Source organism: Myxocyprinus asiaticus, chromosome 10 (genome assembly GCF_019703515.2).
Source record: "Myxocyprinus asiaticus isolate MX2 ecotype Aquarium Trade chromosome 10, UBuf_Myxa_2, whole genome shotgun sequence".
Lineage (NCBI taxonomy): Eukaryota > Metazoa > Chordata > Actinopteri > Cypriniformes > Catostomidae > Myxocyprinus > Myxocyprinus asiaticus.
Genome location: NC_059353.1, coordinates 10,436,841 through 10,722,573, shown reverse-complemented (window position 1 = coordinate 10,722,573; position 285,733 = coordinate 10,436,841). Strand labels below are relative to the sequence as shown.

General features: G+C 38.1%; 4 protein-coding genes and 1 long non-coding RNA gene across 6 annotated transcripts; 3 read left to right on the top strand and 2 right to left on the bottom strand.

Moving 5' to 3' along the window:
- The first annotated feature begins 16,997 nt into the window (after window positions 1–16,997).
- LOC127447075 (uncharacterized) lies at window positions 16,998–35,448 on the top strand. The gene is made up of 3 exons (XR_007898279.1): window positions 16,998–17,127; window positions 17,902–18,018; window positions 34,955–35,448. It is a non-coding gene; the product is annotated as an uncharacterized LOC127447075 (long non-coding RNA).
- Window positions 35,449–42,818: 7,370 nt separating this feature from the next.
- Window positions 42,819–53,997, bottom strand: lacc1 (laccase (multicopper oxidoreductase) domain containing 1). Its single transcript, XM_051708527.1, has 5 exons — window positions 53,422–53,997; window positions 50,462–50,640; window positions 50,129–50,294; window positions 46,501–46,726; window positions 42,819–46,159 (listed from the first exon to the last, which is right to left on the bottom strand). Exons 1-5 carry the CDS (start codon window positions 53,951–53,953, stop codon window positions 45,961–45,963), a joined length of 1,302 nt encoding a protein of 433 aa, XP_051564487.1. The 5' UTR covers window positions 53,954–53,997; the 3' UTR covers window positions 42,819–45,960.
- A 6,015-nt stretch (window positions 53,998–60,012) lies between these two features.
- enox1 (ecto-NOX disulfide-thiol exchanger 1) lies at window positions 60,013–214,713 on the top strand. The gene is made up of 15 exons (XM_051708513.1): window positions 60,013–60,158; window positions 134,715–134,845; window positions 136,242–136,379; window positions 146,054–146,221; window positions 149,084–149,290; window positions 149,722–149,955; window positions 162,999–163,211; window positions 165,526–165,632; window positions 172,048–172,165; window positions 176,095–176,279; window positions 181,241–181,348; window positions 197,275–197,334; window positions 201,237–201,336; window positions 211,274–211,359; window positions 214,014–214,713. Exons 2-15 carry the CDS (start codon window positions 134,836–134,838, stop codon window positions 214,143–214,145), a joined length of 1,866 nt encoding a protein of 621 aa, XP_051564473.1. The 5' UTR covers window positions 60,013–60,158; window positions 134,715–134,835; the 3' UTR covers window positions 214,146–214,713.
- Window positions 214,714–229,533: 14,820 nt separating this feature from the next.
- Window positions 229,534–259,355, bottom strand: dnajc15 (DnaJ (Hsp40) homolog, subfamily C, member 15). Of its 2 annotated transcripts, none has more exons than XM_051708580.1 (6): window positions 259,096–259,355; window positions 258,055–258,106; window positions 251,897–251,970; window positions 250,073–250,149; window positions 246,470–246,540; window positions 229,534–230,369 (listed from the first exon to the last, which is right to left on the bottom strand). In XM_051708580.1, the coding sequence occupies exons 1-6, from the start codon at window positions 259,198–259,200 to the stop codon at window positions 230,299–230,301; spliced, it is 450 nt and encodes a 149-aa protein (XP_051564540.1). In that variant the 5' UTR covers window positions 259,201–259,355; the 3' UTR covers window positions 229,534–230,298. The 2 variants fall into 2 exon arrangements, with proteins under 2 accessions (XP_051564540.1, XP_051564541.1); XM_051708581.1 differs by having other exon boundaries at window positions 259,126–259,355.
- Window positions 259,356–259,448: 93 nt separating this feature from the next.
- epsti1 (epithelial stromal interaction 1) lies at window positions 259,449–285,230 on the top strand. The gene is made up of 11 exons (XM_051708544.1): window positions 259,449–259,677; window positions 263,509–263,567; window positions 264,008–264,091; window positions 264,192–264,265; window positions 264,351–264,434; window positions 269,689–269,762; window positions 271,170–271,257; window positions 276,080–276,163; window positions 278,351–278,424; window positions 278,571–278,755; window positions 282,843–285,230. The coding sequence occupies exons 1-11, from the start codon at window positions 259,529–259,531 to the stop codon at window positions 282,971–282,973; spliced, it is 1,086 nt and encodes a 361-aa protein (XP_051564504.1). The 5' UTR covers window positions 259,449–259,528; the 3' UTR covers window positions 282,974–285,230.
- The last annotated feature ends 503 nt before the right edge of the window (window positions 285,231–285,733 follow it).

Sequence of the window (285,733 nt, the reverse complement as noted above, 5' to 3'; positions counted from 1 at the left end):
ATATATACACTATCGGTCCAAAGTTTTGAAACACTTGACTGTAATGTTTCTCATGATCTTAAAAATCTTTTGATCTGAAGGCGTATGCTTAAATGTTTGAAATTTGTTTTGTAGACAAAAATATAATTGTGCCACCATATTAATTTATTTCATTATAAAACTAAAATGTAATTAAAAACATTATTTATTTTTTTGGAATGTTTGACTTGGACCAAATAATAAAGAAAAGCAGCCAATAAGTGCCCAACATAGATAGAAACTCCTTCAATACTTTTTAAAAAGCATCCCAGGGTGATACCTCAAGAAGTTGGTTGAGAAAATGTCAAGAGTTCATGTCTGCAAATTCTAGGCAAAGGGTGACTACTTTGAAGATGCTAAAATATAACACAGTTTTGATTTATTTCGGATTTTGTCAACATAACATAATTCCCATAGTTCCATTTATGTTATTCCATAGTTTTAATAACTTTACTATTATTCTAAAATGTGAAAAAAAAATTATAATAAAGAATAAGTGTTTCAAAACTTTTGACCGGTAGTATATATAAAATATTCTTCCTGTTACATCATAACTTTTTTTATTTCTTAAATCTTTTTTTAAATGTAAAATGTAAAAAAAAGATCCCAAATTTTCAGTGTTGTTCTCAGACATTTGGACCCCAATATATATTAAAGAGATAAGAGATTAGTTATAAAGATGTAGTTAGGGTGATGGATGGATGCTGGAATGATGTAGTGACTGACAAGATTAAATGACCAGCATCCATTTGGAGTAATGTGTTAACTTTATGTTTGAAGTTGTATGAATGTATGAACTCTGCTCTAATGTATAAAACTGCCTTGTGCATGATGAAGTCAATAATGTTGATTTTGTCCATGAGCATCTGTGCTAGAAATACTGTCTTTAGACAGACTCCTTGCCTGAAAAAGAAAAATGTGTGTGTGTGTGTGTGTGTGTGTGTGTGCGCACTGAGCATGCGTGTTACCCTTTGTTAACGTTTCCTCATGCCTTGCCTCAATTTGTCCTTAATGCGTTTATTTTGCAGCTGTCAATGGAATGTATATGTGGCTATTTTGTGTATACTGTATATTGTATATTATTAGGTGTATATTGTGTTGTGTAACAGATGTGTAAACTATGTTGTGTAAATCAGATGTTTATTGTAATTGTCATACTGCTATGTTGCTTGGAACTGCACCCAAGACTTTTACCCACTGTTGCACTTGTGTATATGTTTGAGTGACAACAAAGGGATTTGATTTGATTTAGATTGGTTGACAAGTGAATGCCTCAGTGGCTGCAGATGATAAGACTGGGAGCCTCACTGCAGGAAACAAACAAGGCTAATAAAGAATGAATAAGGAAACAGAGGTCTCTTTTACAAGGATTCAGGTATTTCAGGTATCATGGCTGAAGGGTATGTATTGAGAGTAGGCTACTCAACAAACAGAACAAATGAATGGCACATACCTTTGAAGTTGCCTTGAGTTGACTATGTTTCAGTAACATATGTCCAGAACGATATACATTATATATATATATATATATATATATATATATATATATATATATATATATATATATATATATATATATATATATGCCCGACGAGATCAATACCAATTCTTTCGAAGGGGACCTACAGTGCATCCGGAAAGTATTCACAGCGCTTCACTTTTTCCACATTTTGTTATGTTTCAGCCTTATTCCAAAATTGATTAAATTCATTATTTTCCTCAAAATTCTACAAACAATACCCCATAATGACAATGTGAAAGAAGTTTGTTTGAAATCTTTGCAAATTTATTAAAAAAAAAAAAAAAACGAAAAAAAAAATCACATGTACATAAGTATTCACAGCCTTTGCTCAATACTTTGTTGAAGCACCTTTGGCACCAATTACAGCCTCAAGTCTTTTTGAGTATGATGCTACAAGCTTGGCACACCTATTTTTGGGCAGTTTCTCCCATTCTTCTTTGCAGGACCTCTCAAGCTCCATCAGGTTGGATGGGGAGCATCGGTGCACAGCCATTTTCAGATCTCTCCAGATATGTTAAATCGGGTTCAAGTCTGGGCTCTGGCTGGGCCACTCAAGGACATTCACAGAGTTGTCCCGGAGCCACTCCTTTGTAATCTTGGCTGTGTGCTTAGGGTCATTGTCCTGTTGGAAGATGAACCTTCGCCCCAGTCTGTGGTCCAGAGTGCTCTGGAGCAGGTTTTCATCAAGGATGTCTCTGTACATTGCTGCATTCATCTTTCCCTCGATCCTGACTAGTCTTCCAGTTCCTGCTGCTGAAAAACATCCCCACAGCATGAGACTGCCACCACCATGCTTCACTGTAGGGATGGTATTGGCCAGGTGATGAGCGGTGCCTGGTTTCCTCCAGACATGATGCTTGCCATTCAGGCCAAAGAGTTCAATCTTTGTTTCTCATGGTCTGAGAGTCCTTCAGGTGCCTTTTGGCAAACAGGCGGGCTGTCATGTGCCTTTTACTGAGGAGTGGCTTCCGTCTGGCCACTCTACCATACAGGCCTGATTGGTGGAGTGCTGCAGAGATGGTTGTTCTTCTGGAAGGTTCTCCTCTCTCCACAGAGAAATGCTGCAGCTCTGTCAGAGTGACCATCGGGTTCTTGGTCACCTCCCTGACTAAGGCCCTTCTCCCCCGATCGCTCAGTTTGGCCAGGCGGCCAGCTCTAGGAAGAGTCCTGGTGGTTAAAAACTTCTTCCATTTATGGATGATGGAGGCCACTGGGCTCATTGGGACCTTCAATGCTGCAGAAATTGTTCTGTACCCTTCCCCAGATCTGTGCCTCGATACAATCCTGTCAAAACAATTCCTTGGACTTCATGGCTTGGTTTGTGCTCTGACATGCACTGTTAACTGTGGGACCTTATGTAGACAGGTGTGTGCCTTTCCAAATCATGTCCAATCAACTGAATTTACCACAGGTGGACTCCAATCAAGTTGTAGAAACATCTCAAGGATGATCAGTGGAAACAGGATGCACCTGAGCTCAATTTTGAGTGTCATGGCTAAGGCTGTGAATACTTATGTAAATGTGATTTTTTTCGTTTTTTATTTTTAATAAATTTGCAAAGATTTCAAACAAACTTCTTTCACGTTGTCATTATGGGGTATTGTTTGTAGAATTTTGAGGAAAATAATGAATTTAATCCATTTTGGAATAAGGCTGTAACATAACAAAATGTGGAAAAAGTGAAGCGCTGTGAATACTTTCCGAATGCACTGTAGGTCTAAGGAAGCGGGTGCAAAGGTCACCAGCTGACATTCACGGCATGCCGCACACCACCTGTGAACATCTCCGAGAATGCCCGGCCAACAGAAACGGGTCAGAGGGTTTAGTGTTTTTTCTCGCCCTAAGTGCCCCGCCATCAGATTATGATGTGCCATCTGGAATAACATTTCCAGACAGCTCTTCGGTATCAACAACTGGGTTGTATCCTATTTTGTCTGAGCGTCCTGCGTCACTTGATACAACCAATCATTTATATTAGAAAAGTACGGATATGCGAGTGCAATGTCTGGCCGGAGGTGTTGACCATCAATCATTTTCACTTGATCAAAGCGTGCCTAAGGGTCTCGTCTTGCGTCTGCTTTAGTGATGGGTCGTTCATGAATGAGTCCTTTATGTGACTCAGAAGAACGAGTAGTTTCAGAGAGTGATTCGTTCATTTTGTGTTGGCCACGCATGTGCATTGCGCAACCTCCGCTCGTTTGTTATGTGAAAACCGCATTGGTGCTGTACAGGAAACAGAAATGATTAGTTCACCTTTCAAGTCCTCTGGTCCGAGTCGTTCGTTCCTTTGTCACATGACAGCTATATACACTATGCATTGCTCACACAGGAAACAGAAATGATTAGCTCACCTCTCGAGTCATCTGGTCCGAGTCGCTATGCACATATGGCTGTCACGTGACAAAAGAATGAACGACTCGGACAAGAAGATTCCAGAGGTGAACTAATTATTTCTGTTTCTCTTAATTTGTCCTTGGATGCATTATACATTTTTCCTTATTGGGACTTCAAAGTTTGTATAAGTAGATGTGTTGGGGAGGATTTGGCTATTGAAAATGTAACATTTTAATTTAATTCTGCTCAAATGAACGAAATGAACAAAATGACTTGAATAAAGATTCATTCATTTTGCTGAATGAGACTCAAAGATTCAAGTCAGTAAAATGATCCGATCTTCCCATCACAAGTCTGCTCCAGAAGGAAATCCCCAGCAGGGAAACCTCTAAGGGCTGGGGAAACCAGGACTTCCCCCTCCCTTGTCACCCCGATGTGGAATGACTAACGACTGAAATGCCAGCAAATTCGTACCCAAAATCAGCAGATGGGTGAGACAAGGACTAACAGCCGCCTCTTTTCTTTACATTTGCCCCTGAAATTGAATAGCCACAGGCACTAAGGGATATTCGTGAACATCCCCATGCACACACCTCAACTTCACCCTACGTGCTGTACCCAAAGCCTCCCGCTGAACCAAGCATTGGTGAATCGAGGTTTGATTACAACCCAAATCCACCAAGGCTTGGTATGTACCCAGTACTCACAGGTATCTGGTATGTCCCTGCTCGGTTGGGGGCGGTATGTGGCGCGTAGGGGACCCGGACCGATACGCCCCCATCCATCAGCAAACATTGGTCTCGGAAGTGGCCCGGTTCCCCACAGCACCAACACACTGGCCCAGACTTTCCCCCAACACCTGTGGCTACAGATTCTCCAACCTGGCGGGAAAAGGAAGGAGACACAGAAGGGGGGGTAGAGGTGCACGGAACCCCCCGGGCCAGCGGAGCGGGGTTTGGGGGAATAAACCCCCATCTCCGGGGAGCAGGGACGGGAACTGGGCGTGGTAGGGGAGGGGAAGAGACAGCAGAAGAAGAGAGAGAGAGAGAGAGAAAGCTTGGCCATCTCCCGGATATGCCATCAAGTGGTCCTCAGCCAGGCAGACTGCATCCTCCAGCGACGTCGGGTGGTGGCACCGGACCCACTCCGCAATCCTTTTGGGCAGACAATCGACGAACTGTTCCAGCACCACCAAGTTGACGATTTCCCCGGCGTTGCGGTCCTCTGCTAGCAACCACCTCCGGCAGGCATCCCGAAGCTGCTGGGCGAAAGCGAATGGGCAGCCGAATTCCCCGTAGGTTAGTGCCTGAAAGCACTTACGATGTTCCTTGGGGTTCTGGCTGACCCACTATAGGATGGCCCGCTTCAGGTCCAGGTACTCCAGTAAGTTATCCACAGATGTTGGGCCGAAAGCTGTGCCTCCCCCGACAAAAAAGGGACTGATGCCTGTCAACCAAAGCATGAGCTCATTGATGTCATTAAATGAGTCTACTTTTTTATTCCATCAGTTATTCCTGGTCGGAGGCTGCCGTATATAATTAGTTTATACGTAGGGTTACATCCTACATAAATGTAATAGTGCAATGCTCAATGGTCAGCCACTGACTGATACTAAACAGTACTGATGTTTGTTTAGCTATTTATTTTATTTTGTTTATTCTTTATTTAAATGGTCAGCATTTGACTGATACTAAACAGTACTGATGTTTATTTAGCTATTTATTTTATTTGAATTTATTCTTTATTTTAATGGTCAGCATTTGACTGATACTAAACATACAGTACTGATGTTTATTTAGCTATTTATTGTATTTTTATTCTTTATTTAAATGGTCAGCAATTGACATACTAAACAGTACTGATGTTTATTTAGCTATTTATTTTATTTTTATTTATTCTTTATTTTAATGGTGGGCAATTGACTTATACTAAACATACAGTACTGATTTTTATTTAGCTATTTATTGTATTTGTATTTATTCTTTATTTAAATGGTTAGCAATTGACTGATACTAACAGTACTGATGTTTATTAAGCTATTTATTGTATTTTTATTTATTCTTTATTTTCTCAGTGTTTATTTCAATTTGTTGACAATGTATAATAATAATGTAAAATGTTCTTTGATAAAAATATTTGTTTAAGAAAGCAGCCTTCTGAGTACCTTTGCATAGTCATATCGTTGCAAAATTGGTGAAAAATCCACATAGAAAAGGTCTGTTTTCATTCCAGCTCAAAAATTAAATATATCAGCCACCATATCGGTAATATGTGAATTTTCCCTCTCAAAAATCGGTATCGTATCAGTCTCAAAAATCCCATATCGGTCGGGCTCTAATATATATATATATACATACACTTTATAAGGTACACCAGTACATCTACTTATACCTAATCAGCCAATCATGTGGCAGCAGTGTAAAATATAAAATCATGCTGATATGGGTCAGGAGCTTCAGTTAATGTTCACATCAACCAACAGTTTGGGGAAAAATGTGATCTCAGTGATTTCGACTATGGCATGATTATTGATAACAGACAGGCTGGCTTGAAGATTTCTGTAACTGCTGATCTCCTGGGATTTTCACGCACAACAGTCTCTAGAGTGTAAAGGGAATGGTGCAAAAAACATCCAGCGAGCAGCAGTTCTGCTTGTTAATGACAGAGGTCAGATGAGAATGTTCTGACTAGTCCAAGCTGACAGGAAGGTAGTAACTAGGGCTGGGCGATACATCGAATATCCATGATATAATTGAAATTTTTTTGCTGACGATATAAAAATTAAACAATTGTGAATACTGCGATGATTTTAATGAGCCTTTTATTTGAGGAGGCCTGGGTAGTTCAGTGAGTATTGATGCTGACTATCACCCCTGGAGTCGCGAGTTCGAATCCACGGTGTGCTGAGTGACTCCAACCAACTTGGCCCGGTTGCTAGGGAGGGTAGAGTCACATGGGGTAACCTCCTCGTGGTCGTGATTAGTGGTTCTTGCTCTCAATGGGGCATGTGGTAAGTTATGCATGGATCATGGAGAGTAGCATGAGCCTCCACATGCTGGGAGTCTCCGTGGTGTCATGCACAATGAGCCATGTGATAAGATGCGCGGATTGACTGTCTCAGAAGCGGAGGCAACTGAGACTTGTCCTCCACCACCCGGATTGAGGTGAGTAACCGCACCACCATGAGGACCTACTAAGTAGTGGGAATTGGGCATTCCAAATTGGGGAGAAAAGGGGATAAATAAACAAACAAAACAAAAAAAAAAAACAAGCAAAAAACTAAATTAGCCTTTTATTTGGCCATTAAGTTTCACAGAGTGCATCAGTAGACTCATTTCATGATCCTTCAGGGCTGTTTAATTAAAACAACATCAAAATGGCAATATGATCATATGTGATTATTTAACTGCCAAAGGCTGCGATTAAAGACAAATAAACATGGTCTGTGTGTGCTTCAGATTGAACCGGCAACGTGCTGATCTGTGCATGCGCGGGGGCGACGGGGGCTCGTCAGTGAAAATGATTACATTTTCTCTCCCTTGTGTTAATTTAGTGAAAAACTGTTAAATAGATTTTTATTCAATACCTTTGAAATATTAATTATAAATGGCTACAATGGCTGTTTAGATGAAATGATGGTTCCTCTGATTAAAAAAACAACACTTGTATGCTATTTCAGAGCAAAAACATAATTATCGAGATATATATAAAATTCCGTAAATTTTCTGAAAAATATAGGGATATAATTTCTGAAGCCATATCGCCCAGCCCTAACAGTAACCCAAATAAACAAGCGTTACAACAGTGCTATTCAGAAAAGCATTTCTGAACATACAACACATCGAACATTGAGGCAGATGGGCTACAGCAGCAGAAGACCCCTTCGGGTACCACTACTGTCAGCTTGGAACAGGAAACTGTAGCTGCAGTGGGCACAGGCTCACCAAAACTGGACAGTAGATGACTGGAAAAACATCGCCTGGTCTGAGAAATCTGGATTTCTGCTGAGGTACACAAATAGTAGGCCCACTGCAGCCTCAGTTTTCTGTTCTTGGCTGACAGAAGTGGAACCCAACGTGGTCTTCTGCTGTTGTAATCCATTGTCCTCAAGATTCGACATGTTATGCATTCTGAGATGCTATTCTGCTCACTACAATTGTACAGAGTGGTTATCTGAGTTACCGTAGCCTTTCTGTATGCTCAAACCAGTCTGGCCATTCTCTGTTGACCTCTCTCATCAACAAGGTGTTTTCGTTCACAGAACTGCTGCTCACTGGTTGTTTTGTTTTTTTCCGCAACTTTCTAGAGACTGCTGTCTGATGCCTCTATCATAACAGCAACTGGCTCTTTTGACTACAGCCCCCATAGTAAGCACTGATTTCTCAAATTAATTTTTCAACAAGTCCTCTTCCTTCTTATACTGTCTCTGTTGTAACATTGTTGAATCAGTTAAAGTAACTCACTGTATTTTTTTGACCATCTATTTATCATTATGAGAGACTATATAAGTGTTTTAGTAGGTTACACAGTCAAGGCATGAAGGCTTGTCTTCTCTGCATTTAATGAAATAAATAGCCTGCATACTTTGACATAAAGCAGTTCATGCAGATTCATTCCCAAAAGCAGGACTGTGCAAACAGTGTCAAAACACCAGGATCAAAACATGTATAAGTGGGTCACATAGTCACACATAGGAACAGGGTGCGAATTACACTGACTTTTGGGGGCATTTTTTTTTTTTTTTTTTTTGTGGGGATGGGGGGTTGGGATGCTGATGTTGATAACACAGGTAAGATATTTATAAATATATATTTTTATTAATTTATTAAAAACTAATTATATACATAAGCCTTTATCAAAATATTAAATATATTTTTCAGGTATTTCTCATTTGGTGCAACTTCAGTGAAGAATAGGACAAAACAATGCTTTGGAAACTGAAAAATGATGCAGAATTTTTTTTTATACTGTTTTGTAGATAAAAAAAAATAGCCTTGGCCCCCTAGACCCCCTGTAATTTGCACCATGCATAGTAATAGAATCCTTTTCACAAAAAAAGATTATTACTGTTTAAAAGACCTATTCATACTGGCACAGAGAGACTGGTGGGACAACTGTACTTCTTTCCATTTGAAAAGAAATTTGTTGACCCACACAGACAGTCAGCTTACTGTATGCTCTGTTGGTCAAACTGTCTGAGAGAAAGACAGAGAGAGAGAGAGAGAGAGAGAGAGAGAGAGAGAGAGAGACCACACTCTGTTCAAAGGTCATTCATAATTGATTCACTAAGCTGTATCTAGGCAGTGCAGAGAAACGCATGCAACTGGATTCTCATGCTAACATGCGGTCACAACCTTCTGGAGAACCTGGCAGATTACCTTTACACACAATACGGCACATTTCAGACGAAATCATTATAAATGACCTTTACAAAAGCATCTGTTGAAAGATGTTATTAATATGGGTATTGTGGTTAGTAATAGAGGAGACAGTACAGAGCAAATCCAGTCAAGAAGTGTTCTTGTTTCAGTCAAATCCTTATATCCATATTCTAGGACAACAGAAATAATGCCAAGCAGAGGTGCTATTGTGATTAACATTTAATGGTGTACAAGGGGAAAGCATAGACATAGTGTGTGGGCTCAAGATGAGGTAGGCCAAACTCGTTAACACTGCAAAATCATTTTCTTATCAATAAAATAAAATTTTGTGTTGTTTTCCCAGTAAAAAATATTTAAGCATCCTAAAAACAAGATAAATTTATTTGAAAAGCAAATTTGTGCAACATGTTAATATCACCTGCAACCAACTTGCAAGTAGCAAATCATGGTTCATACCCGTGTGACCAGTGTTGTGTGTAATTTGATTACAAAGTAATTAGTTACTGTAACCTAGTCAAAAATAGTGTAACACACGACATTTTAAATTCTCGTAATCAGATTACAGACTTTCAGTTAAGGGAATTATTTTTAAGGACATTACTTGGGTTACACATATTTCTACAATAATATTATTTATGTTTATGTCTCTGTGACAGCTGAAGGGTGTGCGACTATGAACTAGGAGCAAATAATATAGACATTAATTTGAATTCTCTGAGTAGAAAAACAATACTTTTGTGAAAGGTGTTTAAGAAAGTAACTTAAAAGTAAAGTTATTAGTATTGTGATTACTTTTCATCTTAGTAACCAGAAAAAAAATCTGATTACATTTTTAAGAGAATTACATTTTAAGTAATTTTCAGTGGATTACTTTTTTGAGTAATTTACCCAACACTGGCTGTGACATATCTTACAAAAAAAGTAGGATGAGCCCTTTGATATGTCGCACCCAGACTTCCTGTTTCAATAGGGATCTAAAAGACTTTTATTCAGATAATATATACAAATAATTTAGTGAGGTTTATGCTTTTAAAAAAATAAAATAAAAACGGTTTGCCAATGGAGTACGATTTTCAAGTGAAATCAAGTCCTGTTATCTTACCTAATTTTGTTTCTTAAGTAAATTGATCTTGTTTTAAAGGGATAGTGTGACCAGACCTTTGAAGCTCCAAACATCACATAAATGCAGCATAAAAGTAATCCATATGACTCCAGTGGTTAAATCCAAGTCTTCAGAAGTGATATGAAAGGTGAGAAACAGATCAATATTTAAGTCCTTTTTCACCATAAATCTCCACTTTCACTTTCTAAATGTGACAATGTGAAAGTGGAGATTTATGGTAAAAAATTAAACATTGACAGTTCTGTACTATGTAGTTTTGTAGTGTAAGTAATGTGAGTAGAATGTTTACACTAAAAATGCAACAAAAAGAAGTGTATTGCGAGTAACTGGATGATGCACTTCTTCACTCGTCAAAACGGAGAGTGGAATGTTGGACACTTCATGCACTCAGCGCACGTGGCTTGCCATACGTAGCAGAAGGGGTGGAGTTACCTGGCTACATTGCTAGTCTGAAAAAACAAAACAAAAAAACAATTGTAAATAATGGAGAATGTACAGCATAGCAAATAACAAAACTTCACTGAATACAGCACCTTACATATTTGAGTTTAATGATTTACCAGCACCCCACGCTGTGTGAACGTACATTATTTTAGATATTATTTTAGTGTTAAACTGATTTTTAGGAAACGTAAAATCAAGTTTTCTCATAACTACTCAACTCTACCCACAAAATGATGATTTAAAAAAGCATTAATTTTATTTGTTTTTTCATACATACAGTACATTAAAAAAAGTGATAAAACTGTGGGGGCACTGGGCACCCCAAACTCTACCTGTGGTGGATATTTAGACAGAACCTGATATATGGATCTTCTTTAATCCTGCTTTGACTTCAAGACAATATTTTTCTACACACACTTTCCTAGTTACGGTGGCCGAGGGGTGCACAACACAACAAAATTAGCAAATGAAAACAGGGAAATAAGCCACAACACAATGAAATTAAAACACCACACAACAGAAATACCACATCACAATAGAAATAAGCTACAACATGACGAAATTAAGATATATATATATATATATATATATAGTTGAAGTCAGAAGTTTACATACACCTTAGCCAAATACATATAAACCCATTTTATTTATAGGGTTTAGGTCTTAGGTCAGTTTGGATCACTACTTTATTTTAAGAATGTGAAATGTCAGAATAATAGTAGAGAGAATTATTTATTTCAGCTTTTATTTCTTTCATCACATTCGCAGTGGGTCAGAAGTTTACATAAACTTTGTTAATATTTGGTAGCATTGTTTAACTTGGGTCAAACCTTTTGGGTAGCCTTCCACAAGCTTCTCACAAAACGTTGCTGGAATTTTTGCCCATTCCTCCAGACAGAACTGGTGTAACTGAGTCAGGTTTGTAGGCCTCCTTGCTCGCACACACTTTTTCAGTTCTGCCCACAAATTTTCTATCGGACTGAGATCAGGGTTTTGTGATGGCCACTCAAAAACCTTGACTTTGTTGTCCTTAAGCCATTTTGCCACAACTTTGGAGGTATGCTTGGGGACATTATCCATTTGGAAGACCCGTTTGCGACCGAGCTTTAACTTCTTGGCTGATGGCTTGAGATGTTGCTTCAATATATCCACATAATTTTCCTTCCTCATGATGCCATCTATTTTGTGAAGTGCACCAGTCCCTCCTGCAGCAAAGCACCCCCACAACATGATGCTGCCATCCCCCTGCTTCATGATTTGGATGGTGTTCTTCGGCTTACAGGCCTCACCCTTTTTCCTCCAAACATAATGATGGTCGTTGTGGCCAAACAGTTACATATTGTTTTTCATCAGACCAGAGGACATTTCTCCAAAAAGTAAGTTTGTCCCCATGTGCACTTGCAAATTGTAGTCTGGCTTTTTTATGGTGGTTTTGGAGCAGTGGCTTCTTCCTTGCTGAGCAGCCATTCAGGTTATGTCAATATAGGATTGTTTTACTGTGGATATAGATACTTGTCTACCTGTTTCCTCCAGCATCTTCACAAGGTCCTTTGCTGTTGTTCTGGGATTGATTTGCTCTTTTCGCACCAAACTACGTTCATCTCTAGGAGACAGAATGCGTCTCCTTCCTGAGCGGTATGATGGCTGCGTGGTCCCATGGGGTTTATACTGTACTTGCATACTATTGTTTGTACAGACGAACATGGTAACTTCAAGCATTTGGAAATTGCTCCCAAGGATAAGCCATTCTTGTGGAGGTCCACAGTTTTTTTCTGAGGTCTTGGCTGATATCTTTTGATTTTCCCATGATTTCAAGCAAAGAGGCACAGAGTTTGAAGGTAGGCCTTAAAATACATCCACAGGTACACCTCCAATTCAGTACATCTCCTATCAGAAGCTAATTGGCTAACTGTCTAAAGGCTTGACATCATTTTCTGGAATTTTCCAAGCTGCTTAAAGGCACAGTTAACTTAAGTTCTGACCCACTGGAATTGTGATATAGTCAATTAAATGTGAAACAATCTGTCTGTAAACAATTGTTGGAAACATTACTCATGTCATGCACAAAGTAGATGTCCTAAATGACTTGCCAAAACTATAGTTTGCTAATATGAAATCTGTGGAGTGGTTAGAAAATGAGTTTTAATGACTTCAACCTAAGTGTATGTAAACTTCTGACCTCAGTTGTAAAAAAAAATGTGACACAATTTAGAGGCAACTCAGTTCCAGGTGTCCTTTAAATCAGAACACATTAAGGAGATTGGTGGCACAGATTTGGTTTAAATATACCACTGCTGACTAGTATTGTTCCAGAAAATGTACTAATAATAGTCTCAGTCTTTTCTTTCTCTCACTGGCAATCTAATGACTTTACAGAGACCTCTGATGTGTAGCTGATTTACACCCCTTATGAATATTAAAAGGCAAACTGGTTCATCTGCTCTCCAGCTTGTCCTTGCATGAAAGCAATAGCATCCTTTTTTATTTTGCATTGCCATGCAGTCACAGCTTAGCTGTTATGACTGTGCATGCATGTGCACATGTTTGTGCTGTCTATCCCAAACACACATGTTCACATTCATTATGACAGATGGCCAACCAGAAGGTAAGACTCCTACCAGACTGTGATGATGAGGAGGGCATGGCCGGGCCATTAGGGAAGCACGCCTTCCACTGAGTAGCCCAGTCAGCGGGAGAGAGATAAGAGGAGGAGCCAGGAATTCCAGAGAGAGAGAGACACACGTGGAGCTGTGTGTGTGTTCATGGTCGACATCTGTTATTATGTTCCATTTTGATGTTATGTTATAATTAAAGTCTTGTTGAGTGTTGATCCGGTTCCTGCCTCCTCCTTTCCCAAACCCCGTTATACTGGTGCCAAAACCTGGGAATGCAGGAAGACGCACCGACAGAGAGCCCTCGCCACTGACAGAGGATCGTGACGCTGAGAAGGTATGATACGGTGGTACTGGAGCGGTTCACCCGAAGGCGGAGGAGCCCGCTGCCATCCACCAGAAGACGAAGGAGCCACTGTCATCCTCCAGGGGGCGGGGGAGCTTGCTGCCATCCGCCAGGAGATGAAGGAGCCGCTGCCGTCCTCCAGGGGGTGAGGGAGCTTGCTGCCGTCTGCCAGGAAGTGGAGAAGCCACTGCCAGTCGCTAGAGGGTGGAGGAGCTGCTACTATCCACCAGGGGGCAGGGGAGGTCACCACCATCCACTGGGAGGTGGAGCAGCCACTGACGTCTGCTGGGAGGCAGGGGAGCTCACTGCTGTCCGCCAGGAGGTGTGGTCCTGTGCCATCACCCAGCGTTGCGGAAGACCGCTGCCCAGCTGGCCAAGGACCGAGTGGCGGCGTGGTCGGGAACCAGAGTTTTTTTTCTTTTCACTCTCTCTCCCTCTCTCTCTCTCTGTCTCTCCCTCCCTCCCTCTTTTCCTTTCCCCTCCCCTGGTCCTACCCAGGTACCCAGGAGGTGGGGAAAACCAGCCAGCGAGGACATGGCTGGAGGGGCAACTCCTCCACTCCAGGGGGGGAGTAAGTCAGTCCGGAGCTTTCCCCGGCCTGAATCGGGCGGTGGGGGTATGTTACGAGGAGGAGGGCACGGCTGGGCCGTGAGGGTGCACGTCTGGCGCTGAGTAGTCCAATCAGTGGGAGAGAGATAAGAGGAGGAGCCAGGGATGCTGGAGAGAGAGAAACACACACACACGGAGCTGTGTGTGTTCGTGGTCGACGCCTGTTATTATGTTCCAGTTTGATGTTATGTCATAATTAAAGTCTTGTTGAGTGTTGATCCGGTTCCAATCTCCTCCTTTCCTGAACCCCGTTACACAGACTTAACTAGTTAAAGGTGAAGTGTGTAATTTCTGTGCCACTGGCATCACCAAATGGAATGGCAAAAATGATTACTGTTTTTAAAACAGGTTTCCTGAACACTTCTCCATCAGACAGTCCCACCCCAAACCAATGCCATTGGTTGAGCCAATGTTGCCGTGTCGGGCTGGTTGAGATGCTCAAACAAACAGAGCAATGCCCTACTAATGTAAAATGCAGTATGTACGCCAATACTGAAACAGAAAAATGGATTTAAAGTACTGCGGTTTGCTTTGTTTTAGTGTGGATTTTGTAGTAACTGTCATTTTCAGTCAACTTGTCTCTGAATTGAGCATAGTTGAGTGAAACCTAAAAGAGTCTTAGAGAGCCAATTTTATAACTCAATTTTGAATAAATGTGTAGTTAATGTGTTTTGCCTTTGCACGGCAGTGTTTACAGCCAATGAATGGCTTATTTATATGTCTCTGCACATTAAGCTTGGATAGGAGAAACTATTTTAACTCAGAAAAATTTATGAACTTCACCTTGCATGGTATGTTCCAGTGCAGAACACCAATATTTACACATTTGGTTTTCCCTCACCACCATCAAAGGACATTTTATTTAGAAAAACAAGCACAAATTCCCTCTATTCAGCCACTTCACATCCATTAAATGTTTTTCAAAGGAGCTCAGCTTGTGCAATACAGCTAAAGTCAACAAAAATAAGCAAGTTTCCTTCCATTCGCTCTACCAGGTCTTTAAAAAGTCAAACGAAGCCACATGTAGGTTTAGACATGTGACCTGAAATGCCAGCTTGTGTGAATAAGCCGTCTATTGGTGCTGCCAACCTGTGCCATCGCTCAGGCCAGTGGAAAGTAGGTCATTCCCTGACAGGCCAAACAGCTTTGCCCCCTTCACTGCACGCATGACAGAGCAGGACAAGCTGCTTATATTCAGCATGATGCTTTTTAAATCAAGCCCCCTTAAAAATGATATAGTGGCTCCAAAAATTATTTGGACACTTACCATGCATGATTGTCATTGCATTTGTCAAAATATCCAAACCAATAAGTTGCATTTATTTTAAAGAAAGATTGCACAAGCACATTTTTCAAGCAAAACATTTCACAATAAAAATGTTTACTCTAGATTAAAAGTATTTGGACAGTTTCTAGTTGTCAAACATTTGTGGAACATGTTCATAGTTAATTTGCTGAACTCTACCTGTGGTTACTCTGCTAGGACACCTGTGTGAACTTGTGGGAAATGACTTCATACATCTACTGAAATCATCTTGAGGCCAGATGGTTAAAAGCCATCTCACAAATAGTTAAGAAAAGTGAGTTAGTTTTGAAAAAAGCTCTTGCATGATTGGTTTGTAGATGCAACTTTGATATTTTGGTAACACTTTACAATAAGGTTCCATTTGCTAACATTAGTTAATGCATTAGGTATCATAGTACTCCAGAAATGTAATAATAAAAAAATATTATATATATATATATATATATATAATTCAATTTATAACTAATAAATGTACTATAAATTCTCCTCCCTGCCCAGTATGTGGCGATATGCACAAAGAATGGGAATCACCAAAAACAAAAGAAGAATAATGTGAAAGTGAAGGTAAACATGGAGATGTATAGTAAAAAAGGACTTGTTCTGTTATAGGAATATTGTTCTGTTTCTCACCCACACCTATAATATCACTTCTGAAGATATTGATTTAACCACTGGAGTTGTATGGTTTACTTTTATGCTGCTTTTATATGCTTTTTGGAGCTTCAAAGTTCTGGCCACCATTCATTTGCATAGTATGGACCTACAGAGCTGAGATATTCTTCTAAAAATCTTTGTTTGTGTCCAGCAGAAGAAAGAAACTCTTACACATCTGGCATGGCATGAGGGTGAGTAAATGATGAGAGAATTTTTGGGTGAACTATCCGTTTAAGTAATGTAAATTACCAATATTTTTTATTTAATGTAATGTCATTCATGCATTGTTAAGTTTGTCTTAAGTCCACATTTCTGATGCCATTGTCCCTGCTGAAAAAACAAAACAAAACAAAACAAAAAACAACATAAAACAGCCTAGACTGGTAAATTGGCTGGCTTAAAATGAGGCATTTTGGGCACCTTTCAGCTTTCAGATAGGAAGACCATCTTAAACCACCTAAGACCAGCCAATCAGCTTAGGCTGGTTTTAGCTGTTTATTTTTTTCAGCAGGGACATATTTATGTCTGGCCTGCATTTGGTATTATGACACTCAAGCCTTTCCCTGTTTTGACTACTCAGAGGGAGTAGCCCAAAGATTTTCTTTACTGCCCTGCCTGGGAAAACAAACACTCTTTGAGAAAGGCTGGGTTAAAGTCTGCGGCAAAGCTTCATCCGAAACTCCAGCGGCGGTGTTTTGAAAACACGCCATGGTGACCTTATCTTTCCATGAAGACACGTCAGCCTTGTTATGCCATAAGTCTGAAACACCATCCACAGGTGAATATAGTCATAGTCTACTTTTAGATTTTGTTTAGATTAGTGGTTGGGTGGTGGATTTCCCTGATTGTGGAGTAATCTTTAAGTAAACTACAGCCTGGAGGATAAATGTGCTGTGCCAAAACAGAGAGGTGGAGTGACACATATACTATTTGTTTGTGGCCTCCATGTAAGCCTTTGGGCATGGTCAAAATCAGCAATCTAAAGGACAGGACAAATGCAGGTGATTTTAGATAGAGTGTACATGCCCCTTTTGAAACAAGCAAAACACTTAAACATTGCAAAAATGTCCTAAAACTAAGCAAAAATAAATAAAAATTGAATAATAATAAAAAAAAAGGACTTGGAATTCTTGCAATCAGCAAAAATATCTAGCTACTAAAATAATAATGGACTAAACTATACAGAACGAGATTCATTTTAAGCATGTATATCAAGTTTTAAGATCCAGTAATATTTGGCTAGATGGCAAGATATTCATGCTAGTTTCAAGAATACTTACAAATTATTTTTCATACAGTTTTGGCAGATGTTTATGCTAGATTTGTAGGGATTTTTTTTTTTTTTTTTGCCAATGTGTGAACAGCTTACAACGCAACTTAAAAAATGAGCACTTCCCGGACTTCCTATGTTGCCTATTAAAGCCTGTAGACTGATTTTCATGTGAAGGGAGCGGGTCGCTTTTGCCGGGAAAATCCAAAGGATGTGACATTTATGCGCGCTCCTGAGAGCCTTGCCTCAGACAGTAATAGCTTCTCTTCCACTATTCAACAGCGACAAAAACGTGATCATGGTCGAGCGAAAACTACAGTGAACATCGGCAGGGCATTTGATTCCTGGAGGGACCTTCAATTCAACCGACCCTGAATTGGCATTCTTCTTATTGGACAGGTAAGATTACATAACTGCAAAGCATGTGAAATATAGTGCCATAAGGATTGATCTGTGTAATTTTAGCTAACTTGATCTTGCCCTCACAGTAACTGTCATAATCAATGTTAATCTGTAATTATTCAGCAAGGTAAACTACAATAACACATGAAATGAATAGACAATGTTCAAGATAATGCAAAAAGACCCATTCATTAGTGTTATGTAACTTGGTTATACAGAAAACATATACATTCTATTATTATAAAACAATAGCGCATTGATATATCAAAATGTCAGTTGTGATGGAATCACTTCAATACTGAATTGTGTCAACATATTTATAATGTACAGTCTATTTTATAAACAGCTACTGTCATCATCCACCAAATTTAGCTAACAGCTATTGATAAAACTGGCTAGCTAGCTAACGGCGACATAGGCTATCGAATAAATGCAGTCAATGTATCATGCAAAGAAAAGTGATTACTTCAAACTACAGTCTGGCATAGTCAGACCTATATCCACACTTTGTTTTAGCCCTGTTCCAGCACTGGAGAGTCAAATATAATATACAGTCTCAAAGTTTGTAGTAAAACAATCATAACTGTGTAATTTTAATTATGCTACCTCATCTGTCAGCATGATGCCGGTGAATCACGTTGTCTCTTTGTAGGTTATGTCATTGTTTTGGTCGATGCTTGCTCGCTCGCATCTATGGAGTGTGTGCACGAGCACGAGCAACAGGTAGCTGGCTGCAGTTCACTTAACGGCCACAGGTGTCATTAAAAACAAGGGTTTCTGAATCTTACATACTGCACGTTTCCAGAGGGGCATTAGAGACACTAGTGATTTGTTGTCCCACTTTTAATTTAATGACAGCAAGCACCTGAACTGGTACTGACTCCAAAACTTTGTGCATAACTTGATGATTCATGTTTTCTCGCAGGATTTGAGAATGTTCCAAAGAGCATCTTGTGTGCTTCCATGGAAACAAGGAAAACTCACCTTTTGTACAAAGGAGTTAGTGACCTAAAAATAGTGCAGAATCCTATTTTTCTAAATTTTCTTCATTCAAACCTCATCTTTAACTAGTTAAAGGGATAGTTTACTCAAAAATGAAAATTCTCTCATCATTTACTCACCCTCAGACCATCCCAGATGTCTATGACTTTCTTTTTTCTGCAGACCAACAAATGAAGATTTTTAGAAAAATATCTCAGCTCTGTAGGTCCTTACAATGCAAGTGAATAGCGACCAGAACTCCAAAAGATCCAAAAAGGAGATAGAGTCAGCATTAAACTCATCCATAAGACTCCAGTGGTTTTATCCATGTCATCTGAAGTGATCTAATCTGGTTTGGGTGAGAACAGACCAAAATATAACTCCTTTTCGCTATAAATCTTGGCATTGCAGTCTCTAGGCACGATCATGATTTCAAAATCGATTACACTTCCTAGTGCCATCTAGCGTTCTGCGCATGTGTCAAGCACTAGGAAGTATAATCGACTTTAAAATCATGATAGCCAAGGAGACTGCTGATGTCAAGATTTATGGTGATAAGGAGTTATATTTTGGTCTGTTCTCACTTATGAATTACTTTTATGGTGCTTTTATTTGCTTTTTGGAGTTTCAGATTTTTGGTCACCATTCACTTGCATTGTATGGAGATATTCTAAAAATATTTGTGTGTCTGTGTGTGTGTGTGTGTGTGTTTTGCAAAAGAAAGAAAGTCATAGATATCTGGGATGGCATAAGGGTGAGTAAATGATGAGAGAATTTTCATTTTTGGGTGAACTATCCCTTTAAGCAATGTAGCAATCTTCTTCAATATCATTTTTCAAAATCCTAAAACTCTCCATTTATCTCCAGGTTTAAATTAGATTTAGAATCTCATATTTTGAACCACATTGTTTGTTTCTAATAAAACTGACCTGAACAAATTTCTTGAAACAAGATTTTTTACCTGGTAACCACTTAAAAAAGTTGAAATAAAGTTAAAATATCACTTGAGAGATGACTGAATTTCTATATAAGATCTTCAAGATCCATTCTCTAATTGTATGTCTTAATACCTTATACCATATACTGTATAATACCTAATATCTTAATACCGTAACACCAAGTTTTGCTTCTTGAGTGAATTTGTCAAGTTTTAAATTGAGATATTTTTTACTGGCAAACAAGTCAAAGATACCGATTTAAAATAGGATTTTTTTATTTGTATTTATTTATATATATATTTATTAGTGTATTTTGTCCCTTTGTGCCAAATTCTGAAACAAACACAGCTGAGCAGATTTCGAACCTTAATCCATTATGAGTTGAGCCTGTTGTTAATGATGTAATGTTTGAGACGGACATTCCCCATGGTAGTGTTGGTGAAACGTTTCTCACTAAGTGACAGGGTGAAGGGCAGGTTTCACAGTTGTGTGCGGCAGCCATTGTCTCTACAGCAGGCTGCAGCTCATGCTATTTGCATGACTCTGCAGGAATTCAGGTGAAAGTCAACAGCTGTTTACATTCAACAGATAACCTCAAGACACTTCATGCTTCAGTAATGCCTTAGCTTAAAGGTGCAGTAATTGATTTTAGCCATTGTGCTAACTTCAACCATACAGTCTCTCTCTAAAATCCCGCCATAAAATGACATGTCAGCAAACCTGATGTCATCAAACACAAATGTGCAAAATGATTCAGAGGCAGAGAGTGGTTCTGGTTGGCTTAAAAATCAGAATCCCAGGCTGTTACATCAACTAATTTTTCTGTTTACAAAGCTGTAACCTGTAACAGAGACTGGTGTGATTTCTCAGGAATCCTCATATATGATATATGTCAGGAAGTTTTATGCAATAAATAATCACTTACACACCTTTAAAAATCATGTAAAATCAAAGTTGATGTATTGTGGCTTTTAGTCCATGTCTTTTAGCTTTGAGGCCATCTATATGCTAGCGTGCTCTTAGAAGTTGGCAAAAGTGACCTTCAGCTGATATTCACATATAAAAGTCCAGTTTTTCATCTTGCACTCAGGGGCGTATCCAAATTTTTGTCCAATTAAATGCTCTCTAGAATGAGAATGTACCCTAGGTAGGACAAGGCACAGGTATTGCATGCAGGACACATTGATGGGATGTAGGTGGCAGTGTAAAGTTGTGAATCTAGTCATCATACACACAAAAGCTATGAAGGTTCTTGTACTTCTTCAAGAATGAACAATGTGACATTTATGAGTTTGCAGGTTAGTGTATGAAACCGGTGCAACTGTGCAAACTGAACGATTAAAACCAAAACATACTTCATGCAAGTACGCAAACGCAGACGTGAGCGCTTGGCCAACGCATGGCCAACGTGTGGTCCCGTTGTACATACATTACGTGCGCTCTTGCATTGTTCTGGCGGTTACAAACCTCAGACCACAAGAGGGCATTCAATTTTTTAGGCGTGACCACGAAACCGGTGCTGCGTCCGAAACCAGTATTTTATAGATACATGACCGAAACCAGGAAAATGCTGCCTTCGGAGGCAGGATGAAAATAAGGTGCATTTCAAACTGTTTGAAGACAAGTTCCTTAAGAGTTCCATTCATTAACAGCTGTCAGTTAAGCCATTAACTGATTAGGCAGCAAGTCAGCTGCCTACGTTTTCGATGCAGCCTGGATGTGGTAGATGAGTCGATAGTTGAGGAGTGGGGAGAGACACAGAGAAAAAACAAGTTTGTTTGAATGGACAGGGGAAAAAAAAAGTATATTTTTTAGCAACTCAAATTGCTGCCCGAGTCTGCCATGACGGTTGTTGATTGAAAGAAGAAAATACGCTCTAGCGCCCCTTGCGGCAATGCTGAGAATGCAGCGCGTACTTGCGTTGGGTTATGAATTAAGCGCTGACACATTTCACAACGCAACGACGAGTGAAATCAAGCATGCGTAGCAAGGTGCATCTGCGTTCACATACTTGCATAGAGTATGTTTGGGCCTTTAGAAATTGCAACGTTTATTATGCAATTTCTCTACAAGCAGCCTTGAATAGGCTACATTCAAGCTGTCAAACCATAACATACTTTTTGTTTTTTTGTTTTTTTCCCCCTTTTCCTCCCAATTTGTAATGCCCAATTCCCAATGCACTCTAAGTCCTTGTGGTGGCTTAGTGACTTGCCTCAATCCGGGTGGTGGAGGATGAATCTCAGTTGCCTCCGCATCTGAGACGTCAATCCGCGCATCTTATCATGTGCCTTGTTGAGTGCGTTACCGCGGAGACATAGTGCGTGTGGAGGCTTCACGCTATCCACCGCGGCATCCACACACAACTCACCATGTGCCCCACCGAGAGCGAGAACCACATTATAGTGACCACGAAGAGGTTACCCCATGTGACTCTACCCTCCTTAGCAACCGGGCCAATTTGGTTGCTTAGGAGACCTGGCTGGAGTCACTCAGAACACCCTGGGATTCGAACTCGCAAACTACAGGGGTGGTGGTCAGCGTCTTTACTCACTGAGCTACACAGGCCCCAAACCATAATATACTTGGAAAAAAAAAAAAAACCTACATGTGTAGGCTCTATGAAAGATACATATACACAATATATCATCCAGCGATGGCTAGAGTAAATAATCTTTGTCCTTTGGTAATAATTTGGGTGAAGCAGAAGCGACGGTGTGCATACATCAATACAATTGTTTCAAATTTTAGAACGCGCAATGCCGTCCGCCAGATGCGACCGATGTGTGACCCCCTTACTACCACCTGCCTCTGACAAGCAATAACAAGTACAAAATTAAAGTTAGTAATTAAAAAAAAAGGATTTGGGATGTTAAAATACTTTGTCTATCCCAGCTTAATATGCAGAGACAACTATAAGGAAGGCATGCATAGGTTGATTTCCCTGAAAAGTGTAAACATTGTGGCTTAATAGCACTATCAAAACATTGCTCTGTTTGTTTGAGCATCTCGACCATCCCGATGCAGCAACATTAGCGAGAGTTTGGGGAGAGATCCGTTTGCCCAACCAATAGCAGATGGGGGAGAGTTTGCAGAAAACCTACCGAAGACATAATTTTGCAATTCCATTTGCTGCCTCTAGAGGCAGAGAAATTACACACTTCATCTTTAAAGCTACACTATGTAACTATGTAACTGCAGGTTACTTGCAGAGGAACATTGTTTTGGTAATTAAGTGAGTTGTGCTTCAAATCTGCTCTTCTGAGCAGATGAGTCTGATAGGTTGAGGAGTAACCATGGTTACAGGTGATCGTCTTATCAGAGCAATGTCACTAACGACAAAAGTCACCCCCTCCCCTCAAAAAATAAATAAATAAATAACGAAAGGAAGAAAGAGACAGATATTTGAAAATATGTCTTATGAGCAGGTAAATAGCATATCTTCCACTGTTGTTTTGACTTATTGAAAACAGTTAGGCAACGATGACATTAGACATAACGATTACTAGTCATATCAGATAAAATCAAATGGTGAAAACTATTATAACTTAGCAAGCAGGCAAATAGACCAAGGTAGTAACTGGTTTAGAGACTGGTATTGTTACCAGAATAAAAGTAAAACAATTTCCATTGTTCTTCCCTCCTCAAAAATGAAATTGAAAGCACTGCAGTACCACAATCCATAATAAAATGCCCCATTAAAGTGGCTAATGATATCTAACGAACTACCACTCTAAGAGAGCTACATGGCTAACTATCGGTCCAGTAAAATATCTTACCTGCTGTACAGCAAGAAAAACTACATCTCTGGGCTGGTTTTTAAATCCTTTAAGATCTAGGAGTTGTCGCCACCTCTAGAAAGCCAATCCGATGTTGTTTCATGTTTTATTATGGGCTCTTTCCCTTTTTGCTTGCAGACTCTTCTCGGTTTGAGGTTTCTTTATTTTGAAAATGGGCGATTCCCCAGATGGTTGTCTTTTTGAATGATCCATGGTCATTGTCACTTATTTGTTGTGGCTACAAACTTTCAGCTTCAGTCTACTACCACACACATCAGTTCACATACACGTGGTGTAGTAGCTGGACTTATTATTCTTTTATTTACGGAAATGACGTAAACACGCATGGACAAATGACGTACATATGCAGTTTCCCGCCAAATCTGTCCCGATAGCTCTAAAATATAAATATTTATTATAGGCTTACTGTAGTGACTCGGGGTAAAGCAAAAACATAGTTTCGAAGATGGATTGTTGGTGTACTTGCTCATTAATTACATTTTGTTAATTTCTAACCAAAAAATCTTACATAATGTAGCTTTAAATACTGTTTTTGACATTTTTTATTTGAGACATGTAGTATATCCAGCTGTATGTTTACAGTCTGTTGGATGAACACATTTTGTGACACCCCACTCAAAACAATTACTCTAGAATTCCTCTCCTAAACCTGATATAGTTTCAGTATTACACACAATAGCCACCTTCTCACGCAAGCACATATAAAGCCGTGTTATGTCGGAGTAGTTATTCAGTCACACACAGCCAGAGCTCAGAGCAATCTGAGCATCTGTGGTCTTTGTGGGGATTGTGTTTGTTTTGCCTCTGATGTGTCACCTGATGCTGTCACTGATCTCAGCACGTAACCAGAATCTTGCGTGGGAAGTTGTGATGGTTCAATCTGCACAACTTTATCTTCCAGGCCACATTCCTATTGACAATGATCTGCTTGTTTTTGAAAAAATGCACAAATTTGTAACACTTCAAGTGCTCCAGCTTTTACAACCAAGCTTTATAAAGAAACAGTGGGTTTAAAAGTTACATTAAGTGGATTTCGTGGAAGACTGAGACACAGTAATGTAAGGTTATACCGTGTGGACTTTTGTTAATGAGTAAGGATAAAGTGAATCTTCCTGGTACTGTGGGTTACATGGTGTCCATGGTGATTACTCACAATAGTGGAGTAATTACACTGAGAAGTTCTTGTGTGTTCTTGGTAAATTATTTCTGGGAAACCTTTTAGATGTTCTCAACCCACTTTCTGAGCCAGTCCTGGACCAATTACATCACCACATGTGGCCAGAGACACATAAGAAGTTTGGCTGTTTAGCTTTAGTAGTTAGCCCTTTCTAGTAGGTGCAGTAACTAGCCTGTTTATCAATTGATGGTCATTCAAGAGTAGTTGTGTATTGACTTTTTTTTTTTTACTGTGCATACTGTAACATACAGTTGTGCTCAAATGTTTGCATACCCTTGGAGAATTTTTAAAGAAAATGGGATTCATTTTCAACTGTAGGTTATAACAGAATGGCACAATCATAAAACAAATCATGGCAACAAAGAAAAAAATGAAATAACCCCTGTTCAGAAGTCTGCATACCCTTAGTTCTTAATACTGTGTATTGCCCCCTTTAGCATCAATGACAGTGTGCAGTCTTTTGTAATAGTTGTCTATGAGGCCCCAAATTCTTTCAGTCTTGACAAAATGCCTCCAGGTCATGCAAAGTCTTTGGTCATCTTGCATTAACCACGCATTTGAGATCTCCCCAGAGTGGCTCTATGATATTAAGGTCATGAGACTGTGATGGCCACTCCAGAACCTTCCCCTTTTTCTGCTGTAACCACTGGAGGGTCAACTTGGCCTTGCGCTTAGGGTCATTGTCGTGCTGGAAAGTCCAAGTGCATCCCATGCACAGCTTTCTTGCAGAAGAATGCAAATTGTCTGCCAGTATTTTCTGATAACATGCTGCATTCATCTTGTCATCAATTTTCACCAGATTCCCCGTGCCTTTAGAGCTCACACACCCCCAAAACATCAGTGAGCCACCACCATGCTTCACAGTGGGGATGGTATTCTTTTCACTATAGGCCTTGTTGACCCTTCTCCAAACAAAGGTCTATTTTGGTCTCATTACTCCAAATTACAGTGTGCCAGAAGCTGTGAGGCCTGTCAAGGTATTGTCGGGCATATTGTAACCAGGCTTTTTTGTGGCATTGGCACAGTAAAGGCTTCTTTCTGGCAACTCGACCATGCAGCTCATTTTTGTTCAAGTATCGTCGTATTGTGCTCCATGAAACAACCACACTGTCTTTTTCCAGAGCAGCCTGTATTTCTCCTGAGGTTACCTGTGGATTTTTCTTTGTATCCCGAACAATTCTTCTGGCAGTTGTGGCTGAAATCTTTCTTGGTCTACCTGACCTTGGCTTGGTATCAAGAGATCCCCGAATTTTCCACTTCTTAATAAGTGATTGAACAGTACTGACTGGCATTTTCAAGGCTTTGGATAACTTATTATATCCTTTTCCATCTTTACAAAGTTCCATTACCTTGTTATGCAGGTCTTTTGACAGTTCTTTTCTGCTCCCCATGGCTCAGTATCTAGCCTGCTCAGTGCATCCACGTGAGAGCTAACAAACTCATTGACTATTTATACACAGACACTAATTGCAATTTAAAAAGCCACAGGTGTGGGAAATTAACCTTTAATTGCCATTTAAACCTGTGTGTGTCACCTTGTGTGTCTGTAACAAGGGCAAACATTCAAGGGTATGTAAACTTTGATCAGGGCCATTTGGGTGATTTGTGTTATCATTATGATTTAAAAAGGAGCCAAACAACTATGTGATAATAAATGGCTTCATATGATCACTATCCTTAAATAAAAGACAGTTTTTTTTTGCATGATCAGTCATATTTTCAAATCAATGACAAAATTTCACAATTTCTGCCAGGGTATGCAAACTTTTGAGCACAACTGTATATCATAAAATGCAAATATTTCATGATATAATAGTAGCTGTTTTACCGGTGCATAATTTTTAAAAGTGTGAAAGGGACTACTTTCCCTGTCTGTTGCTTTTGAAAATAAATGTGATTTGGTTCATTTTCATTTTATGTGGGGATTTTTTCATTTTGTTCTACAACATAAATTACACACAGGTACATACCTCAAACAAGTATTTTACATAAGCTATTAACAAGTTGTTTAACTTGTTAGCAAGCACACAGCTGTTTTAAAATTAACGTTAGAGATACAGTATAAGTATATTGTACAACAAAATGTGAAATTCTCTTCAAGTAACGTTAAACCAGACTTAAATTATTTAGTGTAAAAATTTAATTTTCATCATTGTGAACAAGAGTACTTCCTAGTTTCCATGGGACCAGAACTCAAGTCTTAAAGTGTTAAGAGAGCCAGGTACAGTCGATTTCAGGGTACATATGCATATGCTTGGTACAGTACGTGCTTTTTACGAAACCTTCATATGTCTTAATTGCGTCAAAGCATTCTGTCTTAGACTCATAATTCTCCATGTGCTTTAAGCATTTTCAGAGAGGATTAGAGAGATCAAAGCAACAAATATTTCTATAAAAGAATCCATTGTACAACCTAATATCTCTGCTTAGAGAAAATCAAATTAAGCAGCTCAGGCGATGGCCAATGATGGGTTCATCCTCAGCTGTAGTTTGAGCCGAGCAGAATCAGTGAAACACTGCAGCCAAACCAAACAGGGCTGGTTAAATAGAAGACAACACAGCATCTCTTTCTTTTAAACACACCTCTCTCTTACCCTCTGTGGGCCCCAATTTTTCCCACAGTCCATATGTACACATGCATACACTCCAAATATTTGGTCAAATGGTTGGCAGTTGTAAAGCACTGAAGTCCCTTTGCAAGGTCAGCATGAAGAATACAGGGCTCAGATGGTCTCTAGGGAGCTGGTGCAGGTAGGGAAGACCGGGGCTAGTTGTCACTAGGGCTGTATCTCAGTAACTATAAGGTTTTGTGTGAAAAGTCCTCTTAAATCCTCTTAGATCCTCTGAACTTAAATTTCTTTATCATCCTATTTTTTTTTTTTTGCTATAGCTGTTGGTTAAACAGGTGTACACAATAAAGGCCCTGAAAAATACTCTGAGGACAAGGGTATGTTTCATAAATGTCAGGTTGGGGCAATTTGTCACATGTTATAAGTTTATACAATTTAATAATTGCAACATTTGTTCACATAAACAATGGTTTAATATAAATGTATGTTACCTTTTACATTTTTGCTGTTTCATGAATTTAGTATTTTATAATTGGTTAACTGTTTACATTTAGCTGAAAAGCCTAAAACAGGCTGATTAATGGCAGATTCTGTTTTTTACAACTTACTTCATATAGTGTGACAACATGTCCCAACATGTATTCAGTGAGGTGTATCTTTCTTCCCGTGCAATGAAGGTGAACATTTTCAAAAACTGACTTTCAAAACTAAACCAATCCTGAGAAATATTCACTAGAGTAAAGAGTGCGACAACTAGCCCTGGTCTCTTTAATATAGGTCAGCTGTGCCATGTGGAGAGATCCTCCCTAGTCTTCCCCACGGCTACTAAATCTGCTAAGTGCAGGGGGAAAAACATCCCCAGGCTTGTTTACACACACATAGATTCATGGCAGTGATTGAGCCAGTGCCCAGACGAGAATATCAGACAGGCCATTCAGTCTAGCTGCTGAGATCACCTGAGTACAGCTTCTTGGCACTTCCTTCAGCCAAGCCAAAAAACAAAACAAAAAAAAAACAACAACGCTTCTTCAAAACAGCTGGCTGGCTCTGCCCTGCTCACTTCCTGTCAAGAAGCAGAGAACTGGATCAGACTGGTTCTCTGTGACAGATTCCAAAGAATTAAGTTTTTATCTGCAGAGAAAGCTTCTGATTTATTTATCCACTTGGGATGGGAACATTTTTCTGTTCACTTTAAGGTTATTCCTAAATTACTTAATGGTCAAACTTTTATTACAGTGTTTATATTGCAGTTTACTTACATAAATAAAAAAAAAGAGGCGTCATGTACTTTTTATGACCTTTAGAATTAAACAAGCTTTTTTTTTGCAGCTGTGTAAGGTGAAATGCAAACTGAAAAAATGGCAACCTGCAACTGTTACCTCGATCTATACCATAAAACTGATTTTCGTTTGGTACATTTAGAAGCCTCTTTGCAAAGCCTGCATTATAATTGTGTCAGGTTAACAGAACAATTCACATAAAAATGTGCTACACAACCTGTTAAAAGGATAGTTCGCCAAAAAAAGATAATTCTGACATTATTTACTCACTTTAATGTTGCTCTAAACCTGTATGACTGTGGCAGCGGTGGCGTGGTCAAGCATCTCTCCGGAGAGAGAAAAAGCGGTAAGGGCACCTGAGCTAGATTATGTCTAACACCTGTCTCTAATTTCAGTGAGCACGGTGAGAGCGGCATAAAAGAGCCACACCGCCAGCAGACAGGGAGAGAGAGACTGGCACAAGGAAGGCCACGGTGCTACAAGCTATTGTGATGATTGTGTAATGAAGTTAACGTGTTTAAGTAAATATTTGCCTGTGAAGCTGTTGAGTTTGTGAAACTGTAAGCATCAGGGTGGATAAATTAAACGCCTACTTGAACCGGGAAACCTCGCTTCTCGTCGCCTCCTTTCCACTGAAAAGTGTTTCAATGACTTTCTTTCTTCAGGCTATATCTGGCATAATGTCATGCATAAAAAAGAACAATAAAACTGTAAAACCCCAGTAAAAGTAATCAATTCGACTCATGCACTACATTCTAAGTCTTCTGAAGCAGATATGATTACTTTTGTCATGACGCCAATGACTTTCCCACATTTTCTGATGTGAATAATAGTATCTTTCCTACTTCCTTCTTATAAACCCCACCACTGAACTGGCCAAGTGTCTGAGCTGCCTAACAAATATGCATTGTTGATGTGAGTTATCATGTGTTCAATCGTATTCCTCTGTCCTCAGAAAGTTGCGGAAGTACTGAACGAGTGAACCATTTTTGCTGTTTAGTTTCAATAAAAATGTTTTCACCAAGGAGGAAGTTTTGAGTTCTGAACTCATTTATCTCAAAAGATCATTAAAGTTGATTCCTCAATATGACCCCCTTAATATATATTTATTTTGTGGCGCTTCATGTATTTGCATGTTGTTATCATTACTGCAGTTACTCACATTGATGCTCTCAGTGTGCTATTTTTGGACTGTGTAAGCTTTGAAAGCAGAATAGTAATTTTCTTAAACAGCTGATAAATAGAATTCCAATCAGATGCATGAACAGGAAACAAGCTGAAGGATCTTAAAGGTCCAAAATAACTTTGCCAATGAGAAAATGAAGGATTCTCACAGTCAGGGCTGTCACACAGGAGATTTAAACAGAGTTCCTGTACAATGATCAGGATAAGAGCATCCTCTCCTCAGTGCTAAACTGTAAACAGTGCTAACCGAAAACGTACAGTACTTTAAATTGAAACATGTAAATAAACTGTTTTTATTCGGTATAATATGACTGGATCCTTCTGAATGCTTACAGGTTATACCAACAAAAGTACATTTATGGGTGAGGTAGAAGTAGTTCCCTAAAGGTGTTGTAACTGAATGTTGCCAGTTTGCTACAGTAACTTCTGCTTGACTTATGGTGTGTTCAATCAATGTCGGATATGGGATATTCCTACTTGATTCCTACTATTCCAACTTCCAACCATAAAAGAGTTCCACTGCCTGATGCTCGGAAGATGGCGGATAAGGAAACAAAATGGCAACACTAGCTTTAAAGATTGTCAAAAAAAAAAAAAAAATAATGTGTCTCCTCGCAATCCAATTGAGAGGATAAACTATGCAAACATTTGATCAGTTATCAACAAAGGCTACGTCCACATTAATTGGATAAATTGAAAATGGCATTTTAGTTTTCGAAACACTCTCCGTCCACACTGCCGTTTTCAAGTTGCTCGTGAACACTGAAACTTTTGAAAACTCTTAAATTCACTTACTGCTCATTCGAAAAATCGCTGTTCCATGTATGGTCTGAAACGCAATTGTCCTCGTGTTTTTCAACCGACTGCAATTCTGAGTAAACTTTCTGTCGCCTTTGAAGGAATGCAGTGTGAAAGTTGTACAAAGTAACATTTATCTTTAACAACGCTATCAAAGTGAAAAGCAGGCACAACAAAGCCACTACAACATGGGCCGCCATCTTGATTGATTTGGTTGAATGGATCACATGACTGCGTCATATGACAACAAATACGTCATCGTTTTCAGATATCTCCAATTTCCCTGTCTACACTACAACGCAAAGACAACGTTTTCACATTTATCCACTTTGGAGAGCAAAGTCTCAGTGTGGACGGCAGGCCAAAACGTAGAGAAAAAGATTTGTTTTTAAATGAAAGCATATTAGTGTGGACATGGCCAAAAAGGATTATTTATGTTTTACACACCTGTCTCTGCAGACTTTTTTATTATATCATGTAATATCATTGCTGCTTTTTATTTGCTTTGAAATGTTTTTTTTTTTTTTTGACTGTGTCCATTTCCCAGGGTGCTACCGTGTCATGCACCTGCATCCCAGTGAAATCACAGCTGTGGATTTCCAAGTACGTTTCTTAAGTTGGAAATCTGACTTCAAATGCTGTTCTTCTGCACTCTTCCGAGTAGCAAGTTGGACATTCTGACTTTCCAAGTTGAATGGAGCACAGCATAGGTCAAACTTAGTCACTGAATTAGACCACCTCCTCTCTCCAAAAACACATCAGCAAAACCGAACACTGAAAATGACTGATACCTACTGAACAGTAAGTCAGATGGCATCATAGCATTGCGGCGTATCTCTTGGCAGTAAAAAAGACAAAAGTGAGTCTCTTATTAATTGAATTTTTGCCAAGCTACACCTTCAAAATATTACAGGTCAATCCTACACCGTGAAAAGTGGTACCTTTTTTTTAAATCTAATTGTTACTTATTTTTACAAGATCTTCCCCTTAAAATTTGTTTTGTTGGTTTAACTTAATGTAGTCAGGTTGATTCAAACATGTTAAATAATATTTGTTATGTGTAATAATTTAGATTTTTTAATTAAGAAGTTACCACATGAAGCACATTTTTAGGTTAACATTTTTCAGTGCGCCTTAACTTAAACAATGCTTTGCAATGTCACACTGCATAGCAGTCCACGTAAGAATAATATGAGCACAGTTTACTGAAAATCGTGCTGTTCACAGAGATCTGCAGTTCACATGGAACATTCTGTAAAGCTTAACTGAGCAAACAACAGTAACCCTTACAAAAGGGTCAGTTGTCTCTCCCTTCCGTGTGTTTGAGGGTGGCCTGACAATACCCGCTGTGTTGTGTCTACTGATGAAGAGAACACTCAGCACTCCTCATATGATTACTGTGCTACTCCACGATCACAGCGAGAACAAGAAAGAGTTGAAGGAAGCTTTTATTCACCGCAAAAGATGACCCAAATTAAGAAGCCGCTCCCATAAGAGGAAACTGTTCAAAAAAGACACATTCTATTTCAATCAAAAAGATCAAACGGGTATGATCGTTTTAATCATAGCATGATAACAAGAAACAAGATGTTTTTAACTGTCCAGAGCTTGTGTTAATCGGGGCTGAATCTCATAGAATAAAGGGATTAGAGAGGAGAGGCATTATTACAAAGTGAGGAAGAAGGTCAATGTCAGAGAAAATAATCTCACTTCTTAGTAGCGTGTAGAGCTAGATGAGCCTGCTTTGGGCCTCTCTTGGGTCAGAAACATACTTTATGCAACGTAAACACAAACGTGAATATTTGGCGGGAATATTGCTGTGGCAGTAACAAACCTCTGTACTTAAGGAGGCGCTAGAGTTACCTTCAAATAACAGCAAAATCCTCTTCAGTCTGTTGCTCTGCCATAACAGTAATTTATCTGAAAGAGAAAACTCACTGTACAAACAGACATTTGATGCTAATGTCGCTGTAACACCCTTCGCAACACATTTGCGTTATGTTATGAATTGCAGTCTGACACATTTCGAAATGCAACAACTCTTTATTGCTCAGAGGTTGCTCTTTCAAAGTTCACAAGACTTTTTGAAGTTTTCAGTTATATTTTATTACAAATTGTATTTATTTAAAAGTCTCAAATATTCATTCTAAAATTTGTTTGGAGACACAAATTAGACAATTGTTGTCATACAATAAAAGTAAAGAGCTAGACAATTAATGTGGATAGAATTACTCTCTGAAGAATTTGATGAGAAATATTTGAGTTTATATTGAAATCTTCTGATTGTAGCCTCAGAATTTTTATTATTATTATTTTGAAATCTGAGTACAGTTTGGGACATATTTCTTCTGAAACTCTGGAGGAGACACATGTGAGATTAATGGGACATTAAAGGAATATTCCAGGTTTAAAACATGTTAAGCTCAATCGACAGCATTTGTGGCAAAATAAAAAATTATTTTGTCTCATTCCTCCTTTTCTTTAAAAAAAGGAAAAATCTGGGTTACAGTGAGCCACTTACAATGGAAGTGAATGGGGCCAATTTTTGGAGGGTTTAAAGACTTATCTTATAAAAGCCTTTACATTAATTATTCTGTTAAAACTTGTGTATTAAGTTGATTAAAATTGTTTTGAAACAGTGAGTATTTTAACATTTACGTATTGGCCCCATTCACTTCCACTGTAAGTGCTTCACTGGAACCCTGATTATTTAAAAAAAAAAAGGAGGGATGAGTCAAAATAATTGTTGTGGTAATCAACATTATGCCACAAATGCTGTAGACTTAGCTTAACTTGTATTGAACCCGGAATATTCTTTTTAATTGAAAGACTATCTCATTGTTGAGATATTATAGGTCTTAAAGAGATCTCATTTGTAATTTTTCATTCTTATGGGAACACACCAAATCATGCTTGCATAGCTAGGAGAACTTTTGTTCATATACTTGCATAGAGTATGCTTCAGACTGTAGCCTTAGCACTGGTGGCACTGAAGCAGAGTGTGAAGACCCTAAGCTGACAGCAGTAGGCGAAGGGTGCCAGGAATGTGTCTGTCCTCCAGTATGCCCCTTGGGCTTGGATTGTCCTTTGACTCAGAGCTCAGCAAAAATATACTGTTTCAAACAAAAAATGTGACTCCTTAAAAACAAACAAACAGAGCTCTGTTAAAATATGAACACTATTCCTTTCAGCTGCCTGCCTTTTATCTGACCGAGTCATATAAAAATGTAACATATCACATCAGTAAAGCTTATTATCCTGCCCTGGGATGGAGGAGGGAAACTCAACTAAAGTGCATAAAACATAACGGAAGGGTCGCCTGAACTGCAGAGCCGGATGGAACCGGATTTTGCCTCCCATACATGCAAAGGAACTCTTGGCCTGCATCCTTTGACAGGATTTTTTTGCTAATTTCCCTCTCCATTATTTAGCATGTCTCAAAGTAATGTTTGCAGACATGGCTCAGCAAAAAAGACCATCCACACCCAAAATAACATGTATTTGTAGCATGTTCTGAAGATTAAGCTGTTTACATATCCACAGCGTAACCGTGACAAAGCAAACCACTTCAAAGATGAGAAGGAAGCAGCTGGTGAGGGTGGAGGTGCGTCAAGCTGTGGCTAACATTTAGATATTAGCATTTCTTAGTAAGACAATATTTCAGTAGCTTTGAATCTTTGTGAATTCAGGGACATTGTTAACACTTTATCTGAACGGGATCTGTGATGTTTGTGTTGCTTTTTGTCTGTGGACATAGACAGGATATGTTTTTATGTAGTGGGTCCTGCTTCAGTGGACAGCTGATATAAACACTAATATTTATATGGAATGCAAAGAAGTGGATGATGGGGTGGAAAGGGTCATCCACACAGTTATATAAGCCGACTCAGAGAAGTACAACTTATAAAGTTAGATAGAATATACAATATACCTAAGACTAAATACAGCAGGGTTAAGAGACTATTAATGAAAATGCTTCTATTTTGCATTTTTTTCTCATTTAATACACAACTTTTCATTGAAATTCTAGCATAATAATTTGAATGTTTAATTGCAAAAATTGCTACATTTATTAGTACTTGGGACAATATTACTTTTTGCTTTAATGACTGTGGGGTTGGGGCATGGTCGAGCGAGTTCAGGAGATGAGAGTGGTAAGGACTGACACCTGGGGAAAGTTAGCTCTGACACCTGTTTTGTGTTACAGTGAGACCTGGAGGGAGATAAAGGAGCAGCCAGAGCTGCAGTGGGGAAAGAGAGAGGAGCCAGAGTCCCGAGACGACGCTAGTGTTTTGTGTTGGTGTGTGCGCCTGGAAAGTGACCTATAATAAATGATGCTAAAGAGTGTTAGCTTGTTCTCGCTCCTAATAAACATGCAAAAAATAAAAATAAATTTTTTTTTTCCTAAAAATGTATGTCCTCATATGTGGACAGTGAGACAAAGTTGTGAAAATATAAATTAATTCCAAGCAATAAAAAGTCAAATATTTTTTTTCCAAATTGTTTACTGTTTCCAGGAGTGTTGGTTGTTCATGTTTTTGAGATATTACATCAGAAACAAGCATAATTAATTCTCATTCAAAGCATCGTCCCATCACTGCCAACCATGTTAAAATAAAATTTTGCATGAAAAACTCTGAAACTATGTACTGATTACCATTGTCCCATGTCTGCTAAACATGTTGAGTGGCCCAAACATCATCTGCAGCCTGAAACTGAACTTTTGACCAGATGTTAGGAGTGAATGCACTTGGCTGCACAGGAAAGCTACAGGATGCTCCCTTGCTCCCTAATTAGGGAATGACTGAACCTCCAGCTCGCTGTCTGTCTGCACTGGTCTCAGAACAGTTTGAAATGCACCTTATTTTCCACCTAACTCCGTATACAACCTCTGAAAGCAAAATGTTTCATCTTTTGGATGCATGCATTTATTCTCAATGTGATAATGCACAGTGTATATTGGATATTTTGAGAAAAATGAGCCTATAGTCCATGTACGTGGTCATTGCGTTTGACAGTGTGCCGTTTCGCAATAAATCACTCAAATTTTAAAAAATGACATATCAGATGAAACTAGAGATTCAACTCTTTTGACTTAAACAGGTTTTAATGTGAAAACGTAATGAGGTTTCTTACCAGATGCAGTTTTGTTGCTGTTTCTCCCAAAGACAAACTCAGCTATGATTGGCTCCATGTTGTTTTGTCACACGACTTGGTGTGTCAAACGTTTAACCCTATAATGACAGCCCAGAGTCTCCTGAACTGAGATCAATAGGTTTAAATAAAATAAAATTCTGCATAGCCTATAGCGAAGCCAAAACGTAATGTCCCCGCATGCGGACGCAGGGTCTCAAGAGGTTAAATATTTTATCTTCATTTTACATTATAACTTTTCTTGGTTTTGAATATTTCAAATATTTTTGTTTTTAAAACATCTCAGATTGTAATTGTGGTCTCAGACATTTGGACCCCACTGTATTCCTCCTAAATTCTAGAGACAGTGAATAATGTAGAAATTGTCAAATGAGAGGACATCTTTCTCATAATTAATATTAATTATATGACATATATTGTACTAATATATCATATTAATACCATACTATTCTAATATACTAATAATATTAATAATAGCCTAAACAGCTTGCCTCTCTTCAAAATCCACCCTATGAAAGTCACACAAAATGACAGGCAAGTGAATACACTTGCACCCGCACACAATTATCTTATTCAAATTATTATTTGAATTCCTCGAAATTCCTTCATTGCCCTTTCTTTGGTTAGGACACAACAGGATGAAAGGAAGTCTTATGCCCTGCATGCATTCATCCTGCGACTTGATATCTTGAATACTTAGAAAGGCCAGGAAGCCTGTTTCCAGTAAAACAGTACTGTTAATAACTTTTGCATGCCAGGGCTACGTGCAGATGCTGGTGGTGCCGACATGCTATTTTTTCCATAACAAAAAGTAAGCATATCTGTATTTTGGAAGCTCTTTAAGCCTACTCCCCTCATTCAAGCAAAGCAAACAGGGTGGAACTCAGAGCTGATTGGAAACATAAGGCAGGAAAATATGGTTATGCAACTCGTGGTTGATAGAAAAACAGCCATCACCTTCACAGTCAAATAAATATTTAGAGTAGTTCAAGATGAGCAGCTGACCTTCACTGATCACATTGTGGTGACTGGCCTTTACCCCTGGTCCATACAGTTTATTCTGCCTGCATGTGCCATATGATAGATTAAGCAAATACAAAATGCTGCTGTCTGAATGTATTCAGTCTTAAGATGCTGTATTTTCACACTTAAAGCTTTTGAATACTAATACAATGGAATCAATGGCCTTGCCATTATATTTCCACACTTAAACATCTTACTTCATACCATGATTTTAATAAACCATTTTTTGGTACTGAATTTGTATCATTGCTGGGACAAGTTAAGCACTTTGTCGAGATTTGGAAACAAATCATGTCACACTTAGAAGAAGATAGCATCTAACACTATTTGCACTTAGTGCAAAAAGATGCTTTTTGTTGCTATTTACGCTTAGTGCCTCTGCCATAATTAAATACTGTCAATGAGAAAGCCTTTGACAAAATATTAAACAATTAAGGGAACTTACATAACCATGAGAGCACATTTCTCTGTATTGCTCTATTATATAGGCATACATTTGTATGTATTATTCCAAAATGTGTGGGTGGGTTTACATTAGTTTATGATGACTTTTGATGAATATTTTCTTAAGCAAGATGCATAGTAAATTTATTTGGACTCTACTGTATGTGTTTGTAACATGCCTTTCATGTATGTGTTTTCCCTTTACATGAAAAAAACAAAAATAATAGAAAACACACACTTTCTTGTAAACCACATTATGTATAGCACTGGCAGAAAAAAAAAAAGAAAAAAAGAAGGAAAAAAAAAACCTCTTACAAAAAAATATAACAGAATTGATGTCCACAGACTGCCCCAGTGTAAACAAAATGATTAACAGTCAGATTGTGTCACGTGTTTTACAGGAACTGATGGTGTCATGCTTGTTCATTGTAAATGTTGATTGCATTGCAGTGCAGGTTAATAGTTGGAATGCTGGTTAATAAAACAAACTACAGCTCAAGAGTTAATGCATTCAAAGGCCAGGCCAAGACTTGTGCGCCTGGTTGCCAGATGAGCTCTGCGATGCCATTAGACTTGGCAGCCGTCTACCACATGTCTATATCCAGTTTCCTAAAGTTGATCTAACTTCTTATTTGTTCACAGATCTACACATGCAGTTTCAATGGAAGTTGCAGTGGTAGAGAACAAAGGATATGTGTGTCAATTAGTTTAATAAGTTACAGTAAAACTCAGCCATGATGGGGAAGTCATAAATCAGGCAAACTGTGCCAGTCGTTATTGATCTGAAAGAGCTTACATTGGCTCTGCCATGATCATAATCTAAATAAGTGGGTCACAGGTCTGTTCTGATTGGGTCGTGGACAGCAGGGAATTTTTTTTTCTAAATGTAAACAATAAAATGCATTTAGCTAAAGTATGTATTTGTGCATAGTTTTGCAATATAATTATGCTTATCAGCTTATATGTTTATATTTATCAAAAAGAGAGGACATTCTATTTCTTTTCTTATTGTTTTCAAAGACCTTGCATCCAATCATACAGTACTCTGAGATATTTTGTTGGCAATTCATCTGTCACTTTGTAATATGGCTAATACTACTGTAATACAATATATAGCCCAGTGTTTGTTCCATGTGATAGGCTGTTAAACAAAAACACTACAAAATTGCCAATTTTCCTATTAAGCCTATATCATGTTAATAATTTTGCATATTGTTGGGTCTATTCAGTTCATGGTATTATTAATAAATATTAATAAATGTTATTTTTGGTTTTAAAGACATTTTTTGTTACTTTTGCACAATAATGTTTGACTGTGTATTAATGAATGCTGGCTTATGACAATGTGACTCTTGCTTTTCTTAATGCTCACTCCAAAGAGGGATAAAGCTGCAGTAGCTGGTCCTGCATTGCATTATTTTTAGGTCAACAGAGTAGGGTAAATTCTGATAAATTAGGCCACGTTTTGACATTCAACCCAGAGTCATCCTACATAGTAGCATATAGTAATGCGGTTCTTAACTGGTTGGCTGTGATCCAATAATGGGATTTCTGGTCTGTTCTGGTAAGGTCACAGACAGTTAGTGAAAAATAAATGCTTAATGCAAATAATGAAATGCAACTAACCATAAAAAAATTGAAAATTCTCTCATTATTTACTCACCCTCATGCCATCCCAGATGTGTATGACTTTCTTTCTTGACACATGCGAAGGAAGTGTCATCGAGCTTGAAATCATGATCACCAAGGAGACTGCTAATGTCAAGATTTATTGTGAAAAAGTTTGGTCTGTCCTCACCCAAAACCGATTGGATCGCTTCAGAAGATATACACTGCGTGCACAATTATTAGGCAAGTGAGTATTCTGATCTTATCATTATTTCCATGCAAAATTTCCAAACCATATAAACTTGAATGCTTATTGGATTAAATTATTTTCAGTTGGTAAGCATTTGTGTAATGAGGGAGGGTGTGGCGAAATTGACTAACACCTTATATCAAGCTGTGTATAATTATTAGGCAGCTTCATTACCTCAGGTAAAATGGGCCAAAATGGAGATTTACCTGACACTGAAAAGTCAAATATTGTAAAATGCCCTTCAGACAGATGCAACACTCTTGAAATAGCAAAACTATTGATGCATGACCACCGGACAATCAAATGTTTTGTTGCGAATAGTCAACTGGGGCGCAAAAAATGCATGGGGAAGAAAAGGCGCAAATTAACTGCAAAAGACTTGAGAAGAATTAAAAGTGAAGCTACCAGGAAACCATTATCCTCCAGTGCTACCATATTCCAGAACTGCAACCTACCTGGAGTGTCCAGAAGTACAAGGTGCCAAGTGTTCAAAGACATGGCCAAGGTCAAGAAGGCTGAAACACGACCACCACTGAATAAGATTCACAAGTTGAAGCGTCAAGATTGGGCAAAGAAATACCCGAAGAAAGATTTTTCAAAGGTTTTCGAGTCAGGTGCCAGCAAGGTGGAGGAGGGGTACTGGTATGAGCTGCTATCATTAAGGATGAGGTAGTTGGACCTTTTCGAGTTGAATATGGACTGAAACTCCCAAACCTACTGCCAGTTTCTGGAAAGTACTTTCTTCAAGCAGTGGTACAGGAAGAAGTCCTCAGCATTCAAGAAGGCCATGATCTTTATGCAGGAGAATGCCCCATCACATGCATCCAAGTACTCCACTGCTTGGCTAGCCAGTAAGGGCCTCAGAGATGCCCAAATAATGACTTGGCCCCCTTCCTTACCTGGCTTAAATCCTATTGAGAACTTGTGGGCCATTCTCAAATGTGAGATTTACAGTGAGGGAAGACAATACACCTCTTTGAACAGCATTTGGGAGGCTGTGGTTGCTGCTTCAGCGAAAGTTGAACATGAGCAGATCAAGAAACTGATAGGCTCCATGGATGGGTGGCTATATTGGTCACTGAATATTTTTGAAAGGCCAAACATTTTATTTAATTGTCATTTTGTGTTACTTATTTGTTGTGCTTACTCTAAAAATCGAGAATAAACAATTGAGTTGGGAGAAATTCTTTTTGTAATTTAGTTGCCTAATAATTGTGCACACTTATATATTCCCATGAGAAAGTCAAAACTCACTTTTCCTTTGTTAAACATTCAGGTTTGAGGTTCAATAACATTTTGGATTGACTGAGAGCACTGTGTTTGTTCAGCAATAAAATGAATCCCGAGGAATACAATTTGCCTATTAATTGTGCACACAGTGCAGATTTAACCACTGGAGTCATATGGATTACTTTTATGATGATTTTATGTGCAAAGTTTTGGCCATTATTCACTTGCATTGTATGGACCTACAGAGCTGAAATATTCTTCTAAAAAGCTTTGTTTGTGTTGAGCTGAAGAAAGAAAGTCATACACATCATTTTTGAGTAAACTATCCCTTTTACAATACTAATACAATATTTGACCCATTGTTTATTCCATGTGTTAGGCTGGTAAATCATATGCATATGCAAAATTGTCAGTTTCTCCTATTCAGTCACTATGAATAATTCTGCATACTGTGGGCCTAGGCAGTTTATTGTGATTTTAATATATTTTAATCAAAATTATTAACATTGTGTACAATTTTGTTACTGTGCTGTGCCACCACATGACTTGGGTCATAAGCAAAACCAGTTCAGAACTACTTTATAGTCAGGGTTGGGAGGGTTACTTTTAAAATGTATTCCACTACAGATTACAGAATACATGCTCTAATATGTCATTTCTTATGTATTCCTGGTCAGTAATGTAATCTAAATACTTTGGATTACTTCTTCAGCAGTAGTAGATTTTTTTCCACTTGTTTTGACTATAAAAACTCTGCCAGTACAGTAAGACAAAATACACATGTTAAAAATACATTCTCTGAAAAACCTAAATATCTTATGCAGTGTTGTTTCTAAAATAAGATCAAGCTAATTTATCTTGTTTTATGGATTTTTTAAAATATTTTTACAGAATTTTTTATTTATTTTTTTAAATCAAGAATAAGGGCTTACTGGAGTCAAAAAATTATTATCTAATTATGTTGTGCTGTAGTAAAACACCTCCGCTTAAATCTCCGCGCTCTTAAAGGCACCTCCGCTGAAAAGGGCACCTTTACATTTGTGAATGAATGGGGCAGGGGCTTGTGCCCCTGTGGCCCCCATTCTGTGCACGTCAGTGGTATAGTATAATGTATAATATATACTGATTAAGATACAGTACAGGCCTACAGTAATTATATGAGTTATGACTGATCCCTTGTAGGTCAATACTTTCACATTATTTTCGGTACTGCAGATAAGATGTGAGGTATTGTCTATCATGTGGTTCACCACACAGGCATTTTCCACGTCAACACTGAAAAGACCTATCATGTTTTCTTGTGTTTGTCTCTTGCAGTGCTTTAGAAGCACACATGCAAGCTGCTGCTTATGTATAATAGTGCTGCTGACATGGGTCTTTCTTGCAATGTCGGTCAAAACATCCTGTCACTTTTGGACATCTCTATTATGAGTTGATAGGCAATTGTCTGGCCACGAGATAAGGGATAGTTGAGATGTTTATGTGACATTGCAAAAGTGTTGCTTGAGACAAAAGGCTGTGATGCTGCTGAAGGACTCTTGAACAACAGCCAACAATCAGTATCTCCCACTTAATAAACAAGCCCAAACAGCGAACAATCACACGAGGGCGACAGGAGCCCTCTAGTGTCAGCTTCCCTCTTAAAATATAGTCCAGTGGTTCTCAACCCTGTTCCTGGAGGTCCCCCAACACCGCACATTTTGTATATCTCCCTTTTCTAACACCCAGTTCAGGTCTTGGAGTCTCCACTAACGAGCTGATGAGTTGAATCAGGTGTGATTGATTAGGTTGATTCAAATGTGTAGTGTTGGGGGGCCTCTAGAAACAGGGTTGAGCAGTTTAATAAAGTTACATAAGCGACTATTTCTGGTGTTTTTAGGTTTAATTTTACTGTACAGATATGATCTCACAAGGCTTGTCAATTTCAAGCTGAATATCTTACTTTGACACAATGACAAAAAAGCAGCATTTGATTAGTGCACTTCTCAATTTATTCACACAATTCATTTTTACCAATCATAACAAACGTAACTACTCTAGCAGTCACACAAAGAAATAGTTAGCTCCATCTAGCGTACATTCATGGTTATTGTCAGTGTATTTCAAACCATTCAAATACATCCTTTAACGACATTTAAATGTCTCATTAACAAAACACATACTATCACTTTCATACTAATGGCCATCAAAAGACAATTCATGAGTTATGTATTTATAGTGAGGTTTCTCTAAGCAGCTTTCATAAGGGTTCCCACATGATTCGGGCAATGGCTTTTCCATGACCTTTCCAGTCATTTGTGATACTGGATAAGGGTTTAGGAAATAAGAAAATCATTTTAGAAATCATAAAATAAAAAAAATATTTTACAGAGACTACTGGGCATATTTCCATTTGTATGTCAAGTTTCAATCTTTAAAAGATTAGGTTAAATATATTTAAGATGAAGTATGTAACTTTTTCGGTGGTAAAATACTTTAATACATCCCATCTTAATATTTAGAGACAATTAGTAAACCATTCATAGATTAATTTTCTTGAAAACTGTAAACACTAACTGTGTCTCGTTTGGAAGGCTGATCGTGTGTTCCATTTGTCTCGGAAGTCGGAGCTCCGAGTTATTTTCCGAATTCCGTGACCGGAACTGACAAATGGAACTCTGTACTGCAAAAGAGCTAGTGCAACAATTACTTTCCCGGAGGCGTCCATCTTTTTTTCCGACTTGTCGTGTTGTGTGTAAAAGGAACGCATCCAACTCGGATTTCTTGTTTTTTTTAAGGTACGTCGATCCGAGTCCCGGGCTCTGACTTCCGAGACAAATGAACGCAGCATGAGTCCTCCGGAAGTTGCATTTGTCGGCAGCATACGTCAGCGAGACTGTCTCAAGGACACTTCGAATGCAGCCTTCGAATGTGGCCTTCTTTCACGGGAATTCGGAGGATGCATGAGGTATCCTTCGTGGGCACTCACAACCCACAATTCTTTGCTTCAACGGAAATGTCTAAAAAAATAACGCCAATTTGCCCGTAAATATGATGTTCAAATGCAAATAATGTTAATTCCCAAGTTGAAGTACCTCAGTAGATGGGTACAGAGTATATAATATGTATAATTATATTAATAATATAATTAAAATAAAGTATAAGACTAAAAGTACACTTGTAAAATCTATTTTCTTTTCTCTTTACATCATTATAACCCTCCTAAAATTTACCTCATACATTCCCTTCCAGAGGGACTTTGTTCCCTTCTCACTCAAAGTGCTCGCACTTGTTAAAGTGTGGCGTGCTGTCACAGCAACCATGTTACGTTCCATTTCCGTTTGTCCTATAAAGGCCGTCTCGTTTAAACGAGGCTTGTTTAAAGGAGGACACTCGGTATACTGCAGCCTCCTACATAGCACGCAGCCTTCAAAACGAGACACAGCTGTAGTGCTATAAAACTTCCTGTGTTTGTTTTGAGAGATGCTTAAAACTGCCCCATAACGTTACTCACCCAATGGTGTGAGTTTGGGTCGGGGCAATCTCTTTGATTGACCAACTGCAGATGAGGGGCGTATTCAGAAAGCTATTTTGAAAAATGTGTTTATTTTTGGGACTAGTGTCGTAGAAATAGCATACTTCGGATTTAAAAAGAAAATTTTTACTGTAGAAATGTACCCAATAAGTCCTCAACAGACATACACTATATTGCCAAAAGTATTCGCTCATCTGCCTTTAGACGCATATGAACTTAAGTGACATTCCATTCTTAATCCATAGGGTTTAATATGACGTCGGCCCACCCTTTGCAGCTATAACAGCTTCAACTCTTCTGGGAAGGCTTTCCACAAGGTTTAGGAGTGTGTTCATGGGAATTTTTGACCATTCTTCCAGAAGCGCATTTGTGAGGTCAGACACTGATGTTGGACGAGAAGGCCTGGCTCGCAGTCTTCGCTCTAATTCATCCCAAAGGTGCTCTATCGGGTTGAGGTCAGGACTCTGTGCAGGCCAGTCAAGTTCTTCCACACCAAACTCGCTCATCCATGTCTTTATGGACCTTGCTTTGTGCACTGGTGTGCAGTCATGTTGGAACAGGAAGGGACCATCCCCAAACTGTTCCCACAAAGTTGGGAGCATGGAATTGTCCAGAATCTCTTGGTATGCTGAAGCATTCAGAGTTCCTTTCACTGGAACTAAGGGGCCAAGCCAAGCTCCTGAAAAACAACCCCACACCATAATCCACCAAACTTCACAGTTGGCACAATGCAGTCAGACAAGTACCGTTCTCCTGGCAACCGCCAAACCCAGACTCGTCCATCAGATTGCCAGATGGAGAAGCGTGATTCGTCACTCCAGAGAACGCGTCTCCACTGCTCTAGAGTCCAGTGGCGGCGTGCTTTACACCACTGCATCCGATGCTTTGCATTGCACTTGGTGATGTATGGCTTGGATGCAGCTGCTCGGCCATGGAAACCCATTCCATGAAGCTCTCTACGCACTGTTCTTGAGCAAATCTGAAGGCCACATGAACTTTGGAGGTCTGTAGCGATTGACTCTGCAGAAAGTTGGCGACCTCTGCGCACTATGCGCCTCAGCATCCGCTGACCCCGCTCTGTCATTTTACTTCGTGGCTGAGTTGCTGTCATTCCCAATCGCTTCCACTTTGTTATAATACCACTGACAGTTGACTGTGGAATATTTAGTAACGAGGAAATTTCACGACTGGACTTGTTGCACAGGTGGCATCCTATCACAGTACCACGCTGGAATTCACTGAGCTCTTGAGAGCGGCCCATTCTTTCACAAATGTTTGTAGAAGCAGTCTGCATGCCTAGGTGCTTCATTTTATACACCTGTGGCCATGGAAGTGATTGGAACACCTGAATTCAATTATTTGGATGGGTGAGCGAATACTTTTGGCAATATAGTGTATGTTATCACACTGGCTTATGAGCAGTATCTAGCCAATTAAAGGTTAAGGTGCTGTAGGCGATTTTTTTTAATGGAAAGGTATGCAAAAAATGTTCTACTCCCTGAGAGATATTACTGAAATAAGTGTTGTAAGATATCTCACCTGTCTCTGTTACAGCTCTAGACTCTGTAAACAGCAAACAAAAATGTGTCCACGGACAATGACGCTTTAGACCATCTCATTTAAGGGCATTATTTTGCTGCTGTTGTTTTTAACAACAGTTTCTGCATGAAGTCGGTCTCAATAAAGTTAATTTGGTATCTTTGGAGTGCAGGGTTTTGGCGAGAGGGGCGTGGCTAATCCAACGGCTCAGTCTCGTGGAAGTAGAACAGCTAAAATCACTTACAGCACCTTTAAATATTTTAGAGCAGACAAAACAATGGACAATTCAACACAGCAATTTTCTTTTAGACATTTTCAAGCCTGGAAATCACCCTGTTTCAATGCAAATATAAAACTGTTCACAGTAGTATAATTTCTGAGTTTGAAAAAGGTTTTTTCCATTGTTGTTCAAATGAATGTTTCTACACATTTTAATCAGTGAATGCATTGATTAGTGGTCTGATTCTTTCATATCTTGGGGTTCTTTTATCCACAGAAAGCCAATCTGTGTCCCAAAGTTGATTCCATCCCTTACATGGGAGAAGAATAATTCAGGTTGGCAGGAGGTGCACAGTGTGGAATCGGTTTTGTGTGGCAGTCTGATATCCTGGATGTGTTCTGGTTTGATACCACCTCTCTCCAGCAGAATTCTACAATTAAGGGGAAGACATGTTACTATTTTAATAAATGCAAGATCAAGTAATACTCTTTTCAAAGTCTACCATTGGAATATATAGTTTTAATTTCCCCTGGGCAATGATCAGTCTTTTTCTGCAAATATTCTAAAAGGGATACATTACCCTTTTACATTAATTACCATTATGCCAAAGGTTTTTCATTACTGTGAGTCTCTGTAGGAAATGGCATGACTAAGTAAGTGACAAAGTGGACTACAGTACAGTAAAATTTTATGAGGGATCAATAAAATATAGGTCTCTAGTGTGCTGTTGAAGTCAGAGCAGGATTTCATTGGTTGACCTTTGATGCTTACCTGGTTGCGAGTCTGATATCAACATAAGGTGTAGGTGACTCCATGTGTCTAACACAGTCTCGATGTATGGCATGGAACTCTCTGGCCAAATCTTGCTCCAGAGTAAAACAGCATGGCCCGACAGAAGGCCCGATCAAACATACTATGTCTGCAGGCCTACTGCCAAACTCGGACACCATGGCTTTCACTGTTGCCATGGCAATTCCCATGAGGGTACCCTTCCAGCCTGTGACACAGACAAGAAATACCATATAAACAACTATGTTACATTTCTACTATAGCTGGGACATCATCACATTTCTGCTGTAGTCTGTTAAGAAATTATGTAGAAACAGAAAATGCTCATATGCACATTTTCTATTGAAGTACTTCAACATTCATCTTTCAGTTCTTCAAAGATTGTGTGAGCTAGTCCAGCTGTGATACTAGAAAAGTCTTTGGGAACATTATGTAAAAGCACATACATTCTCAAATTTACCTTACACTTCCCTCTAAAATAACATAAACAATAATTTTTCAGTTCTATAAAGATTATGTAAGCACAGTCCAGCTATGAAACCAGCAGTGACAATGGCTCAATTACTCTTACCTATGAAGGAATACTCAACACAATTCCATCTTTAGTGATTTCAGAATAAAAAAACATCACATTGTTCTAAAAAGACTCTTCCCCCACCTCCAATGCTAAGTTGTTTTATCCTTGTGTCAATCATGTATATGCATTTTTTCTTTAAGATTGACTTCCCTTTCGTTTCAGGTTACATGAACAGATATTCCCCAGTAAACCCAAAACGAAGCTTGAAGTGAATCAATATATTAAAGCTGCACTACGTAACTTTGTGCTCTCTAGCGACATCTGTGGTTGAAACTTAAAATTGCAAGCTATTTACGGAAGAAAACTTTACGCGAGTCATGTTTCGGCACTTCTCATGATTTGAGCTTTGGCTGTGTGTGATCATGACTGGAGATATTCATAACGTGCTATTTTCATGTTGATATTATGTTATACGTTTAAACGTTTAAAACTGAAATATTCCTTGCTTTGATGAAGATAAACAACATTCTTATTCACATATTTTGAATGAATGAATTTTAAACTTATAGCACTTTTCTGACACTCCACTCATATATTTTAATATAATTATTCAAGTGTTTTATCTACTATTGTTGTTTGTGTTTTACTACACTAATCAATTTAAGAGATGATACTCGTGATATGGCTAATACGAGTTCAACGGAAGACTTTTATTATTGTTATATTATATTGTACAGCCTCAGTTGATAATGCAAGTAAACCGTAATACTACAATGCATTGCACACAATAACACAGTAAACTAAAAACATAAAACAAAGATTCAGTAATTATGGGGATAAAATATACTTTATTAACCATGAAAATAGTATGATTAAAAATGCAGTATAACAGTTACAAGAAGTCAATTTCAGAAGTCATACATATTAAATATGGACTTCCCCCGACAACGTAAATACATCACCACTGGTTAACACACGAGTAATTTTCGATTCATGCAAGCATGACAAGCAATATAAGCTTCAACAACCCTACCAGAAAACATATCCAAGCATTATAGCAGGTAAACAACTTTGCCAAATGGATAACAGATAAACATCCATCCATATTGCTGTCCTGAACTGTGTACGTGTGACTGACTGAACTGTAGTTTCTTTCTTCTTTTTAACGGCCACTCGCAAACTAAAACAGTGCATTACCACCATCTACTGTTTACATGGGAAGGAGACAGCCTGTTCTTCTTCCCTACGTTCACGGATATGACGTAATGACGCAAGGATGTACGTCATAAGCCAGCGATTTTGTGCCAAATCGAACCAGACAGCTCAAAATACACATAATTTTTATAGGTTTACTGTAAGAACATTGTTTTGAACACTGATTATGTACTCAATCAGTAATGGCAATCTGTTAATTTTTAACAAAAAAATAGTGCAGCTTTATGGTTGTGCAATCTTACATTAAAGGAATATTCCGGGTTCAATAGAAGTTAAGCTCAATCGACAGCATTTGTGGCATAATGTTGATTACCACAAAAATGTATTTAGACGCGTTTATCGTTTTCTTTAAAAAAGGAGAAGCAAAAATCAAGGTTACAGTGAGGCATTTACAATGGAAGTGAATGGGGCCAATTTTTGGAGAGTTTAAACACAGAAATGTGAAGCTTATAATTTTATATAAGTACTTCTGTTAAAACTCATGTGTTATTCGAGCTGTTAAGTTGTTAAAAACATAGTTTTTACAGTCATTTTAGGGTTTTGATGTTTATGGTGTAAAGTTGTCATGCCATCGAAGTTTAAAACTGGATATAACTTTAAACAGAAAAGGTTAGTAAGAATTTGTATCACACTAAAATCATACTAACATGCATATTGTTTACGTCTTTTAGTTATACTTTTGAAACAGTGAGTATTTTAATGTTTACGGATTGGCCCCATTCACTACCATTGTAAGTGTCTCACTGTAACCCAGATTTTTGCTTTTTTTAAAGAAAAGGTGGGACGGAGGGCCTGGGTAGCTCAGCAAGTAAAGACGCTGACTACCACACCTGGGGTCATGAGTTTGAATCCAGGGTGTGCTGATTGACTCCAGTCAGGCTTCCTAAGCAACCAAATTGGCCCAGTTGCTAGGGAGGGTAGAGTCACAACCTCCTTGTGGTCGCTATAATGTGTGGTTCTCGCTCTTGGTGGGGCGCGTGGTGTGTTGTGTTTGGGTGCCATGGAGAATAGCGTGAAGCCTCCACACGCACTACGTCTCCATGGTAACGTGCTCAACAAGCCAAGTGATAAGATGCGTGGATTGATGGTCTCAGTTGCGGAGGAACCCAGATTGAGGCGAGTCACTAAGCCACCACGAGGACTTAGAGCACATTGGGAATTGGGCATTCCAAATTGGGGAGAAAAAAAAAAAAAAAGAAAACGAAAAGGAGGGACGAGTCAAAATACATTTTATGGGAATCAATATTGTGCCACAAAAGCTTAACTTGTATTGAACCGGAATATTCCTTTAATTTAGCAATTACAATAGCAAAGAGGCATAATTGCTGAACTGTTGTTGCAATGAAACCTATATATGTCCAGGTTATATTTCATGGCAAAATCAAAAGAAAAATAAGAGAAAGTCTGCACTCTGAAACTCTCTTTAGAAAAAAAAAAAAGAAAGTAGAAATTTGGCTAATGTATATAGATTTTTTCACATTGTGACATTATTTGTCAATTATTATGACAATTAAACACATTCCCCCAGTTCTTTTTATCATAATGAAAAGAAAAGTGATATACTGTATTATTTTAAGTATTGATACATGGTAGTATTTATGGTGCTGCCTTAATTTTTTTTTCTTTTTCTTTTTTCAAAATTTTACATAATTGAGAATCCCCATTAATAATAATAGGAAATTGTAAAAGTGATGTATTATAGTAGTGAGAATGTGGGGGTAAATTTGCTTAATTTTCATGAAGATTATTGTCAAAGCAAAAAATCCTGAATCTAGGCTTTACTTTTCATAATGCAAAAAAATATCATTTCTATAATGTTTTGTTTTTGGTTAGAATTGTGACCTGGAAATGTTTTCATGTCAGATAAATGAATCTCACCTGCATGTGCTACTCCAATGACCTTTGCCACAGGGTCAGTGAAGAGCAGCGGCATGCAGTCAGCCCCTGGTGCTGCTATGACAACACCTACTTGATTGGTCACCAATCCATCATAACTGTCGGGTGCAGGTTTTCCCATCACCCACACATCACTGGCATGATTACACTGCAGTAAATGACAAAGGTACCTGCAATCAATGACAACTACTTATGTAGAAAATGTTTAACGAAATAAAACATCAGTGAATGAGCCTAGAAAGGAGCCTTTTCAATTGTAAGTGCCAGAAGAATCAACTAGCAGATTTAGAAGACTAATTTCCTGTGGTAAAATACCTTTATGAGGTTGAATTGAAGATGTTGAAATCCAGCTTTCAGGCCGAGGCGGCGGAGGTTCTCGGCCACCACAGCTCTGGAGTCTTTGCGTCGAGGGTTGCAAAAGAGGTTGAGTGAGCTCAGGGTGCTGATGTAAGATATACCTCCGGTACGAGTGGTGAAGCCGTGAGCAAAACAGTCTTTAAATAAGAAGGAAATATAGAGCCATAGATTGTCAGAAGGGCAATCTATTTCGCCTCAATTTAATGTGAGCTGAATTTATTATCCTGGCATCATTTAAAAGTAAACTACCAGTTTGGACACACCTACTTATTCTTTATAATTAATGTATGAAATAACACTCACACACACAATTTTTTTTTAAACGAATCGAAACTATCTTATATTTTATCTTCTTTAAAGAGCTACCCTTAGACTAGATTACTGCTCTGTTCCCATGTATGCTGGCCACATGTTCACTTCTCTTCTTGCACTGGTCCATTTTGACCCACTTAAGAGTTAAAAATAGTAAAAAACTAATCTTAATCTTGTATTTGGTCAAACTGGCTCCACTATAATGAATAAATAAGTCAAATAAAAATGGTATTACATTTTTATGATACTTGTTTGTATTAATGCAATGTCTGAGTGTTTTGACTACTATAGGTGGGCTCTAGGGCATTAATAAATGGTTTCTAGATGGTTACTACTGGCCCAAGTAAGAAGAGACCACCCCCAAGTCTCTATAACATCCTGATCACTAGATATGTGTGGGGACCTTTTCAATAGAAGTCTATGGGATTTTTCAGTCATTTTTCGACCGCCAGCTGGAAATTGATATTCTGAACTAAAAAGCTTTAAGAATATAAACCATGATTCTGTATTTATTTCAAACAGGTACAATGAGTAAGTATTCCAACTATCATTTTTTTTTTTTCACTCAGAATTAAGGGTTACTGTATCTACTGTAAAAAGAATAGTACCACCGCTGACATATAGGTGGCACTCTTTCCAGATGAAATGTTACTATAAAAGGTTATGTTTAGGGTGAAAAGCAAAATGTCAGTGCTGATGTTTACCAGTCTGTTTACCATGGGTGTGCTGTCTATCTACTGTACTCTACCGGGTCTTTTTTTCAGAACAGAAAAGTTGTTAAATGTAACATTTTGTGTCAAAACTTTTGAATGGAAATTATACCCCATTTTTTTGATGATTCCTGTTCTGTAGGCAATTATCATACCTTTCTCTCTGTATATAGTATATTAAAAAAAATGTGCATGCATGTTTAAAGCTGAAGTATGTAACCTTTTCAGTGTTCAAATACTTTCTTCTATCCCAGCTCAATATGTAGAGGCAACTATTAGTAAGCAATTCTTAGGTTAATTTTCTCAAAACTGTAAACAAAGTGTCTCTGTGGCACTATAAAATTCCTGTGTTTGTTTTGAGTGACCCGTCCCAACAACGGTACTCAACCAATGGCATAAGTTTGGGGCAGGACTATCTATCCCAAACTCCCAAACTAGTTTGAACAACTACAGACGAGAGGCATATTCAGAAAGCTGTTTTGAAAACAATGTTTATTTTTGCAATTGCGTTTGGTTGCGCTAGTGTCGCAGAAATTACATACTACAGCTTTTAAGGTGCACTCAGTAATTTTTTGAAATATATTGAAGTATGGCTTACACTGACACCTAGTGGCCTGGGGCCGGTTGCACCAGCTATATGTAAGTTAGAACTTAGCTTAGTTGTGGCGTAAATGGGCACTAAATCATAGTTTACACACTACTAAATATGTGAGCGTTGCACCATTAAACTTAGGTACAACGTAACCCTACGTATAAACTAAATATTTACGGCAGACTCCGACCAGGAGTAAGGGATGGAATAAAAAAGCAGAATGAGATTTAATGACATCAATGAGCTCATGTTTTGTGTGACAGGCTTCAGTCCTTTTGACATATATGATGGTGTTGGCATTTACACTCATTTACATTTATGAGAGAGAAAAAAAAAAACGTACTTTTAAGCGGCTCTTCAGCATAAATCCAATCTAATGGTGCAGTTTTCAGGGTGCGTCACCCGGTGTTAAGTTTCAACACATTCAAAATATATATATATAAGATATTAAAATGAATAAATGTCTGTTTTTCCATCCTGTTGTATTAGTATTTATTTATCACTCCTTATTTATTTTAGATATAGTTCCTATATATTGTTATTTATACAGGGCAAATATACTATTTATTAAATGCATTTTTATTACGTATCCTATTTTAATGGGAACATAATTTATTACAGCTTACAGTTACATGAGCAGACAAGGTTTGAACATCAACCATAGTGAGATAAACTGAAATTCATGGCTTTTTAACAGTTCTGTGTACAAATTTGAAGGCTGCATATTAGATAAATATGGGTAAACGTCATATTATGCGACTACACATTAATTTACGGAGAGCTTACGACCTACTAGTTAAGTCTTGCCTTAATGATGATTAAGCACTGACTTAATTACAAACTATCTAGTAGTTTGCCTTAGTGTGAACTTTACATCCCAACTTACGTGAGAACTTACGCACAGCTGGTGCAACCCTACCCTGGATGCTGCATTATTCAAACACAGTAAAGTTTTCAGTTACCAATGCCACTGTAGAAATTAACTATGCTCAGTAAACCAGGATTAATTTAATCCATGAATAAAAGTGTCCAGTAACAGGGCAGTGACTGAGATTAAGTAAGTAGTATTCAGCTGGTCATGTAATCCTAACATGGCATCCCCCATGAGGAGCCCCTGCCACGTGTAGAATAAAAGAGCTTTTATAAGATTACTGATGTGACTGAACTCTTCATTTCACATGAGTGGTCATGCTTTTATACATACATTTCAAAATTATTATTCATTTCTTTATAAGTAAAATTTTTAAATGAGGAAAACAATTAATGAGTGTACCTTTAAAGGTTTTTATAAGAAGACAACAAACCTGAAATTATAGAGGACCTAAGAATTGTAATATCTCCTTTGACTGCTGGTAGGTGCTGTAAAAACGTGGTAACCTCATGTTGAACATCAGTGCAGATGACTGTGTGATCACCCAGCGGACAGGACAGACCGTCAAACATGATTATGTACTCAAAACTAAACGCAGAAGTGAAGAGGAGCTCCTCGTGAACCTGAAACAGATCTCTTCCGTGGCTCGAAGTAATGATCTTTACATCACTGATGTCCTCTTTGTCTATAGCCTGTTTGAATGAGTATAATGAGGCTGAAAGAGAGCTTTTGCACAGAACCTGTGGGGAACTGCCTCTTATACCGACAAACATCTCCAGAATAGCGGTTCTGGGAAAGCGGTCCATCCCCATGGAGTTCTCTGCATGTTGGTCTAATATGATGAAGACACGTTCCTGTGACCCATTCCTAGTCATTGCACAAAACTTGGAGATGCGCTTTTCTAGACAAATGTCATATTCCGGACAACTGAGATGTGTTAGATCCACAAGTGTAACTGTGGCCATCTCTGATAGTGACGTAATAATGTGTTGAGCGCAGCACGGTTTGGTCGCTTTGCCTGGGATAGAGGATCTGTGGAAGTGCTGTCACACCACACCTGAATATAAGGTTTGCAAATGAGGAACTTTTTTTTTTACAACGCAAAGAGAAATTCCTCTCTCGTAGTACTTCCTGAAAAGAGTGTCGGACCGCCCACTGTGGAAACTCCTGACCAGACAAGTTGCACTCTGCATGCACTATTGCTCCCAGGTGTTGCAGACAGCAGATTTATTTATTTTACAACCTATAGCATGTGACATTAAGGTTCCTTTGCCACAGAATTTCCAGTCTATACTTACAGTGATTTGTTGCCATTTCATTTGTTCATTTTATTATCTGATAAATAACTCATTAACTTCCCCATAGAAAAGTCCTGCAGTGGGATTGCTTTAACCTCTTGAACTCTGGGACATTTTTGGGCTGTCGTCAGCAATTTTTCACACTCACATTTAAAAGCTCGCCATTTGCACATACTGTGGACTAACTGGCAAAAACTGGTCTCAGTTTGGTCCCCCATCTTTTGTTGTTGTTGTCCTCCTAACTTTGTAAGCATGTAATTCTGGTTCTGCACACTCAATTTCCCTCCAAAAGGTCTTATTTTATTCCACTAGATGGCAGCAATTACTAGAAAAAAATAATTTTTTCACCTTATGTCACAAAAATGCAGATCTGAAATGTAGGTGGCGCTCTAATGCATTTTAGCCCTCACAGATGTGCTCGTCCATAGACATTCAGTAAAATTTTCAGTTCATGCACACCCCCATTGTTTAATTGAATATTTTGGGCTGTGAGTGGTCTAGAAGCTCAATCTAAGTGTCATTAGAAAGCTTTGCAATGATGTATACCATTATAACATATATTGCAGAAGATTTGTTTAGCATGCTTTTCGTGCTGGACCGCATATTTTGTTCTGGACATCTAAGATGTAACATTGGATTATTCAGCCAAGCAAGCTCACAGACAAGTACAAAATGGTAAATGTTTAAGAAAACTGCCAAACGTAAAAGTAGATATAATGTTTTTAGCTATTTGAGGCATACAGTGCATCCGGAAAGTATTCACAGCGCTTCACTTTTTCCACATTTTGTTATGTTACAGCCTTATTCCAAAATGGATTAAATTCATTATTTTCCTCAAAATTCTACAAACAATACCCCATAATGACAATGTGAAAGAAGTTTGTTTGAAATATTTGCAAATGTATTAAAAATAAAAAACGAAAAAAATCACATGTACATAAGTATTCACAGCCTTTGCTCAATACTTTGTTGAAGCACCTTTGGCACCAAATACAGCCTCAAGTTTTTTGAGTATGATGCTACAAACTTGGCACACCTATTTTTGGGCAGTTTCTCCCATTCTTCTTTGTAGGACCTCTTAAGCTTCATCAGGTTGGATGGGGAGCGTCGGTGCACAGCTATTTTCAGATCTCTCCAGAGATGTTCAATTGGGTTCAAGTCTGGGCTCTGACTGGGCCACTCAAGGACATTCACAGAGTTGTCCCGGAGCCACTCCTTTGTTATCTTGGCTGTGTGCTTAGGGTCGTTGTCCTGTTGGAAGATGAACCTTCGCCCCAGTCTGAAGTCCAGAGCGCTCTGGAGCAGGTTTTCATCAAGGATGTCTCTGTACATTGCTGCATTCATCTTTCCCTCGATCCTGACTAGTCTCCCAGTTCCTGCTGCTGAAAAACATCCCCACAGCATGATGCTGCCACCACCATGCTTCACTGTAGGGATGGTATTGGCCAGGTGATGAGCGGTGCCTGGTTTCCTCCAGACATGACGCTTGCCATTCAGGCCAAAGAGTTCAATCTTTGTTTCATCCGACCAGAGAATTTTGTTTCTCATGGTCTGAGAGTCCTCTAGGCGGGCAGTCATGTGCCTTTTACTGAGGAGTGGCTTCCGTCTGGCCACTCTACCATACAGGCCTGATTGGTGGAGTGCTGCAGAGATGGTTGCTCTTCTGGAAGGTTCTCCTCTCTCCACAGAGAAATGCTGGAGCTCTGTCAGAGTGACCATCGGGTTCTTGGTCACCTCCCTGACTAAGGCCCTTCTCCCCCGATCGCTCAGTTTGTCCAGGCGGCCAGCTCTAGGAAGAGTCCTGGTGGTTCCAAACTTATTCCATTTACGGATGATGGAGGCCACTGTGCTCATTGGGACCTTCAATGCTGCAGAAATTTTTCTGTACCCCTCCTCAGATCTGTGCCTCGATACAATCCTGTCTCGGAGGTCTACAGGCAATTCTTTGGACTTCATGGCTTGGTTTGTGCTCTGACATGCACTGTTAACTGTGGGACCTTATTTAGACAGGTGTGTGCCTTTCCAAATCATGTCCAATCAACAGAATTTATCACAGGTGGACTCCAATCAATTTGTAGAAACATCTCAAGGATGATCAGTGGAAACAGGATGCACCTGAGCTCAATTTTGAGTGTCATGGCAAAGGCTGTGAATACTTATGTACATAAGATTTTTTTCATTTTTTATTTTTAATACATTTGCAAAGATTTCAAACGAACTTCTTTCACGTTGTCATTATGAGGTATTGTTTGTAGAATTTTGAGGAAAATAATGAATTTAATCCATTTTGGAATAAGGCTGTAACATAATAAAATGTGGAAAAAGTGAAATGCTGTGAACACTTTCCGGATGCACTGTACGACAGCAGTGATTCGCGTATAAAAGAGAAGTTTGTATTTTATGTCTTACTGATATCATATTTCACTTTGTGATTCTTTTGAAAATCTGAAAAACAGGGGTATTAGGGCAATAACATTTCTGAGAATAAGAACTTTCATTTGATATATGATTTGTCTATTTAAGTGCTATTTGAAAGACTTTTATATTCAAATTCATATTTCTATCACATGACCTCTAGGTGGCGCTGATTTGCGACGCTAAAGTTTTCAGGCCTTATTTTGTTATTTTATGTAACATAAATGCAGAAGTGATCAAAAAGTTCAGATTCTAAGCTTTCAAACAGTACCCCATATGCCTGACTCGAGACTTGAGTATTTTAAGCGTAAACTTTTTTCGTGACATAGCGCCCCCTTTTGGACCCGCCGGCGGATCCACAGAGTTGAAGATGTGAATCTAATGAACGCATGCATTGTTATTAATAGTATTTAATTGTTATTATTATGGTTATGAGTTATCATTTTCTTGTAGAGAACTGTAGCAGCCTACAGTGCTGATCCCAAACACCAAAGAAATTAGAAGTATTCTTACACTGATTAGCCACAACATTAAAACCACCTGCCTAATGTCATGTAGGTCCCCCTCGTGCCGCCAAAACAGCTCTGACCCATCAAGGCATGGACTCAACAAGACCTCTGAAGGTATCCTGTGGTATCTAGCACCAAGACGTTAGCAGAAGATCCTTGAAGTCCTGTAAGTTGCGAGGTGGGGCCTCCATAGATCAGACTTGATGGTCCAGCACATCCCATAGATGCTCAATCGGATTGAGATCTGGGGAATTTGGAGGCCAAGTCAACACCTTGAACTCTTTGTCATGTTCCTCAATCCATTCCTGAACAATTTTTGCAGTGTGGCAGGGCGCATTATCCTGCTAAAATTGGCCACTGCCATAAGGGAATACCATTGCCATGAAGGGGTGAACGTGGTCTGCAACAATCTTTAGGTAGGTGGTACGTGTCAAAGTAACATCCACATGAATGCCAGGACCCATGGTTTCCCAGCAGAACATTGCTCAGAGCATCACCTTGCCTCCACTGGCCTGCCTTCTTCCCATGGTGCATCCTGCTGCCAACTCTTCCCCAGGTAAACGACGCACATGCACCCGGCCATCCACATGATCTAAAAGAAAATGTGATTCATCAGACCAGACCACCTTCTTCCACTGATTCATGGTCCAGTTCTGATGCTCATATGCCCATTGTAGGCGCTTTCGGTGGTGGACAGGGGTCAGCATGGGCACTCTGAACGGTCTGCGGCTACGCAGCCCCATACGCAGCAAGCTGCGATGTACTGTGTGTTCTGACACCTTTCTATCATGGCCAGCATTTCGTTTTTCAGCAATTTGTGCTACAGTAGCTCTTCTGTGGGATCGGACCAGATGGGCTAGCATGCGCATCAGTGAGACCATGACCCTGTCGCCGGTTCACCGGTTGTCCTTCCTTGGACCACTTTTGGTTGGTATTAACCACTGCATACTGGGAACACACCACAAGACCTGCTGTTTTGGAGATGTTCTGACCCATTCACCTAGCCATCACAATTTGGCCCTTGTCAAAGTCACTCAGAAACGCTTGCCCATTTTTCCTGCTTCCAACACATGAAAATCAAGAACTGACTGTTCACTTGCTGCCTAATATATTTCACCCCTTGACAGGTGCCATTGTAACAAGACAATCAATTTTATTCACTTCACCTGGCAGTGGTTTTAATGTTGTGGCTGATCAGTGTATTATTCCTATACTGTATCATTTGAATGGTATGTCACTTAGGGGAGTTGTCACACAAGGAAGTTGTCACAAGGGCTATATCCAAAGTTGTGCAATTGCATAAATACTTGTTTTGTCTTTCAGTTGTTATTTATGTGGTTTCAAAAACTTGGTTCAAAAATGTCTTGAATGAGGAAAATGTCTGAGAATATTATCCTCTAAAGGATTATATCCTCTTTTGCAGTGGCATACATTAAGGCGAGGTTCAACAATATTATGAAGTTAGATTTTAATGAAAGATTGAACTGTGTATAGGACTAGGGAATTTTTGTTAGGTTGGGGCAGGTTATCACACGTGTGTTGTATATTGTAATTTTATGCAATTAATTCCTTACAGTTTATTTTGGCCAAAACAATGCTTTGAAATTGATTTTGTATGCTGCCTTTTTGCTGTTTCAGGAATTCAAATGCTTTGGAACTCGCATACTCTTTTGTGTTTCAGTTGTTACTGTTTATATTTTCTGAAAAGCCTATTAAAAATTACAAATACTGTATATTTTATAAGATTACATTATTATTTCTTTAGATAGAATAAAATAAAATAAAAAGTGTAACAACATGAACTGTCTTTTTCCCTATAGGCAATGCTCAATAATAATGTAATAATTAATTAATATTCAATAATCTTCAAAGAATAACCCCACCCAGAGAAATATTCACTTAAAAGTGTTATCAAATGTGTTGCCAATTGATAGCGTAGGTGATGGCAGCTCTCTGTGATTGCACAACAATATAACCTCTTTGAATGCACCTCTTTACATTAATAATAGTAATAATAATGTCAATATTACTTCAGATTTTCAGACCACTTATGTTCTTCTTTACACCCTTCCAGATGTTATGATGAAGTGACGAGCTGATCGTTTGATAACTTACATTTTACAACTAGCCATCTTACAGTAGCCTAGAGTGTCCAGTGGCCAACAGAGGGAGTACAATTACCAGATAATGTCCCCTACACTCTGATCAATGCATTCTGATGCACTTAATCAGCTCTGAAATATGCACAATAACCACACAACACAAAATTGTACACGATCTAATCTGATTTGGGCCTATTTGTCTTTCATTATTGAACTCTTTGCATTTCACTAATTATGCATACACAATAACTAACATGATTAAATATTAGTTTAACAAGATTAAATCCTAAGTAGTTACTAGTTTCTAAATGTATATGACCAAAATCAGAGACCTTTAAAAGTCTTCCTTCATAAATCACATTTCAGATTTTCAGCTAAGACCTGCACTTTTTGTCATGTGTGTATGTCATTTGATTTTCAATGTCTACTCAAGAATGAATCTTGTCATGCAGTGCATTAATCAATAAGCGTTAATGTTAGCCTACATCATGTCCCATAACACATTTCATAGTCTATATTAAACTTAATAATGATTGAAGATTTTTTTGCCAGTCTTAAATGTGTTTGCACATCGGTTTGATTAGAATGCACACAAGTGTGTTTTGCACCCAATTTGTCCTCGCTCATTTGGAGGCAGTTCGCTGTGGACTCGTGCACGCTGATCCGTGTCGCGCGCGCCTCAGTCTCTCGTCTTTAGCGCGTGGAAACAGCAGCGGCTGTGCCAGATGCACCAGGACCGAGGAGCAACGACGTCCAGCGTTTCGCCATTCAGCTCTGTTCGCGCTTATTTTAGAGGATCACAGCGCCGCTTCACATCGCAGCTCGGGATAGGCTTAAATCAAAACGGTAAGAGCCGTTCATCCATTCTTCAATGTTGCTGTTGTGTGTATTCGCTCCTTTTGTACGTCTCTGTCCTTACAGCGTCTGCTAGTTCCCATTCTTCATCATTTGATCAGACTGAGCATCAGAATGTTTCTCCCTATCGAAGCATCAATAACATCTATGAGCGCTGTGACACATTTGATTGAGGCTATTTATATATATGATCATCTTCAAAACAGAATACACTGTGTGTGTGTGTGTGTGTGTGTGTGTGTGTGTGTGTGTGTGTGTGTGTGTGACGGTATTAATATTGTGCTTGTTGAAATACTTGTTGAGACTGAAAGAATATTTCGCCGATGTATAGTGCTGAATGTTATATTAGCTTTTGAAAGTTTAACGCTGAACTGTTGTTGTGGATTCAAAGTGCACACCGAGTTCAAAAGCGATAGACGGTCGCAAACAACTAGTTTCTCAACTGGACGATATTTTGAGACACTGAAGACCAGATCGAAGGCTATGCCATTTATTTTTTACAAATCCTCTTTTGAGAAGGTGAATGTTGAATGTCGTTTCATTTCTATGTTACCCGCCAGTTTTATGGTTCATTGGGATTTCATGTGCGTAAGATGGTTCAGTTACTCTTTAGAAACAGCTTCTTGGCTGATGTTCTTGATAACACGTCACCTGGGCAACCGCTTCAGCACCATGGAGAGAGTTCTGCTACAAGGTCCACATTCAGAGGAAACAAAAGTTTTAAAAGATGACTCGCTGTCATCTGTTTCATTTCTCAAGTTGAGTATCATTTTATTTTTTTTATTTTATTTTTTTTGTTGCTGTGTCACCATTGTTTCAGTATTCTGTTACACTAAACTTATACAAAAACAACAATTTTAAAGTAATTTAACATTTGAACTGTGACGTTTTTTTTTTATTTTTTTTTTGACTATCCAACGACTACATTACAAATTTTCCGTGGATTTTCTAAAATCCAAATAGAATAAAAGCCCCCCCCTCCCCCCAAAACAAACAAACAAACAAAAAAAACAATCAACACAACTCATGCAGCATGTAACAGATGACAATGTAGTTCAGTCTTTTGTCAACTGACTAAACAGGTCTCAGTGTAGCATTATAAATGCTTTGATTTCTTTCAGATCAAAATATAAATATAAAGTCAACTTGTACAACTCCAACATTTCATGTGATCTGATGCGAGGTAATATTTACAGTGAAAGAAAGATAGTGAACTAAATTGCTCTAGATATCTTTAGAGACTACCATTTTTATGAAGTGCACAACTTGGTTTGTGTTTTATTAATAGTACAAGTATTATTTTTGAAAGCATGGCTACAGATGGTTCAGTAAAATACAATTGAATCAAACACAGCTGGCAGTAAGCCCTGTTGTAAAGTGCTGTCGGGACAAATTAAATGAATGATTAGTTTTATGACTCGAAGACATTACTATATTGCAGCTTTTTCTGTTGGAGCATAATTTTCTGTAAAGCTGCTCTGATATGATGCATGTTGTGAAAAGCGTTATACAAATAAAAATGACTTGATATGATTAGCCTGCAATTTATTATAATGTATTAATAATAAACTAGTTGTCAGAGTAATTACACGGTTATTCACATGTCATTTGCATGATTGGTTCAACTTCTGGAAATAAAAGTGCAAAATAGTAGCCTATTATATTTATGATTTATTTGGGACCTGATTGCTGCTTAATTAGCTAAGACATACAATAATTATATATTATTATTATTATTATTATTATTATTATTATTATATATATTTTATGAACCAAACACAATACTGACATTTAAAAAAGGGAAATTGTAAAACTTTTGTTGCTGGTTCTCAGAAAGTTATAGTAAGATGATAGCTTGTAATGTTACACAATGAGATCTTTATAATGACAGAGTAGGCATAAAATACGTATAAACATTTGTTAAAACTTTAAATATATCTTATAAAAATGATACGTCAGAATTAGTGCTGTGAGTTTTTTTTTTTTTTTGGTGGGCATGAATGTAATGTAATGGTGAATGAGAGATATACCTCAAAAGCCTGTTGTATCATATTTGATACATGAATTTCGATGTGCTTTTTCAATAAAATAATGTACAAATTTTAACCAAGCACGAGTTGCTTATATTCAGCAAAAACTCATTTTAAAATATCAGTAACAATATAATCATTATTGTCACTTTTACTAGGCTAATTTAAAATCAGCAAAGATTTCACATCATAAGATGATACTTCGCAATACTATGGCAGACAATTTTTAATGAATAAAAAATACATCAAACAGTAGGTGGCAATAGATATCTAGTACATTGCTAGGATTGTCAGCAAAATTTTGATTATGTTAGTGATGCAGAGGCTTTAGAAAAAAATGTCCCCACCACTTTTTAAAACAAAGTGATGCACATGACTGTAAGGATGATGGAGTAAGCTGTTTTAAGTAGTCTTCTTCAGTCTACTGCTCTGTCAACATTAGCCACACTTTTCTTTTCAAAGGTGCTGCATAAGAAACAATTTGTATGACAAATTAATGTTTACGTTTCGTATCATTAGTTGTTAAATGTAGCCTATATGTTACTATACTATTTTGCTAAGTAACTCAATAATTATATCAAGCCACGGGTTCATTTTTAACCGATAACTGTTTATAGATGTTTCAGCAAATGTGACAAAAAAGGTGCTTACTTAACTGTGAGAATATATTTGGGTGTCATGCAGGACTTACTAGAATTGTGTGCAATGCAATACCCGCAATCCTGTACTTTTTTTTATCCACTTTTTCACTTTTATCTTATTTATTTTTAATAATTTTATTAATTTATTTACCTGAATCTAACTCTCAGAGGATCCACTATTGATCCCCTATTGATCGTGGGCCCGTATGCACTGCATATTCTCTATACCATGTATTTGCACCCTCTCATTGTAGACATGGCTGCAAAAAATTGTATGTGTTTCTGCATTGTACATTGCGTTGTTTAATTCATGGTAATCAGAAATAAGCATTACCATCTGTTTTGACTTCATGGCAGATTTATTAAAGCAATAAAACAAAGAATCACTTTTAATAGCATTATGCCAATATTACAGTTTAGATTGGAAAGCCGTTACAGAGCTTAGGAGAGTCCTAGAAAGACACACTGATATTGTTTACAAATTCAGTCATACTGCAAAAGAATGCCTTACTAATTTCTTCCCTTTCAAATTAAATTAGTCTCAATAATCGAAATGGTATTTTCCATGAGTTCTGTTTTTAAATTGTTGAATCATCTGCAAGAATGAAAGGTCTCACCGCTGGCCAGCATCTTTTTGCAAAAACCAGTCGTGCTTTCCATTGATCGAAAAGAATATCCAATTAGACATACTCGGCGCTCTGCAGATATATGGCAAAGTTTCTTTAACAGTCTGTTTTCTCATTATCTGTTACTGGTAGCTCTGCACGAACTAGCAAATAGAACATAAATTGTAAAGATCAATTGCAGAAAATTACAGTTACCGGCTCTCTGTGCTGCATGCAGCTGATCTATTCTTAATAGGTCCGCTGCAGATGCAAAGACAAACTGGACACACATCTCTTTGTATGTGTGTTTAGAAACTAACTGCTAAATCTTTCCTCCACTCATGTTTAATGTGATACTTTTTCTTAAAGATATAGGACACTGTGACGATGATGGCACACTTTTCCTCGGCTGACACCCATACCAGCTGTCTCCTCAGTTTAGAGATGCTTGCCATTAGTCGAATTATCACATTCTAGTTCCTCTTTATTTGAACACATGATCATGACTGCTGTGGAGGAAGCTGTAATTGGCCCAATTTGCTGTGAGAGAAAGGCTTTGGTCACAGTTTTGCTGTCTGAAGCCACTGTATCTCACTGCATCTGAAAGCAGCAAAAGCGTTCTTTGATGTTGGGATATTTTTTTCTGGGATGGCTTTTTTTGCCACAATAAGCTGCATTATCCTATGGAGGAGGGGGGCGTGAGCCCTGAAGTAAAGCTTGGCTTCATATCAAGTTATAATTTAATTTATATGGCAATCCATGGAAGAAAAGCGAGCAGGAAATGCAATTTGCTGCCTCTCAGATATCTGAATAAACACAGCTGGGTTAGTACAAGGCATACGGGGCCCCTTCAGCAAGGGTCGTAGACGAATATACAAATGAAATTGTTATCTCACAAAAGTACATGCACTCCAGGACATATCATAACACTTGAAATCACTTTTCTCTCCTGTGTTGACAAATGTCCAGTTGAAACAGGACATTTGGGCAGGACATACTGAAGTACTCATACAGTGTACAAATTAGGATATGATCTTTATTTAATTTTTTTTACATAGCCATTAGGCTTTACTTTTTCGGTTGTAGGTAGTATTAGGGGGAGGGACATTCTCATTCTAGAGATCATTTGATCTGTCATCAATAGTGATCAATATTTTTAGTAAATTTTTCCTGAAGAGACTGTAGAGTTTATATGCATACTGTATATCTGCTAAAGGTTTAACCTTTAGGAGAACACTAGCATGTAGATGACTTCAAAGCTATAATAGTCATAAACTTACATTACAGCATAATTTGCATAATTTTCGGTAAAGCTGCTTTAATATGATTTTGAAAAGCGCTATACAAATAAAAATGACTTGACTACAAGCCACAAAATTCAAATTTAATGCAGTGCGGTAAGGATTTAAAAAAAGTTTTTTTTAAAGAGACTTGTTTACAATAATTAACTGTGAATGACTGTATTTACCTTCTATTTAACTAGCTCTTGTGGTAATTACACTTTGTAAGTGCTAAAGTTAATTATCCATGGGTAACTTTTACAGTGTTATTTAATTCCTGCCATTTCCCTGTTGATTGTAGAATGGAAAGGATCTGGCTTTTTAAAGTAGATGATTATTTTCACCTTCTTCCTTGGGTTTTCATGTCAGTTAGAAAGTCAAGGTTTTTGGCGACTCCCAGAGGTGGGTAGTAACGCACTACTTTTACTCCGTTACATTTACTTTTAAAGTAGGTTTAAAAGTGGTTACTTCTTACTCTCACTCAAGTAAATTTCTAATTACATTTTTTTACTTTTACTTCTTTACAATGGGTGGCGTTCCTGTCGTTACATTACTGGGTTTAATTTGAATTAATGCGTAATTTATTATTGAATGGGACTTTTACGAGAGCAGAAGTTCACACAGAGGTGGGCGTTGCTGTCACAGACTGTCACTCAAGTCTTTAGTGCTGCAGCATCAAACTCTTCAAAGTGAAACACTTTCTTTGCTCTGCAGAGTGAAAAAATAATATTTTCATCATGCACTGCCTTCATTTAACACCAAAGCTGATATTTCAAGATTAAAATCACAACTCCAACTTAAGGCAGCACGCTGAGGACGTTTTGGCTCTAATGATAATGTGGGCTTTTCTGTGTAATGAGATGGTCATTTTCAGGGTGATAATGTATCTGGGCTCTTATGACATCAGTTTTTAAGTGTACATTTTTAAATCAGTGCAGCAATATATCAGTGTGCTTTGTTCCGCATGTCATGAGCAGTATTTACGCATTTACCCCGCACCCTCGCATGTGTACTGGAAACTATCGCAGCTACTTCAGGTGGATGAACTATAAATCCATGTAACCATCCAAGTTAAGTGTAAATAAATGCCTTAGCTCTGCTGTTCGCGTGATTGACAACTGGAGCGCAAACAGACAGCATTTCTGCACGTGCACAGTGTGTGAGAGATGTGCGGGCGCGAGGCGATCGTATGGCGAAGAGAGTGGCTGTGTCTGAAATCGTTCATTCGTTCACTATTTCCTATATAGTGAATGGCAGTTAGTGCACTATATCTCAGCAGGGAGTGAACGAAATGAGTGAGTGAATTCGGACGCTGATGTACGTATACACCGAGTGTCGGAGCTCTGGGTCTGTCACAGAAACAACATCACATATGAACTTTTAAAATACTTGGGCCTTACTTGTTATCCTTATTAAATAAAATATTAATACAATAAATATTCATTCTGTTTGTCATTTTTAATATATACTGTGTGTTAATATAAAGAGTAAACATATTTGATCAAATAAAGAGTACATTTTAAAATGTATCTGTATGTTTTGCCTCTCTATATGTTATTATGTTATTTTAATCAAGTAATGATTTGTCAAAAATTAATTTAATACATTCAGCATGAAAGAAAACATTGCAGGAGTGAAGGAAGCAGTAAGCTCCCAGCTCGAACGTCTTCCCCGTGGTGGATTGTGGGCAATTAACCATTGTCGAGTGTACATCAAATGTACACTCGAAATTAGAGTGCACTGTGGGTAATAATGAGTGAACAAAAGTAGGGAACGAGTGGCTCACTCAGAATTCAGACAATCCTACAAAATGGCAGACACTCAAAATAGTGCACTGTATAGTGGACAGGGGGCGGTTTCTGACACAGCGAGTGTTCCACAACCAGGGTTGGTGCCCTACGCTCTAGGCTGTGTACTCTGCATTTAGAGAGTGGCGGTACTGCTGTACAGAACTAATGATCTAAATTCTTTCAACTCTGAAAACTGTAACTACACTGAAATAAGAATCCGCGCAGGACTTTAAAAGCTATGAAATAGCAAAAGAAGGCATTAATAAAGCATGATCTTGCTTTGGTTTATATTTCAGCATTATATATAATGTCCTTGTGGGACATTTTCACATTTTCATTGTAATAATTACTAGAAATGTTTCCAAACCTCTCTTACTGACAAATTCAGCCAGATCTGACAAGAGCCCTTAAAGGGATAGTTCACCCAAAAATGTAAATTCTCATTATTTACTCACCCTCATGCCACCCCAGATGTGTATGACTTTCTTTCATCTGCTGAACTCAAATGAAGATTTTGAGGAATTTCTCAGCTCTGTAGGTCCATACAATACAAGTAAATTGGTGGCAACATTTTAAAGCTAAACAAACAAACATAAGTCAGCATAAAATAAATCCATAAGACTCCAGTGGTTAAATCAGTATCTTCAGAAGTGATGTGATAGGTGTGGTTGAGAAACAGAGAAACAGATCTTCACATTCTTCTTGTGTTTTTGGTGATTCACATTCTCTGCATACCCTGCTGTCTAGCAAAAAATGACAAATATTGATCTGTTTCTCACCCACACCTATCATATCACTCCAGAAGATATGGATTTAACTACTGGAGTCTTATGGATTACTTTTATGCTGCTTTTATGTGCTTTTTGGAGCATCAACATTTTGGCCAACAGAGCTGAGATATTCTTCTAAAAATCTTAATTTGTGTTCTGCTGAAGAAAGGAAGTCATTCACATCTGGGATTTCATGAGGGTGAGTAAATGATGAGAGAATTTTCATTTTTGGTAAACTACCCCTTTAAAGTGATAGCTCAGCCATAATTTAATATTCTGTCATTATTTCCATACCCTCATGTTGTTCCAAACCAGTGTGCCGCTTTGCATTATGTGGAACACAAAATATGTTAGACATAATGTTAGGGACTGACAGTCTCGCTCACCATTCACTTTCAAAATATGGAGAAAAAGAAATCCACTGAAAGTAAATAGTGACTCAGGCAAACATTCTGTCTAATATCTCCTTATTGTGTTGCATGGAAGAAAGAAAGTCATACGGGTTTGAAGCAACATTGTGGAGAATGATGGCAGAATTTCCATTAATAATAATAATAATTCTGAAATTCATATTAAATGTGTATTATGTAATGGAATATAGGGGAGTAAACATCTATTATGTCATTTGTGAAAGTAATGAGTTACTCACTACTTGAGTACTCTTTTAATTGGATACTTTCTTACTCTTAATCAAGTAATTATTTATGTTAGTACTTTTACTTCTACTTGAGTAATTTTTTTTTTTTAAAGCAATTGTACTTTTACTTGAGTACAGTTTTGGGCTACTCTACCCACCTCTGGCGACTCCAGTGGAATAACTTTTTTTTTCAGAGTGATGTGTGACTTCACTTATGTTACTTTACCTTGAGAGGTGTATTTGCTTAGTCTTTCACTGACAGTGGTGCTAGAGATAAGGAACAGACCCTCTGTGTTCTCATTACCAGCCCAGGGCCAGAGAGAGAGAGAGAGAGAGAGAGAGACAGAGAGAGAGAGAGAGAGAGAGAGAGATTATCATTCACAAACAAATCTAAGCCTCCAAACACACAAGCAGGAATGGGGGTTAACTTTCTCTGTTTAGTATGTCTTTAATTTGGTTATATACGTAGATAGATAAAAAGATAGACAGATAAATAGACAGATCTGTGGCCATTGCGTTGTGTCTCGCGCTGTTTTTTGAGTGTCCCACCATTTGTGTTGCGTTTTAAACGTGTTATTTTTAACTTTTAAAAATGCACCCACATTAATTCGGATACATTTGAAAACTGTGTTTTCATTTTTGAAACACTCTCCACCACACTGGTGTTTTCAAGAGTTTTCCAAAAGTTTCTCGTCCACACTGAAACATATGAAAACTCTTAAATCCACTTACTGTGCATGCAAAAAAAATCACTGTTTCATGTATGGTCTGAAACGCAATTGTCCTCGTATTCCACGCAGGACAACAATTCCGAGTAAACTTCCCGTCGCCTTTGAGGGAATGCAATGTGAAGGTTGTCCAAAGTAACATTTATCTTTAACAATGCTATCAAAGTGAATAGCAGGCACAACAATGCCACTACAACATGGGCCGCCATCTTGATTGTTTTGGGTTGATCGTTTTCAGATATCTCAGTTTTCCCTGATTTTCAAATTTATCCACTTGGGAGAGTGTTTTCGAAAAGCTCAGTTTTTGCTGTCAAAAACTCTGTCTCAGTGTGGAAGGAAGGTGAGAACGTGTAGAGAAAAAGATGTGTTTTTAAATGAAAATGTATTAGTGTGGAGGTGGAAGGAAAAAAACGAAACAGTTCCATAAGAATCTGTGTTTTCTAAACAGCCCATAAGAAACACATCCGACTGCAATCAGGTGAACACGAAACCAGTCTAATAATACAACTTCCTTAACACCGATTAGTCGACAGGCAACCAACCAATGTGAAGTTGTGTACCAGGGGAATATTGCGACCCCCTTCAGCTTATCGCAGCCCCCTTCATCATATTGCAGCCCACTTTGTCATATCATGGCCCCGTTTCGTGGCCGGCCCACCTGGAAAAGTCCCGGTGCTACCGATGGCCAGTCCACCTCTGGTCGCACCTCATAGAATTGGTTCTGAATGTACTGAGAAATACCTATATCAGAGTTTGCGCTTATTATGGCAAAATATTGATATGTGATTGTATCGGCACAGCTCTAGAAAATATGTAGTTTCCCACATTGCAGACTGCAACAGAAAAAAAAATTCTCAGTGTGGATCTGCTTCTACAATGCTGAGAAAAAAGTTTTTAGTCCATTTTTGATAGCATTGTTATTCAATTTTTGTTACATGTTTTATTTTTCCAGCTTCGTTTGCAATACAAATTCCTCCTCACTTTCATTATGGCAGCAACTGTCCTGACCTTGCATTGCATCATTGGACATAGATTGAATCAGATAGTATATCTCCCAGGCAGAGAGGATCGTATTGTGCTATTGCCTTGTTTTACATTCGTTCTTGTGTTTACTCCAGAATTGGAAGCTTGCAACACAATTGAAATAACCTGTTAAGAGCTGATCTGGAAGACACAAAGTAAAGTGAAATGTAACTTCTTGTCTTCATTACTGGGGAGTCAGAAAAAAAGAGACTTTAAGGAGGAGATGGTTTGCTCATAGGAAAATATATAAGAGACATTGCTACTCTCAATATGGTGGATGTATAAATGGAATCCCAACTTTCAGTTAAAACACCTTTATGATAGAGGCATTGCAAGTTTTTATTTGAGAATGCCCATACTTGCCTCAACAATACAGTTTTTAGCCTGGTTTCAGTTACAGAAAATCTAAATTTATGATACTTTTTTTTTTTTTTAGGATTTTATTACTTATATTCTTTTTATTGTTTTGAACTCTTGTTGTTCTTTTTGTTCCTAATTTCTTTTATTCATTACTGCACAAAACCCTGAGATGTGTATATGTGAGATTACTATATCTTGGCTCTGAAAGCAACCTTTGAAAGCCAATACAGTATCTGGATATGCCTCGACTTGTCTCAGCTGTGAAAGACCCTCTCAAATGTGTCATGGGGTCAAGTACAGTGTTTCAGTCTAACACAACTGGACCGAGTGTTTCTAAAGCCAAGAGTCTCATAAGAATTATATTGATTGCTCTATTGATTACTTTAGTGTTTTTATATCCTTTCGGTGAACTAAGAGAAGAACAGTTTCATTCTGCATTTCCCATTGTAAAAAAAAAATATTTGAACAGATTTTAAGATAGGATGTTCAAATGATAGTGTAAGCGGTCTCCAATTTACAGTTACTGTCTGTAAATCTCTCAGATCCAGAAATGAATTAATTCAACATATGGTGGATCAGTGTACAGTAACGGGATGATTGCACTGACATCCTGAGATACTGAACATCCCTTCAAAGATGGCTTTCATCTCCTCTGCCTCTGTCCTGTTCAAGGACAAAGGCTAGTAAAGGCAGGGGAGGGAAGACAATGGAGAGAAAGGAAGCACTAGACCACTAGTAACGTACTCATACATGAATGCAAATACTTCTGTCTAGGCAAGCTTGATTTCATGTGTTGCATTCTGAAATGTTTCAGATCACAATTCATAAAGCAACACAAGTACTTGTGCATTCTCAGTGTTGCTGTAAAGTGTGCTTTGGCGGGAATTAGCGTAAACTCTTTCAGGTCAATGACTGTCATAGTGGAGCAACAGATTGAAGAGAATATTTTAAATATGTTTATAGGTGGCTACCTAAATGATAACACATCCAGATTAATTGCACAGACATTTGTGGGTAACTATTGCCCCCTTGAGCACTAAGGTTTGATACCGCAACAGTAACTCAAGAACACACATTAAGTATGTACAATGGGATCACGTACACTCACTGAGCACTTTATTAGGATCGCAATGGTCCTAATAAAGTACCTGACATGGTCTTCTGCTGTTGTTGTCCATCCGCCTCAAGGTTCGACGTGTTGTGCATTCTGAGATGCTATTCTGCTCACTGCAATTGTACAGACTGGTTATCCAAGTTATCATAGCCTTTTTGTAAGGGGTGGATCTAGAAATGTTTAAAGGAGGGGGCCACAGAGGGGCCACAGTGTGCAGAGAGGGGCCAAATTAATAACACGTTAACATGAGTCTATGCTCTTGAAATCTGAACACATGACATAATACACAAGGAATGTAAAAACAAACTTATCAATACTTGCATAATTTTGTTATATCTTTTACATATTCTGATTAATTCATTTAATAACCATACATTCTACAGAAGTTATCAGGGGTGGTTCTTTGACAACAATTGAAAACATAGTTATCATGAAATTTAATTTACACGAGGAGGATCACATTTACATCAAAATCATAGTACATTTACACGGAACAGAACCCAAACCTCAAATTGCTAAATATAAACTAAATATCAATTCTACTGAACAAATCGAACATAAACTAAATATAAATTGTCGGCATGGATTCCGTCAGATTTACTGAGTAGAAACGGCCAGTCTGTGTTCCAGTCACGTTTGGTTAAATGCTGATATCTATATTGTAAAAAATAAAAAATAATTCCAGCTGACAGACATTGGCTACTCCATCAGTAAAGCCACCTAGACCAATAGCATAACAGAGCTGCAGTTCTGTACATTCAAAGAAACTACATTGAGTTTTTCCTGTGATAATGCCCATACATTATAAAATGAAGTGAGGCATTGTGGACTATTTCAACTTAACTGTCAGTAAGTCTATTTTGCATGAGGAGGAATACCACATTCAAAAGGCATAATTAACATACTCTAGAACAGAACCCAAACCACAATTTGCAGAATATAAACTTCTTATATTGTCTGGATTCAGTCAGATTTACTGAACAGAAATAGTGTTTGTGTGTCTGTCAGCTGGGTTTCCATCAACATATTTTTATCTTTTATTTTAGATCCGCATGGCAAAAGAAGGAGGAACGCGCACACATAGCTTTCCCAGAACTGTGTGACGCGCTGTTGTTTTACAATATTCTAATTTTTCGCATAAATTAAATTCGCAACTTGGATGGAAACATATGACTGCATGTGGAACTTCTAAATATCCAAAAGACATCTACTTAACTACACTGTTTTGCATTGCTTTATTAACGCCTATTTTTATACAGTTGTGTTGATAAATAGGTTTCGAGTGCATTTAAAAGTGCTTTTGTTGAGTTCAGCGTGTTGCGTGCATCAAAGACGCAGGCAGCCTCACGTAGTCAACTAACTGCGCTGTGTCCGACGGGTCTGTGAAGCCTGGTTGCTCAAATGCTTCTTGTGTTTGGATTTCGAGGGGAGTTTTCATGAGGACATACATCAGTCACTAAGCCAGTGTGTTACTGCATGATAATAAACCATAATAAAGTGCGCAAAGAAAGCATGACAGAAACAGGCGTGCTGTTTCTCCCAGATACAGTTGATATTTAATCTAAGCACAAAAGCAACATTTTAGTGCAGTACCTGTTTAACTGTGCTTCAGATGTGTGCTTCTCTTCTGTGTCACTGCATGTTGATGCTTTTGCTTGCGGTGAGAAACAGGCAATATACAGGGGTCTCGAGACGTATTTTGAGACATATAAGTTGAACTTCCTTTAAAGTAGCGCACCTGGCGCGAGATCTACTGTAATTCACACAAATGTTATTGTCAAAACAGACATGATGTTGCTTGGACATTCGGGCTTCACGCTAGTGACACGAGTATGCAAATGAGCAATTTTTTTTTAGACGAATGCTTTTCCAGGATAGGGGCACTAAAGGGATCAGCAGTTACAGAAATACTCAAACCAGCCCATATGGCACCAACAATCATGCCACGGTCGAAATCACTTAGATCAAATTTTTTCCCCATTCCAATGGTTGATGTGAACATTAACTGAAGCTCCTGACCTGTATCTGCATGATTTTATACACTGCACTGCTGCCACACGATTGGCTGATTAGATAATCGCATGAATAAGTAGGTGTACATCCCTGTCTGCGTTTGCATACTTTCATTGAGCATTGATTCTCAGTTGGTGGGCCTCAGATTTGTTCTGAAAGGGTTGATGACTCTGGAAAAAGCAATGCTAATTAAAATAATAAAATGCAAACACATAATTGTCAGTAGTTGCACCCTGTTTACATAGGACGCAACCGATGCATGTCATCTTTTTAGAACGTTTACTTCTATGCGGCCTCAAGCCTTTACGGCATAAAGTAAATTAACATCGGTTGCATCCTTTGTAATCAGGGTGTTAGGATTGAAAAATAAATAGGCCTATTATTATTAAAGCAATCTTTTGTTGACATCAAAACCTATGTGTCCAATCAAACTGAATATCGGCATATTTAAATTCATCTACTTGGTAGAAACTAGCAAAATTAGGCAGACAACAACATTGACAGGTTGCATGACAAGCCCTCATCTTCAAAAAACAAGAACTGCACAATAGAAAATATGATAAAGACTACATTCTATACAGGTTCACTTGCAGCAAGGATAAATATAGTTTGTGGTGACCACATTGCATTTTGTGCAGTAAAAATTGTGCAGTCAGTTTTGCATTATGTTGGACCTACGCAGTTCATGGTAATTTAATAAATGATTCATGCTTTTAAACACGTTGTTTACATTTGTACGATAAATACTTGTGTTACTATGTTGTATTGTAAAATCTGGATCCTGATTCATGTTTCTGGCCTACAACCCCACACCATCCTCCATTTAGCTGCTGCAGATGATGGGGAGATGATGAAGACAGGTCTGTGAATAGCCCACAGCTCCAAAGCACTGAGCTCCATGTTGGATGATAGGATTTGTCTAGACATGAATGGCCAGCAAGCAGAAAGAATGTACCGGCCTGCCTTTCTCTTCCAGCCAAATGATCAGAGGAGAATCTGTGGCTATGGCCTCTGTAAACAGAGAAAGCATTTTGCATTGAACTCTCTAATAAAAAAGAGACAGTCAGCACTGATTGTATGTGAGCAGGCGACACCTCATGGTCAAAATCTCATCTCTGTGCCATTTTTCTTACTTAGATTGCTTTGGGAATAGATGTAACCCGAAGGGGCCAGAAGAATAACTAAAAGAAAACAAAGTGAGTCATCTGTAGACAAGCCCTTGTGTTTCTTTCTCCATTACTGAGAGGAAAAATTTCTCAGGAGTTTGGCACACACAAAGCTTTTACACAACACTGCATCACTTCAGTCAGCCCATGTCATTACCTTATCCCTAATGACATATACAAAAGTAGGGTTGGAAATCTAGAACCGGCTCCATTTTTCTTTTCTTTTTTGTGACATTCAGTTACGTTAGAGATTCTTGCACATCAGCATTCTTCGACTGATGTGGATGGAGCACTGTACTAAAAGTTTCCTACGGTGTCTCAAATAATACGGCGAAAGAAATTGTTTTAGCTGAGTTGTGAGCGTGCAGTCTGAATTGAATGTATGAGGGAGAAAGACAGTGTTGCATTGTTCTCGCTGGTTGCACAGCAACAAACAGCAGGTAATTTTTTAAAGAATCGTCTTCATATCAGTCTTGAGCTTGAACTATTCAGAGCAGTTCTTGATTTAATCAGTGAACCTCAAGTCATTTATTTGGATCATGAGACTGAAATCAGTGTAATTATCAACCGGATGTTCATATGGCAACTTCTGAACACAATCGGAAGAGAGTTTTGTTGTATTTAATGATAGACCTACTCAATTAAATTAATTAAGATGGTACACAAAATAGTATATGTTGCTAAATGGTTTAGTTAGTATATACTGTAGTTAGGACCAATTACATACTTAAAAATACCAAAACAATAGTTAAAGGAATTGTTAAGGAACCAGAATAGTTAAATGGAAACAGAATTGACATGGAGTTACGGATGGGCAATAAATCATATGAAAGAATGAAACTGTTGTGACTGTTAAAAAATGAGAGGCAGGTAAATGCTTAATGCATAAACAATGCATAAGGAAATAATTCTCCTTATTATCATAATTAATAAAAAGAACACAAACTTTTGCATCCACATTAACATCTTAAAACCCCTTTTTATGATTTATTAGATGTAGTTGTGTGGTATGTTGATGACGGATGGATTAAATAAGCTTTGATTTTGGCAGATCAGTGTCATGTGAGCTCAGTCAGACAACATCAATGAAAGAAATGGATCAGCAAGCACAGGCTGATGTACACATGTACCTGCCATGAATCTGACACCTTTTCAACTGGGAATGAACAGGTTGCTTAGCAACAAGCACAAGCCTCCTTAGAAGGCCTGAATCTTAATTGGCCTGACTGGTCAGCCCTTATCATATGTTTTATTTTGGTTGACATGGACACAGGTAGGAATGCAAGTAGAGGAAAATATGTTGGAGCTTCATAAATGAAACATGAGGAAAGCTCCCTCCCTGTCCAATCTAGCTCTAACAATTTATGTGGACGACTCACTCAGTTTCCCTCAAGCATGAAAGAGCAGCAGCACCTGAGGATGGCAAAGTGCACTTTTCCAATGAAATAAGTTCTCAGGCTTTCAGAGGGTTTAGGCTGAGCTCTGTCACAAAGCTTGATGTGCAGCCCTTACTGCCATTGTAATTTCAATGACACTTCCCCATGTATGTCCCGCAGAATATAGGGCCATAGTCGAAATGGCCCTCAATTTTACAATGGATCCACAGATGGAAACTGTATTTTCTGTAGTATCTATGAAAATGTCCTCTGATAAAAAAGATGAAAAATACAGGATCTGAATGATTAATAAATACGATATACATTTTATTTCTTTTGTTGCTCTTCAGCTTGTTAAATTGAAGGCCAGTAGTGTGAAATGAACATAATAAGAGAGAAAGACTGGTTGCCTTGACAATAAATAGAAAACACATCTTCCTATTGCGATGCCCTCACTAGTTGCATGCAACAGCGAGTCGATTCTTATGTGCCATGTGTTCTTTTGGTGAATCAATAAGACTCACCAATCATTTTCAAAATCATCAGTTATTGTTTTGACTCACTTTATCATCAGAGCATTTCTTGGCATACTCACTGACAAATGTCTAACCAAAAACTGTTACTGTGTTAGATGCATATAAAGGGATAGTTCACCCAAAAATGAAAATTCTTTCATTATTTACTCACCCTCATGCCATCCCAGATGTGCATGACATTCTTTCTTCTGCTGAACAAAAATGAAGATTTTTAGAAGAATATCTCAGCTCTGTAGGTCCATACAATGCAAGTGAATGGGCACCAAAATAATTTCAAAGATCAAAAAAGCACTTAAAGGCAGCATAAAAGTAATCGATCTGACTCCAGTGGATAAATACATGTCTTCAGAAGCTACACCGATGAGCCAAAACATTATGACCACTCATAGGTGAAGCGAATAACGTTGCTCAAGACCACGTGTCAAGGTCTGGGTAGATTAGATGGTAAGCGAACAATCAGTTCTCGTAGTCAGCATGTTGAATGCAGGAGAAATGGGCAGGAGTAAAGACCTGTGTGACTTTGACAAGGGCCAAATTGTAATGGCCAGATGACTAGGTCAGAGCATCTCTGAAACAGCAAGGCTTATGAGGTGCTCCTGGTCAGCAGTGGTGAGTACCTACCGACAGTTGTCCGAGGAGGGGCAAACCACAAACCCGCGACAGGGTGTTGGGCGCCCAAGGCTCATCAGTGCGCAAGGGCAACAAAGGCTGTCCCATCTGGTCCGAACCAACAGAAGGTCTACTGTGGCACAAGTCACAGAAAATTTTAATGATGGTTACGGGAGGAATGTGTCACTACACATAGTGTGGTGGGCCGGCGCTGTTTTGGCGGCACGCGGAGGACCAACAGCATATTAGACGGGGGGTCATAATGTTTTGGCTCATCTGTGTATATGATATGTGTGGGTGAGAAACAGATCAATATTTAAGTCCTTCTTTACTATAAATTCTCCTCCCTGGCCAGTAGGTGGCAATATGCATGAAGAATGCTAATCACAAAAAACAAAAGAATGTGGAAGTGAAAGTGAAAGGGGAGATTGATAGTAAAACAGGACTAAAATATTGATATGTTTCTCACCCACACCTATCAGATTGCTTCAGAAGACGTATTTAACCACTGGAGTCTTATGGATTATTTTAAGCTGCCTTTATGGGCTTTTTGGAGCTTCAAAGTTCTGGTCACAATTCCCTTGTATTGTGAGGACCTACAGAACTGAGATATTCTTCTAAAAATCTGCATTTGTGTTCAGCAGAACAAAATAATTTATACACATCTGGGATGGCATGAGGGTGAGTAAATGATGAGAGAATTTTCATTTTTGGGTGAAAATAATTTGGTTCCAGTATATATATATTTTTTATGGAATCAGTTCTGAATAAGAAACCCTACTGTTGACACACTATGTGATTTTCAAAGAAACATCTTGATAAAAAAAAAAGTAAATGTATTTTATGCATATGATAATAGTTCTCCTTTGAAACATGAGAAAGCATCAGACTCTATTAAGACCTAGAGGGCTTCGTCACAGATTCCCTTTCATTAGCCACCGGTGTTTCCCCATTAATGTTTCATCAACCATCCAGTGTCAGCCATAAAAATTAGAGCCTACAAAAATATATATATGTAACATTATCCCACTTCCTCTCACAGCAGAGTCATGTGTGAAATGTGTACCCAGAAATGCTCTCTCTCTCTCACTCTCTCTCTCTCTCTCTCTCTCTCCACCCTACAAACACACTTTCACACTCTCACTCCACTGAACCAGGACACACAATCCTCTGCGGTCAGGCACACTTTTCTCTCTAGTGTCAGCGTACTGCACAGTATCAAGGCACAGATTGTTTTCCTCTCATTCTGAGGTTAATGCGTGCTGTATGGTGATATGCCTAAGAAAGGATGGTTTAAATTTTAATGACTTTTGCAGGAGGTGGTTATTTCATTGGAAACACTTGGGTGAACAGGGTAGAATCTATAATCCTCTTTATTGGATGGCGTCTCTATATTCCCACGGGGCGTCCACCTCCATAATGTTGCTGCGTGCTTGGGATTGTGATGGGGGTTGTCTAAGGGATTTCTTTGTTGGATATATTCCGATTGCTGTTATCTAATCTATCCTAAAGAAGTGCATTACATAAATTACAAAAAGTGTTATTCTGAAGAATGCTATGGCAGTTATTCTCATAATATCAAAGACCCCATGAAATTGCCTGACGAAGGCAGTTTTCTTTCCTGTGCTATCTTATTTCCTTTTGAAACAGGAAGGTTGGGTGGAGCCCGCTCCTTTAAAAAAAAAAGATAGCTAGTAGGATTAGCTAGTTACGTCACAGACATGAACCATGGTTTGCTACTTGCTTGTCGGTTGTGAGTGGTATAAGGGGGAGGGACATTCTTGTTCTAGGACAAACACTGTGTGGTACATCAAAACAGTCAGCTCAGGTGGTAATGGCTTTAAACTTTTATTTAGTGATTGCCTGAATGTACGTAACAAAAAAAAAATAGAGTTATTGTGATGTTGAAAAGACTAATTGAGCAGCTGATTCATTATGACAACCACTTCAGTACCTCTTTGCTGGTTAAACAGCAGCATGCATGCAGATCATAGCGGTTTGATCGTACAACTTTTGAGCCTAGTGTAATCACAACGGTTTGGTCATACATGCAAAAGGGTTCATTTCAAACCAGTAAAATGTGTTAATACAACAGGTCTTTTAAGATCCAATACTGCAACTCTACCTTGGAAAGCAAGTTGGAATGACCTCTGTTCTAATATTTTGATTGGGTTGGCTAATATGCTAAAGCTAATGACAACACATCATGTGCATTTGAATCATCACTTCCTTCAGCTGAAAAACAGTGAATGATTTTGTGTAGTGAAAAAACATAAGCATTACATCTGAGACGATATTACACTGAAATTTCATACACTAGATGGCAGAGAGCATAGTGTATTGTGTAAGTGCACTGTGTATAGTGCATCATTTGGGATACAACTGGTGAGTATGAGAAAGTAGCTTAGCCAGGTAAAGCTACACCAATATTAAAGCAGCTCGCAGTGAAAACACTTTTAGCTTATACCATTTATTGTTTCTTAAGTTGGAATTGATAGGAAAAAAATAAGCCAAACCCCGCTTAGCTGAACCTGCTTACAGAAAATCAGCGATCTGTATTGTCTTCAGAACCTTGATTGGTCTCAAGTTTACATAATTAGAGTAATTTCTGCAACACTAGCGTCACCATACAGAATTTGTAAAAGTCACTTTTTTCAAACCAGTTTCCCAAATACTCCCTGTCTTCAATTGGGCAGACAAACGTATAGTCATAGTCAATATTTCTGCTCTAATATTTCTGATTGCAGTCGTGATACGAGGTATAAATATGCAAAGCACATGGGTCCGAATGATCTCTGAAATCTTTAATGAGGTCTGAGTGGCATGCATATCCGTGGCAATACAAAAAGGAAATTCCAAGCATGAAAAGATAAAAGAAGCAGCTGAGCACATCTTCAAGGCTGCCTTTGTGCTATAAGATGTCAAATGCTCTTTGAAAGCTCTGTGAAGTATTCTGCTCTATTTATACTATGTTCAGGACTCTGGAGACATGAAAATCAATATCACCTCCTGAGTAAGTGAAAGAAATTGGGGATAGTTTCACATATGCTTTTTAGCACTCATTTCCAAGATTGATTTCCAAGATTGGAGACATTAAATACATAGAATAGGCTCACACAATTGAATTAATGTTATGACCTAGCTAGTGTTTACAGTAAACAATGCATAATTTATTGATTCTCTCACCTGTTACCCTGCATGGACAAAAACTACTCTGCGACGAGGAGGAGGGTGGGGCCGGGCCGTGACTACGCAAGCCCGGCCCCCAATCGGGCACGCAGTTGCCGTGTGTCTCTCTCTCTCTCTCCTGAACTGCCGCATCTGGCTGCATTTATCCCTCTCCTCGGCTGATTAGCCCGATTGGGGGCCGGGTGTGCATAGTCACGGCCCGGCCCCGCTCTCCTCCTTGTCACATACTCCATCTGTTTTTTGTTTTTAAATAACTGAGTGGAATTGGATGGAAAAGTTTAAATGCTATAATGCAGTAAATTTCTCTGTGTTTACCTTACTTTTGGATGATCATACACCTCTGGAAATGGTAACAAATACCCCTGTACTTAGCAGGTGTCCAGCTCACCGAGCTTACTCAAGTAATGACTGGTGAAAGTGGTGGCCATTTTAATTTGACTATAGATATCTTTTGATCTGCAAACATTGCGATTGAAGCTTCAGAGAGATTTTAACATGATTTCTTCTTAAGCTGTGTGTTGCTGTTTTGACTGAGATGTATATCTTGATCTGGGTAGCTTCCCACGCTAAGGAAACTCCCACAGCTTAACTCACAGTACTCTTGGAGACTTGAGAGGAATCCAAGTATGATAGCGTTGCCTGAAAATGATTACAGCACTGCATTTCCATAAACATAACTAGAAAATGTATATATTGTCCATCTTTGCATAGTGATGTCACCTTTGATTGTTAAAGCCAAGAAGATAGGGTTCCTGTAGCACAACCCTTAAAGCATGGTGCTGGTATGGGTTCGATTCCCAGGTAACACATATACTGGTAAAATGCACAGCTTGAATGCACTGTAAGTCACTTTGGATAAAAGCATTTGTCAAGTGCATAAATTTAATGTAAAGAAGGTACATTTGTTAATTAGATCTAGGAGTTTTTATGCTTGGAGTGGAAGGATCGGTCAAATGTAGATTGGAACCAGCTAATTTCCATTCTAAATATGTGATGCAATCAGCCAATGTTGCTTTCATTTGGACGATATGATACTAATCTGAGCCAACATTTTGCTGTGTGCTTGGAATGGAAATATGCCCATCTGGCATTTATATATATATATATTAATAGGAACAGACTAATACTATTTTCAATGTTTGTAGAAAAAAAACTAACATGTTTTAGGAGTGGAGCAACACACATACAGGTCATGTGATACAACATACTGTAGTATCTGCATCACAAATCGCATACTTCTGCACTATTCTATGCCATTTTGTAGTGTACAGTATGTAGTGTGAGTTGTGTGTTCACACTGAAAATGCAAAGAAAAGAAGTTGACTACGAGAACCCAGATGATGTACTTCTTCAACCAACAAAATGGAAATGTTGGACACTTCATGTACTCCGCAGTCCTGGCTTGCCCCATGCGCAGAGTTACCTCACTGCGATGCTTGATTAACAAAACAATTGTGGCAACTAACATGGCAACTAGCAGAACCTTCTGTGAATATAGCACCTTACAAATGTGAGTTGAATACCATCACCCATGCATGCTGTGTGAATATATAAATTTTTTCAGATAAAAGTGTTGGACTGAGCTTGGCTAATATGCTAAAGCTAGCGACAACACATCGCGTGCGTTTGAATCATCACTTCCTTCAGCTGAAAAATGGTGAATGCTTTTCTGAAGTGAAAAAACATAAGCATTACATTTGAGACGATACTACACTTTGAAATTTCATACACTAGATGGCAGAGAGCATAGTGTATTGTGTAAGTGCACTGTGTATAGTGCATCATTTGGGATACAACTGGTGAGTATGAGAAAGTAGCTTAGCCAGGTAAAGCTACACCAATATTAAAGCAGCTCGCAGTGAAAACACTTTTAGCTTATACCATTTATTGTTTCTTAAGTTGGAATTGATAGGAAAAAATAAGCCAGACCCCACTTAGCTGAACCTGCTTACAGAAAATCAGTGATCTGTATTGTCTTCAGAAGGTTGATTGGTCTCAAGTTTACATAATTAGAGTAATTTCTGCAACACTAGCGTTGCCAAACAGAATTTGTAAAAGTCACTGTTTTCAAACTGGTTTCCCAAATACTCCCCCTGTCTTCAATTGGGCAAACAAACATATAGTCATATAGCCAAACTTATGTGAATGGTTGCAGGGGCAAAGATTCTGGGGGGAAGGTAACCCCCCAATAATCAAGACTAGCAAGAACAACCCCCCCACCCCCACCCCCCACTATACAATACAACCTCCCCTCATGTTCAAACCAAATCTACACCCTTGATTGATTGAGACAATGTTGCTGTGTCAGGCTAGTCGGGCTGCTTAAACAAATACAACAATATTTTGATAATCCAACAAAGCCACAGTGTTACACTTTTCAGGGAAAACAACCTACGAAGGGTTTACTTACAGTTGTCTCTGCGTATTAAGCTAGGATAGAAAACATATTTTAACATCAAAAACATTACAAACCTCACCTTTAAGAATGACTGATCTGTGTATTTGGTGAAAAATTGGTGGCACCGATGGGGGCTTGTTTCCATTAACCAGAATTAGAGTAAGAGTGAGCTGCAGACTCCTTCTGACTGAAGGTGATTGATCACAACAAATGCTTCATCGCTACATCACATATCTGAGAGACACTCCATCCAGCAGCCTGCAAAAAGAAGTCAGCCCTGCCACAAGAGGTGCTCATTAGAGGAGGTGTCTCTGTTCATGGATGTCATGATGAATGGAGGACACAGCACCTCAGTCTGACAGCTGTTTATCTGTGAACATTTTTCTGCCCTGAGCCTACCATCACAAGGCTCTTCTGCTATTTCACAAGTCTATTCACTTGATGCCTCATACTAAGCTCAGCCAATCTGCCTGTCTGGCCTGCCATTAAAAAACTGCCCAGGTTTGCACTATCCTCCATTAGTATGCAGTGGCCCCAAAAGTATTTGGACACTTTTAGACACCCAAGTCACACTTAATAATGGTTGAATGTCATTGCATTAGATACACAATATCAAACCAAGTGGCAGCTGCAAGCAAACAGTCTTAGAGCTTTTCCCAGAATTAACTTATATACTGTAAATATACTGTATATACCATATATATATATACACACAGTGGCATCTCAGGTGCATTACTTCTGGTGGGGCACAAACAATCACTTAACCCAACATTTCAGGTGTTGCATAAACTTTCTCCATCTTTTTACCGATTTTTTTTTAAACATTGATGGATAATTCCAAATGCTATCCATCATATTGAAGGATAAAACAAGAAAATTATTTTAACCTAGTGCTTCAGTTTTCACTCTACTCTCTCTCTCTCACACACACACACTCTTGCTGTGTGCCCTGTTTATTTGGTGTTAAGTTGCGTTAAGCTGTAGATTTAACAGGCACCATCGCCATTTACACATGGTAATATGTGTCTCTTTTGAAAAATTGTGTTCGGATTTCAAGGAGAGGGTCTCTGATTTCAAGACTGCATACAATAATCATTACATCAGTGTGTTAATACATGATAATAAAGTGCAAAAAAGTGAAATAAAAAGAAAGTGCGGAAAAGCGGCACACTGTTTCTGCCAATTATACTTAGTAAATGTATTAACTGAGCTTCAGAGATGTGTGTGCTTCTCATCTTTGACACCTTATGTTGATATCAGGAACATCCCTATTAATTTCACATGCGCATGACATTCTCAAGAACTCCCTTAATTAACACTAAAGACGACGGGCTAGCCCCATGCATAGCAAATAAGAACGATTAAATGACTTTAACACAACAGACCTCAATATAGAATTTCTCTAAAGAATATCTACTTTTGTCTTGTATATTGGACATACAGTAAAACAAGTTTAATATATTATATATTAAAATAAAATAAAATATATTATTTCTTTAAAAATGTATGATTATGCCATGCATTTTGCTCAACAGCGCCACATCTGGTGGGCTGCAGCCCCACCTGCCCCTAATTTAGAGACGCCACTGTAAATATATATAAATTTGAAACCAAACAAATTTAAGAAACTTCTTTGCAAAAAGTGTGTTTGTGCTATATTTAATGTATTTTTAAGTGTGGCTTAAGTGCACGGGTTAAATTGGGACTTTTGATGGTAGCTAGATAAAGTTATTTAAGACAAAATTGTAATGATTTTTCACTTTTTTGAAGTGTTTTTTTTTTTTATGTTTGCCATCTCCCTCGCATTCATTTGTGTTTACGAATTTCATTGCCCATATGAATGCAGTCACGAGTCACGTCTAAAGAATGCACATCTCACCCAAAAAGTCCTCTTGCTAATGAGCCATTCCCTCTCAGAGTCAGAGAGTACCCACTGTTCTCCACCATATGTACAGCCAAGCTATGCAGTTTTCACTCATCTAGCTGTGGGTTATCTGACCAGGACCGCTCTCCACCATATGTGCATTTTTGGCAACCATATTCCACACTCAGTCAACACTTGTTTCTGCTTTACAGCAGTGTTTTCTGATCTTCTTTCTGTGAGGTTCAGTGCTTTTCTGTCCTACATTTTGCCACTTGTCACATTTGTACTTGATTCCTGGCTGCCACTTCCAGCAGGTCTGCTTTCAGATTTGTTTGGTACAGGTCTGTTACTGTCTCAAATGGTAAGTCTGATTAAGGAAGTGCAAAACTGCAAATTTTCATACAATAATTGACTAGTTGGTGGGTCTTCTGAATGACTAGTCTTCTAGTCTGCATTTAGGAAGCCTTGAGTAAGACACATTTTTTTTAAGGATTCTGTCATTTTTTAAGTCGAACAGCGATTGTCTTGAAAGTTATTAAGGCAGTAAATTTGTCATTAAGGCACTGCTTTGATCTATGTAGCAGCAGTGTTTTAAAGGAAGACTGACTGTTAGTATGCTATCAGCACACACATTTTTTCTCAGAGAAGTTGCGTCTCTCAATTATTGAGAATTTTGTTTTCCTAAAAACAATAACTCACTTGTCGATGTCACTAGTTTTGCTCTGTGCAAGTCATGAATTTTGTCTGGTCTTCTGATGTATTTTACATCTGATGTCATGCGATGATGCATCATAACAAGCCTGGATCCCACCCTGCTGCGATGTATTGCTTCACCCAAAACCTTCTGCGGAGCTTGCAGGTCTGTTGTATATCTAGGCTTTTTAATTGGTGCCTGAGGATGGGTGTGCACTGCTTGCAGGCTGACACTGACAGAAGAACACATCTGGGAGAGCAAAGGCCAGACATAACTGAGCTAGAGCCAAGTGTCCCTGCAGCATTAAGCCTTGCTTAGCGCCAAGAACTCTTCTCTTATAAAGATCAATATTACTCAAGGCAGCTGGAGAAATATTCATCATCTCTTTCTGAAAGCTTTTCAGTTGTAGTCATCAGCTTGGCTGCAGTTAACTTCATGTTCCCTTCTGTTTTGTATAAAGTCCACCATTGCGCTTGAATATTATATTAATACAGATTTGTATTTTTCAAACCATTCTGCTCATAAGACATGGAATGCTGGTGTGCTGGTGTCCCCAAGAGGCTGCCTAATTAGCTTAACCAGCAAGACTTAATTGGTTGACCAGTAGGGGTGAATAAAAATATAGATTTTCCGATGATCACAATCTTCATCTGAACGATCTCGATATCGATATCGATTCTTAAATACCAAAATCTATCTTTCACTCTATGCGAAGCCCTCCACTACAACGAGAGGAAATCATTCGCATTTGCAATCAAATTTCGCAAATAAAAAGTATAATCTTGGCAACTGGCTGATAAATGTTCCCATTCCAGTGACCAGTAATTGTTTAGTACAGTGGTTGAGTATTCAGAAGTGAGATCCTTTCACTGCGTGTAGAGAGTAAAAGTTGTTCTGTGTAATACGCGTCCAAAGATGACATCCACACAACCCATTTGTCATTGAATAATGTCTCTTTTAATACCCTTTCGGTTCTCTATGGTCAGTTGTTGATAAAAATTAAAAAATAAAAATGTAATTCTAATCATGCATGGCAAAAATGAGATCTCTCTCGTTAACATGTGCTTTAGGGTTTACAGACGCTTTTTACAGAAATGCCGGTTTTGTTAAAGAGACAGTACCGATTTTAGGAGGTGTTCAATAAATCCATGTAAATACATGTAAATAGTACAAATTATGCAATTAAACAATAAACATGAAATATAATATTTTATTTATTGATTGAATACATGGATTTGTTCATTTAAAAAAAGCCAAAATTATGAAAAACTAATAAAATATAATTAGTCAAATTAAACCTAGTAAGAAAGTCCCCTGTAAAATTAACACAATTAGCTGGGAGAGAATTTCTTTCATATTTCTTTCACATTCTTTCATATACTGATATAGACCCATATGAATCGATATCGAATCGGAATCAAATCAGATCAAATTGAGAGTTTGTGAATTGGAATCAGATTGAATCGGGAAATCTGTATCAATACCCAGCCCTTTCAACCGGCTTCAGAAAGATCGTACTTCTTTTCCTGCTTCGCCAGCTAAGATTTACAATGGAAGAATAAGTCCATATAGCCAGACTTTTGACTAACAGCATAAAGTCTGGTTGACATTGCAGTTTACTCTGGACAAGAACTGCCCACTTAACCAGAAAGGGTCTGTCTGATGGGTATGTAAAGCAGCCAACCACAGTTAATTTTGTTTTTATGTCCATTTGGTTTAGACCACCATGGAAAACTCATTCAAATAATTGCAAAACAGTGTCTGTTCATGATCATATGTTGTATAGATAACAAAGGCTTTGTGATGATGTCCAAAAGTAATAAGTATAGATTATTTCACAGACATAACTCAAAAGCAAAGTGAAAATACACAGTTATGCTCGTGGGTCTCTTGTTTACTTGCCACTAAGCACTTTAAACAAATCTCTGCATATCAAAGATTTGATGCCATTTCGAGCAAAGACGCAGACTACCACCCCTGGAGTCACGAGTTCGAATCCAGGGTGTGCTGAGTGACTCCTAACAGGGCCGAATGTAGGCATGGGCAGGGGTGGCCTGAGCCCACCCAAACGTGAGTCTTGCCCACCTAATCAAACATTTGGCAAACACGGTATTACATAAATTATTTTATTTTTTACGATCTGTGCATTGGTAACAACCAGTTTGGGGGCAGGCTGTGTGTTGAAAATATTGCGCTTTTTATATTGATTTCATAATCACAAAATAGCACCAGAAATGTATAGTATTTTTCTGTTTTTGTCACTGGCCGAAAGCAACGACATGTTTACATTTAAAAGGTGACTGACTTCACTCTGCAACGGACCAAAGACGGTCATGCGAGCAACAATGGTAATAAGAGATATTTTTGTGCAATGCATAGGTTTTTAGTGCCAATAAAGAAGCCTGATAGTGTCTCTAGCAGTGACCATGTGGCTTCTGTTAATGTACCACCACAGTCTCCCTCTTCCCGCTCATCAAATATCTCCCTCTCCCTCCACCTCAGCTCACCAAAATCACGCTGCAGTTGTTAGCGAAATACTGGACCTGAATTGTAAAGCACCATACCAGCCAAAGTTAGCTGATGGTACCGTTCGCAATCATGGCTTGAATACAGTAGTGTTTTGCAGGACACATGCTTCTGTTTCCCCTGTTGAAAGTTCGGTGTCGCTGAAAGATGCTGTCTTCACTTTGCGTCTTACGTCTTTTTTAATTACATCTTTTGTTTTACAGTGCTGTGGAAGTTTATTGTTTTTCATTGCACTTTTAAACTACTCTGATTTTGTCATGAAAATAACCCTTGGTGCTGATATGGCATTACTTTCCATCCATCCATTCATCCATCCATCCATCCATCCATCCGTTCATCCATCTACATTCCTGTGTATTTACCTAAATTACTTTTCACATGTTTAGTTTCACTGGTAAAAATATGTATCAGTACCCTTTATTACCCAACAAAGGCCAAAATCAGCAAATGACACTGAAACTGATTAAAAATGTCTGTAATTATTTTGATTTTGTAGTGACTGCATTTTCACATCAAGTTTTCTCTGAATTTTAGCATCTGAGCCAAACTCAAGACCTGATTTCAGTCAATTTTGTGTTTTGCCTTTGCAGGGCAGTATAATTACATTTACATTTACATTTATTCATTTGGCAGACGCTTTTATCCAAAGTGACTTTCAAAAGAGGAAAACATAAGCCATCTTAAGGAGACAGTGGTATGAAAAGTGCCATATTACAAAGGTTCACTAGCATCAGAATAGTATTCAAAACAGATTAAAGTGCAACAGGAATTTGTTTTTTTTTTTAATGACTGGTTAAGTGCTCATGGAAAAGATGTGTTTTTAGTCGTTTTTTGAAGACAGAGAGTGAGTCAGCTTCACGGATGGAGTTGGGAAGGTCATTCCACCAACGTGGTATGATGAAGCCGAAAGTCCGGGAAAGTGTTTTGGTGCCTCTTTGTGTTGGAACAACAAGGCGACGTTCCTTAGCCGACTGCAGGCTTCTAGTGGGCACGTAGCTCTGCATAAATGATTTTAGGTATGCTGGAGCAGACCCAGTGACTGTTCTGTATGCCAGCATCAGAGCCTTGAATTTGATATGTGCATCAACCGGCAGCCAGTGGAGAGAGACAAGGAGTGGTGTAACATGTGCTCTCTTTGATTCATTAAAGACCAGACGTGCTGCTGCATTCTGGATCAATTGCAGGGGTCTAATTGCACACGCAGGGTGGCCTGCAATGAGAGCGTTACAGTAGTCCAGTCTAGATATGACAAGTGACTGGACAAGCAGTTGTGTGGCATGTTCAGAGAGGAAGTGTCTAATCTTCCTGATATTGTAGAGTGTAAATCTACATGATCTTGCAGTCTTTGAGATGTGGTCTGTGAAATTTAGTTTGTTATCGATGGTTACCCCTAGATTTCTGACCAATTTGGAAGGCGTTACTGTAGTTGCACCCAGCTATACGGTGATGCAGTCTTGGCTGGGTTGAGTTGCAGGTGGTGCTCCTTCATCCAGGCCGAGATGTCTGCCAGGCAGGCAGAAATTTGAGCAGTCACTGTGGTGTCGTTGGGCTGGAAAGACAAGTAGAGTTGCGTGTCATCAGCATAGCAGTGGTAAGAGAAACCATGTGTCTGAATGATGGGTCCCAGTGATGTTGTGTATATAGAGAAGAGAAGTGGCCCAAGCACTGATCCCTGAGGTACCTCAGTAAGTAGCTGATGTGGCTTGGATACCTCACCTCTCCAGGCTACCTTGAAGGACCTGTTCCTGTGATGCCCAGCGGGGAGAGGGTAGAGCGTAAGATCTGATGGTTGACTGTGTCAAAGGCTGCAGAAAGGTCCAGCAGAATCAGGATGGATGATCTGGATTCAGCTTTCGCCCGTCTCAGTGACTAGGTGACAGACAGCAGTGCAGTCTCGGTGGAGTGTCCACTTTTGAAACCTGACTGATTGTCATCCAGTAGCTTGTTCTGTGAGAGATAGGCAGAGGTTTGATTGAAAACTGCCCTTTCAAGTGTAATTGCTAATTACATTTCCATTTAAACAACTAACCACATCTCTTTTCAAATTTTAGGTTCTTAAACTTTATGTTAGTGATCTCCCCATGACCACATCTAATATATTTCTCTCCACTCCATCCTTGCATTCGTGGGCCCACTTCAGTCTTATGACTATATACAAGGCTTACTTGTTTACTTATTTCAATACATTTTTAATATGGGAGTTTAGTGTAAAATATAGGTATAATGGGCCTTATGATCTTAAGAACTACACCATGTTATGCTAATTACAGACATGAAAATAATGCCAAAAATTGTGTAGAAGCCAGCCAATCAAATGGAACTGCTTTATTCATATAGTGCTTGCCAGTTTTTTGTGCAGATTGCATCAGATGATCAGTGAATGGACTGTTGGTGTGCCGTCTGGGGCTGAGATTTAAGTCCAGCTGAGGCAGCTGATCATGGAGATATTGATGAAAACACTTGAGAGTGAGAGAGTGCATCAGGTGTGTGACACCCCCAACTGCTGTTGGCCACCGGAGAGCAGAAGCAATAAAAGTAGATTAGCACTGGATTAGCTGACTGTCACTTCGCTCTGTGTTTTCACCCCCTACACACACTTACAGAAAATACATTCCTACAGGAAAAACACACACACAAATAAGTTTGTTTTTCTATCATGGTGGAGACTTTGCTTGAAGTCTGTTGTTTTTATACTGAGCTAATGACGTTCTCTCCTCCATGCTAAAAAGACCAGCAGATGGTCACTAGCATATGTTGTTTTTTATTTGCTGGTCCCCAACATGGGATGCTGGTGTGCTGCTGTTCCTAGACTTGCTTGGTCAACTAGCATCAGCAATAAGACCATGCTGGTCCACTAGCTAGAGAAACACGAGACCAGAACTTATCATCAAAAACCAGGCTGGACCAGAATGGAAATTCATGTTGATGTAAGCGGTTCCTTCCAACAGGGCTGAGCCCTAAACCTCACAGAGACCTTTTAACATGTTTACATTTCATGGGGATCGGCTTTCAGGTTCTACTATTCTTGTGGGGACATTTGGTTCCCTTATCATAGGCAAAACCTGACCCATACGCACACATATTCACTCATGCAAACAAGAAGAGAAAGCTGCAATAGTAATAGTGTAAGAATTAACATCTTGATATGTCAGAGAACTCTTGTAGTGTGGGGGTGATGAATGGGTCACTGCTGCTATTGTGCTGTGCTAAACCTGTGGTGATTTACGGAGGCTATTAAAGGCTGAGATGGTCACTATAAGGCCACTTCATCTTGTTGATGTGTAGCAGGAGAGAGAGAGATAGGGACACAAAAAAGTAGAAAAACAGAGAGGGGTGAATGCATGTGGCGGCAGATGCTGAGGAAGGACTGTGTACAGAGTGGTAAGGTTGCTCCATGCCCAAGCTAAGGGCTGATGACTTTTTTTCCAGCTGCTGTCAAGGACCGCTTTGTTCAGATTTTTATCTCACAGGAGATTAGGGCTTGCAGTGGCTACTCATTTTTACTAGTCAACTAGTTACACAGAAAAGTCAGCAACTAGCGCTCACAATACGGTATGCTGCATCAGAAGTCTTTAAAGATAGTTCATCCAAAATACTTATTTTTTTCATTATTTACTCACCAAAATGAATGTTGCTCCAAATCCATATGACTTTCTTTTTTACGTGGAACTCAAATGGGAGTCTTAAAAATTTTTATTTGCCAAACCAAAGGCAAAGTAATCGATATCACTCATCCACTAAGTTTTCTGAAGTGATACATTCACTTTGTGCGATGAACCACACAAGAGTCGTTATTCAATCTCAAATCAAATCAGATTAATAAAGCGCTTAAAGGTGCTGTAAACTGTTCTAGAATTTCCACAAGCTGAGCCATTGGATTAGCCATGCCCCCTCTTTCCAAAATTCTGCACTCCAAAGAAAACAAATGAGCTTTATTGAGACCAACACCGAGCAGACGCAGTTGTCAAAAACAACAGCAGCAAAATATCACCCTCAGCTGACAACTGTTATGAACAACATGGGCAAAAATGGCATTAAAGTCGGCACGTTGTGATGTATTTCCGAGTGAAACGGATATCGAAGGGCAGGGCAGTGGCCAAAGAATGTAGGGCAGGGACTTGAGTTTATCTGTTGGTTGGTGACTGGATTGTGAAAATGGGCATACCAGAATGAAGGAGGCAGATCTGAATGCGAGTTGCAGTCGACACACAGACACAAAAACCCTCAACACACTAATGATCTAACCGACAACATTAATACATAAACAGCCCATAAATGCACACAACACACTGCAGTCTTTACTTACGACGACACTGTAGCCGTTGAGAAATGAGCAAGTAAAAGAACACAATATTGCAACGTTTAAATCACAATACACTAAATACACTAAATAAAGGGAAAAAAGAACAATTACTCGTGCTGTACATCCCAAGATACCTCTAAAAGATGGGGTAGGGTAGGGAACGGGGTTTTGTTAGGGAAACAGCCAAAGAAACAACTCTTCATTTCTGTATTAGCAGCTCTGAAGCCAGGTTTGTTTACATGATGGACTCTTGAAGAGGCGGGGTTAAAACTGTCAACTACTTACAGCATACTGTACAACATACTTGCATATGTCAGCAGAGAAGAGTCAGTCAGATCACCGGAAGAGCAAGTTATGACATTTTGATTAAAGATTACGAGGTAAAATTGTTTTTATAAAATAGCAGAAATGCATGGATGAATCATTCATAAAAAGGCCAGTAACATGCTTTAAAAAAATAAATAGGGTCCTTTTTGATTTCATGCCGACTTCAAGCCTCAAATTGCAACTACAATACTATGAGAATGTGCAAAATGATTGACAGGCAAGAAGTGTCAGAGACCCTGGCATGCGGACACATTGATTTTTGTTGCTTTTTACAGAGTCTAGTGTAGGGCTGGCACGAGTACTCGGGTACTCGGGTACTTGGACGTGGCAGTACTGATCGATCATGAAAACGATGATCGATGGTGATCATGTATGATGTGACTTCTCACTTAATTCGAAATTCAGTGACAATTTCCTGACAACTAAACACAAACGTGTCAAAGGTGGAGCTTATTTTTAATTTTGATATTGATTACGTTGTGATTTTGAGGGGTACATTGATTGTCAGAGACGTCTCATAGCAAACAATCTGATATACGATGCTGCAATGCTATCGTTACGATCAGTGTTATTAATTGTGTTTTGAACACCTGTCTCTGCAAAACGTTTGCTAAACACGTTATCATTTAATGTAAGAACTTTGACTCGTTAATGAATATCATTTAATAAAAGTGAATGTTTGACACTGACTGTAAACCTCCTTGCCCTGGGCGCCGACATGTTTGCGTGAAGTAACACTCCTGCATCTCGACGTAATGGGAGTTAAAGATTTCCGCACAAGTTTCCAAGTTAGTCTGCAGAGATACGGTGTGAGGTGGGGGGGCAGAATGACACCACAAGCTCATGCCATATTTTGCCAGGTTGCTGTATCTAATTCAGTTGGCATAAAAGCCTGGGCATGAGTATGATTTCCATGATTCAAAGGTCCAGAGAGTGACATAAAGCCCTAAAAGACCTCACACCACAGTGACCACATCCAAAACAGTATAAGAAAATAGGAGAGAGAGTGAAACAGGGGAATCAGAGAGAAAGACAGAGATGTTTTGAGAGGATTTTATTGAACAACACAAAGCCCAAGGCTGATCTGTGAGTCTGTGTGAGTGAGATAGGTTGTTTGGATGCACGCTCTGTTCCCTGTCTTGCTGTGTTTGTGTAAATGTGTGTGTGTGCATGACAAAGAGTTTGACAGAGTGTCACGTAAGCTCAAGAAGTTGCAGTCTCTCCTAGACAGTTAGCAGGAATTGTTCCTCTTTCTTAAAGCTGCAGTGTCTAATTTCTGCACCACTACCAGGCATTTATTATGTTTTGGATGCTGATCCTTAGTATCAGATGCTGTTGTGCTGGTGTCCAGTGACGTCTGCAGCTGCATGTGTACCATGAGTGCTCCATCTGACCTGAGAAACATTTTCTCTCCAAATATTTCAGCAATAATGACATGTGTCCCGTCTTTCTGTTGGCAGTTTAAAAAAACTAGCAATGCCGGATTTGCGAATGAATCATTTGTTTGAGTCGGTTCTTTTCAGTAATTTACAAAACGGCCTTCGCAAAAAAACGTCTCATCAGGGCCCCCCGAACCACCCTATATGTAAGGGTACACTTTGTCAGATTTATGTGTGTACCCTCAGATGAAAAGCTGCAGGCACCCATGCTGGTGTCCCTACCAGGCTTCTAACTAGCAAGACTTCCTTGGTCAACCAGCTTCACTAGAAAGACCTTGCTTTTGGTGTACAGCATAAACCTGCCTAGATGAGCATGAAAATTCAGACTGGTTTAAGCTGGTCTTTTCAACAGGATAGCGTCTCCAAACTGAATTGCAAAAATGTGAGCCAAAGCAGGGCTCCAGATTGCGACTAAGATCAGGAAAATGAAACAAAAAATAAACAATTTCGACAATAATTTTAAATTTAGTCGCCACTGGCAACAGGCGGTGCGTTCATATGCAGTTTTGCCAGATATCATCTTGTGAGTTACTGAATGGCATCTTTAGAGTACGCGTGCCACTCTTCACCTTTTTTGTTGAACTGAGCTCTCTGCACACAACAACAAACACATGTGAGCCGTGATGTCTGATTTGGGAACAAATGATTCATCATAGAATGAATCAGCTGTCAGTGAGTTCCCAACTAGGAGAAAGTGGAAGTGCAGAATTTCAAAATAAATGTCCCAAAATGAGGTTTATTTCGGGCTGCTTATAATGAAAAGTCAGGAAAAAAAAATCTGGGAATTCAGTTCAATCACACAGCATTTGGGAGTTCATTTGATCTCAGATCCTATAAATTTGCAACCCCTTGCAGAATCTGCAAGGTGTTTATCAATTAAAATAAATAAATAATAAATATTTTTTTTTATTTAGTTCTGCCCTGATGAAGTTATTTGACATAACAGATATTTACATAAATTCCACAAGACAAAATAATAACTGAATTTACACAAAATGCAATTTAAAACACACACAATTCCTTTCCAATTCCTTAATTAGGGTGACCATACGTCCTCTTTTTCGGACCTTAAAAAAGCATCCGGGATTTCTAAATTTGCGAAAATGTCCGGGATTCAGCTTTAGTTGCATTATGATGTGCATCTGGTCTAATACTTCATTGTGTGTGCGTGCATATTTGCATTGCTTTAACCCCTCTTTGTAAGTCCCGCTTTCTCGCACACCGATTGGTCGATTATAAGAGGCTTGCAGCAACTATTGGCCAAATTCCTGCCTGTCAATCTCCCACGAACGCGCAAAGCGCTGTTGTGTTCGGCATCAAACAGTTGCTTGACAGTAGCAGCAAAAGACAGCTGAGTGGAAACAATGCCCAAACGAAAGTGCAAATTTACAGAAGATTTGCACAAAAAATTCCCATGTTTTCGTCCAGGTCGAGATCCGTGGGAAGCAGAATGTATGACATGTAAAGCTGGCACTTATGTGTCAGTTGCTAATAAAGGTGCACGTGATTTAGAAGCACACATTAGCTCTGCGAAGCATAAAGGGTCAGCAAAAGGTGAAAGTTCATCAGGTAAATTAACGGACCACTACCAGGGAAAATTACCACATTGCTTCATTTTCCATGGCCATTCAAAATAATACTAATAATAAATGAAGGTACACTCATGGCATCAGATATTTTATTTTAGTACATGGACATTCAAAAGAATGTTGGAAATGTTTATTTATTTATATATATTTATGTTATGCTAATAGAGTGTCTTTTTCACTGTATTAAAGTTTGCATTCATAGTAACACTGATTTGAACCCTACTATTCCACCCCCCGGTGAAAAAAAAAGGTGTCCTCTTTTTGGAAAACCAGAATATGGTCACCCTACCTTAATCATTTAGCTTGGTACAGTTGTGGCCAAAAATATTGGCACCCTTAGTAAATATGAGCAAAGAATGCTGTGAAAACAAATCTGCATTGTTTATCCTTTTGATCTTTCATTAAAAAAATATACAAAATTTTAATTGAAGTAAAACAATTGAAACAGGGGAAATATCTCATTAGTAAATTAATGAGGGATCTGAGACCATTCGCCCATACAGAATCTCTACAGATCCTTCAAATTCAGAGGTCTATGTTGGTGGACTCTCCTCTTCAGTTCACCCCACAAATTTTCTATGGGGTTCAGGTCAGGGGACTGGGATGGCCATGGCAGAACCTTGATTTTGTGGTCAGTTTTTGATTTTTTTTAACCATTTTTGTGTTGATTTTGATGTTTGTTTTGGATCATTGTCCTGCTGGAAGATCCAACCAGGGCCCATTGTAAGCTTTCTGGCAGAGGCAGTCAGGTTTTGATTTCATAATGCCATGTATCCGAACAAGATGTCCAGGACTTTCTGACCACAAGACCCAACTAATTTCTGCAATTCTCCTGCTGTGATCTTTAGAGATTCTTTGGCCACTTGAACTATCCTCTGTCAGGAATGCAGAGGCTCAGGACCCAAACGCGGAGTTAAAATAAATGAATTTATTAAAACAAACTAAAAGGGCAAAAATCAAACCTAAAGTCTTACAAGGGGGAAAAACAAACATAAACAACCCCGTAGGAGAAATATAACAAAGGAAGTAATCCGGGCTGAGGAAGAAGGTAAACAGGGCACAGGACCGATCGGACAGAACAGGAACAAGGTAGTGGAACAGGAGTGACAAGGAATGACCGAAAACACATACATGACTGACTAGATCACAAGACGAAGTGGAACTGGGCAGCACACACGAAGAGACTAAAATAGGGAGAGAATCAAATGGGTTAACAGGGACAGGTGAGGCAAATGAACTAATAATAAGCAAACAAGTAGGCAGGGTATGGCATAACACAGAGAGACACACGGTGATACAGAAACAAAACAAAGCCACGTGCTCTCACAAGACAAAAAAATGGCATGAGCGCACATTGCCAACCGACAAACTAGATGAGAGAATGTGTAGCAACGGCAAACAAAGCGATGCCACACATTCTCACACTAAACGAAACCTGAACGTACATCGCGAGGCAAACGCCACGCAATGCACACAGCAGGCACAAAAACAAGTGAGGACACCTGTGCGAGAGTTCGGCCACACACCCGACACCTTAGACTGAAGTGACCGAACCTCAGCACAACATGAAGACAGCTTGCGACCCAGGTGCGCAACACGAGCGCAACGCGAGGCGCACACGTGTTCACGAGAGACAAATTATTGACTGCATGTAAGTAGGAGTAGCATGTGCATGCTGCCGAGATAACATATGCACGATGCACCCATGTCAATAATAGACAGACATGGAGCATGAGTGTCCGGATCCCAACACAGACTGAAACCGAACCAGACAGGAAATCAGGATCCAGACACCGTGCTCCAGACATGAAACAAGACAGACCGAAGAGTGCATGGCAGGGAATATAACCGAAACCATGCCCTCACACAAAGACAGACACCGAAACACAAGACAGACATGGGACGATGATGCCACGGTACTGTCAGACAAAATCCCAGACTGACAGAGTGACTGGACCATGACATCCTCCTCACTGTGTGTGGAGACAATATAGACACATGTCCTTTTCCCGGCCGATTCTTAAAATCTTCAGTTGATTGGAACTTGTTAATTATTGGCATGATGATGGTGGAAATGGGCATTTTCAATGCTTTGGCTATTTTCTTATAGCCACTTCCCATTTTGTGAAGCTTAACAACCTTTTGCCACACATCAGAACTATATTCTTTAGTCTAACCCACTGTGATTGATGACTAAGGGAATTTGGCCTGTGTGTTGCCTCATATTTTTACCCCTGTGAAACAGGAAGTCATGGCTGAACAATTTCATGTTTCTAGTCACCCAGATGCACTAAAAAAAAAATTAAAATATGAATGGGAATATACTTCAGATACATTTTACTCATAAGAGTTTCTAGGGGTGCCAATAATTGTGGCCAACTTGTTTTGGAGAAAAATATTTATTTAATAATGAGATATTTCCCCTCTTTCAAGTGTTTTACTTCAATTAAATTTGATTTTTTTTATTTATTTTTTTTAATGAAAGATCAAAAGGATAAACAATTTAAAAAAAAAAACATTTCACAGCCTTCTGTGCTCATATTTACCAAGGGTGCCAATATTTTTGGCCACCACTGTAAGTAGGAGTAATTAGTTTAAAGAGTTCATTGTCGATGATTCCCCAGAGAACGGTAAACTCTTAGCCCTCAGGGATCTGCTATTGAGAACTGAAGTGTCCATGATCTCACATCCAGCCCAACTGTCAGCTGCCAGCACTTTTAGCTCAACTCCCTTTAGTGTCATCAGACTCAGCTCTTAGTCCAGGGAAAATCTGACACTCATGTCTTTCATTTAAAAGGTATTCATTTTAAGGAGTTTACCCAATGGCCACCGCGAAGGAATATTCCTGGTTCAATATAAGTTGAGCTCAATCAACAGCATTTGTGGCATAATGTTGATTACAACAAAATAATATTTAGACTCGTCCCTCCTTTTCTTTGGAAAAAAGCAAAATTGAAGTTACATTGAGGCACTTACAAGGGAAGTAAATGGGGCAAATTTTTGGAGGGTTTAAAGGCAGAAATGTGAAGCTTATAATTTTATAAAAGCACTTTAAAGTTATTTAAATCATTGTTTTTAAATTCGTTTTAGGGTTTACAGTGTTATACGTCGTCATGGCAACAAAGTTGTAAAATTGGCTATAACTTTACACACAAAAGGTTAGTAAGTGATTTTATCACACTTAAATCATGTTAACACACATATTGTTTATATCTTGTGGTTATACTTTTGAAACAGTGAGTATTTTAACATTTACTAATTGGCCACTTCCATTGTAAGTGCCGCACTGGAACCCATATTTTTGCATTTTTTTAAAGAAAAGAAGGGACAAATTGAAATTAATTTATGTGGCAACACACATTATTTAATTGTACATATACAGTAAAATTCTTTTTTTTCCACATATTCCAGCTAAGCTGGGGTCAGAGTGCAGGGTCAGCCATGATACAGCACCCCTGGAGCAGATAGGGTCAAGGGCCTTGCTCAAGGGCCCAACAGTGGCATCTTGGCAGTGCTTGAACCCCTGACCTTCTGATCAGTAACCCAGAGCCTTAACCACTGAGCCACCACTGCCCAATTATCCAAACATTTTCTCCTTTTATTTCTTTTATAACCAATCACATGACAGAAATTCATGCTAATGAAAATGTTTTTTTTTTATTTTTTATTTTTTTATTTTTTTGAGTGTATAATGGAGGCACATTTGCAGGTAAAATGATAATTACTTAATTTAAATATGCATTGCACAGCTGAATTGTGGGTGGTTAATGAATGCGTTGCACGTTTTTGCACTGAAATACCCAAGGGCGTAGATTTGGCTTTGGGGGGTTGCAGCGTGAAGCATTTACCCATGTTTCCATTGATCATGGTATAAATAATGGGGGGGGGGGGGTTACTTGCTTGTTTTGATTATTGAGGGGGTTACCTCCCTCCCATCCCCCCTGGAATCTACGCCCCTGGAAATACCACATGCAAAAGTGGTGCAACTGTTTAGTGTATTTGCCTCTGTATTTTTACTTTTTACTTTTCTATGGTGATACACTTTTTTTTATTCACAGTCTAATTCTGATCTCAAGGCAGTTAGGCCTACTGTTTTTGCGTCCTGACGAAATAATGGCTGTTAGGTCTGTCCTGTCAAATTAGTCATATGGTCCAAAATGAACCCTTCAGTGTGAGCTGCCTAATCTGTGAAGACAGAGGTCGCTTAGAAGTGAAATTCTGATTAGTTTTGCATGTGGGTGAAATCCCAGGCTCCAGCAGAACTGGTGTATATTTGTACTCCATCGGCATGAAGTCAACAGTCTGTGAGTCTGTTTAATGTTAAAGTCCTCTTCCCTTTTTGGAGATGTCGACTGTAAATTCATCACCCGTGGCAAAAACGACTGTTAATTTGCCACTAGCGTCAGTAGACGGAATTGCAAAAAGAATGATTTACCAAATTATCTCCCCATCTGCCATTGGTCAGATGGCAGATAGTCTTGCAAATTCACACCATTGTTTGACCCAGTGTTGCTATGTCAGGCTGGTTGGGATGCTAAAACAAACAGAGCAATGTTTTGATATCAGTGACACAGTGTTTATACTTTTTCCTTATAGTTGTTTCTGCTTATTAATCTGGAAAAGGAGAAAGAATATTGAATTATTACACACTTCACATTTTAAGCTATACTCCAGTAGAGTCCGTCATATTTATACATGAGACAAGCTTCATGAAATTGATGTTGTGTCATTTGTGTGCAGAGAGTATTAATTAAAATGGAAAGATGATTCATTGCCACTGCAATTCTTGTCTCATAGCTGGAGTTTGTTTTAAGAGCTGAACAACATAAATGAAAGGCGATGTGTTTAATTCTGTCCCACTAGTGGCACAAAACAGAAATGCAATTTTTTTGACAACATGGTCTCATAGAATCACGTTACTATATCTACATTTTTTTAAACATGGCAGTTACCGGGTGAAATGAACACTAGAGGCAGTACAACAACAATTACTTTTATTCCCTTTCATGTAAATCATAAGTAAATAGCAGATTATCAGTTCATAAACACTTAATTTTAAGCAATTTTCCTCACACAATGCTATATATTTTAATGTTTGTATTACATAACCAGCTTCATTTACAAGCTTGTTCAAGTGTGATTAAATTATGTAGTAGCTCAACTGATAGAGCTTTGCACTTATGATGCAAAGGACCAGGGGACGAGTCCTGAAGAGTGTGTGGGTCGACATGTGAGTGGAAAGTGTCACAGAAGCTCCATAAAATGTCAGTATCATTTATCTCACTTTAGGCACTACACAGTGAACTGCCATGATACATGTAAGGAACCACATAATGTCATTTAGTAAAAATGGCACCACTGTCACATAAATTTAAAGAGATCAAGCTGGTTTTTAATCCATTTCAAACACTCCCGTTTTCTGTTGTTTGGACAAATATAGTCACGCTTCAATTTGCCCTTTGGCAAATTGTTTTTCATTTTTTAAGCATGTACAGTATCTAACAAAATCTAGTTAGCTTTATGTTTAAAACAAGAAAAACAAAAACTAAATACTAGAAAAGAAACAAAACAATTTCAAGATATATTTTTTTAAATTTGGAATTTGAAAATTGGAAAGATTTTGTTTTAAGGATGTTTAGAATTTTTACTGGAAAATAAGTGGAAAAATACTGGTAAAGAAATATTTAAGGTATAAGTTGAGTCAGTGTTTAAATGTCCAACCCAGTCAAGTTGCTCATACACTGAAATTAAACACGCCATCTGTAATTTATTTTGTTCAGCACTTAAATCGAAATCTGGCTATGAGAAAAGAGTTGCAATGGCAATGAATCATCTTTCCCTTTTAATTAAAACTCTCTACACACAAATGACACAACATCCATCTCATGAAGCTACAGGAGTACAGCATGCCCTTCCCTTCCTAAAATGATTCACACCAACTACAAAGAACATAATACTTTTGATATCTACTTAACGTTAGTTTGCAAAGTTGCTGTACCTAAACCCCCTATGATACCCCTATGATACTATGAACCCTCCTATTGATAGATACAGAGAGGACAGAAAAATCACAAACAAGATTTCTTTAATACCTCAATTGTCTCTCTGGGACTAAATGGAGAGAAAATAAGATGTTTGCTTAAGTCTGCATAAGACTGCATAAGCTCACATCTAGATTTATTTTGTAGCTCTATAGTTTTACCATGTATGTCAACAATTGTCTCATTCGTGTCTAAACATATTTCTCCTATTTAAGTTTAGGAGATACATCTGAGACAAAGTTGATACTTAAATGAAACTGAGAAATCCATTAAGTCTCCTGAGCTCTGAAAGAGCATGCTCTGAGCAGTACAAATGGTTAATACCTTAATGATTTGAACATATTTGTACAATAAGCAAATCCCTTCATTTGAATACATTCATTTGAATCTTCACTTTGAAACATGTTAGGTCAGATGGAGCAGTGTGGGTTGAAATTATATATTGTAAATTGAGTGCAAAGTTTGAGTTAAACACTTACTCTCTGACACATTGAAATGTCAGAAAGGTCAGTCAGAAATGAGATTCTATTCAGGATCATGTTCCGGTTTTTTAGGGTTTGATGTCTAACCCTGAGCTAGTCTGACAGAAACACAAGGACAAGCAACGAGAGGAACATCACTGTGTACATCACAGGTGGATTATGGAGATACTCAAAGCTTGCCCTTTACCGCCCGCTGTGGTATTACACAATAAATCAATTGTGATTTAAGCAGGATGCATTTTGAAGCTCAATTCCTGTACCATACATTTTGAACCACTGTCTGGTCCTGTGGCCAGGGCAACAGCCATACCTCTTAACAATGGTAGAAGAACAAGGGGCATGTAATATATATTACATGTCTCCCCCCCCCCCCCAAACACACACTCACACTGTGTTAAATGTACTGGATTGCCACCTACATTCCAAAAAGGAGAAGTTAGGCAGATTGTTAGCCTCAGTCACCATTGCCTTTCATTAAATGGAAAAAAAGATGCATTGGAAGTGAATGGTGACTGAGGTTAACATTTTGCCTACCATCTCCTTTTGTGTTCCATGAAAGAATCAAAGTCAAAAGAGTTTGGTGACAGAATTTTCATTTTTGGATGAGCTATTCCTTTAAGCAATATTTTTTCTCTTTACAGGCTTTAAATGCAGCACATTATTCTGTGCCCTTCAGCCATGTATTTGTTCCTTTTATTTTTTCCTTAGTCTGATCAGCCATCTTTGGAGCTTGAAAAGTTTAAAAGATTTCTGCATTCAAAATATAGAATTTTAATTGCATGGTTTTATCTTCACAGTTGCAGCTGCAGTTGAAGGACGAGCACAACTCAGTAATACCTCAAGGCTTAAAATCACATTATGAGGCTAAAATATCTACGGCTGAAAGCTTATGTTGCTATTTTGATCATGTTCATTAACAGCCCTAAGCATCCATTGCACTCCATGCAAGAGCACCAGGGGCGTAGCATCCATTATAACCAAAGACTGTTTAGCCCAAGATGGCGGATGTAGGAAAGGAAGTGCTGCCTTGCAAGTAAAAGTGCCAAACACCTTTTAGATAAAGACATCACCTGTCAGTCATCTCAAAAATGCACGTGCGCATTTGCTGAACAAGCCTGAAAAATAGCGTTTTTAACGTGATCTGAGCTAAAGATGCACAATTTATGATACCTTTGTTGTCAGATTTTAATGCTGATTTGAAATCTGTTCTTTGATCGTTATCTTTACCAACCGTTTTGGAGATGTCTGTCTTTCCACATTCAAGTAGGTAGGAGCTGTACTTTTATGCATAGAAACTGTACTTTTCTATCCATAGAAATTAGCTGCCCTGGAGTGGTCCAAAGATGGCTGCCAACCGACTTGCCTTGAAAGGGACTTTGTTATATCTGGGGGGCTGGACAAAAACTAGTACTTTTTGAGAATTGCATTTTAAAAGTTTATTTTGCTTAATCATAGTGCATTTATTTTTTATTTATTTATTTTTTTAGCCTTTTCTGTAAAGCAAATTCTTAAAGACCAAGCAGAAGCCTCTGCCAGTTGGCTGCTTCGGTGGAAGGCGGAACTTTGCGCAAGCTTTAATTCCATTGGCTAGCGCTCATCTATCAATGTCCGCAATTTGATTTTCTGCATATCAATTTGGGGCAAACACAGGCAATGTGATTAATATTCATGAGCCCAACAGCCTGCCAGGCATTAATGCAACAGACACTGAGCTGCTTTCAACATGCAATGTACCTTAGGGAAGACGTAAGCAAAAATAGAAGTCGTCTTTGACTATTGTAAATTAACGTTGTTAAATAGATTAAAACATTTAAAATTGTAGGAACTTTTTTATCCCTGACCTTATTATTGTTACTCTTTTTATTACACAGAAACACTAAATGACAAATAATTTCTCAAGCACAATTACCATCCAGCCCCCCCCCCCCCCCCCAAACAAACACTGACGTGGCCAGACATTCAGGACTACTTTCATCAGGGTCATGTAATTATTTAATAAACAATGCTATTGTTTTTTTGACTTTCTTTGTTTGGCCATTATATTGCATTTTGGCTTCGCTATACACAATGCATAATTTAATTATATTTAAACTGACTGATCTGAGTTCAGTAGACTCTGTGCTGTCAGTAAAGGGTTAAACTATTGATGTACAGAGTCATGTGTCAAAACAACATGACATCGATTACAGTGGAGTTTGTGTTTGGTTGAAACGCCAACAAAACTACATCTGGTAAGAAACCTAATTACGTTTTTACATTGAAACCTGTTTGAGGCAAAGGATTAGAGCCTCAAGTTCCATCCAATAAGCCATTTTTAAAAATGTCAGCGATTTAATGCAAATGGCATGCCGTTAAACATAATGACCACATTCATGGACTGTATGCTCTATTTCATTTAAAAATATCCTATTCACTGTGCATTATCACAATGAGAATCAATGGGTTCATTCAGAATCTGGAAAATGTTGCTTTCAGAGGCTGTATACAGAGTTAGGATGAAAATAAGGTGCATTTCAAACTGTTCTGAGACCAGTGCAGACAGACAGCACACTGGAGGTTAAGTCATTCACTAAATAGGGAGCAAGAGAGTATCCTGTAGCTCTCTATGCAGCTAAGTGCATTCAATCCAAATTTTTCTATTTAAAGTTCTATTTCAGGCTGCAGATGATGTTTGGACCACTCAACATGTTTGGCAGACGTGGGACAATGGTAATTAGTACTTAGATTCAGAACTTATAATGTATAATTTTATTTTAACGTGGTTGGCAGTGATTATATGATGCTGGCCATTACTTTGAATCTGAATTAATTATGCTAATTTCTGATGTAATGTCTGTTACATCTCAAAAACATGAACATGACAAACACTCCTAGAAACATAAACAATTTGATAAAAATGCTGGCTTTCTATAGCTTGGTGTTATTTAAAATAGTATAGGTGTTATTCTAAATAAACTTAGTCCTGCTGTCCACATATGTGGATATCAAAATTTTTAGGAAAACTATTTGGTCTAAAAAATAATATACATATATATATATATATATATATATATATATATATATATATATATATATATATATATATATATATATATATATATATATATATATATATATATATATATATATATATATATATATTTTTTTTTTTTTTTGCATGTTTCTTAGGGGCTAATAGTTACAAATGAAAAAGGAATGGAAAATGCACAGAGTAGCCACGCTCGGTTCTCAAGAGGTTATAGAAAAAAAAATCAGTGTCTAAGTCACCACCAGTGCAGAGAGAAAGGTGACACAATCTTCTGAAATAATTCTGGTAAGGTCATATTTGATATTGTTTTAGGCCTAAGAAAAAGTATACTTAAGGTAATTTGGACTGATATTTGAATTACAGATTAGAGTGCATGATGTTACAATAACATTTCAGATCTGTTGATCATGACATAAATAAAGATTCAATGCTGTCCTCTCACTGATACTCTTGATGCCTGAGAGTTGTTGGGATAATTTATAGCATGTATCTGCTTTTTTAACAGTGGGGTGAATAAGACTGTCTATCTGGAACTGAATTCTCTGAAAAATAGAATTATTGTCCTCTCTCTGGCTTTCTCTATTTTAATTGCCTGCATATCAGATGTGGTTTTTTTTCTTCTACTGATTCTTTGCATAATCTCCATGCAACAGCAGTTCTATATAACCCAGCACAGAGCGGTTCACTCTAAAGGGTGCTAGTGTATTTCAGATGTTAAGAAGGATGTTTTCTTGCTGGTCTATCAAGCATTTATGCATTGGAATTGAATAAACAGCATTGTGAGTTGCATCATAACATATCTATTTATTGAATCTGTTCAGCTTTTATGAAGAATCCTGCCTTTCCGCAAGACGGAGCCACAGTGTGAATGTGAGCTGATTTATTTGACGATATTCATTAGATGCAGAAGAACACACAAACCTGAGTCACAGGAGGCTTTTTTCATGCTGTACACAAGTTTACATCATTGTAGAGAAAGCTATGAACATACACTCACTGAGCACTTTATAAGGAATGCCTGTACACCTCCTTATTCATGCAATTATCTAATCAGCCAATCGTGTGGCAGCAGTGTAATGCATAAAATCATGCAGCTACAGGTCAGGATCTTCAGTTAATATTCACATCAACCATCAGAATGGGGGAAAAATTTGATCTCAGTGATTTGGAGCGTGGCATGATTGTTGGTGCCAGATGGGCTGGTTTGAGTATTTCTGTAACTGCTGATCTCCTGGGATTTTCACACACAACAGTCTCTAGAATTTACTACGAATTGTGCCAAAAACAAAAAACATCCAGTGAGTGGCAGTTCTGTGGATGGAAACGCCTTGTTGATGAGAGAGGTCAACAGAGAATGGCCAGACTGGTTCAAGCATACAGAAAGGCTACGGTAACTCAGATAACCACTCTGTACAATTGTAGTGAGCAGAATAGCATCTCAGAATACACAACATGTCAAACCTTGAGGAGAATGGGCTACAAGAGCAGAAGATCATGTCGGACAGTTTATTTGGACCATAGTTTTCCTAATAAAGTGCTCAGTGAGTGTATATATATTCTGGAACATGGTATATTCAGCTCCTGAATACAATATTTCAAACTTGTTTGTGTAGACTGGGAGTACTTGAAGACTAATTTTGGGACAGTCTTCAAGGTGAAGTAATGCTTTTCCATTTTAAAATACCTACTCCCATCCCAGCTTAATGTGGACAGACAACTATAAGTAAGCCATTCGTACACTCTGTGGTGCTATAAGAAGATTGCTCAGTTTGTTTGAGCATCCTGACCAGCCAGAGATAGCAAAATTGGCTTCACCAATGGCATGGAACTGTTTGTCTAATGGTTACAATAAGATCAGGAATGTGTAGTAAATAGGGTAAATTTTGGTTTCATGGTGACTTGAAGGTGGAGAAAATATAGATGTTTGGAATTTTGTTGCACCAGCTTTTTTTGACATTGTGATTAACTAAACAATGAAAAGTGGAAATATGTTAACCAGATAAGTTTAACCAGGAAGGAAAATGGCTACTTGCATTGATGGTCAACTGAAATAGGTCTTGGTCCAGATACCCATCTATTTGGAAATATAATCACAATTAAAAAAAAAAAAAAAAAAAACATTATTAATTTTACGGAGTGATTACAATCAAGAGCCCTCAACAAAACTAAATTAAAATGTCTTCTCCACAAGAAACAGTGTAAAGACTTTGATTGTGTCCTTTTTAATGGCTGGGTAAGCACACTGGATTGTGGTAAATCTTGAGTACCTTTGCCTAAACCATTTGCCAAGTGCTCTTAAGTTTCTTAAGAGTTTCTTAAGTTTCTTAATAATAATGGATAACCTGCATTTAACTTGGTGCATTCAGTCTTTTGACTTGTTGGGGAACTGGACCTGCAGCTCAACCTGGGATGTGCTGAGCCAAAACATATGGGTCTCTCATCAAACCAATGAAACTGAAACCCAGCAGACTCTTCAGAATACAAAGAAAATGAGAGAGGGAGACACACCTGGATTGCTTTGGGTCTCTACTGCTTCTGAATCAGGTCCGCCTTGGAGTTCAACTTGCCTGGCTGTCATTAGCCAAGGGCGGGCCCGTATCTGGATACTATTCCTAGATTTGATGGTAAACATGTGTTTACTCTAGTGTGCACACCTCTGAGGCTCACCAATTAATGTTTAAGTCTGAAATTAATTGGAAGGGAAGGCAACATATTGTGTTGCTATAGCTCAGTGACTCCGTCAATCATGCTGCTTAGTGCAGACATGCGTCCCTCTAACAAACGTTGCTCCAAAACAAACACGAATGTGTAGAACAGGTTGACTTACAGTTTAAAATAATCTTAGCTTAGAGGTACAGGTTTTGTCAAAATTTTGAATTTGATGAAGAACTTACATCTCGACAGTTGATTAAGTATGTTCTGTAGGTAGGCAGTGTGTAGTATAAATACTTTTCTGGACATACTGCTTTGTGTCTAGAAGGCATGCCTTGATCTGCGAAAATCTTACGAGAGTCACATTTGCCACTACTAAGGTTAGGGTTAAGGGTAGGATTAAGATCAGGGTCAGGGTTAGGGGTAGATGTAAGATTTTCTGTGGGACTCCAAATAAACCCAAAACACACATTGTATGAATGTTGCATGCAACTTTTGCAAGACTTTTTTCAGATTCCCTTGAGGGACAGCAAAGTGTCCACTGGTTGCACACTTCAGAATCTCAGCAGCTGCAATACACCATTCTACTATTTTTCACCTACTGTATTATGAATACTCAGTTTTCAGACATCCTGCTCATTTGACGTACTGCTTTTTGCATACTGTGCAGCAGGGAAGTACACATTATCACACACTGGGATTGTCTATTTTTTTCACTTGTCTGCAGGGTAGCCATTGCAATGGCTGTCAATGGTGGTGCAAAAAAGTCAAGTCAAGTCAAGTCAAAATTTATTTCTATAGCACATTTAAAAGCAACAGAGTTGTGCCAAAATGCTGTACAATAAAATGTTGAACATATAAAAAGAAAGCATTAAAGGAAAACATGCAGTGTACATAAACACATTAAATAAAATACAATCAGAAAACTTCAACATAAAACCCTTAAACTAATCTTAATCAAAAGCCAGAGAGAACAAATAAGATTTAAGAGCCGATTTAAAACTGGCTAGTGAAGGAGCAAACCTCACATTTACGGGCAGACTGTTCCATAGTTTAGGTGCTGCAGCAGAGAAGGCCCGACCACCCTTAGTTTTACAGCGACAACGTGGGATGGTTGAGAGTAGCTGATTACTAGACCTACTGTAAGTGCTCTTTGGGGAGAGTAAGGAATCAGAAGGTCACTAATGTATTTTTGTGCGACACCAGATAAAGCCAGGTACACAAAAACAGCAATTTTAAAAACGATTCTAAAATTTACAGGAAGCCAATGTAAAGTCGCTAAATTGGGAGAAATGCGATCCCTATTTTTTGTGGTCCAGGCGTGATGTTATGAGAGCGTGGATTACAGTCTCCAAATCTTTCGGGGGTAGAAACTGTTTTAATTTTGCAATCGATCTCAGATGAAAGAAACTGCCCTTTACCATTGTACTGATTTGTTTCTCAAAATTTTGTGACGAATCAAATGTAACCCCAAGATTTCTTACATGAGGTTGAACACTGGCAGAAAGAAAACCTAAATTAAAATTGACAAAAAGACAGATTGAGTCAAACTTGAAACCGTTATGGAATATTACACCCTGGATACTGTCTGTTGTGGTGACCATGCTTTCTGCTGGATGTTTGTCAGCTAATATATCTCTTTTATGACCTTGGGTGTAATGTCCTTGCAGAGGACTTGATATACAGCAACACATGCTTCAGTAGTATCTCACTGCATCTGGTGACACTTGGCATGAGCATTTTCCATCAGAGGGTAAAGTCTGTGGGACACTGCTGTATGCAAATAAAAGAGAGGAGTTTTGAGCAGGTCTGAGATGAACCATGCAGTAGAAGCCATTTTGGAAAGCAATAGTTGTCTCTTTTGTTAGTTCATTAAGACAACAGTGAAGATTTATTTTGAGATGTAAACAGTACTTTGAAATAGACATCGTTCCTCACCTCCTTTATTGGATTCCTCCCCACTTCTGTTTTGTTGGGCTTCAGTGGCGTCTATCCACAGGGTGTGAGGCAATTGGCTCTAGTCCAGGAACAGCAGCGCTCTTTTAGGGTTGTGAGCTAACTACTCCAACAATAAACAGCCATATGGATTGAGGGTCAAGGCTACAAAACCCTTTCACCAGTACAGTGGGGTTTCTGCAGGAGGTCTCAAACTTAAGAGTGAGATAAAAGCCTGTTCTCTCTCTGTTCTGCTGCCTTAAAAAAGCGATTCTTTGTCTTCCATTTGTAACGTTTCAGGGGCGGACTGACTGACAGGAGCAGGAATCAATTGCAGTCAGGCTTGGCTTTCCCCACATCCTAACATAATGGCCTGTAATAAAGCCCTGATAGCTGAGTGGATTTAAAAAAGATGAGTGTGGATGGAGAAGCCTGGAGCATGGAGAGCAGTTGTAGTCTTAGGCCAGAAATATACTCTATGCTAGGGTGACCATACATCCTCTTTTTCCCAGACATGTCCTCTTTTTCGGACCTTAAAAAAGCATCTGGCTGGGATTTCTAAATTTGCGAAAATGTCCGGGATTCAGCTTTAGTTGCATTATGATGTGCATCTGGTCTAATACTTCATTGTGTGTGCGCGCATATTTGCATTGCTTTAACACCTCTTTGTAAGTCCCGCTTTCTCGTACACCAGTTGGTCAATTATAAGAGGCTTGCAGCATGTATTGGCCAAATTCCTGCCTATCTCTCCGCGAATGCGCAAAGCGCTGTTGTGTTCGGCATCAAACAGTTGCTTGACAGTAGCAGCAAAAGACAGCTGAGTGGAAACAATGCCCAAACGAAAATGCAAATTTACAGAAGATTTGCACAAAAAATTCCCATGCTTTCATCCAGGTCGAGATCCGTGGGAAGCAGAATGTATGACATGTAAAGCTGGCACTTATGTGTCAGTTGCTAATAAAGGTGCACGTGATTTAGAAGCACACATTAGCTCTGCGAAGCATAAAGGGTCAGCAAAAGGTGAAAGTTCATCAGGTAAATTAACGGACTACTTTTTGCAACCTGGTAAAACTGTTATCACATTGCTTCATTTTCCATGGCCATTCAAAATAATACTAATAATAAATGAAGGTACACTCATGGCATCAGATATTTTATTTTAGTACATGGACATTCAAAAGAATGTTGGAAATGTTTATTTATTTATATATATTTATGTTATGCTAATAGAGTGTCTTTTTCACTGTATTAAAGTTTGCATTCATAGTAACACTGTTATTGAACCCTATTAGCCATGTTGTGTATGAACACTGGTACCACACACTTGCAATGCATTTTCCATGCATTCTCATTTGTATATTTGTGTACGTTTCTGGCCTTAAAGAACGCCCCACTGAGGAGCATCTATGCATGGGACAGTGGGGTTACTGCAGTACCTCAGCACCTTAGGGAATTGAGTTTGTCTCTTTATAACAAACAGAGTTTGACAGGCACTGGGCAGTCTGGATGTGAGCCAGTATGTGGTTTGTGTTGATGCTGACATGTGCATATATTCTGCATGGTGAGGAGAGACACACTTTATCATCACGTTGGCCTCTCTGAGTGTTAAGTCAGCACAGCTGTGAGATTCATTAGCAGCTATGGAGAAAATTCCAGTTAAACATGATATGCATACAAATCTCTGTTACTCCTCTTTATGGGGATTATATCATGGTCATTTGCGAGTCTCCGACCTCCCTTGTGCATATTATGGGATAAGATTGTGATCATGGGATTTTTTTCCAAGGTTTCACCACTCTGATGACATTTAATCAGTATTAACAAAGTGCAAAAGAAGCCATAACAGTTTATGTAATGCATTTGGTTAAAGGTGGTCAAGTGTGTAATTTCTGTGCCACTTGTGGCACCAAACGGAATTGCAAAAATAGGTTTCTCAAACACTCAACCCCCACCCCACCCGTCTGCTATTGCCGTGCAAAAAAAAGTTTAAACCAGCCTAAGATGTTTTGCTAGTCTTAGTTGGTTTAAACTGGTCTGACCAAGATGGTCTCCCAGTCTCACCACCTGAAAAGTGGCAAAAACCCCCCCCCAAAAAACAGACCAGCTTGGCCAGGCTAGGAGACCAGCTAAGACTGGTTTTATCTCGTGAGACCCCGCGTCCACATGCGTGGACTTTATATTTTGGCTTTGCTATATGCAATGCATAATTTAAATTAATTTAAACCGACTGAATACTGTTCACAGGACTCTAGACTATCATTTAAGGGTTAAACTTCTGGTGCACCAAGTCAGATGACACAACAACATGACGGGCACTGAGCCAACAAAAGTGCTTCTGGTTAGAAACCTCTAAGTTTTTTCCATTGAAACCTGTTTGGGTGTAAAGAGTGGCTCTAGTTTTGTTTAATATGCCGCTTTAAAAAATTCATTCATTTTTCATGCGTCTACACACTGATAAACATAAGTGGATTTTGGGACATTGTTCCCTCAAAAGTAGAAGAAACTTGAATACATCTGTGGGTCATTTAGCTTCATTTGAATATAAATTTTGTTATATTTTATGTTGTTATCACTGTACAATACTGTTCTATTCATTAACATTAGTAAATGCATTCCTATATTTACTGTGCATTATCAAAAAAGCTGAACAGTTTTTGGCTTTCAGAGGCTTTATATGGAGTTAGGGTAAAAATAAGGTGCATTTTGTACTGTTCTGAGACCTGTGCAGACAGACAGCACACTGGAAGTTAAGTCATACACTGAATAGGGAGCAAGGGAGCATCCTATTTCTCTCTATGCAGCTAAGTGCATTAACTCCTAAAATCTGACCAAAAGTTCAGTTTCAGTCTACAGATGATGTTTGGACCACTCAACATGTTTTGCAGACATGGGACAATGGTAATCAGTACATAGATTCAGAATTTATAATGTATAATTTTAAAAGATATGCTGTATTTTTCAGCAGGGTGGCCAGACAAAAATAATTCAAACTCACAACATCGATTGAGCCAATATTAGTGTGTTGTGCCAGGATGCTTAAGCAAACAGAGTAATGTTTTGATAGCACCACAGACTCACAGTGTTTACTTTTCAGGACAACCAGCCTACAGTAAACTATGTACCAATGGTCTATTTAGTTGACAGCACATTAAACTGAAGTAGACACACTTCACATTTAGCCACATTTCTGAACCCATACACATTGCAGGTGGTTAGATACACAATGGCTGTAGCGGCTCTTTTCAAGGAGTCTTTTCATACTGTGCTATTTCAACATGTCTCTGTGGACCACTGTGTCTAAATATTCATGGCTCAGGTTTACAGGCAATGTGTGAAATGCAGCACAGTGTTAATTGGCTCTGCCTGTCTGCGTGTTTTTGTGTGTGTATGATGTGGGAACGTGGTGAGGCAGGCTGTTTAAAATGCAGAGCAGTTACGGCTCGAGGAATGCTCCAGTTCGTTCTCGCCATCTGGTCACTTTCATGTGACTCACAACTATCACCCCTACCACTTGCTGCTAACCTCCACACACACACGCACACACACACGCTCTATTGCAAAACCTAGTGAACTGCCTTGCTCTCTAGTACTACACTGCCTGCATAGGCAACTACCTCTTAAATTTAACCACATTTTATTTAATGCCTTACCCAAATTGAACTTCATAAGTGACCAATAAGGAACACTCTACAGTCTACAGAGTTATACAAATAGCACTCATGACACAAAGTGCACAAGAGACTTGACTAACAATTGCTTTCAATAAAGTTTGGCATTAGCATGTTGCTATGCTAATGACATGATACTCACAAATACATTGCACACACAAATATGGGATGAAATAGACATTTTATTTGAATTTGACTACTTTATCTACACTTTTCAGTATTCAATTATTTACATGTATATTTATAACAGACATTTCTCTCACTTTAACCACCATGTTCAATTGATATTCTTGTTTTAGCTTGTTGCAATACATTTTGAGACTGCATTCTCCACGAAACATACATGCGACACTGCTAGAATTAGTTCAAAAGGTATCTAAGAAGGCAGCTCCTAGTGTTTGGAACAGCATTTGTGAGGCAGTTATGCCTAACTGCTAAAAAGACCAGCTTAACCAGCTTTAATTCCCATGCTGGTCTAAGCTGGTTAGTGCTGGTTTGATGGTGCTGGTCTAGCTGGTGGACCAGCATGGCCGTGCTTTTCATCAGCAAAACCTAGCTGGTGAAGCTGGTTGACCAGCATTGGCTTTCTGATGAAGCTAGTTAAGCTAGTTTAAAAGCCTGGTGGAGACACCAGCACATCCATACTAGGGCTGGGGAAAAAATAGATTCTGTTACAAATCGCTATTCTTGAGCCAAATTATTTTAAAATCATCTCCCTGATGAAAAATTGTATATATATATATATATATATATATATATATATATATATATATATATATATATATATATATATATATATCTTTATCTTAATGCTACAATTATTAATACATAAATATAGGAAGCTATATTTGAGCAGTTTTGTCTCTTTAATTCCTTACATTAATGCACCGCTGCTACAGCCATCAAAGTGCTGTTTGCTCATGCTTTGATGCCAAAATCCTGTTATTATGCATAATCCAAAAGTTTATTTGAGAGGTGTTGTGGAGAGTATTTGTCAGAAGTCATTCTGCAGATTCTGTCTGACACTGCTTTAATAAATAGTTTAGCTGTATTATCAAATGGTTGGATGCTGTAAATTGTTTTCGTGTCCCCGCAGTATTTATAATCTAACAGCCAGGGTATTCAAGCGCGGTGGTGGATAATTTCGCACATTTACCCGACACTGTCGACAAGAAATGCCGCTAAACACAAAGACGTGTGCTCGAGGAAACACACCTGATTATATTTCGAAGAACAGATGAAAGCGTGTCTGATTTACTTTTTTGTTCAGAAGTTAATTTGCGCTTTGGCGCCAACACGCAGCTTGATCGTGTCTCGTGGACGCGCTAATTGTGAGTTCTCTCTGTCAGTCTTCGTGGATCAGTTTGTAAGTAGTGTTGTCTATGAGAAGGCTGCATAGGAGCTCAGTCTATCTCAGGATGCATATGCAAATAACATGCAACAACATTGGGACTACAGGTGAATTGTCATTTGTGTCTTAATTCAGTAAAGCCCTTGAAATGTGTGTATGTTTTTATATTCAATTAATTTTATTTTTATTTCAGTTTACGAAAAAGTTTTTTTTACATTTAGTTTTCATTTACGATAATAACCTTGGTCTGCACTGTATACTACATTTGATTTCCTCTCTGCGCTTTATACAGGGTTAATACACTCACCCTGCTAACCACTGAGATGTGATTATAACTTCATAAATGGGTTGTGTGGCCAACGATGGATAAAATGGTGACTGGTGCTCAGACTGCTGTGAAGAAAGAATACACAGGGTGAGAGGAGGTGATTAGTTTGTTTGGAGATCAGTTATATTTAAATGTGAGTCTTCATCCATCCGGCTTATTCCAGAAATAAATAAAAAAAGAGAAGAGAGAGAAACAGAAGTGAATAAGGGAGATGAGGAAGGTGCAGAAAGAGGAGATATCTAAGAATCCATCCTTTTTTTTTCTTGAGATACCTCAAACTATGCCTATAATTAGACTCAATATAATGAAGAGTTACAGATGTCATCTCTTTTGAGTCTAGCGGGTTAGAACACATACTCTAACAAAGAGGTACTCAACTTGCATTGTATATGGGGGAACATGGATGGGTGAAAATGAACCTTGAAATTATTAAAGGTAAAGTGTAATTTTTTTTTATCAGTTTGTGTGTTCGGGAAACGTAGTTGAAAACATAATTTTTTTTTTTTTTTTTCAATTCCTTTTGATGACATTAGTGCAAAGTGAATTCCATTGACATGTCACAAGCTGTGGCATTACATAAAAGTGGCAATTAATAATTTTCTCACATATGCAAAGTGGTTCCCAAAGCAATCAAGGACCCTTAGTTAAGATACAAAATATATAGTTAACTTTCACATTGTCAGTTAGAATTATATTGCATTAGACGCAAAATTAAAAGCACACTTTTCAAATGAGTTTGGTATACATTCATGTATATAGTGGGCCACTAGAGTATCTCTGTAAATAAGAGGGGTGAAAATGGCAAAAAATAAAATGGTCTGTAATGTGCATTAAAAAAAAAGGATGTTTACTCTCCTGGTATATGGTTCCTCAACAGAAGCAATATATTGTTTAGTGGCATCTTGCAAAGTAAAATGTGAACATAATATGAAAAGGAAAGGGAAAAAATTAGTGGTGATAATCTTTAAAAAAAAAGACAACATCTAATCTGCAAGTGAGTCTGTTGATTCATAAATATTGATTTATCATGCATTAAATTTATGTGCACATAGATTAACATGCTTTCAGACTTAGAGTATTAAAGCTTGTATATGCAGGGCCAAATCCCAAAGGTTGCCTAGGAGTCTGCATGGTGCATGAGAGCACAAGTGCTGGGTTTGGGAAGATTTGACATGCGATAGTTCACTGTACCTTCGGCCAAGGCCCACTCTGCAGTAAGTGTCAACGGACAGGGGCAACAGATGGAGCAAACAGACAGATGAGAGGAGAGAAAGGGGAAGGGGGAGGGAGAAAGGAGAGAAGGTGTCATAATTTTGCAGTGCAGCAGAACATAAAGTTGGTGACCTGCAGTACAAGTGCCTGAATCTGGTAGGATCCTTACTTTATTGTCACAATAGACTACACAGACACAAGATCTAGATCTAGCATGTTAAGTATTGAGAGATCAATGAGTTTAGCTTAAAGCAGGCGCCCCACTAGACTTGAAATCAAAGTCGATTTGGATAGGGGATGTCACACCACCCACTGTTTTTGCTGAAATATTGCCCTTTCCTGTTGGAGGTCTGTCACACTTGCCAATTAAGAATGGAGGAGGGGTGACAGACAGAGACAACTGCCTCGACAATTCTCTTTGATTCCCTGTCAGGGATTGCAACACCCCATTTTGAGAGAAGAATATAGCTGCAGACAGATCTCCAAAAAGGGGTGGGAGCTCCAAACCACCAGCAAAGATATAGGGAGCTCTTAACCTAACCCTTTATCTAACCTTAACCGTGTGTGGAAGTGACGCCCCCTTTTGGAGTTGGCGCAACCCCCTTCTGGAGTAACACCACCCTCTTTTGGAGATTCCGCCCCCCATTTGGAGATCTCCGGCCTGCAGCTATACCTACTTGCATTTTGGCAGCAAATCCGTGTAAGTAACATTACCCTGTGAAAGTGTGTGATTGTGTATTTGTCCCTTTGGGGCTTACCGTAGAAGTATAGAGTACTGTGCAAAAGTCTTAGGCACATAAGATGTTTTACAAAAACATTTGTCTTAAGATGGTTATTTATTTCTTCAGTTTTAGTGTGTCAATAGGAAATATAAATGTTAGACTCCCAAACATTACTTTTGCTAATTGAATGGAATTCAAGAACAGGGAGCCCTGCAACAGATGTCATGGCCCCCTCAAAGCCCCCCACTGAACATCGTGTCAGTCTGAGATAACATGAAGAGTATTGAGAAGCAATTGTGACAGCCTAAACAGATAGAAGAACTGTGGTGAATTCTCCAAGAAGCCTGAAAAATCCTATCTGCCAGCAACCCAGAAAAACTGTGTCCAGGTGTACCTAGGATAATTGGTGCTGTTTTAAAGGCAAAGGTGGTCACGCCAAATATTGATTCAGCTTTTTTATGTTTACTGGACTTTGTATGATGTTAACTGATAAATGAAAACTATTTATGGTATTATTTTGTGCCTAAAACTTTTGCACAGTACTGTATATACATGCACAGCTTCAGTGAGAAAATATGTTAATATTGTTAGGATACCCATATATATAAATCAGGCATATGAGGTATCATTTGATTGACAGCTTAGAATCTGAAATTTTCAGAGAATACCATCATTGCATTTATGTTACATAAAATAACAAAATAAGACCTGCAAACATTTGAGTCGCAAATTAGTGCCCCCTAGAGTTAATGGGTTAGAAATATTAATATGAATATAAAAGTCTTTCACATAGCACTTAAATGGACAAGTCATATATCAAATGAAAGCTCTCATTCTCAGGAATGTGACTTTATTTTGTTGCCCTAATACCACAGTTTAAAAGTTTTTCAAAAGAATCGCAAATTAAAATATGATTTCTGTAAGTCATCAAATACAAACGTCTCTTTTATGTGCCGAATACTGCTGCTGTAAGCTCCAAGTAGCCAAAAACTTTATATCTGCTCTTACCTTATACATTTTTCACAAAAATTTGCCATTTTTTACTTGAGCTTGCTTGGCTGAATAATCCATTGTTATATTTGAGATGTCTAGAACAAAATATGCCATCCAGCAGGAAAAGCATGCTTAACAAATAATCAGAAAGATATCCGACTATTGATGATCAAATATAATATCACAAAGGGGAGAATCTCACCTCTCTAATGACACCTGGAATAGTCCACTCAGAGGCCGAGATACTCAATGAAACAATGGGGGTGGTGCATAAACTGAAAATTAGACTGAATGTCTATGGATGAGCATACTTCAGATCTGTATATTGTGATGGAATGTGATAGAGAAAAAAAAAAATTCTAGGGGTTGCTGCCATTTAGTGGAATTAAATAAAAAATTTCAAAGTAAGGTAGAGTGAACAGAACCAGAATTACATGCTTATAAAGTTAGGACAATATATATATATACACTTCCTGTTTATCATAAGATTATAAACACTTATATTATTTATGAATAATTGGAGTCTTTTTATTTTATTTGGGGTTTTTCTGAAAAATTTTAAAAACTATTTGCATTTAGTCCACAGTATGTGTGATTAGTTAGCTTTTCAATTTGAGTGTGAAAAATTGCAGGCGGTAGCCCAAAAATGCTCCAGAGTTTAAGGGGTTAATCATCATTGATATTTCAACAAAAAAAATCAATGTTGATATAACATACTTTTAACATTGAACTTTAGCTCTCATCCAAAATGATGATTCGATAACAAAAAATCAAACAAACAAAAACATTGTGTTAATGTAATTTTGCTAGCAAGCACATAAAGGCAGCATAAAAGTAATCCATGCGACTCCAGTGGTTAAATCCATATCTTCAGAAGTGATTTGATAGGTGTGGGTGAGAAAAAGACCAATATTTAAATCAATTTTTGCTAGAAATTCTTCCCCCTGCCCAGTAGGTGGCATATTGATGAAGAATTTGAATCACCAAAAACACAAGAAGAAGAATGTGAAAGTGAAAGTTAAAGTGGAGATTGACTAAGCAGGGAGGAGAATTTATAGTAAATTTATGGTAAAAATTGACTAAAATATTGATCTATTTCTCACCCACACCTATCATATAGCTTCTGAAGACATTAATTTTACCGCATGGATTACTTTTGTGCTGGCCTTTGTGATTTCTGGAGCTTCAAAATATTGGCACCCATTCACTTGCATTGCACGGACCTACAGAGCAGAAATATTCTTCTAAAAATCTTCATTTTTGTTCTGCAGAAGAAAGAAAGTCATACACATCTGGGATGGCATAAGGGTGAGTAAATGATAAGAGAATTTTCATTTTTGGGTGAACTATTCCTTTAATGCCCTCCTGCAGAGAGACATGGCTGTGATTCTCAAATGACTATATACATAAAGCCCATGACTGGAAAATGGCCAAAAAATGGTTAGAGAAAGATGAAAGGGCAAATTTATTAAATAGTTATTTCAGTGCAAAAACCTGCATGTTAAGGCTCTTTCACATTAAATGCGATGTGAAAAAGTGACACAAATTGCAGACAAATGACCCTTTCACACCAAAAGCTACAAATCTCAATACTTATTGTCAGTAAATTCATTATGGTACAATATGTGGTGCAACACAAAAGGCAAACATCTGCAAGTTCAAGATTCTCTGTCTAATGTCAGCATTAATAATAAGAACCTGTCTTGAGATTCATGATCGAAAACTGTTCTGCTACAGCAAAGACACAGCAATAAATGTAAAGAAACCTGTAAGAATAGTAAGAACCATCTGAGTGTTTATTAAGCAGGCCGGTGTCAACACTCACAAGAAAGGTCTGCTGCATCCTCCATGGCCCTGCACTCAGAACCAATCTGCAAGATGGGGAATTGCAGCATGCCAACTATGATCAGCACTAATTTTGCAGACGTGTTTGTGCCTTTACCTGATTTGCATAATTCCTTTAGTGAATTGGGCAAAGACAGCACATCCACATAAACAACACTCTCAGGGGGCGCATTTCATTCTTATTGAACTCCCTCCAAACGATGACAGGGTCAGAGAAAAAAAAAAAAAGAGTGTGCAAGATTTAGGATGGCTGCTGGAGAAGGGAAAGGAAAAAAGTGAGGGATCGTGGCTGAAATGGTGGAGGAGGGGAGTGAGCAGACATGAGGAGTTGACTTCCGTTGCATGCTTCTTTGTGTTGGTTGTCTGCAAAAACAATCGCTCACATTTGTCTTCATTACTAGTTGAGAGGGTTCTGTTCTGACAGTGGCAGGCCGGCTGTCCACAGGCTTTCCAATTCCTCCGGAACACTTCCGCAGGCTGCTACAGGCACGCTAATTAGTTTTGCATTCTGTAATGGCCAAACTAATGACTTTGTCCTCATGCAGGGGGCTGATGACAGAAACTCACAGGCTTGGTTTCCTGTCACATAATATTGGTGATGCTTGGAGTAACATATTACCATGCTACTTTTTATCATAGAATAATGCCTATAATGTTTCACTTACTCTTTAAAAAAAATAGTAGGCACTATACAATGTAAACTGCTCAGTAGTTAGCAGAGATAGACCAATATATCGGCCAGGTTGATTAATCTGCCCATATTTTGCAGTTTTCGAAATTATCAGCATCGGTCAATAACTGTACCCGCTTGGATAAATATTAAATTTAAATTACAGCAATTCTGTATACATGTTATTTGCAATCATTAAATTGTATTATGTATTTTGCCATTTTATTGCCCGCTGTGCTCTCTAGATATGGAATATGGGATGCCTCTCTCAGTTGACCACTAGTATTCAGCAAGTTGTAAACTAGTATTGTATTCTGAACATAGCCACTGAACTTAGCAGTGAGCGACATGCCCAGCACCACCCAGAGAAATAACAAAGAGAAATGAGCCAGAAATTAATCTCTGTTTTGCTTTGAAATACAGATACAGATCTTACCTTGGTGCGACAGAGTGGATAGAGGGCAGCTGAAAGACGTGGCAATGCTTCATAGCAAAAACTAATTTGGTGGAAGTTGTAGGGCAGTGAGATAAAATGGCCAGTCAGGGAGGATCAGGCATGGCTCTTGGCTTCTGCTCTGCCAGTGGCACGGCATCGACTGCCAGTCACAGTCCACTTTTTCATTTTTACACAAAGGAAAATAAAAGGGGTGACATCTCTACAGCAATTTCAGCACTGCCCCATTTGTCCTCACTGTCAACGGCTGTTCGTTTTTCTTGCCTGCTTAGCTACAAATGTGCTGTACAAAGTGAGAAAAACATCTTGCAAGACAATTGTTGTTCATCTTTTGTCTCTGAGCTTTTGTAGTCTTTTATTTTTAGGTTGTATTCATCCTACATATTTTGACCTCTGTGGCATACTTATTTATTTATTTACATTCACATTTACAATTATGTATCATGCTTCAGTACCCTGACATTGACCCCATTCTGCCGAGTTACTGACAAGCACCATCTCCCATCAGACATCTTTGCATCAATTCAAATGAGTTTATCTTTTCCTGGAAACCAGGAAGTATGCACGTTCACATACTCAATGATCAGTGCCATTCAGAGGTTGCTTTTTGCTCTAAAATTAAGTTTTTACTCCACTAGCAGTTAGGTCGTTGAGGTTTGGCTTAGGTTGTATGGTTAATAAAATATGCATTCTTGTTGACTGTATTACATAATAATAAAAAAAAAAGTATGATACATCTCCGATAACCACACCCCTTAATGACAAAACTGACTGTGATTGGTCGCTTTACATGTCAGTTTGATAGCTTTTCCTGTCTAAATGGGCGGTTCTTGGCCAATTAAAGCGGCTGTAGACCCCAGACCTATATCGTAGTCATAGGTCTGGCTACACGGGGCTACTGGGGGCAGTTGTTAGAATTTTTGTAAACAAACTGATCTCAACTGAAGAACTTTCAGTATACTGCCGCAAAATGTACAGTGAGATCAGTCTGATTAAAGGTGCTGCAAGGGATTTTTTGTGGGAAACCAGTACCACATATAAAATGTCCCTACTGCCCGACAGGTATCACTTGTCTCTGTGACAGCGCTTTTTAAGCTAATCAAAAGATTAGCCAATCAGAAACATTTTCTGCCTGTCAACCATTTTGCATGTTTGGGTTTGCTGACATCAGGGGCACGTTCAGCCCTGACAAAACGTAGCAAAACATTTATTAAAACGGAAACGGTGGTGCGTTGAACACCCTGTTGTGTTACGCAAGCGTTGCAACTGTGGCAGCTGAGAAGGCCATTCTTTGCGTTCTTTTCGAAGAATTTTCTGAGCCTGATGAAATCGGTTTAAATACGTGTTTAATACTACAAAATACGCTCAATGTTACAGTCACTGCCCTTGCCGTCCAGAATAGCAGAGAACATCCCAATCGAGTGAAGGGATGTGTGGAAACTGTGGTTCCTAATTATTGTGATCCAACATTTGCCTCGCATTTCAGGATGACAAGGCAACATTTCTTCTAATGTCTTCAATTGTTGCATACACCAAGCTGCAGTGGACACATTTGTAAAGGATTTTAGTTGGATCCATTGTGCACACTGCCTTTTTAATACGGCAGGGTTTATATACACATCGCTGCTGATTGGGTAACACCTCTGACACACCCACCAAACGAGAGAAAATGTACCTCAAAGCCCGTTGCACACCGTTTCACACCATTTCGAGGAAACATGTCGTTCAATCTGGACACCGTAGCAAAATGGTGCAAACCGTGCCCAAGGTTTGCTTACATGTCTTTGGAGGGCAGGGTTTTTGAGAGAGGGAGTTTAGTTGAAGTTAGCGGAAATGGCGGAAGTGAACTACTAGTCTTGAGCACTACTGCAAACAAATGTGAGATTGTTTTTGTCATCAAAACTCATTGTTTTTGTAGTGCCTCAAAAGTTAATTTCATCAGGAAACTTTCATGATATGTACAACGAGCCATGTAAAAATCATTTTGCAAAAAAAAAAAAAAGAGCTATAATAACATGATTCTATTTGACCAGGTTGAAATTGCAGCAGTGCATAAATATTGCTTCAACTTAAAACACCTTTCATGGAGAATTTATTGGTCAGCAGCAGTAAGGGTCTCATAGGTGCTAAAAATGTAATATGGATTAGTATCCCACTGGCCAACATCTTAATGACCACTCACCCCCAACAGCACTAAAAGATTAGAAAGTAACCATCAGAGCCATGCTTCACTGTATCTTAACCAATGCTCCAGCTACTTCTGCAGAAATTACATTTCTGTAATACATACCCAGGGATTCTCCAGCTATTTCATCACACTAGTGGGATTAGGATAATGCAAAGGTGTGCATGCCTCCGAGGAACAGTGTGGGAGAGACAGAGGCTTTAGAAACCACAATCAAAAGCACTGCTTGTTCGTCAACCCAGTTCTTTAGCATTAACATCTGTCTTTCTTCAAACGCTACTGTTGTTGCTTAGTTTAAGGACATATGCTTCCTCTTGGATGTGCCGGCAGTGTCTTTGCTTCGTGTGTTGCCAGTGTGCTTAAGCGTGCAAGCACTGCGTGTTCTCCACTGTCAGTCGGCTGAGTGAGGTCTAGTCATATGCTGAGTGTTCTTTGGAGCTCCATTTGTGCTCCTCAGCCTCTGTTCAGTATGAACAGATGGAGAAGTGCTTCCATTTGTACGGATGCAGACAGTGCTGCATTCGGCATGTCATTCAAATTAAGTAGCTGTTTTCAGCACAAGCTACAGATTCTGAGCTACTTGTACTTGGCTCGAGGCCAAACTCTGTTGCGTTCTGGATGTTTATTCCTGATAGTACAATTGTGGTAAAAGCTTGAACACAGTTGCCTTAGTTTTTAAATACCATATTTTAAAGCACCTGCTCTCAGTGTAGCAGTGTTGAGAAAGCTACTTTTAAAGGAATAATTCACCAAAAAATGAAAATTTGTTACCATTTCCTCACCCTGCAGAACACAGAAGGTGTTAAATGAAAATCCCCCTCCATCTTGTCAATACAATGGCAATGGATAGTGCCTAATTTTAAAGTATCATAAAAATAGTCTATGTAACTTATGCATCATATTCCACGTCTTCTGATGTTTAAACATAATATATAATGGCTGGTAACTCCATTCTCCCTCCCTCCAGGGATTTCCCAAAACATAAGAGATTCCTTACTCTATCATTTAATGACCAGTTTGGTCATCCCTTTGAACTTAAATCTTTTTCCTCTACCATTGCTGGATATTTTCCCCTCTTGAATAACTCCTTTGCCTCTTGCAAATGTTTTTAAAACATTTCTGAACATCTTTGACGGTTCAGGGGACCAACAGATTGACACCATTAACGTACTACGTTACTGTGGTCCAATCTTTTCGCTTACTGTACTTCTTGTGTTATAATAACTAAATTTGTTCATTAGAATCAATTTGGCTGCATTGTTTTCATCTAGAAGTTTTCTTTGAGGGAAAACTGTGTCGAGCACCCGCTATCTGCCATTTTGTATGATGTTTTTCAGTGTTTTGCTTTACAGTGCAATGCAAAGTAGACTGTCTTACTAAAGACAGCCGTGAACTTGTTTTATGCAAAAGGCTTTGTCCAGCATATTTACAGTAGTTATTTAAACTATTTTAAGATGATTAAGTTAATGGCTGTGTTTATTACACCATTCCCTGGGCATTTTGATTAGATCAGTAAGGTGATAAAATCAGGAGCTAGTCTTAGGCCACGTGCACACTAGTACGAAAACACATCTTTTTCTCTACGTTTTGGCGTTTTTGACAATGAAAACTGATCGTTTCGATGTGGATTCATTTGAAAATGATCTAGTGTGGACAGGATAAATGAAGATATCTGAAAACGATGATGTATTTGTTGTCATGTGACGCAGTAAAGTGATCCATTTAGCCCAAAACAATCAAGATGGCTGCCCATGTTGTAGCGGCGTTGTTACTTTGTACAACCTTCACGTTGCATTCCTTCAAAGGTGATGGGAAGTTTACTCGGAATTGCTCTCCGGCTCCACATCACGAGGACAATTGCGCTTCAGACAGTATATGGAACGACGATTTTTCTCATGTGAGATAAGTTGATTTCAGCATTTTCAATAAGTTGATTTCAGCGTTTTCATACGTTTTAATGTGAACGAAAATGCAGTTTTTAAATGTATCTGGATGAATGTAATTATATGAATGTTGCCTCATTTCACACTGTATGTGGTTTTTCTCCATGAAAGACCTGGGTTGAATGGTGCCTTGCTAAGGGCATAGTTAGAAACAATTTGCACCAAGCTATGAGTAATACTGTGGTTGTGACCTCTTTTCTATGAAAGTGGAGTGCTGGTGTTATTGTGTCAGTCTTTCATTGCTCTGTTTTATTCATAAAGCTCAGAGTGCCATGGAATATGTGCCTAATGTCAATCCGTTGACAATTCAGGAAGGAAACGTCTAGGTTACGTATATAACCCTGGTTCCCTGAGTAGGGAACGAGACGCTGCATCAGTAGCTGATGCAGCGGGAACACCCCCAGGTGGTCACGATGGTCTGAAGTCCTGTAGAATCACACCAATTTATTGGCTGGTGGTGCTTAAAAGACACCCCCTAAGGAGCTGCATCATGGGCTTCTTTTAAGTGTCCTCTTGGCACCATCTCCTCAGATTTTCTGCAAGAGGCACAAGCCTGTGCAGCAACCAGGGAGTATGGCCAGAGACTATTTCACAGAGACGGGCCACTTCTATAACAATGAATGGGAGAAACTGGAATGACCAATGATCAACGAATGTAGAAAGGAAGTCCCGCCTTACAGGTAAAAGAGCCAGTCACCTTTTCAGTCAACTCAAAAACGCGCATGCGCATTAGCTATACAGCTGGGATTGTTTTTATTTTTTATAGTAATCTGATTCTTTGATTGTGATCTTGTCCAACCGTTTTGGAGATTTCGGTCTTTCCCCATTCAAGTAGATGGGCATGCTGCTTATTTAAAGCATTCCAAAGATAGCCGCCAGTGGACTCACTTGCTAGAAAGACTTTGGTATGGCCAGCTACACAGCGTCTCATTTTCTACTCAAGAAGCCAGGGTTACATACGTAACCAAGACGTTCCCATTCATAGTTCACTTCGACGCTGCGTACATGCAACCAGTATCTGCCAATTGTATCATGTATATGTGGCAACATAAAGTGACTCACGGCTACAAGCAAACTATACATACAGAATTAGAAGTTCAACTATGTTCCAGAAAACAGAACAAGGGAATCAGGTGTTAACCTTCATCCAGATTATACAGTCTGACAAAGGTATGTGAACTGGCCCAACCTGCTGCCATTCAAATGTCCTCCAAGGTCGCACCTCTAGCCAAGCCCATGAGGATGCCACACTCTTTTCGAGTCTCTTAGCCCACTGCGAGACAGTGCTCCCAAAACGGAGAGAGAGGTGTGATTTTCGCACGCTGATTCGCCAGAAAACACAAGGGAAAAAAATCTGTTGTCTGTTCACTCCCCATCTTCTCAAGCCCAGAGCCGGATGCCCAAGGCTCTACTCTCATATGGCTCCATCTTCAAAAGCCCAGGACTGGAGTGAGGGTGGATATTTGGCCCATTTGTCAAGGAAGTCGAGCCCCAGTGAAGAACAGTGAATTTATATAGCGCCCTCTTAAGGCCAAAGTATACTTCTGTTGTCCGCATTGGTGATTGCTCCATGCTCAGTATGCATGACGCAGATTTTGTCATCAGCACAGTCTGCGTGAACTGTTCACATGCAGCCCAGGTTTTCTCAGCTCATGTGTAGAACACATTTGTTTTAGCTCGCGGTCAATAGAGTAGACTTTGAAAGGCAACTCAGTCGACCAGGTGTGATCTGATCCAGAACGCAGAAAAACGAAGTATACCCGGCCTTTACAGTGGCCTAAAATGTATTTGGTTACTTAAGCCAAACCAAAAATTTATGAATTGCATTGCATAAGATAACAAAATATCAAAGCAAGTTGGATCTGCTAACAAATTATGCTAGACCTTTTCTCAGAACTAACTTCAATTTTCTGAGCCATTTCACTCTACTTTAGTCATTACTTTTAGCCAACTGGCTTTATGAAGTCAGTTTCACTGAAGTTCACACAGTTGTCCTAGCAGTGTAACCAAAGGTGTAGTTCATCACAATAACTATGGATAACTGTGTTTGTCTTTAAAATAAGTCCTCTTATTTAGATATTTTGTTATCTAATGCAGTGTCACTTATATACTTTTAAGTGTGGCTTAAGTGTCCAAATACTTTTTGGGGCAACTGTATATAAACTGAGATCCATTTGTTTCCCAAAGGAAGAATCATTTACTTTTATTTTAAATATAAATAAGAAAGAATACTGCTATGTGTATCCGTTGATGCCTGGAGTCAGTCTGCAAGTGTCATTTGATTCTGCTGTTTACCTGATGTTGTATGCAGGCCACAGGCTGAGCATACTATTTGCCCTAAAACATTATATACAGTACATCATGGATGGGTTATTATGGATTAATGATATAGTCATAATATTTCATGAAGGACTGCATAGGTGTGAATATTTGCTGATGTACGGCATGCTTTGCAGAGCATCAAATGCATTTGTTCTTACCATGAGAGGCATGTGATTATGTGTATCATTTGTTCCATGGCCTCAGGTGAATAAATAGATCACCTTTATTCTGGATGGCTGAAATCACATACTCATGATATTCTCAGAGGTGGAATGTTCAGCATTTTGGATCCATTAGAAGGATCCAGACAAAGAACACAACAATGGAACAAGACTACTAGACATGCTTTGGAGAAAAACCGTTCACGAGTTCTCTTGCTGTCAGAAAAAGGTTTTCAATGGAATTCTTTATTTTTCCATTTGAGAATTTGTTATTTAAAAAATAATTCACCCACAAATTACATTTCTGTCATTATTTACTCACCCCTCATTTAGTTTCAAACCCATATGCTCTTATAGCTTCTTTGTAACACAAAAATAGAACCTTTGAAGAATCTTAATGCAGCTCTTTTCCATAATGTCAAGCTCTAAAAACAATACAAATATAACATTGTGCACTATATTCCAAGTCTTTTGAAAGTCATACTAAACGTAAGTCATTATTTCCTGAAATTCCTATTTTGTGTGACTGTGTTAACTTTAATTATAATTCAGTAAATTCTTCTTTCTATTATTCCAATTCAAAATCAAATTCAATGTCCTCTGGGGAAAGGCGAATTCAATGCACATTGAAACGTATAAATTGCAAGGGACCCAATTAATAAATACTGAATTTTGCTCAGGTCGCAACCAAACTTGACCACCAGCTGAAAAATGACATTTGAGAGCTGCATCAGAGAGGAAAATTTACAGGGAATAATGGCTTAAATTTTGGTCTGTTCCTCACTCAGATCTGTCGTATTTTTCAGAAAACTTGGAACATGGAATAAAAGTCAAATAGACTACTTTTACTACTACTTTTATTGTTGTTTTATTAGCTTGACAAATGTGGTGATTATAAACTGTAGCTGAATGGAAAAGAGCTGTGTGAATATTCTTCAAAGATTCTCCTTTTGTGTTTCAAGTGCAAAATAATAGCATATGGGTTTGGAACAACACGAGGCTAAGTAAATAAAATTTTCATTTTTTGTTGAACTATTACTTTAACCTCGTGCGACCCCGCGTCCACATGCGTGGATGTTGTATTTTGGCTTTGCTATACACAACGCATAATGTAAATTCATTTAAACTGACTGATCGCAGTCAGGAGACTCTGACCTGTCAGTAAAGGGTTAAACTTTCAACGTATGGAGTCATGTTACAAAACAACATGGCGCTGATCACAGCGGAGTTTGAGAGAAATGCCAACAAAACTACATCTGGTAAGAAACATAATTATGTTTTTACATTAAAACCTGTTTGAGTCAAAAGACTGGAGTCTCTGATTTCATTCGATATGCCATTTTTAAAACATGAATTTCACAACTTTTGCCCGCTGTCCAAATATGTTGTCATCAAATTTTAGGAAAACTAAAATTTAGAATCCTTTTTGCTCTAGATTTTTTATTATTTTTATTTATTTATTTTCTTCATGTTTATGTGGTGCTACTAGTTACAAATAAAAAAAGCAAATAGAAAATGCACACAGCAGTCATGCTCGGGTCTCAGGAGGTTAAGTCATTTTTCATTAATATTCCTCATAGACAGCTAAATGAAATTTGTGACCATTGAATGTTGTCCTCTTTACTTACCAAGAAATGCATCATGTTTTAGGTTCCTAACCAAATATCCAGCTAATTAAATCAATGTTTGCATAAAACTGTATTCTCTGAAAGAACAACAGCTATTCCAATTCACATGAAATTGATTTATCAGTTTTTCTTCTCTTGTCATCAACTTCCTGAGGAGCATTTGGGAACCATCAAGCCTCTTGCACATGCATGCAGCATTTAAAGCTTTTTTCATTGTAAAATACTTTTGCCTGTCCCAGCTTAACATGCGGACACAACTGTAAGTAAGCCATTTAGTTTATTTTCCTGAAAAATGTAAGCACTGACTCTATGGCGCCTTTACATATTTTTTTTTTTTTTTTTTTTTTGAGAAGCAACATTTAATCGGCAATACCCATTGCTTAACCAACGGTGTGAGTTTGGGGCATCTGTATAATTCCATTTGGTGACACTAGTGACGCAGATGTTACACACTTTTTAAGATCTTTAAGCACTTTAAGATCTCTTCCTTTTTGACTTGTCAAATATCCATCATGATTGACTACAAATTTTAAGTGGGTTTTGAGCAAAATGCCACCTAAATGATTTAGATATGTCAAGTGAGCTCATAAATTATAAAGGCAACATGGATTGTGGAGTAAATATTTCATAGTATGCGAAAGTGAGTTGGACGCTCTGTGGGGTTTGCTAGCAATGACCAGTGTGAGAGAAGCTCAGACTGATATGAAGATAGACAGTGAGGGGTATTGAGGAGCTGGAGCAGTTCTGGTGAGCTCCAGTCAACCATGCTGTACCCCATGCTGTGCTCGGGACCTTCTGAAGGGAGAAGCTGCTAAATTGAGCCATGTTTGTGATGCTGCATTGCCTTAAGCACACATTACCCACAGTGAGAGGGAGATTAGGGACAGATACTCTCTCATCTTGTCCACAACATGCTTTGCACATGTTTAGTATGCATGTTTTGGCTCATTAAGATCATCATACACCCGAAAGGAAAATATATGAGATCTCTTTAATATCTCAGTTGTTTCTTTTAGACAGTGATGAGACTAAGGAATAGATCACCCAAAAATTTTAATTCTGTCATTATTTACTCATTCTCCGAGGTCGTTCCAAACCTATATGACTTTTCATACTTTGGCAGAACACAAAAGAATATGTTTTAAAGAATATAGCAGCCTATCTTTTCAATATAGTGGCAGTTGTTAGTGACTCATTTTAAAGCTTATAAAAAGGCCCACAAATATAATCAAGTATTTTTTTTATCAAAGATTATGAAAACACTTTAACACTTGATCATGAAAACATTTGCATGCATGCAAAATCACAAACAAAAATGTGCACCAATGAATCATGCACAAGAAATCCAAAAATGTGTGATAACCCTATAGCGCTGTGGGTCTCAAATATGATACACAATGTTTGATGGCTCCTGTTTCACTTTTTGAGCCAAACAACCTATGGTATGTAAGTTTCACATGTTTATGGCACCATCTAGTGGTTATTTGTAGAAAAAAAATGTCAATGTTTATATAGATCTTTTTAAAATGGCGGCAGGCTTGCGCGAAAAGTGACTTATGTTGGGATAAATGACAGCTTATTTGAATAAAGTAAAAGTGACAGTAATGATTATATTGTTACTGATATTTTAAAATGAGTATTTGCTGAATATAAGCAACTTGTGCTTGGTTAAAATTTTGAATATTATTTTATTCAAAACCCGCCTTTGAAATGCATGTATCAAATATGACACAACAGGCTTTTGAGGTATATTTCTCAATCACCATTACATTCCATTCATGCCCACTACAAAAACAATTACACAGAGCTTTGAAATTCTGACATGTACATTTTATAAGATATATTTGAAGTGTGAAATAATAATTCTGTGTATTTTCAAATATGCAGCCTGCTCTGTCATTATAAAGATTCCATTATTTTACACTACAAGCGATTATGATGTCATAAGTAATGTTCTAAGTAAGTATGTAAGTTCCTGAGACCCAGCGAAAAAAGTTTTACAATTTCCCTTTTTTAAATGTCGATATAGTGTTTGGTGCATAAAATACATATGATAAAAATTTTTATTGAAAAAATAATATTTTATTCATATTGTATTTGATGTGCTGAATTGAACTGTGATACATTTAAATCCATATGTATAGACCAAGGAGTGAAAGCTGTCATGGCCAAACTTTCAAACATTTGGTATCTGTGAAAAGTCCAGGGAGTCCTCTGAAAATACTGCAAGATTTACCACTGTAAATCTACTGCCTCAGTAGGATAATGACCTGTGTATGAGCCTAATGTATCAAATAAGATTCATAAAGAAAAAAAAAAAACCATGCAATTTTTTTGACGATTTCCTTTTATAGTTTGTCTAAAGGTGCTTAAAACAGTTTCATTAAAAAGTTTAGAATTTTCTGACTGTTCTTTCATATGTCAGGCTTTACAGGGTTAAGAAAGGAAATATGGTTGATTTTGATTTTATGTTGACTATAAATGCGTTGAGTGCTACACTGTCTGTGTTTTTCCGCTGGAGATGCAATCCATTGTCCAAAAAGAGTTAAAATTGACACACTTCTTTACTATATATCCATATCCCCTCAAAAGAAAATACAATTTCCATTAACACTGCCTAATCAAAGTTGTGATATGATTGTTGCTCCATTAAATGAAATTGTGTTGCATTTCTAAGTTGATATCCTTGTGTCAGATTTGAATAATGTGGTGTAGTTTAGAGTGGCACTGAGGAACCTGCTTGGCATACTGATAATGGCTTCACTCTCACAGCCGCACTGATGGCATGGCTGGAGAAGCATCACTGTGCTCTCGAGGCGAATGGGATCCATTATTCCAACCCATATTAAACAGTTTAATGGCCTCATCTCCCAGACTTTGATTTCCAGGATGATATAATGCTTGATGATGGAGAGTGGTGGAGGAGGGGAACTGTTCTGTCAGGAGGATCTGATCTCAACACATACACACACACATATTTTTTTTATTTTTTTTTACAGTTTTTCCTTCTGTTCCCACAATACGGTATATATGATTTCAGGTTACACTATCCTTATGTAGGCAAAACCTGACCCACTCACACATGCTTATTAGCTATCTAAATGGGGACACAGCATAGACTTTTGTTGTTTTCATATACAGTAAAGCTAATTATAATTACTTTATAATATTAGTCTAACCCTAACCCACATCCTAAAGGAAAATCTTCTGCATTTATATCATTTGCTTTATTTTTGACTCTATTTTACACTATTTGCAGTTTAATAAAACATTTACTTCATTTATTAAAACCATTTATTTATGTTTGAATTAATTTTCCAAGTGAGGACGTCCCCGAATGCCACCAAAGGGAGGTTTTGTCATATTTTGCTCACATTTGAGGACAATTTTGACACAGACTAGTCTCTTCCTGTCTCTCATTTTCACTCACACACACACACACACACACACACACACACACACACACACGCACACACACACACGCACACACACACACACACACACACTGGATATCTGATGGTTCACAGGATGACATATGTCAGTTCGACAGAAGACTGATGGGTCAGCTGTAAGTCATTTAGAGCGTATGCACTGACAGAATGTCTCAAAGTGGTTTTAGGAGCTGCATGTCCTTTAAGGCTTTTTGTGCAGTTGTTGAAACTATTGGACCCTGTATGATGGTAAGAGCTCACACATTATCAACTGATAATGAGAGATAGCGTGATATTGCTCCTCTAGTGATTATCATTACTATTTATAACCTGGGTCTATTTGAAGAGGGATTTGTAGTTGTGCGTTTGGACCATTGGGAACAGAACTGCCTTAGCTGCATTATATAGTTCTGATTAATGTGAGGCCGTGGTGCGAGCATTTCAGTAGATTAAGTGCATTTAATATGGAGCAACGTTTACCTTACGCTATCAAAAGAAACCATGTTATAGTTTTATGTTAATATTAATCTACTACAGTGTCAAGAAAAAGTATGTGAACCCTTTGGAATTACCTGCATTTATGTATACATTTATCTTAAAATCTGGTTTGATCTTCATCTAAGTTACAATAATAAACAAACATAATCTGTTTTAACTAATAACACACAAATTATTGTATTGTTCTTTCAAATATTGAATACATAATTTATACATTCACTGTGTAGGTTGTAAAAAGTATGTGAACCCTAGGCTAATGACGTCAACAAAAGCTAATTAAAGTCAAGAGTTGGCAAACATGCTATCCAATTAATGAAATGAGATTGGAGGTGTGGGTTAGAGCTACTTTGACTTCTAAAAAGTGCTCAAATATTTTGAGTTTGCTATTCACAAGAAACATCTGCTGACATGGACCATGCCTCGCAAAAAAGAGATCTCAGAAGACCTACGATCAAGAATTGTTGCTTTGCAAAAAGCTGGAAAGGGTTACAAAGTTATCTCGAAGAGCTTAGATATTCATCTGTCCACGGTTAGACAAACTGTCTATATATGGAGATGATTTAATACTGTGGCTACTCTCCCTAGAAGTGGCCGTCCAGCCAAGATGACCCAAAGGGCACACCGCAGAATGCTCAATGATGTAAAAAATAACTCTAGAGTGACAGCTAAAGACTTGAAGGAACCATTGGAACTGGTTAACATCTTTGTTCATGAGTCTACTATACGGAAAACATTAAACAGGCATGGTGTTTATGGCAGGACACCACGAAAGAAGCCACTGTTGTGCACCTGAAGTTTGCCAAAGACCACCTTGACACTCCACAACACTACTGGGAAAATGCTTTGTGGACTGATGAAACTAAGGTTGAATTGTTAATGAAGAACACACAGCACTACGTATGGCATAAAATGGGCACCGCATACCAACACGAAAACATCATCCCAACGATGAAGTACGGTGGACATCATGACTTGGGGCTGCTTTGGGGCCTGGACCACTTGCCATCATCGAGGGGAAAATGATTCCCAAGTTTATCAAGATATCCTAAAGGATAATGTCAGGGTGGCTGTACACCAGCTGAAGCTCAGTAGAAGTTGGGTGATGCAGCAGGACAATGACCCTAAACACTGAAGTAAATCCACTACAGAATGGGTTCAAAAAAATAAAATCCACCTTTTGGAGTGGCCCAGTCAGAGCTCAGACCTTAATCTAATAGCGACGTTGTGGTATGACCTTTAAGAGAGCAGTTCACACAGACATCCAAAGAATATGGCTGAGCTGAAGCAGTTCTGTAAGGAAGAATGGTCCAAAATTCCTTCTGAACATTGTGTATGTTTAATCCGCAGCTACTGGAAACGCTTGGTTCCTGCCAATGGAGGATCGACCATTTATTAAATCCAAGGGTTCATTTACTTTTTTTAAGTGAATATTTAATGGGATGTGTTCAATAAATACATGAAAGATTATAATTGTTTGTGTGCTGTTAGCTTAAGCACATCGTGTTTGTCTATACTTGTGACTTTGATGAAGATGAGATCATATTTTATGACCAAGTAATGCAGAAAACCAGCTAATTCCAAAGGAATCACGTACTTTTTCTTACCACTATATCTATTAAAACCAAGTCAAATCAAAGTCTCATCAAGTTTATGTGTTTTAAACATTTTTAAGCATATTTTATGTATCTTTATTGTGTTATTACTGTTTTTTTGGCTGTTATTATAACTAAACAGCAACTAAACATTTTGTCAAAATTGAGTTATGACTGAATTCGGGTCTCTTAGACAATGATCTGTCCTGTGACAGAGGGGTTTGGCTCAACTATGTTCAGATCCAGACAAAACGGAGTGAGCCTTACAATATATAATCCACATTTTGCTGGACAGTCAAACAACTTTGAAGCCATTTTATTCCTTGCCTCTTTGTTGTCCTATAATGTTTAAATGTTCTCTCTCAGCACTCATATGTTTGTGCCATTTGTGTGCTGCAGGCTTTGCTGAATGCTGTGATGAGTTCCTGAGCGCTGCGTTCTTCCTGTTCAGCTGTCTTAGAAGAGCAAGGACTCTGGTGACAGCAGTGACACTCAGACAAACAAACACAGACAACTGGCCATGGCTAGTGGTAAATAACCTGCTCTAATTATGAACAACACATTTTCTGTTTAGCAGACTAATGACACCACTTATACTGCCTTTGTTTCAAAACCTAATTTTGATGAACTTCCACACACACAGTATTATCGTTAGCCCTAGTTCTTCTGGTGTTTGGGAATAATAGTTTGTATTCTGCGTCCTCCTTATTACCTCATTGTGACTGTTTCTAATCACCCATCAGGGTACAAACTATATTTAATTTGAAGCAAATGAAAATGACTCTGTGAGGGATAGATGCACTCTGTTTAATGGGTTGTACAGCCGCCAAAACATTCCAGTGGAAAATAAATCTGAAAAAATTGTAAAAAACAAAACAAAACAAAAATTGTGCAACCAGTTGAAAAGACTATATGTCTCTCTCTTACAGCCTCATTTTCATTCTGACCATAAGAGTCATTAGCTGGGTTTCTACCCACATATTTATATGCAATTTTTGGATATCGCATGAAAAATGCTTAATGGAAACATCAAGATCAGAGAAAAAATATCAAATCAAAAAATCTAAATGCACATAAAAAAAATGTAGAGTATACACTCACTTGGGTTGGAATTGTTTTTTATTCAATAAGAAGACATTTGCATAAACTATGTTGGAAACATTTACTGAATTTATTCTTTATATAGGAATACAATTGCGCATCAAAATGTCTTGTGTCATGTGAATATATTATTCACTATCAATATCCTTGCATAGCATTTCAAATGTAGCTCTGAATATTCTGAAATGCTGGAGCCAAAACTTGCCATCAAAAAGATTGGCTAATATTACCTCCCAGAACACTCTGACACACTTTTGCTCCAAGAAATTGCTGTAGGCATCTGCCGCTGAATGCTAGCAAAGATGTAGTTCGTCAGAGCATTTTGTCTGCATGCTCTAAACCTCAAGTAATTTATTGAATTTAATAAAAGAGCCACAGTGGCTTTAACTTACATTTGTGTTTCTATTTTGCACCGCTTTCCCCAGAAGTCACATGGGATTGCTTTATTCGCAAATAGTATTTGAAATATTCTGATTTTTTGCATAAATTAAATATGTATCTTGGATAGAAACATAACTATTGACATGTAAATGTGTGCGGAGTAGATGCATTTATCTCTATGCGTTAGATATTTGCAGAAGTTCAGAACAAGTAATTTTTGCAGCTCGGGTTCAATAGTTTCTTTTTTTGAACTGGGGAGAACATTTTGAGTTCTGCATGTTACAGTATGTTTTCATAATAAATCAATCTCTTTTATCTCAAAAGATCAAGGAAAATCTGATTCCTCATGATATGACTCCTTTAATATTGTCTTTACTATAGACAGAGAGACTAGTAATTTTGCACGAGGGTCTGATGGAGTTGTTCTTTGCATTCTTTCTGCAGCAGCTGACGGTATCGGTGGTTTGGGAACCGAGCAGAGCCACATCAATGTGCCAGTAGCCGATCCTGGCGCCTGGGCCACCGCCATGAACAACCTGGGCATTGTGCCAATGGGCCTGACTGGGCAGCAGCTGGTATCAGGTAAAGCCCTGCACCCTTCCACCAGTGTACTAATACTCCTGTTCCACTCACAGCTTTCTGTGCTCTTCCCTTTCACGGCAGGGGGAATAAAAAGCATTTATTAAACCGTGGTTCCCATATTCCCCCTCTGGCAAGCTGCACAGGCTCCAGCCACCCAAGCCAAATATGTGACCTTTAGAAGCAATACTACACATTGGATTTTACATTAAAGCTCGTTCCAGTTAGTTGAGCTTTATTCTTCTGCTGAGATTCTGGATTGTAGTGGCTCTGAAAAGCTCAAGCCCTGAAATTATGGTGGCACACACACCGCTCACTTGCCTGAAGCCCTCAGAGCACTCAGTCTCAATCCTCACAGCTGACTGAAGCTCTGTGGTGATGTTTGTCCGAGAGCTGTTGCGCTCTCTTCTGATTGGTCACTAATCATCATAACAGGCCTGATGCTTTTTCAAATACCAGGCTGTAATGTCTTAATTTTGAGTCACAAAAACAACAAAACATCAGAGAATTCACTGGTCAGCACATTTTTAATCAAATAAAAAATTAGGGATTGATTTTAATTGCCAGGATCCAAACAAAAGAAGTCTCTCTGTAAAGCAAAACAAAGCAAGGCAAAGCAAAACAAAGCAAAAAAAAAAAAAAAAAAATGAAAGAAGAAAAGTCTCACTTTTGTTTTCATAAAAGTTTTTTTTAACAAAAATGCACTTGTTTTCAGAGGCTACTATTTCTCTATTAAAAGTCCAGTTTTATCAGCCCTTTTCCCACTAAATGCCCATTTATAATATAGGCTCCTCCCCTCAAATTCAAATAATCCAGTGAAAAGAACAGTATAATCAGAATCAACCATTAACTTCATTAATTCAAAGACTTTACCATATTTCATAATCAACAGTTTACAGTTTTTACTATGTACCTGTAACAGTCAATAGACAGCAGTTCGCAACCCATTATATTTCTGTAATGTGACACATTTCTGGGTGAAACAAGATATTCAACAAGAATTAAATTGTGAAGTGTTGGCACTACATACCAAGGCAGTTGGTAAAATAAGAGGTATTTGTAATGTCAGCAGAAAAGGAAAATTGTTTCAGAGGTGGAGGAAGTCATTATACTTTGATGTAAGATTAAAAAGATTTTTTTAATATAATGTGCACTGACAACATGTACACAATAAGTCCCAGAATGTGTATTAAGAAGTGCATTGGCTTTCTTGAAATCTGATGCACTGTATACGGAAAAGTGTAATTAAAGAAAAAAAGAATGTTGAAACGAAATGTGTACTTTCTGTTGGACTTAATGCTTTGTAATATTTGTTATAAATAAAGAAATCTGTAGATTACCAGCAATGAGCCATGGCTGTGTTGTGTAGTCTACTGAAAGTTTTAGAAATGAGTATGAGCAACGTTGTCTTTGGATGTTTGTTCGGTGACACAATTACACAAAAAATACACAAAGACAAAATTTGTACATACATGTGCCAGCTATTGTCTCTTATAATCAGAGATGTTTATATTTTCTTCTTAAGCTATGAACACAGTGAGAGGATTGCTTGGCAATTTTCTTTCATCATACACTGCCAATTTACCTTTAGTGCTATGCCAGCACTTGTATCAGTTTCCATACAAATAAAGTCTCTCCTTGGTTTGGAACCCATTATAATTACTATCACGCCAGGGAAGCCATGGATTGAGGCAAATTAGTCTCAGATTAAAATGCATGATTTATGAGACGTTATGATGGCACAAGTCATTTGAATTACATATAGGAGTTCTTTCTTTTTTTCTTGGGTGATTTCATAAATCTTCTTAGAATGAATATTAAAACTATTGTCCTGATCTTCTTGCGTAAAGCCTCTGGTAATACGCCACAGCTGAAAGAGACACTTCCTGCAATTCACACAAGGATTTTCATACCGTTTGTATGTAGTATCCTCTTTCTTATCTCTTTCACACAGACATAGTACATGTGTGCTTCCGGCGATATGCCTCAAGGTCATGTGTTTGAAATGATTCACTCTTGTTTCGCCAGGTGTTTCATGTGATAGCAAATAAATTACCTGATTTTATTCAACTCAAAATATTATTTAATATGACTAAATCAACCAGAATACATTAGGTTACACCAATGAAACAATAGATCATGTACACTGTAAAAAATGTATGTTACTCTAAAAAAAACGAATTTTTAAGCATTGAGTCAAGTAGAAAAGTAACAATTGCAGGTTATCACTTTTTACAGTGTATGCTCCAGATACCTGAAAGATAATTTTGTCACACTGCCTTTAAGAACAAACAGGATGGAAATATCTTACTTTTGCTTATGCCTTATGCCTGCTTCAAAGGAATGTTTGGAAAAGATTCATCTGGTTTATGTTGAATGCTGAAATATTCAGAGAGGTTTTGTTTTAATTTCTCTCAGCATGTTTCCAGGCACACTTGAACATCACACATATTGCTTGTGACACACACAGCTTCTGTTTTGCCCCATATCTGCTCATACATTTGTTGCTCACAAAGCAGATGCCCACTTGCACAGTTTTTCCTCGCACGCAGATTCATTCTCAGTATTTCAGCACATTTTCTATTGATTATAAATGTTTATTTGCACCATTTCATTGAAAGACATGCTTTGTGCATTTTTCGGCAGTTATCCTGCTGGACTGGTGAGGCACACAAGTGAATCCGACTCTAAATATAGACGATTTACCTGCAGTTACGAGTCGCTTTTGTTAGGGCTCCATTGTGAAGGTTTTAGACTGAGCATGCTGGGAGATTTGGGTTCAGAATTGCTGTAAGCCCTGAATGTATGAATGCACAGATTTACACAAGATTCATAAACGCTGCTTTAAATGGTTTCAAAAAGAAAAAGGAAGAATAAAAACTACATCAGGCTCTACCAGAAACAGTTGAGTTCATTCTAGATGATCTATTTAAAGGTGCACTCAGTAACTTTTGTCTTTTTGTCATCTTAGACTTACACTGACACCTAGCGGCTTGAATGCAGCATAATTTATAATCAATAGTTTTCAATTTAGATGTCATTGAAGAAATTTAGTATTCACATTCAGCCATGATTACTTTAATTAATGAATGAAAGTGTCAAATAACAGGACAGTTACTGAAATTATTCTATTCTCTCCATGTAGAATAAAACAGCTTTTATAAGGTTACAGATAAGTCTTCATTTTAATGTAAGTGCTCATGATTTCCTACATATATTGCAAAACGTCCTGGTTACTTTCGTAACCTCTGTTCCCTGATGGAAGAAACAAGATGTTGTGTCGATGTAGTGACACTAGGTGGTCACTCTTGGGAGCTCCAAACACCTCTGCTTTTTGAAAAAAGGCCAATGGGAATTGGCGAGTGGAATTTGCATGCCACTCCCCCGGACATACGGGTATCAAAGCATATTGTTTTCCATTAGCATAGATTCAGCGTGCTAGCATTCACAGTACTAGCTAGTTAATAATGAAAATAAATTAATTTAAGATAATTTAACATGTCTACTTTAGTTGTGTTTACTCAATTGAATTAGGTTCACTATACTTAAAGTATTTGAGTTGAGATTACATGTTAACTTTAATTTAAGAAAGCTAATTTCAAACAGGTGGAACCACTGTACATGATTAGTTTGAAGTTCAGCCAAAGAGTTACATTTAAAATTAAGTGCCATCAAAATGTGTTATCTTACTTAAGTTAAAGTTAAGAGCAATTAACATGTATGTGTAGTACAAAATCTAAATCTGAAAGTTCTTCTGACTTAAATTTGTATTAACTTAAAAAATGTATGTAACTGATTATATTTTTGAGGGGAGGGAGAGAGATGCACACAGCAGTGATTGTGTGTGCCATTATTTATGTTATGCTGAAAAGCAAAAAATGATGTCACACTGAAAAGTGGAAAAAATAAAGACTCACGTTGGATCTGACTCCCGCTTCCTCCTTTAAAGATAGTAGCAAGAGATCTTCAGCTACAGGAATTTACACTGGGAGATAAAGTCCTTGTATTGCTTCCCACATCAAGCTCTAAATTACTCGGCAAGTAGCAAGGACTCTTTGAGGTCACACGGCGAGTTGGGGAAGTCGATTATGAGGTTAAACGAACGGATAGAGGCGGAGCGCGTCAGATTTACCACCTCAATCTCCTAAAACCGTGGAAAGAGGTGGTCCCCGTGACTTTGGCAACGGTGGTTCCAGAGAGGGAGGAGCTCGGACCAGAGGTGAACTTAAAAGCCACAGATCGAGTCTTGCGAAGACCACCTCTCACCGTCACAACTCACGGAAGTTTCCAGTTTGCAAAGGTACATTTCCGAAATGTTCTCACATCTTCCTGGCCGTACAAATCTCATAGAGCACCATATCAAAAAACAACCCCAAGGGTAGTGGTACGTAGTCATCCCTACCGATTACCTGAGTACAAAAAAGCAGTGGTCCGGGAAGAATTAAAGGCCATGCTGGATATGGGGGTAATAGAAGAATCCCACAGTGACTGGGCCAGCCTGGTGGTGCTGGTTCCGAAGAGTGATGGTGGTTCTGTGTAGATTATAGAAAAGTCAATGCGGTGTCTGAATTTGATACGTACCCAATGCCTCGGATTGATTAACTGCTCGATTGGGTAGGCGCAGCTCACATTTATTCGTCACTGGATTTAACGAAGGGATATTGGCAGATCACTTTAACCCCCATGTCCCATGAAAAGATGACATTTTACACATGGTTCGGATTACACGAATTTGTGACGCTTCCATTCTGTTTGTTTGGGGCCCTGACTACATTTTATTGGCTCATGGACAGAATCCTCAGACAGCACATTGCTTATGCCACTGTCTATCTGGACGACATCCTATCTGAAGACAGTTCCTGGGGCTGGCTGGCTATAATCGCAGGTTTGTGCCTAATTATTTGACCGTCACCAGCCCGCTCACTGATCTCACTAAAAAAGGGGCACCAGATCTGGTCCAGGGGTTGGAGCCGCATCAGCTGCCATTCACGCTGGTGTAAGTTGCACTTTGCGGCGGACAGTTATTGCACTCTCCTCACTTCAATCTCCCTTTTATCTTGCAGACAGACGCATCAGGCAGGGGGTTGGGAGCGGTACTGTCCCAGATGGTGGAGGGGAGGAATGCCAAGTCAAGTACTGTACATTAGCCGCAAGCTCTCGCTGAGAAAGACAAAGTACAGCATGATAGAAAAGGAGTGTTTGGCCACCAAGTGAGTGGTCCTCACCCTCCAGTACTATCTGTTGGGACATGCTTTCACCCTCTGTTCGTACCACTCCCTGCTCCAGTGGCTCCATCACATGAAGGATGCCAACGCGTGGATCACCCGTTGGTATCTGGCTCTCCAGCCTTTTAAGTTCGAGGTGGTCCACAGGCCAGGGGCGCAGATGGCTGTGGCAGATTTCCTCTCTAGAAATGGGAAGGGGGAGTAAGTGACAGGCCGGATGGCTCACCGGCCTGAGTCGGGTGACGGGAGTATGTGGTGATGTGGGCGTGGCCAAGCGACGTCTGTGGAGAGCGAGGCCGGGAGAGGAAGAATGGTAAGGATTGACACCTGTGGGAAATTATCTCTAACAGCTGTTCTGTTACAGTGAGAGCTGGAGAGGGATAAGAGGGCAGTCCAGGCCTCCGGAAGGGAGGGAGAGAGAGAGAGACACACGCAGCAGTGATCGTGTGTGCCATTATTTATGTTATGTTGAAAAGCAAATGTTGATGTTATACTAAAAAGTGGAAAAATAAAGACTCATGTTGGATAGTTTATCTGGCTCCTGCTTCCTCCTTTAAAGAAAGTAGCAAGAGATCTGTCACAGCCCAATATTAGAGAACTGCTAACCGATTAAGTAGTAAAGTATGAATATTGGTAAAAAAAAATTTTTTTTAAATGGGTCAAGCCGATTATTGTCTATCACAACTAATAACACTCTTAAACCTGGTAAAATTACTTTAATGCATGCTAGTAGATTTATGCATTTATTAAAAGCAGAAAAAGCAATATGATAAAAGACACCAAAAGACAACATTTTCAATAAAAAGTTATTTTTTACTAATATTAATTGCCGGAATAAGCAGTTATTTCGACCAAGTTCATTATCTCAACCATAGGCTGTTTAAGTTTGCCAAGGTAGCAACTAAATGCATTTATATAGAATTTGCATTCACAGATGTGTGATTATCAGCATTTTTAACGGCTTCAAATGTGCCTAATCCAGTTAGAATTTAGAGTTGGAAATATTTGTAGAACTAATTGTTTATAAACTAACATTGTCTTTGAATTTTTTTGATAATTTTAATTAAAAAATTTATAGATTACATATGTAAACATGGAAAGATTAATCACTTTTAACAGAACCTGAGCAGAGAAATTTAAATGTACATATGTTGTGTGATTCAGGGCTGTGCTGGTGTCTGACTTGTACACTGTCCTGTTAGCTACGCTGGATAATTATGAATCACATATTTGCTGTGGTGAGCAATGACTGGAAATCTTTCAAGCCCTAAAAAAATTAAGACTATAAAAAACAGGCCAGTCAAATTTCCTTACGGATTATGCATTTGCAGTGCAGGCCCTCAGGGTAGAGGGGTTTGCGCTTTGCATTTGGTAATGGTGTTTTTGATGGGTTCTGATTAATGACGTCTCACCTCTGTAATGATGAGAAGCTGTGTCCTATAGGAACTAAATGTTTTGGAAGCTTCAGTCTTCATGGTGAATCCAGTTTTTATGGAAAAAAGATAATAATGACAAATAAACCTCAAACAGGCATCTGGAAAAGAAACAAGAGCTATGAGCCAAATGATTCCGTCCTTGAATCATTCTGAGTGAAGAAAAACGACATTAAAAAGCGATAAATGTAAATGCGTGTGTGTAAATGACCTCTTTCATGGATTTACTGGTCGTTATTTGAATTTTCTCTTTCCCCAGCCAGGAATTTTGAGACTTCCAACTAAACACACAATTAATGTGTTCGGTCTGTTATTGTCCATTGTATTGTGCCACTACAGGACAGAGTAAGGAGGATTGCTCTCAGATTAAGGTCAAAATATTAGCAGCCATAGCCATAATCTGCCAGGGGTGCGTTTCCCAAAAGCATCATTGGCCAACTATGGTCGGAAGTTCCATCGTTACCAACATAGTTCAACAATTTGGTGTTTGCCAATACTACAGCTTTTTACCTGTGGTTAGAAGCATAGTTCCTTGTTAGTTCGCTGTGTGAGCATTATTTCATCTTTTATTCCATATATATCTTTCATTCTGTCAACACTTTGACCATGTTTACATGCACTTAAGAAAACAGCTTATTGCGGGTTTTTGCAGAAAGCGGCGTTCTGAAACGTCACGTAAACATGAATTTTATACATAAACTGTTTTAGGGGTTAAAGGCTTTAAGAGAAAGCACTTTATTATCTATTGTTTCTGTTGGAGAACACAGCTTTTATGTGTTTAAGTTAACACATACATGGCATTTATATGTTTTTGAAGAGTGTGCATGTGCGTATATTTCTTAAATGCGCCAGGGAACCGCAAAGTATGATGTAAAGGGAAAACCCGTATACTGCAGCGCAATGTATCTGTCCCATTTATATAGTGCACACAGCTTTCATGTCTTCAGCAGCTTTCTCACATTAAACAGCTTTTGTATGTGTAAATAAGCTTTTATAATTTAATATCCGCAGAAGGAATTACTCCACCCCCTGAGTAACAACGTTAACGACAGCTCTATGTTGTTGAACCAACGTAGTTCAAACGATGGATGTGCGACATAGTTACTACGGTTTCGGGAAACAGTTGTGATTAGCTAGTTTATTTCTCCAACGATGCATCATACTATGCTGGTTAAGCAGTGAGTTACGTTGTTGTACGGGAAACACACCCCAGAACTCCTAATAAACAAGGAGAGTTTGTGCGCCATACAGAATTAAATTGAGAATGGCTTTTGTATTCCAATTAAATTCCTGAATTTGAATTGAGGTAGCAAACAGGATGTAGAATTGAAATTCCAATTTGTTTTTAAGAATTTTTTTCAGGCACACAACATATGGGTTATTTACAGAAACATTGGATGATAATTAATAATCAATGTTTGAAATGCTTCCTAAAGAAACGTGTATTTATATATATTTCATTATATTTAATCAATTAACTTTCATTTTATGTACCATGGTGGAAGAACACAGAATTTCCTAGAATGCACTTATTTACCCAGAGTTTTTAAAATGGAGCCAAACAACATTAAACGCAAAACAGTTTTACAAGACTGAAACTTTAAACAGAACAACTCAGAAGTTAGGGTGAAACAGGGAGAAGTGAGACAGTGACCCACTTTACCCTACTTCACCCTACTCTTGCTAATTTTGTTTTTCTGTTGGACTAATGAAAGTCCTTTTTGTGTGTCCAACTCATGTACTGAAAGGGAGCCAGTTCTTAAATTCAGAATTTTGCCCAACCATGGTAATAACAGGAACACTTGGCACTCTCTAGATCTTCAAAACATTGGGAAAGCAACTTGTATATAGCCTTTAGGAGTGTTTCTATTTTTAACATGAAATCTGTATGATGTTGACAGCACAAGTTGTCACCACCTGCACTCTTTAGTGTATGCTATTTTAAGTCTTAGCTTAAGAAGATAATATTAATGACAGTTAGCACACATGCTCAGTTTCTATCATAATAATACTGTCATCAAACATGGTTGTATAAAGTGTGCATGCAGGAATAGTGTACTCTACCACAGTGGTTCTGAATTGGTGGTGGGTTGCAGGATTGTTTAGCAATTATATACAAATATAATTGTGCATAGTTAGGATAGCAAAATAAATAGGCTTATCAATTTTTAAAAGAAATATACTTCCCATATCCTTTAGTGTTGATGTCAGAGTGAGAAGGTGAAATCAAACACTCAATATTTTGGTGCAAATTCATCCATCACTTGATAGAAGCAAGCCAAATTTGGCAGATACCAACATGGGCAGGTTGCATGACGTGCTCTTTTTCGCCATACTTGAACACAATGAGCCAAACTATGCAAGGTAAAATAAAATAAAAAATAAAACAGGTTCACTTGCAGGCAGTGAGGATAAACATGGTTTGTGCTGACCACGTTTTTTGTACTGTGTACAAAATTAGCTACCAAGAGCATGAAACCATTGAAATTCAAGAGCCATTTAGTAACAAAAATGGCCAATTTGCCTATTCAGCCTATGTCGTGTTGGTAATTTTGCATAATGTTTGGCCTGTGCAGTTCATGGTAATTTCAATGTTTGTTTTTTTAAGGACATTTTTGTATACATTTGTACGCTAAACAATATTGGTGTTGTGTTGGGTCGCCACTTGATATCCAATGTAAAATCTGGGCTCTGAAGCAAAACCAGTTGAAAACCACTGTTGTAAAACAGCCTACCCCTAATGGATAACGATGCACACTGTTTTCCTTCAGATAAACCCAATGCTTTCCAATCCCAAGACCTTTATGGCTTAGTTTGATGAAAGCTCAGTGATGAAGAAACTAATCTTAAGTGGTTTGTCTGGTTTCTTGGTGGCCTGGCCTAAAGTATTTTACCAGATTGGCTCCGTTATTTCTCTGGCCCTTTTGTGGTTCTGTTCGAATGGTTCAGGGGTTCAAGTCCAAATCCAAAGGCTGCATTCATAACCTTCAACTCTCTCTACTGTATGTTCCCTTTCCAGACTCCATCTGTATACAGGGATTTGACCCCAACCTAGGGATCATCACCCCAATCAACCCCTTGATGGCTGGGATCAGTCTGGTACCTCCCCATCCAGTGGCAGCAGAGCTTCCTGTTATTAAAGAAATCATTCACTGCAAGAGCTGCACACTGTTTCCACAGAACCCTAGTAAGAGCCACAGCAATTATATAAGACCCTGCTTAAGCAAAATGTTTAGACATTTTTGCATAACATAGTCTACCCTTTTTTACTTCTAGTGATGTAATGTTAAATATATAAAAAGTACAAGCTGTGCTATTTTGAATGACCTGCAATTGTGTGAGAATTATTTGGTAATATGTTCCATTGAAAGACCTGTAAATTTATGCCAAATGTTTTATGGTTATAGAGATTACATTGACCACATGGTAGTTATTAAATATTCTAATGTGGAAATGAGAAAGATGAATTGTTAAGTGTGTAGAGTTTGTGTTTTAAATACTTTTAATAAAAATGAACCCTAGCTAACTATAGAATGCACATGTGGGTTACTATTAGATGCAAATATCACTTGTTTTGATTGGTTGAGGTATCATTTATTTCACAACATGAGTTTAAAATGCATTTAATTAAAAATAGGACTGAACAATAGGATGACAACAAACCCTGTTATAGCATAGAATCTCAATGTCTGGTTGTTATAGATGTAATTTCTCCATGACCTCCACCACTTCTAACATGCATAGACAGAAATTGCTAGAATTGAATGTTTCTTAATAATAACTTATTAATAAACTGGTAACAGCAAATACCTGTACTCAATGAGAATTTGCTATTTACAGTACTTCCTAAATGTAAGTCTGAGCAGAAACATGGCATTTAAGTCATTGTAGGCTCAATCAACAGCATTTGTGGAATAATATTGATTATCACAAACAAATAATTTCTCCTTTTCTTTAAAAAAAACAAAAATTGAGGTTACAGTGTGGCACTTAAAATGGAATAGGGTTGCGACACGTCCTAGAAAACCTGGAATTTTGCAATGCAGTTTTCCAGTCATGGAATAGTCATGGAAAATGAGAAAAATAACTAAATGTCCAGTAAAATAATGATTTGTTCCAGAAAATATTTAAGCAGAACTAAACAGTTTGACTGTGTCGCTACACTTGAAATAATAATTTTAAGATTTACACATTTCAATTTCATAACAAAACTGCATCAAATTTAATTGTGTAATCTTTAATAAAATAAACTAAATATTTGAAGTTTTAGTAATTTATTTTTTTTAAAACCTTTAACAATTTAATTTGATGGAATTAGTTTAAATAAGTAAATCTTAAAAATAAGCTAAAACATATTTTGTTTAAAATAATATATTTTGTAAGTGTTACAAGGTTTTTGTTACATGTTAAAAAATATGGTAATGATCAGGTCTTGGGATAGGTGTAAAATACACAGATTTATATAGTTTTATATAGCCAGCGGCTGCGCATTGTGAAACAATATCAATAGTTGACTGTCATGAACGAGGCACTGTCATGTACTGTACATTCTCTACTAATCTTCTGTTATCTCTGCTTTGGTCCATCTAAATAATTTAAATCAAATCAAATCAAATCCCTTGATTTGTCACTCAACCATATTCACAATCGCAACAGTGGGTGAAAGTCTTGAGTAATGACTAGTTCCAAGCAACATAGCAGTATGACAATTACAATAAACATCTGATTTACACAACACAGTTTACACATCTTGTTACACAACACAATATACACCTAATAGTATACAATATACAGTATACACAAAATAAGAAGACTGTATACAATAAAAATACACTGATAATTCAACAATCAGAGTCCGCTTATACCACGGTTACCACATGAAGGGACCTATGATTTCCATAGTGTGAAAAACGCAGACGGAATCACTGAATGCAGTCATAAAATTGCATAAAAATGTGTGTGTGTAGTAGATGACAGACTAATACAGACACATACAGATGAAATATTTATTTAATTAAATCACAGCTTTTAGTGATATAATAATTACTCTGGGCCATGTGGCAAACTGGTTATCCAGAGGCGAGAAACTATTGTCAAAAAACACACAGAAATGCCAAAATAAACGTGAAATGAGGAATTTTATTTTTTTTTTATTTTATTTTTTTTTACAAAAATACACTACTACTTTATAGTAATGTAATGTTTATGTAATTAAATAAAAATAATAATATGCATTATTCAGAATTCAGAAAAAAAAAAAAAAACATTCTATAACCACAATTTATATCATGACCTCTCGGATGTTTATGCTTAAATATTACACCTGCTGGACACATAAAATATCCTGGAAATGTTCTGGAAAATTATGCCTTGAAAATAGTGGGAACCATGTGGAAGTAAATGGGGCCAATTTTGAAGCTTATAACTTTATAAAAGCACTTACATTAATTTTTCTGTATTATTTGAGCTGTAAAGTTGTTTAAATCGTAATTTTTACAGTCGTTTTAGGGTTTGCTGACATTACATCATCATGGCAACAAAGTTGTAAAATTGGCTATAACTTTACACAGAAAAGGATAGTAAGTGATTTTATCACACTAAAATCGTGTTAATACACATATTGTTTATGTTGTGTGGCTGTACTTTTGAAACAGTATGTATTTTAACATTTACTGATTGGCCTCATTCACTTCCATTGTAAGTGCTGCACTGTAACCCAGATTTTTTTTTTTTTTTTAAAGAAAAGGAGGGACGAAACAAAATAAATGTATGTGGTAATCAACATTATGCCACAAATGCTGTCGATTGAGCTCAACTTCTATTGAACCCAGAATATTCCTTTAACATAGCTAATATGTAATTACATACAAATTAAATAATAAAAAAAAATTACATTAAATAAAAAAGGCATTACCAATGTAATATTCCATAGGAAACACATGAAACTATATTATACATAGTTAAATATTTTTTTTATAGTAAAAAAATATATAGAAGTCATGCAATCTGAGTGCAATAAGAGGTCTGAGACTCTTTGTGGATTCTGCAGATCTTCCTCCACCCTCGACCAGAGAGAGGCCGCCAGGCTGCAAGACGGTCTTTGTTGGTGGGCTTCCAGAGAATGCAACTGAGGAGATCATCAGAGAAGTGTTTGACCAGTGTGGAGAGATTGTAGCCATCAGGAAGAGCAAGAAAAACTTCTGCCACATTCGCTTCATTGAGGAGTTCATGGTGGACAAGGCCCTCTACCTCTCTGGTGTGCCTTTGTTTTCATATTTATACATATAAAATGATTGAATTCAGGGTGTGACATTAACTTTTTGGCTCACTGAACACTGTGGCTAATGGTTTTACAAAGTCACTAGCCACTCAGCTTTTCCACTAGCCAAAATCCCTCGCCCCACAAAAAAATAAATAAACAAATAAATTCCCTTTTCCATGTGGGTGCTGTAAGTTCAACAATCAATGCATTACGATTGTTTGGCTCGATCGTTTCGTAGCAGAAGCAGAAATGTCTCTAAAACTCTAGCAATGTATCAGTGTAAGCAAATCCTATTTTGCATTTAATACTGTATGTTTGTTCCCGTGAATTGACTTTGTCTCAGTTTACTGGTGTTTGATATCTTTGTGGATATGCAAGCTGCTGGAATGATATCTCTGTTTGGTGAATAATGTTTGTTGTCCTAGGCTATCGGATGCGCATTGGCTCTAGCACAGATAAAAAGGATTCGGGCCGCATACATGTGGATTTTGCCCAGGCAAGAGATGACTTGTATGAGTGGGAGTGCAAACAAAGATTACTGGCACGCGAAGAGCGGCACCGACGGAAAGTCCATGAGGATCGCTTCAGACCTCCTTCACCTCCTCCCATAATGCACTACTCTGAGCATGAGGCGGCTCTTTTGGCTGAGAAATTGAAAGGTATGGTTTCCCCCCAGACTATGGTGCCATGATTTCATCTCTCCTTGAAAGCACAGATTTGTCATCATTAGTGTAGTGCCGAGACAAATTTGGGTTTGCTGGAAGAGCTTCAAGGCAGAACTTTTTTGCCTGCAATAAATGCAAAATGGGGTAAGATGACCCACACAGACAGACCTGCTTTTCTTTAGAAATTCTGCAGCTGTTCTGATGATGTGACAGACATTAATGAGCAGCTGCATAGTTTTTTGTCTCACAGCATCAGCTGCTGTTTATTCTGTGGGACTGGTGTGCTTATATGATTGCCTTGTTCCATTCATCAGCTTCAACGAGACCAAAGATTGCCAATAAAGCGAAAACTCAGTACCATGCTTCTGGAAAACCAAAGGGTTTCCAGTGTTGGTTAAATGGTTTTCATTTGCTGTTAGATTGCTTAAATGGGCTTAAAATTTGTTTGTTTTTAGTCTATAAATGGAATAAATTCCCAGAGGAAACTCTTATTGCTCAGCAGTGGCTCTTTCTTAACACAGAAGACTTAATGCAGTTCTCAGATGTGTTTTATTTAAATGAGACGTGTGTATGTTTTCGGTGTTAAAATGCTTTCTCATATTGCAGTTTAATGTGCAGAGACAACTATAAGTATCCCATTGTTAGGTTGATTTCCTTGAAAACTGTAACACAGTGGCTCAAAACAAAAAACTTTACTCTGTTTGTTTGAGAATCCCAACCATCCAGAATCAGCAACATTGGCCATAAGGAAAGGTCTCCAAATGCTATCCATTTAATCTGGAGAGTCAGGAGGTTTGAATGCTCAGATTCTGTCATGCATTCCACCAATCCATCACACCATTTGACATTCACACATATTAGCAATGTCCCCTTTTATATTTTCTGTAATTTCAAAACCATTTCCTGGCTGACAGCTGCTGTTTCACCATGATGTGATTTGATTACAGCTGGTGTCTCCAGGAAGGTAGTACTGGTCGGGTAATGTTGGCTGGTGTCATTTCCATGCCTCTCGTCTCTCTGGAGAGACTGCTTTCATTTAGATGATGGGGACTCGACTGCAGCCTCCAGCCTCCAGCTCATCAGCAATCACAGCACACTGTCGAGCACTTCCTATTCTCCCTGCATGGTGTATCTCAAGCTTTGTACACTCTCATGTTTATTGAGCTCAAAGGGCATCAGAAAATCATCTCTGATGGGTCTAGACATTCCAGCATCTGGCACAGTTCTGCTTGTCCTTGACATCCAGTTGCCTCTTTAATGAAACCTTTGTTTAAACTCCTGGTTGTGGTCAAGGTTTGGCTGGTTAATGTGGGCTTCTTAGCTCCTGCTGGTAGATTCTGTAACTACACCATTCTGGGGGCAAAAATCCAACATAATCATACATGAAATCCTCATTTTGCTACAGAATGTTCCAGTACTCTGACATCGATCCCATTTTGCAGAGGTACTGACAAGCGGCATCTCACATCAGACATTTCTGCATGAATTCCAATGTGTTCATCTTCCCCTGTGGCGCTAGTGATAGCACATTGAGCCAGCATCCTCTGAGACATCGATTCTGGTCCCATAGAAATCAGGAAGTAATTGTGTCTACATAATTAATGATTAGCACGATTCAAAAGTTGTGTTTACGCTCTAAAATAATTTTCTTACCCCTTTGATGGTTAGGTTAAGGGTTAGGGTTAGTGTGAGGGCGTATGGTTAATGAAACATGTATTCCTGTTGAATGTATTACATAATTTACAACTAAAAATACAACTCGCTTTTAGTGTAGACTAGGGCTGAACAATCTAAATAAAATATGAATTACTGTATGTGTGCAGCTCTGTTCTCTGTTCATAGACTTAAAGCACATATAAGGCTAATGAGCTGAGCATGTTAAATTTACATCGCTCTAGATTCAATAATTGCACATTTTCCGTGTTTCCAAATATATGCTTGGCTGCTAAAAGTTTCTGTCCATATATAAAGCAACCCAATAACACCAGGTTTTTGGACAGAAGAGTGGATAAGAACATTTCTCTGTAGCAAGAGGCCATTGTGAACTTAACTACAAACAAATATCTTCCTTCATATTCCATCAAAATAAAAGCTCTGCCAAAACAGGGCTGCATAGTAATGCTGCATGCAAGTGTAAATTAGTGCATGAAATTAGTACATAAATATGCTACTGTTTTATAATTATAATAATAATTATTATTATTACTATTATTAGTAGTAGTAGAAGTAGAATTTTACAAAAATGTATTTCCATTATAATTTCTTAATAATAACTTTATTAATTATTTGGGTTCCAAAAAATAATTATGAAAGGTGGTCTGAGACCCTTTATCACAGAGTGGACAAAAATGGGTACACAGTTAAGAGATACAGTGTGAAGGTGATGTGAATCTGTTTTTCCCCCTCTATGTTTCACTGTATTTTTGTTTTATTTTTTTATTTTTAGTCTGGCTTTTAAGAGGACTCAAATGTGAACACCCTTTCTTAAAAAGTAGAGCATGTTTGCCCATTAATTACTTTTGGTAAGGAAAAAAAAAATACTTTTTTAGACAGCTTTTTACAGAAAGAAGAGTTGGTGTTGTTCTAATCAATATTGATGGCTTCAAAAAGTTGATGAGTAGTTGAAAAAATGTTTCCCATTCAAATCTGGGCCTTGTTTCCCAATAACTATTGATCTTAGCGGTTAAGAGCTTTTTCTATGAACAATTCTATGTACGTTCATTATTTTTTACGTGCATTTCCCAAAACTGCACTTAATCATCATGATGGCGCCACGGATGGCTGCCTCGGTGTGGAGCTCCTCAGTTCTTTTGTTGTTTTTGTTTGTTTGTCCTGTGTTTAGTAATCTTTTTCCAGTCAGTTTTAACAGAGACGAACTGCTGAACATTCGACAGCATGTACCAGACAATCTTTTCCCGGTTTTCGAATATTCAGACGTTTTGCTAGACATTTTAGTTGGAGGCGCAGCTCTGTTGTTCAAGAGACGCAGGCGAGGGAGACGAGCCGGTGCGCTGGTCAAACTTCGTCTCCTCACCCGTAAAAACAAGGACTTTTCAACCTCTGCTGCCTTGTGCTTTACAGAAACCTGGCTGAGTGAAGCCATTCTGGACAGCGCGTTACATCTGCCGGGCTTTCAGCTGTTCAGAGCGGATTGCATCACGGAGTTAACGGGGAAAACGAGAGGCGGTGGAACATGCTTTTATATCAATGAAAGTTTGTGTACAGATGTAACAACGTTAAAGAGGATGTGCTGTCCTAATTTGGAAGCGCTCTTTATTAACTGTAAGCCTTTCTACTCGCCACGGGAGTTTTCCTCGTTTATTCTGGTGAGTGTGTATATCGCGCCAAACGCATGTTTGAATGCGGCGCTGCAACAGCTGGCTGATCAAATCACAGACACGGAACAACAATACCCGGACTCAGTTATTATATTCTTGGGGATTTTAACAAAGCAAATCTCACACATGAACTGCCCAAATACAAACAGCACATCACATGCCCCACCAGAGGCAGGAACATACTGGATCATTGTTACACAAAAATAAAGGATGCATATCGCTCTGTCCCTAGAGCAGCTTTGGGACTCTCTGATCACTGTCTGGTTCATCTTCTTCTAACCTATAGGCAGAAATTAAAATCAACCAAGCCAGTAGTAAGGACTGTAAAGAGATGGACCAATGAAGCAGAGCGGGAACTACAAGCCTGCTTCGATTGCATGGATTGGAGTGTTTTTGAGGCTGCAGCCACAGACCTGGATGAGCTCACAGATACTGTTACATCATATATCAGTTTCTGTGAGGATATGTGCATTCCTACTAGGACTTATTTAAAGTTCAACAATGACAAACCGTGGTTTACAACAGAGCTCAGGCAGCTTCGTCAGGCCAAAGAGGATGCTTACAGGGGTGGGGATAAAGTCTTGTACAATCAGGCCAGGAACACACTGAACAGGGAAATCAGAGTGGCTAAAAGAAGATACTCAGAAGCTGAAAAACAAGTTTTCAGCTAACGACCCTGCATCAGTGTGAAGTGGCATGAAACAACTCACAAATTACAGGACTCCTACCCCCAACCCTGTAGGGAACCAACAATTGGCTAACGACCTGAATGTGTTCTACTGCAGATTTGAAAGGCCCAATCTCACACCCCACACCCACTCTGACCTTCACTTCACACAAACACCAACACCTCCTGCATCCCCCCTCCCCCCCTCCTGCTACTCAACCTGCACTTAAGATCTGTGAAGATGATGTGAGCCACGTCTTTCGGAAACAAAAGAAAAGGAAGGCTTCAGGCCCAGATGGCGTCTCACCAGCGTGTCTTCGATCCTGTGCTAACCAGCTGGCCCCCATTTTCACACAGATCTTCAATAGATCACTGGAGCAGTGTGAAGTCCCATGCTGCTTCAAACGCTCAATCATTATTCCTGTCCCAAAGAAACAAAAAAAAATCACAGGACTTAATGACTACAGACCTGTCGCCCTGACGTCTGTGGTCATGAAATCATTTGAGAGACTGGTGTTGGCCCACCTGAAGAACATCACCGGACCCTTTCTAGATCCCCTTCAATTTGCTTATCAAGCAAACAGGTCTGTGGATGATGCAGTCAACATAGGATTGCATCATATCCTGTAACATCTGGAGAGACTAGGGACATATGCAAGGATCCTTTTTGTGGACTTCAGTTCAGCTTTCAACACCATCATCCCAGCTATACTCCAGAATAAATTACACCAACTCTCTGTTCCCATGTCTATCTGTCAGTGGATTACCAGCTTTCAGACAGACAGGCAGCAGCTTGTGAGACAGGGGAAACTCACTTCTAGCACCTGCACAATCAGCACTGGTGCCCCCCAGGGATGTGTGCTCTCCCCACTACTCTTCTCCCTCTACACCAATGACTGCATTGCCAAGGACCCCTCTGTCAAGCTCCTGAAGTTTCCAGATGAGACCACTGTCATCGGCCTCATCCGAGATGACAATGAGCCTGCATACAGAAGGGAGGTTGAACAGCTGGCTGTCTGGTGCAGTCAAAACAACCTTGAGCTGAACACACTCAAAACGGTGGAGATCATTGTGGACTTTAGGAAAAACACCCCAACACTGACCCCCTCACCATTCTAAACAGCACTGTGGCAGCAGTGGAGTCATTCAGGTTCCTGGGCACTACCATCTCACAGGACCTGAAGTGGGAGACCCACATTGACTCCATTGTGAAAAAGACCCAGCAGAGGTTGAACTTCCTTCACCAGCTGAGGAAATTCAACCTGCCACAGGCGCTGCTGATACAGTTTTACTCAGCAGTCATTGAGTCTGTTCTCTGCACTTCAATAACTCTCTGGTTTGGTTCAGCTACGAAATCAGACATCAGAAGACTACAAAGGACAATTCGGACTGCTGAGAGGATTATTGGTTGCCCCCTGCCCCCCTTCAAGAACTATACACTTCCAGGATGAGGAAAAAGGCTGGAAAAATCACTCTGGACCCCACTCACCCTGCCCACTACCTTTTGAATTGTTGCCTTCTGGCCGACACTTCAGAGCTCTGAGCACCAGAACCGTCAGGCACAGGAACAGTTTTTTTCCCTCAGGCTATCCATCTCATGAACAGTTAAACTGCCCCATTGAGCAATAACTATGTGCAATACACAGTTTAGTCTTTCTTATATTTATCCAACACATCCAACCTCTTCTGCCATTTCATTCCACTGAAAAAAAACAAAAAAACATTTGCATTGTACATAACAGATTTGTATTTGCACTCTACATAACAGATAACAGTTTGTATTACATTTGCACTACCCATGTGTATGTGTGTATGTATGTATGTGTGTGTCTGTACGTATGTGTATAATTAGTTTTATTTTTTATTTTTTATTATTATCTATGTCTTGCTGCTGTTTTTGTATTGTTTTTGTATTGTTGTACACTGGAAGCTCCTGTCACCAAGACAAATTCCTTGTATGAGTAAGCATACATGGCAATAAAGCTCATTCTGATTCTAACATGAACATATGAGGATGCGCTTTAAGTGCTACTTAAGAGAATGGCTGTCCGTGTGACAGTGCTGAAATGTGACTGTATAGTGCTCTTCATCATTGTAACTTTATATTATATTATAACATTATATTTGTGCATAAATTTACAATAATTTGTAATAACATTTGTTTTAAAATATTTTCTTAAATATTCAACCTAATTAACTACATATTTACATATTGTTTTACAATAATTTTGTTCAGAACTATCTTTTTCTTTTACACAATCTGCTTCCATAATCAGGTGTGCATTTGAAATATTTAGTTTTCAAACATTTCTCTCGATATGAAAGCTTCCAGGATTAGTGAAGACAGTGGAGGCCCCATGTATGATCCTGCTAATTACAAGCATTCGTTAAATAATATGAGGTTCACTGTGTTATCATGCAGCGCAAAATAAGGAGACGTTTAGAAGATGTGCTTTAGGGACATTCACTAATAAAGCGGAGGTCTGCTCTTTTCTCCCAAAAGTGATAACGGTGACAGCAATGCAGCATGTGCGGTGCTACACAACTTGAAGTGCTGGTTAGTGTGCCTTTGGTGTCAGAGAGGAAAAGGAGACAAGGATTAACAAATATATATTGATGATTTTCATGCAATTATTGACTTTTTTCATCTCTCTCTGATTTTAATTTATACTGTTGTCTGCATCAATCATGCCTCCACTTTGTTGTTACCAACTAGTCCACACAAATAACTTTATTTGTTTCCTAATTAATCTATTCATACATTTAGACTATCTATTTTATGCATTTCATTATTATTATTATTACTATTATTATTAATATTATTAGACTTGTCTGTTAAAATAAAAACATTGGTATCCTGATATTAAAGTTTTAGCAGAAAGTGTTGCTATAGGTGTTTAAATTGTATCAGGTGTAATTTGGCGATTGTCCTGCAGGTGTCTGCATAAGTCTATGTCTTTAAAATGCTCTTTGCGCTGTACGATTACTCCAGAGCACTCGTAAATCTACGAGCATTTTCAAGTACTACTTAAGTTACGATGCTTTTGGGAAACGGGCTGCAAAACTAAGATGAATCATAAGATGGATTCTACAATCTATTTTTGCTTACGATGCTTTTGGGAAATGAGGCCCTGGACTCTGACCAGGCCAAAACATGAGCCTGATGAACTTGTTCTCGTGCCACTTCTTGAAGGTCTTTGCAGTGTGGGCTGGAGCATTGTCTTGTTGAAAAATAACAACTGAATGTTCCTCTTTAGAAAACAACTTTTCATCTGTGGGAAGCAAGCCTTTCTGCAATATTCTCATGTACTCCAAAGCATTAATTGACTTTTCACAGTGAAGCAGCTCACCAGTACCAGCAGCTGAAAAGGCTCCCCACACCGTGACACATCTTCCTCCATGCTTCACTGTGGTAGAGATGCATTCACTATTGTATTTCTCACCAGATGTTTGAAGACACCTCTCTGGAGCATCACCATGCAACTCAAAGTGATTAATCACTCCACACAACTCTGCTGAACCACTCTGAATCAGCAGTGGCTTTTTAACACATCTTCTACACAGAAAACCTGCATTAGATAACCTTCTGGTTATTGTTCTTCTCGAAAGAGTCTTGTTTTCTGAGGTCTTGAATTCTACTGACAGTTTTTGTAGGCTTTTTTTCCTGTCTTTGAGAAATTTGCATTTCAGCAGGTGTCCAAGTTAAAGAGAGGTCAGATGAGGGAATGCTGGGAATCTTGAGGGAGACTGTGGTGATTTCAAATTAGCATTTTTGTGGAGGTTCTCTCATTAGAGGTGAGATTGGCAGTGCAGGTTCATTTGACTGTGGAAATTATTTTTTTATTCTTGTTAGACAGGATTTTTGCCTCAAGGCCAGGAAAATTCAATTTCCCTTAATTAGCTGGGATGTTGGAGAGCCACCTTAATAACATACCTGCTCTTCATGTCAAATGCCCAGAGTCCCATGGGTCTCTTGCCAATCGCAGATAGGAATAATATTTATTTAACTGAAATAAAATAGTTTAAATGAGTTGAGTTAAGCACATATTTTTAGGGCCTGAAGTGGACATTTGGTATAAATGATCAGCGTGATTTCAAAGGTATTCATACGTAATGTGTGGTTCTAGTACACATACATTTTTGTATGTGTGAATAGACACTGAAAGCACCTAAAAAGTAAATACTTTTATGCATGTACAATTTTTGAGATGTATAGATATTTACGCAGCCTCTGTTAGATTTATTAGGATATTGAATTCATGAAATTCATGGTTGATTTTATTGTATTTGCAATAAATTAGATTAAATATGTCAAAAACCATCACATTTATTTAACACAGTTAATGCATTTACCTAATTTGACATTCTGATTTTCATATATTTCAAACTTGTTCAGCTTTAACGCAAATTAAATTCAGGCATGCAAATGACTTTAAATGAAATCCAGATGGGACTAATAAAAGTAGAGACAAATTTTGATTAAAAAGGTATTTCTGGAAGTTTCTCCACAATTTACTGTTAAATGAGAGTCCTGAGGTTGAGCATTATAACAAATCACAGCCATCTCCACTGCTCGATTTCTGTGTATAATTTGTTCGAAATAGTTTTGTTTTCGTGCTAAGAGAGCCAATTGAAAGTTGACCTTAAATGCACGATATTAAACAGCAATAAAATCATTTATAAACAGTTTTTTAGCTTTTTTGGACAAAGACCCTACATAAACAATAAGGCATGCAGATGCCCCACACAAAATAAGCATTTTAATGTAAATTACAATGTCAAGGGAAATAATTGACAGTTATAACTTTTGTCATAATCAAACATGTCCCTGCATGTTTGCATTATTGTACCTATGAATATGACTGAGATCACCATGCATTGATGCATCTCTTGTGATGTCATTCTTCTCATTGGCTTGAAATTGGTTTTATTCCTCTGGTGAGATAAGGAAATAACAGTCTGGTGGGCACAGATGCATGGAATGATGTTGTTGCTCTGTACAGGATCTAATATAGGAAGGGATCAAAATTACTGCCCGCACTACAGCACTGAATTTGCGGCACAATTCAATTATTCTTCAATTTCAGTAATGTATTTCACACACGTCCACAGGGAGCAGATTGCTAAAGCCTGGGAGAGGCCACACCGAATGTCTCATGTCTCAGCCACTCAGCCTGGAATTACACTTCATGTTTAGATGGGAAAAATGCAGAGTAGGTTACTGATTCTCGAGCCGTGACTGAACACTCTGATGAGATAATGTTCTTGTCAAATAGAAAAAGACAATGCAGGGAAAGAGACATTATTTGACATGAAATTAGCTATTATGTAAAGTCGGAGCCCTCGCCTATCGGTTAGTGTGCTTGCTTTAAGGGAATAGTTCACCCACAAATGAACATTCTGGCATAATTGTAACATGTATGACTTTCTTTTTTATGTGTCTTTTCAATACAATATGCAAGAACATGTTTAATGCTAAAAAACGAGGCAATTTCTTGAGTGAACACGCCACTGCGATCAAGCTTCTCTAAAAGCGTTAATGAAAGCGCAACAGGTTTCAAGATTTTCACTAAAAAACGACTTAATTTTCGGGTTGTTTTCACCTATTGTATGTCTTCAGAAGACTTGAAATATGAAGCACAAGTTGCATGGACTGCTTTTATGATACATTACGGTCCTTTTTAAAGCTGTAAAGGGAGTCAATCCGGGATATGCATAAAAAAACAAAAACATCATTTTGTTTTCCACTTAAGAAAGTTATACAGGTTTGGAATGACATGAGGTTGAGTAAATTATGACATAATTTTAAAACTTTCCTTTAACCCTTAAATGCATGGTAATTTCACCAAACACTCTTACATATTTGGGTCTTTAGAGACCCAGCACATATATCGATCACAAATGGATCTACAGAATGCCCTGATAGTGTACATTTTTTCAAGACAATTGGAAAATAATATAGTAGTTGTGAGTTGTGCTCAAAAGTTTGCATACCCTTTGAGAATTGGTAATATATGTACCATTTTTAAAGAAAACATGAGTGAGCAGGCAAAACACATTTCTTTTATTTCTTATGGGATACATATTCAACTGTAGGTTATAACAGAATGGCACAATCATAAAACAAAACATGGCAACAAAGAAAAAAAATGAACTGCACATTTGAGATCTCCCCAGAGTGGCTCGATGATATTAAGATCAGGAGACTGTGATGGCCACTCCAGAACCTTCACCTTTTTCTGCTGTAACCACTGGAGGGTCAACTTGACCTTGTGCATAGGGTCATTGTCGTGCTGGAAAGTCCAATAATCGTCCCAGGCGCAGCTTTCATGCAGAAGAATGCAAATTGTCTGCCGGTATTTCCTGATAACATGCTGCATTCATCTTGCCATCAATTTTCACAAGATTCCCCGTGCCTTTAGAGCTCACACACCGCCAAAACATCAGTGAGCCACCACCATGCTTCACAGTGGGGATGGTATTCTTTTCACTATAGGCCTTGTTGACCCCTCTCCAAACATAGCGCTTATGGTTGTGACCATAAAGCTCTATTTTGGTCTCGTCACTCCAAATTACAGTGTGCTAGAAGCTGTGAGGCGTGTCAAGGTGTTGTCGGGCATATTGTAACCAGGCTTTTTTGTGGCATTGGTGCAGTAAAGGCTTCTTTCTGTCAGCTCGACCATGCAGCTCATTTTTGTTCAAGTATCGTCGTAATGTGCTCCTTGAAACAGCTACACTGTCTTTTTCCAGAGCAGCCTGTATTTCTCCTGAGGTTACTTGTGGGTTTTTCTTTGTATCCCGAACAATTTTTCTGGCAGTTGTGGCTGAAATCTTTCTTGGTCTACCTGACCGTGGCTTGGTATCAAGAGATCCCTGAATTTTCCACTTCTTAATAAGTGACTGAACAGTGCTGACTGGCATTTTCAAGGCTTTGGATATCTTTTTATATATTCCATCTTCATGAAGTTCCATTACCTTGTTATGCAGGTCTTTTGACAGTTCTCAGTATCTAGCCTGCTCAGTGCATCCACGTGAGAACTAATAAACTCATTGACTATTTATACACAGACACTAATTGCAATTTAAAAAGCCACAGGTGTGGGAAATTAACCTTTAATTGCCATTTAAACCTGTGTGTGTCACCTTGTGTGTCTGTAACAAGGCCAAACATTCAAGGGTATGTAAACTTTTGATCAGGGCCATTTGGGTGATTTCTGTTACCATTATGATTTAAAAAGGAGCCAAACAACTATGTGATAATAAATGACTTCATATGATCACTATCCTTAAATAAAAGAAAATGATCAGTCATATTTTCAAAATCAATGCCACAATTTCACAATTTCTGCCAGGGTATGCAAACTTTTGAGCACAACTGTATATATTTTGATATTTTATTTTACATATATCAATAAGATAATGCAACAAATTAGGACAAATCTAGAACAGGATTCATTACTTTCACACAAAATTTCATGAGACACAACTGGCTGTCAAACACATACTGAGCAACACAACACATAATCTACACATAAACTACACATAAGATACACATATTTATTTTCTCAGACACTTATTGAGTCTAAATAGATGCACAACATACATAATTTCAGAAGTACACCCAAATGACAATAATCATATCATACTGTTCATGTGTTGTACTTGCTATAATTTAAGTTACATGTTGGTGCCTCGTCTAATAACAATGTCAAATGTAAATCAAGTCAATCACTGACACATTAGCACCACCTTCAGTAAAAATAGCATGTATAATATGTATGTGTACACGCATATGGAATAGTGATAATTCACCATTGTCACACAGAAAATCAACATGATATAGTAGTCATTTGTATGAATATAGTACTCATTTGTCTGTATTTGTTTGTGAAATCCTGTGATAGTAAACTTATATAGATAGGAAATAATCATAAACATATGATTTATGGAAGCTCAAAAAAAGAAAGAAAAAACCAGACACTATTACATATCTCGGGTTTTTAATGACCCTATTCACTTTTGGTAAATGTTAAGGAATACTAAAGAGGTGTGGGAATAACTCCAAAAAATGGATGAGGTACAGTGGGTGGAATCCACCCGGGTCACTAAAGACTTGAGGTGTGCGTTTAAGGGTTAACATATGGGCTTGAGTCCAACTCGTGTCATTTCCAAATCCCATTCTCCTTGTTATTACTTGTATCTTTATACTGCCCTTTGCAAAGGGCAAAGCTAATATATATATATATATATATATATATATATATATATATATATATATATATATATATATATATATATATTGATTTAATAAACGTTTCTTGATATTAAATGTAATTTTAAAAGCTAAAAAACAGCTCTTAAAATTACATTCAGTAACTAGAGATGGGTGGTTTGTCAAGACAAACTTTCAACGTTGGTTTGACTAAGCCTAGCCTTAAAAGTTTGAAAAAGCCTTGAAGTCTGAAGGTTACAGTATAAGCCATGTGTGGTTTGAATACTTGAGCAGTTTGAAAAGAGATTTGAAGTTTTAAAGTTATGAGACTTTGGCTAACCTTGGCAGTTTCAAGAGATTTTGAGGTGTGAATTGTATGTAGACCTGATGTTGTTGGAATCCTTGGGCACTTTGAAGAGAGATTTGAATTCTGAAAGCTTTGTAGATGTTCCAGATGTTCTAGGTCGAACTTAAAATTCTAAAGTTCTAGCAAATTAAAACTTTGAGAAAAAAGGAACTCACAGTATGTACAACGACTTGCTTACTTTAGCATTGCAAAATAAAGTGGATACTCAGATTTTTTAAGTCAAACCAACAAGCATAGCAGATTAGTATATGGTTTAGTCCCATTCACCCTCTTCCCAGCATCCACAGTGGCATGAATAATACAGGGCAGGATCAAATTTACAAATTTTATAAACCTTAACCAAAGTTTGTACAATAACTATATATTGGCTTTGTTAAGCCAACACAGGAAATGTACAGTAACAGCACACTCTATACAAGTGAAAATGACAGTTTTCCTTATTCTTTCTTGCAGATGACAACAAGTTCAGTGAAGCAACAGCAGTGCTCTTCACGTGGATTGACAGGGGTGAGGTAAACCGCCGGACAGGCAATCATTTCTACTCCATGATCCAGTCGGCCAACAGCCACGTGCGACGCCTCATGAATGAGAAAGCCCAGCACGAGGAGGAGATGGAGCTGGCCAAAGAACACTTTAAAAACTCCCTGCTCGCTATCCTCACACAATGTAAGATACCTCCTGCCTTCACTGTTTTTATTCCCACTGGTTATTATGAGATTTTCATCTAGTGTTGCCATGACAACAGCACATCCTTGGTAAAGATGTTCATCTTGATATGACTGTACTGCCAGTAGGAGTGATTTGTAAATGTCCAATTGTCCAAAAGTGCCAATTGTTATGCTACACTTCCCCTAATTTAACAGGAAGACACATGCTCTGTTTCAAAATCTAGTAAGCTGCCATTTTAGGGCATCAAAGCCACGCTTCAGACACGAAGGCTATTCCAAAAGGTAATTATGATATAAGATAATTATGCTGCCTTCTAAAGCCAAAGTATACTTTGGTTTTGACATGAATGCTTAGTGTCTGTGTACAGTTGAACGATTGCCTTTCAAAGTATACTTCAATTGACTGTGCGTGCATACACAGGAGGTTGGCGCATGCATGCTACGACTGCTACGTGAGAATGAACTATTTATCTTCAAGAGTTTTGACCCATAAAGATGTCTTTATATTCCTGCAGACTGGAGTTTTACAAATGCCTCCTCACACCCACTGCTGTTGCTTCCACCGTCATCTCCTGTTGTTTAGTGGTGATTACATCTTCTTCTAGCCTTTCTTCATTACAGTAACAGCTCAACTGTGAGTGTTGCCACCTTGTGGAGACAATAATTAGTGCGAATAATTCCAGGCGCATGCGTTCAAAGTATGTATGGTTAGGAAAATCGGCCTGCGCGTCCAGTGCTCGAGCACACTGCTGATGATAAAATTTGCGTCACACATCCTGTATGCAGATGCCTAGCATTCGTGCTAGCCGTCTTTGGGCTTTAGATGCCTTCTTTTGGCTGAATTCTAAAGCAGCATTTCACATATCCTTCACTAATACATTGCGACGAGTGAAAAAAATCCATCCAAGATTGTGGACAAACCTTGAGAAATGTCAGTTATAAATATAGTGGTTGCACTGTATTTTAAAGTATGTGTACTTTCAGTATACTTACAGTGTACTTACCCTAGAAAGTACTGAGTAATATTAGGTAACTACATGTACTCAATATGGGTTAAGGTTAAGTTTAGGGTTAGGTTTAGGGTTAGTACCCAGTAATTACTATAGTTGTTGTAATTATATATTAAGTAAATGTAGAACATTACTGTAAAATAAAGTGTTACCCATATAGTTAATAATTAATTATAGTTCATTCACTTGAGGAGCGCCATTTGTATTATGCAGAGTTGCTGTCTATGTAGAGTGTTACCAATCAGTCACTTATGAGATTGCATGCTAGGTTGCTAGAATACAATGCAGCACATTAGGTTTTGGAACATGAGCTACTGTTTCCTTTACATTTATGGTTCACAATCTCTTCATTTGTCCTCTAAATGATGAATATCAAATGCTGAAAAAGACAATATATAAATGCACACTAGGAAATACAATGTGTGCTTGAACAGCATTCAGACCTAGCTGCCTAATCAGTGTGACTGTAGTCATAGCCCATAGAAGGGCCCTGGGTAAGTACAGTCTCAGTGGAAGCACTCTGACCATATAGCAGATGTGGAGGTGTTCAACTTAACTTAAAGGTAGGCCAACATCAGATTCCCTCATGTTTTCGCTGCCAGGAAAGGCAAAAAGAAATTATTCCACAAGAGTGCCAAAAAATGCTATTTGCTTGGATAAAGATTGTGATCTGATTTGTAATTGTCAGCTTTATGTTAAACAAAGTTAAACGAAATAATAATTCATGATTGCTTACTTCAGCATATAGTATGTGCATGAAATACTATGAGAAAACTGTTTTTTAGAGTTATCATAGTTGTAGTAAAAAAGATTGTAGTATGATTATTTACTAAACAAAAGACATCTTTGGTCAGTTAATAACTAGCAGGCAACAGTTTACAAATGGATCAGTGCTGGGCGATATAGGTATAGATGAAATTATAGCTCTATTTTTCAGCATTTTGAAAAATTCAATATATATAATAAATATAATCAATATTCTATATATCACCCATCACTACTTACAATCTAATGCAAAAATAAAAAATACACACATACATTTTGAGCTAAACCCACAATCAATGTTTGAAATCAAATGCTCTGTTTGTTAGTAATTATCAAGCAAATCCATATATGTAGACTGTTGCCTTCCTCAGCCGTAAGGAATTGCATGAGCAGCTTATGAGATGTAAGTACACCAGACACTATCAGGAGCCTCTCAGTGAAGTGTTGTGAGGTTCCTGATGCGTCTGACTCTAGCTGGCGCAGATGCGGAGCTCTACATAAATGGCTTGTCTTGTCTGACTTCCTTACCCACCAAAGTTGAGCAGATTACGGCTGTGTTCACCGCTGCCACCAGGCAAAAGGCATGGGACCATTTCTCAAAAGCGCAGCGCAAGAACATAGACATTTGGCGAAAGCAGTGCGAGGTTGGTATTTCTCCTCCCCTCTTGTCATTCCGACTCTTCATCAGAGGTCTCAAACTATGAGCCCACGGGCCAAATTCAGCGCACTAGCTTCATACAAATCTGGCCCGCAAATCAATTCTAACTTTCTGCAATTTGGTTTGGCCTTGATGTTATCCCGTAATGTTCTTTAATGGTTGTTGATATATAATATATATGGGAATATATAATATATAATAAATAATATATACAGTGACCCCAAAAATAATTTTGACACTTTTGGAAACTTAAGTCATACATTAAAATGTCAACACATTAGGACTTTGAATGAAACATGTTATTTTAGTGCAGTAAAAAAAAAACAAAAAAAACAAAAAAAAAAAATCACAGTTAATTATGCCCACTGACTTGCATGTAAATAAAGAGTTTGTCTACTATAGGAGCAATTCACTCTTGAAGTAACACCTTGATGAAGTCATTGCCCCTCAAGTTCAGCGTAACCACAGATGTAGTTCATCACATTAAAGGAATAGTTCACACCAATATGAAAATTCTCTCATCATTTACTCACACTCATGCCATCCCAGATGTGTATGACTTTCTTTCTTCTGCAGAAAAACAAAAGATTCAAACGAAGATTTTTAGAAGAATATTTCAGCTCTGTAGGTCCATACAATGCAAGTGAAAGGGTATCAACATTTTGAAACTATAAAAGCACATTTATAAAGTATAAAAGTAATCCATAAGACTCCAGTGGTTAAATATATATCATCAGAAGTGATCTGATAGATGTGGGTGAGAAACAGATCAATATTTAAGTCCTTTTTTGCAATAAATCACCAATTTCACTTCCACATTCTTCTTCTTTTGTTTTTTGGCGATTCACATTCTTTGTGCATATTGCAGGGAGGAGAATTTAGTAAAGAAAAAACTTAAATGTTGATCTGTTTCACACCCACACCTATCATATCACTTCTGAAGACATTAATTTAACCACTGGAGTCTAATGAATTACATTTATGCTTGCTTTATGTGCTTTTTGAGCTTCAAAGTTCTGGTCACCATTCACTTGCATTGCATGGACCTACAGAGCTGAGATGTTCTTCTAAAAATCTTCATTTGTGTTCAGCAGAAGAAAGAAAGTCATACACATGTGGGATGGCATGAAGGTGAGTAAATGATGAGAGAATGTTTCATTTTTGGGTGAACTATCCCATTAACAATGGAAATGTGGCACTACAGGAAGTTTGATAAGACATTTTTCAAATAAATGTTTTTTTTTTTTGTCATAATTTTGAACAATATATGTATTGTTTTATCATTTGGAATCTTACAAACTGCTGTTTGATAAATGTTTTTAACTTAGAAAGTGTGTTTGATCTGTACTGTGCTGTTCTACCAAGGCAAAGCGCAGTAACTAGGCCAAAACTGAAACTGATTTTGTTGGAACTGTAAATGTCACACTCTAGCATTTTCTCTGAATCTGAGCTTAATTGAGTCAAGCCTGTTTGTCATAGGACAGATGATAGTAATTTTGGTCATCATTTACTATGGACTAAATTTAAAGGGATAGTTCACCCAAAATGAAAGTTCATAATTTACTCACCCTCATGCCACCCCAGATGTGTATGAATTTCTTTCTTCTGCTGAACAAAAATGAAGATTTTTAGAATATCTCAGCTCTATACGTCCATACAATGCAAGTATATAATGACCAGAACTTTGAAAAAAAGCATATAAAGGCAGCATAAAAGTAATCCATATGATTCCAGTGGTTAAATCGATATCTTCAGAAGTGATATGATAGATGTGGGTGAGAAATAGATCAATATTAAGTCCTTTTTTTACTATAAAACTCCACTTTCACGTTCTTCTTCTTTTGTTTTTGGTGATTCAAATTCTTCGTGCATATCACCACATTCTGGGCAGGGAGAAGAATTTATAGTAAAAAAATACTTAAATATTGGTCTGTTTCTCACCCACACCATCATATCATATCGCTTCTGAAAATATGGATTTAACCACTGGAGTCTTATGGATTACTTTTTTACTGCATTTATGTGATTTTTGGACCTTCACAATTTTGGTCACCATTCACTTACATTGTATGCACCTATAGAGCTGAAATATTCTTCTATTAAATTTTGTTTGTGTTCTGCAGAAGAAAGTCATACACATCTGAGATTGCATGAGGTTGAGTAAATGATGAGAGAATTTTCATTTTTGTGTGTACTATCCCTTTAATTGTGTTTTGCCTTTGCTTGGCAGTGTATTTCTTCAAATAATTGCAATTTGTTTGACCTTTTGTTATATAAGGAAAACACATCCATACATTTGAAGTGTTGCTTAAGTGTCAAAATATTTTTTAGGACCACTTTATATAACACTTTAAAAAACACAAATGCAAATGTGCAATTATAGCCTAGGTGACAACAACAAACTAGCTTGTCTGCTTGTATCCGTCAAAAATGTTTGGTTACACATGTGCGCTAAGTCATACCATTATGATACAACTGCGCAAATAACTCAATAGTTAAAATTCATGGTTGTAAAAACAATTCCGGTTTGTTGTAACTGTTCACCACCTAGCTAGTGGCCCCTAAGTAATCTAAGTTTGAGACCCCTGCTCTACATGGTACACTGACATGGCAGCTGTTTATATTGCAGTGTATCTTGTGGCTTTTCATTGTGAGAAGTTGTGGACCCTCACAAACCAAACATCCCTGATTCCTAGCCTGTGCTCTTTCATGCAGCAGAGTTCTCCTTGATATTGCCCCCTAGAAAGAGCCTCCATTGCTGCCATGGCAACCGATGTTGGCAGGATTATAGATATTCTCATCAGTGATTAGCCTGAATTAATTGTTAATAACTCATCCAATTTGAATTAGGTCTCTATGAGGAAGGAAATAGGAGGCAGATGTTAACCTGTTATATGCCTGTACAAATATAGCCATATTCTCTGTAATGCACAATATTGCATTTCTATATGCATATATGCCCCACCTCACCAGTATGCAGAATTCCTGTCAGTGCAAACAGAATTCTCAATGAACCTTGAAATATAGAAATCACACACTGGACATAGAATGCAGTTGCAATCTTTCCTGCATCCATCTTTCTTTCTCCATGACTCTATAACATGAGCAATGATGTGAGGACCAAACTTAAAGAAACAGTTCACCCAAAAGCAAATCATCATTTCTCACCCTCATGTCGTTCCAAACTTGTGTGACTTTTCTTCTTCCAGATTGCATAACCTTTTTTATCAAAGGGACCCAGTCCCCTTTCTCTTTTATAATATGGAAATGAGCGGCCAGGATATTCTTGAAAAATTCAGTGTTTGTGTTCTACTGAAGAAAGAAAGTAATGTGGGATTAGAATGACATAAGGAGAGTAAATAATGACAGCATTTTCATTCTTAGGTGAACCATTTAACCCCAGAAATACAATGACTATATTGATTAATTGCTGTAAGTCAAGTCTATGAAAGGATTCCATTTCAGTTCACAGTCGCCAAGAGGTAAGACATCACTGTTGTGGAAGAGAAGTGACAAGCTGTTGGGATACCACCTCTGTGAAAAGTATTTTAGTGAATAAAAACACGTAAAAAAACCCAAAAAAAACAATAATAATAATGTGTTGCTGTTTGTAGATTTAAATAGATGTGATCTTTTTATTCATAATCAAAGTTACAGGGTTCCCATCATGGACCTGGAAAAATTGTGAATTCCAGGCATGGAAAAATGGCATGGAAATTAATAAAATCATAAAAAGGCAAAAAGGGGAAACCGGGGCTAATTGTCACACTTTATACTTCAGTGAATGTTGCTCAGGTAGGTTTATTTTTAAGACGCCAGGCCCTATTTTAAGAGGGCCAGTGCTAAGTGCAGCGCTATGCCATAACTCATAAGCGCAAAGTCAGTGGGCATGGCCATGAAGTTTTGGTATTTTCGTGCCAGCATGCGCTAAGTCTAGGCGCAAGTGGGTTTGGCGAAATCCCGCGCAAAGCGTTAATGGGCTGGGTCAAGTGCAATTTAATTCTAAGGTTCTTCTTAAATTATTGCAGCGTCTGCGTTCTATTATATAGTCCATTCCCTTAAGCACAAGTGATATAAACATAGACAGCACATTCATACGAAGCTGGTAGTGTAAATGGACTGTATGCAATGAATTAGGCGAATAGAAATGTATGGATTTACATTATTTTGTGCATTAACTTTGTCCTTGTTGAATGTGACACACTACTTATATATACAGTATGCACGGAAAATGTGGTTCAAGATATGGATGTAGGCTTTGTTAAATTATAGATAGCTTTATTAACACCTGCTGGTAAAATCTCCAAAGTGCAAATGCAGGAACTGAATTTGGACTTTGCGCTGAGATAATACGTGCTTTTGAAACATCTTAATTGCGTAATTACCTATTTCTCAGGAAAATAACAAATTACGCTTTGCGCCACTTCATTAACATACAATACACTCACAGTTTGTGTGCATACACCCACAGAGAGGGCAAACACTCCCACCCACGTACACTTGCACTTCACGCTGCCACGAAAATTGCGCTTAGAATTAGTGCTCTCACGAAAATTTATCTTTCGTGAGATTTTCGACATATACCTTAAATCTCTTGACTACAAAAAAGCTATTGAACATTTTCACCATTATTGCCCACAAAAGCAGCTCATTTAACAAACAATAATATAAAAATGTTGGCAAACAGAAATAGTAATTAACTATTAGTTGACATTTAATTATTAATTGACAAATTAACTGAAATGTATTACCCTAAAATCTACATTTATATATAGTTATAGATATAGTTGAACCTTTGCATGCCAGTGTGGTTTTATTGTTCATTTGTATTCCCAACAGCTATTTTAGTTTGGAGAATATATCACAAAAGGTATATTCATTTATGAGGGTTTTGAACTAGGTGTTTAAAACCAACATGTAAATCCATTGCTATTAAAAAACAAACATTTTAATTAGACTTTAGACTAAAACCCTTATAGTTATTTAAATATGGGCCTTGTGACATGTTCCCCTTGTGACAACTAGCCCCAATCTCTCCTATTTTGTTGCCCATAAATTCCACTTAATGAATGCAATCTCTATAAAATTCTCTTTAAAAATCCTTATCCATTAATCACAAACAGTTGGAAAAGTCATGGAAATGCATTGGTCCAAAGGTGTGGGGACCCTGTAAATATGATATTGTCATATAAATTGTAGAATTTACAAATGTATGATTCATCAGAAACAATCCAGAACTCCAGATAAAAGATTAGGCAACACAGTGCTAGAACAAAATGTTTTCACTCACTGACAAAGTAAAACTCAAATGTGTTCCCCTTCTCTTGACTGTGGCATCACTAAGCACATTTATAGAGTCAGATCTGCAAGATTTCACAGTGGTGGCATTAAACGTCATTTGTGCTCATCCCTAATGGCTATCAGAGGATCAGTGGGCTTGGAAGTTTGTGTAATGTGATTTTACGCTTCATTTTCAGACCTAGACAAATGAACTTTAACTATTGCACAGCACTGAGATGGCAGAGCCTTGGTTTGCCCTGGGGGTTGTATTTTTAAGTAAAAAAATCAATCACCAGGCCTTGTGCTTGCCAAATCACTGCCTGTTTTTTTTTAATTTTTTAGATACATTTCCATGTTAGATTCTAGAAGATGATAAATGTAGATCCTTAAAAAACAAACAAAAAAACACATTTAATGTATGTGTGAATACATATTCAAATGCTGTATTACATACTGTACACTACAGGGCCAAAATTATGTTGACACCACCTTCAAATGAATGGGTTTGGCAATTGTAGTTACACCCATTTCTAGCAGATGCATAAAATCCAGCGTACAGCCATGCAGTCTCCTGAGACAAATACAATAGTTTTTAGTACATCAGGTCATACCTTGTCTGTTCCAACATGACAATACCCCTGTACACAAAGCAAGGTCCTGTCTGGTGTGGAAGAACTTGACTGGCCTGCACAAAGCCCACATCTGAACCCCACTGAACACCTTTGGGATGAATTGGAGCATTGACTGCGAACCAGACTCCATTGCCCAACATCAGCGCCTGACCTCACTGCTTTTGTGTCTGAATGGGAGCAAATCCTCACAGCCATGTTCCATATAGAGAAAGCCGTCCTAGAAGAGTGTAACCTCTTGTTCTTGCATATATGGGTTTGGGGTCTACACACTTTTGGCCATGTAGTATACTGTATCTGAATGCATTACTTGGTATGTGTGATTGCCATGTGTTACTGCCACATTTATACAACAATTGAACTAACAAATTATGCCCTTGAGAAAATTTTAATGTGCAAAATGTAATCTTTAACCAGTCAAGGTCTTGGACTGAGGCCAGTAATGTGATTTGTGTGTTTTGTGTGTTTTATGTCTGTATTTTGCTCTATTAGGAATTGAGAAATGCTCATAGTGAAGAGATAATGGGAATACGAAGAGAAGATGAGATGGAGATGTCGGATGAAGAGTTGGAGGAAAACCCCTGCAAGAAGATCCGAATGGAGGACTCGGGTATTGTGCTCTGCTCAGCCCATAATTATGACAATTTTTATTTATTGTGATACAGGGGGAGTTGCTCTTTTGTAGCAGGCTGATGATAATTAGCAATTTACATTTATTCTAATTACTTTCAGGATATACATTTGTCAGTCAATGTGTGTTTCCTGGGAATCAAACCCATGACCTTCATGTTTCTAGCACCATACTCAAGCAGTTTGTGCTAAAGAGACAACTTGAAAAGAAAAGTTTGTCAGTACAAACTTTGAAGGTTGGCTGAAAGTTTAAAACAAGTTGAAGGATAGTTTGAAGGTTATATAGGCCTTGTGTAGTTTGAAGACAGTTATGTCTTGCTACATGACTGCTTAAGTATTACAAGTGGTTACTGGGCATTATTAAGGTGTTCTCAATGTTGCTAGGGCATTGCTTAGTGGTTGTTAGGGTATTTTGGGTGGTTGATAAGCAGTGTTGGGTGTAATCCAATTACAAAGTAATTATTTACTGTAATCTAATTACTTTTTTAGTAAAAAAATAAGTTTTGTAATGCATTACATTTAAAATACTTGTAATCAGATTACAGTTACTGACTTTCAATTAATTTAATTACTTTTAAGTACATTATCTATTATTTATGTAGCATACATGAATTATGGGCCCGTTATGAGTCATTGTAAAATGAGAAATGTGAGGTGCTGAGTAGAAAAGTGTTTTAGAAAGTAACTTAAAAGTAAAGTAACTAGCAATGTGATTACTTTTCAATAAAGCAGTTAGTAAAGCAATTTGATTACAATTTTAGATAAATAATTAGTTATTTGTAGTGGATTACCATTTTTAAGTAATTTACCCAACACTATTAAGGTAAGCTTTTAAGGTTGCTTGCTAAGGTGTGCTATGTAGTTGATATATAGACAGACAGGCATAGCTTGAAAGCATAGCTGAAAAACAAATTCTGTGGAAGTTTTGTTTTTTTGGGGGGGATCTGTGTGGACTGTCGCCTGTTTTGGCCTTAGGTTAGGAATAAAAAAAAACAAAAACTAACCCAGTTATGTACAAAACCATTCTGTAGGCTTTGTCAAGCCAACATAATAAAAAGTTTAAACAAACAATTTTCTATATTGCCAACATAATTATTCCTTTATTTAAAGTGCTCCTATTATGGTATTTAAACGTGCCTAATTTTGTGTTAAAGGTCTCATACAATAGATTTACATGCATCCAAGGTCAAAAAACACTTTAATTTGCTCATAATTTAAATTGCAGAATTACCTTTTTTCCCCAGTGTCAAAAACGACTTGTTCAATGATCCGTTCTAAAGGATTCATTCTAAACTCCTCCTTTCAGAGAGGCTACTCTGCTCTGATTGGTCAGATATCCCAGTCTGTTGTGATTGGTGTATTGCTTAGTGTAGTGTTTGAGGGCAGGTCATAGCTGTTCGCGAACAGCCAGTGAAGACCAGAGGCAGGTTTTTTGTTACCAAATTACGTAGGTTAGTACAGGAAGTCTGGAATTACTAACGACTCGTTTCAGGTGTTCAGAATCAGTTCTTTCTTTTAGGAGTCAATAACTCCATTTGTTGTGCACTTTGATTTTTGAAACTTTGCAGACTTTTTTACATTCACAAACAGCTATATAACATACTACATGAAAGGTAATATTTGCAAAACCATAATAAGTGCTCTTTAATGAAAGATATAAATTTGGTTTAATGTCAAACACAATGACTTTACTATTCTAAACATATCAGCTCCACCATGACCACTACTTGTATGTATTTCTATATTCTGTTAGTTTTACTGCAAACTGAGTGATTGCATCCTTCACATAACCTTGAGGAAAACATTTGTGCTGAGATATCAACATGAATGATTATACTCTCCTTCCTGTGCATATCCCACAGCAAATATGATTATGAATGATATTGCTTCAGCAGAGAACAGCAGCAGAAAGTGTCAGGGGAGTCTAAGCTCAGCGATATTTTATGACCTGTCACAGTAAACTAGCTCTGGCTCAATAAAAAAGTATTTTGGATGGCAGGAAGGAGTATCTTATAGTTGAGATTCTCTGTTGACACAGCACAGTGACCAACTTCACCATTCATTTCAGTTCTGAATGCAAACACTTACTTACTGCAAAGCCTGCTAGGATGACTGCAACGTATAAGCTGATTCAACCAGATGGCATGTTTTTAAAACTTGTCTTATATGCTGCATGTAAGAATAAGTAAAATTGCATGTATTGCATAAACCCTGTAAAGAAAAACAGGTCATTAAGGACCACTTAAGGTGGTCAAGCTGGTCAACCAGTTCGAGCTGTGTCTGGGAACATAGTTAACCCAACCTGGTCTCATAGAAACATGTTACTATACCTACATTATTACCAAAACATTTTTTACATGGCTTGCTGTATGCATTGCTGCAGTTTCCTGGTGAAATGAACACTAGAGGCGCTAAAGCAACAATGACTTTTATTCCCTTTCACACACATCACGAGTTAAACGGCAGATTAACAGTTCATAAACATGTACTTTTCACCCTGTTCCTCACACAATGCTATGGTATGACATTTAAACACTTTTACTACAGCACATGACTTGTAAGACTATATTACATAACAAAAAAAACCCAAAAAACTAATAAATATATATATTTTTTTATGTGATCTAATTGCACAGTAGCTGATCGAGCATTAGACTTGTGATGTAAAGGACCAGGGTATGAGTCCTGGAGAGCACGCAAATCGACATGTGAGCTGAAAGTGATACAGAAGCACCACAAGATGACATAGTTGCTTCAGTAATGGTGGTTTTCATCTTAGGTTTGCTATTTATGACCTTTTGGTTATGTTATGAGAAAATTGAACTTGCTTTTAGCGCCACACAGTGGACATTTCACCTCGGAACTGCTGTGACCCACGGAATATTATTTTGCAAAAATGTCGCCACAATTACATAATTTTCATGACAGCAGGCTTGGTTAACCAGTTCAGTCAGATCCACACCAGTTAAGCATAGCTGATCTACTAGTTTTAAGCCAACCTAGTCTCACAGAATGAACGTTGAGTTACGTGCCGCATTCTATGTTTCCTGGTGGAATTAACAGAAGGGGGCTACAACAATTGTAGGTTTTATACACTTTCACACAAATCACGACTACAGCGGCTGATCATGACTTTATAAACACTTATTTTTCGCTCTATTACTCACACACTGCTATGTTATGATATCGAAACACTTTTACTCTAACACGTCTTTTGAAAAGCGACACATTTTACCACTAGTATTACAGACCCACCTACATTTACACACTTATTCCAAAGTGATTAGCTCACCTGATAGAGTGTTGGGCTGAGGCTTGATCCCAGCCAAGGACGCTTGAAATGAAAGTGAAGCGTAAGTTTCATAGAAGCGAAACGAAATGACGTGGTTGCTTCAGAAAATTTGCTTTTCATGTCACGTTTGCTTTTAGGACACTTGGTTTTAGGTTAGGGAGGTATGTTTTACTCATTAAAACATTCATCTAATATTCACCTTAAAAATCTTGTCTGATTATGACACCGTTTCACTCGCTTTTGGTACCCCTCGCTGGACATTTAACTGGAAAACTGCAGCAAAATGTGTAATAGAGCACGACATTTCGTGTAATTTTCATGAGATCTGGCTGTTTTCAGCAGATAGACCAAGATGGTCTACCGGGTCAACCATGGCCCCTTCAGCAGTAGTCCATCTGATCATCCAGCTTCAACCATCAAGAAACCATGTAAAACCACCTATTATGCTGGAGTTTATTAATCTTTTAAGCTGAATTTGAATGAAAACCTTTTGAACATAATAAAATGCATATCATACATGCACATGTTTACATAGAAAATGCATATTTGTTTTAATGAGAAAAGATACATTCTTCTGTACTCATTTCCTCCCTATGATTCTCCTTGTCTGAGAGCAGTGCTGTCTGCGCAGTCGTGTGCTCTGCGGGAAGAGAACGACAGTCTGCGCTGGCAGCTGGACGCCTATAGGAACGAGGTGGAGCTGCTGAAAAAGGAGCAGGGCAAGGCCTACCGCACAGAGGAGGATCACACCCAAGAACAACAGCTGCATTTCCTGCAGCAGACCATGCAGAACATGCAGCAGGTAATGCACACATCAGGGCTGATTCTAGAGTTGCAGCCTAACGGAGGATAAACAAGTGTGTGAGATGTGTTGGACTAGTAGTGTGTATGATGGTAAGATGTGTTTTGCTTTGAGTGTGAGAAGTTGTGGGTTTAATATCTGCCCCAAAATTGCAACTATTTGTCAGTGGAAGTATGACAGGAATGGGGGTGTATTTGGTAGCTTTTTTTCAAGGTTATTTCATTAGAACGGAAAATGCTTCTCAGAAAAGTGATAGAAAAGTAGAGCTTTGATGCTCTAGCCAAATGACTAAGGCCCTGTCCCAAATGCCCCCCTCAGCCCTTGTGGTCTTTCATAGTTTGTCCATACTTTGGTGACATAAATCTGCATAAACTGTCGGATAGTAGTCTGCGTTGAAGCCTGTACCGGCTCAGAGTGCATCATAACAGCCACAAAGCTTCTGAATCATAAAATTACATATGGGACATCCTACGATCTCATGGGGACAGGAAGTGTGTCTTTTGGTTTAGCTGGTAAGCATGGTGCAGTTATGCCCCTCTGGAAAATGTTGTAACTACACCAGTCTATGGGCTAAATACATCTTTCTCCATTGAAGGCAAAACAAAAGTAGCCAAGTATTCTGAGAAAATAATTTGTTATTCAAGTAACATATACTTAACGTAAAACATAAATTCTCTCATCATTAACTCACTTTCATGCAATCCCAGATGTGTAAGACTTTTTTTTCTGCAAACACAAACAAAGATTTTTAGAAGAATATCTCAACTCTATAGGTCCATACAATGCAAGTAAATTGTGACCAGAACTTTGAAGCTCCAAAAAGCACATAAAGGCAGCATAAAAGTAATCCATATGGCTCCAGTGGTTAAATCCATGTCTTCAGAAGCAATATGATAGGTCTGAGTGAGAAATAGATCAATATTTCAGTTCTTTTTTTTACTATAAATCTCAAATTTCACTTTCACTTCAACATTCTTCTTTTGTTTTTGGTAATTTGCATTCTTTGTACATATTGCCACCTATTGGCCAGGGAGGAGAATTTATAGTAAAAAAAAAGGATCTGTTTCTTACACATATCTATCATATCACTTCTGAATATATGGATTTAACTACTGGAGTTGTATGGATTACTTTTAAGTTGCCTTTATATGCTTTTTGCAGCTTCAAAGTTCCAGCCACCATTCACTTGCACAATAGAGACCTACAGAGCTGAAATATTCTTATAAAACCTTTGTTTGTGTTCAGCAGAAGTAAGAAAGTCATACACATCTGTGATGGCATAAGGGCAAGTAAATGATGAGAATTTTCACTTTTGGGTGAATTACAGTATCCCTTTAAGACAAAGGTACAAGACGGTGTACTTAAAAATTTGGGACTGTTCACGTTCTTGTGGTGCCATCAGCATTGTCAGCTTGTCATGACGACACTTTCCTGCAGCTCCAGAATGATTAATCACATGGCATTTAAGGCTCAAGTGATTTGCTCAAAAAAACCTTTATGCAGAACTTGAGTGTCCAAGATGGCAGAATTAAAATCAAGTAAAAATGGGGGACCTTCGTCACCTGAGCAACTGCCTCTGGGATGAATGGGAATGCTAATGGTTAGCTCTCTCCAGGTATTATAGACCTACTTTGGTTGAACTCCATCCCAGTTTAACTCGTGTTACACCACACACAGTCCACTTGATCTATAATGATGCGTTTTTGGAACCAGTGACTGTACACAGCTGAAGTTGCAGTCGCAGATTTCAGGGAAACTGAGATGAGAGACAGGGTCTTAAATAGAGTCTTGAATCACACGCATTCAAACGTACGTGATAGATCAGTTCTGCTTAAGTCTTCAGTATGCTCACACGTCAGCACTCCATCTGGAGTATGAACACACACATACACGCACACACCTACATTAATTAGCTGTCATATCATTTTAAATGATGATTGGATTGGACATAATGTTCTTCTTGATGCATACTGTAATAGTGCAGCACTGTTATAGATATCTCTCCCTATCTCCCTCTCTTTCTCATTTTACATTGTGCAGTCGTGCAGGATTGTATGTACAGGATCAATTCTGATGTCAGAAATGTGTCCTTTTGTGGAAAGAGAAATATGATATTCAGCTTTTACTTGATATAGAGTGCAGGGGACTGTAGTTTACTTGATTAAAATATTATAAAATGGTGAGTATTTTTCATGACACTAACTTAAAGTGTTAGTTTCTCTTGGAAAATACAAACTAAAAGGGATGGTTCATCCAAAAATGAGCATTCTCTCATCATTTACTCACTTTCATGCCATCCCAGATGTGTCTGACTTTCTTTCTTCTGATGAACACAAATTAAGATTTTTAGAAGAATATTTCAGCTCTGTAGGTCTATACAATGCAAGTGAATGGTGACCAGAACTTTGAAGCTCCAAAAAGCAAATAAAGGCCACACAGAAGTAATCCATAAGACTCCAGTGGTTAAATCTATATCTTCAGATGTGATATGATAGGTATGGTTGAGAAACAGATCAATACTTAAGTCCTTTTTTTTTACCATAAATCTACACATTCACTTTCACATTCTGTCACATTTATGGTAAAAAATTACTTAAATATTGATCTGTTTCTCACCCACATCTATCATGTCACTTCTAAAGGCATGTATTAAACCACTGGAGTCGTATAGATTACTGTTATGCTGCCTTTATGTGCTTTTTGGAGCTTCGAAGTTCTGGCCACTATTCACTTGCGTTGTATAGACCTACAGAGCTGAAATATTCTTCTAAAAATCGTAATTTTTTCTTCATTCTTTCTGCAGAAGAAAGAAAGTCATACACATCTGGGATGGCATGAGGGTAAGTAAATTAATTTACTTTTTTCAGTGAACTTTAACCGAAATGTCAGTAAAGATTAGAACAGGTGTTTTATACGCTTTGGCTAAAGTCAACAGGACACAGGATATGCAATCCATTTTACTTATGTAATAACATATATTTCTGAATGAAAAAGGATTTTGAAGCAGACAAAATGTAGGGCAGGAATTCATTTGATCTATCAGGAAAATATATATATATACAGTTGCAATCGAAATTATTCAGTGCCCCCAAGACAGTAAGGATTTACAAAGGTAAGCTTTTCTGATGACCCAGAATTTTTAAACTTTACATCTATATCAGTTGAGTGACACATTCAAAGTCATAGTGTGAATATATAACCTAATATTTCTAAATAGCAGGATTTTTTTTAAATACAGCCATGTCATAATTATTCAACCCCTATTGCATGTAGCTGTTTCTTAAATATGTGAGGCTACACAATTAATTGTTTTAAAACAAAATTAAGTCATCAATCTGCAATGGCACTTATTTAAGTTTTAGATTTTAAGTTTAGCATTGTAAGCAAAAATGTTTTTCTATGCAAAAAAAAGAAGCTGTCTCAAAAGCTAATAGAGGAGATTATTTCATTACACAAGAAAGTTCATGGCTAAAAGTACATTTTCAAGGCACATCAATTTCCAATAGACAAAGTTGGCAGCACCATTCATACATTTTTTAAATATGGTACAACAGCAACCTTCTTGGGGTGTGGAAGAAAGCAAAACTTCACCAAGGGAAATGTTGATTTGAATATTCAAGAAGTAATTAGGAAAGAACTGTGGAGTCCTGGAAGAAGGTTTTATAGACGTATGACACTAAACTGAAAATGAGTTTTAGACCCATGGGTCAGCAGTACGTCTGGAGTAAAATGACAAGGTGATGACAAGAACGACACCATCCCCACAGTCAAGCATGGAGGTGGGTCAGTCCTGTTATGGGGGTGTTTTGCGGCTGCAGGAAACGGCTATCCTGACTATGTGACTGACACCATGGATTCTTTCAGGTATCAGGCCATTTTGGCATGAAAAATGTGATGCCTTTAGTGTGTAAATTGAAGCTCGGTAATCACTGGACTTTCCAGCAAGACAGTAACACCAAGGATACATCCAAATTGGCCAAAATCTGGTTCAGGGATAGGTTGTGGAATGTCCTTAAATGGCTCTTTCAGTCCATCATTAAAATCCCATTGCAAACCTTTGTTGGGATTTCAAGGAAGCAGTGGCAGCACAGAAACCAAAGAATGTCAATGAGCAGGAAGCTTTTGCTCATGAGAAATGTGTAAAAATTCAAATAGAGAGGTGTCCAAAGCCTGAGAACACTTACCTGAAACATTTATTTGCTGTTATTAAGGATAAAGGATGCTCCACAAATGATTGACTTTGGGGGTTGAATATTTTTGACATGACATTTGTGGAGAGAATTAGTTATTTTTTATTTTAAAATTTGGGTAAACTGAACTCTTTGTTCTCAAAATCACTCAAATGTGTATTAAAAATGTACTTTGTTTACTGAGGTTTTAGTTGATGTATTTTAATTCACATCACCAGAATGTATTGCTGGTCAGGAGGGTTGAATAATTTTGATTGCAACTGTATATATACAAAAATATCCATCCAACCTCAAAGTATATAAAAAGGAAAATTTGATTCCTCAAGAAAAGACACTTTTAATTAATAACCGACCAGCAGTGTCTGATTTAAAGGAATAGTTCACCCAAAAATGAAAATTTGCTGATAATTTACTCACCCTCAGGCCATCCAAAATGTATCTGAGTTTCTTTCTTCATCAAAACAGAATTTATGACTTTTAGGATTTCATTTCAGGCCGCCTCCACTAAACAATGCAAGTGAATGTCCTCCATTTTTTGACGGTCCAAAATGATAATCCACACGACTCCAGTCGACAAATAAAGTTTTTCTGAACCCAGATGATTGATTATTTTCAGAAACAAAACAGTACTTATACACTTTTTAACTACAAATGTTCGCTGTTCAATAATATTTGTGTCACTTGTTTATGGGGGCAGCACACAGCCCCACACACAGCTCATTGTTGAAGCCATCTGCTTTATGTTACTCATGATGCTGTTTGTCTCCACAGCAACTGCTTCGGCTGCAGGAGGAGCTGAAGGGGAAAGAGCTGGAACTGGAGCAGGCCAAAGATGAGCAGCGCTTCCTAGAGGGAGAGGTCATCAGCCTCAGGGAAAAGGTTAGACAGATTTCTTGGCCATATTGCTGAATAATGTGAATATTCATATGCATTATAGTGATATTTGAGGCTATAAACAGTGATGGTTAGGAAGCTACTTAGAAACTTGTCAAGTTACAAGTTATTCATTATTTACAGTAGTTAAACTACAGTCAAGCTACCCTTTTAAAATTAGTTACAGTAGCTACACTACTCATCAATATCTTTTTTAACTATCTAATAGATGGTAATAATGTATTATTATTATTATTTGCAATCAGAGCAGTATTTATCTGACACAAAACAATGAGAATCTCAATTAGGATGAGTATAAAACAGCATTTGGACCTTTACGTGCATGAAATATCACATATACACACAATATGTACCACAAATAAAACTAGAAAATACCATAGTTTATATTGATACTAAAGGTTTTTGCTATTGTGTTTCATAAGGTTCAAAATAAAAAAAATGAACTATATAAGCAAATAATTGTGTATGACTGGATCTATTTCTTCTTCCGCTCATTTTAATGCACAGAAATGCTGAAAGACACAAGCAGTCACAACACTCATTATGACTCATTTTGTCATAAATGTATTTAAATTAAAATCTGTTAAAAGATTGGGTAACACTTTACAATAAGGTTGTATTTGTTACTGTAACAGTAGTAAATGCATTTGGTATCATGAAGTAATAATGAACAATATATTTTTAAAGCATTTATTAATCTTGGTTAATTTTATTTATGAAAATATGGTTGTTCATTGTTAGTTCATGTTAGTTCATAATGCATTAACTAATGTTAATTAATAGAACCTTATTGTGAAGTGTTACCAAAGATCACAATTGTTCTGTTGTTGTTAATTATAAACAATTGCAATTTAGACCTATATATAAAAAACTAATTAAAAATAGCTTTTTAATGTAAAATTTAAATGGCTAAAATTACCTCTTTTATCCTAAGATGTCAGAAATCTGGAACTGTAACTGAGTAGAAAACATAATGATGAACAGCAACATTTAATATTATATTATTATATATATGTACTGTATATACAAGGTTGGGGAGTAATGGAATAAGTGCAATGGGATTACGTATTTAAAATACAAAATATGAGTAACTGTATTCTACTACAGTTACAATTTAAATTGTTTGTAATCAGAATACAGTTACATTCAAAAAGTATTTTGATTACTGAAGAGATTACTTTGCCTTTTATTGTAATTTGTTTCTTTTAATATTTAGTCTATTCAGTTGGAAAACATTTGTTCATATAAATAATGCAATCCGAGAAACTTTTGAACAGCAGTAAAACACTTTCTTATGATGTGTTTCATTCATATGAGCACTTTTACGCTGTTGTGAGTGAAAAGGTGGATATGACGTAATTGAGGAACATTGTGTTTCTACAGCTTAACAAAAAACAGCTAGAAACGCTTTGACAAGACATGTAATCTTGTATTTATTGCATTTATGTTTCATCTGTCAATGTTTTTTATGCGGTGAGGGTATTTTTTTAAAAGAAATGCTAAATAATGTAGCCTTTAACATTGTGTACAAAGCTACAAATTAAATCTTTTCTGCCTCAGTCTATGAACAAAATCCACATACGATCAGAAACTGATGTTTTCTGTACATTCTGTGGGGTTTTGAAGATTGGAGCAGCAAAAATAGTTAACCTTGTGTAAATTGGCATATGAACATTTAGCTTTATGCTAAGCTAAAATGCTATTTCTTGTTTTTACATGCAGCTGTAAGCTGGTATGTTTATATTATATAATCAATTCTACAGTATGAAGAAAATTCACGTTAGAGCATATTTTTCACTAGTAAGACCTTTGATATTAGGGTAAAGATGTACTGCAAAAAAAATTATTCTTAATGAAAATTTAAATACTGTTTTCCTGCAAAAAAAAAAAAAAAAAAAAAAAAATATATATATCAAAAAATCCTGAAAACAAGATAAATTAACTTTAATAGCAAAACTGCATAAGATATTTAAGGTTTTTTCAGAGACTGTATTTTTACAGTGAAGTGTATTTTCTTTATTTACTTGTTTATAGTCCAAAAAAAATCTACCAGTACTGAAGAAGTAATCCAAAGTATTTAGAATACGTTACTGATCTTGAGTAATCTAACGGAATATGTTACAAATGACATTTTAGAGCATGTATTCTGTAATCTGTAGTGGAATATATTTTAAAAGTAACCTTCATATATACATATATATTAGCGGTGTAACGGTTAAAATTTCTCACGATTCAGTTTATATCACGGTTTTAGTACGTTTCGGTATTTGCAAAAAAAATATTAATCAAAGTAAGAATACTCTTTTGTAACAAACACTTCAACAGGTTTGCCCTTAATAAAAATCATTGTTTTACAGTATAGATGGTATTTGTAGTAAAAACATAGTAACCACAAAATCAACATGGTTACTGACATGTTTACAATATATAGTATAATCATGGTTACTATATGGAAACTACAGTAGGCCTATTACATGTATCAAAACCATGATTTCTGCAAAGAAAACCATGGTTACAGCAGTCATGGTTACTACAAAATTACTATAGTGAAACCATGGTTAATTTTGGTTAGGTCTTTAACTAAAAAAAAAAAAAAAAAAACCTTTTCTCTAATGATTAAATCATCATTTTAACTTAATACCTGCACTATTACGCCACATGCATCAACGTAAAATGCATTTCAAAGGATCTTTGCTATTATAATGGATACAAGGGATGTTGTGATGCGGCTTGATTGTTTTAATCCCACGTGGAAATCACACATCTTCATCAGTGGAGTTAGGAATCATAGTTGGCAATGAACACCCCAATCGCTTTAGTTATTGTTTTATACCTGTCCGAGTGCTTGCTTAAAAATGGAAGGAAGTGTGTGCAGTTTCGGCTCATGTGCGGCTCTGCGTGCGCCGCGCGCTATCTTTCCCCGGTGATTTCGGCGTAAATTATCATATGTCGATGTGTTACCAATATACAGCACTCGCATCGAGCGATGTCTGCAAACAGTGCCTGTTTTGGAAAAAAAATTTGCCATCGCTGTTGTAATTGATTACAAAAAGAAAATGTTTCCAGACAGGAGACCGTCATGGTTACTGGTGTAACCTCCGTTCCCTGATGGAGGGAACGAGACGTTGTGTCGATGTAGTGACACTAGGGGTCACTCTTGGGAGCTCGAGACACCTCTGGTCTTTGATAAAAGGCCAATGAAAATTGGCGAGTGGTATTTGCATGCCACTCCCCCAGACATACGGGTATAAAAGGAGCTGGTATGCAACCACTCATTCAGGTTTTATGCTGAGAAGCCGATATAAGGTCCGGCCATTTCAGCGGGTAGTTCAGTGTTGTGGCAGGAGGGACACAACGTCTCGTTCCCTCCATCAGGGAATGGAGGTTACACCAGTAACCATGACGTTCCCTATCTGTCACTCACTCGACGTTGTGTCGATGTAGTGACACTAGGGGTCCCTATACGAAATGCCACAACTGGCTGAACTGTGTTACGTGAACTGGCGGTGTGTGTTGGGCAGACTGCTGTGTGCCTCATAGCCAGCGCACCAGGTCGACACGTAACCTCCCCCAACATAGTTATGAGTGTCGAACGGTCCTTTTTGGGGACAAGTCGACTACCCAAAGATAGAGACAGGCCTATCCCAGTCGTGGCCTCTTTTCCCCTTCTCTTTTTCCACTCCCTAAAAAAGAAGGGGGATTATCCGACTGGGCTGCCAGGTCTAGTCGGGGCGTGTCCCTCCCAAGGGGAAGACACCGCGGAGACCACACCTCGCCCAAAGTGAGGGGGGGATATTTAAGTGGAAGAATACTTCACACGGTCTTTCCAACCATGTGGAGAGCCTTCAAGGTAGATCCTGCCCAATGGGGGAGGAGTTACTACAAACATGGAGACTGGGGCAGAGGGGCTCTGCCCAAGGAAGACGCAGTTTGCCAGCAGGGAAACGAACTAGCGGAAGATATATATTGCATGGGGTTAGCCTTACAGGGAACCGCCACATGCGGTGCACCTGCCCCAGAACAGAGCTCTTAGTTAGCGCGTGTACTGGGCCGGCAGCGAGTCTCTCTGAAAATTCGACTGCCACAGGGCTCGGAGGAAGTCAACCAGGGAACAAAGTTTGTGAACACTACTGGGAATTAATGGCGCACGTCTTCAGCTCCAAGGGAGGTGGAAGGCGCTATGTGCAAGCGATACACCAGCTATCCTGGGCTTATCCTCTTGTGTTGCGTGCCACTACCTGGGATGAAACCGGTTCCACCCGGAGGTTGTAGAACCTTGCACAGGTGTTGGGTGTTGCCCAGCCTGCTGCTCTGCAAATGTCTGTTAGAGAGGCACCCCTGGCCAGGGCCTAGGGAGCCGCTACACCCCTGGTAGAATGGGCTGGTAGCCTTACCGGGGGCGGCATGTCCTAGGCAACATATGCCATAGTTATGGCATCAATGAGAACGTGAATGCCCACCTCCCTTATTGGGGCAAGGCAGCCTCGGTGACCTTCGTAAAGACGCGAGGAGACAGGGACAGGCCGAAAGGCAGGACTTTGCACTGATATGCCTGACTCTCAGACGCAAACCGCAGGAAGGGTCTGTGTCGAGGAAGGATCTAGACGTGAAGTACGCATCCTTCAGGTCTACCGCCGCGAACCAATCTTGATGCTGGACCCTCGCCAGAAGCGTTTTTGCATCAGCATCTTGAACGGGAGTCTGTGTAAAGCCTAGTTCAGAACTCACAGGTCCAAGATTGGCCGCAACCCACCGCCTTTTTTCAGTACGATAAAGGCTGAAGTAGGGGCTGCAAAACCCCTTCTTCATCTTGGCTGGAGGGACATGTTCTATCGCACCCTTCCGTAGGAGGGTAGCGATCTCTGCACAAGGTAGCAGTGTTTTCGTCTTTCACCAAGGTGAAGTGGACACTGCTGAACCTGGGCGGACGCCCGGCGAAGTGAATCGCGCAGCTGCGTCGGACGGTCCGGACCAGCCCTCGCGACGGACTGGAAAGCGCAAGCCATGCGTCCAAGTTCCGCGCAAGGGGGACCAAAGGGACAACATCATCGGACGTACCGGCAGGTGGGGCCTCGCGGCGGGGTGGAGCTCGAGGTGCCACACCACGTCGTGGCCATGCTGAGTCTAAGGACATCGAAGCACTTACCTGGCTCCTTGTGACCACCCCCGGAACAGCCGGGGGAGAAAGAGGCCTGTCCTCGTGACCCGTGGAGACTGTCACATCGGGGGCGGATTTGTGCCACAGCTGGGTGCTCAGGGGCGGGAGACTGCCGCTGGAGTGCCAAACCTGCCAAATAGAGTGGTGGACGGTGGTCGTGATGACGGTTGTGCAAACCGGATACGTGACCCAGGGAACAAGGAAACCGCTCTTGCTGAGCTCTTGAGTACTGCAGCCACTTGGGCATGCAGCGCAATTAAATGCAAAAGGTAGCAAAAAGATGGAGATCTGCTTACCAGCTCCAGAGCAGCGGGTTTCGTTGTCCCTGGGTTGCCCATCTCAAGGGTGCTTTGAAGCCTTTCACAGGTTCTGGGTGGCTGCGAGACGGGTGGCGTCTGCTTCCTGTGGTGGGCTCCACGCCGGGGCCAGGCCAGAGGGGCGGGCTGCGGCGGAGCCGGTGCAGTCACCGCAGGGGGACGCCCTTGGTGATGAGTAGACGGGATGCGGGATCTTGAGCCGTGCCGGGGCAGGATATGCCGGCTAGCATCCGTCTACTGCTCTACCATCGAAAACTGCTGGGCAAAGTCCTCGACGGTGTCGCCGAATAGGCCCACCTGGGAAATGGGGGCAGCAAGGAATTGTGTCTTGTCAGCCTCACCCATCTCGACCAGGTTGAGCCAAAGGTGGCGCTCCTGGACCACTAGTGTGGCCATTGTCTGCCCAAGAGGCTGCGCCGTGACCTCCGTCGCTCGGAGAGCAAGTTCGGTCGCTAAGCGCAGTTCCTGCATCAATCCAGGGGCGGAACTACCCTCGTGCAGTTCCTTTAGCACCTTGGCAGACTTGCAGGAGAGCCATGGCGTGCAGGGCGGAGGCGGCTTGTCCAGCGGCACCGTAGGCCTTGGCCGTCAGAGACGATGTAAACCTACAGGCCTTGGATGGGGGCTTTGGGCACCCGCACCAGGTGGCGGCGCATAGGTGCACCGCGAGCACCTTTATCCACCGGGGGATTGCCGAATAGCCCTTGGCCGCCCCACCATCGAGGGTAGTGAGGGCGGGGAAGCTGAAAAGATCGGGACCGGGCAGTAAAAAGTGCCTCCCACGACCTTGTCAGCTCTTCATGCACTTCCGGGAAGAAAGGAACGGGGGCGGGGCATGGCTTTGAGCGGCGCCGCGAGCCCAGGAACCAATCACCAAGCCGCGAGTGTTCAGGGAAGAGCAGTGAGTTCCACTATAGCCGACGCTCGCGGCTGCCCGGGAAAGCATGTCGTCATCTCAGCGTCAGCCTGTGACTGGGCATTCGACCCCGAAGGGAGGAGCCCAGCTGAGGCTTCTGACTGGACGAGCCCGCTCTCCGATGCTGCGCTCGAGAGCCCATCACTTTCGCGGGCTCCGAATAAGAGGTCGAACTCGCCGTGAGACGAGCCGGCAGACTCATCCGGAAGCCCGATCGGGTCAAACGAGTGTGCTGGCGAATGGGAGGTCTGCGGGGGGATACCCGGTGGAGACGGTCCCATTGGGGTCCCCAAATTGCCCCCAGTGCTAGCCGCGCTGGCCTCATACCTGTGGGTAAAATGACCGAGGCGGGAGCCTCTGGGGTGGCTTGCTTTCTTACGGAGGCGAGCCGCGACCGTAACGTTGCCATGGACATATTCTCGCAATGAGAACATGACCATCCACGAACGCTGTCTCCGCGTGAGCAGTGCCCAGACACGAAAGACAGTGATCGTGACCATCAGAAGGCGAGAGATAACGAGTGCAACCAGGAATAACACACAATTGGAAAAGCATCTTTAAAAAGACGCGTCTTTAAAAAGACGTTCCGTGTGTGCCACTCTTTTAGAGAAATATACTCTTTTAGAGAAATATACTCTTTTATTTCTGCCGAAGCGCCCAGGGGCATTCTCTGCAATGCACCAGTGCAGAGGGGGGAGAAGCCACTGAAATGCACCGTCAGATCCAGCAGAGGTGAATGAACAGTAGTATTCAGCTCAGTGAGCGTGACCGTTCGGCACTGAAGAGAAAATCTGAATGAGTGGTTGCATATCAGCTCCTTTTATACCCGTATGTCTGGGGGAGTGGCATGCAAATACCACTCGCCAATTTTCATTGGCCTTTTATCAAAGACCAGAGGTGTCTCGGGCTCCCAAGATTGACCCCTAGTGTCACTACATCGACACAACGTCGAGTGAGTGACAGATAGGGAACTGAATAACGCATGGGGCTTCTCTATCAGCGGCTCCTTTTCTCCTCTTGTCATTTTCAACCACACACAACGCGTGCAGATCTGTGATGTCATCAAGTTGACCCATGTGAAACACAGGCGGAGTGTATCCATCTACAGGTGCATTAGTGGAGGTTGTTACTGTACGTGTCTATTTGACGCTTTATTTTCTTCACAAAACCTAGTGCTCCAGATGCGTCAATAAACTTGAGGTAAACCGTGGTGCCAGTGCTTACCGAACCGTGAGTGGCGAACCATACGGTTTGGTTTTTTACAGAGAACTGGGGGCGGACTGGCCATCAGGAGAACTGGGACTTTTCCCGATGGGCCGGACGCGAAACGGGGCCGTATGGGCAGTGATAAACTGAAATGGGCCGCCGCGTTATGCAGAACTGGCCACAAAACTGATATGCCGAAGGGGGCAGCGATATGCAGAAAAGGACAGTGACACCCCCCACCCCCCCCACCCCAGCAACTTTTGGGACAGTTTCTATGTAAAATCCAGGGCCGATTTCTCTTCCCAGTCCGCCCCTGATAAGAACAGTTACACCCCTAATATATACCGTATATTTTATTGTTGTAATAAATTTTATCTTTTTTTTTTATATATATCACTACTAAAAAGAAGACGTAAAATGCTGTACATCTATGTTTCTATGTAGGGAATTGAATCAGAGAATTTTTTTAACCAGCTCATTAAAATAAACTGTATAAATGAACGATTCACTATATCAGGCTTCCCAATGCTACAAATGAGAGAGAGAGTGAATATTCTAGATCTCTGATTAGTTAGTTTGGCTGTGATTAGTCAGATGCACATGGGATACAATTTGACAGAAAACAGAGATATAGTATTTTTTTTTACCACTATTCATTGCTCCTTGTAGTTAGTTACTCCCCAAAAACTTGTGGGGTAGTTTGAAAAGGAGCAGAAGAGAACTGTTCACTTGAGATATACTGCATTTTGGCAGTCTCTGCCTCCTCATGTGTTACTGTGGGGGAAGCTCTGCAGCCTGGGGTCACTTTCTGTCCTCACTCCCCCTGTGCATGCAGCGAAAAACACAACTCAACATGGCAGCAAGAGCACACACACACGCGCGCGCACGCAAACAGAGACACATTAACATCATCACACCTAAAGAGACAGGACAGTTTTTCCTGAAATCTGTCAGGAAAAGAATATGAAAAATGAATATGATTTGTTGCACTGCAGGAGAAGTACAAGGCTGCACAAGGACACTTGAGAGCTGGGTTCTTCTTCATTTCTACATTACACATACAAAAACACACAGAGTCTATACAGTAGATGAAAAGCTTATAGATGCAACACAACACCTGTACATGCAGACAACATGTATTTTTGGACAGTCCATTCATTCAGAGCTCTAACAGACCTTAGTCAGGGTAGATGCTGTTTTTAATTTGATGTAAATGAAGATGAGGCTATGAGTGATAGAAGTAGGATCCGTTCAATAGGTTTTGCTGAGTGTCGATCATTCAGCTGAAAAAACATTCAAAATAACTTTCTGTTTTTAAACAATTTCCAGTGAAACTCTAGAAAGCATGAGTTGTGAAAATTAGACCTAATAGACCTTAAAGGAGTAGTTCACCAAAAATAAAACATTCTATCATTATTTACTCACTCTCATGTCATTCCAGAAACATTCGCTGTTATTTTTTAAGTAGCCCATCAAAGAAGAATTATTAAGAAGCTGTTTAACATACAATGACAGTTCAGTTATGACCTATGTGGGAACCAGTGACATTTGGGATCAAAGACGTCAAATCTGATGTGATTTTTGCATCTGAAAATGAATTCGATTTAGACACATTGACAGAGGGGAAGATTATCAGTGAATAACAACTAACATTTGTCCCTCACAAAACTTAGAATATAGCCCATGAGTTGCATGGACTACCTTTATGGTGTTTGTTTTATGTTATTTTCAGTGGTGGAAAAAGTATTCTATTCCCATACTTCAGTAAAAGTACAGATACCACACAAACGTATTATCTAAGTAAAAGTAATCCATTAAATTACTACTTAAGAAAAAGTAAAAAGTACATGGTTTTAAAAATACTTAAGTATCAAAAAGTAAAAGTACTACAAATTCAAATCCGACCCATGCACGTTGTTATTTTTAAAGCCATATAATTCAGTCTTATATAGGTAATATTGGATACAATAAATATTAACTCATATTTTCTCTTAAATTTTCAAATGCTTGTTTTACTTTTGTTTAGTTTTATTTATTTATTTAATTTATATTATTTTTTCTTGGGGAAAAAACCTATCTAGGGACCTGAGATGCAAATTAGCATGTGCTTTAATGTACTTCTATGTACAATGCATCTTTTTTTTTTTTTGCTGAAATTGTGTTCTTGTACTGTCCCTATACAAATAAAGAAAGAAAGTCGCAGGTGGTTAAGGACTGGGCATTTTTTTTCAGAAAATAAGCTATAGTTCATGGAAAGAACATGAATAGAATATAATTAATTCAAACAATAATATCAGTAATCTTATTATGTACGTATAAATAAAACATATTTCAACTGGTTCTCATTCCCTTAGCATCCAATTTTGATGCTTGTGCAGAAGCCGTCCGCGTCTGCATGATGATGCCAAAGGTGCCCCTGGTGTCCTCCCATTGACGTGATGAGAAAACCCAATTGTTTTCAACGAGAAATCACTGTCGTCAATTATCAGTCTTTTAATATTATTTTGTGTGCTTAACCTCAATGTTTTATCATACTTATATACACTATATTGCCAAAAGTATTCGCTCACCCATCCAAATAATTGAATTCAGGTGTTCCAATCACTTCCATGGCCACAGGTGTATAAAATGAAGCACCTAGGCATGCAGACTGCTTCTACAAATATTTGTGAAAGAATGGGCCGCTCTCAGGAGCTCAGTGAATTCCAGCGTGGTACTGTGATAGGATGCCACCTGTGCAACAAGTCCAGTCGTGAAATTTCCTCGCTACTAAATATTCCACAGTCAACTGTCAGTGGTATTATAACAAAGTGGAAGCGATTGGGAATGACAGCAACTCAGCCACGAAGTGGTAGGCCACGTAAAATGACAGAGCGGGGTCAGCGGATGCTGAGGCGCAGAGGTCGCCAACTTTCTGCAGAGTCAATCACTACAGACCTCCAAAGTTCATGTGGCCTTCAGATTAGCTCAAGAACAGTGCGTAGAGAGCTTCATGGAATGGGTTTCCATGGCCGAGCAGCTGCATCCAAGCCATACATCACCAAGTGCAATGCAAAGCGTCGGATGCAGTGGTGTAAAGCACGCCGCCACTGGACTCTAGAGCAGTGGAGACACATTCTCTGGAGTGACGAATCACGCTTCTCCATCTGGCAATCTGATGGATGAGTCTGGGTTTGGCGGTTGCCAGGAGAACGGTACTTGTCTGACTGCATTGTGCCAACTGTGAAGTTTGGTGGAGGGGGGATTATGGTGTAGGGTTGTTTTTCAGGAGCTGGGCTTGGCCCCTTAGTTCCAGTGAAAGGAACTCTGAATGCTTCAGTATACCAAGAGATTTTGGACAATTCCAAGCTCCCAACTTTGTGGGAACAGTTTGGGGATGGCCCCATCCTATTCCAACATGACTGCGCACCAGTGCACAAAGCAAGGTCCATAAAGACATGGATGAGCAAGTTTAGTGTGGAAGAACTTGACTGGCCTACACAGAGTCCTGACCTCAACCCGATAGAGCACCTTTGGGATGAATTAGAGTGAAGACTACGAGCCAGGCCTTCTCGTCCAACATCAGTGTCTGACCTCACAAATGCGCTTCTGGAAGAATGACCACAAATTCCCATAAACACACTCCTAAACCTTGTGGAAAGCCTTCCCAGAAGAGTTGAAGCTGTTATAGCCGCAAATGGTGGGCCAACGTCATATTAAACCCTATGGATTAAGAATGGGATGTCAATTAAGTTCATATGCGTCTAAAGGCAGATGAGCGAATACTTTTGGCAATATAGTGTATATATATATATATTAGTGTGATATTACATTATACAATCATATATAATATTTTAGATCCCATAACCCAGCACCATTTCTAAACCTAACCGATAATCAACAATATAAAACATGAAAGAGACACTTTGATATTCATAATTTGATATACATTAAATTATTTATAGATATTTTTTAGCACCCAACCGCACATTTATGCATAAACCTAACCAGTTTTCAACAATAGAAAAGATGTAACATGCAGATAAAGTACAGTCATGATCATTTCTTTTTTTAAATGGACTATAATAATATTCCAAACCATACGATTGCACTGTGTGAGTAGCAGAGGGAAACTGAAGGTTTTAATCTGTAAAAATATTCCCCCTCCATGAAGGCATCCATTTTGCACATCGTCGTCAACTAAAAGATTTTATTTTTGTTGACTAAAATGATATGTCATTTTCGTCAGACTAAAACTGACTAAAACTAATGAATATGAGGTGACGAAATATTGACTAATTTTAAAGGACATTTTCGTCAAAAGATTAAAACTATGATTAAAACAAAAAACTGTGAAAAAATTAACACTGCTATTAACAAAAGGGCCTAATTACACTAAGTGTTACCTTTTTTACAAAATAAAATTATCAGTATTAAACAGCATTTGAACAGATACACCAGTATAAATAAATGTAAACACATTAATGTAAATAAATTGAAAACAGTGGTGAACAGCAGCATTTAGCTTAATATTCAGCCACAAATAAGAAGTGAAATTATGCATAGGGTATTCTGCGTGAAACTCAAATGAATCGTCCTTTAATACGGTTCATTTACATGAATCCTCAGAACAAACCGATTTGCTAAAATGAATCAACTTCCCCATATGAGAGGGAGAGGACAGTTTAGGAGAGCTTCATATACATGAATCGTCCAAACGAACCGATGCACTAAAATGAATCAGACCTTCTAAAGATTCATATGAAAGAGCTGTTTGGGAGAACACGTTTGATCAGTGTCTTCTTCTTGAATAGAGTGCTCATATGGGTGAAAGCATCAGGAAAATGTTCAAATTCTGGGACATTTTGCAAATGGAACGGCCAAAAACCGGGACGATTCCGGGAAAATAGATAGGTGGCAACTCGACATGAGCGCACTCTACAGCACACCCAGACATACGCACACTTGTGAGAGTTTCAAAGCAGCCGACAAATGGCGCGCAGGTATCAAATTGAGTCAATACTACTCTGTGCTACCAGTCCTGTACAAAGAACCAAAAGCACACGACAGCAAAAACACCTACTGGAATTATTCCACAGCATCTTACAATAGTCCTCCAAGGTTTCTGTGTTCCTTGTATTCTGTGGCTTATATAAAGCGATGAATACATTTAGACCATCAGGTTTGTACACTGCTAGGGTCAATTGCATCTTGTCTGTGTGTTTGGAAGCACATTTAGTTCAGCGCGCCTCGATGGTCTGACACAGACTGCATGAGCGCGTACGCTGAGTGTCTAAGCTCACGCTGGCAGCTGTCAATCAAAAACACTGCGCTCTTTTCGCAAATTATGAAACAAACCTTTCATTTGGGTAATGAGTAACGAGAGGCTCTGTATCAGATGAAAAGTATTTGTTTGGCTAAAAAATTTTGCGCAGTAAAAGTAAAAGTTGCAACAAATTTAAATACTCAAAGTACAAATTTTGAAAAAAGCTAATTACAGTAACTAAGTATTTGTACTTTGTTACTTTACACTTTGTTACTTTATTTTGTCCTTTTTGGAGCTTGACAGCACACTGTCACTATGAAATGTCATTGTTTGCAAAAGAGCTACTGCATGTAAAGATTCTTCAAAAATGCTCTTTTAGTGTTTTACTGAAATAATAAAAGCATACATGTGAGGGTGAGTACATAATGATGGAATTTAAATTTTGGGGTATTATTCAATCACCAACACACAGCATCGTTTCCATTCGTCTCCAATTAAATATGGATACAGATGATAGGTTCTCCTCTGTTTCTGAACAGCGCAACATGATACCTTATCATTTGTGCCAGTACAGTGGTTTGTCCAAGTACAGAGAATAATGACCAGCCTTGTTTACTCAATTTTCCTAACAGCAGACATTGGTTTGCACGAATGTTATTTGACTGAGTTAATGGGAATGTCAATAGCTGTGGTGGTCCTGTAGAGCCCATATGAAGATGAATGAAGTGTGCATTTTTAGAATCAGAGTGGTCCTCTTTACATATATCATAAATATGAAACTGCTTTGACTTTCAAGAGACCCCCTGGGTTTAATGTATGGAAACAAAGATCAAAATTCAACATGGTTGTCAAAACCCCCATTTCTCACAAGCATCCATGAAAAATTGTGTATTTACTCGGTGTGCCAGGTTAACTTGAGGTCATACAGAGTTTTCCTAGAGGTAACAGCATCAAATGGAACTATTCATTTAAAAATAACTGAAATAAAACATTTACAAAAATAGCTGTTTTCAAAGTTGCAGTCACTTATCTCAACTGCAAGCAAGCTGTGCGATGTGACACGACTAAATGAAATAACTCATTATTATCAATGAAGCTGTCTACACTGCAAGCATAGATATGATTATATAGCATATATAGCATATCAGAGTAAATATGACAGACTGTAAATACTAATAGTTATCTCAAATTGTAAAAACATTTTTTTAATCAATTTAAGCTTAAGTTTTAACTTTTCTTACTAGTTTTACTTAAATTACGGTTAATCTCTAAATCCTAAACTCGTCATTAATAAAAACATTTAAATGGTCCTAATTAAACAGTACTTGAAATGTCACATTTTGGAAAAATAACTCAAATATACAGTATACTTCTTTAAACTTTGGCTTCAAGTACTACTGACTCAAAATTATCAAGTACAAAATTGTGGCTGGGTGGAATACCCATAAGCCCTTGCGCTTGAATAAATGATGTGTTTGGTCACAACAAGGGAACTTATGTAGAAAAATAATAATTGTTATTTAAAAATAGTATGACTATTGTTGTTTTGTTGTAGCAGGTTGATAGTTGATAGAAGTCACCATTAGGGTGATTAGTGTTTCCTCTGGTGAACCTGGAGCTTGTTAAATTTAAACCATTATTCTTTAATCAGTTCTATTTTACATAAGTGCAGATTTATGTGCACTAAGAAGTACTGAGGAAATCCAATGTGCCATTTGGGTAACTGAGATTCCAGTCATGATTTCTCTTATACTGTATAAGATGTGCTACAATTAAATTCAGTGTTCAAATTGAGTTAGAGCTCTCGGGGGCCCCCTAAACTCAATTACAACATTAATCCAGCTAATAATCATAGATCTTAAATCACAGATTTATGGTATCTTTATCAAACTTCTTTCTCTTGGGGTTTTCTTACGAAATGACAGAGCATCACATGTTTACCTGATGACCACAAACATCACAAATATTGTTTACCTGATTCAGCTGAGCTTTTATGCTGGAGATGCCCAATGCTTGAAATAGTTTCACTGTTCCCTCATTTTCTTTCTCAGCTCAGTTCTCTACTGAAACTCGCTATGTTGTCTCTGCTCTGTACTACAGTATGTTCATTACTACATCTCTGATCGTGTCACTGCACTGGCACTCAGCAACACTAATGTATTAATAACATTAATGCGGGGAAAGATGATGGTATCGCGGTTAGAGAAAAGAGTTCAGGGTGGCAGAAAAATGCTTGTAGCAACGAAAGCACAGGACCGTTTACTGCGTTTGAACTGAATAACTATGTCAGATGCATGTATGACTCCTCGAGAATCCCTACCAAACATTCACAGGATAATTCAATATACTGATTAAAATGTGTAATTTCAATATTTTAATGAATTACAAGATAAAATTAAGATGTTAGGTTCAATAACTATAATTTTTAGAATTTAAATAGTGGTCACCATGGCTGAGATGCATTGTGTATGTTAGAGCTATAAATAAGATGTTACTCACAATACAAAATGATTGTACTTCTTAATGAGTTGTTTTCTCTTCTGTTGCTATCATTTATCAACATGGCTTGTGTATTTAAAGATATTGACAGAGAGCTGCTCTTCACAGACACAGCATTATAAATGGACAAAATATCTCTCCACAAAGCATCCATGTAATAACTTTACAACTGTTTGATAATGAGCTAACAAGTAGTGTTAGATAAATACCGGCAAAACAACCTGTATAACTGCGCACATATTAATTAACCTCAAGCCAAATAAGTACGCAAACCGTTTGCCTTGAAAGTAAGGTCAACTGATTAGATTTCTGTATATTCAACTGATTTCTCTTGCTTTTTAGGTCTATTAAAAGATCCTCTAGCAGGTTTTGCCAATGTTAAGTTCAAGTTGTAATTAATTTGGATGTAAATTTCTGTTGATTCCTCAACAATGTCTTAACTATAATTACTTAAAACCTAAAATATATAAAAATAAACCAAAAAAGCCATGAAACTAACAAAAAACATTGCTGAATCTAAATACAACTTAATTTAAATTTAAAGTAAACGTAAATATTCTTTCTTGGCAGCTTTTGAATGACATGGAGTCCATTGATTTTACAAACCACAGCCCTGACAGCCATGAAAAGGTAAGTCACGCTGATGTTAAGTTTGTTTATTAGTAAGATTTGTCTAAAATACCAGCACACTTCATAAGAGGCATGTGAATCACTAACATTGCATCATCCTTCATTTCTCTTCACACCATGAGTTATGTGGCAGAAGTTAATTTTAGTCTACTGATCTGTATGTGCAAGAGAGAGCATGGCCTGTTTTTCTGCATGGGTATAAAGACTCCCAGTGGGCAAAAGAACCGCACAAAAGCAGTGTTGAGCTAAAGCAGAGAGGGTAAGCAGCCCCCCATCAGGTTGTTCATCATTCAGAAAGGATTTGAGAATTCCTTTTAAAACAGGATACATAATTTTAATTCAGATTTAATTATCTGATGGAGGGAACGAGACGTTGTGTCGATGTGGAGTGGCTCCCATTGGGGTCCCCAAATCGGCCCCAGTGCTAAACGACGCGGCCTTAAACCCGTAGGTAGAAGGACCGAGACGGGGAGCCGCTGGGGTGGTCTTTCCCTATAACGAAGGAAAAAACGTGACAGCAACGTTGCCATGGTCACGCTCTCGCAGTGAGAACATGACCCGTCCACGAACGCTGTCTCTGCATGGGCAGCGCCCAAGCACATATGACCGCGATCGTGGCCATCGGAATCGGAGAGGTAACGACCGCAACCAGGAAATACACACAAATGGAGAGTCATCTTTAAAAAGACACTCTCCGTTAATGCCACTCTTTTAGAAGGGAAAATATACACTTTCAGTAGGAAGAATATACTCTTTTAGCTGCTGAAGCGCCCAGGGGCGTTCTCTGCACTTCACCAGTGCAAGAGGGGGAGAAGCCACTGTAATGCACCATAAATCCAACAGCTTTTCGAGGTGAATGGATCGGCAGAGTAATTCAGCTCGCTGAACACAACTGCTCGGCTCCGAAGAGAAAATCTGAATGAGTGGTTGCATACCAGCTCCTTTTATATCCGTATGTCCTTGGGAGTGGCATGCAAATTCCACTCGCCAATTCCCATTGGCCTTTTTTCAAAAAGCAGAGGTGTTTGGGGCTCCCACGAGTGACCCCTAGTGTCACTACATCGACACAACGTCGAGTGAGTGACAGATAGGGAACTAGAATTACAATGGAATGAAATTCATATAACTGCTGTAAGTGTAGTTGTTAATATAGTAATTCATTTCATTTTTCAGTATTAGCCCATGTCTACACAAATAAGTAACCACTCATCCACACTGGAACAGCGTTTTCTGTTCTAGCTCTCTAGAACAGCATTCTTTGTTAAACCAAGACATTAGGAAACGGAAAACGCAGTTTTTAAATGCAAACGTATTAGGCCTGAGATACCCATATAATATGTTATCGTACACACAATATATTTCCAGAAACATTAAATTATATTAAAAATAAATGTTTGAATGGCAACTTACAGTATATACATTTTTTATATAATTTATAAATATTTCTTTACATTTAATACATTAAATTTTATCTTATGGACCATGGTAAAAGAGCATTAATTTCACAAAATGCTTGAATTGGCCCTAAAGATTGATGCAAATACTTATTTTTATGAAGTTATATATGAACAATATAGTGTACATTTTGTGCTGCTGTATGGCCAATTCCAATTGAACATCCTGTTGGGTCGTGGCCGATTCAATAAAAAAATCCTACTATGCTGAATTGTGATTCATCCTTTGGAGCAATTTCCAAATGTCTGAAGGTACCACGTTCATCTGTACAAACAATAGTACGCAAGTATAAACACCATGGGACTATGCAGCCATCATACACTCAGGAAGGAGATGCATTCTGTCTCCTAGAGATGAACATATTTTTGTGCGAAAAGTGCAAATCAATCCCAGAACAACAGCAAAGGACCTTGTGAAGATGCTGGAGGAAACAGGTAGTCAAGTATCTATATCCACATTAAAACAAGTCATATATCGTCATAACCTGAAAGGCTGCTCAGGAAGGAAGAAGCCACTGCTCCAAAACTGCCATAAAAAAGCCAGACTACAGTTTGCAAGTGCACATGGGGACAAAGATCGTACTTTTTGGAGGAATGTCCTCTGGTCTAATAAAACAAAAATTGAACTGTTTGGCCTTAATGACCATTGTTATGTTTGGAAAAAGGGTGAGACTTGCAAGCCGAAGAAAACCATCCCAACCGTGAAGCATGAGGATGGCAGCATCATATTGTGGAGGTGCTTTGCTGCAGGAGGGACTGGTGCACTTCACAAAATAGATTTATTAAAATTATGTGGATATATTGAAACAACATCTCAAGACATCAGCCAGGAAGTTAAAGCTTGGTCGCAAATAGGTCTTCCAAATGGACAATGACCCCAAGCATACCTCCAAAGTCAACAAAGTCAAGGTATTGGAGTGGCCATCACAAAGCCCTGACCTCAATCCAATAGAAAATTTGTGGGCAGAACTGAAAATGTGTGTGCATGAGCAAGGAGGCCTACAAACCTGACTCAGTTACACCAGTTCTGTCTGGAGGAATGGGCCAAAATTCCAGCAACTTATTATGAGAAGCTTGTGGAAAGTTACCCAAAATATTTGACCCAAGTTAAACAATTTTAAGGCAATGCTACCAAATACTAGCAAAGTGTATGTAAACTTCTGACCCACTAGAAATGTGATCAAATAAATGAAAACTGAAATAAATCATTCTCTCTACTATTATTCTGACAATGCACATTCTTAAAATAAATTAGTGATCCTAACTGACCTAAGACAGGGAATGTTTTCTACGATTAAATGTCAGGAATTGTGAAAAACTGAGTTTAAATGTATTTGGCTAAGGTGTATATAAACTTCTGACTGTGTCCATTTAAGGTCATCCCCGAGGGTATCTGACAGTGCACAATGTGTAAGCAAGGACATTTGCTATGAAGCATGCTTTGATTCAGCCTCTATGTGACTTATGGCCTGCCATCTTGAGCAGCATCTTAGAAGGAGAGGCTGTTAAATGTCAATAGGCATTGATTTCTCTGAACACACCAGACAGCGGTGCATTTTGAGTAAAGATTAGCAGCATGACCTGCTCAAAGACCAGTTTATATGATCTCATCACTCGTTTATCTCCATTGTGGAGATTATACTGCATGACATGATTACACTTTCCATGAATATAGCCACAAATCCTTTGTTTTGTTTTTTTAAGATCTTTAACATATTTTATATAAACTATTATCTAAAATAAAATTAACCTAGCATGAAAAGTAGCTAGTTTTAGGCCACATCCACACTAATACAAAGTAACATTTATCTTTTACAATGCTATCAAAGTAAATATCAGGCACAACAATGCCGCTACAACATGTGCTGCCATCTCGTTTTGGGTAAATGGATCACATGACTGCGTCACATGACAACATATATGTCATGTTTTTGTTTTTTGTTTTTTTATGTCTGTTTTCCATGTACACACTACAATGCAAAGATAGCGTTTTCATATGTATCCACTTGGGAGAGCGTTTTCGAAAAGCTCCATTTTCGCTGTCAGAAACACCGTCTCAGTATGGACAAAAGGCCAAAACGTTGGGCCACCAACGGGAGAGCATTTCTGACAGCAAATACTTTGCTTTTCGAAAATGCTCTCTCAAGTGGATGCTATCATTTTAAATATCATTCTTAAACTGTATGGAAAATCTTGGTAACGGTTGCCAAAATTTGCAAACCTGATAAAAAATTTATTGAAAATAAACCGGCTCATATAATATTTAGCTTGACCTCCTGAAGTTGATGATCAATGTTTTCTGATGGTAAAGCACTTCCTTTCCTTTCTTTTTTTAAATGTGCTTTCACACAGATTTTTAATAAAAATTTTCAGGCCCTATTTTGTTCCCTATTCATGAAAAGTGCTGCATCCTGATGTTGTGTTTTCTCTTTGTATGCATGTGTACAGGGTGTCAATGGCACCACAGCACTCTACCACCATCGAGAGAAGAATAACGAGGCGGTCATTCGGGGTCCTTTGAGATCAGAGAAAGAGGCTCTCTTGCTTGGTAATTATTCCAACTCCAAAATCAAATCAAATCAAATCAATTTATATTTATATACACAAGTGCAATGGTGTGTGAAATTCTTGGGTGCAGTTCCGATCAACATAGCAGTCGTGACAGTGATGAGACATATACCAATTTACAATAACATCAAATTAACACAACACAATTTAAAGTCTAATATACACATAATTACACACAACACAATATACAAATAATAACATACACTGTACAGTATACAATACACACAATATAGATACACATTATTCAATAAAAAAAGTATATATAGTATATATAGAATGTACAGTAGGTTGTATTGTACTGTATTGACATTCAGGCTGTTGGTTGATAGTAGGTTGTTAAGAGAGAATATAATATAATAATAATATAATTTATGACAGTCTGAGATATAAGAGTACGAGTAATAAATTGCAGTGCTGATGTATTTTGATCGTGGGAGATCAAGAGTTCAAAAGTCTGATTGCTTGGGGGAAGAAGCTATCATGAAGTCGGCTGGTGCAGGTCCTGATGCTGCGATACCACCTGCCTGATGGTAGCAGTGAGAACAGCCCATGGCTCGGGTGGCTGGAGTCTCTGATGATCCTCCGAGCTTTTTTCACACACCGCCTGGTATAAATGTCCTGGAGGGAGGGAAGCTCACCTCCGATGATGTGTCTGGCAGTTTGCACCACCCTTTGCAGTGCTTTGCGGTTGTGGGCTGTGCTATTGCTGTACCAGGCGGAGATGCAGCCAGTCAGGATGCTTGCTACAGTGCAGGTGTAGAACCGTGTGAGGATGTGGCGGTTCATTCCAAACTTCCTCAGCCATCTCAGGAAGAAGAGGCGCTGATGAGCCTTCTTCACAACGACTTCAGTGTGGATGGACTATGTGAGTTCCTCAGTGATGTGGACACCCAGGAACTTGAAGCTGCTGACTCTCTCCACTGGTGCTCCATTGATGGTGATGGGACTGTGTTCTCTGTCTTTTCTTCTGAAGTCCACCACAAGCTCCTTTGTCTTACTGGCGTTGAGGGAGAGGTTGTGCTCCTGACACCAGTGTGTCAGAGTGTGCACCTCCTCTCTGTAGGCTGTTTCATCATTGTCAATGATCAGACCTACCACCGTCGTGTCATCAGCAAACTTAATGATGGCATTGGAGCTATGTGTTGCCACACAGTCATGTGTGTACAAGGAATACAAGAGTGGGCTGAGAACACAGCCCTGTGGGGCTCCAGTGTTGAGGGTCAGTGATGAGGAGATGTTGCTACCTATTCTAACCACCTGGAGTTTCTCATCTAGCTTGGAGGGCACTATGGTGTTGAATGCTGAGCTGTAGTCTACAAACAACATTCTCACATAAGTGTTCTTTTTTTCCAGGTGGGAGAGAGCAGTGTGTATTGTAGATGCAATGGCATCATCAGTGGAGCGGTTGTTGCGGTAAGCAAACTGCAATGGGTCTAGAGAGAGAGACAGCACAGAGCAGATGTAATCTCTGATTAGTCTCTCCAAGCATTTGCTGATGATGGGGGTCAGAGCAACAGGACGTCAGTCATTTAAGCAAGTGATTTTTGATTGCTTTGGAACAGGCACAATGGTGGATGTTTTAAAGCATGTGGGGACTACAGACAAAGAGAGGGAAAGGTTGAAAATGTCCATAAAAACACCAACCAGCTGGTACGCGCACGCTCTGATGACGAGGCCCGGAATGCCGTCTGGGCCCCGCGGCTTTGCGGATATTCACCCGTCGGAAGGATCGGGTTACATCCGCTACAGAGACGGAGAGTGAACTAACCTCTGTAGCTTCGGCCGCAAGAGCTCTCTCCGCGAGGGCGGTGTTATTTCCCTCAAAACGAGCATAAAAAGTATTTAGCTCATCCGGGAGAGAGGCAGCGGTGTTCATGGCGGAGTTTTTATTCCCTTTAAAGTCCGTGATGATGTTAATTCCCTGCCACATGCTTCTAGAGTTGGTGGTGTTAAACTGTCCTTCAATCTTGATCCTGTACTGGCGTTTTGCTGTTCTGATTTTCGGAGGGCATAACTGGCTTGTTTATGCTCCTCCGCATTCCCAGAATTAAAAGCGGAGGTCCGCACATTAAGTGCCGCGCGAACATCGCTATTTATCCATGGCTTCTGGTTCGGATAGATCCGTGTTGCTCTGGTCGGAACAACGTCCTCTACGCACTTCCTGATGAAACATATTACGCTATCAGCGTAAAGCTCGATGTCGTCATCAGAGGCGGACCAGAACATCTCCCAGTCCATGTGATCAAAGCAGTCTTGTAGCGTAGAGTCTGATTGGTGGCTGCTTCCTGTTTCAGTTTCTGCCTGTAAGCGGGCAGAAGCAGAATGGAAGAGTGGTCCGATTTGCCAAATGGTGGGTGGGGGAGGGATTTGTAGCCATCCCGGAAGGGAGAGTAGCAATGGTCCAAAACCCGGTCCCCTCGTGTGTTGAAACTAATGTACTGGTGGTATTTTGGTGCAACTGATTTGAAACTGGCTTTATTAAAGTCCCCGATCACAATGAACGCGGCCTCAGGGTGCACGGTTTCCTGCTTGCTTATAATCCCATACAGTTACTTGAGTTCCCGGTCTGTGTCGGCTTGTGGAGGGATGTACACAGCAGTGATAATGATCGCTGTGATTTCCCTCGGTAGCCAGAATGGTCGACACAGAAGCATGAGAAATTCCAAATCAGGAGAGCAGAAAGACTTGACAGAATGTATGTTCCTCTGATCACACCAGGATTTGTTGATCATAAAACATACACCACCACCTCTGCTTTTACCTGAGAGGTCTTTCGCTCTGTCCGCTCAGTGCACGGAGAACCCCGCGGGTTCAATGGCTGAGTCTGGAATCTCCGCAGACATCCAAGTTTCCGTAAGGCAGATAATGCAGCAGTCCCTCGTCTCTCAGTGGAAAGAGATCCGCGCTTTCAGCTCGCAGAGCTTGTTATCCAGAGACTGAACATTTGCCAGTAGAATACTGGGTAGCGGGGGTCGATTTGCGCGGCGTCTTACTCTGATGAGAACGCCGGCTCTGTTTCCCCTTTTCCTCCTGCGTTTCCGCAGCCGTGCAGCACAGACAAAGGGCTCCGCTTGTGTGTTTGTAAACAGCGGGTCAGCATTGAGGAATTTGAAGTCCGGTTTACAGTGTGTAATTGCAGAACCAATGTCCAAAAGTGTTTGTCTGTCGTAGACAATAAGGCAGACAACATCCAAGACAAAAAACATAAGAATTGTAAACAAAACAAACAAAACACTACCATGTTGTGTTGGAGCAAGATGGCGCAGCAGCCATACTCTGCGCCATCTTGAGTCCAGTAAGGCGGTCATTCGGGGTCCTTTGAGATCAGAGAAAGAGGCTCTCTTGCTTGGTAATTATTCCAACTCCACTTGATCTATAAAACATTTTGAGCTGTGTGCTGAGGGGTTGGAATAGCAGATGTGCTTGGAGGATTGAGTCCTTGCTTTAAAACACACGAGGGCAAGCAGGTGCAGGATCAGCCAAGCAGTTGAACACAAGGCTGTCCAGGCTGTGTTTGAACTGGTACGATAACAATGGGAAAGGTGGACACTGCGACAGCTGTGCAGTGTGAAGGATGTCAACACTCTCTGTCATGTTTTTGGATGATGATCTTTTGGAAAGGACTCGGGGGAGCAGTTCTTCTCTTTGCCAGGCACTTCATTTGCTCTAACCCAGAGAAGACCACACAGCCTTCACTCTAATGGTTACACAACACTGGTGCTCACAGAGAGGGCATGCACAGTTGTGCTCATTAAATTAAATACCCCTTGCAGAATCTGTTAGATGTTTAGCATTAAAGAAATAAGAGTGATAAAATCCTAAAATAAGATCATTATTTTTATTTAGTGCTGCCTTGAAGAAGCTGCAAAACATATATTTACATATATTCCAAAAAATACCTTAATTTACATACTCTTGGTTCTTAAAGGGATAGTTCACCCAAAAATGAAAATTCTTTCATCATTTACTCACCCTCATGCCATCCCAGATGTGTGTGACTTTCTTTCTTCTGCTGAACATAAAGATTTTTAGAAGAATATCTCAGCTCTGTAGGTCCATACAATGCAAGTGAATGGTGACCAGACATTTCAACCTCCAAAAATCACATAAAGGCAGCATAAAATGAATGAATGGAGCTCTAGGCATGAGAGCTGTCTGTGTGGAGCTCCGTGCTGCTGCAGCCGGAGTGAGAGGCGGTCAGACTACCATGCAGCACAGGCTGAACTCAGTGGCCAACATGTTGAAAATGCATTATAAACCTATTTATTGACACAGTCTTTTACAATAAAGGCTTTTATGAACATAAATTATTGTACTGAAATACATGTACATTTTACATTTAGTCATTTAGCAGACACTTTTATCCAAAGTGACTTACAAATGAGAAACATAGCAAGCAATTTGTCATACAAAGTTCAACAACATCTACAGTGTTGTACTGCCAAGCTCTCAAGGCTAGCATTGAAGAAAGAGACAGAGAAGGATTTTTATTAATTTTTTTGTGTATAGTAAGTGCAAGTTAAGTATAATAGTAAGTTCAATTAGTGTTTTCAGCTGGTTCTTGAATGTTGAGATGGTATCAAAAGATTGTGTGAAGGCGGAAGCTCATTCCATAACAGTGGAACAGAGAACGTGAATGATCATGAGACAGACTTTGAGCCTCTTTGTGATAGGACCACCAGGCGCCGCTCGTTCATAGACCGAAAAGAGTGAGTTGGAGCATAGACCCGGAGAAGTGAACTGAAGTAAAATGGTGTGGTTCCATTGGCTGTCCTGAAGGCCAGAGTCAAAGCCTTGAATTTGAAGAGGGCAGCTACAGGTAGCCAGTGAAGTGAAATCAAGGGCGGGGTGACATGAGCCCTTTTTTGCCGATTTAAAACCAGACGTGCTGCTGCATTCTGGACCATCTGCAGTGGCTTAATTGTGTTAGCTGGGAGGCCAGCCAACAAAGCATTACAGTAGTCCAGTCTTGAAATGACCAGATCTTGGAACAGCAGCTATGGAGCATATTCAGACAGGAAAGGTCTGATTTTCCTGATGTTGTAGAGCGCAAATAAAAAAATTAAAAAAATTGTGTTGCAGCATTTTAGGTACCATGTGGAAACAATAAACGGTGACAGAGTGACAGACAAGACACGAACAAAGGCTGTGTCTTGTTTGGAAGGCTGCGTCCTCCGGAGGTTGCATTTATCGGCCGCATACGTCATCGAGGCTGTCTCGTTTCATTTTTTTTCGATGAGGTATGCGGCCAACAAATGCGACCTCCGGAGGACGCAGCCTTCCAAACGAGACACAGCCAATATGTAAGCACTGAAAGAAAATAGTGCCGTACACCACAGCTAACACAAGCACTATGCAAAGACACCTACAGAACAACCGCAGCTCTCAACTAAAATCAACCAGGTCTGAAGAGACTCATGACAAATCATACAGGAGAGAAGCCAGTCAGCTGAGTTTGTGGCAAAACCTTTTACAGTGCTTGCATATTGTTCTGTCTTTTACTGCATATGATAATTCATACTCAGAAAGTAGAACTGAAGTGACATTCATTACAAGATGTTAAAACATTTCAAAATGCACCGGCATTGTTTTGCATTTTGTGAATTGTGAACTGAAATGTTTCTCATGATCTTAAAAATCGTTTGATCTGAAGGCGTATGCTTAAATGTTTGAAATTAGTTTTGTAGACAAAAATATAATTGTGCCACCATATTAATTTATTTCATTATAAAACTAAAATTTTATTAAAAAAAAAAAAAAAATTTTGAAATTGATGTCTTGGACCAAATAATAAAGAAAAGCAGCAAATAAGTGCCCAACATAGATGGGAACTCCTTCAATACTGTTTAAAAAGCATCTCAGGGTGATACCTCAAGAAGTTGGTTGAGAAAATGTCAAGAGTACATGTCTGCAAATTCTAGGCAAAGGGTGACTACTTTGAAGATGCTAAAATATAACACAGTTTTGATTTATTTTGGATTTTGTTTAGTCACAACATAATTCCCATAGTTCCATTTATGTTATTCCATCGTTTTGATGACTTTACTATTATTCTAAATGTGAAAAAAAATTATAATAAAGAATGAGTAAGTGTTTCAAAACATTTGACCAGTAGTGTATATAGTGTTAAAATATCGTCTCGTCTCGTTCTCGTGAACCCAGTATCATGTATTGTCTCGTCTTGTGAGCTAAGTGTATCGTCACACCCCAACCAATGAGGTATACTCTGCCCATCCAAGCGCAGTTCCTGTGATTCCCAGGTTAGAGAGGGTGGACAGGAGAATCTTGTGGTTCACTGTGTCAAAAGCAGCAGACAAATCAAGGAGGATGAGGACGGATGATTTGGAGTTAGCTCTCACCAGTCGCAGCTACTGACAAGAGGGCAGTCTCTGTTGAGTGACCTTTTTTGAAGCAAGACTGATGTCTGTCGAGTAGGTTGTTCTGTGAGAGAAAAGCAGACAACTGGTTGAATATGACCCACTCAATAGTTTTAGACAAATACTCACTCATTGACTTAAAAAATATGTCTTGATGCAAGTTAACCATGCAGTAACAGGCACACAATACTTCCCTCATATAAACTTGATTTCATGATGGTTTAGCGTCCAATAGTTTAATTACTCAATCTCGATAAATATCTTATTATTTATATCCATCATCCCAGGAAAAATTTGATGTAGTAATCCAGAAATACAGTCACACAGTACAAACAGTACAATGCGATGAAAACTCAAAGTATGTCTCCCGATGAAATCACATAGCAGCTCTGCTCACCCCTCAAACACACACACACACACACACACACACACACACACACACATACATATATGTGAAACAGGTGATCCTCTTTGGATACTTTGTTGGTTTTATTTTATTTATGTTAAGGGAATTGTAAAATTAGTGCAATCCTCTGAGTATCAGGCTAGCAGCTAGTTGTTTATAAATGGCAGCTGTGGACTCCTCTCCTTTCTCAATGCTTTGTGTCATAGGTTTTTGACCAATCACAGCCTGCAGCTCCTCCCACAGACTTCCACTGTCCCTATACGCCCCAAAAGTACCTACTCTGGAGTAGGAGATAAAAATCCCCCTAAAACGGTTCTGAGGAACTATAGTTCTTAGGTACGAAGGCGAGATAAAGTAGTCATTGGGAAAAGTACCTAAAACAGGCTTTAGTACTGCCAGTGGGAAAGGGCCTTTTGATGAGAGAATTTTAATTTTTGGGTGAACTATTATATTTAATATGTGTGTTGCCTCCTTGAGCATCAATGGCTGCTCACAGGTTTTTGTGGTAGAAGTGCATGTTAATTGTCAATGGGTATGTAATCGTTTAATTGATAATTTGTGCAAATTCAGCTGTTATTTTTTTCTGTACTAATATATCTACTAAAGTTTTAAATGGCTTCACCAGGGCAGTACTGTTGGTAAATAATAATAATAAATACATAATAGAAGGTTATTTTTATGACCCCTTTTGTTAAAAAAAAAATAATAATAATAAAGAGAGAAACATCTTGCAGATTCTGCAAGGAATATGTGAATTTACTTATATGCTGAACTGTATTAAGTGTTTGGAAAGCTACAAGCTATACTGCAAAAATAACTTTCTTACTGAGTATTTTGGTCTTATTTTCCAGTAAAAAAATGTCTAAACACTCTTACAAGATAAATTTACTCGAGAAGCAAAATGACAATATATTTTGTTTTCAGAGAAATCTTAAAAAAAAAAAAAAATGTATGATTTAAAAAACAATGGGGTAAAATTAAAAACTTGATTCAAAGGGAAAAAACATTTATTGTATTGTTCCTGTACATACTGAAACATCATTGAAACACAACTATTTGCCAATAGGGTATGAAACATAGGGTGTGTCTTGTTCCAAGCATAAACCCCACAAAATTTTGTTAGATTTCTCTGAAAACAAGATCATCTGCTTCTCAAGTAATTATTATTTTAAAAAAAATAAAAAAAATTTGTATGTTTAAGTATGTTTAGATGTTTTTCCGGAAAATAAGACGAACATACTCTGTGAAAAAAAGAAATGTTTTTTGCAGACTCATAATTTAAAGAAGTTAAACTATAGTCAAATTACCTTTACAAAATACAAAAAACTACTAACAAAAGTTACTTTAAAAAAGCTAACTACATTGAAGCTTAAAAGTGCTGTAAGCCATTTTTTCATGGAAAGATATGAAAAAAATATTCCAACTCCCTGAAAGATATTAATGAAAAAAGTGTCATGAGATATCTCACCGGTCTCTGTCACAAATATAGACTCTGTTAACAGCAAACAATAATGTGTCCGTAGTGTTGTAGTTGCTGCGAATTATTGAGGCATAATGCAATTTTATGCCATGTTGTTCATAATAGTTGTCAGTTGAGGGTGCAATTTTACTACTGTTGTTTTTAACAACCGTTTCTGCTCTTAATAAATCTCATTTTGGTATCTTTGGAGTTCGGGTTTTGGAAAGAGGGGGCGTGGCTAATCCAACAGCTCAGTCTCGTGGAAGTAGAATGGCTGAAATCACTTACAGCACCTTTAAGCAATACAGAATATCAATTTGCTAAAATGAAACTGAGTCATTGGACTTCTCAATGCTACTTGAAAAAGAGAGTACATTCTTGGGGAATGTGTTTACTTGCTCAATTGTAAGGTTGACAGTGATGTAGTGTTTTGTTATGTTCCACTGCTACTTGTTGGAAAAAGTAGCTCATTGCTGGGAAAGCTTCATTATTTTGAAAACAGCTACTGACATTCTGCTCAAAATGTATTTAAGTTAGTAGCATTGTTACTTTTAGTTAGTTACTCCCCAACACTGCACACATACTGCATTGGCAGAACAGGCAACATCAGACAAAGTCAGAGGCTCTCAACCAGAACAGCAGAAAAGCCAAACTTATTTGAGTAGAACGATGTGAATGGACGGACTGTAGAACACAAATCTTTCCACAGTAGACTGTTAGATCTGAGGAAGAAATTTAATTTTCTTATTTGGATTAGCTTGCCTTGTAAACATCATTTCAAATAAGCCTCCAGATATTGTTTGTCACTTTTTTGAATATGCCATTGAAGTAAGTTTTCTTTAAAATCAGTATAACTGTTTGGTTAGATTACTTTTACGAGTATTTAAAAACAGAGATATGTTTATTTCTGTCATAGCAATGCACTGTAGCAGAACAGAGAGGTAATAGTGCACATCATTTTTTAATCAGTATTTTTGTCTTGTTTTCCAGGAAAAATATATAAAATATCCTTAAAACACAATCAATTTACTTGAGAAGCAAAATTGTGTAAGATAATAAAACTTGTTATAAAAGAACATACAGTATCCTTATTTTAAGAATAAATCTCACAAAATTTGATTTCTGCTTAAAAGTAAAATAGACCTAATTTATCTGAAAGTCTTATAGTACACAATTTTGCTTCTCGAGTAAATGTATCTTTCTTCAAGGATGCTTCGATATTTTAACTGGAAAGCAAGCCTAAATACTGATTAAGAAATTAATTTCTTGCGGTGCAGTCTCAGCTATTATGCACTGAATTTCAAAATCAAAGTGGACATCTTGAAAACTCCTCTTCTCTCCTCAAATTTGGCTTTGTGAAAGTAGGTCTAGCAGAGGCAATTGAATTAGGCTCCTTTGTAATTGGCAGTGCTACGACCTATAAATCAAGGAAATAAATATTGGCCCAGGCCCTTCAGGCAAGGCACTTATTTCTCTGTCTCTGCATCAGTGCTTTACCTTTGCAGGACCTCTCCAGAAGTAATCAGCTTAAGAGGGGGAGGTATGCTTTTTTTGCTCCAAGCGGCATATTTATGACTGTGCAGGCTGCATCTTTTGCCTTGCCTACTATTCAGTGGCAAATATGGCCACATATGTTCAGTCACAAGCCTGTTCTATTGTCTGTCTCTCTACACAGGAATTATATCCACCTTCCTCCATGTGCATCCATTTGGAGCCAACATTGAATATCTGTGGTCTTACATCCAGAGACTTGATACAAAGGTGATTGTTTGTGTTAATTAATGAATCGAGGCGTTATGACAATGAGTTTGCAGTCATAATGGGGAAAAAATTGGACTTAAAACAATTGTCATATACTGTTTTTGTCATGCATAATTTTAATGTAAAATAACCTCTTTTTGACCCCATGAAAAAACGTGAATATTTGCACCCAGTGGCAAACAACAGTGGCCACACAGCATAGCTATTTTAACTCCAATAGTCTGGTGAACAAAGCCACTGCATAATGCAAATATACAACAGTATGTGTTCTTATGTACACTAGGCTGCTAAACTTTCTGTAGCTGTTAGTCCATGTCTGTTAGCTTTGAAGCCATCTGCAATGGCAAGAAAAAGTATGTGAACCCTTTGGAATAAGCTGGTTTTCTGCATCAATTGGTCATAAAATGTGATCTCATCTTCATCAAAGTCACAAGTATAGACAAACACGATGTGCTTAAGCTAACAACACACAAACAATTGTAATCTTTCATGTGTTTTTTGAACACTCCCATTAAACATTCACAGTGCTGTGGAAAAAGTAAGTGAACCCTTGGATTTTATAACTGGTCAATCATCCTTCAGCATCAGTAACCTCAACCAAGTGTTTCCATTAACAGAGAATTAGACCTGCACAACGTTCAGAAAGAAATTTTGGCCAATCCTTCCTTACAGAACTGCTTCAGCTCAGCCATATTCTTTGGATGTCTGTGTGAACTGCTCTCTTAAAGGTCATACCACAGCGTCGCTATTAGATTAAGGTCTGGGCTCTGACTGGGCCACTCTAAAAGGTGGATTTTCTTTTTTTGAATCCATTCTGTAGGAGATTTACTTCTATGTTTAGGGTCATTGTCCTGCTGCATCACCCAACTTCTACTGAGCTTCAGCTGACGCACAGCCACCCTGACATTAACCTGTAGGTTATCTTGATAATCTTGGGAATTAATTTTTCCCTCGACGATGGCAAGCGGTTCAGGCCCCCAAGCAGCAAAGCTGCCCCAAATCATGATGCTCCCTTTTCATGTTGGTATGCGGCACTCTTTTTACAACATATGTAGTTCTTCCCAAACAACTCAACCTTAATCATCAGTCCACAAAACCTTTTCCCAGTAGCGTTGTGGAGTGTCAAAGTGGTCTTTGGCAAACATCAGGCATGTTTTCATGTGAACACCATGCCAATGTTTGCCATATAGTAGACCCATAAAAAGAGATGTTAACCAGTTCCAATGGTTCCTTCAAGTCTTTAGCTGTCTCATTTTTACCTCACTGAGCATTCTGCCATGTTCCCTTTGAGTCATCTTGGCAGGATGGCCACTTCTAGGGAGAGAAGCCACAGTATTAAATCATTTCCATTTATAGATAATTTTTCTAACTGTGGACCGATGAATATCAAAGCTATTTGAGATAATTTTGTAACCCTTTCCAGCTTTATGCAATGCAGTAATTCTTGATCGTAAGTTTTCTGAGAACTCTTTTTTTTGCGAGGCATGGTCCACATCAGCAGATCCTTCTTGTGAATAGCGAACTCAAAATGTTTGAGCACTTTTTATAAGTCAAAGTAGCTCTAACCCATACCTCCAATCTCGTTTCATTAACTGGATGCTAAGATTGCCAACTCCTGACTCTGATTAGCTTTTATTGATGTCATTAGCCTAGGAGTTCACATACTTTTTCCAGCCTACACTGTGAATGTTTGAATGATGTTTTAAAAATGTACAGGAACAATACAGTAATTTGTGTTATTAATCAAAAAATATTGTGTTTGTTCATTATTGTAACGTAGATGAAGATCAAACCAGATTTTAAGATAAATTTATACATAAATGCAGGTAATTCCAAAGGGTTCACATACTTTTTCTTGACACTGTATATGCTAGTTTGCATAAGCTGACCAAATTTACTTTTTAAAGTACTAAAGTCTTTCTCTTCTAGTAAAACAGGCCAAAAGTATTGTTTACTTTTGGCATGGGAATATTCAGGTTTGTGTTAAAAAAAAAAAAAGGTCCCCTCTTGCTAAATTATAAGAAGTGTGTAGAATTAATTCATTTAAAAAATGTCTTATTTGCTTTCACATGATTTGAGTTGTCAAGTACAATTTTCCTGCGCTGTAACGAAAACTAAGGTGATTGGCTATTTAAAAAGAAGGTACACACCCTTTGATTTATCTTATCTCAACTTGTTTCAAAAGGAAAAACATCAGTATAGAATAGTAAAACTGCTTGTCAAGCCATGTCATGGGGTCTTTTTGATAAGAATAGTTGACTAGAACCTTAAGATACAGTTTGAAGAAATGTTTTAAAGACTATAACATCAACGTTCACTTTTTCCCCTTATCTCTTCCTAATCTAAACAGTCATTTACTTGAAATAAGAGTAGAGAAAACAAGCAGTTTTCCCCTTGAGCGTTTCGCTGCTTAAATACGGGACGTCATTTTGGCCAAAATACAGAACGTCACGGCTTTATTCCGGGACAGGTTTCAACCCTACCTCAAGCCCTTTCCTCTGTTATTTTGGGCACTTGCCTGCTGGTCAGGCTAGGAGAACAGCTAGACCAGCTTTGCCAGGCTGGGAGAACAGATAAATCAGCTTAAACCAGCTAAGGCTAATTTAGGATGTTTTTTTCAGAGGGTAAGCTTGTCCCCGTGTTCCTTCCTTCAGATTACGGCCAGTGAATTGGAGAGACTTATGCTTCGGCTGCCCAATATGTTCAAGCAGGAGTTTAGCGGCGTTGGTGCAACGTTGGAGAAACGCTGGAAGTTCTGTGGTTTTGAGGCTCTCAAGTCAGCGTGACTCACATAAACACATTCACTGACACCGAGGACCTCTGGAGGACAGATCTAGAGTCAGTGAGTTGGGTCCGAGTCTCATAGGCACAAAGAACCCTACACTGCTTTCAGATCAAATGCTCTGCCAGTCTCGATTACAGACTCTGACTCAGATGTATTTACTTGAAAAAGCTCTTTCCAGACTTCTGTGCCGATTACGTAACTTATCTGTCAGTGGCGGCGTCCCTGAAGACTGGGGAGATATCCAGGAAAACAAGTGCTACTCATTTAAAAATAACGGAATGTTGAATATGGCACACAGATGTGTAATAGTGGCCCTCTGCGCCCATCAAAACCAATGTGTGTGAAGATGATTTCTGTTCTGAAATTTAATTTAATACATGGCCAAAGTGCTGGGGATGATAGACAAAAGTTGCACAGCTAAAGCTCTAAGGACATTTGGCTGTGTATCAGACCGTCCATGTTGTGTAGATGATGTATGTTATGTGCTCTTTGTGTCTTGATGCACTGTTGTTAACAATCTGCATATGTAAATTATGATTTTCTAAAAAATCTATTAAAAAACTTTTTATCCAAAATCTAATGCTGCATGTTGTTCTTTGAGAAATCAATGTCTTTCCCAGCCAGGGTTGTGCATTCTGAATTAAATTAAGAATGCCTTTTAGATTCTAATTCAATTCTGAATTTTGAATTGAGAAAACATTGTTTTTTCAGGCATTTTTCAGGGTTTTGTCCGTAAAACGCTCTTGTATGTAAAAAATAATTTCTTAATAATTTGTATAAAAGCATGACCACTCTTTTATTCTACATGGGGCAGGGGCTCCTGAATACTACTTACTTAATATTCGTTATGTACATTACATTGTATGTAGTTTAGTTAATGTTTATTGAATTTATTTATTTATTTATTTATTTTATTTTTTTTGAGCATCATATGTGTTACCATGATGGTGTTTTGTGTTTGTGTGAGTAACACTGTGCACTGTCTCTACATGTGTATGAATTACTGTTGCTAGAAGGACCACTTTTGATGAATTTTAAATCATTATGTGGTCTTTTGTAGTTACTATGGTGATTAACAATACATTTTAAAGTGAAAAGGATACTTTTATAAAGTTCATATAATTTAATAATATAAATGTTAGTGAACCATAAAATATACTGGCATCAAATTTACATACCATAAAGCCTGAGACATGGTCAACAATTTCTGGCAGCCACAGATGCTGGGTTTTTAACATAAATTAAACTTTTTTTTTTTTTTTTTCCAGTGAGGCCAAAAATTAGAAACTCAGATCATGGTAGGTCTATCTTTAAAGGTTTATAAATTATTGTTAAAAATCAGTTTCCCATGGAGAAATTTATTATTTTTTTACTTCCAGAACCAGACTGTTGTGCTCTGTAATTTAAAAGGTAGAACTGGTTTACTCTTGCTTTTTTAGTTCTGAACTTAATCTTAAGAATTTAGCATTCAGGATGTAGGTTGTAGCTGAAGGGATCCCATTTGATGCACAGGATATCTGCATTTCCTGCACTTTTTTGGTCCTCTGAGAAAAAGATCAAACAGACTTAGAAGTGCAATGAAATGTTAATAAGCTTTGAGTGAAAGCAGCAGAGGTCAATTCTCAGTTTTGAGACAGGGGCTATATAATCCGGCTTTGAGACACAGGCACGATATTCAGTGCAGTTGTTTTCAAGAGCACAGTGGAATGAAGTGAAATCAGAACTATACAGACAACAAATAAACCAGATGAGACAGTAATACCTCCTGGAGTATGTTTAAAATTCCTGTATCAGATCAAACTAGGAAATGGATGAGGCCCAGTTGAGCTCTCAAAACAGCTTTTGAAGTTTTCTCTTCTGAATCGAAACCACTTATTTTTAAGCAATATGTTTTAGCCATGAATTACAGATTGTAGATTCCTCACAGCAGGTAGTATTTCACAGTATGCTGAAAAGTGCCGTTTCAGAAGAGGGAATGTATACTACACTGTGGAGATCTTGCCCATATAATTTCACTTTAGAAATTAGTCCACATCTAAACGGGTACAAATATGAGAGAGAGAAAAACGGCTCCCAACTCCCTCTCTAGTTTTTATTATACATTCATTTTACAGTATACTGAAGGTACCAGTACCTGGATTTGTAGAGCACTGATTCTTAAATTCTGTGAAAAAACAGGCTTCAAAACTGTACAGAAAAATACAAGTTTTACATATCAAGGAAGAATTATGTTGGATTAATTTGTTTAACATGTTCAGATGTATTGACGTATGTTTTGGAGCAACCTCCTGCTTCTTCCATTTTCTCACAAAATACAAAAGATGTAAAAGTAAATGTCAAATATTTATTATATGGCAAATTTAGCATTCAATTCAATGTAGAATACAGGATGGATTGTCAGCTCAGTTAAGTGTTACCAAAGATAATCTTCCTGTGTTGACAGCTAACAGAGTTACAAAATAAAATTAATAATAATAAAAAGGGAAATTATCTAAACATTTCTTTACAATCTGTGTCAAAGAAATTGACAAATTATATTTATAGTAAAAAAAAATATTCTTCTGCAGAACACAAATATTTTTAGAAGAATATCTCAGCTCTGTATGTCCTTACAATGCAAGTGAATGGTGACCAGAACTCCAAAACCTCCAAAAAGTAGATAGTCAACATAAAAGTAATCCATCAGATTCCAGTGGTTTAATCCATGTCTTCTGAAGCGATCCAGTTTTGGGTTTTGGGTGAGAATAGACCAAAATATAACTCCTTCACTGTACATCTTGTCATTGCAGACTCTATGCATGATCATGATTTCAAGCTCGATTACACTTCTTAATACTTGATGCATGTGCAGAGTGCTAGGTGGTGCTATAGGAAGCACAGTGGAGTTACATTTTGATCAGTTTCTCACCCACAACCAGCTGCATCGCTTCACGTTCCCTTTCGTAAGAACTCAAGCTGCTTAATCGCACTGGGACATGCCCTGAGTGTCACTTGGTCTGAAGCCCTTATCCAATCACGGCAATTTATTCGCTGATGGTGCTTAAGCGATGCCCCTAGGAAGCTACATCATGTGCTCCATAAAGGCACTTGCTTCGCACCATCGAGTAAAATTTTCTGTTCTTCAGTGCACGATCCCGTCTGGCCCCTGTTGTACCAACAACTCACATCGAAGTGATGATCATTATTATTCTCCCTTTTGAGTGGCAACACAGGATGTAATTTAAGAAGCAACTCACGTCATTTTATACAGCGTAATTTCAGAGCAATTTTAACGTATTTTTTTCCAAAAATTACAAAGGTCTGATGGGGACACCAGCGCTGTTCAAGGCTCACAATTTCTCACCATGAGGTGTTATCCCCACTTGTTCCAGTTCCACGGGCTCCAGATTGGAGCTCCATGTGTGGGGGCAGTTTGGGATTTCGGCTTTGTGTCTCAGAAGATTGGAGTGCGAACGGACATCAGATTCTTCCTCGTGTTTGCCACCCTCCCCTTGAGTGAAAGCGAGAGTCTCATCAGACATGCTTTGAGGCCTAGTTCAGTGGCCATTTTCTGATAAACAAGCATGTGAAAGAGTTACCATGCACGTCTTGAGCCGTCGCTATTAAAAATTCTGTATACATTCCCCAATGGAGTGAAGGCAAACCAATGCGCGAGCGCTTTGTGACATTATTTTTTTGGGATGCTATCCAAAAAAGCGAGGTATTTTAACTAGTTTTTTTGCCTTTCGCCCATTTGTGGACCACACGGGCGTTCTGACGAGACAAGAGACGCGCACTGCTATATCTGCATTTTTCGGTGGCGGCATGGATGTCGCTCTTTTCAGTCAGCTGTTGGATCTATGCATGATGGTTTTGTAGTCCAACCAAGCGCATTGCGTTAAGGGATAACTTTGAGCTAACCCATTTTTTCAGTACACCAATTTAGCTCAGTCTCCCCGTAATTTATGCTGGTGAACGAGCATTGGATATTTTCAGCTTGAGTTTTGCCTCTGCCTCCATGACCAAGGGTCTCGGGGCATGCATTATATAACTTTTATGTATGATAAAAATGGTCTACACACGAGCCTGACAGTTTTGCTGTGTAACGATGGATGAGTCCCTATTCAGCGAACAAAATTGGACCGTATAAACATATCCGTTTCTCTCCTGTTTGCCCTTCGGTCAGTATCGGGATGAGTTTGCCATTGTATGCGCCTCGAATGTCCGACAGTCAGAATATGGTTCAGTTTTCGCTCACAGCTTGCTGGGGAGCAAACATTATACACATTTTTTTTTTAAACACTTGCTGAATTCAGCCTCTGTCTCCATGACCAAGGGTCTCGAGACATGCAAAACAGATATTAATGTTCATCAAGCACAAGTGTACACAAAACACACAGTGAACATAAGTGCCACATGTTGTCCCCCCATAAGAATGCTGGGACCGTTGTGGCGAGTCTGCTTGCTCTCAATTGCTCTCCATGTTCGCACATTCTTCCCCATTCTATGCTAGGGAAGATGGTTTACCTGGCGTCCTCTGCTGTAAATACATTCCGAGTGACTGCTTTTTATAACTGCCTGATCAAATTTGGCCTCTGTCTCCATGACCAAGGGTTTTGGGACATGCATAACAGAATTCGATGTTCATCGAGCACAAGTGTACACAAAACAAACAGTGAACATAAGCATCACACGTTGCCCCCCCATAAAGAATGCCAGGGCCGTTGTGGCAAACCAGTTTTCTGAAATAAACATTGCCCCAAATGTTCATACATTTTTCCCCATTCAAATACATTCATTTTGTCAGTGTCCCTGCTGTAGATACATTCGGGGCACTCATCATTTATGCCTAAACACAATAAAGGCAAAAACATTATCAAATTCCCTTCAACCAGCCACAGTATTAGAGGAGCGAAGGCTTCCTTCCACTGTGCTGCTGGTTTTGGGGAAGTCGCCAAAAGTAAGCCAAGCACACCATCTGTTGGTTACAGGTTGCGTTGCAGGCAAGAGTCATGCATTAATCCCTCTGTCTACCCATCTGTCAGCTTGGCAGCAGCTGAAGGGCATTTCAAACTGGGTACTTCGAACGTTAAACCATGGTTATGTAATTCAATTCAGGCGAACTCCGTTAGTGATCAGTGTGGTTATTCTGACAGATGTTTCTGTTCAGGAAGCCCCGTTTTTGATTCAGGAAATTCATTCTCTCTTAGAAAAAGGGGCAATAGAGGAGATTCCCCCTTCTCAGAGAGAGTGCGGCTTTTATGGCCATTATTTTCTGGTCCTGAAAAAAGATGGCGGCTTGCGTTCCATTCTGGATTTGAGACGTTTGAATTCCAAACTAATGAAATGTAAATTTGGAATGCTGACATAAGCTACGAGCCATGCATGTTCCAGGCTGGTTAAATTTGGGGGCGGATCTCTTGTCCAGACAGGGCTTGATGCCTGGAGAGTGGACATTACATCCTCAGATTATGGAACAAATCTGGAGAAGGTTCGGCAGAGCGGAAGATAATCTGTTCGCTTCAAGTGAGATGTCACACCATCCCCTCTGGTTTTCCCTCTCGCCCCCGGCACTGCTGGGCATCAATGCGTTGGCGCATCAGTGGCTGACGATGCATCTTTATGCATTTCCATCAATCAGTCTGCTGCACGCAGTTCTGCAGAGAATTCGGGAGGATCAGGTTCAGCTTCTGTTAGTGGCGCTGTTTTGGCCATCTATGTAGAAAGTGCCTAGGAAGATTCCAGTCAGAACAGACATGTTGTCTCAGGCTCGGTGCAACATTTGGCACTCCCAGCCAGACCTGTGGAAGTTATGGGTATGGCCCCTCAACGGGGCACACTTTTGAATGATGGGTTATCCCCCGCTGTGGTTGATACCATTCTGCTAGAGCTCCATCAACTAGGAAGCTTTATACATTTAAGTGGCGTATTTTTACTTCTTGGTTTGCAGCGTGAGGTGAAGATCCAGTTCACTTCGCTGTCAGTACAGTGCTGGATTTTTTGCAAGAGAGTTTTGGGACCGGGGTTGTCCTGGCAATGCTTAAAATCTATAATCCCACATGTATGAATTTTGCACCAAGGTGTTCAAGAGTGGTGTTAAGACCTCGCTTGGGCTATTTGCCCAAGGTCGTTTCTACATCATTTTGCTCGCAGACTATTAATTTTCAGGCTTTCTATCCTCCCCCGTTTGAGTCGGAGGAGCATGAAAGATTGCATATGCTTTGCCCAGTTCGGGTGCTGTGAGTTTATGTTGACCGTACTAGCCAGTGGCATAAGTCAGAGCAATTGTTTGTGTGCTTTGGTGGCTGCAACAGGGGTGTTTTGGTGTCCAAGCAAAGACTGTCTCATTGGCCACTTGGTGCAATTTCAAAGCGCGTGGTTTACCTTGGCCTTCAGGTATTCTAACTCATTCTACGAGGAGCATGGCATCCTCATGGGCTTTGGCTAGAGGTGCATCCTTGGAGGACATTTGCATGGCGGCAGGATGGTCCTCTTCGCATACATTTGTTAGATTTTATAATCTGGATTAAGGGTTTGACTCCTGCTTCCCAGGTTCTCTCTGTTGGAACAGGAATAAACTCATAATTCCCTCTGTTTTATTCAGATGCTTTAGCTCACTTGTGTGCTGTTATATGCTTCCCACATGGGCATAGACAGTTGGCAGCTACTGTTCACATGGCCTGAATGTATATTGTTTCCAGTGTGATTACGCATCTCGTGTTCCAACTAAAGGGAACGTCTCGGTTACATGGAGCGTAACCCTGGTTACCTGAGTGGGAATGAGATACTGCGTAAACTGGCCATACTCTCTAACAGCTGCATAGGCTTGTGCCTTCGTGCTAAAAATCTGACTTAGCTCCCTAGGGGTGTTGCTTAAGTGCCATCAGCCAAATAAATTGGCTTGATTGTATAAGGGCTTCAGACCACGTGACCCACAGGGCATGTCCCAATGCGATTACGCAGTGTCTCATTTCCACTCAGGGAACCAGGACGATACGATTCTGAAAAAAGAAAAAAAAAAAAGGGGGGGAAATGGTAATGTAGCAAAATATCAAAACGTTGTTTTGGCCAACAAATATTGTAATTGATAAATTGTTTATATTTCTGAAATTTTAGTTTACAATTAATTTAAGAGGGTTGTGAACTCTTTTAAAAACCTCTTTTTGCATTTTACATGCAAAACCTGGCTAGAGAAAACACGCATTTGCGCAATTTGAGTTTTGACTCCAGATTTCGCTGAGATTTAGCACTAATGACAACTTCCTTGTGTGACAACTAGCTCTAGATTACCATATTTATATTTTGTTTATTTTACCTTGTATATGAAGTTGTCATGTTTGTATAGATGAGGTGAGAGAGCAGGATATACAGTAAGTGCAGCAATCCTTTCATTCACAATGACAAGAATGTGAGGATACACAGAAGACAGTGACTAAAGGTTACAAAACTAGACAGTCATTTGGGTTAACAAACTATGCAACAACAAACAAGAAGTGACAATGATGGAACTAAACTAGAGGGTATTTATACACAAGGTGCTGCTAAGGGAAACGAGAACAGGTGAGAATTATGGGGAACAGATGTCAGTGATGAGGGCAGCAGTGCATTCTGGGAAACGTAGGCCAGGGGAAACAGAAGACAGAGGACGAAAACCACTTCAATTTAAGAGTCCTTGGAAACACGGTGACTGTGACAGAAGTATTGGATTGGGTACGTTTATGTTCAGAACATTCTACTGATGATCTCTGATTCATTTCAAAGTGCAATTGCTATTTTTTGCTATTTTAAAAATTAATTGCAGATAAAGTTGTGGTAAAATTTCTGATGTCTCAAGAATCATTGAGAGATTAATATCAGGAGGATTGTTTTATGAAAAATATAACTTTGGATGATTTCAATGTCAGGCATTCATTTCACCACAATTACAGTGGTAAACATGATCATACAAGTAGTCCAGTGGCTAATTTACTCAAAGTATTTATAAAAAAAAGAAAAAAAAAGTGATATGATGAAATATTAAATCATAATTATAATTTATGATAACTTTGGGTTTCTAATCTGTTATGAAACTGGACCTAGCTGATTATATGAATCATCTCTAATGAATAAAACATAGCCAACATTGCAATTAATAAAAAAGGAAAAAGAAAAGACAAGTTGTATTAATGCACAGAAGTAAATGTGTGTGCATTTCAGCACTCTGAATAGCCAAGTAAGACCGGTTAAAAAATTCACTCTCCAGAGATGATTTATTTTGTGCCTACACGAAAATTATAAAAGTATTTTGTTGTTGTTGACAGCTCCAAGAGACATATAAATTGCCTGGCCAAGATATTTTTACTGACCAAGGGAATGAGCAAAAATAGTGCTGCTGCAATAATGCAGGCCACTGAAATGAGGTCTGCCATAATGGCACTTTTTAATGTTGCCACACTTCCCTATTTGGCGTGTTTCTTTGTTTTCATTGCTCCTGTAGCTAATGAGAATGAACGAGGCCCTCTTGTTTTGGTTTCAATCAATGAATACATTAAAGTGATAGCTCACCCATGAGTTCACTAAATGTGTTCATATTATTCACTAAAATGAAAATTCTCTCATCATTTACTCATTCTTTTTTTCCATGGAACACAAAAGGTGGATTTATGATGAATATTCTGGCCGCTCATTTCCATATATTGAAAGAAACAAAAAAGTACCACAAATGTATCATTAAAGTAGGGGGTACTAAACAACGTGTAGGCTATGTTCCAAGTCTTCTGAAGCCATATGATAGCTTTGTGTGAGGAACAGATCAACATTTAAATAGTTATTCACTGATAATCTTCCCCTAAAGCTTCAATCCCCATTTACTTTCATTATATGGAAAAGTGTGGCAAGGATATTCTTTTAAAATTACATTTTGTGATCCATAGAAGGAAAAAAGACATACATGGATGTGAGTAAATGATGACAGACTATTCATTTTTGGGTGAACTGTCCCTGTAAGAACATCCCTTTTTTTTTTAGGTTTCCTTCCTGGGCCTTTGTGTTTGTCATCCATGAGGACTGTACTGTATTGAATGTCCTTGATGGATGACCAGTAAGACAGCAACACACACAGTGGGCTGTTTACATGCTCAGACTGAACGGCTGTCTTCCTCTCCCATTTTGGATCCCTTTCTAAAACCGTTAGCCAGAGCTTGTTCTATTGTTCCCATCTGTCTGCTGCTTACATCACTGGTGAAGAGACTGAGATGTCGTATTTGTCCTGTGGGTGCCATCAACATGTCTATTGTCTCCATATTAATGAAATCCAGGTGACGTGACATAGGCAGCTCTTCACTCTGATTGGTCAAGGGGAACCTATCTGACTGCTGAAGCACAGAGCGATTGCACTGCATTGCAGGAGCCCAGAGTCATACTTAATGGCTTCCATAGCTCATAATTTGCTAGAAAGCGTTTTCCTCATTTCACTGAGAAACACATTCCTATCGCCAATGAGCTGCATATTTTTGCATTAAGATGAGCGATTTACCAAGGAAATGGTTTTAGCCGAAAACAAAAAATGAACTAGTGGGGCTCTCCAAGCAAGCCTACGCAAAATAGCTTTCTTTGTTAATGAGATTTATTGACATCGCCTATAAATAAACCTGGTAGGAGTGGGAATAGAGCAGCATTAGATGTGTGGATTTCTGCTAATGAAGCTGCTTGGCAGCTCTAATTAGCTTCGGCCTTTATGTGCTTTGTTTATAATGATTAGAAATTCAACCTTAAAGTTGTTTACATAGCACCAAATGGCATGCATTTTACTGTATCAACATCAGTGTGAATGATTTGAGTGCCAGTGACATTACATTTCATTTGAAAATCGGTTTCATGCTCTAAAGCGATCAAATAAAAAGTCATTGCAACATTTGTGGTGATGTTGGTACATGGTGATCTTATTAAATCACCACACTGGAAAACATTGCAGCTTCTCTGTGTGATACTAATTAGACTTAACTAGAGCTGAAAATAATATATGACTGTTTTGTATATAGTACAGTCAGGTGGAGCAGCAGAAAGCAGTTTTCTCTTAAGTCTGGTTTTCAGTAGATCTTTCCTCCACATGCCTAAAACATCGCTTGTTTTCTAAACTTCAAACAATCTGTGCAAACTCTCCCACTGAGCATGGTTGGATATACAGGTTAAAAAGTCAGTTTGGTGCTGCTTATCTGTCTGAGATATCTCTCATTCTTGACAGTGTGATGGAACATGCGATACTAAATTTTACTGTTGTAACTTAAAGACTAGAAAAAGGAAGGTTTGTCAAGACAAACTTTGATGTTGCCTTGACAAAGCCTTGCTTGAAAATGTAAAACCCTTTAAGACATTTTTCTAAGTTTGAAGTTATACAAACCTGGTGTACACTTAATACAACATCCCAGATAGCACACATGCACCTCTAAGATGTCTGTTTAGATCTATTCATATGGAAAGCATCACAATTTAATTAGCATCTGCTTAACATCTTTAAAGATCAGATTTACAAACATTCTAAATCATAAACGTCTCAAAGACATCTGATGAATGTCTTACTGAAATCCGAGAGGAAATGTCTTACAGACGTATTAACAATATCTATAAGACGTTAAAACAACATTAAAAAATAAGTCTTCCAGATGTAAACTCACACATCAAATAGACGTGATGTATCAGGGGTTGCTAAGCATTTGATAGGTTATTCTGGGTGGTGGCTTGGGCTTTGCTAAGTGGTTGCTAAGGTGTTCATGGTAGTTTCTAGGTGGCTGCTAGGTAGTTGCTAGGATGTTCTGGCTGGTTTCCAGGGAATTGCTCTGCAGATAATAATGTGTTCTGAGTCATTGCTAGGCAGTTGTTAACGTGTTCTAAGTGGTTGCTAGGATGTTGCTAGTCTCAGCCTTAAACGGCATGCCCACAGTCTGTGTACTAACCGTCTGATGCTTATAGCACACAAAACTGGAAAATGCTTTCTCGAACAATCAGAGCAAATCTGATTGACTGGTTCAATGGAACTTCCGTGAGGAGACACGCAGGATGTTTTATCAGTCCACCTGGAGGCCGAGTTGTGTTCACAAGGTTCCGCACTGATAGAATGAGCGCTTATGAGGACAAAATAATCATAGAATTTGCCCAAGTTTGCCAGGTTACTGACATGAAATCTTTTAAAGATATTCAGTTTCGTTTGAGGAACGTAGCAGAAAGTGAAGCTGATATCCACGAGCAGAGCTGCATTAGTTATGTCTGTGAAATTCTCTATAATGAGGATTTCTGTGCTGAGACTCTCTACACATTTTCTGCTCTTCTCCTGTGTGTTTTCTGTGCAATCCTTCATGGAGACTCACGCGCCATTATATAAATTATTTATATCGGCCTTTAATTATGGTATGATTCTTCTCTGATAACCCTCTGAAACTGACTGTGATTGGTCGCTTTACATGTCAGTTAGATGGTTTTTCCTGTCTAAATGAGCGGTTGGCCAATTGAAGTGGCTATAGACCCCAAACCTATGCTGCAGTCATAGGTCTGGCTACACGAGACTAGGATGTTGGAAGTTATTGATAAGGTGCTCTGCTTGGTTGCTAAGTGGTCTGAGTTTGGCTTGAAAAGATCTAGGATTTACTATCAGAAATTTTCAATAGAAATCTGATCACGCTGAATCGGTCTGTGCTAACCGAAATTTGAAACCACTACCCCCCCGAAGATGGCGGTGTTGATGAGGTGAAATGTCCACAGGGTGGCGAAAAAAGCAAGTTGTATTTTTAGTCATAAATTCGGTAATACAGTCAACAAAAAATGCATATTTTAATTAACCACAAGCCCTAACCAAAACCCTAAAACTCTAACCCTAACAATCAGTGGAGTAAAAATATAATTTCAGAGCAAAAAACACAACCTCCAAATCACGCTTACCATCGTTCATGTGAACACACATACTTTTTGGATTCCACGGGACCAGAATCTGTCTTGGAGATTCATCGCACAACGTTCCAACAGTAGCAACACAGGGATAGGTGAACACTTTTGAATTGATGTAAAAATGCCTAATGGGGGATGGCGCTTGTCAGTAATTCAGCAGAATGGCATCAATTTCAGGATGCATGAACATTCGGAAGCAGCATTTTGATTTCTGGTGTGATCATTTTGGGGATTTTTGATTGTCTGCAATATGGGAAAACCGTTAGATCGTTGAAAAAAGGAACTAGACTGAAGAATCAGAACAGGCTGAAGGTCTGTGCCGAGTTTGGTTGCCGTAGCTTTAAAGGAGGAGAAACTATTTAAAAATGTGGGGTCTCAAAAGAATAGTACACATATAGTGAGGTAATGCTACATGCTTATCTTTGTGTGATGCTATTTATTGCATACATCAAGCTGTGGGAGGTGGGATTGAATCATTGAAATAGCTGAGAACAAATGGCTGAAATTACTTCCTTTTCTTCAAATAATAATAATAATAATAAAGAGTTCTGATAACAGGAACAGAACCAAAGCATCAAAGAGCCACCAAAGAATATGGATGGCAGCTGTGGGCTGTCATAACAATTATATATTGCTTGAAGTCTCACTCCAGCAGACCTCTTATGCCAGGAAAGAACACTTTTGTATTACTTTTGACATCCTATTATCCTTGATTGTAATACTGGGAAAACATATTTAAAAAACGTCAACAAGTTAAACTGAAGGTTGGCACAAAGAGACCATGGGTCTCTTTAAATACATTATGTCAAATGTACAAACTGTTAATATGAGTTTTATGAGGTATTTAGTTGTTCCTTGCATCCAACTTTCTGAAGGAAATGACTTCTCTAGCCAGTGCATTACATATGTCTGGAATGAAGCCCTGCACTGCAGAAATATCATTTAATTTAAGTATTTTTGTCATGTTTTCCAGTAAAAAATCTGCACATCTTTAAAACGAAACAAATAAATATAAAAAAAGCAAGAATTTGATATATAATCTTGAATTAACTTTCCTTTTCTCTCCTCTTTAGCAAATTACTTGTTTTAAGGATACACCAAAAACTGTTGTACATCTTCAGAAGACTTGGAATATGACACACAAATCACATGGACTACTTATGACACTTTTGGGTGCTTTTTTAGCTTTAAAGTGCTGCCACTATCCACTGCCATTGTATTGAAAAGTCAGACCTTTTGTGTTCCGCATAAAGAAAGTCAAACAGGTTTGGGACGACATTGAGTAAATTATGACAGAATTTTAATTTTTCATAAAATTTGTCATCAATATTTGGGTGAACTATTCCTTTAAGCTGAATTCACCCCTTAATATGTTATGCAATTTTGCTTCTCAGGTAAATGTATCTTGTTTTAAGGATGTGTAGATTTTTTACTGGAAAACATGCCAAAAATACTGGTTGGGCAAATTATGTTTGCAGTGTGTAGATTTGTTTGTGTACACCGCTATTAAAAAAATAAATAAATAAAATTAAACACTGTGAAATGGAAATCCACCCTTATGGAGAAAAACCTGCAGAGAACAGACTTGCTCAGGAACTACATGCCGGTTTCACAGTGAGCATGGAGGCCTAAAATAGCCACAGTCACAAGGGGGGGCAGAATGACACAATCTAACAAGAGAGTAGCCTGACCGCAATGCAATTTTAGCCAGAATCAGAGCTTAGCTTTTACCTTTGTTATACCGTTCACACGCAATCCATATCAACTACAGCACCTTAGTGGGGTCAGGCATCAAGCAAGCTGCGGCACTTAATAAAGCAAAACTAGTGAGACCAAGCAGGCAACTATCACTGTGGCATTTTAATAGCATGCCAAACACTTCACTGGGTTATATTTGTAGACTCAAGCTTTCACCTACAAAGATCTCATGGCTGCAATAATAAGTGGAACATTTGGAAAATGAATTTCCATGACAGTTCCCTCGTTCATTCTGCAATGGAAAAAAGCATTTTCATGTTGGTCCATCTGGTATGTCAAATGATCCAAGACGACGTCCTTTTTTGAAGCACTAAATCACTTACTGGGTCTGGTATGCAACAACTTGAAAATTTCCACACATTATTGCATGTTTGGTTTTATTTACGCCAGTGGTTCCCAACTGGTGGGATGTGACCCCAGAATGGGCCTACTTTTTTAGTTAATTAAAAAAAATTATAATAATAGTAATAGGCAATATACAGTATAAACTGTGCCATATTCAGTAATTAGTATTTCATTCTGAACACAGCCTGTTTCTCAAAGATATAAAAATGCATCCCAGAAGCAAGTTTTTTCCTGTTTCATGTCTGTTACTTAATTTGCAGTAATGTGTTACTGGTTTGTACAGCTTGTGTTGTAGTACCCTGACCTTCACATCAATCTCCAGAGGCCTGACAAACAGTAAATGGCTATCTTTTAGGTGCCTGATATAAGGCGTACAGAACACCCCTCTATCCAAACACAACTGCTCCACTGCTGCATGGATAATTCTGGAGACCAGACAGACATCTGTACTGCACACATAAGCAATAGCACAACAGTAGGGGAAAAATGGTAGCATGCAGACAAACACTGAAATACTTATGAGTTAGTCATTCCAGATTTGTAAAACAGTTTGTTCAGCAGCCTAAAATAGCTTAACATTTACATGGACTGGTCTCTGTGCTAAGTTGGGGAGCAATTTTTACATTTGCCTTAATAACACACAAACTACTACAAATCTAAACACCATATTTTGGTATAAGGAACATATGTGTCTAAGGTAGCAGTACCATTAATATATTTATATTGATAAAGACTAGGCCATAATGTTGAGTTATATCCATGAAGTCTGTTTTTAATAGGACTGTTCACCCAAAGAAAAAATTATGTCATCATTCACTGACCCTCACGTTGTTCCAAACATATATGACTTTCTTTCGTGGAAAACAAAAGGAGATGTTAGGCAGAACGATAGCCTCAGTCACCATTCACTTTCATTGTATGGAAAAAAAAGATGCATTAAAGTGAATGGTGACTGAGGCTAATATATTGCCTAACATCTCCTTTTGATTTATATGAAAGAAAGTCATATACAGTATGTTTGGAACAACATGAGGGTCAGTAAATGATGACAGAATTTTCATTTTTTGGGTGAACTATCCCTTTTATACAAAAAGAGTGTTACAATTGCCCCCCATATGGCAATAGTGACTGGGGGCAAGTCATTTTTACCCACTCTATTTAAGATAAGTGCACACCTTAAAGGAATTCCATTATTATGCCAATGTTTTTATATTTATATTATATTTGAATAGTTTTTAACTTGAAAAGTTTTTTTTTTTTTTTAGCTCTTTGAAATAACATTTGAATTATTTCAAAATTAATTAAATCTTTATATGCTATATATATATATGATATATATATGATATATCCTACAATATATTGATAAGCCAAGGAGTCAAGAATAACCTTCAGTCAATTTAATTCAATAATGTTCATTAAAATGTAAATATTACAAATAAAAATTAGTTATAAGTTATAGTTATTTTATAAAAGGCGTTAAAATTGCCCTCGACATCACAGCAACTATACAATCTTACACAGTAGTGTAAAACTGTTGCACCTATCATGTCATTCATAACTTTTAACCAACAACCTAGAGATAAAATAGACAGAAGCTTAAATTCACAGGCATTAAAACTTTAGATAGCAAAATAAAAAAAAAGCACAAAAAAAAAAAAAAGAAACAAAAAAACACTTTCACACCACAAATAGTTTTTTGTTTGCGATTCCTCATAAGGTTAAAAAAAGGTTAAAAATTCTCAGATAAAATGAGTGTGTCATCACTTAATCTTGATGGTGATTGGAGAAATTTAGTGTGATATAATTGCTTTTCCCCTACTTCGGGCCTTTACACTTAGAAAATTATACATCTACCATGGTTTTTTTTTTCAGCATTCATCTACCATAAAACAAGTCACCTCAATAAATAATAAAGACTATTGTAAGATATTCTGCATCTACGGTGCAAATACTCTTTAACATGAATGATCTACCTTTGCCGAGTTGCATTAAAGTGGAGGTAAGAATCAATGACAGATAAAACAGAGTGCAATATGCTGAGAGTCTGCTGATTTATAGCAGAAAAACATAAGAAGATCAGTGACTTGTGGAGGCTCCTGTGTGAGTTGGCGGCACTGAAGATGTAACTGTGTGTTTGGGTAGCGCAGGCAGCTGGGTCAGCGCCGAGGGCCAGAGTCAAGCAGATCTTTTGCTTCATTGATCTTTGCTGCCAAATACGGGGATCCACCTGAAGGAGAAATAGCAGTTTACATAAGTACATTCATGATTTGTCTTCCTTTTCTATTCTCACTCTTATTAATCTGCAAAACATGTGTACCCTGCAAACTAGAAATGCTTTTCCAACATCAGTCTGAACGGTGAGTAACTGTAGTAGCATTTCCATTTCAACACAGTATGGTATGGTACGATTATAAACCGTTCCCTGCACGGATTTTCTTAGCGAAGTTAGTTAACCATACTCAGGACAAAGAACCGTAATGGTGGAACAGCTTTAGTGATGCGGAGTCCGGATCAGTAAAGAAGGGCACGATTCAGCAACTGTTATCATTCATTCTGAAGGTGGAAAAGAGGCTTATGACATCTCCTTACCTTCCAGCCCATGTACAGGCATATAATGGAAGTGTGTGGCTGAGAGGGGGCAAAAACTTATTGTTGGCAGCATGTGATGAGACACACCTGGTGCCTACTGAGCCTAGTCACACTGCCATAAATTTCCACTGCATGCTTTACTTCAGTGAATCACGTTCCATGAGTGTATGCACAAGGTGTTTTGGACGTCCAGAATACAATAACAAAGCAATGTCAGCTTTTACCTGATGATAGCTAGACCCCCTTTATCACACACACATTGCCCAATGACACCATGGCCCCTTCTGCATACCCTGGATTTTTTACAACCCCTTATCCCCTATATATTATATATTAAACTTTTAAGTAATATAATATTAATATAATAGTATTTATATTATTATTATAAACTTATATTAATATTATTTAGAATTTTCAATTAATTTTAATTGTTTATATAATTTTACTATATATTATACTTCACTCAAAGACAGTGGTGCATGTACCACCAGTGGTACGCAGAGTGCCCTCTGGTGTTAAGACATTTTATTTGGCATTGGTATTATTTATCTTTCAATGTTTAATTATTTATTTATTTACAAAAGGGCCATTAACACCACAGACACTGAGGGTGACATGTCATTATCATTATGTTTATATTTACAGTTGTATTTATGATCTAATTTTTATTGGCATTTTTCCACCTGTTGTCATAGAGTGATTTTTAAGTCACTGCAAAAGGGGGGCTGGTGGAAGAAGTTGGATAGAGTAAAATATATGGATTTGGTATGATTTTTTGACCACTTTGTCATTTTGAATATATTTTCATTTTCATTTGAAGTGTAATTTGAATTTAATAAATATATTTGGTTTCATTTTTTCATGTTTCAATAAATGAATTTATTGTTTCAAAATAAAAATCGACTGGTAGAAGTGAAGTGCATGCTGATACAATCACTGTTAATACTAGCCATGATTTGTGTCAGTAGATGACAATTATTATTTTCTCTATAATTTAAAGGAACATACATCCAAGTTCTGATGACACTCACATTTTCTATGCGTTTAAAAGAAGCATGTCACTGTCATAGAAATGCACTAAAGAACGAAAGTCCATATTTCTATTCTTTTAATTTATTACATACAGTCCATTTACATTACCAACTTCTTATGAATGTGCAGTCTTCGTTTAAATCATTGGTGCTTGAAGGAATGGACTATATAATAGGACGCAGATGCTGGAATAACCGGAGAAGAACCTCAGAATTAAATTGCACTTAGTCTAGCCTTTTTGCACGTTGCATGCATGATTTTGCCAAACCCACCTGTGCCAAGCCTTAGCGTATGCTTGCACGAAAATACCAAAACTGTATGGCCATGCCCACTGACTTTATGCTTATGACTTAAGGCATTGTGTTGCACTTAACGCTTGCACTCTTAAAATAGGGCCCTAGAGGTATTGATCATAAGGGTTTCTGAATGGTCCCCCCATCCATCTACTGAAAACAATGGCAGTTGATAGTAGGGAATAGGATGGATAGTTGGTCACTCTGTTAACCATTCGGCGTGCCTCTATTCAAATAACAAAATCATTATTCGGTTATTCTTTTTGTGCAATATAGGTCTGCAACCGTCGGGTTTTGGGCCGAGTTAGAGTCAGTTTTTCAAATAAAATTAGCTCTGTGATTTTTTTCAAGGATTACTGCATTGATCTCAAACCCCTGCTGCTCAGGAACCACAAACACCTTTTTTCAACAAACAACTACTGTAAGTCTTGGCATCACCACATGTTAAGTAAAATTTTTGTCTCATCTGACCATAAAACCTTTTGCCACATAGCATCAGAATCTTCCATGGTCAGATGAGACAAAAATTTAACCTTTTGAACTGAACTGCAAGTGCCATATCTGGAGAAAACCAGAACATACCATACCAACTGTGAAGCATGGTGGTAGCAACAATATGTTTTGGGGGTGTTTCTCTACAGCGGGGACTGAGCAATTGGTCAGGATAAATGGAAAATGGACGCAGCCATGTACACCCAAATTCTTGAGGAAAATCTGTGGCCCTCTGCTCGACAACCGAAGAGGGGCAGTTGGTTCACATTTTAGCATGACAATGACCCTAAACACACCGCCAAAAAAACAATGCAGTGGCTTAAGGATAGGAAGGTCAAAGTCCTTGAGTGGCCAAGTCAGAGCCCTGACCTAAATCCAATTGAAAACCTGTGGATGGACTTAAAGGGAGCAGTCCATAGCCGCTCACCCAGCAATTTGTCTGAACTCAAACAATTCTGCAAGGAAGAATGGGAAATTATTCCCCAATCTAGGTGCGCGAAGCTACTAGAGACACATCTAAACAGACTAAACAGTCATTAAAGCAAAAGGTATCTCTACAAAGTATTAAATCCAGGGGTATGATCACTTTTTACACCTTGTTATTCTAGTTTTTCATCTTTTATACAGTTTTGGAACTGTTGCCTTTTTTTAGTTACTTGAATGTTGTAAGGAAAAATATGTAAATAAAGCTGGTTTTGATTTCAGGCTGTAAGACAAAAAGTGACTATTCCAAAGGGGTATGAGGATTTTCTATAGGCACTGTACGGTAAGAAACAACCTGAAATTTATGTCATTTTTTTACCTCGATGTTAGTTGCACATTCATCAGCACTATGAGTGTTCTAACACTACTATCGTGTTCATGTGAAAAACAGCACAATGCTTTCGAGTGCTTTTTTAAGCTTTAAAAAGAGTCACTATCAATTAGGGCTGCAACTAACGATTATTTTGATAATCGACTAATCTAACGATTATTAGAATGATTATTCGACTATTCGGGCGACTATTCATTCATTAGCTCTTAACCGACTATTCAGCTTGTGCCCCGACTTAAAAGGTTGTATTAAATGTGCTTGCTAACAATAAAGAGGACAAAATCATCTTTTAAAAATACCTCTAAATGACTTTCACAAAACAAGATACATTTACTTGATAATTAATATATATGTTATTTAGATTTGCTTTAAGAGAATGTATCTTAAATATAAGTGCATTTTGTATATAAGTGTATTTTTTCACTTGGTTATACTTCTGCGAGTGCAGTAAAGACAAAATACACTTATATTCAAGATCTATTCTCTAAAAGCAAGTCTAAACATCTTATAAGATGCATCTTTTTTTTAAAGGATTTTTAGATATTTTAAAATATTTGTATTTTTAATATTATATTCAACATTCTCAGATAAAAAATGTTTTTTTCTGCAGTATAGCTGCTCAAGTAAATGTACGTTGTTTTAAAGGAGTTTTAGATATTTATATTGGAAAACAAGCCAAAACAAAAACAAATAAAAAATTTATTTTGTTGCAGTGAATAATGGGGCGAACACTGCCCTCTCTCACTTTTCTGTTCACTTCAATCCATCTTTAACTCACAAAAAAACAAACTCTCTCTTATTAATAAAGCTGCATTTTGCCAATTTTCTTCACGATAAGAAATGCACAGTGACATATATATTATGATTCAATAAGTTGCCATCACGTTATAATCTAGCTGCATTAAGCGCGTGCACTCGAGGGATGAGCATCCCCACAACAGAGTGTACTTCAGCCGGGTGCAGTTTCAATCTCTCCCCCTTAGATCGGGACACTCCGCGCAACTCATAGAAGAGGTGCTGACCGCACAGAGAAATGCCAGTTTCCTTATTATTTTAACTTTAATAAAGCTATAACGCATTCAATAGAACTGCATTAAAGATGTAACTGTAAAGGTGTTTCCTTTAAAGACGCTCAACACGCAAGTTTTGCTTAAGCTGAGCGTCAGCTCCGGCTCTGCTTATTCCACAACAAGAGTGCTTTTGTATTTACTTATTTAGTATTTTTGCATTATAATTCCTTCATACTTTGCGATCTACATCACCTGAAGCTGTTTGGAAAGTTTAGAGTGCGTCTGGACTGTGAGATGTGTTTTCTTCCTCTCCTCAGTCAGAGCTCTTGTGTGCAATCATTAGAGTTTCATATGATCTTATGTTACGTTAAGATCAAACGACTATTCGACAACGAAAACATTTTTCAACAATTTTTTATTGTCAATGTTGTCGATAACGTTGACTAATCGTTTCAGCCCTACTATCAATTGCCATTGTATCGAGAAGACAGAGTGAGATAATCACGATATAAATTACGACATAATTTTCATTTCTGGGTGAACTACTCCTTTAAGATCATGAGAAACTAATTCAATCAAGTGTGTCCAAACTTTTGACTAGTAGTTTTATATTAACATGTAATTGCATTGTAATCCTTTCTAAATGTTATTATTGTGGGGTTTGTGTTTTTAAATGCAGCTCTTTCAGGATCCTTACATAATTAATAATAATAAATCCTTACATTGATATAGCACTTTTCTAGGCACTCAAAGCATTTTAAATAGTATGGGGGAATCTCCTCAACCACCACCAGTGTGCAGCATCCACCTGGATGATAGCCATAGTGCACCAGTACGCTCACCACACACCAGCTATTGATGGAGAGTAGAGTGATGTAACCAATTCTGGGATGGGGGTTATTAGGAGGCCATGATTGATAAGGGTCAATGGAGGGAATTTGGCCATGACACCGGGGTTATACCCTTACTCTTTTTGAGAAGTGCCCTGGGATTTTAAATGACCACAGAGAGTCAGGACCTAAGTTTAACATCTCAACCGAAGGACGGTGCCTTTTTACAGTATAGTGTCCCCGTCACTATCCTGGGGCATTAGGACCCTTACAGACCACAGGGTGAGCACCCCCTGCTGGCCTCCCTAATACCTCTTCCAGCAGCAACCTTAGTTTCCCCAGGAGGTCTCCCATCCAGGTACTGGGCAGGCTCAACCCTGCTTAGCTTAAGTGGGCAACCAGGCAAGAGCTGCAGGGTGAAACGGCTGCTGATTTACAATCATAGATTTTACAAATGGGCCAGTTAAGGGACTGTTAAGTTTCTTGCAGTAATTAAGGTTTTTTTCAAAGGTCAATCTATTTTTGATATTTTGTCATATTTTATAACTTTAAATGAATGAATGAATGAACGAACGTTACATTTATATAGCACTTTGCTGACACTACACTCAAAGTGCTTCACAGTGATCAGGGGACTCTCCTCAACCACCACCAGTGTGCAGCATCCACCTGGATGATGCGACGGCAGCCACAGTGCACCAGTATGCTCACCACACACCAGCTATTGGTGGAGCGGAGAGAGTAGAATTATTGAGCCAATTAATGGATGGGGATTATTAGGAAGCCATGACTGATAAGGGACAATGGAGGGGATTTGGCCAGTACACCAGGGTTATACCGGGGTTACACCCCTACTCTTTTCAAGAAGTGCCCTGGGATTTTTAATAACCACAGAGTCAGGACCTCAGTTTACCATCTCATCCAAAGGACGGTGCCTTTTTACAGTATCGTGTCCCCATCACTACACTGGGGCATTAGGACCTACACAGTCCGCAGGGTGAGCACCCCCTGCTGGACTCCCTAATACCTCTTCCTAATAAATGTGAAAATCTATTGAGCCAAAGACATTCAACATCTTTGTAAAACAATCAAGATTTGCTATAGTGTAGTTTGATATTACAGGATAATGCATCAAAGCTGAAGTGTGTAATTTCTGTGAAACTAGCGACACCAAACAGAATTGCAAAAATAAACTTTATTTTCAAACAGCTTTTTCGAACACTTCACCTGTCAAACAAACAGACATAAAATTAGAAAAAAAAGAAAGAAAAAAAAAATAATACATCATGACCCCTTTAGGATTTTTGCATATTGTGACACTATTTTTATTACAATTAAGCACTCTAAAGTGCTTGATTGTAATGAAAACAATTTCCCTCAAAAGTCTCATTACTATAAAGGAAAAATCTAATTTTCATTTTTTGTAATGTGAAAAAAAAACAAAAAAACAAAACAAAACAATAGCATTATTCAAATTGTAATGTTTATTGTAGTATTTACACATCATGACAGTATTTTTTTGTACTGCTTTCACTTTATGCTGATCAAAATGATAAAAATCTATTGGATTATATTTATTGTAATAAAGTAAATATTACTGTATTACAGTAATGAGAATCTAGTAAGATCCACCACTAAGAATAATGAGAATTAAAAAAAGAAAAGGTCCACACACATTACAGTAAAAAGAAATTGAGGGTGTAATGTGCTAAATTGAAAATAAATAAATAAATAAATAAAAATAATCAAAATGGTTCTAAAAATAGGCTTTGTTTCCTTTATGAAAAATAGAATTTCTTATTTCTATTTATTGTGGCCTAGCATGTTTTCTGAAGAGTCATCCAATAACACTATGACAACAATGACCTTGCTCCGGCTGAAGGACTCACAGAGTAAACACAAAGCTTTCAGGATCCTAAAAGCATCCATTGTGCGCTCGCTCGCGCTCTCTCTCTCTCTCTCTCTCTCTCTCTCTCTCTCTCTCTCTCTCTCTCTCCCTCCCTCCCTCCCTCCCTCCCAAACACAAACACACACACCCTCTACCGGCCTGCTTTCACAAGACTATCACAATAGGCAACAATAACAAATTGGACAAATTGCAGGACCTTTGGGGGCTACTAATCTGTCTCTGTACCAGAGGAAGAAGAGCTGCGCACTTCAGCACAGCCTGCAGTCATAGACTTAATTACACACAGGTCACAAATAGGGCTGGGCGATATATCAAAAATTCTACATATATTTGCAATGATTTAGCTGGCGACATAGTGAAAATTGCCATGATGTTAATATGCTTTTTATGTGGTCATTAAGGTTCCTATAGTGTGTGTTAATGGACTAGTTTTACGATCCCTCCTTATCTTGTGACTTTTGAGTATGAAAATGTCAAAACACATGTTTTAATAGCATTTCTGATCTAAACTTAAGTAGTAAAAATGTAGTTGTAATCAATCAGTTCAAAGTGTCCGTTTTAGTCATCACTCAAAGGTTATATAGGAAAATATCGCTGTTCATTACCATTTATTGTCACATTTATTAAATTTATAATATAATTTTGATAATATAAAGTGTATATAAATTAAAATGATAAAATATAATTTTTCCTTTGTTTTCATTTAGCAAAAAAAAGTGGGCAAAACATACCTTAATTATGTTCAACTAGATTTTTACTATTTTAGTTCATACATAATTTTATTTTTTACTTACTAGGCAACAATGGCTGCTTGGTTAAAAATGCATAAATATCCGTATATCTATATCTATAAATATACATATCTACATCTATTATGTAGATACTGTGTAATGTAAAAATTAGGGCAAATTCATGTCCCAGGGGCTGATTTCTATTCAAACTAATAGATTTAAATGCATGTATAGATTTTATCGTATTAGCTTTGTCCCAGAATTTAACATCCATTATAAAAATTAAAAATAATTACATGGTTAAAATTATGATCAGCTAAACAGAGTTAAATAAACCATTTCAATATTGATTGTGTGAAAATGTTTTTTATTAATCTTTCAAAAATTACGACTGTCCCACAGTTGTGGCGTCATTTCCACCACACCAAACAATCTTGCCCCCAATAAGTTTTTTTTCCTTCAAAAGTTAGTGTATTTGTTAAACAAGTCCACAAAAATGTCAGTGAAGAGCATGCTTGAGATTAAATATAAGAGAAGTGATGTTTCAAGAAAAATAAATATCAAGGTGAATATCACTTGTAAGAAGAATATTTTTAATAGGCATCTGTGACGAGAAGGAGGGTGGGGCCGAGCTGTGACTGTGCACACCCGGCCCCCAATCGGGCTAATCAGCCGAGGAGAGGGATAAAGATGAGCCGAATGCAGCACTTTGAGAGAGAGAGAGCCACACGCAGCTGCCGTGTGCATTTATGTTTGTGTCTTTTAACGTTTTTATTAAAATAATACTTTGATGGTTCGTCCGGTTCCCGCCTCCTCCTTTGCCATTTTAACCCCCGTTACAGCATCATTTCCAATCAAACTGTAATTTTGCAAAAAGGGTGAAAATATTTTTAATTGTGTGTATTTAGGATGCATAAATAGCTATGAAATTAGCTTTAGCATGTAAATTTCATTTACATCAGCGTCATTTCCAGCACAGAACTCTACTAAACAAAATACAGAATTAGAGATGTGCTGGAAATGTCACTGTGGTGAGAATTTTTATGACTTTTAGAGAGAAAAAAAATTACATAAATCTCCAATGTACATACATTGCTGGACATTGTTAGTAGACAAAAAAATAAAAAAATACGAGACTTTCCTTCCTAGAACTCCACAGTGCTAAAAGTGCCCGAAGTTGAAGAAACACCATATGTAAGGGTGAAAAAGGACAGAAACATACTCAGATATCACTTTTTAACTCTATCGCCAATAGGGGTGCAACTAACGATTATTTTGATAATCGACTAATCTAACAATTATTAGAACGATTATTCGACTATTTGGGCGATTATTGCACCGATTAATCATTAGCTCTTAACCGACTATTCAGCTTGTGCCCCGACTTAAAAGGTTGTATTAAACGTGCTTGCTAACAATAAAGAGGACAAAATAGGGCTGCACGATTATGACAAAAACCATAATTGTCGATTACTGCCCTTGATACTGTAATCGAGATTATTAATGATGATTAATACAGTAGATGAAATTACTGTGATGTCACTAAGCAGGCAACAATGCTTGCAGGTTCTTCAGAACATCAGGTGGTTATGGGCTGCAGTTTATTTTAAGCATTACATACTGTAATAATGTTTGTTAATGTTACTAAAGGTTATTTTAAAGGTACAGTCTATCTATGGTTTACAGTGAAGAAATGTATTTAGGTTCTTTCTGAACTACTGACAAAACCAGTTTTAACTTCAGTCAATATGCCTGTATGTCATGTAACAGGTTGATGTATACACATCCTCACACATTTAACACACATCCAAAGCCTGAAAAATGTGGCATAAAAATCAAAAACTACCATCAGACATGCAATATGTGTCTTTACTGCTTTCATTATTGGTCCACATACAGTAAATAATAATATTTGACATATTCAATAGTCAAACTGAACAGCCGATTTAGACTGAACTTCCTTACTGCATTTAAAATCCTGTATTGTGATCTTGTTCGCATAAGATCATCGTTAAATCATATTTGGCCTCAAATCTGTCACAGTGGTTGCTCTTTGGAAAGTAAGATCAGCCTGTTTGCGATTTTGTGTGGTTCGTTAAAATTTTAATCTACCAACAGCAATTGTGGGTCAAATAGCCATTTGTTTGAGCAGAAGCGATAACAATGACGATGGTCTGTGAAATGTGAAACATTCAAAACAAGCTGACTTCAAAACAAGCTACTTTGTATTTTGGCGTAGCGACTCGCCTCAATCCGGGTGACGGAGGACAAATCTCAGTTGCCTCCGCATCTAAAACTGTCAATCCACGCATCTTATCATGTGGCTTGTTGAGCACGTTACCGCGGAGACCTAGCGCGTGTGGAGGCTTCACACTATTCCCCGCGGCATCCACGCACAACTCACCACACGCCCCACCGAGAGCGAGAACCACATTATAGCGACCACGAGGAGGTTACCCCAACGTGACTCTACCCACCCTAGCAACCGGGCCAATTGGCTGCTTAGGAAGCCTGACTGGAGTCACTCAGCACGCCCTGGATTCAAACTTGCGACTCCAGGTGTGGTAGTCAGCGTCTTTACTTGCTGAGCTACCCAGGCCCCCAAATATTTGTATTTTTAATAATATATTCAACATTCTCAGATAACAATTTCTTCTTCTGCAGTATAGCTGCTAAAGAAAATGTACATTATTTTAAAGGAGTTTTAGATATTTATAATGGAAAACAAGCCAAAACAAAACAAATCAAAAACTTATTTTGTTGCAGTGTATATTGGGGTGAAGACTACCTCGCTCACCTTTCTGTTCACTTCAGTCCATCTTTAACTCACAAAAAAACTAACTCTCTCTTATTAATAAAGCTGCGCATTGCCAATTTTCTTCACGACAAGAAATGCACAGTCACACATATATTATGATTCAATAAGTCGTCACATAATAATCTTGTTGCATTAAGCATGTGTCCTCACGCCAGAGTGTGGATCAGCCGGGTGCAGTTTTAAACTCTACCCCTTAGATCGGGACACTTTATAGCACTTTTCCACTGCACGTTACGGTTCGACTCGACTCTGCTCGCTTTACTTTTCTGAGCTTGCATTTCCACTGCAGTTTAGTGCCGCCTCAACGTGGGTGGGATTATAGGCTGATCGTCATAGTTGCCGTGACATCATCTTAAACGTGACACAAACATTAAAGACCATAAACAATAACACGACCGCTAGCTGTTAGCTACTAGCTCATTGTGCTGCATAAAGCAGTTGTTGCATGGTGATCTTACACAAGTGTAACATTTAAATTGGCCTGGTTATTTTAGAAGCAAGCTTTCCAGTAGCTGGTCAACTAAATAAAGTGAAGCTTTCAAGCAGAATATAGCGTTAACGTAACAAAACGTACCATCCTCCATCATGGACTCCAACAACGTCGAGTCCAGGGCACTCTCCCTCCCATTGCTTGCCGGTCTACTGCCATAGATAGCATCGATTTGGTCGAACCACTTCCACTTTCTTCTGTTTGAACCACTCCAGCTGTTGTGGTCCTTGATGGTTCTGTAGTCACTTTTAAGTTTTTTTAACTTTTCCCTACACCGTTGGTAAGTCCTGTGGTAGCCGTGTGCGGCCAACAGCTGCTAAGACACTTCCTGAAAGACTTTTTCGTTTCACATCGTTTCATTCGTCGCAAACGAGAGGAACGTCTGCACCTCGTTTATTGACCACGGCGTGGTTTTGCACACAGCCATTTCTTTTTACAATTCGAAAGTTGCATGAACAAATGATATTGCTGTCGCTGTTGCTAACTTTAAAACTAGCGGGTTGATGTCCCCTGTTGCAAATCCAGTGATGCTGCTAGTGACGATTCTCTCTGACCAATCAGTGATCTGCAGGGTTTTGACGTCACATTTAGTATCGGCTCGGCTCGCTTGGAACCTCAACCAAGGTGGTACTAAAAAAAGTATCCCCCAGTCTCAGGTACCAGATACTATCCACAGTGGAAAACCCCAAAAAAGTGAGCAGAGTCGAGTCGAGCTGTACCATGCAGTGGAAAAGCCTTAGTTTGCGCAACTTATTGACGAGGCGCTGACCGCACAGAGAAGTGCTTTTCGGAGTTTGTAGTTATTTACATGATCTGCTTCCTTATTATTTTAACTTTAATAAAGCTATAATGCATTAAATATAACTGTGGGAGTGGCATGATTTTGCCTGAAGCGAGGAGCAGGTTTTAAAAAATCGGAGCGTCATTGTTTTCTCTCGCTCCAAGAGCGCGCCACTAATGCTCCATCACGGGCAAAACACCTGTTAACGGACCTTAATGCAATAATTCACCATGTGATAAGCAGTGTTAAACACTATTGGCATGAAGGAAAGATGGAATTTCTGTTATAACCAGAAAGAATGTGATAAAAAAAAATACTAATTTAAAATCTAGCGGCACTTGGTAATGTTCGACCTCCAGCGTGAAGGTTACTTTCGCTTTCTGTACTTTCATGCTTCCCTATTATTGAGTTAAGCTTGCGGTAAAGCTTGACTTAATTACATGCTTGTGTCTCGTCTCTTTATTCTTACATCAACTGGCATATAGTGAAAATTAATGATGGGAAGGCGAGGGAGAACACGAGTGGGGAGGTGATTGCCACGATCAAAGGTTTGTTGTGAAATCCTAAAAGACGTGTCCAAAAAACACGATGATAATCCGTTCACATGTGGAGAGAAAATCTAAAAGGTCAGTAATACAGATATCCCCTATTAAATATTTTTAATAATCATATCAACATTCTAATGTAATGCACCTCAATCTTAACTGTAGGCTATTATGTCCCGCATTAAATAGAACTGAACTTTTAACGACGTAAAACGTCAACTGAACTAATCAACATGTTAATATTGCGTAGTTTGCCTTAGGCTAATTTATGCATTATACATTTGCAGATGAAGAAGCTCAGCAAATGCAAATAGAGGAAGATTTTAAAATCTAGATTTAAAATCTTAAAATATTCAAATGCAAGTATTTCTAAAAGTGAACTCTGCATTAGACATATACGTAGTTTTGACAGTCTTATCTAGTTTTGATTTTAAAAAGTGTAGAACATTCTGAGAATGTATTTTTTCATTCACAGAATTTTAGGGCAAGGTTAATTAAAAGAAGTGCAATAATATAAAATAATAGGCAATAATACAAAGGCCTAATAATGTTTTTTTTTTTTTTTTTGGTAATTTATTAATTTGATTTAATTTAATGTTTTGTTTTTGTTCTGGAAATTTATATTTTTAATTTAATGTTTTTTTTTTTTTTTTTTGCATCTAGCAATTTATTTAATTGATCAAACCCAGAGAACGCTGCTGATATGTTTCAGAAGTAAGCTATAAAAATAATTTAAGTCTTGGGCTAATGTTAGTGTTCTAATAAAGCACATTGCAGCTTTTCTCCTAGTATTGTGTATTTATTTTTCATTTAATACACCTTCTGCATGGAAGGTTGTGATATTAAAAAGCATACTGAAATAACTTTACAGTGGAGAGGCAGTTAGGCGCTAATTTTGCCATGGAGCGAATACGGAGCGGGGTTTCTCTAATCCAGGAGCGCGGAGCGAGCGAGGAGCGGGAAATGGACAACCCGGAGTGGAGCTGGAGCGGAGTGTTTAAAGAATGCTTTGAGTGCGGAGGGGAAATTGTTGCCGCTCCACTCCACTCACATACTCTGATCTGGACTGTGAGCTGTGTAATTCTTCCTCTACTCAGTCAGGCGCAAAGTGCAGTGCTGCTCTCGCACGTCATCATTAGCGTTTCATATGATCTCATGTTATGTTAAATGACATCAAACGACTATTCAACAACAAATAATTTTGAGGACAATTTTTTATTTTTGACATTGTCGATAACGTCGACTAATCATTTCAGCCCTAATCGCCAAACTCTAGTACGAACAAAGCACAGTTTCAGCATCAAATGGCAGCATCTTATTGGACATTATTCAATATATGTCAGCTGCTTTACATTATATAGTTGGATTCCTTTATTTATATACTTTCTGTCAGACAAGTTAAAGCATGTATGACAGTTTCTCAATGTCCCCATTTGCTTTTTGCTAGCAAACTAATTAAAGGCAATTCAACAATCATTCCATGTCATTACTCTGGCCACTCAAAGCTAATCAACTCATTACGGTCAAAAGCGGTGAGCGGAGCGAATAACGTTGATCTTTACGTTGATGTGAAACCTTGCCGCAGGGGCTTGAACTTGCAAAGGGGCTACATGCTAAATGAACATTGGAATATAGAAAATCACTCAATCTCTGTTGGGCTACAAAATGTTTTCTTGATTTGAACTGTGTGTTACGTCAAGGTGACACACTAGGAGTAAATTGTCTAGACCCATCCTGATATAGACCCGTATTGTTAAAGAAACTATGAAATCAAAATGACTTTGGCTTTTAATCAATGTCTATTAGTTCGAGGCCATCTATAGTATATGCTAGTGTACTCCTAAAAGTTGACAAAATCATCTTTTAGCAAATAAATGCATTTAAAATGCACTCTCTCTTCTTTCTCTTCCGGGAAAACAGACCTAAAATACTGATGACTCATCTTGCACTCTGGGGCATATACATGGCTGTGATGTAAACTAAAGCCTATTGGCTCTTAAAAATGCAGAAATCCTTTTGATGTGTCCCACCTCAAACATCCTGTTTCAATAGGAAATATGTCAGAGAACACACAGATGACACAGAAAAGAAAACTGCTCTTGTCAAATCCTTTCATGGGGTCTTCAACACATCAGCCCCGTCCACTAGTGTAACAAATGGACAACTTGCACTCCATTATTAAAGGCACTATAAAAAAGGATTTCTAGATGGGACAAATCTGGCACACTTTCTCTGCAGGACGTCCTCTCTGCAGTCAGAGGCCTTATCGCTCCACCACAGATACAATCACAGAGCCCATCGCTTATTTCACATAGAGTAATAGTGGTCTGGAGGAGCAAACAGGGCTCACACTCACACACACTCACACACACACGGCACTGTGAGAAATGCATTTGAAGAGAGAAAAAACAGAGAAAGGCATGGTGAGGCCATTAACCTTGAGCAGAAAAACAGGTCGAGCATGGTGACCAGGGAAGAATAAAGACTTCTGCTTTCAGAGTTTATTAGGTGAGACCTCACACTTAAAAAGACCACAGCAAAAAGCAATTCTGTGGACAGTGCTTTATAGTCTGTGTCGCATAAGTCCACATGAACAAACTCTTATCGGATCTAAATTAATTTCCACCTGGTGCTTTGTCACTGATGTGACTAGGGCTGGGCGATATTTAAATTTTAATAATATATTTGTGATAATTTTGCTGGCGATATAAAATTAAGCAATATTGGGAATACTGCAATGATTCAAAATGCTCTTTATATATTTATATGGCCATTAATTCTTGTAAATAGAGATGGAAATCTTAAAGAGATAGTTCACCCAAAAATGCTCTCATCATTTTCTCACCCTCATGCCATCCCAGATGTGTATGACTTTCTTTCTTCTACTGAACACAAATGAAGATTTTTAGAAGAATATCTCAGCTCTGTAGGTCCATACAATGCAAGTGAATGGTGACCAAAACTTTGAAGCTCCAATAAGCAAATAAAGGCAGCATAAAAGTAACCCATATAACTCCAGTGGTTTAATCCATGTCTTCTGAAGTAAGGAGTAAGCAGGAGGAGGAAACATCTGGGATGGCATGGAGTAAATGGTGAGGGAAGTTTCATTTTTGGGTGAACTATCCCTTTAAGAAATTTAGCGATTTCCAGAATCCGAATCCTCTTAATGATTCTGGTTCCATAACGGTTTCATTAATGATTCTTTTAGTACTTCATAGGAAATATTCTTTGGAAATAAAACATTCTTAATGCATATATTTAGCAAATCAGAGATACATTTAAAGGTGTGTTTACATAGACTTTTTTGATGACTTTTCAGAGATTTTTTAGAAGAAGAATGAAATGGAATAAAATAATAGGTCCTACTGTAAATATAGCCTAAAAAAATCTAAAACAAAAAATGTGATAACATTATCCAATAATATATATATATATATATATATATATATATATATATATATATATATATATATATATATATATATATGATTCTTGCAAGTATGAGAGCATGTGAGATGTTTTAGCCTCTGATGTTGAGTCTCCGATTTAAACAGTAGTAAAACTGTCAGTGGGTAAGTTTCAAGTCAAATCAGCTCAGATTCAAGTCTGTTTCAATTACTCGATTCAAAACTCAAATTCAATTAACTTGCCATTAATTTAAGCTATTTCAGAGCAAATACTGTACACAGAGATACATATTGAATATCAGTGGCTGTTAATAAGTGAGTTATATTGTTTAGCTCTTACCCAGCCCTTTCTGTGATAGTTGTAATCTTTAGTGTACAGCTTTGTGCGGTTCTAATGTTCTAAAGACTTGCATTACAATAAGTCAGCACTGCAGTAATATGAGCCTTAAAGAGTGTGTTCTAACAAATTTTGTTTAAATCAATAATGTAATCTGATCAGACAATACCTTCAGCTCTGTCTGCATATGGAGAGATGAGTTAGAGAGTTTCAGATTAAAACACAGCCAAGACAACCAGAACCACTGACCTTTATCTGGATGATTTAGGACCATGATCCTCCTGTGGGCTTCATGGATCTTTGCCTTTGTGCTATTCGGACTGCGCAAAACAGAGAAACAGAACTTTTAGAAAGGGGTACACCACCATCTAGTGGCCATAGTGTGAACTACCGTATGCATCTAATTACAGGTCTGCACACTGGTTATTTTGCATCAGACATCAACATGTGTTGTCGATCTCCATGCACACATCATGACCTCAACTGGGAATATTTTCTTTCTAAATTCCCAGAAATAAAAAACTGAAATATCTATCACTGATACTTGAGACATGGGATAAAACAGTCAACAGAAATGAAGAGTCTAAAGGAATTATTTTAGCTTAATCTATAAAAAATGTTCAGAGGCATTCGCCTACGTTTGTGTGCAACCTCTTGCTTTTTCTACCTCTTGACTACCACTCAATATGTGTCCAAACAATCAGATAAAACAATGTGTCAAATATTTATTAGAAATTTAGAGAAACCTAGCATTCTCTTCAATGAATAAGTTAATGATCCAAGATGGTTTCAAACTGAATATTAGCTATATCATTGAATTGTCACCACTAACAGAAAATCTGACAGGTTTGACCAAATAACTATATTTTGCACATTAAACTTTTTTCAATTAACCTCTTCCTTCTGTCAGGTCAATGTTTATGTTAAAGATACACATTTATGTTTCTGTTTTTCTTCATTTTAATGTATATTTCAATGTATATGAAGCATGGAATTATGATCTGAGGTTGTTTTAGGCTACTTGCCTTCACACTGTATTCTTATAGAAAGATTAATAATTTTTTTCCAGTTTACAGCTTTCTTTTAAGCAGGGCTTGAGTCTGAGTCATAGCTGAACAGCCAGAAATGATGATTAAAAGATACACATTAATGCTAACACACACAACCCTTCAGCCCTAAAAACCCTCTAAAGTCTCAACCCATCTGCAACAGTGGGCGTCTGAGAGGGGCCAGAGCGGCTAATTAAAACATTGTGCGGTGTGGATGATTCCAGAATGTGATGATGAATCTGCCTTTGTCTGGAGAGTCAGTATCTACATCAGATGTGTGCTGGCTGGGAGTCTAAACTTCATTAAACTATTCTCAGACTCTTTTAAAGCAATAATAGCACTGAACTGAACCCTTTTAGCTCAGACTGAAAGGACTGCCAAGAAATAATTATCAAAATATAATCACTAGAGTCTTGACTGACACAAAAGGTATCGTTTTAAAGCTCAGAAGCTCTACTTTTCAATGCATGTAGGCATTATGACCAAAAACGTAACAAGTGTTATGAAATTTGCAGACAAATCAGAAGTGTTCCATTTTTATAATTTATTAATAATTTTGCACTGTACATATTTTTGTAATCGGTAAAAACATCAAACTGATCGAATAGTTTGTCATATGTCATTGGAAATCAATGAGTAGAAAACAACCAGCCTATTTGTTTTACTCACATACAAAAATATAGGGAGTAATAGCTAAGTACATGTCTTTGACATAAATTTGACATGTAAACAGGTGTTGCTTATAAGCCGCATTTTCACTTGTGACTTCACAAAAAATAAACAGAACATAAAATATCAAATACCATTACTTGGAGGGGATTCCCATTAAAACGAACCCCCACACAATGTAATTGGATGCATAGATCATGAGACAATCCACACAAAGCACAATGTGCACAGCACATAATGTGCTATCTGGCTAAAAACACATTAGCTTTCATGGATCAGATGACTTCATTAGAAATGATGTAGCACATTGTCCAGCATCATGGGAATGCTTAAACAATCGTATTAGAATTCAGATCACTGCAACCAGAGGTGGAAGTCATCCAAATATGGGCAGAGACGACTGTTCACTCTAATTACAAATGGCTACCAGGAGATGGCGCCAAGTACATGACACAGGCTCAATGATGACTCAAATGACACAGAATGGAACTGAATGAGATCTTGTTACTCACGCCTGCATGCTTTGGAGAGAGAGAGCATACCTTTAATCATTGTTGTATTTGCATGTGTAATTAGTTCTTATGTACAATTATTATGTGTTATTTGTTTGGAGAGATTTATGGACACTAGGATAAATTATTTTTGTAATGCTAAATCTTTTGATTGCAAAAGCAGTTTTTCAGAGCTACCTTATTTACACCCTGAGAGATATATTTTCAAATCAACTTTTTTGTTTTCAGCCATTTCTTAGGCTGAGAGTTACAATCTATATAATTAAAAAAATGAAACGTTTTCTTTAAAATTATACCAAAAAAAACTGACCATCTCTTTTTTTTTGTTGAGTTATAAGCCTTTAATTTTGGGCATGCCACTGAAACATCTTTTAAAACACCTTCAGAGCTTAAAGGGTTAAGGAAGATATTAAAAAAAGGGGGAAAGAGACAAAATATGAACAAAAATGACAGAAATAGTTCTGGAAAAAAAACAAATTCTGAACCTAAGGTAGTTCTAAATGTGTATGCTTTTTTTGCTGTGGAGCACAAAAGGAGAATTTTGAAGAGTCTTCATGCTGCTCATTAACAAAGAACAACAGTTCATAGTGACGACATATGTCAAGCTTCAAAAAGAACAAAAATACATGGACACAGAAACACCAGTTCGAGAACATTGAATGAAGAATGACACTTGAGAGCTTAAGAATTTCAGTCTGTTTATAAAACAAAACTATCGTATGGCCTCAGAAAACTCAAAATATAGTACCGCAGTTGTTTAGATGACTTATGTTGACTTAAGTCCTTTTGGAGCTTGACAGATGTTCTCACTATGAAATGTCGTTGAAAGGAAGAGTAAAGATTCTTTAAAAATTCCAAAATGTTCCACAGAATATTCATTTTAGGGTGAACTATTTATTTAAAAGAGTTACGAATGAGCCTTCAAATTAGTTGTGAATTTAAATGGGGTTTTAAAAGATCAAACTTCATAAAGACAAACATTAACACTGCTGAGACCAGTTATTTCATCTGTGAGTGACAGACACCAAAGTTAAGCTAAAGACAAATGAGAACTATTAACCCAAATAGCTACGTTATAAAGCATTTTATGAGCATGCATGTGGTTGACCAAGTTCATACTGGTCACATCCAAGGAATATTGGTTACAGTTTGGTTCAATTCTATGAAAACATTAGTCCAGTCTGATTGACAACACAAAGAAATGAGCCATACGGGTATGACGCGAGCTCCACCACACAGGATGTGATGCTTGCACGGCGTGAGTCACACCTGGTGTTGGACCCTGTGAACTTCTGTCGCAGTAAGGGAAATTTTTACAGCAATATGCCCTCCCTGATGGAGGGTGGTCATCCAGATTACAAAGTTGGAGACATGGCTGAGACTTCTATCATTAGATGTTACAGATCAAAGCTGTGATGATGGGAGATGACAACTGACTTCAAATCAAAAGGATTGCCCCAAGACAACCGCAATCTCTTCTGGGAAGTTTAGTGATGCAGTGTGTATACAGAATACTGTAAAATACATTTGATTTCCTGTATGACAACTCATAATGAGAGAATTCACATAGAAACAGATTGCTGTGATTTATGGCATTTTTTTAGCCCATGGCCCACAATCACCTGATCCCAAGGATAAGACTGGCTTCCCGTTTGGTCATCTCCTGCTCAAATCCACCTTTGTAGTATGCAGAGAATGACTAGAAAAGAAAACACACTTATTACACTAGCAACTATTTAAAGGAATGTTCCGGGTTCAATACAAGTTAAGCTCCACATAGCTCAAAAGCATAATGATGATTGCCATAGAAAACTATTTCAATTTGTGCCTTTTTATTTTTTTTTAAAGCAGTAGTGTTTAGTGTTTCAAGTAACGCACTGGCCATAAACATTAAAATACATTTAATTTTAAAGTATATACACAGGATTTAAAGGAATAGTTCACCCTAAAAACCCATATGACTTTCTTATGTGAACCACAAAAGGAGTTTAACCCTATTAACCCTAACTGACTGAGCTTAACTTGTATTGAACACGGAGCATTCCTTCACAACACAAGATGACTAATGTGCAAAAATACATGTATACCCTCAATACTGATGGCAACCAAGCTGTGTTGGCTCAGCTAAAAGCCTCATGATGTATAATGAAGGTAAACAGACTGATCTCACAATCAAATTCTGCGACTGTCGGTCGACAGTTCTTCAGACAAGCTAGGTCTCTGCTTACCAAAAACCGAACTACTGCCCCCGGTGGCCAAAGCGGAAAGTGTTTTTGAACATATGGCCACGTGTGAGCTCCAGTTTCTGCATGAAATGTCCACAGAGGGGTGCCAAAAGTGAGTTGATTTTAGTTGTACATGCTGTAATACAGTGAAGAGGAATACATATTTTGTTAAATCTACCCCCAAGCCCAACCCTAAACCTAACCATCAGTGGAGTAAAAATGCAATGTTGGAGGGGAAACGGAACCACCAAATCACGCTCGTCATTGGTTATGTGAACATAATTACTTTCTGGATTCAACGTGGGACGAAACCCGATTCTGTACACTGCTGACGTAACGTGCAACCAGCGCGCCAAATTAGAAGGTAAACAAACTTGAACTGATGCAATTTTATTGTATGGGAAAGAGCTGTCAGGAAATTCTTCAGATTTTTTTCCTTTTGTGCTCCATGGACAAAGGAGGAAAAAAAGCCATATGGGTTTAGAATAACATAATGGTGAATAAATGATGACAGAATTTCCATTTGTGGGTGAATTACCACTTTAATTAAACTGCCATAAAAAGGATAATATCGGTCTGTGGCTCCCTCAAAAATCGTAAATAAGATTATGGTTGGACGGAACCGGCAGTAGAAAGCTCATGATTAAATTTACAGAATTAAAATGTGTGTACAATCAGAGGTTGAGGAAGGCCAGAATGTTAAGTTCATTCTCAGCCCACAACGTGTCACTTGCTCACACATCATCCGTTGTGACTGACAGAATGATTCATATTAATAACTCATTGTACTGTATATTACATGATAGCTCATTCATCAATCCAGTTTAGGTGAAGCTGCTGAAATGATGGAAGAGTGAAACTTCTCACACCACTCATAGCTTTGTATAAACCTGGACAAAACATGTTTACAAACTTCAACAAATCCCAGGAACTCAGTGAACTACGGCCAGGGCCAGTAAGACGCCGATGAATCAGTCTTTCAACCCTACAGAGGAGGCTTTAACATGCCAACACCACACGCAACCAAGCGGCTCAAGATGTGGAAATGAACATGGAAAAATACAAACTTCATTCCCACAAATCGTGTTCTGAAGCTATGATAAATGGACAAGATGATAAAAAGGAACTTTCCAGAATCACAATGTTCACAAAATCATTCACATATGCATTCTAAAAAAATTTGTTTATAGAGGGTTGTTTTGATGTTTCATTGACACTTACCGCAGACGGCATTTTCTTAGCAACTTCCGTAATAACCTGACCTAGAGGTCTCCATAAATGGAAAGCATACCGACCTAAAAATGAATGTAATAAGGGAAACAAGGGGTTGATAGGTTGAAAAGTGTGCCACTGGACAGCTGACAATTTACAGACTTAATTTCCAGGGTTAACAAAGTTGGTTTAAGGATGAAACCAAGGACAAAACCACATTTAGTCTCACTCAATATGTGTTAAAGGTAAGGACTCCTTTCAACTTCCCTTGGTATTTATTTGGTCAGGGTGTTGGTGTACTGCCAGAGGTTGTGGTTCAACTCTGAAGCAAGACACTGCAAGTCAGCACTCAGTGAAATGAACATGCAGTGGACCCAGAAAGTATTAAGTCACTTAAAAAAATATTGATGTCTTAGCGTTATATAACAAAATATCAAACCAATAGTATTTCAGAGATATAGAAATATAGCACACTTTAAGCAAAATGTTTCACAAAAAGAAGTTGTTTATTAAGTAAAAAGATACTGGTGTTTCTTCAACTTTGGGCAATTTCATGTACCAGGTTGATTTTTATTAAAACACGCAGATTTCAATTTTGTCTGTTTGTTTTTTGGTTTGTTTCTGAAGGTCGGAGTAATTTTTTTTTTTTACTAGGCCTTCATCATTGATTTTATTTATAGCTTTTATTGTTTTAGCCTTGTCCCAGTCCCAGACCCAGATTTTCAATATTAAACTATGAAAATCCATTACAAAAATAAAAATGCTTACATGTATACTGTAATAATTTAAACAAATTATTTAAATATTTATTGTGTGAAAATGACAATTGTGGCATTACTCTATTTTATCCATAATAAAAGTTTTTTCAAAAGTTAGTGTACTTGTTGTGTCAGTGAAGAGCATGCTTGAGATGAAATAAGAGGTGATCTTTTAAGAAAACACAGAAATTTCAAGTTAAAATTCACTTCTAAGGAAAACTAATTGGGTGTCATTTGCAATCAAGCTGTAACAGCTACTTACTGGTGTACCTCAGAGCTCTGTGCTTGGCCCATCTCTCTTCTCTATATGCACAACCTCACTGGGACCCAACATTTAAGCACATGGGTCCCTCTTCCAACTGTTATGCCGATGACACACAGCTCTACTTGTCTTTCCATCCCAATGACCCCACAGTGACTGCTCGAACCTCAGCCTGTTAAGCAGAAATCTCAGCCTAGATGAAGGATCATCACCTGCAACTAAACCTAGCGAAGACTAAGCTCCTCGTCTTTCCAGCCAACCCTGCTGTTGACCACAACATCACCATTCAGCTGGGTTCATCTTCATTAACACCATCAAAACGGTCAGAAATCTAGAGGTAACCATCAAGAACCAACTCAATATCACCGACCACATCTCAAAAACAGCCACAGATTTGCACTCTACAACATCCGTAAAATAAGACCCTTCCTCTCTGATCATGCCACACTACTGCTTGTTCAGTCACTTGTCATATCTAAATTGGATTACTGTAATGCTCTTATTGCCAGCCTTCCTACATGCACAATCAGGCAAATTATTCAGAATGCAGTAGCACGACTGGTCTTCAACCAACCCAAGAGAGCACGTTACACCCCTCCTTGTCTCTCTACACTGGCTGCCAGTTGCAAGTTCAAGGCTGTGATGCTGGCATAAAGAACAGTCACTGGATCTGCTCCAGCTTACCTACAATCATTCCTGCAGAGCAACGTTCCCACCAGAAGGCTGCAGTCTGCAAATGAGCGGCGCCTTGTAGTACCAACACAAAGAGGCACCAAATCACTTTCCTGTACCTCGTTGGTGGAACGACCATCCCAACTCCATCCAGGAAGCAGACTCCCTCTCTGTCTTCAAAAAACAGCTAAAGCTACATCTTTTTCGTAAGCATTTGAACATACACTCATGATGAAAAAAAAACCCAAATCTTGTTGCACTCAAAAAACAATCCCCATGTAGCAGATCTAGACCTGTGCAGCTGGGGAGGTGGAGGGTTTCAAAGAAAACTCTCAGAGCTTGCTGCAGTGAAACCTGCTACTTGCAAATTGAGCAAATTTAAATGTTAGGCAGAGAGAGAGTACGAATGTTAATTGACTACTCCATTACACGTCAAAGGACATACAGCTTACACCATGTGAGCTGACTGGCTTAACATGTCACATGTGAGCGAGCCGATTGGCTAACAGATAACAAGTTCAAAGAACCTATCAGCGTACACCACATAGAGTTACATGCCTGAACTTCAGTTATATGTGCTGGAAATGACACAGATGGGAATTTTCACAACTTTCAGTAAAAAAAAATGACAAAAATGACACAAATCTCCTGTGATTCATATATACGTACATACACTGCTGGACATTGTTAGTAGACTAATTAAAAAGCAAAATGTATAAAAAAAAATAAAATAAAATAATAATTAACAATTTTATCTTTCTAGTAGTCCACAAAGCTAAAATTGCCTGACATTTAAGAAACACCCAGATACTGTTCAGATTAAATATAAAATGATTTAGACACTCTTTGGTGTCAAACATCGTGAAACTTGTGCTTGGACATTTGTGTGAACTTGAAGGGAACTAATTTTATACATCCTCTAAAAATGAACTGGGGACTAAAAAATGCACGGATGCAAACTCATGAGAGGCAAAAACGGTGAGAAAGTCATAGCAGGTGTTCCAGATGTATCTTTTCAGTTAATTTGTTTGTTGCATTTAAAGCTTTTAGTTGAATTTTAAAGCTTTTTTCAAGTGTTTAAGCTTAAAGTAACCCTTTCAAGTGATTTTAATAAGTAAAATGTAGAAAATTCTACCAAACAATTTGGGAAAATTGGCTTCAGAAAAGGTGTCTTTAGATGAAAGGTGAGTAGTTTGCATCCCTGAAAATGGCTCGGAAAAGTGAAGTTAAAACTATAATATCATTTGTTTGCAGATGGCATTTGGCTTTATATTTTATGTTTAATGCAATGACATACAGACATTTTTAAGTATGGCTTGAGTGTCCAAATACTTTGTGTGGCCACTGTATAATGCCTCAAAATATATAGCATTCAATAAAAAGTAATAAAAAGCTGTAAAGCGACTCATTAAAAGTAACCAAATTGTAGGCGAAGAATTCATAAAATCATTACAGTAATACTTTATGGGAAAATTTTTTGATTATTATTTCATCAATTGTGAAAGGCACATTGTTGAGAGGCACACTTTATTTTGCTTTTCAGCAAAAAAAGTTGAAGGCTCCCACCACTGTAATCCAAAGCCCTGCCTCTGAGCAGCGCAGACCACACACTGCTTTAGTTTTTGGCAGGACAGCTGCCCCCTCTGTGTACTGAAATGGGAATTAGCTCCCTTCCTCAAAGCGACCGCAAGCGCTATTCCATCCTGACCTCACACAGCTATGGGTGGAAGACTTGGCGATTAACAATGATGAACTACTATGCTGCAGTGAGGAGGAGGGCAGAGACACCTGCCAGAAAAGAATCAAACGTAAACAGCCTGATGACAAAGTTGGCTTAAATGATTTAGCCCCATGTAGCCCTTTAAAGGACTCTTTGATTTTCTTTTCTGATGGTAGTGGCTGGGTTGACCTCTTTAACCAGACAGAGGATCATCTGGAGGTTTGAACAAGCACTCACAATAAAAGGGTCTTAACCATCTCTCTCCTCAACAGCGCCATCAACTCAAGTGCTTCCAACCCTTAAGAGTCACATCACAAATATTTGTGGCCAGCTTTAACATACTCAAGGAAAGTTGAGCTACATATTTTCAGAGGACAAATGAGGAAAAAACTGAGAAATGAGAATGTTATACAATGGCTACTCTATCCCACTGTGAACCATAACAGGGATTTTGCTTACAAACATCCCGACTGCTGCATTAGGCCAGAAACATAAATTAGAGGTATGTTTGGACGACACACAGCAAGCACACACATATATATATATATATATATATATATATATATATATATATATATATATATATATATATATATAGGCGTTGAGGATTCTTGCGTTACTGTGGTTGTAACAAATCTCAGTCCTCAAGAGGCTGACATAGTTACCTTCAAAAGTCTGTGCAATTAAACCAGATGTGTAACAATTCAGGTAGCTAACTTTAAACATGAAACATTCTCTCTGGAAGTACGTGAATATAAACGCTTCAAGCTACACAAGCTCGATTTTGTGCATTGCTGCTTTTATGCATGAACGAACTGCATTCTCAGCGATGCTACAAAGGCGCTGTAGCAGATATTAACGTAAACTGTCTTCTCATGGTTAGTTTTCTCTTTCAGGTCAACAACTGAAATTGCAGAGCAACAGTTCTTCTGTGCAAGTTGTTTATAGCTAGCTACCTGAATGATGTTTCTGGCCTTTAGGTCCCTATGATTTCCGTGATGCGGAAAACAAGGACAGAATCGCGTAATCCAGTCAAAAAACTGAATTACCTACTAAACGCGGAATGTCACGGAATTTGACATATTTGGGATAAAATTAATGTATTAAAGGAATAGTTCACCCAAAAATGAAAATGATCTCATCAGTTATTCATCCTCATGCCATCCCAGATGTGTATGACTTTCTTTCTTCTGCTGAACACAAACAAAGAATATCTCAGCTCTGTAGGTCCATACAATGCAAGTGAATGATGGCCAGGACTTTGGAGGTCCAAAATGCATATAAAGGCAGCATAAAAGGAATTCATAAGACTCCAGTGATTGAATCTATTTCTTCAGAAGTGATATGATGTGGTGGTGTGTGTGTGTGTGGTGTACAAAAGTATTTTTTTTTACTATAAATTCTCCTCCTTGGCCAGTAGGTGGCGATATGAAAGAATGTGAATTGCAAAAAAACAAAAGAAGAATTTTGAAGTGAAAGTGGAGATTTATAGTAAAAAAAAAAAGGACTTAAATATTGATCTATTTCTCACTCACACTTATATCACTTCAGAAGACATGGATTTTACCACTGGAGTCTTATGGATTACTTTTATGCTGCCTTTATGTGCTTTTTGGACCTTCAAAGTTTTGGTACACATTCACCTACAGAGCTGAAATATTCTTCTAAATATCTTAATTTGTATTCAGCAGAAGAACGTCATACACATCTGGGATGGCATTAGGGAGTAAATGATGAGAACATTTAAATTTTTGGGTGAACTACCTCTTTAATGCTCAGTTAATCAAATCAATATAGTGATATGTCCTAGTGTGATAATTAAACCACATAATGCAGATATTTACTTAAATAAATATACAGTCTGAATGTGCTGCACGGTTCAAAAGGAATGTGTGAAGTCGGCTGCGCATACCCTTATAACACCTTTTCATAAGCATCACGTGCGCTCTGTGCTTGTAATGGATTATATATAATAATAATATATATATATAATTAAATCACAGCCTTTTGAGGTTTAATAAGCACATTAAAGCCATATAGCGAACTGCTTTTCCGGAGGTGTTAGGCTGTCGGCAAAAACATACTCAAATTTCTGCAAAAATAAAAGCTAAATTTAACTAGACATGTGAAATTGAAGAAATTGCAACAGAAATATACTACTATTGTACAGTAAAATGTAATATTCAATGTAATATTAAATAATAATATTATATTATATTAAAGCAATATCTCACAAGCAAGTGTGTTGAACTGAAATGTACTAAATGAAAGTTTTCATCAATGCTTTCATTAATACTGGAGAAATCAAACTAATTTCATAAGGCCCTAGGACTTCATATTGTTGCTGTGTCATGACAGATGTTGATTGAAAAAAGCAAACTCCCCGTAGAACAGTGTTTCCCAACTCATTAACAGTACTGATTCACCTCATTAGAAGAGACTCCAAGACCTGACATTAGGTTGATTAGGGAGACATCCTAAATGTGTAGCCTACTGTTGATGTGCCTCCAGGAACAGAGTTGGGAAACACTGCTGCAGAAGACAGTTTATGCTAAAGCCCACTACAGCGACCCTTTTAGCAACCCTGAGAATGCACTTGTGTACTTGCATAGTTTTGCACATTTCGGAATGCAGCAATGTGTGAATGAGCTTGCATAGAGTATGTTTTAGGCCCTTTAACTTGCCTGAAAGTGTCCTTACTTATTATTACAGACATTTTGCAATTTGCTAGAGTTAAAGTAGTAGTTGTGCTCACCTGCAAACCCCACAGCAGCAACCCCCAGTCCCACTGCTATCAGAGTACCACCCTAGAACACACATGACAAATAAAGACATCACATCATAGGAACATTTATGACTGACAAAGAACAAAAGGCCAATATCTTGGCTTTGTCATTGTCATGACACTCACTTGTCTTGTTTTCTGTCAGCTGAGCACGCCATGAAAATCAACACATGCTACGCAGTAGGGACGAGCAGTATAGATACTTTCAATACTGATGTTGATCGAGAGTATCAATCCTCAAATAAATACACTGATCAAACCTTTTTTTTTTTTTTACTAGTGATTTCATTATTTCTTTAGCATGAAACTAATGTGTTTCACATACTGCTCACTACAATAATAATAAAGTGTGCAATATTTATAATATTCCCTAATGTATTAGGGCACTATTGATTTTTCAGATACTGGTCTTAGTAGTATCCCTACTGTGCAATTAGTATAAAGGCTCATTTAGTTAAACAGATGCAATAAAAAAAAGACCAATCACAAGTCAGTATGCAAAGAGATGAAAGAAAGACCATTATTCCTAATTTACTCTGCAAATATGTTGATGACGTAATCATCACTGCCCATTAGGTTTTGAATGGCAAACGTGCTATGTTAGTCAATGGGATTTTCAAACTTTAATGTGACATTTCTTAAAAAGTGTAAGGTTTACATAACACCCCAAAACATACATATACAATAAAATTCCATTGTCTACAAATTAAAGTTTGAATGGAGTCTGTACGTTAAGTTCGAGTGTAAATAATACAATTTAATAATCATACTTTGGGTTAGGTGTTCAGAACATCAGAGGAATATTAATACAGTGCTTGCCGCTGTATCGTAACGCATACTACTACTACTACTACTACTAGTAGTAGTAGTAGTAGTAGTAGTAGAGTGTGAGATCTGAAAAGCAAGGTCAACACAATCATGACCACAGACAGACTCATGCAACAACACTTCTGTCACAGGCTCAGCCCTCAGATTATCAAACAGTTCATTTACTCACAAAGCTTTACTCACAAAGCGTTTGTCAATATCTGTCTCACTCGCCATGTTTGATTTCGGTGTGTATTCGGCATGTCCCATATTGTCCGTATTCATCACAACTTCACTGGAGCACGCCATGCTTGTGCAAGAGATGAAACTATGGACAGTCAAGAGGGACAAACTGGACGCTGCTGAGCAAAGGCACGGGATCTCGTGATTCCAAAAATAGAGCAGCGCAGAATCTGAGACCCTACGCTTTATGTGCCTAAACTGCTAAACTGTACCGTAATCCTTCCATCCAAAGTATCATATTTATCATTATGAGCTAAAAGCTTAAATACGCACTGTGTTGCACACGCATTTCCTTGACTTTAGTCAAGGAAACTCCACATTCATATAGGCTGTCACAACTCCCTACCCATGATCCAGCAGCAGTCAGAGCAGACACACGACAGCACAAACCGCCATGAATCGATCTCAAAATATGCTTTCTGATGAGGGAAATGGAATAAACCAAAGTAGGAATATGACTGACAGCGAGCAAAATAATCAATATGAACAAAATAATATCTCAACAGCCACGCCAAACATTCAAGCTCAAGATCAGCCAACACAGTGAGTAGAATCATTTACCAGAGAAAAAAAGAGGATATTTCACGATCACCAAAGTTGTTCACATTAGATCGATATTTTAAAAAGGTATATTTTTTGGAAATTGTTTACTTAAAAAAACAAAAACAAAACATTAATCGTTTAAAAAAATATAAATCATTTTATTTTTTATTTTATTTTTTAATTTATTTTTGTTATATTAGTGTGTTTTGTACTAACAATCAGTCATTTCGGTTCGAGGATTTTATTGTATTTTAATTTCCACAGTGTCTATCCTGTTTACATCTGTTGTAGTTTGACTTTCGTTTCTCTCAAAGCGAAACCTTTTCAGGGGCCATACCAGCCTACACAAATAAAACTCTAGAATCATGTAACCATTGCGATTTCACTAAAGAATAATGTAATGAGAAGTAGAATACTACAATACAATGTATTATAATACAATATAACAATATACAATATATAATATATCATATAATATAATATAAATAATATATAATATTATATATTGTAGAATGTAATAAAATAAAATAGAATAATATTATATAATATACTGTAGAATATAATAGAATAAAATAGAATAATATAATACACTGTAGAATAGAATAAAATAGAATAATATAATATAATATACTGTAGAATATAATAGAATACAATATAATAATATAATATACTGTAGAATAGAATAAAATAAAATAGAATAATATAATATAATATACTGTAGAATATAATAGAATAAAATATAATATAATATACTGTAGAATAGAATAAAATAAAATATAATATAATATACTGTAGAATAGAATAAAATAAAATAGAATAATATAATATAATATACTGTAGAATATAATAAAAATAAAATAGAATAGTATAATATAATATACTGTAGAATAGAATAAAATAAAATAATATGATATACTGTAGAATATAATATAATATACTGTAGAATAAAATAAAATATAATATAATGTAGAGAATAGAATAACCATAACATGGAAATTGAAACTGAAACACATCTCACTGTATAATAACTCTAATGTAAAATATATATATATATTTTTATTATGATCTTATTTTTTTTGTTATATATATATATATATATATATATATATATATATATATATATATATATATATATATAACAAAAAAAATAAGATCATAATAAAAATCCTAAAAAAATAACTTAAGTCAATAAAACACTTTGTTAGACAAAATAAAACGATAAAAAATTACATTAAAATGACATTATACAGATTAATAAAATAAACATATAAAAACCCTACAACAAATCAATTCTGCCTCTAAACCGTATTACTTAGTATTTTACAGTAATTTATTTATTAAAACAGTTATACTATACATCCTGGCACCCTTTACTGCCATCTAGATGGTAACAACTCAGTATGTAGAGTATGTGATGGATCTGATAATAGTGCTACCCTGAGATCAGACCCTTACACAAAAACCAGTCGTATCCACCTTATTCCTGGGGGTCTTACTGGGGAAACGTATGTGGGATGAACTTCCGCTGGAAGTTGTTCTGTAATATCCGCTAATGTAGACAGCGGTCATTTAGACCCCATTTACTGCTGGTATTAGGATGTGAATCAGATGATCCGATGACAAGTGATCAGCACTATATACAAGTGTAAATGGGGTGCAAAACCTTTTGTGATCGAATCAGAAAAAACACATACGGAAGTAATCAAAAATGCATTTGAAATGCTGTAAACACTGTCAGCGAAGTGCCACTCCTTATCTGTCAATTAACTGCTGCGCTTAATCAAGAGTTTAAACTGTTCATGACTCTGGTGACACATGGCTTTAAAAGGAAGTAACTGTCCGATTGGGAAAAATTGAAAATAGCTTAAATATACATGTACGAAATCTTTACGGATCTTCTTCAGTGTCTTCATGTGTACTTACAGTAGATGGAATTTCAGCTGTACCTGTTGCGCCATTTTTCCATGCTTTTTTGTCTTTTGTGACATTTTTCCGGTTTATTAATTTATGATGTAGTGATCCTATATGTCACCAGTGCTCACAGCAGATGCATTTGTGCAACCAACAGCAATGTGTCGTGTCTGACCACGTGATCGGATGACCCACATTTTGCGCACAGCATTAAGGGGAATAGGAATAAAAGTGCAAGTTGCTACAGTTTCCAATTACATAACATAGTTATTAAAGGTGCTGGAAGCGATTTTAGCTGTTCTACTTTCACGGGACTGAGCCGTTGGATTAACCACACCCCCTCTCTCCAAAACCCCTCACTCCAAAGATACCAAATGAGCTTTATTGAGGCCAACATCATGCAGAAACTGTTGTTAAAAACAACAGCAGCAAAATAGCGCCCTCAGCTGACAACTGTTATGAACAAGATGGCTTAAAAATGTCAGTAAGTCTCAATAATTCGCTGCAACTACAACACTATCAGAACGCGCAAAATGATTGACAGGTCAAAAGCGTCAGAGACCGCGGCCCGCGGACACATTTTTGTTTGCTGTTTACAGAGTCTAGAGCTGTCATAGAGACCGGTGAAATATCTCACGATGCTTATTTCAGTGATATCTTTCAGGGAGTAGGAAAAAATTGCTTACAGCACCTTTAATACTGTAAAAATTAATATGTGATTTCATTTACACAGTGTGTGAAGCTTTTGGGGTAACGCTTTATTTTACAGTGTACGTGTTACACTTATTACATGTTACTATTATTAATTACTAAAGTAATATCATTAATAATATGTGAGTACAAGCAACTCAGTAATTACACAGCAATTGCATGTAGTTGATTAGTGTAAACCAGTAATTACCTATGTAAATGCACAGTAACATGAACACTGTAAAATAAAGTGTGACCGCTTTTTGCCACACTTCTTTGTTAGGGAAAGAAAATAATTCCAATTATTCACATGAATTTCATTGGTTTGTTTACACAGTTCTGATCAGTGTATTCACTGTAAAGCACTGAACTGTTGCCAAACCCTAAGTACACTTTCTACTATTGGTGTCCTCATTATTTAAAGATCATCATGCCTTTGGTTGGAGAACAAGGGCCCTTTATTTCTGATCTTTTTTTTTTTTTTTTCATTTATACCACATCTGTTAATTTGTTAGCCTGTGTCAGGGGATCAGATGCGATACAGATGTGTTTGTAGGAGAGTGCATACTGACAGCTGTGTTATTGGGGCAGGCGTATATATATATATATATATATATATATATATATATATATATATATATATATATGTCATTTTCTTTTTTTTTTCGAATGCCCAATTCCCAGTGCGCTTTAAGTCCTCGTGATGGCGTGGTGACTTGCCTCAATCCGAGTGGCGGAGGGCGAATTTCAGTTGCCTCCGCGTCTGAGACCGTCAATCCTCGCATCTTATCACGTGGCTTGTTGAGCGCGTTATACGGAGACATAGCACGTGTGGAGGCTTCACACGTGGCATCCACGCACAACTCACCACGCACCCCACCGAGAGCGAGAACCACACATTATAGTGAATACGAAGAGGTTACCCCATGTGACTCTACCCTCCCTAGCAACTGGGCCAATTTGGTTGCTTAGGAGACCTGGCTGGAGTCACTCAGCATACCCGGCTTCAAACTCGCGACTCCAGGTGTGGTAGTCAACGTCTTTACTCACTGAGCTACCCAGGACCCCTGCTGTGAAAATATATTTTGAGTTTATGTAATAAAGGATGACTTCTGCCCCACCTTGGTTTTGAGACATAGCTGGCACATGAGACATGCAAGTTGATAAGTTCACAACATGGATGAGTTTGAAATGTACCTAATGTGTCCATTTTTGCCATTGCCCACACAGTGCTGATGGCTACAGCAGGATACCACCAAATGAATCAAGACGGAGCAAACTACAGAGGAGTAAGTCATGACATGACTGTTGTTGTGTTTTCCATCTCCATGTGATCCAGATGTTTCTTCATCTTAATTGTTTCCATCAGGTGCAATTTCAGCATGTTTATTTATGACTGCCATGGAAGACAAACTTTTTTGTTTTTGTTGTTGATTTGTCAAAGTAGTTAAATATTATCTGAGTCTGTTAACTTGTCTGTATCTTTAAAAAGTGTGTGTTTGTGTTTGATCAGTAAGAATGCCATGTGGTGTATTACATGAACAGTCCCCTGGAGCAACCTGGGGTTAAGTGTCTTGCTTCTAGGGTACAGTGATGATTACTCATAGCTCACTTCTCTCAGGGCTTGATCCAGCAACTTTTCAGTTACAAGACCGAAACTTCGGTCACTGTGTGACCTCATTTTTGCACATACAAATGACAAGCATTTCTGTTTCTCCTGTCTCTGCAGTTGCTCAGAAAGAAGAGGAAGATCTGAGGAGATGGAAGGAGGAGAATCGTCTTGGCCCCATTCAGCTTGCTCCAGAAAGACTAGGTAATGTGTAAATACAGTATATGGAAGTCCTGATGTGAAAAACAGTCACAAAACCAAAGGAAAGCAAGTTCATAACCTGCAAATGTATTCTTTCTCACAGGTGGTGCAGCATCAGTAGCTGAAGTTAGACAGAGACAACAGGAGGAAGCAAGACAGTCAAAACTAAGAAAAAAGGTTCAGAAGTACCTGTTTGCCATTTCTGATTCACTTGCCAAATACATGTGGTGTATTGCATACTTAAATGTGAATAACTCTACAGCTCCGAAAAGAGGAAATGGAACGAATGAAGAGACAGGCAGAAGAAGAGGACTATGAGAAGATGAAGGCCAAACAGCGAGAGCAGGTATAATTAACTGGAAAACAAAGAAATATCAGGGATTTTTCAAATTGTGATTACCAGGCCTGAATGTAGTGAAATTAATACATTTTTAAAAAGTCAAGAAAATTCCTATAGTCAATATATATATTTTTTAGAGTTTAGCTCTAAAATATTTCATTGGCTAGAATCCCCACCCCACAAAATGCATTTACATTAGAAGCAAATTTGTGCAAGATAACACAACTTATTTTCAGAGAATATATCTTTAATTAAAGGTGCTGTAAGTGATTTTTTTCATGGAAAGGTATGCAAAAAAAAAAAATCCTACTCCCTAAAAGATATTAATGAAATGAGTGTCGTGAAATATCTCACTGGTCTCTGTGACAGCACTACACTCTAGCAAACAAAAATGTGTCCATGGGCTGCGGTCTCTGACACTTTCTGCCTGTCAATCATTTTGCGTGTTCTCATTGTATTGCAGTTGCAGTGAATTTTTGAGGCTTAAAGGGAAAGTTTACACAAAAATGAAAATTCTCTCATCATTTACTCACCCTCGTGCCATCTCAGATGTGTATGACTTTCTTTCTTCTGCTGAAAAAAAAAAAAAAAAAGAAGATTTTTAGAAGAATATTTCCACTCTGTAGGTCCATACATTGCAAGTGAATGGGTAAAAAAAAAAATTAAGCTCCAAAATGCACATAAATGCAGCATAAATGTAATCTCCAGTGGTTAAATCCATGTCTTTAGAAGCGATATGATAAGTGTGGGTGAGAAACAGATCAATATTTAAAGGGGTCATGACATACTCTTTTTTAAATAATTTTATTGTCTTCCCTGAGGTCCACTTAGAATGTTAGTAAAGTTTTTTGCACCAAACAGTCATAATTTTTCACCCTGTCTTTGGCCCTCTGTCTGAAACGCTTGGTTCATAGCTGCCTGGCCCTTCAATTTAAACACCCACTGTTGTGACTGGCTAACATCATGCAGCTGTTCCAATACAGGCATATTTGAAACACAATCCGAAGAAAATGGACCAACTCTACACAACATTAAAAGTACATTTCAGGGTTAACAGATAACGTACACACAACACATTTCATCTGAATGTATCAAACTGTTCACTCAAGCACAGCATAAACTATCAAACAGTCATGACATATTAAATATTCATGAACGAAATTGTTTTTTTCCATCTATTGGTCCAATTTTAACTGCCCCATTTTCCAATAACAGTTCCTTTGCAAAGCCTGAATCATATTGTGGCTATTTCACAAGCAATTCACACTGAAATCTTATGAATACACAGCATAATACAAGACACGGTGATTTTGGGTGCTTCAACCGGCTTCAACAGGCCAAAGCAGAGACGCTTTCCAAACAGCACAACAGCAAGACAGCGCAACTGAATGAAACACAATGGGGGATCCTTTTTAGAGTTATAACTTGACATTGCTTCTTTTAAAAGTGGTGCGAGATGTATGATAACAGTCAAAGCTGTTAGTCTACTGCACGTTTATCCAGACAAGCACATGAAGAGGTCCTGTCTAAGTCCACTCGCATGACAGGCCCATCTCTCTCCTCTTCACCTGTGTGACTGACTGAGCATCAGTGGGAGGGGCCAAGGGTGCAATGACTGAAAAATAGGCGTTGCATATGCAGATGTATTTGGTCCTTGTGACATCACAAGTTCCACAAATTCCAAACAAGCCATTTTTGCAGCTTGGTTTAAATAAATGCTCTTTTTCTATTGAGGAGGAAGTTTTCAGTTCTGAAACTTACAGTATGTTTTTATAGTACAATGACCTTCTATATGTCAAAAGATCAAGGAAAATTTTTATCCTCATGTCATGACCCCTTTAAATCAATGTTTAACATAAAATCTCCTCCCTGCCCACTAGGTGGCGATATGAACGAAGAAAGCGAATCGCCTAAAACAAAAGAAGAATATGAAAGTGGAGAGTGATAGTAAAAAAGGACTTAAATATTAATCTGTTTCTCATCCACATCTATCATATCTCTTCTCTTTTCAAATGTATTTCACCACTGGAGTCTAATTGTTTACTTTTATGCTGCCTTTATTTGCTTTTGGACCATAATAATGTTGGTACCCATTCACTTGCATTGTATGGAGCTATAGAGCTGAGATATTCTTCTAAAAATCATTGTTTGTGTTAAGCAGAAGAAAGACAGTCAAAAACACATCTGGGATGGCATTATAGTGAGTAAATGATGAGAGAATTGTAATTTTGGGGTGAACTATTCCTTTAATGAAATTTTTATGCCATGTTGTTTATAACAGTTGTCAGTTGAGGACACTATTTTGCTGCTGTTGTTTTTGACAACCGCTTCTGCTCGATGTCAGTCTCAATAAAGCTCATTTAATATCTTTGGAGCAGGGCCGTAACCGCAATATACTTTGAGGGGGACAAGTCCCCCCCAATAATTGATATCCTTGTTGCTGTTCTGCTGCAGTCCATTATGCATCGCCATCTAGTTATCATTAAGGTGTTGCAGGAATAACACAATGGTTTAAAAAGTTTTTACCATGCTCAGTAGTCTAACAGACTCGTCAATGTCATATGAGACAGCCAATCAAATCGATGAAGTTGGGACTCAAGTTTAAGACGCTAAGCGGGAACCTCGTGGATTATTCTAGCGGCATGCAGCACACACGCATCAGCAAGCAGTTCGGGTTAAGAGTGTTTGTGTCACGTGAGATGTAAGTATCTAACTAAACATGCAATATTTGACCACTGTTTTATGATTGAAATGTTGTACCGAACGACATTAATTTCCAAGGGTGCAAATAATTCACTTTTTGGCAAAATTCACCATTTTGAATTGAAAATACGTCATGAAAAGTACGTGATCTCAATGTCATTCATAACTGTGAATGTGAAAACATTAATGGAGCAGTTTTCAGCGAATCAGGCTTAAGACAAAGAGCGATTGTGTGTATATTGTAAAGGAATTGAATAAATGTGGTAATCAGGCAGGCTTTTTAAGTAGCTTTTTAGAAAATTCTCTTGACATAGTCAATTATCTATAAAAAAAATAAATAAAAAAAAACACCAAGTAGAGCGTTATTTTCACAAAGATCAGAACTAGAACATGGTAAGACCTGTGACTTGCGGCTTTAATTGAGTTTTTAGGTTTTGGCAAGGACAGTGTCATATATTCTTAATGCAAATATTATTAGGTTATAATTTAAATAATTTTCTAAATAATTTTTTATGTCTTTAATTCATTCAGAATTTGGACAGCATCTCCTAAGAGTCTACTTTTAAAAGAGACCATTTTATTTTAAGTATGTCTTGTCAGGTTTTAGTTCACCTAAAAATGAAAAATGTACTTTTACTCACTCATTTACTCACCCTTATGTTGTTCAAAACCCATGCTGTTACTTTTTCTTGGAACATAAAAATATATATTTTAAGCTCTATTCCATAGAATAACAGTTTATAGTGAGCAGGAGCTGTCAAGCTTCAAATAGGACACATACTATAAAGCAGAAACTCTGTTCCTGGGGACCCACAGCACTGCATATTTTGAATGTCGCCCTTATTTAACACACCTGATTGAAATCATCAGCTCATTAGCAGAGGCTCCATGATCTAAACTGGGTTTGTCAGCTAAGGGAAACTTACAAATTGTGCAGTGTTGTGGGTCCCCAGGAACAGAGTTGAAGACCTCTGCTATAAAGCAATATTATAGGTTCAGTGTAAAGACATCATAACAGTAGTCCAAATGACTCGTGCACTATGTTCAAAGCTTTCTGGGGCCATACAACAGCTTTGTGTTGTATGGACTACTATTATGGTATATTAATGATGTTTTGTTTTTTTGTTTTTTGGACCTTGACAGTAGTACTCAATATGAACTGTTTTTGTATGGAAAAGAGCAGCATTAGGATTCTTGAAGAAAAGATTGAGTTAAGATTCAACTGGGAGGAAAAAACAATGAGGCATAACTTCATAATAATTTTGTGTATTTTCTTCTTGCTAGCCAGCTGACAGTCATGTAATTTTACAGATACATCAGTGATGAAAAGAAATTCAAATTATATTTGTCTTTTCTTTGACACAGCACAAAAAAATAAACAAAAGATGACTAAATCTTTTGGGCATATTGCTAGCAATGCAGACAGAGTGTTTGTCTTGTACTGTATTAAAAAATACATATCTTTTAAAACCAAAAATCATAAAATTTTGGTCACATTTAAAGCCTTTATTCAGAAAATTATAATTTTATGCCCCTTTATGCTCGCTTACAGCACCTTTAAGTGTATTTTTCTTAACCAGTTGGCAAATCACTTTATTTCTTGTGCTATAAGCATAAATAAAACAAATAAGGAGATTTATGAAAAAAAAATTACAGTGGAATAAGATTAAAAAAATTGAATTCAATATACAGTATGATCAAGTCTTATTATCTTACGCAATTTTCCATCTCAAATTTATCGGTAACACTTAAGTTTGTATTTGTTAACATTAGTTAATGCAAGTTTACATTAACTAACAATTAACAATACTTTTACAGCATTTATTAATCTTGGTTAATGTTAACCTACAAATATCTCTTTATTATTATTCATTTTTTACATTGAAATGTGTATATATTAGAACAAACTATCAGTAAAAGTATTTTGATAAATTAATATTAACCATAATTATTAAATGCTGTAAAAATCTTCTTTTAAAGATGTTTTAATATGATATGATTTTCCTTCTTCTGTAATTCTGTATGACTGAAAAAAAAAATTAATAACAGAAAATCATAGAAATCATTGCTCAAAAGATGTGGGAATCCTGAATTAAGAAGTTTACAACCCAAGAATTTGTTTGCATGACCCTTATCTGAGTTGTGCTTAGATTCACTGCTTTCCTTTTTTATGATGCTTTTGTAATTATGACTTTGTAACTCCAGATGTCACTGCAGGCAACTGGCACATACCAGTCATCAGCTGCTATGAAATTAAATGAGAAATCAGAGTTCAACCTTCAGTGCTGCTGCACTGAGGTTTGTGTGATTGATGAGTCTAATTATTCCAGCAGCCACAGACAGCAAAGTTCATTTGCTAAAACATGCTCCGGTCATTGCTTGGCTGTTCTCGTAGTAATAATGGTTAACATTAGGGATCTTGGGATTGTAGATAAGCTTGGAATACTGGAAATGAACAACATTAAATGGGTGTGTTGGAAGGGCTACTTGAAGAGAATCAGTGAAAATGGAAACATCACAATAACAAAAACTTGAGCTCTATGAATTTACATTGCAGGCCAATAAACTGGAGATGAGGAGAAAGCAAGAAGAACAGCAGAGAAAGGAGCTGTACCAACATGATCAGCAAATGTACATCCACATTCTTTTCCCTACACCATTTAAAGTGTTCTGAAGACATTGGGTGTTACTATATTTTTTAATTAATTTTTTTTTTAAATTAATTTTATTTATTTATCACACATATACAGTGAAATTCTTTTTTTCACATATCCCAGCTAAGCTGGGGTCAGAGCACAGGGTCAGCCATGATACAGCACCCCTGGAGCAGATAGGGTCAAGGGCCTTGCTCAAGGGCCCAACAGTGGCATCTTGGCAGTGCTAGGGCTTGAACCCCCAACCTTCTGAGCAGTAACCCAGAGCCTTAACTGCTGAGCCACCACTGCCCCATCATATGTGTCTCTGTTGGCCTTTTTTAAAAAAAAACAATAGACAATTGGATGCACAGGTTTACCTTTGGCCTGAGATTAGAAGAAATCTTGGCAACTGATGAATGGCATCTGTCTAGGGTTCTTATCAAGAGATGATTAAAAACAAATGCAAGTAATCCTCTGTGTTAGTGAAACTGCCATCTTGCTAATGCTGTTGGCCAGAAGCACTCTATAAAAACACCATGGTGGTCACAAGATGTTCACTTAAAGAACTCATGAAAATACCCCAGCACAGTTTTTATTCCTGTGTTGACGTATTTCCTAATTAAAGAGTACGTTTTTGTTTAACATATCAAAGGGCATGTCCCTTTTTAAGTAGACAATAGTATTTAGTTTACACCACAATCATGAACAATGAACCACCTCTTGCTAGTTGGTTGTAGGTGGTATTAGGCAGGGGTTAAATTAGGATTTTGGAGGTGGGGAAACAATACAATAGGGTGGTGATTCAGGTGCCCTCAGCAAGATATGACATTAAAATGATGAAAACAAGCTGCCAATAATTTTTTCTTCACCTTTCCAGACCGTTCTGGCCTAATTTAACCCCTGGTATTAGGAGGAGGGACACTCTCATTCTAGAGAGCATTTGATTGGACAAAAATCTGTTTAGTGCAAAATGAGCCATCAATATTTTTGGTCCATATTCCAGAAAGTTTGAAATGTGTACATCACAACATTTAGGAGTATACTAACATCAAGATGGCTTCAGAGCTCATAGACATGGACCGAAAGTAAAAAAAATAAATAAAAAAAAATTTATTTCATGGGATTAGATTTTTTTATTCACTCTCGTGTCATTCCAAATCTGTATTTCTTCCATGGAACACAAGAGAAATTTTGAAGAATGTTGATGCTTTTCTTTTTTCCATACAATGAAAGTGAATGGTGACCAAGACTAACATTCTGCATAACATCTCCTTTTGTGTTCCACGGTAGAAAAAAGTAATATAGGTTTGGATCAACACCTTTTTGAATAAGCAATGAAAGAATTTAAATTTTTGGTTAAATAATCCCTTTTTAATTACTGTTACTCCCTTTCTTCTTGCAGGAGAACCGAGAAGTTTTTTCAAAGAATTGAGAGGTCCAGCAGTACAGTTTCCATGGCGGCAAGCAAATCCACACCAGCATCACCCTGGGTAAGACAGCGGCCAAAGAATGCACTGTGTGCTCCATGAGCCTGAGTTCAAGTCTTTTCTGCATAGCTGTGGCACTGAGGTTAGAGCCCAAGGCACTGGAGTAATTCACACCAATTGATCTGTCTTTGATACATGTTTTCAAAGCAAACACGCATCACTCTGGAGCTTTCATCAACATAGCACATTCGACTACAGCACAGAGTCGGCCTACTGCTGGGCTTGGTCCCCCCCAATTATCTCCTCATTACCCTCACACCAGAGAGAGCCATCTGACACCATGTTGGAGCTTTCTCAGTTGTAAACATTTTTTACATTTGAAGTCATTCTCTTCATGGTCAGCCACTGCAAAGACATGAGCATTGCTTCTGAATGGTGAGGCAAGCAGAGTTCAGGGGACTTCCCAGGGTTCACAGCAAGCACGCTTCTCAGAGAGCACAGATGGGTCTGTGAGACTGCTGGTGTGGAATTACCTGTATTGTTTGATTGAAAGTACCTGGAAAGGAGCCAGAATCTTAGTCAATGACACAAGCGATCTGACAGGATGCATGTAGAGGTGTTAACTACTGTCTCACCTCCTTGATTTCTTGAATTTTAATCAACTTTGGTATGCATCAGAATGCTATTGTGGTCACCAAAACTGAGATATGTATCATGCTGTGCTTTTAGTTTTTGCCATTTTTTTTCTCACCTTGTAACAAACTTTGTCAGGGAAGTCTGCTTGAAAAATCACTAGATTACTGTGTATATTTTGGTTGCTTTTTTATCTTGCTCATGCCTCAGTTTACTGGTGGCAGTGTTGGAAATTCACTTTGTTATTTAGGAGCAATATGTGAGATTGTTTTACCTTTACATAACCATATTTAAAACACACCATGTGCCCATTTATGGCATGCATAAATCAAATAATTGAAACAAATTCTCTGTTGGTGCAATTATTGCTGGTACCTAAGATAAAATAAAATAAAAGTAGATGTAAAAATACTCAGAAAACACAGAAAACTCTTTGATAGAATTTTTGATCATTTGAATTTTTGAAGTTGTGGGGATGATTTTAGTTTGATCATAAAAAAACAGTAGCTACACATTTTCTCATTTACACACCTTTAAAACATTTAATAAAATACAGAAATATTAAAGCTACTGGTCACTACAGTCAGAGACTGTATAGGAAGAGACGGGTCACTGGTATATTTACAAATGGGAGGAATTGTAATGCTGAATATGGGTGCTGCAGGAATGGAAGTCCCCGCCTTACAGAACGCGCATTCGCTTTAGCTGGACGAGCCTGATAATTCAAATTTTTAAATTGATCTGAGCTATAAAAAAACATAAAATACAAAATTTATGATGCACTTGTTGTCAGATTTTATTGCTGATATGTTTTTTGATTGTACTCTTGACCAACTGTTTAAAAGATTTCTGTCTTTCCCCATTCAAGTAGATACAGTAGGAGCTATACTTGTATCCATAGAAAATAGTGTCCCGCAGACTGCTCTGAGGCATTACAAAGATTTACTTCCCGAGAAAGAGATTTTGCTACAGTGTCTGCAGAGGCACTAAACCCATCACTAGACAGGCTTAGATTAGATTATTCAGAAATATAGCATATGTTAGATAAGAGAGGAATTCAGAGGCATTTTAGTCACTTTGGTAATTTGCCACAAGCCCTGCTTAATTTGTGACCCTGGCTTGTGGTAATGATGCAGACAGGAGGCTGGGCTGACCGTGAGAAGTTTGAGGGCTGCCTCTCTCACTAAAAGTGCATTTGACAGCATTGTTATAAGGGCAGTGTCCAATTTCTAGCAATGACTGTTTTGTTGTACAGCTTTCTAAGTTGGTTCCGCAATTGTTCCCTGTTTGAGACTTTCGATCATGCAGAACCCAAGGACTTCCCTCTGGATGACTAACGGGGGAAATCCCTCTAATTGACAGATCATTCGATAAGACTGCAGGGCTGTGATGGTACACAGCTTAAGCAACTGCATTTCTGTATAGAGCCCCGGTTCTCCCAGCTTACTGAGAGAAGAGGCCGTTTGATTGTACTTTTTCTTGGGTGTATTGACTTAAGTGGTTGGAGGGCTTCCAGGCCATCTATTGAAACGCTCCAATCTAAATGTCGTAGGCCCGCCGATCAAAGCGTTTGTGGAAAGACGGGTACTTGATGTGGTTTTGTGGCCACCGAGTATTGTTATGCTTTCAGCAATGCTTCCACAAGACAGATTAATCTCCTGCATATCCTCTGTTTGTCCAAAGGATCCTTTGTATTGGCTTCCCAGGATGCCAGGCCCAGGTCGTCCCACCTATTCCCCTTACTCTCTGGCCATTCTAAACAGAGCAGCCCCGGTCTGCTGTCCCTGGGCTGTCTGGCCAAACACACAAAGGATGCCCCTCCTTACAGTGTCTTTCTGTACAGTACCATGAGAATCTTAGAGAAATATTACAAAAGTACAGCTGATGCAAATTTTAGAGTCCAGTTTTTTTGCTGAAGTGTGTGGTGGGCTCACCCTCAGTGGGGCTAGAACTGTAACGTCAATGGCTGGGGTCCAAAACGGAAGTGGTTCTCAATTGGTGGGTTTGACTTCACCCAAAAATGGTTTGCAGATCTGTTATGATAGGTTTAAGTACAACAGGGGGAAAAACAATGCTAAAAGCAAATAATAAAGTGCAGCTAAGCATATAATCATGGATGGTAGCAAAATACTTTTCAACTTTTAAAAGGGAAGAGAAAATACTTACCATATCTTTTGTTGTTGACCTCAATGGCTCTGCGGCCAGATTAAACTTGGCAGTATTTTGGCACAAATTCATCTGTCACTTGGTTGAAGCTATCCAGCTAAATTTGGCAATGCCAATGTAGACAGATGCCAAGATGGAATGTTGCTTGACATTTACTTATCTTCAAAGCCAATGAACAAAATTATACACAAGGTAAATAACAATAAAACCCTGACTACATTAAATACAGGTTCTCTTGCAAGATAAATATGGTTTATGCTGACCACAGTGTGTTTTGTGTGGGAAATTATTGGCTTAATAAATGTAATATATAAATAATAATAATACATTCCAATGTTTGATTTTAAAGGAATGTTCCAGGTTCAAAACAACTTAAGCTCAATCGACAGCATTTGAGGCATAATGTTGATTACCACCAAAAATTATTTTAACAAAACAAAGCAAAAATTACCATTACAGTAAGGCTCTTACAATGGAAGGGAATAGGGCCAGTCCATAAATGTTAAAATGCACACTATTTCAAAAGGTATAGCCACAAGACAAAACATTATTCATGTTAACATGATTTTAGTTAACCCTTTAACCTGCCCATCGAGAAAAAAATTATTATCAAAATATTAATAACTACAGTCTTAACAAACACAAAATAGGTATTGAAATAGGTAACGAGCTTAGAAGCTCTACTTTTCAATGCATGTAGGCATTATGACCAAAACTGAACAAGTGATTTGAAATTTGCAGACAAATCAGAAGTGTTTAGCTTTGATAATTTATTAATAATTTTTCTCTGCACATTTTATTGTCATCTGTAAAAACATCAAACTTATCAAATAGCCATGTGTCGTGTCATTGGAAAGCTCTCAAAGAGTAAAATACCACCAGCCTATTTGTTTTACTCACAGACAAAAACATAGCAAGTAATAGATAAGAAAATTTCTTGACATACATGTTAAATGTAAAAAAGGTGTTGCTTATAAGCCATGTTTTTGCTTATAATTTCACGAAAAATAAACAGAACATAAAATAGCACATACCATTACTTAGAGGAGGCAATTATATTTAAAACAAGCCCATACACTACATAATCAGATGCATTGTTCATTAGATAATCCACACAAAGCACAATGTGCACAGCACATAATGTGCTATCTGGCTAAAAACACGTTAGCTTTCCTGGATCAGATGACTTCATCAGAAATGATGTAGTACATTGTCGAGCGTCATGGAACGCAAACCAATCATATTAGAATTCAGATCACTGCAACCAGAGGTGGAAGTCATCCAGATATGGGCAGAGAGGATTGTTCACTCTAATTACATATGGCCACCAGGAGATGGCACTAAGTACATGACACAGACTCAATGATGACTCCAATGACACAGAATGGAACTGAATGAGATCTTGTTACTCACGCCTGCATGCTTTGGAGAGAGAGCATACCTTTAATCATTGTTGTATTTGCATGTGTAATTAGTTCTTATGTAAAATTATTATGTTTTATTTGTTTGGAGAGGCTTTTGGACACTTGGAGACATTTTTGGACACTAGGATAAATTATTTTTGAAATGCTACAACTTTTGATTGTTTTGTTGTACCAAAACAAAATTTACTCAGTTACAGGTGACATGATTGGGAACAAAACAAAAGCAGTTTTTTGGAGCTACCTTATTTTCACCATGAGATATATAATGTCAAATCAGAAAAATAAGGGGGAAAAAAGTAAAATTTTGGCTAAAGTTTCAGGAGTTTCTTAGGCAGAGAGTGTCATAATTTATCATAATTTATATCATTATAAATGTAAAAAGTTTTCTTTAAAATGATACCACACCCTCCTTGTCTTTTTTGTCGAGTTATAAGCCTTTAATTTTGGGGATGCCACTGTAACAGGAAATCTTTAAAAACACCCTCAGAGCTTAAAGGGTTAACTTGTATTGAACCCAGAACAATTTTGTATGATTACCACAATTTTGATACTGTGTTTAGTCACCAGTTGATGTTGAATTTAAAATCTGGGTCTTAAAGCACAACCAGTTGAGAACCACTGCAAAACAGTTTTGTCACAGTGTGTCAACTTTCTCTTCTCAGGCTAAATATCATGAGTACAGAGAATCCAGACGAGAGGAGGAGAACGCAGCTCTGCTGAAGAACAAAGAGGACCAGAGGAGAAAGGTAGAGAACAAGGGAAGTGAAACACATTGCCTGAACTTATGAACATCACCTCTACTTTCGGTTCACAGCAACACCAGAGCTAAATATCTGGGCTTTGCCAAGAAAAAGAACTAACTCACCCTAGCATATGCTCTTCATTACCATGTTCTAGGTTATAGGAGGTAGTCATGGATGGAATATTGTAGGTGTTTTCCAGCTGGCCATATAGTGGTATTTTTGTGGCTTTGAATGCCTCTCTGTCTGTCAAACATGAACTTAACACGTTGATAATAATCAAGGACAGAGAGATCAATGTGTCCTATGATGTTGTTGTTTATTTATGTTAATGTGTAATTAAATTGTTAAAAAAAAAAAAACAGACCTTAAATCACATCAAATGCAGTGGGGTTCAAAAGTCCACTTGTGGAAATGCTTCTATTTAGCATTTTTCTAATTTAATACACTACTTTCATTTCAGAATATATTATCAGCAAAGCAATTTTATGAAATAGTTTAACTGAAAACATGAATTTCCAAATTTCTCAGTATTTGGTACTATATGTCCCTCTTTTGCTTTAATGACAACATGAACTTGAGCTGACATGGACTTTGTGCAAAACCTGATGATCCATGTTATCCCAGCATGCTCTGAGAATTGGTGCATGCTGTGCCAGCCCTACATAATAAGCAACATAAGCATAAGGCCCCGCAATCACCAGGGACCCCCTACCATGGGTTTAGTATAGTAACCTAGTTTAAACTTGACAGAGAGGATGGGGAGTTCGCTTGTGAATTTGGAGAGAAAGCGAACAAGAAGCAAAGCATTGATTGATTGTTTCTGATACTATAGGATGAATTCTCTGAGACTGCACTGCATTGTCTGCACTTGTTTAGCTCCTGATTTAATAAAGGATCGCAAAGTCTTAACTTTTTCATCTTAATTTATTAGTTATTCACACAAATTTCGAATTAATCTTTACACATTTAATAAATAATCTATGTGATATTTTGATCCTTTGATCAAGTCTGTACAGTATTTCATTTGATCAATATTTTCCTGCATCTGAAAATGTCATTCCCAGGATTATGTAGGTCATTTTCCTTGGGGTGGATAATACATAAATCAGCTCTATAATATGACTCAGTGGTCAAGTGGTAAAGCCTTCACTTTGAAAACAAAAGGTTCATGATTCTAATCAGCCCTAATACAAACTTTGATTTTAATAAGCCAAATTTGCAGCTGTACTGTATGTCAGTGAACACTGTTGGGTACATTACTCTTTAAAAAAAGTAATCAACCAGAAATTGTTATCTAAATTGTAATCAGATTACTGACTTTACTGATTACTTCATCAAAAAAGTAATCACATTAGTATGTATTTAACTTTTAATTTACTTTCTAAAACACATTTCACAGAAAAGTTTTTGTTTTTCCGCTCAACAAATTCAAAATAATGTCTTTATTTCTTCTTCGTCCATTGACGTACACATGCTGTGCACTCAGCACTATGCATTTCTTCCTTACAATGACTTAGAGGGCGCACGGCCTTCAGCTGTAACAGAAATGCAACATAATTTATGTTTTAAATATCAGTACAACACAGTGTTGTGCAACCCATGTGTTGTACATAAATAGTATTATTTTAGAAATACTGTATGTGTATCCCATGTACTTATCATTAATTAACTTTTAGTTATGCCATGTCCACACTAATATGTTGTCATTTAAAATGCTTTAATTTCACTACGTTTTCACCTCTCATCCACACTAGACCATTTCAAAAAAGCTCTCCAGTACACATACTTTTTAAAACGGTGACTTTAGGAAACTGAAAACAGAGTTTTCAAACTAAAACGGATTAGTGTGGATGTAGCCTTAATTGAAAGTCAATAACTGTAATCTGACAAAAAAAAAAAAAATGAAATGCCTGTGACTAAAAAAAGGAATTCAATAACAGATTGACTAATTAATTTGTAATGAGATTACAAATAACACTGTGTTTAAAAATCGGCCATGACAAAAGTCACCTGTCAATCCGCAAATTATGTAAATTATGTTTCTTTCTTTGAATATTTTTAAAATCCTGCAACTTCCAGGTTAAAAATGTGATTTTTAATTCCAGATTTTCAGTGGACTTTTGAACCACGCTGAAAGTAGAGGAGTCATTTCTTTTAGAGTTTAATTCTTTATTAACTCATTATTTCCAGACCGAAATTTTGGAGGCGAAACAAAAACAACAGGAGGAGGACAGAAAGAGGAAGACTGAAGCTGACCATCAGCGGTATGGACACCTAATCCTGAAAGACCACTTATAAACCCATGACTGTCAGAGTTAATCAGCTGCCCAGAGAAATATTTGCTAAGTATTCCATTGCTTGGTATGAGAACAAGTCGTGAAATGTTCTGATGATGTATTGCTCTCTTCAGGGTGAATTTGGCTTTCCTAGATCGTTTGGAGGCGAGTAGCTCAAGTAGGGTGTCTAAACCCGTGGCCCAAACCCCAGAGAGCAATAACATCTGGCTGGATTATAAAGAACCTCACAGTCCAGACTTATCACCAGTACCCAGCCCATCGCAGCTCAATACAGACAGTGCAGAGGAGGAGGAGGATGGTGAGTCTTAACCAAGATTTATATGCATCAGCCACGACACTGTGTGTTTAGGTCTGTTTTATTTCAAAACACCTCCTGAAATGTCTCCATTACGCCAACTTCTTGAGTCACAAATCTTCCATGTGTGTATGAAATTGCACAGATCTCTCACCCATGCATCTTTTCATTGTCGGACAGCATAGCACATTGTGTAAATAAAACCGTCCCGACATGCCAGACATGTGATGCGCTTAGATGCCCTTGTATATACAAACTGCCTGTGCTAAGAAGTTAACATCGATTATGTCCCATTTAGAGGCAAATTCACTAGCAGCGAGCTGCGTGCTTGATATGTTTTCAACTCTAGATTGTTTTGAGGTTCAAATTGCCTGCTGAAGAGTAAACTCATGTGGTCTTGAAAAGTTTAAATTATTGGCATGGCTCTCTGACTACTGATTAATCTCATGTCTGAATGTTTCTAGGAGTCACTGCTACAAAAACAATGGTTAGCTCTTTTGAGATCCAGTCTGGCTGCATTGTCATTATTTGGATCCATGCCACGCTGTCTTCAAAATGACACTGCTTTAGCGTGGATTAATGATGGACATGCTAAATAGACTGTAATTTCAAAAATAAACATGAAAATAATGTAGTCCTTCACTAAATGCACTAAATATTTCAGAATTTCAGCGGTTATGTCCAGATATAGCATACTACCATGTTAGTATTTCTGAAGTATGCAGTATGTTGTCCTGTATATCCAGTATGTCCTGTGCACATTATTCAGATTTCCTCGTGCTACATTTGCCAAATTTTACAGTATGCAACAGAGCACATTGTGTGTAATACTATATCTCACAATGCAGTGTGCTTTACTTTCCATGGCTGAGTTTGGAATGGCATACTAACATACTACATGGCACTAAACTATATACTACATGACAAAAATAGTAAAAGTACTATGGTAATATGCCATTCCAAACTCAGCCACATTTCATATGTGACAAATTAACCAAAAGAGATACTGACCCATGTTTTTTAGCATTTCTTGACTCATTATTTGATCAGGCTACCAAATATTAAAGGAATATTCCTGGTTCAATACAAGTTAAGCTTAATTAACAGCATTTGTGTCATAATGTTGATTAGCACAAAAATGTATTTCAACTCGTCCCTCCTTTTCTTAAAAAACAAAAAAGCAAAAATCGTGGTTACAGTGAGACACTTACAATGGAAGTGAATGAGGCCAATCGTTAAAATAAACATTAAAATATTCACTATTTCAAGAGTCAAGACAAACAATATGCGTGTTAACATGATTTTAGTGTGATAAAATCACTTACTAACCTTCTCTGTGTAAAGTTATAGCCAACTTTACAACTTTGTTGCCATGACGACAACAACCCCTAAAACCACTGTAAACATTACAAGTACAACTTTACAGCTCGAATAATACACAATTTTTAACAGAAGAATTAATGTAAGTGCTTTTATAAAATTATACGCTTCACATTTCTGCCTTTAAACCCTCCAAAAATTGTCCCCATTCATTTCCATTGTAAGTATCTCGCTGTAACCCAGATTTTTGCTTTTTTTAAAGAAAAGAAGGGCCGAGTCTAAATAATTTTTTGTGGTAATCAACATCATGCCACAATTGCTGCCGATTAGGCTTAACCTTTGTTGAACCTGGAATATTCCTTTAAGACATTTTTATACAAAACTGGATTTTAAAAAATAGCATGCAAAATAACCATATTTATTGCTGAGAGGATACTACTCACTGAATGAAACATGCATGTCATGAGGTCATGTGACAACATTGCAGTGTACTACAGTTTAAAATTCTTTTTGCTGCATAAATCAAACTTTCAAATTCTATTTCTAAAAAATAATAGGCAGTATAAAGTATATACTGCACAGTATGCAGTAAGTAGTAGGTTAGTGTTCCATTCCAAGTACTGCCAGTGTATCAAGAACCATTTTTTTTATTCTGACAAACAGGCATAAAATTACAGTAGCATGATACACACATACTGTATTGTTTTAGCCTCCTTAATGGGATTTGGAAATTACGTGTATTTCGATTCAGACTGAATGGTCCATATATGGAGTTCTTTGCATTTTTTTTGCCAAGGTGTGGCTGTAACGTCCATCTTTTCCATCTGTGTGCAGAGTCTGTGGAGTGTTGGTTGATGGTGTGGGACTAATGTGCCATTCACCTCGAAAGCATCTACATATCTTCTCAGATGCCTAATGACACATCATATTTGCGTGTTCAGCATAATTTGAATCTGAATCACTGCAAGTGTTTTATCCTCCACTGAATTTGGGGTCAGCCAGGTTACCACAAATGCTAAACGTGTATGTTTCAGAACCAAGAAAGTCTCAGAATGCCCCTCGCCCAGCTGTGGTTCAGCTTATTCATGAAAGAGATAGGACCTGCTCTGACTAATGATGCTGTATGAACACAAAGTCAGTACTTGGTCTTACTGTGAGTTACTGGAAGGGATCTCTGTTTAACTAAACCATCAAATCTAGAAATATGAGATTCAAGCAATATATGTACTGTGTATATATTTATATATACTGTATATATACACAACCGGTCAAAAGTTTTGAAACACTTACTCATTCTTTATTATAATTTTTCTTCACATTAGAATAATAGTAAAGTCATCAAAACTATGGAATAACTTAAATGGAACTATGGGAATTATGTTGTGACTAAACAAAATCCAAAATAAATCAAAACTGTGTTATATTTTAGCATCTTCAAAGTAGTCACCCTTTGCCTAGAATTTGCAGACATGAACTCTTGACATTTTCTCAACCAACTTCTTGAGATATCACCCTGGGATGATTTTTAAACAGTATTGAAGGAGTTCCCATCTATATGTTGGGCACTTATTGGCTGCTTTTCTTTATTATTCGGTCCAAGTCAACCATTTCAAAAACTTTTTTTTTAATTAAGTTTTAGTTTTATAATGAAATAAATTAATATGGTGGTACAATTATATTTTTGTCTACAAAACTAATTTCAAACATTTAAGCATATGCCTTCAGACCAAAAGATTTTTAAGATCATGAGAAACATTTCAGTCAAGTGTTTCAAAACTTTTGACCGGTAGTGTGTATATATATATATATATATATATATATACACACACACACACACACACACACACACACACACACACACACACACTTTGAGATCCAGTCTGGCTTCATTGTCATTACTTGGAAACACACCACGCTGTCTTCAAAATTACATTGCTTTAGGGTGGATTAATGATGGACACACTAATTAGACTGTAATTTCACAAATAAATGTAAAAAAAAAAATGTAGTCCTTCACTAAATACACTTAATATTTCAGAATTACAGCGGCTATGTCCAGATATACACTGTAGCATGCTACATATCATGTTCCTGTAGCTCAGGTATTAGCAATACAAAAGTCATGGGTTTGATCCATAGGGAACTCATCTACTGAAAAATTGTACACTTTAAATGGTATGTATTGCTTTGGAAGAATGTTTGCCTAATGCATATACAGTAAATGCATTGAAAGACACACATTCTGTCCATTGCAATTGCCGTCATGAGTATTCTACTATCCTTTACTCTTTGTCAAATGAAATGTATTTTCTGCGGCACTTCTTGGCGTTTTTGTATACAAGGACGGCCTTCCCATCAATCCAGCATTCTTGGGATATGTGTATATGGGACATCTTTCCATTAGTGTGTGGTTTAGTGTGGGATCAGGATGGTGCTGCTTGCGGAACAGGCTGGCAGAAGCGCTGCGGTGGAGACAACTTCTTCCACCCTGTCTGTCCTGCTCCATGAACCAGATGAACCAGTAAGGAGGTCAATCCTGCACTGCAGCACTGGATAGCTGCACAGACTCAGGATTTTAAGTCTCTAGGAACGAATTACCACATACCTCTCTAGGAAGAAATTGCCACGGTCCTCATAATTTTTTTGACAGCCTCCCACTTGTTCTTAGTGTTTTGAGCATGGAAACAATAATGCAGAATGATTGTGCAATGTGTAATGTAGACTAACTAAATTACTGAACATTTACAATTTCTTTGTGTTTTTCTTGTAGATTGTGACCATATGTGGGCCGTGATGAAACTGCAGCACAACTTTCCATACTATGAGCGAGATATGCTGGAAGACATCGTCAAACAATGTAATGGCAACTACCAGCAAGCATACGATCTACTTAATGTGTAAACACACATTATTATTGTGATCTTCCTGTGTAATGAAGGATTAAATGTTTACCCAAAAATGACAATTCCGTCATCATTTACTCACCATCATGTCGTTCGAAATTGAAATGACTTCCCTTTCTTCTGAAGAACACAATAGGTTCATTTTTAAGAATAGCCATGATGCTCTTTTCCATATAATGAAAATGAAAGGGGAATTAGGGCTCTACGACCGTGCACTACGCCTTATCCAATTTTTGTGCAAGCGCTAATTCGAAGCTCACTTTTCTGTGGGTGAATGTGCACAAACTGTGGGTGTATTGCATGTTAATGAAGTGTGCAAAGCTGATGTACTAATTTCCAGACACATAGGTCATTGTGCTGTGACTTCTGAGAAGCACATCTAATCTCAGTGCAGTGTCTAAAATCAGTTCCTGCATTTGCAGTTTGGAGATTTCACCAGCTGATGATGGATTAATAATAATAATAAAAGTAATAATACGTTAATTTTGTATAGCGTCTTTCCAAGCTCAAAGACACTGTACAGAAATTAAGCATAAAACATTAAACAGAGAAACATATAACAAAAATACATTACAAAACAACTAACAATGAGAGAGAAGCAAAGCATATTTCAATCAGGTGAGACACGGGTGAGCAGGACGAGGGCCAACAGTCCCAGAAAGGCCGATAGAGAACATACAACAAATACAATACATTCACAGAGCAGTGGATGCATTGCATACAGCCCATTTTCACTACCAAATTCTTATGAATGGGCTGTCTTCATTTATATCAACTTTGCTTGACATGAAAAGGAATATATAATAGTACGTAGACAGTGCAACAACCAGAGAATAACCTCAGAATTAAATTCACTTGACCCAGCCCATTAGCGCTTTGCACGTGCGGTTTCCACTTGCACCTAGATTTGCATGCTTGCACTAAAATATAAAAAATTCATGGCCATGCCCACTGAATTTGCACGAATGGCGTATCACATAGCACTGCGCTTAAGGCATACCACTCTTAAAATAGAGAGCAAAATGTTTTTGAGTAAATAACCGAATTTTCATTTTTGGGTGAAGTATTTTTGTAATTAGTTAATTAGGAAGTGTGCTTAGAATGTGTTTTTTGAACTGAAACTATTTATCCTGTTTTGTTTGATCAGTTATTTTCATTCTGACACTAAATGATTTGACACTTAGCCACAGAGAAATTAAATCAAAACAATAAATCAAGAGTTGATTCTGCTGTGGGGAAAGTTTATGGATCCCATAAGCACAGTTCACAGGGTAAATTATGTGCATTCAGTGCTCGAGCACTCTGCTGATGATGAATTTTGTGTCACGCATCCTGTACGCATACACTCAGCGTTTGCGTCTGACCACTGTATACTTTGGGCTTTAGGGCTCAATCGCCATGCTTAATCGTCTTAACCTCTTTTTTCTTTTTCTCTTTTTTTTTTTGAGAGCGCTAATTCTAAGCGCAATTTTCGTGCCAGCGCAAAACACAAGTAAATAACAACAGAATTTTCATTTTTGGGTGAACTGTTCTTGTCATTAATTAATAATAAATTATGTAATGTGCTTAGAATGTGTTTTTTGAACTGAAACTATTTACCTTGTTTTGCTTGATCAGTTATTTTTATTCTGACACTAAATGGATTGACATTTAGCCACAGAGAACAGAAATCAAAACAATAAATCAAGAGTTCAGTCTGCTGTGGGGAAAGTTTATGGATCCCACGAGCACAGTTCACAGGGTAAATGATGTGTGTTAACAAAATCCAAAGGCTAATTTATAATGAGGTAAATGGCTGGCAGAATACTGCATCCTCCATTGGGAGAGACAGTGAAAAACCAAACCAGCATACCAATCATTAGGTTTCAGAATGCTGTATAGGTTCCTGCTAAAGCTTTTTATGAATTTAAAAATCTATTTATGTCAAATTCAGCAGATTACCTACTGTAATGAAGTAATGGAAAGAGCTGGTGACTTTGACTTTGTCTGTGAGTTCAGGTAGATTTGAGTGTAGCCAAAAAAATTGCTGAAAATCAGCTATTACATCATGGTACTGGAGTTTTCTTGATCTTCAAAGGTCTTTATCCTGCTCACTGAACAAAATAATGCATTACATTCTGCTGGCTCCCCTGTGTGATTAGCAATAACATACCCACCTTGTGTTTTTGTTGAACTACGATCAGTCGTGCTACTTCACAGGAAAAGTTTCTCATGTAAATATGTTCACTGCATTAAATATGCCGTTTCCTTTGACAGCTTCCCTGTCTTTTGATGAGTTTTTTGTGCATATGTGTGATTTCCTGTGTGTTGAGCAGATAGCTGTGGAAAGAGTGGTTCCCACGGTAACCCAAACTCAAAGGAAATGGTGCTTTTTCTGACACATGATACAAAGAAATTTTTCGGAGAGGTGTTGTTCATTGAAACTAGGGGGATCATTCTAGAGCGTCATATCACAGAACCCTGGCGACCCACAAGACCCTGATTACCTCAGCAACAGCCAGGGGGATTTTCTGTGGGTGGTTCCCCCTCTGAATTAGGTCACAGCATTACCCATATCATAGAAGAATTCTGGGGAGAAAATAATAAAATCTACAGACAGCAATAAACCACAGCATACACCCAACAGATCTGGGGTCTATTATCCAATGGTGTCGAAAAGACAAATATATTGATTCTCAATGAAATTACCCTCTATGTTTTTCTGTTTGACCATTTTCCAAACATTATGAGCATGAGCAGAAAAGGTTTTAAAGACTCA

Coding starts and splice junctions, on each gene's coding strand:
- lacc1 (XM_051708527.1), bottom strand. CDS start 53,953: ATGGCCACAGTTACACTTGTGGATCTAACACATCTCAGTTGTCCGGAA. Junction 50,295..50,461: donor TTCAATTCAACCTCATAAAG/GTATTTTACCAC, acceptor CATTTACTGCAG/TGTAATCATGCCAGTGATGT. Junction 46,160..46,500: donor GATATCAGACTCGCAACCAG/GTAAGCATCAAA, acceptor CCTTAATTGTAG/AATTCTGCTGGAGAGAGGTG.
- enox1 (XM_051708513.1), top strand. Junction 136,380..146,053: donor TGGGCAGCAGCTGGTATCAG/GTAAAGCCCTGC, acceptor TTCCCTTTCCAG/ACTCCATCTGTATACAGGGA. Junction 201,337..211,273: donor GAAAGAGGCTCTCTTGCTTG/GTAATTATTCCA, acceptor CTCTCTACACAG/GAATTATATCCACCTTCCTC.
- dnajc15 (XM_051708580.1), bottom strand. CDS start 259,200: ATGGCGTGCTCCAGTGAAGTTGTGATGAATACGGACAATATGGGACAT. Junction 250,150..251,896: donor CTAAGAAAATGCCGTCTGCG/GTAAGTGTCAAT, acceptor TTTCTTTTCTAG/TCATTCTCTGCATACTACAA. Junction 230,370..246,469: donor CCTAAATCATCCAGATAAAG/GTCAGTGGTTCT, acceptor TTTCTCCTTCAG/GTGGATCCCCGTATTTGGCA.
- epsti1 (XM_051708544.1), top strand. CDS start 259,529: ATGAATCGATCTCAAAATATGCTTTCTGATGAGGGAAATGGAATAAAC. Junction 264,435..269,688: donor AGGCCAAACAGCGAGAGCAG/GTATAATTAACT, acceptor TTTACATTGCAG/GCCAATAAACTGGAGATGAG. Junction 271,258..276,079: donor CCACACCAGCATCACCCTGG/GTAAGACAGCGG, acceptor TTCTCTTCTCAG/GCTAAATATCATGAGTACAG.